This window comes from Tyto alba, unplaced genomic scaffold (genome assembly GCF_018691265.1).
Source record: "Tyto alba isolate M040663 unplaced genomic scaffold, T.alba_DEE_v4.0 Super-Scaffold_22, whole genome shotgun sequence".
Taxonomy (NCBI): Eukaryota; Metazoa; Chordata; class Aves; order Strigiformes; family Tytonidae; genus Tyto; species Tyto alba.
Window position 1 is genome coordinate 19,035,641 of NW_024881296.1, and position 248,510 is coordinate 19,284,150.

Consider the following 248,510-nt stretch of genomic DNA (forward strand, 5'->3'; position numbering starts at 1 on the left):
ATCATGGGCTGCCCAGGGCATGAAACAGCCCAGGAGACGTCACGGAGCTGCCAGCGAACTACCCGGTGTTTCAGGGTGGTTACACCTTATCTGGACGCTGTTAGTGCCAGCAGCATTTCTGGTAGGAGACATAGGGATATTCCTATCTGCAGTATATGAGGTGCTTATATACTATGCGGCATTATGCCCCAGAGGAATTTTGGTGAGGCAGTGCTTGGCTAGGCAGCAGAACTGGCTGATTTGTGCTGTTAATGCAATGGGACCTGGTCCCTTATAACTTATTTTCTCTGAAAGACACGGTACATCTAGAACTGGAGAGGCCCGAGTGTGGTAGTATGAGGCTGATGCTGCTGTTCAGGGAGAAATGTTAACAGACCAGAAGCCTCTAGACCCACAGCCGTCTGGGGCATTGTGAATCCCTGGAGCAAGCCCTTAGTAGAGAGGAGCCTGAAGCATCCCTGAGCTGAACTTTTACTCTGCCCTGGGGCATTAAATCACTGAAGCAGCAACCTTGACTAATGAGAAAGAATATTTTTTCTGAATATAAATATAATTGTACTTCCAATAATATAGCTACACTTTTATTAACCAAACTATGTTTTTTGCATGTCTTTGGCCTAAATCTTAGAAATGCAATGAGCAAAAAGAAGTTAGTTTGGGGCCCCAAATGTGTGTTTGGTTTCAATTTTCTACATGGTACCACAGGGAACCCAGCCTAGTGGGGACTGATGGAACAGCCCAAGTAAGTGAGCAGCTCTAGTTCATGGTTGATAACCAACACAGATGGTGCAAGCAGTTTAAGTACTTTATTTTGGTACTTCTGTAGATAGTTGCCTTTTCCAATTATAGAAATTTGCAATTTGATTTTAATATTTTTCTTTAATCTACAGTATCTGTTGATATTTTCTTTTCATTAGTCTCTACTCTGCCTTTTGCCATCCAACTAAGCCCAGCTAAATGGGTTGTGTTCTAGCTGTAAAACAATAACAAAAAATAATTCCGTGTTTACTGTACTCTCACCAGAATAGATGCATAATCCGTTAACGTAGCACCAGAGTTATGAAGTTTGCACACAAATTTCAATAATAAACCGGTCTTCAACCAGATATCCTTCTTCCTCTCAGTTCTCTGAGGGGTTTTCTTTTGACTTGTGTTCTAAGGCATTTTCGTCCCTCGTGTCCCATTTGTGTGCCTCAGGATTGGTGATGCTTCTTAGCTGGAGTTGGTAGCATCCACCTTCCCTGGCTGGGGAAATGAGTCAGCAGAAATGACTGCATCACTGAACACAGTCTCAGGGAAAAAAACCCACCTTGTCACACAATTAACCAATGAAATATTACATCTCACAATCCTGCTTGAGCAAAAATATACTTTTTTAATTGAGGAGGTAATTGGGAGGTGCAAAGAGATGGGAGAACAGGCTTTTATTTGAAAAATGATGGTGAGAGAAAGTAATGAGGTCAAAGCAAAATAAATCTTTTCCTCTTTTTCCAACCAAGTATTACTTTTCATTAACTTCGGTTTATTTCTCCAGGCAATAGGAACAGAATACAAAAACGGTGCAAAAAATATTTCCCTAGGATGCTTATGGACTTGCAGATGTTCCTGATAGATGAAGTCCTGGGTCTGCAGCACAGATGGAAAGTGATAAATGATTAAGATGTTGTAGGATATAAATAACAATACTACGATGTTATGTATAGAGATATCAGCAAAACAACAAATGCTTATCTTCTGGCTTGATAAGCATCTTCTTTATGGCTTATCACAAATTGCAACTGTTCTGGCTCCTGCCCAAACTGTAAGTCAGTGTATTTCTGTCCGGGCCCTGGGGGCACCACCAGTCCTGGCCGTCCCTGCTTGGCCACCCCCCTGGGGTTCTGCCCCTGGCAGCCCCAATCCTGGCTGGGGTGGTGGGTCAGGCCCTGGCTGCCAGGCCCTGCCCCGACAGACCCCCACGGGGAGCCCCCTCTGCCACTGGCCCCCAGGGAGCCCCACAACGTCTGCTCCACAAGGAGAGCAACGAGGATGCTTCTACCACAGGCCAAGGATAGTTTTTGCCTTCTCCTGTGCTTGGAAGCAGCATTTGTCAGGAAGTCTTTCAGAAAAGATTAACCCAGTGGGAAATACCCACAATATTCAGTTTTAACCCAAATGCTTAGTAAAGTGGCAGTGCTGTGCCCAGCTGCTGGTGGGATCCAGTGAAGAGAGGGGGTCAGGCAAGACTCCCGCGCTTGCTGCTGCCCTGCAGGTCAGTACGTTGTTAATGAGCATGGTGTCAGAAGACCTGAAGGTAGACATCCCTGGTAACGCAAGAAAGGCTAGGTTATTTCAGGAGAACCGGCCACATAGCATTATTTCTAAGTTATCCACTGAAAGTAATTTAACTCTGAATGCCAAGTTTTGTTTTGTTTTGCTTTGCTACCTTGCTAACTCTGGAAGAATTATTTGCAGCTGCTGGTGCTGTTTCAAAATTTTTCCCCATGTTCTTAAGCCAAATAAACACCATTGTTTGCAGATGGGAAAAAAGGCGTAGTGTCGACACCAAGCAAACTCACAGATTTTTTTGTCCCCACTTCTTGCCTTGAGGCTTTCTTGAGAGCTTTCCTATGAGGGTACTGCCAAGGCAGTCACATTTTACAGTTCTATGTGATTGGGCCCAGCTAAAATTGTTCAGGCCTGGGTTTTGTTTGCCTGATGAGAGTTCAGTGTGGTTTGACTTTTTGATGCCTCCATATTTGTCTCTATGCACCTTCCACATCTGCTTCTGCACAAGCAAAATGGTTCCCTGAGGAGTGGAGCTGATTCTTCCTCTTTCATGCCTTGCATTTCTGAGGAATTCCAGTGAAGTTAATGTTGTTTGGAGCAAGAGAACTTCAGTCTGAGTGATCATTAAGGTATGTGTAATGTAAAGTAACATAAAGGACAATCTGCTCTAAAGTGATCTTTATTGTTTATTCTTCAAAGGCAGACACTTCCCTGTCTCAAAGCCCTACAGTATTATATGCTAAACGAATAGCTTTCTCCTGAATAGATAACTTCCAATATACAATTACCATAATTATTATAGGTATTATATGCTTCTGTCCACAGAGTAAGAACTGCATCTAATGAAAATTATCCCATAAACGATATAAAGACGTGGTACTCTAACAGCACTGAATGCAGATTGCCTTCAAAGAAAAGATTTCTGAATACATTATCTACACTATAAAATTAAAAATAGCATCAAACTGAATATCAGCTTCCTTTCACCAACATCTCATATCTCCAACCAAGACAGTTAAAATGGGCGAAGAGATAAAACAGTTTAATCTCAGCATCCTAAAAAGTACAATTTACAACCGTGAAAAGTTAAGAGACTCTTTTCTAACACCCCCTTAGAGCTCTTCTACACTCTCATATGTACCCTGCAGCTTTAAGGAGCCAATGTGAACTCTGGTCTTGCAGCACCAGGTCCTCCTTGCAGGAACAAATAGGCCGGGATGTTTCCCCTCAGCTGTGGGGGTCTTGAACCAGAAATTATATACACAGGTGGAAAGCATAGCTGTGATGCATGAAAAACATGTGGTGCTCCCTTCATAGAACAGTAGTTCCTCTGAATGTTTACTGGGCAGATCTTTCTTGCTTATTTATTCATGAGGCTTTTACTGCATTAGAAATGAATAAACAAAATTAAAAATGAACTAGACAACTGAAACTGAAGACAGTCTTCTCACCACATATCCCTGAATTCCTCTCGTTCCCCTCCTCAATTTCTGAAAAGAAATCTGTGAGGGCACAAACTTAAAATTTGTGTTAAATGAGGGTGGAGTTAGGCATTTGTCCAAATACTCTTTGGGATTATGTTCTATACATGTGTCATCAGTCTGTTTTCATGTAACCACAAAATGAAAGCAAATGGGGAAGACTTTTCATGCAGATCTAAGCTGAACATTCAAATTTTAGGATAATTTAGAAAATAGGCTGAAAATGTTGTATAAATGGCTTGAGTGGTACATACTACATTGTCTGGTAAAGGAAGGTAAGAAGAAAGAATGATGTGCAGATTTGCTTCCTCTGTTGATAGTTGTTGGAATTTAGGGAAAAATAAAAACCAGCTAGGACACAAGATGTTCAATTAGGCTGAGAGATCTAATAATAGATTTGAAAAATCCAGTTTCCTGAGATTTGAACAAAAGGCAAAGAAGACAAACTAAGTGCAGGTACCATTTAGAAATCAGAAGCAGAATAGGATTTAAGATGTTTATATGCAGCACTAGCAATTGTCTGTTGAATTTAAATAAAGACATGGAAATCAATAGCTGCCTATTACTGTAGTGACAGCAGCTGTCAAATCAATTGAGCTGGTTTGGGGTAATTTATTGGGGTCTTATGGTTTGAAGCTAAAGAAGTGCAGTGATGATGAAGAAAAGTCTTTTTAGAATCTGTTGCCAAGGAAAAGAAAAATGAAAACAAAATCAAAACCAAGCATATGGTATAAAAACAAGCACATGCTATAGTTATCAAGAAAATATAATCTAGAATAAAAATAAAAGACTATGCCATTAAATTAACTATGCCAAATATTAACATTAAATTAATTTGCTTACACGCCAGGCTTGTACAGATAATTTGAAAACCACAAGGACACTTTGTTTTAAACTCATCCTCGTGAATATGTGGATATTCTCTGAACAATAAAACTAACTGCTATTTAGAAATCTTCCCTTAAGTGAGTTCTCTTTATTTAGTGAAACAAGTGTTGATTGCCCATGTGCTTTATTTACAGTATGATGACACAGCACCTCAGATGTGTATTATTCCTGTCCCTTCACCCATTCATTGCTAACCAAATTTCAAGAATCACCTTGTGAGTTCCAATTAATAACCTATACATGCAATTTACACACATGAGGGGATTAGTGGTTCCATGAGCAGCCCACTTTCCCACCCAGCCCTGGTAATCCTGTGTGTACAATCAGTCTGTCCAATGATCACTCCATCCTCCACCTCTGAAAACCACCAGTTTGTCTCTTGGACACCCAGTTGTACGTCCCCGGGCAGAGACACGCCGTTCTGCAGCTGGCTCACAGCAGTGCTGGCTGGGCACCTGGTTGCCACTGCTGGTTATTTCATCTCTGTCCCAGGGTGGGTACTTATGTAGGTCTACTTCTTCTAGACAATTGCTGACTTTTAAAAACTTGAACTATTATCTTCGAGACTTTTTCAAATTTCAGTGATTTTTCTCCCCAGTTGCAGACTGAATAGCTTTTGGTCTTTTATTAGGGGGGGCTGTGGAGGCAGTAGGCACAGTAAACACCCTGGCTTTATTTCCTTAGACAACCAAGATAAAAGTGTCCTTTAATTAAGACTATGTGAGATTATTCTCTTTGGGTTTTGTTCACTGCTTCTGGCCTTCCTTTTTGATCATTTTCAGTTCAACCCTATGGCTACAGAGAGTAAGATTTTTTAAAAAAACTAATGGTTTTAGGTGCATCCTTTTTCTTAATGTCCAATTCAAAGCATATGAGAGGGTCTGGTATTTCAGAACATTGTTAATCCAATGTCTATAAAACATCAGGATCTTATGTTTTGCTCAGCAAGAGCCAAAAAAAATATAAGAGCATGTAAGGAAGATATGCAGAAGAGCAAACATCCAAGTATGATGTTTGAAGATCCGTGATCTAATGCATGAACCAAACGTGAGCCATTAATCATAAGTGGACTGGAGATATAAATGAAGCATTACCTAGTTAGATAATGGCTGGCAATAGCTGGTGGAAATGCAAGATAGAAAGCATTTAAATATACTTACTGAGGACCAGCGCTCACAGTCAATGAATTCAAGCTTCTGGATCAGCTGTACCTCAGCCATTTCATCCCCAATGGCAGTGTTATGTTTGATGTTTGTTTTCCTGCCTTAATAAAGTCATTTTTTTTTTGTGATAAATCCAGGGCTAAGTCAAGTAGAGTTGAATAGCTGGACAAGAGTAAGAAAGTCTGATTCTGGAGGAACCAGGGTTTGAAACACCTTAAGGACCAGCCAGTTATAGCTAGTGGCTGAGGAACCAGGCACCCTGGGTGAGGATCAAGGTCTTGGTGTCCCTGAAATGGCAGTGGGCCAGTGAGACAGTGGAGCTACTTCACCAGAAGGAAATCACACAGAAAAGGCAATTAATGTGTCACCAAAACCACAGCAGCATGCTGTCAGGGAAGTGAGAGGAAAGAGAGTTATAACAATGATTCTAATAGATCCTGAAGTAATGAAATGCTTGCAGAAATGCTTTGCCTGGATAGAAAGTCAAAACGATAAAGTCTGTGTGCGTATTCTGTTATCAAGGTAATTCTTCATGAGGACTATAAATAAAAGTACTTAAAAGAAACATATGTACTCCAATATTGTTCTTATTTTTATTATAGTACAGATGTCAAAACATGTGTAGACACTTAGTGAGAACTATGTTTTTAAATGCTCTGAACTGGCCTTTCCTATTGTAGGTGTGATGCTTTTGTGCATCAAGCCATTTGCAAATAACTGGAGGAGCAAAGTTTGTATGCCATATCCTCATACCATTTCTGAGTATCAGATTCTTATTCTGTATGTCTTTCTTTAAGTAATAGCTCTGTATTAAAAATAAATACAGTATTACCTAGTATTTTACGCCATGTTTCCTTGACTGGACCATTGGGTTCAGACCAAAGCATGAAAAGTGTGTAAACTGCACAGATATAAGTATGTAAGCAGTGTTATAAAAACATGTATTTCAGTGTGGATTATTTTTCTACAGCTGTGTACAGGATGCAGAGCATTGCCAATACCTCTTTACCTCTCATTCAGCATAATATGAATCTAGACCGGGTTTCCTTTGGTCTATGCACCCATTCATTCACTTTGCTCAGTCCATAGTTCTTATACACAATATATTCCAGGCAAGACCAATAAAATCTGAAAGAGGACAAAGCCATGGCACCCTTTGAATTCACTCATGCACAGCTCTGCACCTCAATGTATCTCAAACCACAGGTACACTTTGAGATGTATCTTTTCTTCTAAACCTCTTTAAAACATGCATCTTCCATTATTTTATTGAGTAACTACTCAATGATGTGCTATTCTGTCACATTACCTACATTTAGAAAAACAATCAAAATAATGATTGTAAAACTAGAGGTCTGAAGTCCCCCTACTTCACACCACTGAGTTCTTTTACACCCAGGTATAGTGAGAGCAAAGTGAGTAACAACCAACCAGTCTGATAGCAGTGATTTTAAGGCATCCTTTCCATCCATCCTGAACAAATGTAAATGCATAAAGAAGGTGCAGGGTAGAAAATAAGATCATTTCAGTTAAAAGTCACCACAAAATCCTACTAATCTTTAAGATATTCCATTATCCCATTCTTTATTTGCTACGCAGACTTCAAAAATAGGTATTTATGGAAGATGATAAAGTTTCTGGTATACAGTTGTGGTTTGAGCCTGGTCATCAGCCAACCACCCCGCAGCTGCTCACCCAACCTCCCCCTCGACCTGGGAATGGGGGAGGGAATTGGAGGGGTAAAGGGAGACTTGCAGGTTGAGATAGGAACAGTTTAATAATGGTAATAAGATGAAAACAATAACAGCAATAGAAAATATAAATGGGCAATGCACAATGCAATTGCTCACCACCTGCTGACCAATACCCAGCCCGTTCCCAGCCAGCGACCCCGAGATACCAAGATCCCACAATCGCAATCCCGGAAGCGAGCGAGAGCGAGCCCCTTCCCGACCACCCCTCCTCTATATAGTGAGCATGACGTTCCATGATATGGGATATTTCACTGGCCAGTTTGGGTCAGGTGCTCTGGCCATGCTCCCTCCCTGCTCCCTGTGCCCTTGAGCACGGGCAGGACATGGGGAGTTGGAGAGTCCTTGAAATCTCAGTAGCAGCTGAAAACATCAGTGTGCTATCAGCATTCTTCCCATACCAAACCCAATGCTGAATCCAAAACACAGCACTATTCTAGTTCCCCAAAAGGAACATTAACTCTATTCTGGCCCAAACCAGGACAACAGTGTTTCATAAACAGCAATAGACTGTATATGGGAAAAGTAATGTTCTGGGGTATTGAGTGTAAATTACACTTCTGATACACTAATTTGGGCTTTTTTATTGAGGATTGGAAAGGTTCTTTAAAAAGTGTTAGATACTTGTTACACATGGTTTGATTGCTAAACTGATATTTGTAAAACCTCCATTGATTCTTTAGTCATGTGTAAAATATTCCCATTTTGGAAAGACCGCTAGCTTTTTCCATCTCTGACATATATGATTTTTAATATGTCATTTTTTCTTCTTTTTGTTTTACAAAGTATCTAGAAAGGGAGTATGTGGTGAAATGTAGGATGCAGGTAACGGCCAGTAAATACAGAGCTGTTTTCTTCAGTGCTAGCTGTAGTCATTGGGGAAATTTCAGAAATGACTAGGTACTTGCAAGTTTCCCTCTGCATGGTGCAGAGGTGTGTTGTTCCATAGTACAGTCCGAGAGTAAACTTTCTATCATCCTGAGTCACTTATTCCTTTTGTAACTGAAATGTGCAGCAAAAGCAGGTACTGATCCACAGCTCCAGCCCAAAAGCCAAGATGGCAGGAGGGAGCAGGAAAACCTTTCCCTTACCTACACAGCAAGGACTTCCTTTCAATATGTAGGTGTTACCGGTTTTCTACCATACCAGTCTGGATTCCTTCAGATCATGGCTTTACACAGAGCTGTCCTTGAAAATCACTAGAAAATTCTGGCTAGTGGTTGCTTTAGCTGCCACATTTCCCACAGAGTACCAAATCCTTCACAGGTTACAGTGACTTCTAGTTAAATTCCTTGTCCTGTTTGTTGGTTACAATCTAATGAAATAGACCTGTCTAGTTAATCTGTATTAAATCCCATATATCCAAGATACCGTCTCTCTCTTCACACTTACATAAGTCCCTGTCTGGCGAGTTCAGCTGGAGTGATTCAGACTGACATTTCTGAATTAAATTAGAAGTCTGTGGATTTTAAATTGAGAGTCTGAAGCTCAGAAATTGTGGACTTTTGACTTTGGAATGCACTTTTCTCTTTGGCATCGTGTAGCGTAAGCTTGCTTGTATGCAAGTCCCAGCACAGATGTATCTATTTACTCAGGTTGTTTCTTAGGGGATGATTTCAGGGAAATCAGGGGATTTCAGGACAAGAGAGTTTTATCAAAATTAATTGAGATGGATAGAATTGGTGTGTGTAAGAGCGTGCTGTAAATATTGTATAGCATTTTGGCCTAGAGGGCACCCTAAGTACATTTTTGCAGTTAAGAAATAAATAAATACAGAATTGGTTTGAAACATTATCCAGGACTGAATAGTCACATTGTTTAGCAAAGGAGACATTTAGCTGACTTCTCGTTCGCTCTTTGGGAGCGTCTCCATAGCTGTCAGAGCACCAAAATTTGTCACAGGGTTTCACAAGAGCAGGTGCTGGCGAAATCTCCACTTTGTGACCTGTGCCCTTTCTGTAATGAAGGGAAACAAGGTGCTTTTGGCTGTTGCGTGTCATTGCTTAGGCAGCACGGGTTTGTGGCAAAGAAACCATTTGTGAGGTGAGTTTCCCTTGAGGAGAGGCCAGGCCCTTTCTCTCCTGGAGCAGTCTCTTCTAGGCTTTCTACTTAACAGTCGGCATGAAGATCTTCTGCTGAGAGTTTTTTAATATGGTGTTATAAAAGCAATCAGTTACTTAGTTTAAAATGTAGAAAGAATTAATCTTAGCTTATTAACACCTCTGCTAGCCAGAGATGTAAACTGCTGAATGTCTGAATAAATCTAGTCTAGTCATCACTTCACAGAGTCTATAATCCTTAGAGAGTGTAAAAAATTTACAAGACATCCCCAAATGCTGAATTTTTCATTGATTTGGATCTCACACTTATTCGAAAAACATTTGAAATCATAACCAAACAGGCAGTTCCCTCCTGACTAAATCTCTGAGGAGAGATTTTGATTATTTTATAAGGATGTGAAATCTCCTAATCCTATAAAATATGCTCAAGTTACTGTGACTTGAGACAGGGGACAAGAGACTTTTTGATGACTAGCAGTGGAAGCTTTCAAATTTCTGGGGATTCTTGTGGTCAAGGGAAGCCTGTCAAAAAAAAAGGAGTGGAAGAGAGTAACCCCATATAATCATAGGTTTGTGTGGAAGCTAATTGCTAGTTTCTAAATATCTCAGAAGTGAGGCCTAAATTTCATGGGTTAATCTTATTTAATTTTAATGGAACTACTAGTACAAGGAAGAGCTAAGCAATCAGACCTTTATGAAGCTCCATATATACTGACATCGATCCGTTAATGTTCATTTCCTAGCAGTTGCAGCAAGTAAATATAAGTAATCAAAACTGTTAAAAATGCTGTTTCTTTGGTTCTTAACTGACAGGGTGACTTAAGAGCTTAAATAGAAGAAAGGGGGTGAGAATGATGTTATAGCTGGCACATGTTTTAAATGAAAACCTATAAGAAATATTTGCTTTGCTAAGAGAAAAGATATTGAATATATTAGGAAGATTAAAATCTCTGTTTCGACTGGACAAGCCTGCTAGATGTTGAGATGACTCTAAATCCTTGTTCATGAGTAAACATTTCAGTATCTACTACAGAGGGCTACCTATGCATGTTTTGCACACACGCTGCTTATATATAGTAGGTGGTTTTCTAAATCATGAGCAGAAAGCATCTCAATGAGCAGAATACAAAGAATTATTGCCAATTTATAAAATAGCTGGTATATGTTTTAACTGATTTCAGACAGGAGCACATGAGCTTTCAACTTATTTCCAAGGCAGAATAAGATTGTACAATTTTAGCGACATTGATCCTTGCAGAATAGCTTTATGTCTTCCCAGTAATTTAGCTGGAGAGTCTGCACAACTAGACACAGCCAGTCTGACCTTTCTCTCATGATAAGGAGTAGAGGAGGGAGGAGCATGTTTAGGAAACCACAAGTGGGGTCTCAGTCAGTAGACGAGGTTTCTAAGATTCAGTCTTTGCTACTCCAAACCATCCCCCTCCTTTCAAACTGTTTTCTACAATACAATGTCATCTCTCATTACAGCTGACCAGAACTTTTCCAGTGGAAGATTTTGTGTCAAAAGAGGTCATTTTGATGAAACAGAAAATTTAACTGGACTATGTCTGTTGTAGCAAAAAAAAAAAAAAAAAAAATCTTTTGAAGAAATACTGGAACAGAACTTCCATTTTAAGCTGATGATTGATTTCATCTGAAGTAAAAATAATGATACACTGTGCTACACAGTATAAAATGTTTAAATGGAAAACAGAACAAAACATTTCTCATGCCATCAAAATAGAGTATTTCAATCAACCTGCAAGTGATTTTTAAATGTTGTTTCAGGGGAGACTGAAAATTGTTCACTCTTCCTCCACTTCAGGAAGGAAGAATGTTCAACATCAAGTAATTTCCCATGGAAAACAAACATTGCTTACAAGCCAGCTCCAGCCCGTGCTCTGCTCTTGCCCTGATCCTCTGCTTGTCTGATGGCAGCTCATATCTGTGCAAAAAATGCAGTCCTGTGCAGCACCCCAAGGGTGGTTACCATGCTAAAGGGCCTCCGTGTGTTAAGAAATTTGAGAAGGCTGTAGGACTGTGTCATGGACCGTTTCTGAGGGGAGAAGCGTTAGATCTGCACTCAGGAGGGGCAGGGCCAGGGTGTGTAGGAGACAGGGGCAGGAGGCAGTGGGATGACTCTGGCCTCTTTGGGGGGACAAGGACAGCAGGGTTACATGGTGCTACTTCCCCATGGGGGGAAGTATCATCCACCCTTTGTATCATCCATCACCACTGGGGAAGATTGAAGCCCCTGCAGTCCCACTGCCATCTTTCCCTAGCCCTTCCAGAAGCCTCCTGATATCACAGGTGTCTTCTCTTGAGTCCCAGACCTCTGCCAGTTCTCACCTGCTCCCATCGGCTGCTGCAGGGATTGGAGTGGCAGCAGCTGAGGCCACAGCTGGGCATTGGGACCTCAGCAAAACTCAGGCCATGACAGGAGGGAGAACAGCTCTGTGTGACAGCCTTGCATGAGCCTCTGCAGAAAGACCTGCTGTCTTTGTGAGTGCCAGGTTGGAGGGGATGAAGGCTACAGAGTGTTAAAAGTTGGGAGGAACCAATGGGAGCATTTGCAAATGCTTCTCCTGCCAAAGCCAGTGGAGCAAACTTTTCACTTAATCATTGGAATAATTTGCTGGTGTGTTGCAGGTTTGTTTGTGACAAGGGCAGGGACTAAAGTTTGATTGTTAAAGCGTGGATGAAGTGGAGTTTGTTCCCCCTTTACGTGCACATTGGGTTGTCCCTCCAGGTCTGATGCTGGCAGAGCTGCCCCGAGCTGGGTCTGCGGTGCCTGGGGGGGAGCTTCATGCCCAGAGGCAGGGGACAAGCAGCCCCTCCAGCCCTGGCTCCCTCTTTGGGAAACAGGACCTGCGGGGAAAGTGGGCACCGGCAAACCCCTGGGCTGAGTCTTCCATAATGAACATGCCTTGTAGATAAACACGCCACACGGGCAAAAAAACCTAGCTGTGTGACAGTAAAAAAACCCACAAATATTGACACAGGGAGAAGACACCCCTGAGGCAGCATTCACTGCAAACCCTTCTCTGAATGAGCAATAGTTAAATGTTTGTCCTTGCCTCTTTCTTTCAAAAGTAGGGCAAATATCTATAGAGTTCCCAGCGGGGAGGTAATCTAACTTTAACTTTCATACAGTCAAGTAAAACACCCGAGACCCATGTTGGGGATGCAAGCAGGTCGTCTGAATTATGATTATTCAATCTGGTATTATTTTAATCTGACATGACTCTCATGTGCTTCATTTAGATTCATCTTGACCTGAAAACTGTAATCTCAATGCCTTTATCCTTACAGGTGATTTATCTTGTTGCAGTATTTTTTTTTTTTAATATATTTATTTTAATAGCGAAACCCTACCCGTGAGGCAGACCGGCACATTTCACTATCTGGGGTCTCCCGAGCATGGTCTGGGTTCCCTTCGAGCAGCAGTCTCTTGCTTCTGCTCTCGCTCTTGCTAATTGTGGCAAGAAGACAACGAATTAAAAGCCGCGGGAGGTGAGACCAAACACCTCCCCTGCGGCCGCAGCGTGCTCCGGGTGATGCTTCCTTGCTCGCTTACGAGACAATAGCCGAAGAAATTAAGGAGGGGGAGAAAATGACTGATCCTTCGGTATGAGATAATGGATGAGCCCGGGATGACCTGTTTTTTTCCTTGCGCTGGAGCGGTGCTGAAGACAGAGGGCACCAGCGCCCAGCCCACCGCCGTCGCCCCGCCGCCAGCGCGCCAGCTCGGGGCGGCCGGAGAGCCGCCGGTGCCCGCTCCGAGCAGGCAGGGAGCCGCTGCCTCGCCCGGGCAGGTACGTCCCCGGGGTGACCCTCCAAACGGACCGCGGGGCTTGGCCGGGGGAGCTGCTTTGGGGGGGGGGGGGGGGGGGGGGGGAGGCGGTGCGGGCGAAAGGCGCTGGGGAGTCGGGTTCCGGAGCTGCCCGTGGGAGCCTACTTCGGGAGGCTGCGTGGACGCGCAGCCGGGACGGCGGCTCTCCGCGGATCATCGCCTTCTCCGTGACCGCCTCCAGCCCTCCGCGGCCCCGGCCCCGGCCCCCCCCTGCCATCCGCCGGGGAGGGACGAGGGAGCGGCGGCCAGTCTGGGGCGGTTCGTGCCGCGGCCGGTCTCCGTGCCTCGGGAAGTGTGTGCGTGTGCCTGCGTGTGCGTGTGTGTGTGTGTGCATGCGGGGAAACCGCGGCAGCAGCGCCGGGCGGAGGACAGAAGTTTGGGGGAAGCGCCCAGCGGTGCTCGGGGGGGGGGGGGGGGGGGCGAGCCAGCGGTGGCGGGGCCGGGACAACTGGACAGCGTGGGGTCGGGACAGCGGGGCAAGGAGGCAGGGGGGGCAGAGAGCGGGGGGGAAGGGAGCAGGGGGACTGGGGGGCAGGAAGCAGGGGGGCAGGGGACAGCGGGGCAGGGAGCAGGGGACAGGGAGCAGGACGCAGGGATGCAGGACGCAGCGGGGCAGGGGAGCAAGGGGGGGCAGGACGCAGCAGGGTAGCGGGCAGCGGGGCAGGGGGGCAGGGGGAAGGGGGGCAGGGGGCAGGGGGCAGGGGGGCAGGGGGGGCAGAGGGAGCGGGGGGGCAGGACGAGCGGGGCGGGACGCAGCGGTCCGGCCGGCGGCCGCGGCTGCCGGGCGCTGTCCCGGGTGCTGACGGCGCCGCCGAGCAACAGGGGCCCGGCCCGGCCCGGCCGCGCTCCCGGGCGGTGCCGGTGCCGGTGGCGGTGGCGGTGCCGGTGCCGCCCACCCCCCTTCCACCACGGCTTTTCAAGCCTCCAAGCCCAGCCGCCGGGCTCGCCGCCTCTCCCCACCCGAAGCCTGCATGCAAGGCAGGCGTGCCGGTGAAGGCACGTCAGGACTTTGCCCGCCGTTGCCTTAGTAACTAATATGTATTTTCCCCCGCTTGCATGTGTGTGTCCCTGGCTGAATTACGGTTTTGCCCCCTACACACGGAAAAGTTAATCTAAACTGTCAAGTGGCTGCTTGTTTCCTCCCTTCGCTGACCTTTAAATGACATTTCCCATCGCTGGCAGGGCAGAGTGCTCCCTCTCTCTTTTCACCGCCTTTCTGTATTGGCAGAGGAAATTCCTGAGCTGAGAGAGATGCCTTCAGGTACTTAGAACGCGAGAAGAGAAGCACTTGCCACCCCGCTTTCAGGGCTGGGGCCACTGGGGCCATGCTAAGACGCTTCTCCCATGAGCTGCTTACCTTGTGAAACTTTCAAAACTTCCCAGGGTCAGAGGGTAGGGTGTTGTGTGGCTGAGGGTGCAGAAAACAGCCACCTTGGCTTGGAAAGGGGATGTGGAAAGGATCACATGAACTTAACATATGTGAGCATGTATGATGGTATGTCAAGGCAAATAAATATATCTTTTAATCCCTCTTGAAACTTCCTTTCGAGGGGCTTACTGAAGCAAATTGCCCTGAGCCTTTGCGAAAGTGGTCATCTCGAACTTTGTGGGGGGGTTGCATTACTGAGCTGCGGTTTGACACCGATTTCCTGATTAGCCTGTTTTATCCCCTATTTCTATGGCACCAGGTTAAAAGTCACTAGGATGAGGGCAGCCTTGGCACCTTCGAGAGCGATGCTGTAAGATTTTGCTGTGATGATATTTGGAGCAACTTGGGTGCTGGCAGGGGGAAGCAGATGCCATTTCCTACATGTCCTTAAATCATGTGCAGGCAAGAGGAGCCCATGAAATTTGTAACCTGGGTCTGGATGACATCGTGCAACAAAATGATTGGCATGCTGCTGGTCTTTTTCCCTGCTCTGCTCCTAGAGATGGACATGCTGCCCAGGAGCCCTGGGCGGAAGGTGCTTCTCTCCGCAGCCTCCTCTCAGCGCTCAGTGGCTCGGATGGATGGGGATGTCATCATCGGGGCTCTCTTCTCTGTTCATCACCAGCCGCCGGCTGAGAAGGTGCCTGAGAGGAAGTGTGGGGAGATCCGGGAGCAATACGGCATCCAGAGAGTCGAAGCCATGTTTCACACTTTGGATAAAATTAATGCCGACCCGGTCCTGCTACCCAACATCACCCTGGGCAGTGAGATCCGAGACTCCTGCTGGCACTCTTCGGTGGCCCTGGAGCAGAGCATTGAGTTCATACGGGACTCCCTCATCTCCATCAGGGATGACAGGGACGGAGGCACCCGCTGCGTTTCTGATGTGCAGCCTCAGCCCCAGACCAGAGTGAAAAAGCCCATCGCGGGGGTCATCGGCCCTGGGTCCAGTTCAGTTGCCATTCAAGTCCAAAATCTGCTCCAGCTCTTCGACATCCCCCAGATTGCTTACTCCGCCACCAGCATCGACCTGAGTGACAAAACACTGTACAAATACTTCCTCAGGGTGGTCCCCTCTGACACGCTGCAAGCGAGGGCCATGCTCGACATCGTCAAGCGCTACAACTGGACCTACGTCTCTGCCGTCCACACGGAAGGTAGGTACGGGGCAGCCCACAGCCTCCCCTGGGAGCCCCCGGCCAGCCGTGGGGCACCCCATGCTTGGCGGGGGCTCTGCCGTGACGGGTTACCCGCTGGAACCCCAGGGGAGCCGCCTCCTCCCCAGGGAGTGCCAGCCGCTGCTACCCAGGGGGGAATGTGTTTGGGGGAGTGTGGGGGGGTGCGGTTTCCCACGGCGTGGAGGAGGTCCCCACCACTCCCCTGGCCCCGGGCACCATGGCTGCAGGCAACGGGAGGGGCCTCAGCAGCACAGCAAAGCCCACACGAAATCAGGCGTCTCCCCAGCAGTGCTGTCCCCCGTCCTTATGCGCACGCAGAGGGGTTTGTGGATTTCCAAACAAAAAGTTAACAGGGGTGAGTATCTGGATCTGGAGCTGGCAGCGGGCCCAGCTGCACTGCAACGGAGTGGGGAAGGTTGTCTGTGGGGCTGGTGAGCAGACCCCACTCGCGGGAAGTATAGTGTTTCTGACCGAGCCAAACTGAGTCACGGCTCAGCAGGGACTCCTGCATTAGCTGCTGGCTTTGCTATGTGTGAACTAATGTTCTGGGACTGGGACAGAGGAAAGAAACCTGAAAATCCCTCTGCAGTCCAGCTAGCCCCTGCAAAGCCATGTCCTGTGGGAAAGAAAGGGCTGTGGCTAGTTTGCCAGCAGGTCTGGGCAAGCATGTTTTCATGCAGCTTGAGCAATACTAAAAAATATTACTCTCTACAATCTGTTCACAGTCAACAGGTTTTATTAATTTTAAATATAAAAAGAAATATAACAAAAGTAAGGCCATTTTAAAAAGGAGACATCGGTTTATAGCCAGGCTCGGTGGACCAACATAAATTACAGAAGTAATTGCATTTGATAGAAAACAAACTCTTGTGATACATTATTGTGACACTCCTATAGTCCAGGTACAGTCCTCAAAATGGGATTTTTCAGTACAAAATTGCAAGCCTGGCCACGTTATTGCTATAGTTTTGCAGCTGTTCTGTTTACCTGACTGTATCTCTTGTATGGATTTGATTTATGATTCCCTTTGGTTACTGAGCTGACTCCACACCTTTCAATATCACAGAGATGACTAAGTAAAAAGAGTTAAGAACATACATTATGATGAATAAATAAAAGAACCTCCAGGAAGAGTTGCATATACAGCATCCAAAGGTGAATTGGATTAAACTGGACACCTAAAACATGAAAGTGCTGCAATGTGGGGGGCGGGGGGAGGAAGTAAGCTGACATTTGCAGTTCATTTATGCTCTATTCAGATGAGGAAACAAACTGCTAGCAAGAGTTGGATATGAGCTATTAAGATTCTCTGTTGCTGACAGATACGATTAGATCTGTGGAAGGCCAGGGTGAAAAATAAATGTGGAAGCGGTAAATTCTTTATTGGTGTAAATCACCATCTCTCAAGTCTTCAAGGCACTTTGGGCAGCTACACTAACTCACAGTGCCTGAGGAGCTGCCTCAAGGGACCTGTGCCCTTGCTCCCCCTCACTGTAGATGTAGCTCTCACTAACATTAGTGGGGCTTACTTTTATGGAAAAGACAACAATTTATGAAGGTTATTTGTTCATTCATTTTAAATATATCATTGTAAGTAATAGTTTCAGTCACTGATTGTGGGAAATTTTAATTAAATATCTATTTTTATGTATGTGTTACTGACCGATGAAAAATGCTTGTTACAATGTATTTTTATAGACTTTGAAGTGATACTTTTGAAAATAGTAGATCAATTATACCCCACAAGGCAACGGTCTCCTCTTAGAAAACGTCACAAGGATTTTGCAGATTATGCAGCTCGAGATTCATATTTGCTTTTTAAAATTATTATTAATCTGTATCTGCCATACCTTTATTGTTAGATTCAAGCTACAAATTACACTGGAAATATGTAGCAAGCTTCAACTTCTGTGTTTCTTTTCAGAAAGACAAGTTATTAACCCCATCCCAATTGTTGTTGGATGGATTCCAAAGACTTTTTTTTTTTTTCTTCTACTTAAAGTGACATTAGTATTCATGAAAATTGGTGTGAACTGTTGCATTTCTGTTGTTTCAAATCCCATGCATTCACTGTGAGAGATCTGCTTGCTGGTTTGCTAAAGGTGGAATCATCCTTTGCAGACAACACAGAGCTACTCTGAATAATAGTCTCCATGAACAGGAGCTGCTCCATCCGTGCTATGTTTGGAAATACAGGGATAAAGTGTAGTTAAAAACATTCCTCCTCCACACTTACTCATAGGCCTATAGACTGTCTTTACGGTGGGCTGCAAAATGTGCTGGGAGGAATTCTAGGGTATCATGGGTTGGAGAATCACTTCAGCAGGGTCTGTGAGGAATGGGAACGTTTCTAGGTAATGCACATGTTGGCACTGTGAAAAAGTTAACTGTTTCACCTTCTGAGTGCTCCAGATCCAGTCTGGTCACCTCCTGAGAGCAGAAAAGCTGCTTAGGTCCTACCTGACCCCTTGGTCTCATGGGGCTGGACAATCCTCAGCTCTTGTAGCCACCCAACCACAAGGGGATGCAATGAGACCACTGAGCTGACTGACTGACTACCTTTGTCAGCTAGCCATGGTCTTCAGTCTATGGTGGTCCAGGGCAGGGTCACAGAAATAGCCCAGAGGTGCCGAGCCCTTTTTCAGAGTTAGAACCATTCAACTGCTCTGTTTCCCCTTCCTCTACTCCTATACTCTAGCTGGAGTTATTTAAACACCCAAAACAATACCAATCTACACAGTTTTTACCTTTAGTGAAAATTAGAAAGAAATACCACACAATTCAGTGCCCACATTTCCTAACATGCCATGAGAATGAAGATAATAAAGTCACCCTTGTAGCATGATGCCTTTAACTAGTCCCCAATACCCTACCTTGCATTTGACATGAAAGCTTATTATTCATGTGTTAATATGATAATTAGTGTTAATTAGCGGTGATGGCATTTAACTATATACAATCTCTACACACTAGTACATGAAGTTGCATGGAGGTATGCCATACTTCTTGGGATTTTTTGTAGTTGTTTATTAAGAAGTATAAACATTGAACTTGGGTAGAAACTTCTCAGTTAGTGAATAAAATCTGTTTTTAAAGGCCCACATAGCACACTGATTCTTTTAGATTAAAATTGACATATAAAGCTTCACATTAAAGAACAAAGAAAGACTAGTTACTGTGTTTGGTTATTTTAGTATGTGTCTCAGTTGAGCATAGTTGCACATCATGAGAGTGCATTTTTTCCAGAGTGGGCAGCAGTCATTAAATGATGTGAGAAATCTGTGCATCTGCTGGCAGAAGGCTGTGTGACTGTAGTTTCAAGGCATTTTCAAGGCTACTATTTTTTTAAGGATTCTTCAAAGGTAATTCAGTGTTGGAGTTCTTGGCGTGTGTACATCTCGGATTTTAGGCTTGGAAGTCATTCTTATCTGGCAATGCACATAAGTGGATGCCAAGGCTTCCTATGGAAATGAAAGTCATCAAAAGCGCATGTGTTAAGTTGGGCTCAATCCCAGGTGTGATAAGGGCAGAAGGAGCTAGCCTTGTTAGGGGTTACTTTCCAAGTGAGATGTTTTGGTGAGATAACCTCACTGAAGGTATTATTCTCAATTTACTACGCAGCCACTGGCAATTTGGTAAAACTGTGAAGAAATACAAGGGGACACTTCCTTCCTTGCCTGGAGAACAGATCCTGGGCTGCCTCTGGGATGAGGCAAGAAATGCTGAGTGGAGATGGTGGGCACCACCTCTGCGCTGTTTTGATGCTGAAGGCACAGAAGTTAATAGGGTTGTCTCCAGAAAATGACGAGCGGTTGTGAGATTGCTGTCTGTTATACCACCTTCAAAAACCCACAGGACACCTGCAGCCTGGCTAGTGATTACCATGGAGTCTCCACCAAATGCCTCACTTTTAGCTGTTCCTCTTATACATGAAGCAGGAGAGATGATGGTGTAAGAAGCCTTCTTATCACCTCATGTTCCAAATATATCGCTTCTGAATAAGCAAATAGAAAAACTTAATGCTTGTGTCTGGCTTTTCAATTTCTGCATATGTGTTAACCTTATAAAATGTATGTGAGATTTTTGATTCTGTGAAAACAAAATCTGAACATGGAGAACAGATCAGTGTGAGTGCTGTTTGTGATTTATGGACCATTCTTACACTTCAAATAGCCCTTTATAAATAAAATTTCCATTCCAACAGATTCACACGCAGACTTTGTAGAAACAACTTTGTAAATGGAATGATTAAGTTAATTGCACCAAATTTTGGTTGTTTATAGATTAGTTTTACTGAGAGCACTGAGATATTTCTGGTCTTGATCAATTTTGTCAGATTTGTATTGCCAGGTTGTTCCTTTTGCTTGAGTATAAGGCTTAAAATGAAATATGATAAAGCAGATGGCACAACTGTAAAGACTTTAAGATCAAAGTAGATGGTAGGTAGATTATCTTCACAATGATTTTTGGTAACTTGACTGCTGCATGCTCTCCATTGTGGTAACATACAGGAAACTCATAAGCACGGTTATATATGTTGGAGAGAGGATGGAAGAGAGTGAATCTTGCACTTCACTGCAAATTTCACATGAAATAAGTTATTTCAGTAGAACTTACTAAAGTAGCTTTAGAGGTGCTAGAAAATAATACTTCTGTTTAAAGATAAGTGGGGCAATATCCATCAAGTATCTCAAAGGAATAATTTTCATACAATTATGTTTAATTTCTCATAAGGTGTTCCTACAGCTGTTTCTAACAATGTTATATTATTAATTCCATGGTGTCACTTGATGACTGATACTTTCTGATAAAAATATGACCAGGCAATAGAGAAAAGAAGCTCCAATTCAAATGTTTGGAATTTCAGAGTTTACAAATATTTCTATAGGTACCAATAGTAACAAAAATGCTCTTTAAGGTTGATCTCATGAAGTGTTGTGAATTGTTTCTGAGATGTGTGTTCATAGATGCACATTCCAACCTATTTTTTTCTAGTTTTCTAGAGAGATATGTCCCGAGGAGGACAGAAATTAATCTGAATACAAGTAGGGACTAGTACATTCCCTGCATTGGATCCATTAGTAGTATTTATTAGAAGGTGCTGGGAGGATCATTTACACTGATTGAAACTGACAAAATTATTGTGGGTGATAAACACCATAGAGATCAAGAGAAATTCTTTCCTGAAAATCTATTGCTTTGCAGTACTCCTAAATTCATAATTAATCTAGCTTTTCAACTACACAACTGGCAGCAGCATGAGCTAAATCAGCTCAAAAGACAGATCTAACTTCTGTGCTTGCCTTCTCAGCAATATTGCTAGAGTTCATATTTATTGGTCAATACCATGGATTCATTTGTGCTTTGCTTCTATTTTTTCTGCATTATGCTCTTGCTTTCAGATTTGTATGTCCCATGATTCTTGTAAACTCCTGCAGGATTCTTGGCTTACTGAAGACTGTTTTAAAAATGTAAATGATCTTGGCTTTCTCAAAAATCTGTGTGAAAATGCCTCTAAAATACTCCTTTGAACATATGGTTTATAATATGAAGGTGCTTGTGCTTAGGTTTCTCAGACAGAAAACCAAAAGCTATGTGAACTAAGATCATATAACTAGAAGTGGCATCACCCATTGAGAAAGATTCTCCAGGGGTCTGATGAATTAGTGAGCTGGTAACAGTAGTGGGAGACCAGAAACATTGCACCTGCCACCCTGTCACATGAAATGGTGGTAGCAGAAAATAAACCCCCTTGCATTCTAGCACTCCTCACTGTTGTGGAAGGTTGGGTGCGGCTAGGTTTAAATTCTGAGTGATATCCAATTCACCGCTATTGGTCCAATCGCGTTTAATATATTAAACTGTTACGATTTGGATACACTAATAGTGGACTGCACCTTCAGTCTAGTCGTGCTCATGAACTAGCACGGCCACTCTTTGGTCCCGTTCAATGAGAAACCGAAACGACTAGCTACGTAAACAGAGCAGTTTATTTAAGCGACAGATATAGAGGTACTTGTGATTGCTGGTGATAAATACACCGTCTGCAAAGCATGTGCAAATAAGAGTATACACAAGGTGCACAACAAAGTTATAAACAATACAGCCTGGCTATAAATAAGGAAAAGAGGTTCTCTAGAGAGATTTCTAAGTTCCTAAGTCTTACCCAAAGGCGTCCCTATGGGGGGGAAGGAGAAGCTCAGCCTGTTGACTGGTCCCAGGATTCAACAGGATGGTGTCTTCCACACTTTCCCCTCTTTCTTGGGCTATTTTTATACTATTTTTTACCTTTGAGGTGGAGTTAGTGACTTTAGTCATAAGTACCTTTATTATGATTGGTGTAAAATTCTCTCACGTCACATTTAAAGGTATAGATTATGAAAAACTCAGGGCACAGACTCAGAGAGGAGTGATTGAACCTTGGAGGTGGGTAGCCTTTGGGATGGAGGTGTGTTTTAGTATTATAATGACATTATAATGATCAAAGTTCGCACAAAGGATAGCATTTCATCAAAATCTGATGGGAGGTTGGCTCAGGGTGTCAAGTATGCAGCTTATCAATTCTGTAGTACCATCTCATTTCCATATCTGCTGTATCATTACAGGGAGGGACTGTGAACTCTTCAGTCCACTTTGTGCCCCATGTTGCTTTGCAAATAATATTGTCCTGGGAATCGCAGATGGCGTGGTGGATTCTTCACATACCAGCTGCAGCTGTATCCTACCCTAGAAGCCTTTTGTTTTTATACCTTTCCTTAATGTGTGAACAGTGATGTATTTTCATCATTTTAGTAATTATTCCACACACCCGCAACCCAGAAAAATACCAATAAAAGTCATTACTAACTGGTGCTCACTGACCCATGTGGAACGAAGCAGGGATTTCAATATATTTTCTAGGTGGCAGGTGTTTGCTGCATAAGCCACCATCACAGATGGCCATAATTAACACCTGTGCTGGCAGTCTGAATGGGAGGGCCAGAAAATACCTGGACATGAACTACAATAGTGTTTTACCTAAAAAAAGTGTCCCTTTACCTACGCGTTAACTAAGGATTGCTAAAGGATAGCACCAGAGATGGGTGGAGAGAAGTGCGCAACAAATGAATGCCATCCAGTGGGTAATCAGCTTAGGTTTGCTGGCTAGTTTTTCAGACTGGATCTTTTCCCAAACACAAATATTGCTATTATTATTATTATAAATATATATTAGATGATTATGATAATAACAATAGTACTACTACTACTACTATTAATGTAAGTTTTAAAGAACAATTTCTAGATCTGGTTTGCCTATCTACGCAGCACAAAGTTGGCTGTTGAGAGAGGTGGCAGGAGTCTAGTGATCTTTGAAGCCATCGTAGCCATTGCTTCCTGTTGTGCTGCGGCCCCAGTTCCTGTCCAGTAGAAAGGAGTGCCCACAATCAGCTGTTCATGGACCCTAGAATATCATAAAGTCACTGAAATCAACTGAGTTTACATCAGTCTTAGCTCTTTACCAGTGAAGAAACACTGACAGAATGAGGGCCATTTTTTAAAACTCTGTCTCAATTAGAATACCTCACACCATAGACAAATGGTGTGTAAGAAGTGTGCCTAGGAATGGTGTGTATATAAAGGCTCTTATAGTAATTGTTTTATATGAAAAATAAACTGTCTTTGGCAGAGGAAAGGAAATCAAAATTAAGGAAGTAGTAAAACTGCCCTACTGGGCCTTCAACAGTGGGCTGAATATTAAAAGACGCAGGAACAGGGCATGTACAGAGCATACCTTCACATCTCCAGTATGTAACAGCTTCCCAAATACTAGGGCTACCAGCCACAAGTGGACCTTTCCTTTATGAATTTGTATAATCCCTTTTTGTATCTATTTATACTTCAGTCTCTGTAGTATCATAACAATGAATTCTATAACTTAATTATGTGTTGTGTGAACAACTGTTCCTATTATTTACTTAAAACTATTCCTTGATGACTTCATTACCTTTGTACATTCATGCAAAACTCCTCACCATTTGTTAATCCTGATCATTATTTTGTACTTCTAATTCCAACACGAAATGTGGGGAAACAGAGGTATATTCAGTACTGAGGATGGGGCTACACCATGGATAAACTCACTCGCGAAGCAATAATTTCATATTGCTCTCAGACCTTCCCTGATGAACTTACACTAGTCTATTACTATTCTATTTACTACCATGCACTGAATGGGTGTTGTCAGAAAATACTTTAAAATTACTACAAAACCTTATTCTTAAATGGTAAAGCGTACTTCAGAGGCCATTATACACAGGGTTTTCCTCATGTGTATTACTCTTCGTTAATTAACACAAAATTTATTTCCTACTTATTTATTTTGGTTCTTATCTGTTAGCCAACTTTTAATCCAGGACCTTCTGTTTTATCCCATATCACCTCTATTTCTGTCAGAGCCTTTAATAAGGGACCTCATGCAAAGCTTTCTCAAATTCCAAGTACTCTGTAGTAATTGCATCATTATTATGGTTACCTGCCCCAACAAAGAAGTTTAATAAACTTCTGAGGTATGTATTTTCTCTGCAAAAGCTATGTTGGTTCTTCACTAATACAGCATATTTTTTTATTTGTGCTTTAATACTGGTTTTATTATGGTCCCTACTAATTAGCTTTGTGCAGAAATATCTTAAGTCTTCAGTAGTATCATATCTTTTGTTCATTGGATTATCTGCTGTGCCTCTGCACTCTACAAATTCTGTTAAAAAATGAAAACCAATATGTGAAAATACAAAATTAATTTTTCCACTTTACTGCTTCATCTGTTTTGGTACTAAGGCCAGTTTGACTGGTGGTAACGTGCTACAACAGAAAATTAGCTGGTATTGGCAGTTTGTTAAAGTCCATCTTATGGATTTGTTCTAAAATACATTCTATTGGCACTCTGAAACAATAGTTCAGTCTTATCCTGAGCAAGGAATGACCTTTGTATGAGAACCATCCTATCCGCCTTCATGGGCAGTGTAGACTGAGAGAATTAATTTAACCTTTCTGTTATGGTTTTATCTTCCCTGAGTGCTCATTTTGTATAACTGGTTATCACTGAATATCAGGCAAGTTTCCCATTTCTGGAATTTTTGAAGAATGGTGGGTTATTAAGTTCAATGCCTTTATATCTCAAAATTGTTTCATCTTGTTTTATTGTGGTTTTGTATTTCATTTACCAAGGTATACTCTGTTCTTTTTCTCTCATTAGGTCATAACTTAGACATTTTAAAGTATTTGTTTTATTTTTATTTTATTTATTTCGTTGTGTTTTGTTTTATTTTAATAGCTTTTCTTCTTTATCATGCTGGTTTTTTGGAGGTTTCGTTTTCAGCCTCTCATACATTTCTGAGTAGTCTCCATGTAATTTTTTAGTATTTCACTCTTCTGACTGCTCCTTTTAATGTCCTTGAAATTTGCTTTCTCATTTTTATACAATTTATTTTGTTTTAAATTAAATATTACTGTTACTGATTTTTTATTTCATGTGCAGCTTTTTCTTTCTAAATATGACTACTGTCACAATTACAGACTGTTTTTTGGATAGTTGGGCCTTAATAAGGCCTTGTATACTGCTCAAGACTAAATCAAGAGCTGCTTCTTCTTTGTGAGTTCAATGGGCAGATGAGTAACACACATGAAAAAGAAACCAATACACAGTACATAAGATTTGCCTTCATTTTCCATTATCTAACCTACAGTCTGGCAGTAGTACATATAGAGCCAGGGTGTGCTTAATAGTGTTTTGTGACATGTGGGGTGCTTTTTAATGAAAAGTACTGTGCATCACAAGCTGTCCTCCTCTTGTGATGTGCTACTGCCTAGATGGCTTGTGTCTATCAAAAACCAGTGTAACAGATATTTCATTTTACTGAAAAGTCATTTTGTTTTTTATACAATTCCATGGTTTGAACAATTTCCATTTGTATTCTCTCTTGAATGTTTTTAAACAAATTTATTTCTTAAAGTATATTTGGAGTATATTAACAGCCAGCAATGATTTACAAGGCCCTTTGAAATTTGATAGAAATGTTGTAAGGATAAGCATTTGGCAGGCCTGGTGGAGAAAGCAGAGAAGGTTGCATCCTGCACTGGTGCAGGGAGCAAGTGTAGCTGTCAGGCTCTTGATCCAGTGCTTGTTGAAGTTAGCTGGTGGTCCTCTGTTGAGCCCAATGGATCCTGAATGGGGCTCAGCATGGCCTTCGGATGTTATTTTTTCAGGTTATGGAGCTGGCGTTCCTTAGAAAGCACTAAAAATCCACAGGGCTTGTGAACCCCACAGCTAGAAGGATCTCATAGTTAATTGAAAGTAGTGTAAAATTGTGTGAAGGCAAACTGTGTTTGCCGGATTTCCATAGATATTAGAGGATATTCATAGACACAGTTTTTTCCTTCCAACTAGGAGAAGGCTGAATCTAGTTCACTTCTTCCCATACAAATTCCCCAATGAATTTAACTCTTGTTTCTCTTTGAAAATTGTTTGAGGAGCAAACTTTCATTTTCTTAAATGCAGTCACAATTTGCTGTTGTTTGACCAGAAAATTTCATCCTTATTCATCTGTGGATACAGATGGATTTGTACAAGCTAGTAATTTCCCAAAGATTTATTCAAACAAAACTCATCCTGGCAAATAGCAGTAAGAACCAGACATGGATATTGCTGAAGTGACAGCTATTTGAAATCTGAATAAGTGTTCATAAATACTTTCTTAAAATGTCTGGCCAGGCTCCCTTGAACATTGAATGCATCCTCCCATGTGGAGTAGAATATAAAAGATACATTTGTAATTAATTGTCAGGAAGTGAGAAAACCTTTCATGCTTACTTATATAAGCCTTTCTTACCCACACGGTACTGTGGAGGGGCTTTAGCAAATGGAAATTTGGTATGTAGATCATTGTGCTGGGTATTGAAAGACAGTGATCCTCCTAGTGAGAACGTATTTCTCTGACTTCAAGCTCCACATGTATAAATCTCAGTCTCTTGCCTGACCAGCAAATATGTGAAACTGAATATTGATAGTGCTGTAAAAGAATGCTGTATTATCAGCATTGCTAAAACTGGCAAGATGATTTGAGAGACTGGAAAGTTAAAATCCACTCCTACTGAACTGTTCAGAATGGGTTACAGCAGTGGGTTGACAGCATTCTCTTAGAGGATGCCCTTATTTGCAAGGCTATATTTCCCTGGAAGGGCAAATGCATATTCAGGACCAGATTAAAAACTCTGCAGCTCTATGAAATGAAGTGCTGAGCTGGGACAGTCGCTCTGCTGGAAGTACTCAAGATTTTGAGGAGAGTAAATGAGGTAGGCAGCAGCTCCGGCAGCCTGAGTATCACTTAGTCCTTTCTGGTTCCATTCCTGTCGAGGCACTACAGCTGTGACCCTCAGGTGTCACTGCATTCCCTTGTAAATAGGCTCAGCCTTCCTCTTTCACACCCATTCCTGCTGACTCAATCCATTCTTTGTCCACTGTCATTTGACCAGGGCTCCAACACCTGACAGCTCAGTCTGTCACCCAGAGCCCACATTCCCCTTCCCTCCCACACAGTGCCAACCTGCAGGTGAAATTACAAGAATGACAAGAAGGTTTTCCAGGAGTAACTTCTGGGTTTGCCACTGACCTCAGGAAGAGGTGGCCAATGTTTCGTTAAAGACATGCCGTTAACCGTGCCTGCAATGGTGTCCTCTAATGTTGACAACCTGCAAAAGGGTAAGATAAGCATTAAAAGTCTGAGTCTGCAGCATGAGGACAGTAATGTGCAAAACTGGTGTTATAAAATTGAGTGAGGCAATGAATATTGGTTTCAATATATTATGGAACAGCCAAAAATGGACATTGTTGAGTTATGCCAAAAGTCCAAATGCAAAAGACAAATGAGCTAAGCCAGATAGCTCTGGCTACCAAGACAGCATTCCTCAGAAAAATAATAAAATGATGATTCAGGATTCAGCTGACAAAAAAAAATGTAATTAAATTAAGACCAATCAGTGTGGTCTTCTCAAACAAACCTGATTTTATTCCCTGATGAAAGTGCAAACTTGGTGGCTACAGATAACAGTGCGGATAAAATATCCTGGATTTCTGTAATGCACTGAATTAGTATTACAGGATATTTTTATTAAAAAAACACTGTGCAATGTCAGGAAAACAGACATTGTATAAATAAAAACTCAGCACACTGACCTCAGCAAGTAAAGAGTGACCATCAAATGAGATTATGTCTACTGCATTTCACAGAGCTTGACAAAGGGTCTAATGCCTCACTGTCTTCACCAATGATATACAAAGCGTAATTGCATAATTGCTGACAAGATATGCAGATTCGTGAAATGGCAATTAATGAGAAGAAAAGGGAAGATTCAGATCTCTTGGTAAACTAGGCCCAGCATAAGAAAACTCATGGTAGCTAATACAGTCAAATGTCAACCACAAATACAGGAATAAAGCACATGTGCAACTTACATAGGAGAACTGTGTCCCCGAAAGAAGTCCTAAATATATTATATGGTTATAGAGGAGCTGCATCAAAAAAAATCTAACCCAAAATACAAAAAGATAATGTCATCCTTGAGAGAGTGGAAACTTTATCTCTACCTAAGGATTATTAGTATTAATTTTGCTATTCTTTGTTCAGTTCTGTTGTCAGCATTTGAAAAATAAAGTTAAAATATTGAAAAGAGATAGGGATAAAACTCTAAATGCTTTGAGGACTGAAAAAAAAAAATGCCTTATAGCAGGAATCTAAACCAGCTTAGTCTGTCTGGTCTGTCAAAAAGAGATGCAACTTGATTTATGAAAAAAATGTTTAATTTCCTCCAGGCAAACAAAACCAGTAGGAACTACAGGGCTCTGTATCCTAATGGTTAGATGCATAACAAGCACCTATTGCTGTGGTAAGCCAACAAATTCCCATTAGAAAAAAGACAAACATTTTTACTTGTGACGGTGATTAACCACTGGGACAAATGACTGAGGAAAGAAATACGTTTTCAGACTTTTGATGTTGTTTAATCAAAATTTACTGCAGATGTTGCAGAACAGTTTTATTCGAAATGCAAGTCACTGGACACAGCACAGTGGTATCTGGAGTGAGTGTATATGCTGGCATTAGAGAGGTGATCAGATATGAAGAGCTGATGGTTCTTTCTGGCATTAAATCTTACTCATTTATAGATAGTCCTGATTATGTAAGCAGGCAGGAAAAATTTTAAAGAGTAGCTTAACGTTCTGTATTCGCTCATCTGCTCAGCTGTCTTGGAAAATTCAAAGTATCTTGTGCTGTTGATACTGATTGTAGAGGAAGAGAAACTCAGGATGAAATAATCTCCTCTGTTGCAGTTTACATGCATTATTTGAAATCAGTATTTGTTCCCTTACCAGCAGTTGTTGCTTGTTATGCATTTTACGATTAGATTACAGACTCCTTTATTTCCTAATATTTTTGTTTGCTTGGGGGCAATTTTTGATTTTATGTGGATTTTATACTACACTTATTCTCTTATTTGTGACATAGGTGTTGGCTCCTGTGACTGAAGAAAACAGCACGTTTTCTAAAAGGATACAGTGACATTTTTCTATGGTCTCATTAATTAGAATACTACTTTGTCCTTAAAATTATATAATTCATCTGACAGCCCATGTAAAATAAATAAATAAAAAACTACTACGGAAGTAAAGAAGGAGTTGGTAAATAGGATAATTAACATTTTTACCCAGAAGTTTTTCTAGAAGGGAATTCAGTCGTGAATTTTGTGAATATTTGTTTTAATTTTAACAGAAAATATGGGCATTGATATTTTCTGGTTGTTTCAGAACACAACCAGCATGTTATAGATGCTATCCCTTCATGCTATGAGCATCTTAATGTCCTCTTACAAGGCAATTTAGAGTATAGTCATGTTTGAAAACCCACTGTCCTTGTCACACCTACTTGTGCCTTTTCTACTGAGTCCAAACACATGTGAAATAATGTATTCCATTTTTGTCATAGCTGTGGTGTTGTGAAGTGTGAAGCAGAAATGTGCTGGTACCACAAATATCCAAAGTCACATCACTGCTTTTTATAGTTCATATCTTGAGGACATATGAATAATAAAATGCTCTTTAAAATTATGGCAATACATCTGTATTTACATTCAGAGCTATGATTCGGCTTTAATGAAGTCAGTGGGAGCTATTGACTGAAATTTAGCCATACATCTGACTCTACAGAAAGACCCTTTAAGGTGCAGAATGTTTTTGCTTGATTCCAAAAGGCATGTGAACACTGGCTTAACTTTAAACACTTGAATTATGGAGGAAAAGAGTTAACCATACACTTACAGGACACAGATTCTGGGGATTGCTCACATCAGAGCAGTGTCCAGTGCCTTACAAAATTAGGCATGATGTGCTTATCTCACATTAAAGATAGGCTTTCTACTGATAAAACTAACATTTATAAGCTTCGTAAAAGTCTGTGTAGTGGGTTAGGCTAGGGGGAAAGCAAACAGCCTTGGAACTGTGTATATCAGAGTATTATGAAAACTGATGAGTGGATTGACTAAAGAAAAGCTGCAGCTGACTGGAGAAAAAGGGCAGGAGTTTGGATGTGCTGCTTTGAAGAGACAGGTAAAAGCTAGTTGCTGCTGTCTTGAAGTGGAGTGCTGAAATAACTGATGAGCTTGGCTAGAAACTGGATTATACTAGGGTAAATGTCACCCATTTTTTTTTCCTCTCTCTTTTTAAATGAATACTTGTAGAATGCTGATTTGTATGCGCTTAAACAACACACAAAGCAGAAAAAGAAAGGAACTACTTCTGTGTCTCCATCATACAAAGAATTGTCATGTAAAAGGCTACTGTCTTTTTCGTGTTGCAAGCCTCCTTATACTAGTACAAACTTTAACTTCCAAGGAAACGATATTAAATTGTCTAGCATCTAACAGATACTAACTTAAATTTCAGAATACACAATATTTTCTGAAACAGAATTAAAAAAAAAATGCAAATTACAGCTCATGCTCAGAATAAGCACTATGTATGCTTTGTTCCTTAGTAGTCAGGTTGCAATGTGTAGCCAGCAGAACACAGAGGGTGACTGGGAGCTTCCATGGGACAGCACTGGGCTGCCTTGTTTTGGGGACAAATGTGTAGAAATGAAAGGATTCTTGTAGAATCATTTGATTTCACAGAATCCACACCTTCTATAGGGATAAACATCCTATAGGAATCTTCTAGCTGGCTCTGCCTCTAACTCTTGGTCGCATCATCCCATCCTCTAATAATCACAGCCTGTGCCTTTCTGTACCAAGTTCTCCTAGTCTTTCCTACAGCTTCCTCTCAGATTCTATATTAATACCTATATCAGTTTCTAATAAGCTCAGTTGACTATTTATTGTTTTCAGAAGGTATTGCTTCCTGGAAAAATACACATTTATTGCCAAATCACTCTTCTTCAGTACTGTTCTTTTCATGTTTTACGATAAGCCAGCATATTTCAGTAATTTGAACAACCAGGTGTAAATATCTCCGGACCATACAGATCATGCCCTCACTCACTGGGAAGTACATTTTCTTCTGACTGAAAAAGAAATAAATCTGTCTGAGCTAACCTGCAAGCTTAGTTTTCAGATAGGCAAAGAATTTGAAAAAGGCTTTGTAGTCACTACAATTAGATCATAATTAGCCTTTTATTATTATAAGTTTTTTTAATCTAGAAATAGGATTCACTTTCAGCTTGCTTCCATTGATGTCAATGAAAGATTTGCCACTGATTTCTGTAGGAAGAAGTTTTAGGTATAATTATTACACAATTTCAGTGCAAAAGTGCATACATATGAGGAAAATGTACATGTATATGAGGAAAGAAGCTTATAAAATAGGGGATCTGAGGGAAAACCTGTACATCTTACTAATAGAAACAATATTTCTTCAGTTTGTCTTATTTTTATGTAGAAAGATTTCAAGGATACATTCTAAAAATGTAAATCATTATAAAGGATTGCTTCATGGTAATGTACATTTGAATTTCAGCCTCAGGGAAACTTGGCTTTATGCTGCTACTAATTATCTTTGTGATGACAAAGGCCATTGTTATTTAGAATAAAGGGAAAAGGATGTTCTCCATACTGTAATCAGAAGAACCAGTAGGCAAAAGTGTACATTTTTATAAACAAAAGGGTGGGGATGATGCACACCTGCAAGCACAGATGTTTTACCCTTAATTTCTGCAACTTTGATTTTATTCAGAGCATTTAAGTTCTGCATGCATCAAGGAATTCTGCTTCACTGCTAATTAGGAATATATCCAGTAGACAAGAGGGATCCAAACATATTTCACAGTTACATGAAGAAAACAACCAAAAAATGGGGATGTTTTACCTTAATCCTAACTCACCTTGAAATGGTGATTTGCTACAGCTCAGCTGTAGAGGTAGGTGATTCATTCATGTATTTATTATGGAAAAAAGTGCTTTGGGCAACTGAAAATAAATTATTTCAACATTAAAAAATTTTTTTTATTCTAGGGCACTCTTAGTAAGACCCAAGGAGGAAAACATGATGATGGTTCTTATTTTACATGTTATCTCACTGATCACACTAACTGGAAGAGATTCTGGATCAACTTTTTCTCTGAGAAGATGGGAATACCATTTTGTGAAGCATTACTGTCAAATGTTACTCTGCCGTATTTTGGAAGAACTTTTCATGTGTTCATTGTTCCAAGCAGTGGGTTGACCCTGGCCAGCAGCCAACCACCCACCCAGCCACTCACTCAACTCCTCCCCACTCTGTACCAATGGGAGGAGGAGAGAAAATAGGAAGAACAAGAGCAAGAAAACTGGTGTGTTGAGATAAAGACATCTTATTAGATGTGGAAAGGGGGGGGGGGGGGGTGGAACCCAAATGAAACAAACAAAATTGCTCACCACATCTGACAGGCAGACCTACACCCAGTCAGTCTCAAAACAACAACCCTCTTGGAAGCCCAAACCCTGCTTCTACCTCTTTTTTTTTTTTTTTTTTTTTTTTTTTTTTTTTTTTTTTTTTTTATTACTGATCACATTGTCATATAGCGTGGAATAACCCCCTGGCCAGTTTGGGTCAGCTGTCCTGGTTGTGTCCCCATTCCAGTTTCTTTCCCATCCCCAGCCTACTCACTGTGAGGGGAAGAGGGGGCAGAGTGGGAAAAAGAGAAAGCCTTGGTGCTGTGTAAGCACTGTTCATCAATAGCCAAAACATTGGTGTGTTACCATCATTGTTATAGCCACAAATCCAAAGCACAGCCCCATATGAAGAAAGTTAACTCCACTGCAGCCAGATCCAGTAGTGTCCAGCACAAGAAACACTGTATTTCAGTGATCAAGTCACTGTTCTGTGTAAAAGATGTATTTTCTTATCCTCTCATGCTGAAATTGAAGCTGTATTACCCACTTCTCTGATGAGTGCTTTAAATGCTGAACTGCTTGACTTGAACTGCAGAGATTTCACTGAGTTTGTAATGTTGGCATACCGAAGCTTTCACAACTAACACATTAGAGATAATGGCATTAGCATTTCAAACTGTAGTTAGTCAAGTACTTAGAAGTGTAATATTATTTAATCTAGATTTACAACCTAGAGTGCTGTAATGGGCAGTTCACAGGTTGGATGCTTCATGCTTAAGTAGCCTGGATACCTGAGTGACCAACTGTACCCACAAGTTCTAGGGGCATTTTACAGATAAGTGAGATGTACTACACCTAAGTTCGAAAGTTTCTTCATTTTTAAGATATTCCCAAGTGTTCTAGAAGCTGTGATTTTATGAGAACTTCAACTGTTTGAAATAGGAAACATATTTTAGGAATGCAGAGTAGAGGCAGAAGTCCAGCTTTGATGCCACTTGAGCAGAAGTTTCCCAAGATACAGTCTGACTCAAAATCACACAATTCTTCAAGCATCTTCATGGACTCCCCACATCATATAATTGTGTGTTTACACTTAATCCATTTTAAAATCCAGCCTGGTAAGTTTCTTAATACCAATAGTTCTCTTGGAATGTTGTTCTAGAATTTCATTCCTTCTACAAATAAAAACTATTTAATGCTTTGCTTTTGATTGTTGCTTTGGAGGGATTTTTTTGATCTGAGAAAGCAATTGAGCCCTTGTATAGATCACTTTAAATTACCTCTTCCTGTCTTTCATGATCTTGATGGCTACTTTTTGAAACTCCACCAGTTTTCCAGTATCTTAGAGTACTAGGTATTACTGCAGAAGCAGCTATAATGCTGTGAGATAGAATTAAGGTAGTATGATCTCTCTGTTACTACAGTATCATACTTATTTACATAACTGAAGAACAATTCTAGTATTTTTTTAGCCACAGCATTACCTTCAGTGTTGAAGGTAATCCCTAATCACTAATTATAATCCCAGAGCCAATAGTTGCATCCCATGATAGAGTCCAGGGTCCTGTATGTGCAGCATTTTTAGTTCCTGAGAGCTTAAATTTATGTGTGTATTTAACTGCATATTTCTTTGTCTATTTCCAGTTTACTGAATTACCTAGATCATGCTGCATTAGTAACCTGTGTCCCGATCTTTCTTTCATTTGCAAATGTTATTAGTAATGCTTTTGTATTTTTGTTTTTTTCAGGTCACTGATTAATATTAACTAGTAAAATCTAAGAACAGATCCTTATTGGACACAATAAAGAGAAACCCCTTCAATGAGTGTTTCTTCACTGCAAGTATATGTTGAAACCTACCAGCCAGATTTTAATCTATTTTATGTATGCAATACCGATTCTTATCATTCCAGATTCATAGCCAAAATGCCATGCAAAATGAACGTATATGTCCTGTGGAAATCTAACTGTATTGAATTGACATTATTACTTTTGATAACCAAACTTGTAAATCCCTTGATAAAAGATATTTTGGATAACTGAATTTCAAAGATCTAGTTTCCACATACACATAACAATTGGCACCTGTTATACTGCCCCAAACCCTTAAATTTTTCCTACTCAAGTTCCATGTCAGCTCCTGAGTTATTCTGTCCAAAATGAATGTCAGGCTGATGGACCTGTAATTACTCACTTATCCTTTTAAAGTATTGCACAACTCTGCCTTTGTTGCAGTCCTCTGATACTTTACAACTTCCAATGGCAATTGAAAATCATTTCTAGTAGTTCAGAGAGCTCGCCAGCAACTTCTGTCAGAAGTTATCTGAACACATCCGTTTTAAAATGCCTGCCTTTTGGAGCTGCCACTTGATTTCCTTCTGAGTTGGGAAGGGAAATTACCATTCATCATCACCATCAACATCGTCATCATCTTCTGGTATGTATACATTACCTGTCTCTTTCCCAAAACACAGAACATAAAAACTCACTAAAAGCTTCTTCCTGTTCTGCAGAATCCCTCCTATCACTGACCCATCATCATTATCCTTTATCAATATCCTTTTCTTCCTGTCTTTTATTTTCTGAAGTTCCCAGCTTCTCATGTTTCTCTGTTACCTTTTTTGACTCCCACACCACTAACTGTAGCCAAATGGCATAATTTCCTTTTTTCCAAGACTGGAAGGCCAGTTCAGATCTAATCAAAGAATGTGGCTGGGAGGGCTTACTGGGCGAGGCAGAGGAAGGCACAGCTCTGCTGCCCACTTTGTCTGTGCTTAGTCTGATGTCATTAAGGGCAAGAGGTGACATAAGAGACAGTAACTGCTGCTGCTGTGCGAGTGACAGCCCCCGACAGTAGCGGTCAGGGCTCCTGGCCTCTGCATCTCAGGAACTTCCAGGGATGACCCACCTACTGCTCAGAGTATCCAGGGATGACCCACCTACTGCTCCTGCATCCCAGGGCTCCCCTTCCCTTCTGCTTGCGCGTTTGACAAACTTTGAGTCAGATCCAGTGACAGAGATCCCTCCGTAGCAGATGGCTGTTGCTGTGTGTGTGTTCAGAAGATGGCAAATCTCTAATGGTGTTGCTCAGAGAGGTTTCCCAGTCAACATTTGGGCCACTTGAGTAATTGTTGTGCCTTTAGTTGTGCCTACAGTTGTGCTTTGCATTGAAGAAAGCCATATTTTGTTTCTCAAGGATAGTAAGTACAGCAAAAATCTCAGGGGAAGTTTCTATTCCCAATGTAGATCTCAACTCTATGAGAAAAGAAAGAAAAATGGTCATTTATGTTTAAATAAAAATTTTTCACAACACCCCATAGGTAAGAGACAAAATAGTTCATCCCCCTCTTGTATATACATACACGAACATACAGAAGTGATTCAGATGTTTTTCACTGACATACTGTTTTGCATTCATTAATCTCTGCTAATACGGATATCCTCTCAAAATAAAACATTATTTAAGAGAGGAGGAAAAAAAACAACTAATCCACCCAAATTAAGTCATCAAGATGAAAATAGCTTGCAGAGATCTCAAGAAATGATAAGAAAACCAGAAAGCTTTCTGCTTTTGGCTTTCTTTAGATTTGTTAGATTGGAATGCAGTGCAGCATCATGTCAGAAGAGCAGCAGTGCTTGTGAGAGAGCATTTATCAAGTGCTAACAAGAACATGAAGGAAATTTGAAACGCCATTACAATCTTATTCTTCATTAAAAGTGAAGTACTAAATTTTCCACTAATTCGTTTTGACAGATGATATTCTGACAGAGTTGACATCTATATCAAAATGTGAGTAAAGTGGATGCAATTCAGGAAGTGATGTTTCAATTTTATTTTTTTTCCCTAGCACTATGATGTCAGTGTAATAGAGAATTCAGATTTGGATTTTTTTTTTTTTTTTTAATTTAAATCCATTTATCTTTGACTAGCAATACTTTTTGTTATAGGCAGATATCTACCTACAAAAATAGCAAACCCATTAGCTTCTTAGATTGTAAGCAAAATGAAGTAACTAATCTGATTAACATTGCCAAGGAAAACTGTAGTGTCTAACCTCTTTTCCCAGGCAATGTATGAGGTGACATTTTAAAGTGTGACTTTGTTAACAGCCTTTTCTGTCTCAAGTTGGATTTTTTTCATTGGAAATGCAAACATTATTTTACTATAACTGTTGATGAGATTTAACAGAAGATGGAGTGCTATTTGGGGAAATCTTGCAAGTTACTTTTTTGTAAAACTTCTGTTACAGCTGTCTTTGGGATGCAGGGTTGAAAACAAGGCTGGCAGTTTTGTTCCAACAAGATATTGCAGAGGTATTTCAGCAATGTATTTCAGATATAATTATTAGTCATGATGTTTGTTTGATGGTTATTGAGATAGTCTCTGATCTGTGGCTATGTGACAAGTGAAACTTATCACAACAGGATTTATGTCCCACTAAAGGTCCTGCTGTTCCTGAGCTTTGCTTTGGATGTTATGGCTTCTCTAACACTCACAGAGCAAAAGTGATTCCAAGGAAAGCATCAACCACAAGTACTTTTAACAAGCATCACAAGGTAAAAAGCTGCAAAGCCTTTTCACTACTTTCACTAGTTAAGAGGCCAATGAATGCCTCCATGAAGAGATGTGATTCTCCCTGGGCAGGTGTATTAGCAATATGCCACCAAGCATGGTCTCAGTGCTCAGTTAGCTGCTCAGTTGTTCTGAGTGTGTTCTTTTGTCAGCAACTGAATGATGAATAATCTTATGGAGCGGAGAACAGAGAGGACAAAAAGAATCATCAGATACAGTTCCTTTGGCTGCAGACCACTGTGCAATAAATTATTTCAGAAGGTTCCTGTATATTAATCCAGTAAATAAACAGCTTGCCTGGTTTTCCTTTTTAAATAATTCCAGTAAGCTGTCAGATGATGTCTTAAAAATACTATTTTTAAATATTATCTTTAAATAAGAAGTTAAATTTACCTCTAGCAGAGTCTAGTGATTTCATTTTTTTATCAAATCCTGTTTTATTTGCTTTCTAATCTCTTAATTTTATTTTTATCATGTCTTATTGTTTTGATATGCCCTCTCTGTGAGCTAAGGAAGTTGTAATAAAAAAGTCTGGAAATATTGCCATTCTATATTGGAAGAATCCTCAGAGGCACTGTATAAACCTGCAGCCCTCACTTTTTTTTATGAATCAATTGCTTGAGCCTCTGTTTTTAAAAAAATAAACTAAATAGGAATACAGTCATGATAATTTCAGACTTTTTTTGAGAGACCACCATTTAAAAGTTTGGGCTTAAGTTAATAAGAGCTTGGAATTTCTCAAAAACCACTGACATAAAATTAGGGCAAGCAAACTACTTAGCTAAAAATGGAAATCCTTATGCAAAAATAAGATACTAGTAATCAACAGTCAAAATAAAGCCTTTTCAAGGGTCAGAAAAAAAAATATAATCATATGCCTTTTGCTTCAACTGATCTTCAGCAGACTTCAAAAGCTTCTTGCAGGGCCATTTGTCTTTTCTGATTCCTTAATAACCTTGCCTTGGCTGTTTCACTCACTAAGATGTACTGGATGGTCCTCCAGAGTTCAGGAATGATTTCTGGGTTTTTAATACTGCTCCTAGATTTTCCCACTCTGAACTCCGAGGTTTTTAAAAAATTATTTTTCTCAGAAGAGATAATCACTTTATCTACTAGGCTCCCCAAAACCTATGAGCATGCCTTGTCAACTACGCATTTTTGCTTTTAAACATGGCCCTTCTGTATTGCTGTAACTACCCTGGCAATAGTCTCCTTGCTTACATATAGACATCAAGCACCCAAAGAATATATAGAGGAATGTTGGAACCAAGAAAGGCAAAAGTTAGAAGACAAGTGTTGCTGATATTTATTAAAACACAGCTTTTACCCCTTGGCCTTTCTCTGCATCAAGTTGCAACAGCATTTTTAAAAATGTCAAAATATAAGCCCCAAGTGCCTGTTTTTGCACTTGTATATGCACATAACTCCTGATTCAGTGATATCCACATCCTGAAAACAGAGTAGATTTTGGCCCTTACTGTGTCATTTAGCGTGGTTTTCAGCAGCACATAAGTCATCAAGTTATCAAAGCTGAAACTTGAGGTCTGCCTAAAGCATCTTCTTCTCATAATATGTTAATATGCATAACCATATGCTTTTCTGATTATACTAAAACCTGGACAGATGTATATGGCAAGACTGTAGTTCATTTGAAAATAAAATAGCAATGTGGGATATGTTTTTAAGGATAAAATTAATCTTAGACACAAAATCTCATACACAAAACCTAACTGTTGTTATGAAGAAGGGAGGACCATAGGAAAGTCTAACAAATGTCCAAAAGATGTATATGTTCATACAACTTCTGTCCATGATTTTGAGGTTCTTTGTTGCCAAAGATTTTGCAGAAATGAGCTTGTCTGCAATTGAGCCAGTAATTCCTGTCATCAAGCTGACACTTCAAGAGCAGCCTTCTGCATTTCTCCTCACCCTCCCAGATTCATCAAAAACACAACGACCCCACCTTGTGTGGGGCTGCAGCGACAGTGGAAGAGAAGCCATCACATTAACAGAATAGAGTCAGGACCAGACAGTCCTTGCTGGGCACCTATTACTCTGTGTCCATATGGGAGAGTAACTGCTTGGACTGAGTTAATTTACATTGCTCATGGAAGCTGTGCATATTGCATATATGAGGGAGCTTCTTATCTTCTTATTCCTCTGAGTAAGTATCCTAGAAGTGTTTGAGCTGAATCCATAAAGGAAATACGCTGAAATTTTTGACAACAGTTTTTGTATGATTTTATTTATCCCTAGCAGTCTTTTCTCCTTCCCTTCCCCATTGATATTTTGTCTGTGCAACCAGGAAGTCTTGAGCTGGCATCAAAGGAAATGAGCAGTGGTTAATTTCAATATTACCTTCTGAAGCTCCAAACTGTTTCAGAGGACATAAAGAAAAAATTGCATTCTGACCATAAAAAACTATTCACTATTTATTGAACACATGGAGGGGGAAAAATACAGCCGCATTTTAGAAACAGAGAAATCCTGATGATAATGAAACAGCTAAATACTTTCTGTGCTAAATCCCCTAGCATGCAAGTGGGATTTTACCAGTCCCTGAGCATCTCTGCTCTCACATAATGCAGACTCACAAATGCCTTGAACTTCCCTGTTCCAAGCAGCTGTGGGTTTGTTTCTGCATACAATCACATACAGAAACATCTCTTGTTTAATCCAATCTAGTCATAGCATCTAATAGGAAAGGTCTCTTCAAAATAGGCTAAAAAAATCTCATTTACTTATAGGTGCCTTGTAGGATCACTACATTATGATCAACTTCTCAAGTAGGCGAGTGCATGCAAACCATTCAATTTTATGAAAAATAGTGCTAAGAAAGAAAACATTTAAAATTAATCAAAGGGACATATCAATGCCATCTGAAGTGGTATGTGACTGGTACATCTCTTAGTTATGTCTTAAGAGTTGTTATCTTCTTTCTACAACCATAAGGGAAATGCCAAGGTTTTCTGTTCTCTTGGTGAAATCTTGGTCATGTACTAACAATCATCAAATCTAACTTAAATATCTTGCTTACTGTGGAGGAGAGGAGATTATGTGGGACTTGTCAAAGGACTACCAGGTCTTTACCTAAGTGCCAGAAATGTTTTGTTGGAGAGAGAAGGAGTTTATGTGAGACCTCAGTGGTATACAGAATTTGCAGTGACCTCCACACTGCTGATTTTTTTCTCTATGACCCGTTTCTCCTCTTCAGCTATTTAACACATTTATGAATCATTTATGAACTTGCTGTCATAAACAGCCTCAATGTTTTATTTGTTCTTTTAACACTTGGCCAACTTAACACCTTAATACCAATTTGTACCAATTTGTGCTTCTGAAGCTTAATGGTAATTAAATTAATTAAAAGAGAAAATGAACTATACAGTCCATCTGGAAAAAAAAAAAAAAAAAAGAAAAAGAAAGAAAGAAAAAAGGAAAGAAATTAAATTGTCCAGTATAATTAGAAGCTGAAAATTTTTATTTTTGGATCTCATGTGTTTTGGTATCAGCACCAATTCAGTTGATTGTATTTGGATTAGATGCAAGAAGCAGATGATACATGGCCTGAAAACATTCTACGCACCTGAAGAATTCAGTATCTTCTCACTATATGTTGCTTAAGTCTTGTCATAGAACATTGTTATTTCATACCAGAAGCATGTTAATGATCCTAGGTTATATAATTCCAAAATGGAATTTGTAATGTCCTGTGCTTTTGGATCACGCACCCACGGTGCTCGGTCATATCTTCAGGGGCAGATTTTATAACATTCTGTTGTGGTTTGAGCCTGGTCAGTAGTCAAACATCATGCAGCCACTCACTCCCGCCCTTCTCATCTGGCAATGAGAAGGGACAAATGAGCCAGGCTTAGGATTCGAGATAGGACCAGGAGGGGCAGATCACCCATTATGGTCACGGGCAAAAGGCAGACTTGTTAGGGGAAGAAAGAAAAAGAATATAATTTTATCACAGACACTAACAACACATAACAGAGTAGGACAGTGAGAAGCATTGCCACATCTTGAGAACACCTTCCCCCCACCCCTCTCTTCTTCCAGGGCTCAGCTCTGCTCCCGATATCTCTACCTCCTCCCAGCAGAGCATGGGGCAGGGAATGGGGGGTGCAGTCAGTGCTGCTGCTTCTTCCATCTTCGAAGGGGAGAGCTTCTGAAACTTGTTCCCCCTGCTCCATCATGGTCCCCCTCTTATAGGAGACAGTCCTCCACAAACTTTCTCCAATGTGAGTCCCTCCCACAGGCTACAGCATTTCCTTACACTGCTCCGTCGTGGGACACCAACTTTCTCCAACTGGAGTCCCTCCCACTGCCTGCAGCCCTTCCCGAGCTGCTCCTGTGTGGGACACCCCCGCATGCTGCAATCCTCCCAGTGCTGAATTACAGCTGCAGGGCTACCTTTTCTCACAAGACCCCGGCCTTCTTTGGGCACACTTGATCAACTATAAAAAACACAGGCTGTAAAGGAGTGCTGCGAGGGTCTCTCACCCCTGGGGCCTCCCCCATTTGGTCCAGCAAGCATGGGAGGTGATCTGGGAGCCCTCCTGGGCGTGGAAGGATTTGGGCTGTCCAAGGTGTCATCCCTGGGGTGCAGCCTGGCAAAGTCATTTGGACACAGAACCACTGTGCTTCTCGGTCAATGTGCAATGCATTAGCATACACAATCTGTTGCTCCTGGATTGCGAGGTCAGATAATGGCTGTTACCTTTATCTTTTTTTGTGAAACAGTTTTGTGACAGTCCTGTTTTTTCAGGCTTGTCTAACTCAATACATATGCTCAGTCCCAGTTTGTGCTTTTGTAGTTTTATTGCAATTCAGAGAGGAGATGATGAACTCTTCATTTCGCTCTTAATTCACAAGCAGCACTTTTTAGTGCTCTACAATATCCCATTTTCAGGCTTATCACTTTGTTCTACTTACATTTGGTCAGTTTTTTCTCTCACAACTCTGCCCTTCTAAAGTTCACTTTTTTATATTACCTCTGTGGGAGCTACACAAAGTAAACTATTAATTTGTTCTTTGCTTGTGGTAATCCAGCTTTTACATTCATTTCCTGTACTAGCTCTGCCTGCATTCTCAGCATTAAGTCACCTTTTCATCTGCAGTTACTGTAATAGCCTGTGGGAAAAGGTATTTCAAATGTTTCACCAATCAACATCAGATATGTTTTTTTAACATCACATAATTCAAACATTTATATCGTGTTAATCCTTGAGTTTATGAACTCATTTGGAAATATCAACATGAATATCTCACCTCAACTTTCTTGTTGAGATACCCATTCAAAACTAGGATTCTATTTTTTTTTTGTTTGTTTTGAATTTCTGTCAGTCTCAAATCCTACAAACACTTGTACTATGTATTTAACTTTTCTACTGTAAGTCTTTTAAAGCATCACTGTAAGTATTCAAGTTACCATCTGTGACTGTTTGCAGAACTGGGACTTCAATTTAGGGGTGATTGGAAATATTTTGACTAAATGCTTTTTGGAGGGGGGGGGTGTTACTGAAAAAATATTTATAAAGTTAAATTGAATCTTTTTGAAAATGTTGATTCTATAAAAGTGAAACACTTCTGTTTAGATACTTTTTTTTTTCTTTGCTTATGTATTCCAATTCTCTTTTCCTAGGCCTCATTCTTAAATTGTTAAAAAAGTGTTTTTTCTTCTTATCCCTAGCTTTCAGACTCAGCATCTAAACCTTTCTGGCTTGCTTTCTTCTTGTATCAGTCCAAGCAGCAGAATTTTTTTTATTATGTTATTCTGTTTTCTTCCAGCTGTGATGGTATAATTGATTACAGATGATTGGTCATAGTAGTCAAAATAAAAAGTAGGCTGTGAGTGAGGGTAGAGAGTTCAGATAATGTTAGGAAATTATATTAACTTTCATCAAAATCTTTAATAGATATGTAAGGCAAAGCAGCCACGGTATTTCTTAAACATATTTAAACTAAAACACAATTCTTTCTAAAAATCATATAATTTTCTTCTGAAAAGTAAGATTACATTGTGCAGGGATTTTGTAAAGCATACATCAAAAGGGTCTATCTTCTTATTTGCAACAAAACCCAGAAGTTTGTTCCATTTAGATGAATGGTTTCTCTGGTGGTGGATAAGCTATGATGAGGCATAGTCTTTTAAACATAAGACTAAGATTTATTACTTAAAAATTATTCCAAACTTGATATAGTTCAGAACTAGAGCTGTGGCTCACATAAATAGAAAGTATTGATGCCAAAATCATATATAAGCCATGAACATTTAGTTCTGGGCTTATAGTTCAGGTCAGTATCTTTTTGGATTTTTGTTTCAATGATGCATGTTAACAAACAGTAAAGAACAAACTTTAATAGTCCATTTGGCCCTTTTAAAAATTAATAGGCATCTGATAGTATAGTCACTGAAATCAAAGGCTTCAGTGGGAATAGGTCCAAGCAGTAACTTCTCTTTAATGAGAAAATGAGTAGAAAATACACTTGAAGTAGTAATCTATATTTTAACATAGGTTATCTGGAAAGTGTGTTATCAATGGCTTTTGGAGGTATCAGCAAGCCTTCATAGTCTTGCTGACCCTCTATGGACCATTTCATGATGTTTGGCCCTCTAAGTTGCAGCCCATGAAAACAGATGATTCATGAGTATCTTGGTTCACAAAAATAAAATAGCCATTTTTAACGTTTAGGATTATAGGGAAGGATCTGAAGCTGATCTCTCTGTATCCTCAGATTCAGAAACCAGATAACCAGTACAAATATGTTTTTAAATTTCTCTTCATCCCATTATGTTCAAACCTTCATTCATAGTAGGGCACTTGTGTGTGTGAGTTTTGATTGCTCAAGGTTGGCATCAATGTTTTGCTTCTTGTGCTTGAAAAGTGAGCTAACCTAATTGCATAACTGCCAAAGCATGAGCAGAACTGGGCATATTCTTCATTCCTTCTTTTTGAAATGTCTGCTCATATTTTAAAAAAAGAGAATATTGGTCACTTACTTTGATGTCCTTTCTGGATATTCTTTCTATAGATATTTTTGTAAGTGATTTTACTAACTCAAATACTCACAGCAAGCTTAAAAACATAGTGATTTTTCATGGAGGAGTGTTGAATCTTTATTCTTACGTTCCAGCCTTAATCAAGAAACACCAAAAAAATCCACGACCCTTTGTTCAATCAATGCCAACCACCAGAACTAACCAACAGTTAATGATAAGCATCACTAAATTATTTTTAATACATTCTGAAGAAAACTGGGAGCTCCTTACTGATAAGTCATGAAAAGAAAGACTAAGTTCAGCAAGTAAATTGTTACAAGTACTATATATCAGCCAGGATTGCAGCGGAAATAGTTCCATTAAAATATAAAACTCTAAAGCTCTTTTGTACAACACATAATAAATAAGCACTGGGTATAGTTGTTGAATACATTTAGGGGAAAAAAATATTAGCATAAGACCAGCTTTTGGCATTTCTCTTATTAGGGAAGTGTCATTTAGGACTAATACTATGTTTCAGAAGCTCTCAGTTCGACAAATAACAATAAAAATAAAATGTATTTTTTAGCACAATTAACCAACACTCCACAAACATCCAAACAGCAGGTTCAACTATCCCTAAGAGGAGAACAAAACTATCACCACACAAGCTCAAAGGGTTTAGCAACAACCCAAAATGCTCAATCAATCACTGGGGGAAAAAAAACAGAAACAAAAACCCAACCAACCAAAAAAAAAAAAAAAAAACCAAAAACAAAAAACCACAAAACAACTCTCAACCCCAAGGAACTTATTAAGACAGCACCCTAACCCGTAGGAACCCCAAAAAACTTTCCCTGGTTTGCATCCCAACCCCAGAGGGGATTCCTTACCTACAGTACACTGCTCTAAGAGAGACCAGCTCAAAACAACTTATCCAGGGGACTCCTTTTATATCCAAGACAAATCTGACCTGTGGCCAATACCAGCCCCTATTGACTGAGGACCCCAACTACCATAAAGCCCTGAGAACAGGGCACAGAAAAGGTTCAACAGCCAGGAAGCCACATTTTCATCAGGCAGGTGCACCTGCCACATACTCTCATTACTTCAGGACTGACTTCACCTGTGCTTGTATTCCTGACGAGAACATCCATCAGTTGTTCAAGACGATGCACCTGCCTCCTTCAGGATGAAGGCTTAAATATAACCCTTTTATTTGGCAGCAGAGTTTTACTTTTGTTCGGGTCTTTACTGGGATAATACATCACTATGGTGAGCTGTTAGCAAAATGTATGTGCTTTGTAATTAATTGACAGAAAGAAACCTGGTATTTAATAAAACTGTGTATTTTCTTATTACAAATGTTTTAATTTCTCTGAAAAGTTGGATTGCGGTAGGAATAGCGTACTGTTTAATGGCTATACTGATCATCTAAATTCACCTTTCCATCTTGTGTTTTGTCTTCTCCCTTGTACTCAGTTTTAATTTACTTCAGAAAAAAAAAAAAGACTGGTGTGGTCTCAAGAACTCACTTTCTGAATTTATAGAAGGTCCTTAAGTTCTGAAAAAAAAATAGGCTGTAAGCACAGATGGCAGGTATCTGTAGTGTACGAAATATGACTCAGTTCATTCATTTAACACATCCTCCTGGCTTTCATAAGGCTAGAGCGTAGTTTCTTGGAAATCTCTGATGGACACAGAAAACTTTGCTAAAACAGTTTAAAGGAAGACAGACTGTTTATTGTGCTATTCCAATTTCTAATAATGAGTTGTCCTCTCCATAATAAGGACAGTGAGGCTTCCACCCAACACAAAGTCTCTCCAGCAATGCCAAAGAAAAACAGCTAGGGAAATGTAAGGGAAATGCTGACTTACATAGAGCCATGAGTTGGCTTGGGAGGCAGGCTGGTGGTGGGAAGGAGGTCTGTGATACCTATGGGTGGTAGCAGGCTAAAAGCCACTTTAAAACTGAAGGAGGTGGATGCCTAGACCTGATCTGAACAACAGGGAGCAGTGGATAATCCAGCTGGTCTCCAGGAGAGGAATAACTGTAGTGAGTATCTGTGATGTTTAACTTGTATTAAACTGTCCTTAAAGGTCAGTGTTGCCAGGACTTGTTTCTCTCTTCTTGAAGGCCGTTGTACTTAGAGAAATTGAAATAGATACTTCAGTACTCATTGTAAAGCAATTTGTTTTTCTAATCTATCTGCAAACTACTTAGAATAAAGTAAGAGGTAGAGTTTTCCTTTTAAGATTTGCAGTTAGACTGGGATCTTTGGTCTAGTGAAGGTTTTTCTTTTGGTATTTTCTTCACTATTTTGTCCTGACTGGTAACAGAACTGGAGCTTGTGTCCATGCCGAATTCTTCTCATTGTAAAGTGGTTAGTCCTTTAGGGTTTGTGAAGTGCTCTCACGGCCTAATTTGCCTGCTTTGAAGTAGTCCCTTAAAAACGCCTGAGGTGAGAGATACTCAGTGAAGAAAGGAAATTGTGTCGAGAAACCTATCTGAACTCTGAGAAGAAACTGTGTGGTAAAGGGCTTTAGGTGGCAAAGTCAGCATTCAGTGAAGAGAGTTCACTGAAAAAGGAAACACAAATCCTATTTGGAATAGCTGATAACTAGTAAAATGCAGCCCCTCCTGACATCAGTGTGATTTTAGCCTTGGAAAAGATTCTAGGGAACTATGGAAGTAATCAATCTTTGCCCTTTCCACAGTAATAGAGGAGTCTGGTGAAGCAGGGGTGGTGTCAGCTCAGTGGCCCTGGAATCCAAGTGCCAACAGAGCTGCTTGCTATGTGTGTAGTATTTATGCTTGGGATATACCAAAATCATATGCACGGGCAGGTCCATTTCTACAACTCTTCATTTTCTGTCAGTCTGCTATGTTCAAGGAATAAATGTAGACTTTTGCTTTTATTTTTAACTCTCCCAATTAAAGGTGTGGATGAATGGTTGCAAGTGGTTGAATTATTATGGTTTAGAAACTGACTGCTTGTCATCTGAGACAGGTTAGCTGATCATGTATGTGTTCCCAACCTGTTACTAACATACTAGTTTAAATCTGATGATTGAACTTTTTAATTTTAGTTTGCAATGGACTAAGAGTATGTACATGATTATTTGATATGGTTCAACTGATAGGAAATGTATTCAAATGAGATAACCCAATTGTTTTCTTATTAACTGACCCTATTCAAAGATGCCCTTGTGGCATAGAGAAACTTAGGATGTTACAGGAGAAAAAACTGGCACTCTTTTTCACCTGTTTTGTTTTTTGCAGAGTGATCCAAACCCATTTCTTCCCGGACTTGTATTTGACAACTGTACAGTTACAGTATTATTAATATTATCACTAGTTCTTACAAATTAGTTATTACAACATATCAGCAAGTAATTTGGTAATCAGACCATGTTGTTACTCTGCTCTTCCCAAATAATTTGTCTTTGCAGTACAGACGCTTTTGAGTAGTTATTCCTTGCTATTATGTTATCCAGTCCTCTTGTTCTCCTCTTATTTTCTCTCTGCTAAAGAGCAGCTGAGGAAAATATATGTTTTATAGTGAATCAATACTGAACACTGAAGTAAACTTCATACCTCCAGCAATGTATCTACAAATTTGGGAGAGGTGAACAAATAGATCATAATGCTGAGAGAGGAAAAAAGAGGACAGGAAATAGTTTCTCGATTGATATTTGTGAAAAGGGGGGTCTTCCCAAAAGATTACTTGCTTCTGCAGTACCCTGTGGTGAAGCTAGCTTTTGTTGTTGTTTTACTGATGCACTTCCTTCACTGCATGTTTGCAGGGTGTATGGTTTTTTTTTTGTGTTCACCTTTCATCTAAATTGTTTTTACTGCTGCTGTTTAGATGAATAAATGCAGCAAATAAGCCCCTAATGGCAAGGAATAGGTGACTTCACCTGTAGATATTGGTCATGGCCCAGGTGAAGTATCTCTTGCACCCTGACTTTTGCTATTTAAGACCATTGGAACATGCTTCCAGTCACAGTCCTCTGCTGTGGGATTTTGTTGTTGCTTTTGTATGAGTGTCTCTAATGGCATTTCTAAAAAAGTAGTTGGTATTTCCTATTGACACTGAAAGCAGAGTGAAAGAGGACAGTCTCAGTCTTCCTTTTCAACATTACGGTTTTCTTTCTCTTTAAGATTTTTCTTTTTTTTTTCTTTCTTAAAAACAGGTGCTAGCCTACATTTCAAGGGGATGTTCTCTGCAGCACAGTTACGAACTGTTCATATTTTCTTATGCTGCCCCACAAATAATCCCTATCCTAGAATGAAATCAGACATTGATTTACGCAGAATGCACTGTTTTCTTTAAAACCCCCCTGAAAACACTGCACTTCCTGTCATCTGGCTTGGGAAGACCCACACAGCATCTCTGTGCATCCCTTAAGAAGACAATCTCCAGGATTCTCATAAGCATCTCATTGCTAAGGCTACATTTCCGCTCCATTTCATAAATGAAGAATAAATGGTTCTCTTGATGAAGAGAACAGGGCCAAATTTGCCGAACAGCTATAATAAAAAGAAGAGTATAAACCTTTTAGATGGAGCTCATGGGTTCTGCTCCCCACACCGCTCAAGTGTTAATATAAGCAAATAGTGTTCCTTTCCATGTAGCTGTGGCACAAATGTAATACTTACTGCCTCACAGGAGCAATTAATGAGGCTAAATTTTTGATATTTTTATTCTTTTGTCTGCCTTCTGTTGATCAAGATAACATCTTTGATTTTTACTACATCATCTTAATGGTTTTGTTAAGATAGTTAATGCATGGAATGAAATGAGTGAGAATAATTCCCACTGCACATAACTCTTGCCAGCATCTTCAGATATGTGGATCCCTCTCAGGAATGGCTTTATCTAGGATTTTTACAGTGGTGAAGCAAAGTTGTCTTTGGCACTGCAAGAAGAGTGTCACAAAAATCCTCTTGGTAAAATTGCAGCCTTGTCATAGTTAGAATTTAACTTTATACTGCTGTACAGACTCTACTTGAAGTATGTAAGGAAAAGATCTGGTTCTATGAATAGGATACAAGATGAACACAGTTAAAAAAAAAAAAAATTAGCAAGTTGTGGAGTTCAAAGTATGTTACTGGCTCACATTGCTTTGAGTACAGGTCAGAACAAAAATCAGTTGTTTTTAGCCTCACAATAATAAACACTTCTGTGTTTCACAGCTGATCCTGGTAACAAAAAGCAGCTGCAGATAAGGTTGGATCTTTTCTTCAGTGGCCCTGTTGTAACTCTTCACTGACTACCACCTTGCTCAGATTTCTTTCATTACACATTTCCCCTCTCAGCTGTTGCATGCGTATGGATTGAAATGGGTGTACTCAGCAAGCTGCTACAGATGGATATGTTCCTGGCTGTTGCGCAGAATTAATTAGTATTTTCTATTCTATATATGCCCTTACATTGTGCATACCCGAGTAGCTGAGTGCATTGAACAATGTAGCTAACATCTGTCACATGTTCATTTTCTCCCTGATCCTTTCCCCTGGAGGGGGAAGGTGTGCAGCATGCTGTCTTGCTTTGGGAGCATGGCAAACAGACTTTGAGAGGACCTCCTGGGTCATCAAGTCTCGTATCTGGCTGCTGGAGACATCTATGTTACATAACGCTCCTGTGAGCTGAGCAAGCTCCAATCTAACTTCAGATTTCTTTATTTGTGCTGCCATTGGAAAGCTGTTCCACTACTTTCATATATGTGTTAGAAAGCTTTCCTTTTCAGCTTCAGATTGTTTCTGCCTGTTTTTTGCTTATTTCATCTTGTGTCACTGCTCTTGATCTTAATTAGCTTTTCTCCTTCTAGGTTCTTTATCACTCTTACTGAATTTATAAGCAACAACCTTACTTCCTCTTAGCCTATATTTTGGTCAGCTGTTGTACTGTTAGTACAGGTGTGACTAAGTTTGAGATATATGTTATTCCATCAAAATTAAAGCTAACAAAAATAATTCCAAGTGGATTTAATTTTTCATTTCTTGAAATCATTAATTTGAATTACAGCAGAATTAGTGCTGTACTGATGTATGAGAAAATCCCATCCTACTTTAATATTTAGGCAGGAAACCTACTACATTTATTTTCTAAAATGCATTGCCTAAACATCTAAGAAGATTCAGTTTAGTCCCCTGGCTCCCCTTAGGTAAGACTTCAAGAATAATCATACTGGTTTAAAATGAGTCTGTGTTGCACAAATTTCCACATGAAACTGGGAAATATATCCTAATTTCCTTCCGAAGCATAAGGTGCTTGCTAATGGCAAGTCACTGATGAGGCTGTCCTGCCTCAGTCTGAAACCTGAGACAAGTCATAGAAGCAATATGGCTCAAGCTGCCCAGCCTCAGGACCTGGGGTAAATCCCCTGGTTGCTGCAGGTTATGGCCTAAAGATACATGGAATGTCTCCACCTGTGCCCTTCTCAGCATATGACAAGCCTTATACCAGGCCACATCACTTACCCAAGTACAGGGTCACGGGATGGGGCTGCAGTGCTGACCCCACAGTGGGGGCTGCTTGGTGGTGTGTTCCCACTAGGCACACCTCTGCTTTTCTCCCTGCCAGTAGCAGTGCAGGTCCATGGCATTGCTCCTGCTCTGGAGGATGTCTGGTTCACAGACAAAAAAGCAGACTGACCTGCTTGCTGTATCTGGTGTTGAGTCACAGACTGGAAAAGAGGCCACTCTGCTGTGCTGCAAATCTGTGAGAAACTAGGGCAGTTCAGTGCAAAAGGCTGGGGAACTTGAGTTTTGTGTTTGACACTAGACCTGGCAGGTTTGGCTGCATCCTAGTATGACTATAACTCTCCTAGTGTGTCTGTGGCAAATGATCCACTTCTCTGGGAAATATGCACTTATTTGTACTGGATTTATAAAGAATGCCTCAAGTGTCTCTTGCTGAATTTTCCCTCTGGTGGCTACACCTTTTGAGTAGTTATGATTTTTTGTGGAGGAAGTTAGGCTGATTCAGAAGTCTTCCTCTTTCCAATTTGCTATTTCAAACTGTTGCTGCAAAGGGTGAAAATGGACCTCTTCAGTCACCCCTTGCTTTAAAAGGTCTGGGTCTAGACATGATTGGCATATCTGATGTTACTTCCTCAAGAAATTAAGCAAACATTATGGATGTGGATAGCATTAATTTTACGCTTCTCTTTTTGAACCATTTCTTGTTACTGTTCATAGATTTTTTTTTTTTTTGTAATCCATCTGCTCCTCTTGCCTGATTGATGTTCATCATGAATCCTGTGCTCATGGCAGGCATAAAATATTCAAAGAAAACTTGAGATTTCACCTGTATCCATAGCTGAAGGCAGTTTGAGTTTTGTAAAGCTGAGCTGAAGGCAGATTGAGTCTTGTAAAGCTGTTGATTTGGCTTCCTAAATGTATAAATAGAAAAGTGAAGGAAATTTGAGAATCAGCTTTGATATTGTCTGGACCACAACATTAAAATATTTCTATATTAGGAAGAGTTATTGCTGAAGTTCTTACAGACAGAAAGTCTTCTATTCCAAGAGAAACATCAAGCCTAAATTTTAACTGACATGAACACTGGTCAGCCAAATTACTGTAAGTGGCTTTCAAAATACTGCTAGATTAGTCTGTTTTAAATTTGCATCCATCTTTCATTCACTTTTACAAGTGTGGACTGCATGGTACAGAACTGCTTGGAATGAAATCCTTTTTTCTCTTTACTGTGACTGTTTTCCTGGACTAGCACAACTGCGATTTTTACCATAGAAATGTTCATAAAAATTTATCCTTACTGTCTGAGCTGTTTGTCCCCTTTTCTACCTATCCATCCCTTGTTTGCCTTTAATAACCACTGGTAAATCCATGTAAGAAAAGAAATTTGCAGTCTCCAGGTCAGTTAAGACCTACTGATACATGGATATCTTGTTGCTTCACTGAGTATGTTCATTTTGGTGGATCTCCTTTGTTCTTCCTTCTGCTAATGCTAGTTGATTTTTTTGAGGAAAACTATCCCTTTCCCATCACAGACCCCCTTAATTGGTTAAATGCATGATACAATATAAACTTTTTTTTTTTTTTTTTTTTTTTTAATACAGGAAATTATGGGGAAAGTGGAATGGAAGCCTTCAAAGAGCTGGCTGCCCAAGAGGGTCTTTGCATTGCTCATTCTGACAAGATCTACAGCAATGCTGGGGAAAAGAGCTTTGATCGCCTCCTCCGCAAGCTGCGAGAAAGGTTACCCAAGGCTAGAGTGGTTGTTTGCTTCTGCGAGGGAATGACAGTGAGGGGGATCCTCATTGCCATGAGGCGCCTGGGAGTGCTTGGGGAGTTCCTGCTAATTGGAAGGTAAGGCTTTGAGTGTGATTTCTCTCCCTGTCCTCTCCCTCTTGTCCTGCAGGCAGTCCTTTCATTTCAGAACCATGCAATTCAGGCTACCTGTAATTTCTATATTTACTTTTCTAATGAATGAAAAGAAGTGGCAGGGTGGTAGAGCAGATGTCAGGAAGGGGATATGAAGATGTATGCCAACTTAATCGGTGGTGTGAACTTTTGCTGAAGTAAATGCTAATTACTAACTCCTTTATATGGATATGTAACATCAGTGCTTTTGTGCTTTGCACACTCTAGGGAAAAGGTTCATACAAAGATTTTAGAACTGAAGTAGGGAGTGAAGAATTCTGGTTTCAGAATGCGATCTGGTAGTGTGACACATGGCAAAATTTCATGTGCTTCACTAAAGAAGTCTCCTGATAATTTGAAACCCCAAATTATTGAATGGTTTTGATTACTCTAACATATTTCCAATCCTATGATTGCAACCTGGCATTCTCAGTTGTACACTTTGTTCTGTTCTTTGCTGTTGAAAGCTAGGACACTGATATTATGCAGACTTGTTTGTTTTTTAAAACATCAAATTTGCTGATGACCAAGTCAGCATGTATGTGTGTTTTTATATTACCAGACTAACAGTGCAGTTGTGTGTATGGGACAGGTAAAGTCTGTATTTATCAAAATGAGAACAGTTGCTTTTTTCTTCTAGTTTATCTTTGTAGATATTCACTGAAATATTGTCAGTTTGGTTCTATCACATATAGTCTATCCACATTTCCAGTTTTGTGATAGTTCTTATTCTGAGGCCTCTTTGACTTTCACCTTTATTTTTGCAATGTCTTTATGTCTGGTTTTCTGTTTTGATGAATCCTGTTCAAATGATAAGGACTGACATTTTCTGTCTTTTCTGTTAGATTGATAATGTCTTCTTTAATCCTTCTATTTACTCTCTTTTTTTTTCTTTCTTATCTATTATTTAAAAATCATTCCTTCAAGGCCTTTGACAGTTGTCTCCATACCTATTTAGCTTCTGATGCCTTTTTATTCTGTTGTCATTCTGATCTATCAGACTTCATTTTGTCCCTTTCTTTCCCTGAAGTCTTTGTGTCTGTCATTGTCATGACTGGGACATTCTCCTTTTACCCTGTGCTATAATATTGGTCTTTCCCTGATCATATTCCTCCTTAAAACCCACAATTATGATTTCTGTAAATCAGGTAATCTGGCCTAAGGAATCATGTGAAATCAGTCAATGCATCTCTTTTCACTATTTATTTTTGTTGCAGTCTTTGCAATATATTTGGAGCACAGCCTGTATCTCTAAGGGTATGTAGGTAAGATATAACACATTTGGATAGGAGACTGTGTAGGTAAGATAGAGCACATTTGGAAAACCATCAGCATTAAAATGAAACAAAGAGTAAGGTGCTATTGAAAACAGTATTATGTGCTAGATTTGCTCATGTGCTTTTCATCTGCATCATCCAATATGTATTATTTGAAATGAATAATGGAACATTTCAGGATTGACATGTTTTAAGTATATTTTTCCACTGAACAGGAGAAACTAACTTTAACAAAATTAGTCTGGGTGATAGCATCCCTGGCCTTGTAAATGTTTAAGTTTCTTCATGTATTGTTGTCACTCTGTAGTGGTGTCTTATTGTTCACCTGATTTTGGTGCTCCCTTTTGATACTGTTCATACAGACACCCAAAGGAAATCAGTCTCCTACATTAAGTGCCCAAACTAGATACTTTGGTGGTACAAACCTTAGTTTCCCATTAGATCTTACTTGATCCCCTACTCCATGTATGTGTGGAATGTTTCAGCTTGGAATTTTGACTACAAGCCTTTACCAAGCATTATGCTAGTATATTCAGTTCAGTTGTTTGTCACAGAATCTGCCCAACAGCATCGCTCTGATCTTTTTGTCAGAAATTCTCACCTATTAAATGCCAATAATGGAAATTTGGAATTCTCAATGTGTTTTTCAGGTAGGTTTTCACATACCCTTCTTTCTTTTATGCTGGTAATTGAGTTTGGTACACCCCTTTTTAGGGCTGAGTGGGCTGTTCTGTTTGGTGTAATTGTAAAACAGGCTGGCTATTGCTTTACATAGTCTGGATTGTGCTCAAAAGCTGGTTGAAATAAAAAGTACGATAGGGCTTGCACATGTTTTATATGTGCTTGCAGAACTAAAAGAAAAGACATTTTCTTTGAATTGTCCTAATTAAGTGATTTTAAAAAATGGCAAATCTAGCAAATTTATTCACAAGTTGCAGAGAAACTGCAGAGTTATGAATTTGGTCATCTATATACAAACAGGAACCAAGGCACACATTAACATCGTTCTGACATGCTGTTTAGTAATTTATATTCAAGTACCCAGCTAAGCAAAAAACCAAAAGCCTCTTAAGAATATTATTTTAATTGAGGGAAGTAGGAGTGAATGTGAAATCAAGATTTTTTTACAATAATGAGATAAACAAAGCCTTTAATTTACCCACAGGTTTTATTATCAGCCACACTGTATCAACCCCATACTCTGCTCTGACTCAGTGTAAAGAGTAAGCCTTTACAAAGGGACACCTGGCTAAATACCTCTCTTCCTGCAATATCTTCAGTATTGCTATCGATCAAAGCAGACAGGAACAGCTTAGCTTAACTAAATTCAAGGTACCAGACAGAGAGCTGGGAACTAAATTTGACTTCGGTTTAATCTAGGACTGATACACTGGGAATTATAGAGTGTTACACTGAGTCAGGACAGGGTCATCAGATACTGGGGACTTTTTTCTGGAAGGCCTCACTCAGGCATAGAGTTAGGACCCTATTTGTGCCTTGTCTAAGCAAGTGTTCCCAAATTCAGATTGGAGGTCTAACTAGAAGTTCAGTCTCCTTTGCTGTTGGAAGTGGGATTCTGTTGCATTAGTGAGAAGAAAAGGAATTCCTATTTCCAAATCTAGAGGGAAGCTGGGCTTAAGACAGGATAGGAGAAGAATTTACAATCCTGCCTGAGGGAGAATGGCAGATGTTCTGAAATCAATATTGTGTCCAAATGTAGTAGAGAGTTCAGTGAGAAAATCTATTAAACTATGAAATTAAGGATGATAAAGCTTTAAAAGGTAGCTGATAATCAAAGGGAAAAGAGAAGGCAAAAACTGATCATGGCTTTGTATAAAACTAGTGATTGGAATAGTATTGGAGTAACCAAAGGCAAAAATTATGCTAAGAAAATAAACTGTACTCTTAAGAGAATTCAGGTGATAGTTCTTTTAGCAGAAATTAGTTTTGATGTGAAGAGATTATGGAGAAAGATGCTCAACATCATGTGTCTAATCATGTTTATGCAGACCACTGGGTTTTATATTACTTAATAAGCATCAATTAGGCTTTGTGAGAATCTTGTAAGATGGATGAATCTCCTGTATATCCCCTGGGATGATGCAACAAGACAAGTCATGTAACTGACTTTCCAGCATCTGTGTGGGTAATGCAATGCAAACTCGACACAAACAAAATGCCCCATTTTAAGAGTTTGAGGTCATTGGAGAAGAGACATGTTAAATAGTTGGAAATGAAAATGCTTTTTTGCAATTTGGCAATCCCTTAAAATCCTACATACAATGGCTTGTGTAAACATATAAGAAACTTAAGGAAGGAAGCAATATATTAGTGCACATGCTGTTTTTCAATATAGCACTTGGTAGTGGACTATGTATACTGCTTTACTTCCACAGGCTTTCCAAAGTTTTATGCTCTCCATTAATATCACTTGTTGGGCTGTTGTAGAACTATGAATTTAAGTGTTGGTAGGGTGACCTCTCCTGAAAGTTTGGGCACTTGACAGTGAAGGTATGGTTGGATTCTCTGCTGTGAACCCAGTTCACGATAGAGGGCAAGTCAGTTCTTTTTCTATATCTATTAAAACCCTTTTAGCATAGGGTGATAGAGCTTTCAGGATGTATAGTGTGATGAAATTTTTCCTGACTGCCATCCCTTCACAAGTCAATAGTAATAATGATGGTTTTGGCATTTAACTTCACACTTTCTGAAATATTGACAAGACACCGTCAATATAGGCTGTTTGGTCTTATTTGACATTGCTGGGTATGTGGAACCTGATTTCATCCAGGTGTAAGAGTAAACAACTTGGTGAATTGACAGAGAAATGTGCCTGACACCATCGATCCCTGGGTGGTAGAGTGTGTTGGAGATTTGGGGCAGGTGCTTAGGGAAGCCTTCCAAAGCCTCAGATTTTGTGCCTGAATAGGCTTGTAATCCCATTGACTTGGTGCACCATTTGACAGAAGTGCCTTGCCTGCCTGAATGAGACCCATTAGTTCCTAACATTGTGACTGCTGAGCCTCTGTTCAGCTCCATCAGAGCAGAGGAAGGAGGGCCTCTACATCAGAGGACACCATGGTTAAGACAGGGACCCAAACCCTATCTACAGTAATCACCATAGTAGTCAAAAAGAAAAACTGGAAGCAGCAGTTGACAGGTCCATAGCATCAATTAGTAAGGGAGGAGGAAGAGTTTGATCAGGAAGCTGGTCCCTCAGCAAGGAAACAGGAGAAGGAGGTAACAGAAGTCCCTCTATAGGCACAAATTACCTGGTCCCTGAGCAAACTTTGAGATATGTGAAAAGATTGTGTCTGCCAGCCAGGTGAATAGATTGCTGCCTGGTTGCTTGGATGCTAGGATACTGAGGCTGACAGTCAGGAATTAGAAAGTAAGGAAGCCCAGAAGTTGGGATACCTTGCTAGGGACCAGGGAATAGACAAAGAAAACCAAAACCTCTGGAGATTGCTATTGTTGCTATTGTTGAGCATGAAGGCAAGGTATCTTCTCAGGGATGATGTTGTACATTTCTGAGGGAAGTAGATCACCACGGAGAAAGGTGGTATTTTAATTTGTTTTGGTTTCTCACTATCCAAATCTATTTTAATTGTTAATAAATTGAATTAATTTTCCCCAAGTTGAGTCTCTTTTGCCTGATGGTAATTGTTAATCAATCTTCCTGTCTTTGTTTTGACCCATGAGATTTTTTGGCCTATTTTCTGCCCCTGTCCTCTTTGGTGAGGGTAGTTCGCAAGTGGCTGGGTGGGCATTTGACTGCTGACTGAGGCTATCCCACCACAGATAACATAGATTGCACTGCCAACGGCATGATGACCTACAGAAAGGTATTTCTGTTCCTCTTTCATTCAGTTCTGACATCACAAATATCATAAGTAGCACAGAGTAACAAAAACACCACCTTCCATATCTGGCTAAAAAGACTGCCTGCCTCTTCCTCCCAGATGATTCCCTGGTGCCAGTGGCTCGTGTATTACCTACAGTTTGACTGAGAATATTCTGCTGCTAGACTGGGATGTTTTTTATAAAGAAGATGACCATCAGAGGATGTTACTGTTCTTTTAAGTTGGACTAGCTGAAAGAAAGATGCTGTACTCTGTCTCCAATATAGTGTCTTCATTTACCACAGAGGCTATCCCACATTTATGAAAAATCAATGAGAATTGTCCACATTCTCCCAAAGGAGCTCAAGTGTTTTGCAGGGCCAATGTGCTTAACTCCATTTCCAAAAAAATATGATTAGCTATTTTCAAGTACATAAGCAATTATGAAAAAATCAGTAAAAAGCAAACAGTATGTTGTCAATGAAGAAAAAATGCTGCCTTGTGCCAGCCTGTATTATCTAGGATGGGTTTGGGCTTTGTAAATCTGGCAAAAATAGTAGATATCACAGTGTTGCTCATGATAGTGTTTTACACCAACTTCCTATGAGTGGAATTGCGGTGTTAAGAAAACTGGTAGTAATCCAACATTGCCAAATGGATGCGATAGAACCCAAACCACTACCATGCCATGTGCTGTTTTTTTGGTAGGGTAGTCTGATTGATTCAACTCATAGTGGCTCGAAAGTCTAAAGTAAAGATGATGACACAAGTGGCATGCTAACAAATAGGAAGATAGTAATTTAAGCAGCAGAAGGTTTACTTTTCATGCTGTTTACAGCAGGAAGTAGACTGTTTTATGTCTGCTACCTCCATGGCCAAAGATGCTCAGAATGACTGTGACTAATGAGTTTGGTGCTGTTAATGCTCTTAGTGGAAGACTCTGTATTTAAATAGGTGTTTAGATGTAAAAGGTTTAGCTGGGTTTGGATTCAAATTGCTGGATTAAAATTCAGGTAGATTCCATGAAATGCTGAAATCATTCAAGATCAATGTTCAAATAATTTCAAAGTCTAACAGAAGTTGGCAGTTAGGCAAAATATTGTCAATGAAGATAGTCCCACCTGGAAACATCAGCCTGTTTCCTGAATACTATCAAGGTTGGTAATAGGATGCGTTGTTAATTTTAAAGTCTGGTACCTTAGCATGTGTCAGTCTCTACAAATTTATATTCCTTGTTCATTCATGATTCAATTTGTAGTTGCTGACTAGCACCTGTTAACAATGATGAGAATTTATAATCAGTGTGGATGAAAACAGCATTACATGATACAAGAAGACTGTGAACAAGCATGTTTTGTTTACCTTCTAACCTAAAATAACATCAGTCCATGATAAAATGGGGTTAAATAGGTATATATTAAAGCAGAAATGCATTCGATTTGAGTTTCTCTGTAGTTTGCATTTAGAGCTCTCCAATAACCATTCCATGGCTGTTGCTTGTTGATAGTGATGTTGAATTAGATGTAAGCTTAAGTTTTACTTAGCTGGGATTTTAGAGAGCGCTTCCATACTGATCTTAACAACAGGAAAAATGTTCACATATTCAGAGACAGAGACAAGAAAATACAAGAAATGTACCTATTGTTTTTGATGGTAAAATGGAATTTAAGTATTACAGTGGGCAATTTTTTTTTTTTTTTCTCTTGTTACTTCCTTCTGTCTTCTATGTGACATGAGCCAAAATAGGTTTTGGCTATAATCAAACCTGTCTCTTTCATATGGGCATCCAGTATTAATATCAAAACCATGTATTAACCCTTAGATATTTCTGTGGATACACTCAGTGTTTTTAATGAGGATGACATTTTCAAAAGTTGTAGGTTAGATATTGGTGCTTTTGTAAATGTTATTCAATTTTATTAAACATCTCTTTTTTTTTTTTTTTTTTTTTTTTTTTTTTTTTCTGTAACTCAGAATGAGATAGTTTCTTCTTTATACAATAAAAATATATACAAAATAGTAAATCTCAGCCATGGTCGCTTTATGTTATTTCTAGTTCTTCTCAAATGACTTTAACACATAATTTCCAGTGTGGTGCTTGCTAAAGTGAATCCACTTTAGGGAAAAAAGGTCACATCACCAATATGAGACTGTGTTCCAGCAGTCCATGTAAATTCCTGCCCCAGATTGTCCAAGAGAGGTCCTATACTGACAGACATGATATATTAGGGTCTCCAGTAGCTTGAAGACATAGGAAAAACCCCAAACCCTACATCACAGTCTTCCTTCTGTGTTGATTTTCCCATATGCTCTTTAGAATTGTCTGTCCTTACATGCCTATGTATCCAAAGACTTCCTGAAAGGATCAAGTTTATTGGGATTTAAGGCTGTAGGCCATAAAGATGTGAAATGGTATGCTTAAACTAGTTGAGTACTTACAGACTATCCGGGATAAGAAATAATTCAAAGAAGATAGTATTTAGATTAGACACAGCTTTGAGTGTCTTTTGTTCTTGGGCAATGGTCACAGATCACTACTTTGATTTCTAATAGGAGTTTGAAAGAAAAACAATATCCAGGCTATTATTCAGAAGAATAGATATCTTTCTATGGATTGTTAATATAAACATTACAAAAAAATAAATACAACATTTTACCAAAACATGAATACATGTGTAAGACTAATTAAAGTGGAAGCAGTATTGATTACTAAAATGCAAATGTATAAGTTAAGATATTTTAACAAAGTAAATACTTACACAGCTTTTTAAAGTTATATGAAAGGCTGCTGATTTACCAAACAGGACATGTCAAAACCTGTTTGAAGACAATGTACACTTTTTAATCATAGTCATTAATGTACCTTTTTCATAAATGTTGATTGTATTGAGAGGAGAAAAGGAACTGGGATTTTCTTATTTCTGAATGTGTAGTGCAGTTGATTGTCAAGGCAAAGTAGTGCTATCTTTCACTTGCTTAAGTCACTGGAATAGGAGAGGAGACAAAATTATACAACTAAGTATCTTGAAGTTCAGTACAAAATGTGACACTTAAACCTCATGGTGGTAAAAATTGTGGGGACAAAAGCCTCTTGTTTCTGGATTTCTGGTAGAAACTTCCATGATTCTAGAGCAGTTTATGCTTCTTCCTTAACAAAGGAAAGCTAAGACTTGATTCAGTGTTTTCAAATTGTCTTGGTGTGGATTCTGCGCCGAGAGATATCTAAGCTAGTAATGTCCAAAAGAATGCAAGGAAGGAACAACTGTGACAGAAATAATTTGCCTTTAAATTTTCTACAAAGTCTTCCAACACTGAAAAAGTGCAACAGTTCAATATCTGATTGTTTATGAATTAAGATGGATGTTAGAATCATTGAGTTATTACATAGTGCTATGTGTTGTTGATAGATTATTTATCAGGCAGTATATGTTTTATCATGCCTCTGTAGAAACTAGTAGCTGGATGACTGCTGCTCACCTGGAAGAATATGTTGTACTTTTATGTGAATGAATTGTACAGAATGATGTTACTTGAAAGGTCTTTGCATAATTTACTTAGGGCCAGACTTTTTCAGGTATGTCTGTGTGGGGCTGGGATTCTTTCAAATGGTTAGGAGACAAAGCAGTTTAATTTCTGACAGCTGTTAAAATAAGACCCTAATACTGTGAACTTTGGAATTTTTGCAGTTTACTTCTGGTGCTTTTCAGTGCTCAAATAGAAATGCAATTTAATGCAGTTCTAGTAAAAACATGACCAAACCCCTCCCTCAAAATATAAAGCACTATAATTTATTTATTTATTTATTTATTTTAAGGTTTAATTTCTAGACAGCAAATTAATCACCTATTTTTTTTCAAGAAAAACAAAAATTAAAGACAAACATTTCATGGAATACTTTACTCATTTATTATTATTTAAGAGTAATTATTTTAATTTTTCCTGCCAAGCCTTGGATAAAAATATCTTTTCCTGATCCAGTATAGAAATATGCATCATCACTGTTAATAACAGTTCAAGTCCTTGGATCACTAGAAAATATTGCCATTAGGGGTAAGTTATTGACTGAAGGTAATCAGAATTGTCTGAGCTGCGTTCATACGAACAGCACATGTTTTGACAGGGACAATCACATCAAGGAAAAAATAATTTAGGTTACAATTTAAACACCTTTCTACTGAATCCTGGAAAGCAGTGACTGAAAAGCTTTAGAGCTCCTGTGAATAATCATCTGGCTGCATTTTCAGTGCATCAATTTACTTCTTGTTTAAGCCTTTGGCTCACTGACCAGAGAAGATAAAATAAAGAGCAGGGTACAACATTGTGGGGAAAGACCATATATTTCCATATACTATCTGATTTTAATTCATTTTTAATTTCTTTCATAAATGCCCTCAACCTAATGGCCTTGCTGGAGAACTCCATGTACCTTTCCAAAGGCTGGAAAATTCAGCCAGCATTCAGCAGTCTGAGGAGCTGAATACATCTGAAGGGAGGCTAGCCCTGAAGCATCTGTATGAACACACAATGTGGAAGTTTTAGGTCACGCAAAGGTTGTAATCTGACAGCCAAACACATGATGTTTCTAAAGTCGAAATTAAACTGGAATCAAGGCAACTGGCCCATGGTGGTAGATCCTTAGGCTGTTGCTTTTCTGATTTTCAGCCAAGACAAATCCTTTCCATTTCTGAGGCATAGTAGTGCTTTAAGACCTGACATGATGTCAAGAACTCGTTTCACAAAGTCAAAGCTAGCTCTTTCATATTACTATTGCCTCTTGAGCACCACCAGTCTGCTCTGATGTAGGACTGAAAGACTGCAGAACCGGCCAACTCTTGCACACATTTCACTTCAGTCATTACTATCTGCATATTAGTTCAGTTATTTGTACCTCAGAAAAGGAGAACCAAAAAAATAATTTTGTTTCAAAGCCTTGCAAATTCACTGCTGCCTGATAACTGACCTGGCACTTATTTTAACTGACTTTAAACAGTATGCATTATTCACTATGAACTATTTGTGGGTAAGCTTTGGTACCTAGGGCTCATACAGTTATTTTCCATCCTGGTGATTTGGCTCTATTTATTCATTCTGTGTGGAGTAATTTTAAGGTTTTTTTCCCCAGCCTTCTTTTCCTCAAAGACTGGAGGGATGTAATACCAGTCAGAGTTAGAAAGAAAAATATACTACTGTTGTTTAGTTTAGTAGACATGGAATGTGTTATTTTTCCGCTTTACAGAATAGAAGTGAGTTCTTTGGTTTCAATCCAAAGAAGGCATTGCTAAGAAGAGGCTAAATATCAGCTCTTGCATGTTAACATGGGGATTAGGAAAGCTGCATAATAGGTTGGATTTAAGCACTTCTGTATGCAGAAATGACAACCTGAATGTGACTCCAGTTATGTTTCCTTCTGATTTCTCACAACAGGTTGAATCATTGCAAGTTCTTCTAATGGGAAATCTCTAAATTTTCTCTACTCTTCCTCTAACATGTCTCTGAATATATACTTTTATCTGCCTTCTTATTATATATTATTTGCATTCTTTAGTTGTTCCTTGCATGTTGTACTTTGTTCCTTGCATCTTCATCCATCCTTTCTTGGTCTTCCTGTCCCCATTTCCTTGAGTCTCAAGATTTTCTTGGCAATTAACATACTGCACTCTTCAGCACCTGCTACCGTTATGGTGCTTTTATTTTTTGTAGTAAAAAGTCCTCACTGTTGGCATAATTCCCTTCTGTGAAGTCAGAAGGAGTTTTAGCATTTTCTAAATCAGAAATGGAGATAAGCAAAACGTGCTCTTGAAACTCCTACTCATATTACAGAGATGCTTGAGGAACAGGTTAATTTCACATCTCTTCTTTCTGCCTTATCTGTTTGCTCCTATTATTTTGCACAGATCGGTGCTCTACACCCTTTTTTGGAAGTCTCACCCAAAGCCATCATTAAATAAACCTCAGGATTAGGAATGATGTATCCTCTTTTTGTTTGTGGATGTATGATAGCAGATAAAAAAAAAAAAAAGAGGACCCCCCCACACACCTCAAAAGTAGCTATGCAGCTATGTAAGACTGGCTCTTTTAGTGTTTTCAGCTGTTCTTTATGGGACTTTGCATCACTATTGCCATTAAAAAATACAATGTGAAGCATTGGTTACATTAACCACTATTGCCTTTACAGACATGAAATGCTGTAAAGGTAATTGACTTGAATCTGGTCTCACATGTTATCATCAGAAATTTAAAACTAAATTCTGGAAATGATATAAAGAGAAAAACTAGACAGATGTTCTGACTTTGGAGACTGGCGGTTGGTCATTTTTAGAGTTGCAAACTGAGTAAGTGTGAGGACTCACTAAGAGATAACATAACGTAAGCAAATGAATCAGATGCTGAAGTCTATTGAAAATACCACTGCTAAGGGCGGTGCCCAGACTGATTTACAATGGAACACCTAGAGTACAAAATTAGATGCGTTAATCTGCATGCATTTCAAATGAATTTGTCTCAGAAGTGTGATTACAACATATGTAAAATGAACACAGAATGGTAATGGAGAGTTTAAAGTCTTCATAAGAAACTTGCCACCATCTCTCTGGGAAGCATGACAATAGAAACAAAGTATAATAGAGCACAGTAATGTCTCTCAAGACCTCTGTTGTCCAAGTATGACTGCCTTCTTTTTTCTGTTTGCCATTATATTTGTGGGAAAACTTCTTAGATGGGAAGACTTAAGTATTTGCACAGCCTGCTACTTCATCAGGGAAAGAGTTGCCATTGTAGAGAGATGCAAGCAGAATTAAGAAGCAGGAAATATAAGAGGCTAAGAAAGGAGAAGAGCTTGTGCTAAAATGTGGGAAAGAAAAGCCTTAATTATAGGAAGAAGGCAAATAGAATGGGGGAAGTGGGAGAGGATGAGTTATAGGAGTTTGTACGTGAGAAAAAGATGGTAAGTAATAAAGTTTTTGTTTCAGGCAATGATTATTTTTCTGATCCAGATTGAGATGTGTTAAAATAGATGAAACAAGCAGTCTCTACAAATTGCACAAATGGAATGGAAGCAGAATCATAGTTCCAAACTGGAGAAAGTGGTGGAGTGATAGCCCATCAGGATTCAATATAAGAATTCTTCTGTTGATACTGAAGCTCTCCAGTAAAACACCAGGTGCTGAATTCTGGTTTTGTGGTGCTGTGAATTGTAAATAACCCTGTGGACAACAGTGCTGTTGAGGTGGGTGTGAAACGAGAATAACTTTCTGATGCAAAGTGCTTACCTGTTAAAACAGAAAAATGTCCATGTGTTCCAGGATTGCGTTTCTGTCAGTGGTGAACATTCAGTGCTTGCAATTCAAATTAAGACCTTTTACTTCCATTTTTTTCTCCTCTGTGAAGAAACATAGCTCCTGGGAGTATCTACTGACTGGCTGCTTAGTTTCAAGCCAGATGATTGATATTGCTTGTAATTTTCATCCTTGGTATGAAAATCACAGATGTTGTGCTTGTTTGTTAATATCTGATTCTTGTTTAAAGCTTCCTAAGACATTTATTTCCACAAAATCTCAGCACCTGAGAATTCCACACATTAGTCTGAATATAAAAGGATGTCTTCTGTGTACTTTACATTTTCTGGCTTTTAATCAAATCAAATATTCCTGATGGAAACAGGAACAGGAGTTTACCTGGATTCATTTTCATCATTTGTGTTAGACATAAGACCACATTTGTCCTCATATCTCTTTCTAACTGAAAGCACTGTTTTTAAGGTTCTGCAGACTACAAATGCTTTGGGGAAGGGACAATCTTTTAGGTCTGTGCAGCTCCATGCACAGAGGGGGGACATTGGCTCATAACTAGGTTTGCTGGTCACTACTGCAACTCATGCAAATAATACTTTAAAACTGAACAAAAGTTACTTAGGAAAGAATGTACAGGAAAGACCAAACACCAAGCAGAAGAGGGGGAATTTTTTTTTTTTCTGTTTTAAAAGGAGACTTGCTGCAGTGTTAAGATAAATTATATGTACTTATTAAAATCTCATTTTGACACTGCGTGGAGGCCCTGGCCTCACTGCTTAAGTGGAGGTGCTCAGGATCATCATGATCAGCTGTGCCACTTGTCTTGATGACCATGAAGAGAGGTTGGCTGGGAGCCTGGAGGTAAAAATGTCTGTATAAGAGTGCTGTGGTTCTTTCAGACCGTATGGGCACACTGAGTAAAGCTTCAGTTTCTCTGACAGAGCTCCAGAAACAGATACTGCAAAGTAATGGAGAACTACCTCAAGTCGTGCTGCTCTTTTTCCTGGCTTGAGCTAATGTAAGATGTAGTACAGAATCAAGCTACCTGCAATATTTAGATTTCCATGTAATCTATGACTTTGAGACTACAGTTCTTACTGCAGAACTAGGTTTTACAATGTAAGAGTTGCCGTTTCATTGCCAGCTATTTACCAGATTCAAATTTACTTTTCCTTTTAACCCCCAAATCACTTCTTGTGTCCCCAGGCAAGCAGAGCTTCATCTTTCTGCCCCTTACCGGTCCAGATTCTAATGTCTAAGTCTGCAGCATAGTGAAAACTGGAACAGTGGAGACACTGTAAGAGTAAATTGAATTTAACATAAAAATAAGACATCAACTGTTGTATTGACTGCATTATTCCATGTTGTATGTAACTTTATATAAAGTTATGTGATTCAGTTAAATGAAACTGCCACAAATTTTCAGACGGAGAAGCAGAAGGAGCCTTGCTGTGTAACTGGAATCCCCCAATGGGGTTGGTAGTGATTTACATCCCTCCCGAAGGAGCCAGGGATTGAACATTATGGAGTATATGGGAACTAAATGACAGAGGCAGACGTATGGAGGAAGAAACACTGCTCTAGATTATATGTATCTGCTTATCTTGGGTTTACAACATAGGAAGTCAATTTATGTTGCAGTGGGTAGTAGTCAAGGAAAAATAAACCTCAGAACCAAAGTCTTTGACAGGTAAGCCTCTCTAGTTGATTTTTCTCCCCTCTTTTTTCAAAGAGATGTAGGAATGAACATTTTTTAATCTTTTTGAAAATTTCATGACTGAGCTAAATATTTTGGAAGCAATGCTTATAACAAGCTGAAACAACTTTTAATGACTTTAATAGTTTGTTTTCTTTTCTCAGCAGGAAGAAAAATTTTATTCTTTGCCAACCTGAAACATTTTTGTTAAATCCAGAGCAATGTTGTGTCAATTTCAAAACAAATGCTATTTCAAAACAGAAAGTCAGAATGTTCCTATTTTGAAAATATTGAAACTATTTATTCTATAAAATGTCAGAATAGTCATAATATTTAGTCCTTCCTGCTTTCCAAATTGGTGAATAATTTTGGTCTCCCCACGAGTGTAATTTCCAGCAGATGTATTATTCATCCATTTTTTTGTAGCTTTAGTAAGGCTTTTGAAATCCCTGCTGATAGTGATGCCACAAATCAAAATCTCCCACCATTTGCAGTAGTCTGAGACTCCATCCTGTTCTCATGAATAATGATAGCAATACAAACCTCCAGGTTTTTTTTTTTTTTTTTTTTTTTTTTTTCTCTGTGAACTACACAAACACAATATAATAACTATAGACATTCAAATCCTTAGGATCATGGGACACTGCAATGTGCTTTCTCAGCAGCATGGGATGACCTGAGAACATCATATCCATCATCTGTTTCCATTGGCTCCCCATAGAATAGTGACTTGTCTTCAAACTCCTTACTGAAGGTCAGCTTTCCCTTTATCCTTAAGGAACTTTATCTTTGACAAAACTATCTACAACACATTTGAAGTCTTTGGGGTCACAACTGTGGCCAATGTCTTGGCTGAAATGGCAAAAGGGAGTTTTCTGCAATAGCACTAAACAGTTCAGTGCGAAATACAAAGCTCTTGTCTAAGACTGGCCTTAGGATGTGGAGTATAAGGTATGTGACTTAAGTGCTGGCTTCTCTCATTAATACTAATAAAAAAGTATGCATGAGGAGGACACAGAGTGAACACTCACTAAACAAACAACTCCTTAGCAAGCAGCTGAAAACATGCGTTACATCTGAAAAGCTCCATGATATCTACAATGCTTTATCAGCAAGAGGTGGAGAGAACCAGAGAGGAGGTTGTTCAGGCTCACAGTCCTCCTGTTAGGGGTTAGGCTCTTCCTGCAGTACCTGAGAAAGGAAAGCAGTCACTCCAAGCTCTCTACAGATGGCTGTGTTACTCTCTGAAGGCACCTGTTTGTCCATTCATCTGTTTCCCTGCTCCTCTGGCTAGAGGGGCAACACATATCCAAAGTCATGCAAGAGAAATCCAGACCTCTAATTCCAGCATCAGACATAGATGTTTGAAAACATATCTATATATATATATATATATAGGGAAAGAAACAGGTTTTCTGTGAAACACTTCTGCCTTTCAGGGCAGAAAAAGATCCTGTGCTGACAGCATTAGTTCTGTTGTTGATGAAGGAATTAATTTTGTCAGTAAAGAGGCAACAGCCTCATTTCTCCTACCGACTGGTAATAGAGGGGTCCCTGGTAAAGTAGATGAGAGCTGGAGGTCACGTTTTGGTTTAGTTTTGTTTATTCTGAATCACTTCGGTCTCTGGGAAATGTGGTGGTTCCTCCCTTGTGGGATTCCCACTTCTGTCCTTGCATTTCTTACTGGGATTGTACAGGCTGGGGCAGGGACAATGTATTTGTTCATCACACATTTGTTTAAAAAACTCAGCAAAGAGCAAGAAGTCATGTTAGGAGTTCTGTAAATGGGCTCTCGCACCTTCTCGCTTAAACATCGTGTCCAGTCTTTCATTTTGCTGAATGTCCTCACTCTCTTTTCTTACTTTTGTTGACCATGAGCGTGTGTGTGCGCATCTCCTTTGTTGACTTGATCATTTTCACATTATGCTTACTCACTGGATTCTTCTTCATTAACTTATTCTTTTCTCAGATTCTTCTATTTTGACTTCTCTGTGTTAGAGATGCCTTGTTTCCTCCCTAGCTTTACTCCACAAAATCCAGCTTAATGAAACTGTACCCCGCACACTTAAACCTTCCCATTGATTCACAGTTCAGTTCTGACATGATTACAGCCACTGCAGTACAAACACCTGTGGAAATCACCGACAGGCAAATCTAGTGTCCTTGTCGGTATAATTCTTGCTGTCTTATCCTAGTGATGTTTAAATGAAATCAGACTGTATCTGGCATGAAAGAGGGTATAAAACATTTATTTCCTGGAGGTTCTGGTACTGTGAAACAAATCATGCATAGACTTTGCCTTTTGAAAGCATTAACTGAATTTGGAATTGTAGTTTGTTAAATAAAAACTGATTCTATTTCTAGTAATTTCTAACCAGCTTGTACATGATATAAATTATCTTCTATGTTGTTAATTTTTCTAATTTTTTTCTTTTTAGATTAGAATAAAATGCTTGAGGGATACTGTTCTGGGCCATGGAGAGACCAGTGACATTGGCAATATTTATTTCAAAAATGTTGAATCTGAAAAAAAAAAAAAAAAGAATTCTTAAATCAGAACTTGAATTAGGCTATAGTTTTTATTGAGTATTCCAATATTTTACATTTATGTCTTGACAGCCATTATGCTTGAGGTATGATAGGAAAAGGTAAAGATTTTCCTCTTACCAGATCTTTAAAAGAAATGAATGTATATTGATACTGTCTCTCAGTTTTGACAACACGCTAACCTGGCTGGTTGGTTATTTTGTTCACTGCTATCCCCACACCTAATGGTGAATTTACACTCCAATCCTCTAGCTGCATAACACATACAAGTAGTGACCATCCATATAAATGGAGCTCTTCTGGGAAGAGATGAGATCATTCAGCTGCTTATCACAGCTGCCACAAAATAAGTGTTTGGAAAGCAAAAGAAGCAGATTGGTCCCAGGTTTTTAGAAAAACCTGGTTTGGCACCAACAATTTTCAGAGAAGCCATTTACTGTGAACTCCAGGGTGTCTATATTGGGTTTGCATGACAAGGTTGTGGTAGCAGGGGGGCTACAGGGGTGGCTTCTGTTAGAAGCTGCTTGAAGCTTTGTCTGTGTCTGACAGAGCCAACACCAGCTGGCTCTGAGACAGACCCACTGCTGGCCAACGCTGAACCCACCAGCAACGGTGGTAGAGCCTCTGGAATAATATATTTAAGAAGGGGGAAGGGCAACTCCGTCTGGAGAGAAGAGTAAGAATATGCAAGAGAAACAACTCTGCCAACACAAAGGCCAGTGAAGAAGGAGGGGCAGGAGGTGCTTCAGGTGACGGAGCAGAGATTCCCCAACAGCCTGTGGTGAAGACCATGGTGAGAGGGCAGGCTGTGCCCCTGCAGCCCATGGAGGTCCACAGTGGGGCAGATATCCACCTGCAGCCCATGGGGGACCCCACACTGGGACAGGTGGATGCCTGAAGGAGGCTGTGACCCCATGGGAAGCCCACGCTGGAGCAGGATCCTGGCAGGACTGGTGGATCCAGGGCAGGCTGATGCTGGGGCAGTCTGTTTCTGAAGGACTGCACCCCATGGGAAAGATCCACACTGGATAAATTCATGGAGAACTCTTTCCCATGGGACGGATCCCATGCTGGAGCAGGGGAAGAGTGTGAGGGGTCCTTCCCCTGAGGAGGAAGGAGCAGCAGGGCAACATGTGATGAACTGACTGCAGTCCCCATTCCCTGTCCCCCTGTGTTGCTGGGGAGTAGGAGGTAGAGAAAATTGGGAGTAAAGTTAAGCCTGGAAAAGAGAGGGGTGGGGGAAAAGTGTTCTAAGATTTAGCTTTTATTTCTCATTTCCCTATTCTGATGTGATTGGGAGTAAATTAAGTTAATTTCCCCAAATTGAGTCTGTTTTGCCTGTGATTATAATTGGTGAGTGATCTCTCCCTGTCCTTACCTCAACCCACAAGTCTTTTGTTATATTTTTTCTCTCCTGTCCAGCTGAGGAGGGGAGTGATAGAGTGGCTTTGGTGGGCACCTGGCATCCAGCCAGGGTCAACCCACCACAGTGTTTCATGTAGGATCCAGTGTTAACAGATTTCAAATGCAGTAAGAGTGAAGAAAAGGACTATTCATCAGTAACTTCTTTGACTTGACTTTGCAAGATCAAGGAGATGCTGTTGCTGCTGTTCAACAATACTCTTAAGTGTAGGCTTAAAGATCCACCTGACTACTGTCACCAAAAAAAATACAAGACTTTTTCAGCAACCAAACTTTAACATTGTAGATAACACACATGATCTTGGGTTTCATGTTGATTCCTTGAAAGATCTTAGAAAGGCAAAGGTAATGAGGGGTTGTGTGGTCATTATGAAAAGTATACACTTAAAATTTAACCTTGTATTCTGGACTACTAAGTATGTCATTATTAGTATAAAATGTAAGTGATAAGATTATATTATAGTTTAAGAAGCAGCACAGGATAACATTTAGTAAGCTAGTAAAGTTATAACCAATATATCTTTAGCTTGGCTTTAATCATAGTTATTAAGATGACTGGAAAACACAGAAGGGAAGAAATAAGAAATAAGCTGAGACTTGCCAGTCACAAAGGTCAAAAAAATCAGCTTACTCAAGAGGCCAGTAGATATATTTGTAAGCATTGGATAGAATAAGGTTACATCTTAGATATATATATGTTAGTTAATTTATGTATTCAAGGATACCTAAGTATTCAAGCTATGCAGTAGTCATGGAGGAGAGTGACACAGTTTTATACCAGTGACAAAATCAGTGAAAAATCTCTGAAAACAGTATTCCTCAGGCTTTGAACCTGCATTTGTGCCTCAGTCCCTGTCTCTGAGTGCATCAAGACTTTATTCGTAATTTTGTCTCTGAATTCATATAATTGAGATAACATTTCTTTGTAACAAGTAGGCCATCTATTTGTGATATTCAAGACAGAATTTAATTTTGATCTAATCTTTTTCTTTCTCTTACATTGTCTGTATAATCACATATTTCATACTGCTGACATATGTTATGTCCTTGTTGTAAGAGAAGAGGCTGTTGTACCTCATTATTCTTTATTTACTGACTCTTTGCTATGTTTAAGGTTTTGTTTAAATTCTTTTGTGTCTCATACTTTAAGAACTAATCTTTATGAAGGGTAAATTAATTGAACTTTTGCAGTTTCTCTTATCATTTCCAGAGTATATCTTGCGGCCAAAAAAGCTGATGATGGTTTGAGAGGAGAAGGGCATGTCTGTACACCAAAATATTTGTTAGCCAGCAGATAAATTTGTGTCAGTAGAGTACCCAGCCAAACCTTCAGAAGTGAGAAAGTGGTCACTGAGCATGTGCTTCCTTGTAATTTCTACAGCCTTATACTTCATATTATCAACATTTTAATGACCCTTCAGAAAATAAGTTTAATATTGGAAAAGATGCACCTGTAATATTTATATACCTTTGTTAGAAGTGGCACACAAGCTCTTTACTAGTACATAAACAGAAGGTAGGTTTGTGATATTGAGACATTTTTTTTCTGGATAACTTTAAATTTATTTGTGAGATGGGAATATTTTGTTTCCAAAAACACAAGAGTCTCTAGGAGGTGAAGTTGTACTTGGCAATCCCTGAAAAAAGTTGAAAATGGGACTCATAGGGAAAGCAAAGCCTGAAGTTGTCTCCAATTAGTTTCTTTCTTGGCATTTTTGGAGCAGGAACTATTCGCCCAACAGTGGGGATTCAGGAAGCTATGGTTCATAGTTAGAGCCAGTGGTGTTAGAGGCTTTTCTGTCCTCACAGAAGTTCGGGAGTGGGATCTCTTAAGAGCTTCGTGTATCTCTGGGGCCTTGGGCAACTGCTTTGACATCTCTGGACTCCTTTTTTGGTTTCTGTTGAATGGTACAGAACAACTGACTTCTTTCATGTTAAAAGCTAGAGTGCTCCTGAAGTTTGTAAGACTGCAAAGATAGAACCTGTTGCTGATGTGGTACATTAAACTTTCTTTCCATTCAATTTTTTTACTTGAAAAGTGTTAGGCATCTTATACTGGATTGTGAAATTTAGTATTTGAAGTTTCTCAAAGGGAACGAATGTCAGAAGTAAGTTGGGGCTATTTTAGAGAGACCACAGGACCTAGATTGTTGGAGAATGGCTAAGGGAAAAGGGACATGGATCTAGAGATCCTCTTTGCGACGAGAGTCTCTTTTAAGTTAGCATGAGTAGGCCTCAGTCAGCAAGAGTGAACAACAGCAAGAGTGAATCCCGTGGGAAAGTACTGACTAAGGTTTTGAGATGAAACATTCTCCATCTCGTCAAGGTTGGGAAGCATTCCTTGTTCTTCTTTAATCAGGGGAGGATGGAGAAATGAGTATTCTTTGTTTCTCCTAAACTAACTTATCTGGGTCTTTCCCAGGGCTTGGGCCAACAAGCCCTGGCATGGCTTGCTTGTATTTTATCCAATCAATGATTGACTAGTAGGCATAATTAAGCAGAAGGATTATAAAAGGCTGTAATGAAAATCAATAAACAGAAGCACACTTTATCACTCATACTGAGTCGGCTACGTTCTTCCTCCTTGGCCTGGGTCCTCGGCTCGCCCAGCCCAGCACTAGATTTATGATTAGGTTTTTATCCATATCAAAATTAAGGACTGGTTTCATATTTATGGGAATAGAAAAGTAATTTGGCTTCACGTTGACAATAAACTGTGGTATGAATACACATTTGTGCAGAACATTGTCCTAACTTTTCAATTTAAAATATGACTAATTTCCTGAATCTATTGTTTGTATTAGAAAATTAGATGATGTACTTTCCATTTACACCAGCATACAGACTATGCATACTTGATGCAATTAATACAGCTAGATGGAAGGCATATGTATTTTGCTACAAAGGCAGATATGAATCAGTGATTTTCTGTCATAAAAGTATGTAATTAAGTAATCTTCTGCTCTGACCTACAGGAGAAACTGAACCTTGGCTGTAACAAAGATGTAAATAGCAGCCCTGTATTTTGAGGAACAAAGGCTGATATTTACAGCAAAGACAACATATTATCAGTGTCATCATCTCTCTGTAGTTAGCAGCAGCTGTTTCTGATGGGTCCTCCAATGTTACAGTTTCACCAATCAAAATCTGGAAAACACTGAACATTCACTTTTTTGTTTTGTTTGTTTGTTTTGGTATAGAAAGAGTCAGTGTACAATCATATATTTCAGGCTACCATTTGCATAAAATCTGCTGATGCCGTTTTAAATATCAGTGGCTCAGGTGTTGTTTGCCAGGTAGAGCCTGCCCAGGTCTCACATCCCCCAGGCAAGGTCTCCTTGCCCTCGTGCTGGAATTCTCTGCAGGGCACAATGCACAGTCCTCTTTGGTGCAAGGCTAGAGCCAAAAGATACATTTGGTAGGCACATATGGCTGGCTCATAAATACTTCAAATTAATTAACTTCTAGTTTGAGAAGGACAGTCATCACTTCTTCCTCCTCTTTCATTTAACCAGTCACACTGGTTGGGATTTTAGCCATGTGGGAGAGATTTCAGAACTGTTCATCATCCCTAGGGATCAGTTTTCTCCATGTGCTTAGCTCAGGGCTTTTGATCTACTGATCAGCATGAATTTCCTTTCTTACATCTTCTTCCTTCTTGATTTGTCTCTTGTCAGACACCTTCTGTCTCTGTCAGAATTCAGTGCAAGTAAGAAAAACTTACTAAGCACTTCCTTGATTACTAGCTGACACTCTCCATAGTTGCATCAAAATGAAAAACTCTGTTCATCAACACATTATGACTGTGATATTTGATACTGGCTGATAATTTCACATAGTGATGAGGCTAAGGTTTGTTTTTTTAAATGTTAATAAGTTAGTCAAACTGAAAATAGTCAAACAACGCTTCCCCATTGTGTATGTGTTAATTTATAAGGTGAATTAACACTTATATTAAACTTCTTTTTTTCTACGCCCCAAGAAGAGTAGCAGAAAGAAAATCAGAGAGCATATACTAATTAACATGTTCTAATAATGGAGTGAGCCTGTTAGTCTCAAGCACAGAGGTTTAGATAACAATCAGTTTCTTCTGCAGTTGTGATTATTCCACATCAGTTGTTCCCTGACTTTTCTTTTTCACCAGACCATTATGTAGAAGCAGGACCTGATGCAAGGCTTGCTGAGCCCAGAGAATGTATTTGGCATGTCAGTGTCTGTGGTAAGGGAGGGATGGCAGTGCTGTGCTGGGAATACAGACACAGAGTTGTTATCATGGTAGGTTATGGCAAGGTAAGGACAGACAATTTACCATGCTTTGCTGACCATGATTCAGCAACAACTGCTGACAATGATCAGGCCTGGCTAGTTTGCATGCTTGCTTCATAAAAAAGAATCTGGCAATCTGGCAAATGTTTCATTTATGGCTCTGTAGGGCACTCACATATGTAATGGAGAACACATGCAATCAAACGACTTTTTTTTACACCTTTTAATACATCAGAATACACATACCTTAGAGATTTTTTTTTAGAGTATGTTCACACTCCGTGGCTTCTACTTGCTTAAAGGTTAAAAGACTGTGGCAAATGTGTTTTATTTCAGGTAAGACCAAGTCCTAAGACAAACTGTCTAAATCCTGAATTTTGTGTTTGTGGTCAGCTGCACTGCATTAATAGTAAATGTTTTTTGAATCACTACTTGACATTTCTAGCACAGTTGATTTTCAGAAGATTTAGAGTCCTTAAGATTGGACACCAGGAATCATGGATTAAGGGATACTAAGAGAACAGAAACAAGTGTTGGATTTCATCCTTATTCCCATCAGCACAAACACCTGTTCTTTGTTTTTTTTTCCTAGCATCTTTCGAAGCAATAAACTTCAATGACTCTAGCTGTATCAGGCTATGGGCTACATTATTGATCTATTTTTCCTCAGAAGTTTTAGAATTGTATTGCTACTTCTCTTTAACTAATTTTTCTGAGTGCAGGCTGCGGACTGTATGTTGTTTTCAGCTTAGAGAAGGGAGACGGTCATCTTGAGCTAAAGCTTGATAGGAAGAGAATGCTCATTTATCATTGTTATTTCTACTCTGTGGGCCTGAGCAAACCACTCCTGCAAATGCCTGGTCTTTTTGTGGTCTGTGAAATGGACACAATAATGCCTTCTTGTCTTTGTTTCTCTGCAGAAGTGTTGTGAGAATTGATGTTTAGTGCTTTGCTGTTGTTTTACAGATTAGAAGATCCCTGTATATTCAGGTGTTATCTAGGAATACTGATTACATCTGTATGTTTCCCTCAGTTGTCCTGAAGTAAAAATGGGCTGAAAGTCAAATGATACCTTGGTTATATAAGGAAGATAACGAGGGATAAATGTGTGCTATGTCACTGGAATATATTAATCAGTTTTTAAATTAATTTTGGAAAAATAAGTGAAGTTAGTTTTCATATAGCATACTAGAAGGGAAATAGCATAAATCTATGTCCTTTGCACACTGAACAGATATAGTGTAACACTCAACAACATAATGCTCCAAATGAAAGTAGATAGCCATCTTTGGCCTCCTGAATAGTGATACTAAATAATGTGTCAACTGTGTTTGTGTTTCAGTGGCCCTGCTTTTGTTTCACGAGGAACTGGATTCATATCAATAAACATTCAATAACAGACATACTTTGGCTTGGTGATCTACTTAATAAGTTTCTGTTTTCAGTAGTAAGGCTGAGCCTGAATATTGATAAAAGTCTTCACATCTCATCACCAGTTCTATAAACTATCCAGTTCCTACAGATATTGATTTTTGTTTTTATAGAAACTATTTGAAAACACTAAGACTACTTTGTCTCTTACATCAGTGTGTAAGGAATGTCCAGTCATTATACACTTGGTTTTAATTTAAAAAGCTCTTTCTCATCAAAGGAAGAAAAAAATGGGGAGGAGGACAAAATAGAGATGCACAACTTAGTTCTGAATTGAAGTAAGTACCTGGTATTGGCAAGAAATGTCCCATCAGTCAGTAACAGGAAATACTGTGTAAAATAATTATCTAAAAGGCTAAAATTCTGGATAATGGTGAGAGAGATGCAAACAGAAAAATAAACATCTAGCATCCATTTGTTCTTAAAAAATAATAATAATAAAAATAATAAAAAAGCAGTTGACTGGGCCCTCAGGAAGCTTAAGATTCTGGGACATTGCCTTAGCAAGAATTATTGCATTTATATGTTTGCTGAAGTTCTCATTTCACAGCCTTGCTGGAATGCCCTTAAACTTAACACACAGTTCCCCTTCACAAGAAAAAGAAAAAAAAAAGAACAAGTTCTGAGTACATTCTTTAATAATGTAGTATAACTTTTACTTTAGCACAATCACACTTTCTATTGGCAAAGCTAGATCTGGAAGGGTTGAGCATCTGAATACTTAGTTATTAAAATTTTAGTTTTAAAAATGAATATGAAAGGGAGTGAATTCAACTGAAATTCACTCTTTTTTCTTAACCCAGCCTCTACAGAAAAAAAACACTCTACATGATCAGGCCATCTGCCTGCCTACCAGGCAGCCTAGAATAAGTATTGAGCCTTTCAGCCAATTTTGAAGAGATTTGGCAGACAAGTACATTTCTTCAGGATTAAAGTTTGTACCAGTCTTACCACAATCAGCATCTGTGCAGAGAGGAAACACCAAAGCAGTGTTGTTTCGCTCTTCTGCCTCCTGGGTCACCAAGCAGCACCTGTTCCCTGGCGAGGCAGTCAGCATGGATGGGGCCAGAGGTACTTCTGTCGAGTCTGAGGTCAAAGAAAAGAAGGGGCTAAGGGATGCTCTGTGGTTATTCATTGGGTGGCTATGTAGAAATGCAGAAGCCAACTAGATAGGAAATCAGTGCTTTGTTAGTTGTGGTGCTTCTGGAATTAATTTGTTACTGAAATAAATTGGTGTAAATGACTTAGTAGTGAACACTCATTAGGGAAAGATGCAGTCATTTCTGGTGTAATGAGGATATAGGAAAAGATAAAAGTGGTATTGTTCTTTAATGTAAGACAATTAACATTGCAGATAGAGTTTACTATTCCTTCAGCTTTCCAGCATTGTATTTCCACTCAAAAAAGTGGACACTGATCTTGGTTGGAAACACTTTTAACTCTTAAAAAAAAGTTGGAGATATCTTTCTTTTTACAGTTAGCATTTAAAGACCTTGGTAAGACCTGTTAAATATGAAGGAGATTAATTGCTGGACATACAGACTGACACAAAGTGAAGTGAAATACAATAACAGCCTTCTCCAAAGTGAGGTGACAGATGGATGATTTGGTTCAAAATAGAAAATATGACCCTAACCAACATAAATGAGATTTGATGACTACTCAGAAATTTTATCTACCCACTATGGCCTAATAAGTTTAAAACATGATTTAATAAAGCGAGAGGTCTTGTGTCAGAGAATTCTATTTAAGGATTTGGCTAAATTGCAGAGTGTAGTGTCAACTGATGCTTAAAGCAGAATCCACCAGAAAACACACACACACACTTTTATACTGAGCCTATACAGGAATTGGAATTAAATTCCTTTGAACTACTGAATTCTGAAAGTGATTAAATGCCTGTTGTTGATTTGTTTGTTTTCTCTGTAGATGCATTGCCTTCACATACTGTGTTATCTTGCCAAGTACCACAACTATATCTTCTGCCAGTTTTCTTGGAGTGTTTCCATTACTAGAATAGACTACGAAGCAAATTCACACTGACTGCCTGATCTGCTGTGCTTTAGTATTATATCAGTGAAGTAAGATATCTTTACACTGAACAAAAATGAGTTGGACAGTGAATGGTGGTGAACATGAGGTTACCTTTCATGCCACTGATAATGCTTTCAATAAGAGTAGTTTGATTAGCATATGGTAAGAGCAACATGGGCATGTTTGCTTCTGTAAAGAGGGTAGATGACAATTCTGGGATTCCTTTAGCAGCATACAAGATTCACCTCACAGATTTAATAGTCTGGCCATGTTTTCTCAGTAGAACTTATATGTTGGATTTTGTATTTTATGCTTACAACTGTTCTCATGCATTGAGAAGAAGAGGTAGAGATTCAAATGGCATCAACCTTTCAGACTATCGTTAAAAATGGTACAGTACAGTTTCAGCCAAGCAGGATGCTGGATGTCCTCTGCTCAGGACAGATGGGTGTTGTTGGCTAAGATAATCATGTGGACTGCATCAGAGAGATGTGCCTTTTAATTTTACATGGTGAAAATGAGCACAACTTCCTAAACATCTGTCAGTACGTGCTCTTGGTACAGATATAAGCAATAAAATGCTTGGCATTCTTCAGTGTGAGAGGGCTAAATGATACCTTGATGACATTTTTGACATCTTGTAGTTCAGCATGTTCAAGATATGAATGAGTAAGCTAGGGAGATGAATGGAATATGAAGGAGATGTCTCCCCACGTATGTCATGTATCTCAAAGAACATCTAGATGAGCCTTTTTCTTTATCATACTAAAAGGATTTTTCATGTCAGGCTATAACCGATGTTAATTTGAGGTGAGGTCTGGTTTTCATAATACCATTCTTGTTTTATACTTAAAATTATATATTTGCACATACAAGGTATATGTGTTTGTGTTATATCTGATAATTTGTTACTTTAATGTAAGAATCTCCTGCAGTGAAATTTTAGAAACTGTGCCAAATAGAGAAACAAAAACAATATAAAAATTCTCTTCACAAATATGAGCAACATAAATTATGTGAGAGTGGTCAGAAAACTCTGTTTTTCTTACTGCTTTTGGGGGAGTGGTAATCACTTATAATCATCTCTTGGAAGAATTTTATTTGATCTATTGGACTTGGAAAATATATACCAAGGAGCATTTGCTTTTAAAACTAATCAAATAACAGAGGCTTCAAAATGTATTTTTGAATGTGAATACATACAGTTGTATGAATATGCAGTATATCCTACACTATCAATTCTGTCTTTGAACTATGAATGCTTTTAGTTGCCATACCAACAGTTTGTTTGAAAGTTCAAATGTGCTAGACATGACTGTCTTGGATGTGAAGGACTTTCCCTTTCAATATTTTTGGCTTCCTATTCACTTTTCATAAAACCACCTTCTGTGAAATCCTGTATTATAAAGGACAATACCACAATGTGAAAATAAACTGATTCTTTCAGATGGTATGAATAGAGTAAGGAACAATTTGATACAATAAGTTGGAGGCTTTGGCAGTGGATGCTCTCTTTTAATTTTTTTTTTTTTTTTTTTTTTTTTTTGACCAGGTTTCCCCTGAATTTAAACAGAAAGCTTTCATGTAACTTAGAATAAGTTATTCTTACTTGATGAGCTATGAGTTTCCTTTCTATAGGGATTGCATCTTCCCTGAAGCTTTCTTGCAGTCATGCAGCCTGTAACGGAAAAGATGCTTCTTTCCTTAGCAACCTGGTGGATATACAAATCACAGCTTACCTTTTTGGTTCCCATGGCACCTATGCAGTACTCATAAATATTTTAATCACAGACCTAGCCTAGTATGGACTTGTTTTAAAATTTTATAGGTAAACGATGAAAATAGAAATGGACATAGATGGAAGGGGATGCAAACAACAAGAAGGAAATACTCTTATACGGAGGAAGTCATGACAGTGTTAACAATGTATATCAAGATAAGAAAAGCCTTGCATGAAAAATTGTAGATCTTACCTGGCACACTGTAGAATTAAAAAAATTTACATCATTCAAGTGTTATCTTGCAGTGAAATAAATTCTTTTGGGTCTGTGGTGACTATATAGGACCAAACAGAAAATTAGAAGAGCAAGTTGTCTTTGAGATTTCTAAAGCCAGGGTTCAAAATCCTTTTTTCAACATTTCCTCTGGGATTTGGTCTGTTGGATAGTTTGGCTAAGCAGATGGGACAAAAGTGTTAGGGAAAGACTGGTGTGTGCTTGCAAATATTATACATGTGCAGCTTGTTACTCTGAAGTATAATATAGACAATTAGGAATACAAATATATCTTTGTGTGCATATCAGTAAGCAGGCTGACTCTTACCTCATTTCCTTGATCTTACATGGATGCATAACTCAACCTCGGCTGACTTAACTTCAAGCAAGTTATTCTGTCAGCTTTATGTCACATATGGTGTTCAGAGGTAGATTCCAGATCTACTTTTGCTTTAGAAATCTGTCGCTAAATTTTTTCTATCCTAGAAACCACCAGCTAAGTTTATATTTGTCCTTCAGATGACATGTAACCTCATAGCCCAGTAAATTTGGTAGTTATTGTTTGTAACAGGCCACAAGCTTTCTGCTAGGCTTTGTCCTGGCCTTCATGGAGATTTATTTTACCTTGCAGCACCAATTATCTAATGAGCAGTGACTATTACCTACTTTGTTTAGCTTTTGTTTAGCTCTCCATGTGTGGTTGTGATGCCTACTATTATTTCTGCAACTAGCGGATAATAAAAAGTGCTCATTGTGTGTGGAATGAACTACCTGTAAGTCTAGAATAAGTTGCAGCACAGAGCAGTAAAGGCATGGGGTGATAGCAGAGGTCTTAAAAGCACAGGTGTAGATTGATACTGGAGGCTCAAGGGTTATAAGCAATCAGCAGTGGCCAACAAAGGAATGCAACCTTGGGAGCTTGGTAAAACCTGTTTTGGGCTGTCCTGGTTTTGCTTGGTATAGAGTTAATTTTCTTCCTAGTAGTTGGTACAGTGCTGTGTTTTTGATTTAAGATGAGAATAATGTTGATAACACGCTGATGTTTTAGTTGTTGCTGAGCAGAGCTTACACAGAGTCAAGGACTTTTTGGCTTCTCTCACTGCCCCACCAGTGAGTAGGCTGGGGGGGGGGGGGGGGGGGGGGGGCAAAAGAATCTGGGAGGAGACACAGCCAGGACAGCTGACCCCAACTGGCCAAAGGGATACCCCACACCATACAACATCACACTCCGTATATAAACTGGGGGGAAAGCTGACTGGGTATCAGTCGGCTGGTGGTGAGCAATTGCATTGTGCAGAACTTGTTTTGTATATCCTAATTCTTTTATCGTTATTATCAATATTATTACTTTCATCCTTTTCTGTCCTATTAAACTGTCTTAATCTCAACCCATTAATTGTACTTTTTGTTCTGATTCTCTCCCCCATCCCACTTGTGGGGGGAGAGTGAGTGAGAGGCTCTGTACAGTTTAACTGCCTGCCTGCTGGGTTAAACCACAACACAGGCAAAACAAAGAGAATAAATAATAGTAAAAAAAAAAAAAAAAAAATATACAGTGAATTTACTTGTAATGTGGACTTGCTGACCAGTGAAAAAAAGCAAGGTGTAGAGCATGTTAGCAAACGTAAAAGCTACTCTGAGTGACGAGGAAGAAACCGTCAGCATTACTATTCAACTGGAAAAGCTCTCTGGATCCTGAGGACTCCCCTTCTTTTCTTCCCTACCCTGCATCCTTTCATGCCCTCCCAAGCTTTTGACCTTAAGAAGGTGGGCAAAACATCAAATACAGGCTTGAAAGTATGGATTTATATACTGTATATAATTATATATATGCAATACACTTTACTACATTTTACACTATATTACATATATGGTAAAATTTTAGTATCATTTTGACTAGATTAAAAATAATAGATCAGGCTGTTAAGACTAATTAAACTGGCAATACATTCTTGGGTTTGCATATAAGGTGTGTTCCTTTTGCCCATAACAAAAATTTTAGTGTAAGTGATGGGAATTATCAAATCTATAACTTGAAAAAAAAACAAGTGGGCAACACACATTTATGATGAACATGGTATAACTGGTGGCACCCTCTGTGTCTGAACCCTCTTTTAGAAGCAAAAGCTAAGTGCCATGGTTAAGGTCACCACTCAAAGAATCATGGGATTCAGGTGACTTCAGTTGAGCTCTTTATGGACACAGGTGATCTCACTCACAATTCACTGCTGGTTCAGTTAAATAACCTCTGTTATAAATAAATTACTGCATAACCCTGTATAAATAAAAGATTTCAGCTTTAAATAAAACATGTGAACAAATTATAAAAAAAGAAAAAGGAAACCATTTGGATGGTTTTAATTAAACTAGAGAGGAAGCATATATTGCAAAAGGATTTTGAAGGGAGAATGAATTATTTTTTGCTGTATTCTGCTGAGCCATTCTATACTATTCATTTTGTGAGGTTGTATTGCCTAAATGCCATAGTAAATGCATGGATACACAGGGATGACATCACTACGATCACGTATGAATTGACATTTTCTCTAAATCCTTTGGTAGGCACTTAGAATTTCCAGAAATGTTTTCCATTTGACAAAGTTTCTCACCCTTGGTGTCTAACCAAAACTGCTTGTATTGTTAATTTTCATTGTAGGAAAGTCTGATAGGATATTAACAAACAGCCTTTACTTGTATTAATGTAAAAAAAAGAAAACTAAATTACATAGTCTCTTTTACTCATCGAGCTGAACACTTCATTACTGAAGTTAGCTTGATGTCTTCAGTAGAAACATTCATGTAATTGTTCACAAGTGTAAGAATAACACATTATAACCAAAAGAGTAAAGGAAGTTTTTCTTTGCATTTATTTGAATAAAAATTCATATATAATCTCCTTAATCAAGGGAAATAATTACCTGATTGATTTTGCAGAATGGCTTAAAACTTGATAGTCCTTATGGTTTATTAAAGACTTAATGGTTTATTAAGGACTACTACACATGTATGCAAATCATATTGTAATACGATTTTTTCCACTTTTTCCATTTGAAAATACTGATAAGCTGCTTTCTAGTTGCTCAGTGATTAACGAAATGTGATTCTGCTTGTTCAGTCTCAAACTCGAGTGCTTAAACCTGGTAATACAAAAGGAAATGTAGCCTTTTCTTTTGACATTTCTGAGCTAAATAAAGATAGTGCAGATGTGCCAGGTTGGTTGTTGCTTGTAATTACTGAATGTTTCCTGTGGGTTTAGGATACATTTCTGGAACAGACAAAAGCCAATGTCTGCACTGGAACTGTATTCCTTCCTCAGAAAAGAAATATGCACTTGGCAAATCTGTTTAACTGTTCTAGGAAATTAGTGAGTTTGAATATTGTCATGACGTTGAAGTGTGAAACGCATAGTGCTTGATTTTCTACTGTTCTTTTTCAAACTTAATTGAGCTGTGGGGGTAAATTAATATGCTTGAGGTTCAACTAAGCTAGTCAGAGGTGTTAGAGGAGGGTGTAAGGATGGGAAGGCTCTTCAGTAGCTCATTCGTTACATGACTAAAATCTTTTTAAGAGCACAGTCCAGTTAGACACTTTGCCCAGTAAACCACCCTTGACATTAAGTTCACTCCTTTGTAGGAGGCCATGCTAAGGCCCTTCTTTTATAGACTTTTGTATATGAGCACTCACCTGGAGTTTCATATACTTAAACCCAAGTTTTGCTTTTCCAGATGAAAACATAATGCATTACTGTGTAAGGGAGGAATAATACCCAAGCATAGCACCTGTGCTTGCTCCTATTGCCTTTACAACTGCCCCCTTTATTATGTTATCTTAATATGGAATTATTAAACCATATTTTTCAGATATATAGTTGAGATGTATCTACAGATTAAGACATCTAAACTGAAATGTCTCAGTTTCGGTGTCTATGTGTATATCATATGACGAAGATCCCACTATAGTTACTGGAGAGCAAGTCAACACAACCTAAAATCCAGTACAGTCTCCCTAAAGCAGACACATGCTGCCCAGCCATTTCAACCACTATCTAGTGTCTGTTGCCTGCATTTGATTAAATTTTCTTTGACTGTAATGGCAACTTTGACACTGAGCTCACATATAAGTAAACATGCCCCCATGAACACACATACATTAAGGTTTCATACCATGACACTGAATTACAACCAGTGTATCTATTTTGAGATTGTGTAGCATCCAGTACAATGTGTGGAATTTAAGTTGCATTGATTTTAATGAAAGTCTTTCTGAAAGATTTTTGGAGAGATTGACAGTAGTGAAATGACATTTTAGACCTATGAAATTATGGAGTCTTAGTTTCTCTTTTCAAAGCAACCTTAAAAATTTAAATAACCATTTACTACAAAATACTAACCCAAAATTAAACAATACATTTTGTATAACATTATTTTCCTCAAAAGAGAAATTTTCAAAATGTTTTTTCACAGAAAACTTTTGTGGTTTTAAGTTTCAAATCTACATAGCTCAAAACTAAGTTCTGAATTCCTCTGCATAATTGCCTTCTCTCACAACTGTGATGAAAATTCCTATACTAAACCATGCAAGCATAAAATTGTGCTTTCATTTATGAACATGTCTTAAAAGGGGCCAACCCATGTCTTGCAATTTCTTTACTGTGTCTCTTCTCCTGATCTGCAAATACCAAATGTCGCATACTCAAAAAATGTGCTATGTTCAGGGAGTATAGCCCCAGAGAACATGCAGTGTGAGCTTTACAGAAATTCAGGGTGTAGTGACAGAGTCAAATCCACAAGAGTGTCTTAGGTATTTTCTCTTTCATGTGAGATTTAAATAGGAGTACGTCCATCTGAATGCTCACTTGTTGGCTTGGGGTTTTGTTCTGTTTTTGTAATCAATGTATGCAGCCGATAACATCTAAACTTAAATGCAATGGAGAGATATAAAAACTATGACTTGGACTTTCTCATTTAGGCCAGTGTGAGGGTTCCCACATACAAGAGTACTCTGCTCAGATACTTCCGATACAAGAATAAATCCTTCCCTAGTTGGCATCATGATCTGTTTATATGGGTTGAGCTGCAAGAACAAATGACCGTTTAGTAGTGATCTTATCAAATCTACTCTTAGGATACAGATAACTGACTCTCCAATAGTTCTATTCCCCAGAAGGTAAAAGGTATTAGGAGTTTACACTTTGATTGACAAGCCATTTATCAAAGCTAGAAACAAGCAGATCTCTAAAGCTTTTCAGTTTCCTGACCTATGAAAAATCCAGTTGTGTTTCTATAGCAACTGCAATGGGCCAGTAATGATGTCATCATTCAACAACCAGCTGAAATGCATATCATCTTATTGCAAATACTGGATTACAAATAAACATTGAATCATCTAATTGCTAGTATGAATAATGTTCCCACCTTCTTTAACAATTTACTACAAAGAAGAAAAGGACTCACATCTGACTGGTCAAAATAGTAACCACATGCAATAATTTGAAAGAGGGGGAAATGTCTTTGTTGCCAAACTCCATTCTTTTCAAGCACGTACAATGTAGATAATTGCTGAAAATATTTTTTGTTTGCAGTCAACTTGAAAAACTTTCTGTGGTGCTAGATGTAAATTCTGGGATGTATCTGTACTTTTACTGAAAATAATTACTCAAACTGAGTCACTGGCACACCAACACGTGTCTGGGACTGTAGAGTGGAGCTCTCTGAATGATGTGTAAGCCCAACACCGGATACAACAGTTGCTGCTTGATATTCTTCTCTGCTGGCTACCTTTGAAAGGATAGATTTGGTTTATCTCCAAATTTTGGAAGGAGTTGTTTTCCTATGGGAGGTGGAACTATAATTTTCCTTTAATTGTTCTCCATAAATCAATGGACAAGTGCAGAGAGTCAGACAAAATTTAGTACAATGTTTATTATGCTTTATGAATTTATTTTCAAGATTACTTAATATTTTTCTGCTGAGTTTGTGTAGAAGGACTGCATAACATTTCAGGTGGGAATACTTCCTTCTACCCCCAAATTATGGGTTTCATTGTTAGTTGTATCTTGCTGTCTGATTTGATTTCCACTGGCTGGATATCTGCAGGCTTCCATTTTCAAGCAGAGACTAAGACAATGTTTCAGTCCTTCTGGTAGTTGTTCACTGCTGTAGGCTTATACTTCTCCTGTATGAAAAATTACCATTGTTTTCTCAGCTCTTTCCATAAGTCTATTAAGAAAAGTCTGCTTGACTCTTTCAGGTCTGTGCTTTGTTTGTGTTTTTATTTCTAGAGAATTAATGTGTTAATTAATCAGTAGTACTCTTAGCCTGCTTGGTGACTCTAAGTATTTGAAGAGGTATGTGGTTCCTATTTGGACAGAATTTCTGTCTCTATCATTCAAAGAACTATGGTTTCTTTCATGGTGGAGAAGGAGAAATATGATCTCTTCAGTTGCCTTTTTGTATTTTTATTGACTCTCCTAGAGAAGGAGCTTTGGACAAGATGTGATGCAAGGTGTCCACCCAATTTTTCTTCTTCCTTGCTTCCATTTTTGGCCTTAATTTCCTGATATTGACTTTTCTTTATTCCTGCCTTCAATCTCTGTTTTGCACTTGCCTCATCTCCACAGTTATTTGCTTCTGTCCTAGTCCTAGATGTAAGTCAGCAATTTTCTCCAGCTTGGTTTTTCAGTGTCTTTCTCAAGTCCTGCCTTGGCTCCCTAGCTGCCTGATCCTAGTCCTGCCTTGGTTTCTTTCTCTCAATATTGACAGCAACAACTACTGCCCTCTATACCCTAACATTGTGATTCAGAACTTTTTCTTTATGGCTACCTCAGCATTCCCATTATTGCATTAGTCTGGGGAAGAAAATACAGCAGGATGGTAAAGTGCAAATATAATCCTGTGGTCTTTGATGTAAAGGGCTTATTAAAAAAGGAACAAAATGCCATAATATAGAAGGTAACCAGAAAAATAAAGATGACACAAAGAGATATTATATATGTAAAATTACAGTTTGCTTATCAATCATAGCATAGTGAAAGAGCTGTCTTTTTTCCTGTATCCTAAGAATGCTGTGTTTTGTTCTGTGCACTTGTCAATGTAGATGGGCTTTTGTGAACACGCATGAGTGGCAAAGATAGCATACTTGCAGAAGAATGAGTAGAGTGAGCCTTGGGGAGAAAAGCAGAGAATAGACTGTGGGAAAGCAGCGTACTGAGTCTGTTGGAGGGGAAAGAGCTAGCTAATATGACAAGGGACAGTCAGAAAAAAAATGGCTGCAGTGTAGACAAACTGGTAGAGGAACTGGGTCTAACATGATTAAATCAACCAACTAGTAAGGTTATGTTGTACAGTTTCGATAGAGCAGAGCAAAGGAAAAGTTAAGCAACAGCTGGACCAGGACTTGAGTTCTGTGGGCAAATGTAAACTGAATCCTCAGGAATGTTGTGTGACCAGTAAAATAAAAGGACAGTTGAAAATGAACATAGATGGGGGACTGGGGCAGCAAAGAAGTGTTGAAGTACTAGATAACTTGTGTCTTCAAAATCTAAACAGTAACCTTGCTTCAGTCTTTCAAAGTCACAAGAGCTGCTGCTTACAGTGTATCCCTGACCAAACCTCTGAAAGGAATGTCATTAGTGTTTCATCTATTACAGTACATTTCATGTCTTTCACATAGTTTTTATTTGAAGCTGATTGTTTTCCCTAGATGAAATCCATTACACTTGATGCTACCTTAAGCTGAAAATAGGTACAAGACATATTATTCTTAGTACTGACATTTTAATTTGATCCTCAAAATTGCTTCAGCAAGTTAAACAAACATTTTTCTGGCTGAGCATCAGAACCAGCTCTTAGGAGAACAGTGAGCTTCAGGATGAAGCTCATCGTGTCATCAGTATTAGATAGCCAAAGCATAAATTGTCTATATTGGTTCACAATTTTAGCTGAAGCTGTTGTCTGTCTTTTAGCAGATGGTTTATGCATTTGTATCTATGGGATATCAGGGGAGGTACTGATATATGTTCTCCCTCACTGCTGATATCTATGATCAGGGTGAGCCTTTGTCTTTCTTTGAGAGGCACATTATACTAGAAATCCCAGGCTAATGGTTTTATGAGTGACAGCACAGATTCAAATGAGAAGTTTTCTGTGCTTATTTGGAAATTTTCATTGACACAGTGAACAGATCGCAAATCTGCCCCACTCTGAAGAAAAGTAGGTCATCTAGAGATTGGTTTTGTTGACTTCTGCTGGAATTTTCTGTGTGTGCAGTCAGATATGTTATTCTAACTTGGAGCAGAGTTAACCTAGTTGGTAAATTGGGAATGATTCTACCTATGTTAATTGCTTCAGCTAATGAGCATTTCAGTATTTTGGTTTAAAACACAGCAATATTGTTATTCTATTGTATTGTTGTGGACTATTGTTTGAAGATTTTTTTTTTCAGGTACACTTTCTTACTCTGCTTTCTGGTAAAAATTTAAAGTAATGAAAAGCCACACACATCAAATGTCCACAACATGTGGCATTTCCCATATGTTCCTAAATAAAAAAAAACCTAATAATTATGCCTCTGGTAATTCATAACCACCAGTCAGATCCTTTAAATCCTGCTTGTTCTATAAATTCTCTTGATTTAAAATTATTAATCATATAGAAAGTGAAAGCTCACAGCTTACAATGTTTCAGAACAATTTAGAGACGAAATGAGGACAAATGTAATTTTAAATCAAAAACTACAGAGAAAAGTGTAAAGAGGCAAAATGCATCTGCCATGTTTACAATTGGACAGGAGAAGTAAGGATCAAGGATGTTTCAAGAAAACCCAAAACTGACAATGCAAAAAGTTATCCAAATAATGATAACACCTGTATGATACATTATAATACCTATGAAACCTTTTTTTTTTTCAGGAAAACTATTTGAATTTTGGATAGTTTTCCCTCTTTGATTATTCACATGCTATACATCACTATTTCTCAAAGCAGCCAGATTCTGCTGGGAAGTTCTGTGGAGCTCCTGAAGATGCTGAGATAATTTCTTCCTCTAGTCATTCACTTCAGGGAGAATTAAGGTTCTCACGAGGTCTAGGAAATGTCAAATACCAACCAATGTTGTTTTCATACCTTCCAATAGGTTGGGATCTAAGGGTTCTTTTCATATTTGCTACCAACACAGTGCAGGCAATAATAATACTTTGAATGTCATCTAGTACTTTAGATATTCAAAGAGGCTTATATGACCATTAGTTTTAAGAAGTTGCCTTCCTTCTGGTGACTAAGAAACAGAAGTCATTAAATACTTCCTCAACATTTGTTTATATGACATACCTTCTTATTAATTCAAAAGTTTTATGCCTCTTAATAAGCATGGGTAAATGTCCTCCTAAGAGAAAAAAAGCTTATAAAGTCTCCCATAATTTTAAAAGGCCTTTTCAAAGGGTATTTTCCTAAAAGAATGGTATAGCTTTGTTGCACTCTAAGGGCTGTATGTTTTGTTACAGGATTTAGAACTGAAAACCCCCCATAAATCATGCAGTCTCTCTTCCTGATAGGGCAAGGAAATGTTCCTCACAGCACATTTTCTGCATTTGCCAAACCTTAAAGCATAGCAAGCAATGGGATTGCTGGCCTCTGCCATTTCCTTTGAGCTGTTCCACAGCCGGACTGCATTGTCAGACGCTCATGGTAGATATCTCAAGCTTTCTTTTTGCCAGTTCCTTTCCACAGCTTGATGTCACCACATTTTTTAACTATTATTTCTGTTTAGTGTATTTTATGTTTATCTATTTGCTTTGTTCTTGAGCCTTTCCACATGACTTTCTCTTAGCTTAGCTGTTCATAGGCAATTATTTATTCTTTCCTCATAAGCAATCCAGTATAGGCTTGTTAGTTTCCCTCCACCCCTCCAGTTTTCTCCCTTGTCCTCCAGTTCTTAGGTCTTTCTGGTGATAATGCTAAATGCCAGAGATCTAGGGATCAATCTAGTTAGAGCTGAAGTAGGAGACTCTTCAATTTTCTACCTGCTCTGAAAATGTGACTTTCACTGATTTATTTGTTGTCACAAGCTTCTTATAGTCAGTGAGGAAATTCCCACTGGTAATCGTGGACTTTACTTGTACTGCTTCCAGTTGCACTTCTATTTTTTCTTTCTTGATCTCTCTAGTTTTGAAACTGCTGTTAAGTTTTAAAATGCTATATCCTTTAAAATATTTTTTCTTCTATAAAAGGATTATCAACTTCATTTTTCACTGCTGTTTTCTTTTCATGTTTTAATAATTCTAGTTCAGTTTGTATTATTTTTCTGTCTTCACTAGTATGCATGACTTCTCTCAGTTTGTTACCATTTCCAGTTTTCATTAGCAAGTTCTTGACCTTCTCCCCAGGGTTATTAGTGGATATGATGATTGACACTGTTTTTTGATTTATGCAGAACTCTGTCCTTACACTGTGCTCTGTAAACTCTTTATCATTATTCTTTGGTCATTTCCTTAGCTGTTAATCAAAGGAACAGCAAATAATGAGCCATGGAGCAACCTGATTTAAAAACAAAACAAAACAAAACAAAACCAAAACCAGACAAAACAAAACAAAAACAAACAAACAAACAAACAAACAAAACCAAAAAACCAAAAACCAACCAAACAAAAACAACAGAAAAAAGAGGGGAAAAAACCTTGCTGACAAGCAAGAAGATCAAAGTAAACAGAGTTGCTCTGTAAGTCTGTGCTCTGAAGTCTATTATATTTAGAACTATGCTTGTATAAATTCTGTTGCCCTCAGAACTCTAACCACTAAAATAATTTCATCGGATTTTAACTCATAACAATATTTCTATCATTGTAGCTCTCTTTACCTGAAGAAAAAAGGTTTAGAAAGTTGAAGCATATTACAATATCCAGTTTTTCTGTAAACATTTCCTGAATGTTTGTGTACTATGAAATAAGCCTGATTTCTGTTATATCAAGTATCCTGAATATAAATATTGCTAAATTAAAATTAACCACAACTGTATGCTGTTCTAAAAATGTGTAAAGATATTAAAATGCAATGACATCTGAATATATATAAAAATATATATTTATAGACTTATTGAATTTCATTGACTGAATCATTCCAAAGATCATCCCTAGCCTTCCATAAGGTTGCTTAATATTTAAAAACTTAAATACAATTCTTAAATCTCTGGCAGATAAATTGTAGGAAATACTGAATAACCGAGGTGGTGAGCCTTCGCTCTTTTCAAAATGAAATAAACACAAATTTAAATGATTTTTCTCCTTGGCTATTACCAACTGAACCTGTTGCACAATTGTGTTCTTTTACTTGCAGTCTTATTAGTCATAAGGGAAGATATTAAAGGGTCACAACAGATTTTTTTAGGTTTTTGAGTTTTTTACAGTTTGGTTTTTTACTTTTAGGAGCTTCTGAATCAAGGAGATAGATGTCACTATAAAAACTCTGTTGTATTTTTGGGGTTTTCACAATGAGAATATTGGACAGTCCTTGGTTTCAGGGATGCTACATTCATCATAACTGAGCACAGAATTAATCCTTGCCCAAGAAAAATTGAACATAATAATGATAGGATTATTTATTCATATTTATTAATGCATTCCCTCATATTAGCCTAAGACAGAAGCAGAAAAACAAAATGGCAAAGGAAATCTTGTCCTTGAAACTGTTGACATATAGTGCTGAAATGGATAAGAGGGAACATCCAGTCCTTTCTTTTGCGCTTACAAAGTTAGTGATCTCTGACATAATTTTATCTGGTGGTGCTTAGAAGCCTCCAGTGAAAGAAATTCCATGACTTCTCAAGTTAATTTGCTCCTTTTTTGTTTTTTTTTTTTTTTGCAACACTTATCATTGAAAAGGATTTTCCTAGTACTTAATATGTATTGCAGAAATTAAGATGACTACTTCTCCTTACTCCTCTGGATATGGAACAAAATTCTGCACTATGCTTTTACTAGCAGATTTTACAGACTGGACATAACTAAAGTGTCTCTCTAACCCTTACTTGTCAAGAGATTAAGTAAACCGTTACCTTTAATCTTTGATCATAGGCCATAATTTATATTTTTGCTCTTGTTCTGCCCTGGAATGCTAGAATTTTTGGTACTCCTTAACATTGTGGTCATGACTGGGTGAGTACTTTGGTTAAAGCTTCAAAAGTAGCAAGTAGACTGCAGTAATTATTTGTGGTGTTTCACATACAACATGACAATTAATATGTCCCAGAGTTTTTTATCCTATCACTTGATATTGTTGTCTCATTTTCAGTTCGTTATTCATTTAATATTCATCAGGTCCCTTTGCAATATTTTTTTCCCCCAGTTTATTACTTTGACTTTTGATTTCTCCCTAGGGATGCTACTTTCAGTTTGTTGTTACTAAGCTGATTTTTATTTTTTTCAAGATTATTTTGGATTTTGATTCTGCTTTCTAGTGTGTGTGCAATCCTTCTCAGTTTGGAGTAGCCATATATTACAGACCTATTTTCTCTTCTCCAGTCTAAATTAAAATAAATAATAATAATAATTTAAAAAGGGAATGTCACAGAATTATCAACAAACATCTTTGAATCCCTCCATAGTGGACACACTAAGTACTGTTTGAATTAATTTTACATAGTGTGCATGATAATGTTAACTGAACCATATTTTGTAATTTGTATACATGAGTCTCACATAGGAGACTGCCAAAAGCCTAAAGTTAACAAAGCACACATGTGGTATTTCATTCTGATCCACTAATATATCTAACCTGAAAAAAGTAGGAAATTGAATTGATTGAAGAACTTTTGTTCTTACCAGATACACAGTCTGTTCTTACTGCTTTGTTATCTCTTTGTGCTCATAAATGGGCCATTTGATAATTTGTTCAAGTGTTTTTTGGGGTTACAAGTCAGTTTGACAGTTCTGTAATTTCCTAAATTCTCATTTTTCTCCCTCCTTTTCAAAATAGGCACTGTGTTCATCCTTCTTCAGTCCCCTGAGACTTCCCGTATTCTTTCATAGGGTCTTCAAGACAACTGTTAACAGTGCAGGGACTGCCTTCATTCATAAATTTCATCACACTTTGTTACAAGGATATACATAGTTTATCTCAGAGTTCCAGAACCTACTCTTTTCTTGGCACCAACTTTTTTTGTTTCCTTTTATTAAAATTGTGGTCAGCACTGATTAATCCTTTACTGAAGACAGAGGTCAGAAAAGTATTAGTTGCTGCATCATTTATTTGTTCTCCTTTGCTGTTTAAATAATGGTCTTAATCTTCATTCAAATGGACCTGTATAATCTTTTAATTCCTTTATGGTGTTTTTTTGTTTGGTTGGTTGTTTCTTTTGTTTGTTTGTTTGTTTTGTTGTTGTTTGTTTGTTTGTTTGTTTGTTTGTTTGTTTTTTAATTTGAGTTTTATCTCTTCATACCTTCACTGCTCTTTATATTTCTGTATTTGACACATGCCATTTATCTATAACTTCTGCTCAATTTTTCTTGTTATTGAAGAGTTTTCCACAGAAGGTTGTGCCTTTCTGCGTTTAACACTGTCTCTCACAGTAAACGGCACATTTCACACTCTTATACATTACATTATCTTATCAATATACATATCTTTTCCCTGATTTGATTGACGTTCATTCAATGAGATTGGCAGCTCTCATTCCATCCTTTGTGTTATGACAGCGTTCTGTATCAATTAATGAATACTTGGACCCAAATTTTTATCTCTGAAATCTCAAACAATTCTTCATTATTAGCTGGAAACAATTTAAAAATGTTATTTACTGAGTGATTTCATCCACGTTCCCAAGCAAAGTATACCATCAGTATCTGTGCCTCCACTCTCCATAAGTGTCTCAGCCCTTACCAATAGATTAAATGGTTTCTAGCCAGTAGGCTGTATGTGTAGTATTCCAGTTCCTTTTATATCCATGCAAAATATTGGACAAGTCTTTCTCTTCCCGCTTCCCAAATTTTGCATACTGTTCTTAACCTGGCCAGATATAGGAATTGTCTGTTGTTGTGAGATTTGCAGATCATTCCTGTATATTTTACAGGTTTGACATTCATCCATACTACATTGTGACTATAAATAGTAATAAATAAGTAGATAAAATTTTGGTAGTAGTTGATCCATTATTTTTAAGTTTTACTCACATCATAGTGTCCATATGCATAGGTATATTTGTTTACAGCATATAATAACACAGAGTGAGAAATATCTCTCTCATCTCTGAATTACATTTTTCTACATATTCTCAAACCTGTCTCCATTAGATATGTGAGATGGGGCAAAACTGATCAGATGTTACATGTCATAATAGTTTAAGTAAATTATAGTTTCCTTTTCTCTACAATATGCAAACAAAACAAAACAAAATCCCTAATTTTGAACAGGCTGTTATACTATTTTTAAATAATTTTCAGTAAATGTTCAAACTTGTTGGTGCAGAAGCTTTAATGAGTGTGTTATGTTCCTGTATGTCAATGGCATTTATTCTAATCTAACATAATTTAATAGTTATATTGAGCCTCAACACAGTGCCAGTCACTACTTGTTCTGTATTCTCATGTAAATGCTCCTGTCAACAGCAGAAATCCTTGAAAAGAGAAGCAGAAGGAGGATGCTCTTGAATGGCTCATCTGAAAAAGCAGCAGACACGGTTAAGAAAAGCTAGTACAGTCCTTTTGCTGTATCACCTAACAGTATTTCAAGCAATTTTCTTTACAGTGGGGATCTGAAAGAGGAGAAACAGTTTCTCTGAGCACTTCAGTAACTATTCCAGGCAGGGAGAGGAAACGAGCAGCAAGTGTTATCTGTGAAAGATACTTCAAGTTGATCAAAAACCTGTGCTTTGACAATTATGTAATTTTGATCTAAATTCCTTTAAAGAGACTTTCCTAATCTAAGTGCTTTCACTCAGTCACACTGTTGTCCGCTTTACAATGGGAAGGCTGGAGAGGGTTCCTATAGCTTGTTTCATGCTAGAAAACTGGTGAAAGTTTCTGACCTGGAAAGGAGGACTGCAGAAAAGAACAGGCATCCATGAAAGAGACAGCAACGAGGGAAATGTCCTTTCAGGGATGTTATCCAGCCTGGTCCAGCTGTTAGAAGTATCCTCTGTTGTGAAGGCAGTTCTTTCACGCCAGCATCCTTCTGTGGTTTGGTGAAACACTAGCCTGGAGGGCTGGAAACAGCTTCTTTCAGCTTATGTTTTCAAGACAAACACAAGGGGGCTGGCTCCATTTCAAAGGGTCTGATCAGCTCAGGCTTCAGTCAGCTTTTTTCCCCACTTTTATCCTTCCAATCAAAGGATTTTGATATCAGCAGAAAATGATTGTCAGTATTTTGAAACCATACCTACTTGAGATCATAAGTCATGCATGGTGTTGTCTCAAGCATCTTTTCTCAGTGCATGTGTTTCTCCATTATCAATAGACAATGCTAGTTACTACCTTTTACTTAAACTGAAGTATAAATCAGTATAGTCTGTTACTGGAAAGATAACAAATTCAACTGTCAGCTTACAGTCGGGGATGGTGCTTCACTAAAAAATCTCTAATTTAAAGTCTGAATGTTATCCAAAAGTCAAAACGATATCAAAACACAAGCTCTTTAAGCCTCAGATGGAATTGCTGTAGTGCATAATGCATTGGCTAATAGATGTGCCTTTGATTGTAAGAGGGCTAATTTAGCTGCAGGTAATTAATAGGTTTATATAAATGTTAATGTTTTGGAGCTGACATGTAGTGCATATTGAGGTCATATTTTAATGTCAAATATGGTATTTTATAATTGTACTGCTACAGTTTAGCTGCAATCCTTAGAAATACAGAAGCCCCAAATGCTGATTGGTGATGTCACATAAGAGTTAATGGTAATTTTCAAGCATACATAAAACACTGCCCAATGAGAATGCCAAAAAAAAAAAAAAGAAAGTTTACCCCTATATTATGAAAGATCAAGTGACTACCATTTTGTAATTATTTTTTTAAAAACAGTTCTGAGACTAGAAAAAAATTTTACATCCAGACACATTTTCCACCTCTTAAAGTGCCCAAAATCTCATGGTATAGAGAGTTCCATAATTTTTCTGATTTGCTTGCTCTGCTTTAGTGAATGTGCAACTGGAAAGTTCAGTGCTGAATAGTTTTAATTAAGAATTTTCTGGCTTGTTTCATTTGTTTCATTCTTTTTTTTAAGGAAAAAAAAAAAAAAAAGTCATGTAAAATGCATAAGCAATCCAGGAATCAGTGAGTGAGAGCTAGAAGTCTTTCCCCTCATCTTGTAGCCTAATGCCAGGCTACAGAAATGGACTCCACTGCGTGCTCTCCTTTTTAGCTTCTTTTCCATCCACACTTCAGTGCAGCTGAGGCTAGTAAAATTAAGAGTGCCCATTGGCTTCTCCCATGGCTTGAGACACACCTGAGAATGAATGTGGCCTTTCAAATCTTGTAGACTGAGGAAGAACATGAACCCAGGTTTCTGTCACTGCCTGCGTGAACAGCGTTGCCAGTAGGTTAGTGTGCAAAGGTGGATGATGCCCCTACTTAATCAGATTCTTCTGTAAGAGTGCCTCCTGCCTGCCTGGAGAGGCCTGAAGCAGGTACCTTCTGAGAAGACCAGGTTGCCCATTCCTGGCTCAGGATGTGCCAAGGAGCCTTCAACTGCTCAACAGAGATGTTTACACCCCTCCTGACTACATACAGAGACTAACTTTAGAACTCAAAATCATTCTGATGATGTTTTCTTTCCTTTCTTCTTTTCTTCTGCAGTATGGAATTTGAATGACCACTATCAGTGCTCTAGTTTGGCCCTTATTATAATGCACATGTGCTGTAAAGGGCTAAGCAGTCTGAAGAGAGGCATATTTACTCTAATTCCAGCTCTGGGAATGAGCAGTAACTTCTTCAAGCTCATTCTGGCAATAATTGCAGTCTGAAATACAAATTGCTTTCTGAAGAAGTAGCCACTGCACATATTACACCTTTCCTAATGTTATTGACAGTTTTATGGGGGAAAGAACATGTCTGGGGACTAAGGTGCCTGACACCTGATTGACTGACAGTAAGACTACACTGGTGAAACATTGCTGGCTTTATTGGAGCCAGTTATGACTTGCACAGAAGGAAAAGCAGTTCATTACTTCTCACCACAGTCCCTTGTGCACCTCCCTTGCATATTGCTTTAGATTAAGACAAAATTGAATTGAAACGTCCTTGCAACTTTACCACTGCTGTGTTTAGAGGTCTGGCAGCTGGCCAGCTGCTCAGTTGCTCATCTAATGCATATGCACCGCTACATTTTCCTAATGTCTGTACAATCATTGAGTTCACAAAACACCCCAACAAGTTAAAAGTTGGCTGCAATGATTACAGATTCTACACTATTAACAGTGTCTATAAAAAGCTTTTCTAGTGATACCACTGCTGGCTCTCACTGGCCGGGCGATGACAAAATTGTATAGGATCACAGCTATATAATTCCATGTATCTACCTTTGCTGTTTTATATTCACATGAAACACTTCTCCATAGAGAGAGTTATAGAAAATAACTTATGAATGACAAAAAAAAAAAAAAAAAAAAAAAAGAAAACTTCCACCTTAGTTACATGCCTTACATGAGTTTCTCTTTACTAGTATTGTTGCACATTCTTTACATTTTTCACACAAAATGTGAAGACAAACCTCTAGGGCCATTAATTTAAGTACTGTTTTTAATGTATATCAGAAAACACGTTTCTTTTTTTACTGTTGGAACAAGATCAGGAAAGGCATTTCACATAATCCGTTTTCTGAGCTGAGTGTACCTCAGTTCCCCTCTGCAGAAGAAAATTTTATCCTAAACTGTCATCTCAAAATGTGGTTTGAGAATATAATATATGGGAATCAAGATTTGTTTTGGTGACCATCAAAGAAACTGCAAAATGTTTAAGGCATTAGGACTAGAATTGTATTCGTACACAGGAAAATTAATAAAATAAAAATAAATAAACCCACGTGCAGTCAAAGTGACATGTGCTGCAGTGGCTCAGCTTTGGACTTGAAATAGATACAGGTCTGTCACTTGAATACAGATTTACTCTGGAGCAACACAATTGATATACTTGATGAAGCAAAGTATTTAGACAGGCCTAATTGATGAGTCTGGGCCTCTATATTGACTTATACCTATGTCTTCATCATTACTTTGGATTTTTCTTTTTTTTTTCACTAGATAGCAGATATTAAATTCACTGTGCACAAAGCTTTCCAGGTAGATTAAATGAAATCTGCTAACTCTAGTCATACCATGATTTCAAGTGACTTAACCTCTCAGAAGACTAGCTGAGCTAGTCATTGTGTTTTGACTTGGGAACTTTCACCGTCTTCAGGGTATTCTTGACAGAAACCTGACTACTATTAACCTCTAGTCATCTGTCAGTATTAGAAAAATATTAAGCTGCTCCATATTCCATTTTGTATATTTAAGAGCTGTAGACTGCAATTTTAAAACTTTCTAATGTATTAACTCAAACATACAGATTATTTTTTATCAGCAATTCTCCTCCTTTAGATTTGTTCTGAAGAGATACTCAGATATCTGACTCTTAATTGCTTAGAGTAGACAAAATATATACACATATATACTCTACAGTTGAAGGTCAATTGAGGACATACGTGTACCTTAAGTGCTTTCTTTTGAAATGTTAGCTTCTGTAGTCTGAATTGGACCTTTGCTCTGCATAGACTTTTCTCCAAGAGAAATAAGTGTATTTGTTTTATAAACTGCACATTCTGTCCTGCCAGGTTGCCACCCAAACTGTGCATATCAAACAAATCTTCAAATATATTATTTGAGTCGATTTACAGTCCCTTCAGCATGCCTGTTTTCTGCAAGCTATCTGTCTTTTTGCACAGCGAAGTAATAGCCGATATTAATGCTGCTATGATGCAACATAATGCTCGTTGTCTGAGCAAAACTAAACCATGCAGAATTCAGCTAAGGCAGTTTTAAGATGTCATTTACTTGCTAAGGAGGACAAGGGATGCAGATAGAAGTGGTGGGCTCTAGACATATGACATCTTTGTCTTGAGCAGTCATTGATAGTTTGTTTTCCTGAGCTTTAGTTTCAGGTGATGTTTTGTTTGGCATAATCTGAGCACAAGAGAGAGGACAAAGATTCAATCAACACTGACAAAACAATCATTGGGAGTTCCTACTAAATGATCAGGAAGGTGCAGTTACAACACTAGTGCTAGCAACACTGACACCAGTGACTTACAGTTCATTTTTCGACTCTCTAAATAGGGATGGTGTTTAGGCCTGGTGCAAACCATACAAGCCAGAGATGTACCACTACCAGCCTCCTCTAGGGTTCAGCAAATTATAAGCATTGAATAATGCACAGGAAAGAGCAGTTTCAGTCAATCCAAAATTAATTTAGGTTTGATTTAAATTTGGTGAGCTAAATTTGATTGATAATTTCAGGTTGAAGACAGTGTTTGGGGAGCTAGATACCATTAACAAAACTACCTAGGGTGAACTAATAAGACTGCTTATAATCCAGTCATCAGATCAGTCATCTGTGGTTAACCAGAGTGCTTCTACACGTTAGAGTTAAAGGAAGAATGTGAACTAGAGTTCTCCACTGTTCTTGTACTGGGACATTTTGTTCCTGTTGGGGATGAAATTCAGCAGTGTAAAAACCTGGATGTTGTGTCCTACAGGCAATGTAATGTCCTAGCCTATCATCTTCTGCTGAAATAGTTTCACTTTGTATAAACACCTGAAAAAATAATCAGTAGGGAGCCTGATGTCCAGTCATGATTGCCAGGCTTTACAGCAAATCTCATTTACGCAGTGAGCATTTCCTTTTAATGTTCACCTGCACATTATAAACTGTCAGTTAAAAAAGGAAAAAACAACTAGCATGGAAATGAAATTTCTTTCTGTACGTTGCAGTATCCTAAACATCACTTCAGATTCCTGCTGTGAATTTGGAGGGGTGGTGTTCTGAATATGTCTTCCTATGGCAAGTAAATGTCCTAATCATATACAGGCATCTTTGTAATGTTACATAAATCCTCTTTTGCATCTAACATTTTGTGTTTAGTAAGAAGATCCAAAACCAAGTAATGTTTTACTCAAAAAAATCATCTTAAGTTTTATGATACTCCTGAAAATATTTATTTTTGTGCTTTAAAATTTTTGTTCTTGATTTTGAGTACAATTATGAAACATCCTTGTCATTTATTGCTTGTTAAAGTAAGAAGTTATGTGACCTCCAAGGAAAAAGGACAAAGATGACTAAAAATTAATAGAAATGAAAGATCATTTTAATAGAAATATTTTAAAGTATGCCTGATTTTAGTATCTTTCCTCCATTTCTAGAATACCACATATGCCAAACCCCATGTACAGTCTGGATTATTTTAACGAGAAGCCAGAAAATAGAGTTATCCATCTACTACACTTTAAATCAAGCCAGGAACTGCAACTGCTGTTGTCAGACTATGGCTTGAAGCTGACAACATAGGTGGGTACTGGGATTTGATGTACAACTGGTAGCTGCTACTCCTTTAAATGCATTACTTGCATACTGTTTGTGTCTGCTCTGACAGGGTTAGGGTCATCTCCACAGCGATGCTTGGAGGAGTGAAGGAGAAAAAATGCTTTATACTCTGTTTACACTTGGGATATTTTTATCTTGTAGAAACAGATGTGTAAATAAGGAATGGGTACAAATAATGTGTGACAAGGTGTGAAAACTTTCCAGTCTGGGGGTTGTCCTCCTCAGCTAGCCCAGTGACCCTGTCCCTTGTAATGATGCTCTTGAGAGCACATGGGCAGTTGTGGAGGGCATTTGGGATTGGGATGGGCTAATTCTGTGAGGCTGCACTGTGATCTCTGCAGTCTGGGCATTCGAGTGCTGCTGAGCACATCACCCCTTCACAGTCTTTTCTAAACTGGGTATTAAACAGCTGAGTTGGGGGTACAGAGGAAGCAGTTACAGATTTTCCTGCAGTGACTGCTGTTAAGGACTCTTAAAAAAGAAAATTTTGAGATGGTTTGACCTTGGTCTCTAACAGATTTTTTTTTTTTCCTTGTGAGATACATTGTCTTGCATGTAATTTATTTTTCTGAATTGGTATGAGATGTCAGTTCCACTTGACTGCACTTGTAGAAAACTTCTTTGCTGCAGGTTCTCAGTTGGAAATCATAGGGTGGTAACAAGGAAGACCTTGCACATCACCACTATGTGTGTGTAATGGAACCATTTACACTATTAGCTGGTGAAGTAATTATGTTTTCCCCCCTTTTTCCCCCTCTTATTCCCATTTTTTTCTTCTTTTATGTTTTTGTTTTAAAAGGAAAGAAATAACAGCTTGTCTCTTTGAGAGCAAATAACACTCTTTAAAAGCAGTTGCCAAGCAACCTACATTTACAGTTTTGGTGGGCTGCTGCATGTGCACTAAACTCTGAACAGCAATAAACCCTCCCTTTCCAGCCCCCAAAATAAAATAAAGTTGAAATAGCAGAGATACAGAAGACCAGCCATTCTAGGGCTCAACACAGTTTTGGTACCATAGAGCGTCTCTTTTACAGTGATATTTGCAGGGGAGCAACCTGTAAATGTTGTGGAACAACACATTCAGGTCAATGAAGGAGGGTTATTTTTTCATCCTAAATTCACTTGTTTACCACAAGTTTGAGAGTGGAAGCAGCAAAACTGTTGATATTTTGACAGTCAAACACACAGAAGAGAAAAATTCCATGCCAGTCCCCAAGAAACACTGAATCACGACTCCTCCTGGGAGGTGTAAGTACTTATAGAGTCTGAGCAGCTCTCAGCATTTGAGCCTGGATCTCTAGGTCACACATTTTTCTCCAACTGCCAATCTGAGCACCTTGCATGCTCTGGGGTGCTATGAGGGAGCTGGCTGGGAGCCACCTGTGGTAGGGAACTGCTTCTTCTACTCTTTCACGTGTTTTTTTGGCATGTGAGTTTTTTCAGTGGAGCTCTAGATGGAAATACGAATAGATGAGATGTGAATAATGTGAGAAAAGTGTCTGACTATGGCATCACCAAGAGAACTCAACACAGAAATTGTTGAGGTAGATGTGTGTGTACAGACAAAATTCCTATATCCAGTCTTGTAATTGTGGTAATTCAACTCTGTGCATTGTGGAGACTTCAGAATATGAGCAACAAATGTTAGTATACATGGTTTTGATTTCACAAAGGGCAGAGCAGAAAGACTAAGGATAGCTGCTAAGGTCCATCCTAGGCCTTGTCCTCACTAGAGAGCTGGACACAAGAAGATTTCACCTGAGCCCCGGAGCTTGAAGGCACTCTGGGAAACTTAGAATTCAGGTGGAGCTTTAAGTGTCCCAGATTTATACTCTGATCTACCATTTCTCTGCTATTCAATGTAGAGTGAAATAAGCCTGTACAGAGTCCATAGAGTCTTCATTGTACCCTCTACATGAATTGCAACATTTTGTGTAACTATATCATATGCCTTGGAGATTCTGTCATGGAGTGTAATTTCCCTTTTTTGTTTTCTCTTTTAAACTGCTGTATAGTCCTTCTGAGTATGACTAAAACTGTCTAGTGTATCCTAGAAGCAAATTTTCAGTTGGGAGGGAGTTTATTACCATTCCTGGCGAGTTCTTAGCCACTCTGGACTGATTTAGGAGTGAGCTATTCAAAGATGATGGTTTTCAAGGCTTTGAGTCTTCAGACTACCAGAAAGGAGACAATGAAATATAAAGACTGTAGAGAACTAAAAGGGTCTTGTTTCCTTTGACTGCCGAGTGGTCTCTATTGACATCAGCAGTATTCTTTGTTGAACATATCCTTTCTTAATTTCATTTAATTATCAGTCACCCCTTCTCTCTTTTCCACAAGAGGAAGACACGCAGCACTGCACAGATTTTAGTTCCTCATTGGATTGCTTTTGCCACATGGTTCAGCATTGAAGCTGAGGGACTCACAGCCTCTATTTGACATATTTTAAGACTAACAAATCCTTAGGCCAGGGGGACCAGATGGACATAGCTCATTTCCTTTCTTTCTTTCGAGATAGGTTTTTGTCTCTAAAATACAAGAAGCAAAAGCACATTGCTGTCATGTTACTTCTTTTTGGTTCTGTCAAGGGGCATGAAGATTCTTTTTGCAGTCATTTCAAGGTGAACTACATTTTCCACAAAGCTCTCAACCTTGTCATTGATGCCTTCTCCAAATGACTTCTACACATGACAAATAACAATGAGGATGGATCCAGATGTGAGACTGATAAAATATTTGTGCTCACATGGTAATCTGTCAGCAACCTCCCTTGGAGCACCCAGGAAGCACTGTGCTAGCATGCATCCCGGTGGCAGCAGGGCAAAAGCAATTTAAGAGACTGAGAGTCCCACATTCTTCGTAGTATCTGTAGGCTTAGGCTGATTTCTGCTCACTCGAAAAAGGAGGCCATGAAATAGTAACCAAAGACTGAATTTGTATTGCATCGATAGGTTTTTGTTCAAGAACTTTTCACAAAAGTGTAGTGGAATAGTCATAGTTAAAGAGGGGAATAGGAAATACAAATTCAGAGTTAGAACAGAAGCACAAAGTAGATAAGGTTGGAAGAGACCTCTGGAGGTCATTTGGTCCAACCCCCCTTCTCAGTCAAGGCCACCTAGAAGAGGCTACCCAGGACTGCATCTAGATGGCTTCTGAGTATCTCCAAGGATGGAGACTCCAGAACCTCCCCGGACAACCTGTGCCAGTGCTTAGTCAGCCTTATATATCATGACTCAAGGGGGAAGAGGATAACTCCGTGATTAGTTTGTTAAAAACTGTTGAAGAGCACCTTTAACAACTAAACAGTCTTGCTAATGCAAGGGTTTGAAAGTATGGACAGCCTCTCAGAATTTCTTCTATCACTTGTTTAGTTTCTTCCTGTGTGTTATAACAACACTTATAAAAAATAATAAAAAGAAAAAAAAAAAAAAAGTCTTCTTGGAAGCCACTTAGTTAAGAAAAATAAATTACTATTACTTTTTTTAAAAAGTATTTTTTCTGTGTCTATAGCACTAAGTGTTCTATAATGATGCATTCACAAAAAGTTCAAAATAGTATTCTGGGTTTTTTTTAAAAGACTTTTATGCTAGATTTATGTTAAAAATAATCAGTTTATGTGAAGCTTTGTCTGTCTTTTTGAGGGTTAAATCAAATGTTATTATCTAGTTTTTCATCCACTGAGACTGCTTTCATCCTGGTTAGGTTTTCTTTAATCCTGGCAAGGCTGCCATAAGCACTGGAGGATTCCTGTTGCCCTCCGTGGTGCTTGTAAACACCCAGATACTGTTTTGGAGAATAGAGACTGAACTTTGAACTGCTTTGCTTTTGCTGTTAATGTTATTCCCCTCTGCTGTGAGTATAGCATTGGCTAGAAAATCTGGTGTCTTAATGACATTTCAGCTGTACCTGCAGCCTGCAAAGCTGATAATTAACTCTGTTCAAGCTTGCAGGGGTAAGAGGGTAATCATATAGAGACTGTGTCCTTTACAAAGTCCGCATACTGTTCCTTGTTTTGCAAACACTGAAGTGCACTGTCCTAATGTATAAATGCCATCTACTAATCTAAAAAAAAAAAAAATATTTTGTTAACATTACAACAATATTTTGTACACATTTCAAGCAAAGTTACTCGTCTGTTTTGTGGAAGGAGAAATGGCAATTGCAGATACCCACACAGCAAGGTATGATGAGATGTTGGTGGGGTTTCCCTCTGGCTGCTGGTAAGTGCTTATTGTACACACCCCTTGTGTCTCACTCAGATGCAACTATCATGCCAATTTCTTACACCACAAGCAGGAGACACAAGAAGATGAGAACCTTCAATCTGCTTTAACTAGTTATGGGTCTTAGCTGTTTTAAATTTAATTAGTTAGTTAGTTAGTTAGTTAGTTCCCCCCAGCTATTTCAACTGTTCCAAATATTATGTTAGGGTGTTGTAGTAGTATCAGACAACTCGTAGTTCTGTGTATTATTTACTACTGCAACTCCTACTGCAACTGACATACCATCAAAATGCTAACAATTCTAACTGAAGTGTTACAAAACTAAAAAGAGACATTGAAATACTGACATGGATATTAGGAGTCTGACAACTGTTTCACTGGGAAGTTTTTAGGTGAAAAGAGATGAAACTGGCCTTTGGTTTGTGCTGTGACTGATGCAACTGATTTTTGTAGAGGTTTCAGCTATCTGATTACATAAAGGAGTATAACTTTTTGTGACATTTATTTTGAACTAAGGACAGTTGTTTTACTTTGCACTGCACTTTTATTCAATTTGTAACAGAATCATATTAAACTCAAACATTCCTCCGTTTTTAGTGGTTTGTGGACTATATGTTCTGAAAAGTTCTTCTGTTTTTTGATCTGTCTTTCCAAAGATCTTTCTGTTTTGCAAACTGATGCAGCATCCTTATCCTCTGTCTGCAAACCAATTGCATTAAAAATATATAAACCACAAAATGAATTTTGTGGTACTTTATGTACCTTCCACTTCCCTTACCAATAGAAATAATGATCTCTCTATCTTATTTTAAAGACATTCTGTGGGTTACTTTTTTTCTAGACACATTTTCAAAAGTGGTCATATGAAAAATTAAGAGGAGAGATTTCACCTTTTTTTTATTCAGTATTTAGGTAGTCATAGGAAAGGCTTTCAAATTAACAGTCCTAATTGTACTTTATTTGCAGCCCCAGGTTTTCCATTGTTCTCAGAACCGTTGCTCTAGTTTAAAAACAGAGTAAGTCCTGTTGAATCAGCTTGAAAGATCCTGTTTTAAATTTATTCATTTTTTTAAATTATTTCCATGTACATTTGTCTGAATAAATTTTGAGAGCTGCTGTTCCTTTTAAAGTGGCCAGTGAAAATAGATGGGTCATCTTTTCATTTGTTTCTAGCAAATTTGTCTGAGACAGCAATGCAATAACAAGCTTTGTCATACTGAATTCCTGTGAAAAATGTCACAGAAATGCTGTATTAGACTTATGTTTCCAACAAACTTTTTTGAAGGTAAAAATATAAATGTATTATGTCAGATATAATCTGACAATTTTTAACCAAATCCAACAATTTAACAGTAGTATGAGTCACAATAAATATTCCATATTCCTGTCTGTAGAGGAGAAATGAGATGTGCTGGCATATACAACCAGTGTCCTAACTGAAAAATCTACCCATAGTCAGTAAAGCATCTAAATCATATTGATTCTGGAGGGGCTTGAGTACATGTCTAAAGTTGAGTGCTTTGATGAGTAAGTATGGATTTAAGTGTACTCTTAAATATTCTGCTGAGCACAGACCTGAACTTGTAATGTAATAGTGATCTATTGAATAGGTCTGTAGAGAAACCACTGAAATCAGTGTCTCTGCAGGGCCATAAAGGTCTGTCTATGTGGAGGTTTTTTTGCAGGATTAGACCAATATCAGAAGTAACAAGTATTCATCTTCAAAACTCCTCAATTAAATGCAAAGATGTCTTAATATTCATAGTTGGAAATGTGTTTAAAATTTCCTGTAGTAATAAATAACTACACATGGAACAAATTCTGCAACAGAATTCCTTAGAAATATACACATATGCTAATATTTTCCAACTCTTGTATTTGTTGGTGTAGGGTAGGATACCAGTCACAGCTGTGGCATACCATGATTCAGCAGAGGTCTCTTTTTGGTTTTAGTATTCAGCTTTTATTTTTGCATTCAACAGTTGTTAAAAGAGGGAACATGTGATATAAATACATCTACTTTTTAAACTGTAGTTACTGTTAGATTATAATTTTTTTACTTTCCTTTCCCATTTTCCTCGGTGTTGATTTCTTTTACTTCATTCCATGCACTTTACCAGCAGCCGTGTAATCTGAATGTCACTTTCTATTTATTAGTGCTAGATTGCTTCTGCTGATTCAGACCTCTCTCAAATCAATAGAAAAACTCAGGTGGACTTTGAATTGGGTCCCATATCTTCATACTCTTTAGCATTTGTTCCTGATTAGATGCTACTGTCCAGTTAAGATTGCCTCAAATACGGGTTGTTGTTAGTCAATTTTAAAAATTCATGACTTCTATAAATTGGGGAAGAACATCTGTCCCAGAGAGATAAATAGTTTTCTCTCCATGAGAAAAGTCTAGAAAATGGCTATTTAAGCCACGTACTTAATAGATTCCAGCATTTCTGTGATTAATGTGTTAAAACAGCTAATAGAAAGACTAAGTCTTTTGTAGGGCAGGCAGACTGGGCATAATTATTCTCCTTATATTGCAGAACTTCACCCAGGTGCATTATTTATTTTTTTATATATAGCACTTTCAAACCTTGCATAAGGTGTATTTTGTAGGTGCTCTAGAGATTCATTATTACCTACTGTTATATACTCCTCACGCATTATATTGTTTGCCAGCATATACAATGAGAGTATTTCAAGGGAGAAGCAATCTTCTTGCAACTGTAGGACCATCTCAGCTTTCAACATGTCCAAATCCCACCACAAGCAGATGCTGCAAGCTACTCTCTCTCATGCACAAAAAATAATTTCCAGTTTTTCATGTAACAAAAGTTTGCAAGGGTAAGTCCTCCTTGGAAATCACTCTGTAATGGTTCCCGGGACTTCATTTTCAATTTATTCTTTCCCAAGATAAAGAAAGGAATAACTAGCAATAAATATCTCTCTGTACTGGTATTATTCAGAAATCATTTTCATCAGCTATTCTGCACGCTTATCCCATTTGATAAATTGACTGTGGCTCACAAAGACCACTGCAGAGGCTGTAACAGTGCTACATGTTTTGGTCATTTGATTGCTGAGTGGCAAGAGCAGTTCACAGAGGAAAGAGCTCATATATAAGGAATTGTCCTAAAAGCTGATTTTGTAGGATGGCTATTGCACTGGATGATCTCTGATTTTACCCATCCTAATTTAGTGTTGTGAGAACTCATGCTGTCTCAATAACCTTGAAATTCAGATCATTTGCTGGATACCAGTACTGCCCAGTCAATTGATTCTCGCCCCAACATTTTCAAAGCAGTGCCCAAGGTATTAGCACTTTGACTCCTGCTGATTTTAATGGAAGTACAATTGCTTAGTTTCTCTTTATTCTCCATGTGTTATTTTGAAAACCCAGTCCTAGGACTGAATGATAAACATAGGAGGAACCCTATTTGCTAGATATTAGGCTATTCAAATTACTGGATTTTGTTACTCTTGTTAGCAAGAGTGGGTTTGTGGCCATTACCATAAGAAAAATAAAAGGTCAGTGTGAGAAAAAAAAAATCTTAAACTCTATTCTGAGTGGTACATAAGCATTCCAGCCTGATAATCGTATCCTTTTCTGGATTTTATCCATTTCAAATGTTTCCTAAAATTAAAAAAAAAAAAAAAAAAGCATATTGTCACTATTAGGTATTAAATGTACTGTCAGATGGTGTCAATATTTATGCTTAGGAAAAAGTGAAAGAAATTCTGAAGCTGATCACCATCCCTGGAAGCTGACATAGTCACCATTTAGCATGCAGAAAGTGTCTGCATTTTTTAAACTTTGGTTGGTAACTAACAGAAAAAAAAAAAAAAACAAAAACAAAAAAAAAAATCAATAAATTATGTGGCTTTTTAATTACTTCACTTACACATCTCACCTGAGAATCAATGTCTTTATCATAGCCATAAACCATATGTCAAAGTTGTTGATTTATCAGCTGTAATTTCCTGTTGAATCCCTTCCTTAAACATCATTGTATTGATGAAAACAGCTGGAATTTGATTTTCTTCTCATAATATTACTATGAGTCAAGACCAGCAGCTTTAAATTTGTGCTGAGGAGGTGGAAGGACATAGCAACAAAGTCATGCAAACAGCCTGTTGCAGTCAATACAGAGAAATGGAAAAATATTTCTGAACATTGCTACTTATTAATTAGTTGGTATGAGTTTGCAAAATTATCATGCAAATTTATTAGCCTAAGCATAATGTCTATTTTGCAGTCATTTACTAAATCAAACATTTTACTCATTCATAAAAGAAAGTTACTTATTAAGGACAAACAAAGAAGTAGAAAATACTACTAAGGCATCAGCAGATGCTGTAGAGAAAAATCTGAAAGTAAACTTCCTAATCTCAGGGACTATTCCAATGCATATGTCCTATTAAAAAGAAGAATCTGTTCATTACCATCCATGGTAGTCAGATTTGATCTGAATGAGATAGGCCCCTATTGCATTATCAAATCTAAATTGATATAAAAAACCTGTAATCTACATAAAAGATTGAAATGGTATTTCTATTTTCTCCCTTACTGCACTTTGAAGAAAACGGTTATTTAATTTTTTAATGAGAATCAAAATTCAACAATGAAAAGGAAATCAAAAGAAGATGGCAAATAAAACCCAACACTATCCTTTTCCTAATTGCTGTACCCTGAGCAGTGCTTTCTTTCCTCTGTATTTCTCACATGGATAATTAGAAACAACATTTTCCTAAACTGAGTAGATTTTCAGGAAAATAAAAATTATACTTCCTTGAGAATTTTGATGTCTAACTCAGAAAATGAAACTAAATTTCTTGAGCTTAAAACCTCCATTTCACTTTTGCATAGCACTGTTTTCTCATTTCATTTCACTTATGTTTTCCAAGCTTACTCTTTCTTGTCATCCATGGCAGTCAGCACTGAATTTTTCTTCCACATTGTAGTGTTGTGAGTTTTGAAGATGTCTCATGGTACAAGGAAAGAAATAAAAAAGGTAATTAGATCTGAGAATAGTAGATGCCCTTAGATAACAAGGAGCAATAAACAATCACCTCATAATGGCAGATAAGGGACTTTATTTCAGTGATGTAGAGCACAAAGGGCATGACTAGACACTAAGAGAACCTGCATTTGTGCAGGACCTGTCTTCCTATAGGGATCATATGACCATATGCGGGCAGTGTATTCAAGGCTGGAAAGAGTGCTTAGGAGGCAACATATGAGAACATGTCACATAAGACCAAGTTAATGCACTTATACATAGGAATAATGCTATCATGGAGTAATCTGTCTGCCCAGTAAATAATAAAACCAAAGCAAACCCAGTCCCAACACCTGCTCATTGCTGGCCAGTGGGCAGATTCTATCCATCAAGATAGGGATTAACTACAGCCTACACCTATCCCTACACCTCCTCCAGAGGTACCTGTCAGCACCTCTGGAGGCATTTCATTCATGCAAAAACTTAAGCAAAGTAAAGAGATTTTTATTTTTTCTGACAGACATTTTCATAGTAAATGGTTTTTCCATTTTAATTTTCCAAACTGTCAAAACTTATGTTCACCAAATTATTATATTTATGATCAAATGGATTCCCCATGGAATATGGGACAAAATCTACATATTCAATGTCATTTACTTATTTATGCTTGCTTGCATATACTTGGCCTGAATTCTTGTTATGACAATCCTTACTTATCGGTGTAAAAATAATGAAAGCACGAAAAGGATCTGCAACGTAACTGTGCAGGAATAGAAATATGCATGAGTCATCAAAGCTGTGTGTGTTTAAATCCTTAATTTATTTCTTGTCTAATATGATTTCACAAGAGGAGATAACATACAGCTTATTATATTCTATTACAAGGGGTTGCTGGGAAATAATTTCTTAAAAAGAGTGGAAATAGCTGGAAGAAGAGGACATCCATGATGCACACATGCACGCACATACAGAGAACTACTTCAAACATTTATTTCTAAAGTTATGAAGTAAATCACTTGAGAAGTTAAGAAAGCAAAGAAGCACTATTTAATTACTTAACCACAAGGTTCTTTCTCCAAAAGACACCTCCTTACTTGCTACGTGCTCCAGACCTCCTCTGGGTACGGGCAAGACTGTGTCAGAAGTCAGCTCCTGCTTGGAATAACTCTGCCTCAGGGAATACTGAAATATCATGGATGTAGTAAACAAAACAGAGGACAGTAAGACAAAGAGGGAGAGTCTGCTGCTTGAGAGAGTTCAATGCCACCATTTATGATAAAGTTTTTTAAAAAATCCCTATCTCTGCCACAGCATCATACTTCCATCACATTTCTGTGTGATGCTGACCGAGTCATTTAGAGTAAGATTTTAGCAGGTGGCCAGGCTTTGAAGCCTTGTGATTTGCAAAAGTGCTGAATGCAATCATTTGCAATAAAAATCAATGCAAACCACATAGAGAACAGATTAAAAAAAAAAAAAAATCTTTGTAGTCTGAAAAATCAGGTCCTAGGTGTCTTTATTGGACATCTACATTTGTCTGTACTTACTGTCTTTCTCTTATGTCTCAATTCAGCTTCTATTAAGAAGAAATAACTAAAACCCCCTCATCTTGTTTGCAAGGCTGTTGTGAAGGTAAATTCACTGGTAAGAAATTCTTCATACTCCATAGCTATAGAAATGAGAAAAACACATGAGTAGTGTTGAAAGGTTTTTTTTTTAATTTTTAATACTGAAGTTGGCATTTTGGGGGAACCAAAAATACATAGAAATTTGTGAGTTTGATGAAAACCATTAAGTAATATTTGTTTTGAAGATATAAAAATAATTTTTTTTACTTTTATAACTGAAATGTTTTCTCTGTGAATTACTGAATTATTTTAATTCAAGATTCTTCTAAATGAAACTTCTGTCTTTTGTATCTGAGTGGAATTTGTGTTTAAAAATTGATCCGAGTTAGAAGGAAAAAAAAGATTAATAAAAATGTTAACCTGAAACAGAATATTTTGATTTGAATAACATTTTAAATTGGCCTTACATAAGAATTTCTGTCTTTTTGGTATCTTGCAAAATCTCAGAACTTTGAGGTGGGGATAATCTGTTTTTAAGATTTAGACACAACTGAAAAATGCATTGTGTTGCCTATGCCTAAGCACTGGAAAAATCACCATTCTGTCTTCAGAGCAGGATTTGAGCAGTGCATCCTGAAAGGGGCAGTGATGTGTTCAAGAACTTGTAACTCATTATCTAATGGATGCCTTGATTTTGCTGTTCCTGTATAAATTCTTTTCCTGGGAAAAGGGGATGTAATTCTTAAGTGTCTATACCAGCAAACCCTAGAATCAGAGATACCTTCTAGGTAAATAAGTGACACTTTCGGAGGTGACTTTTGGGACTAAAGGAGCATTTTGAGCTGCCACAGAGGTCTCCTGTTTGATATCCCCACTCCGACCCTGATTCCAGCACTTCTTAACATGGGCTTCAGCCTGGTCTGACCTCAGAGCTGACCCTGTTTTGAGCAGGGCATTGGACAAGAGCTCTCTGCCGGCCCCTGCCCACATGAGAGACTTCACGAGCATCAGACAACCATCTAACAAAAATGTTGTACACCCTCACAAATTTCAAGGTGGGGTTTGCAAGAGATTTTCAGAAGGACATCAGAGAATTTTTGCAAAGGTGAAACTATCTTTTTCTGCAACCATTATAGTAGAAATTACAAAATTGTTCTGAATAACATTTAAAATTAAACAAATAGGAGAGCCTGAGGTAAACAGTAGGCAAAGAGAATTTCCATTCACACAGGTATTTTTCTAAGTTACAAATTACTGTAAACAAAATCCTACCCTAGGAAGTAACAGGCAATTTTAGTAATAAACAGGTATCAGCCCAAGTTTTAGTAAATGTTTGGGATGTGCTAGCTGGGCTAAAGGATTTACTGGAAGCTGTTACCAGTGGGATTAAAAAGTGTGAGATAATTCTAGCAATCTGTATATATCTATGGTGGACATTTTAGTAGGATTGTCTCATGTTAAATCTGGATGGGTTAGTTGTTTTATTTACTAATTTTTTTTCAATTTCCCTACCTGCACGGTTTGCCAGATTCTTCATTGAAAGCTGCTCAAATTGAGACCTTGATGACTGGGGAAGATTACTGGTGACTGATTCAGAGAGAAAATGAACTTGGCTTTTAGGAGAGAATTGTCAGAAATGAGAGCAGAGGGTTAAAGAAAGCTTAGTTCCTAGTCCTAATTCTGATGCACATGTGATCTGGTGAAAGTTAGGAGGTACAGACAGAAAGCCCTTTGAAATGTGTAATCACAAGAATTTTGCTGTGATTACAGCTTGATAAATTCAGCAAATGTTGTAATACTTTTATATTCCACTCATTAGCTGTCTTCGTACATACCAGTTACTGCGCATTTATGCACACACCGCATTGCATGAAATCCCCAGGCACACATCTCCAGGCAAGCATACTGAACAGGGAAGACTTTTTTCATAAACCCTTATTAAAATGACCAAAGACAAAAAAGAGCATCAGATGACCTGAAGCATAAAAGATGTGGGATTTTTCTTTCTTTTTTTTTTTTTTTTTTTTTTTTTTTTTTAAATTGAAAATACATCATTAGGGTACAAAAAGGATGAGATTGTTTTTCTTTGGACTCTTCTTCCTCTCAGTGGTTAATGTGATGGAAAAGTACTTGTTTTCCAGTTCTTGTAGGTGGCATTTTTTTGATATGGCTATAGACCGTTATTTTTATAGTCCAGTGTTATTATGGTTTATTTGCAGCCTTTGTGTTTCATGGGCTTGAAATAGGTTGGATGCGTCTCAAGCTTTGAGATCCCTCAGCAACAACTTGCCAAGAAAGTTGCATTTTGGTATGTCCTTCTCCTTTGCTTCTGTTTGATGCTACCAAATTCAGCTATACAGCATTAAAAATAACATTAATGTCACAATTTCTCTAGCTCTGTCACATCAAGGTTTTATTATGATGGATTTGAATTGCAAGCTTTCATTGTGTTAAGCCATGGATGACCCATAGTTTTATAACATTAAAACAGAAATAATGTTACTCATATCTAAATATGCGTGAGGATTTTCCTCTAGCATTTCCCTCTATGCATGAGTTCCTCTTCACTGGTCTAATCATATTTTGCTAAGCTTGAGTCTACCAGGTCTGGTTTACTATTCTCTATGATATGAAGAATTGCAAAGCAAGATCCCTGGTGGTTAAAAATGACACTGTGAGCCAGTTAACAAGTTTGGTTTTTTTAAAGGTCAGATCCAGGCAATTTTGTCTTTATGGGGTCTTTGTGATCTTGTTGATTACAAAACCTTGTTTATACAAAGTGACAGTATCTGAAAATCTTAGCGGCACTTGACTGTTTTAACACATTAGCACTGTTTAAAAATCTTTACCTTGGATTCATATGAAATCTCATATTGGCCTTAAAATCTTACTAATACTAGAAACAGGCCTCTAGTAGTTGTGCTCCAAATAGCTGACTGGATTTCATCACCTTAGATCTGTGGATGCTTGCTCTGTGTTGTTTTTTGCAGAAATAACTTTCTCAGCTGTGCTGTGTTAGCATCTTAGGTCTGGAGAGTTGTTTTCTTCTAAAAAAAACTATTTAGAAGACAAATTTTATATTGATTTTTGAGTAGGAGTTGGTAAAATAGTACAGTTTAAATATCTGTTATGCATCTTTGTCCTTCTCAAGTTGGAAATAGTTTAACTGATGTGTTATTTGCATGTTTCTACAATTCTGTTTATAATCTGAACTTGTCAGAAAAAAGCACTCATTTTGCTGCATTTTCAATCAAACTTAAAGGAATAGGTTCTGGAAAGTTCAGTTTCCCCTGATAAGATTTTGAGACCTGGATTACAAGGTTTGCATTATTTTGGTAGATTTTAATCTGAAGAAATACTTGTATAACTGAACCTTCAAACTCTGTTATTATTTTTCTCAGTGGTTGGTTTTTATCATATAGCTACCAGATATTTTAATGAACTGCTAAGTATACCAGCTGTGTTCTGCTTTGTCCTTGGGGCTGTCAGACAGGGCTTTATCCTTGACTATAAATCAGTGCAGTCTTGAAACTCATAGTGATTCCCTTCATCACTCCACAAAGTGGTTACTACAGCTTTTCAGAAAAGGGTCTGGTGTGAGAATGTATCCTGCAATAAACGGAGGGAGTAGAAGGAACACTAAAGCTGTATCTAGCACGATCTCACACATTTGCTTTCTGGGAATTTAGTTCCATTTAAAGATGAATAAATGAATAATCATATGGTGCCCCAGCGTCTTGGAAAAAATTGTGTGGGTGTTCTATGTGTTTTAAATTCATTTAGCTAAACATATATAACTGGTAACATGCACACATTCAGTACTTACTCCAGACTGTTTTAATGTTTCTGTCAGGAAGATCTTCTTCTCAAGTACGCTTTCTATTCAGTTTCACATTTCAGTGCCTAGATTAAGTACACCTGCAGTACTTCATAACCTAATGTAGTGCTTCTAGGATTGGGCAGGGCACAGTAGATCATTACATGTTATAATTTTCTCTTCTCTCAGAGGATGTGTTTTATCTTTCTTCCACTAGAATTTCTGCTGAGAAGACATAATGTATCTGTTGTTTAAATTCCTTAATTCCAGATTTAGCCATCAATTGGTTATAATCGTTGGTCTTCTTCAGGTTAAAAGCATGAGGTTCTGCTTCCTTAACACAGTAGTTAGGAATTTTGTGAGTCTTTTCAAACTCCTGCCAGCCTCCAGGGAAATAATTTTGGTTTTCTGATAGGAACATAGACACATCTGAGACAGTGAAGTCAGCACTGTCCCTTGAAAAGCAGCAGAAGTGGATTAGGCAAGATCTTTTGGGTACAAATTCCACATGCAGCTGAAGGAGAGAATGGGACTGAATGTAAACCGACTTGGTTGGCTCACTCTACAGGAAAATAAAAAACTAAGACTGGAAGAAATATGCACATCTATGAAAGATCTGGAACTACAGCTATGGAATGACTCTAACTATGAAATAATGAAATTAAATTAATTTGGTTTTCATCTACTATCAGGCTTGTCTTTTTTTATTTGCTCCCTTTTATATGCTGCTACAACCTTTACTGGATCTTTTTAAGTTGGCCAAACTATCTTTGAATTTTATTTCATAAGGGAACAAAAATGCCAGAAGAGAGTTACTTTCTCTTAATTTGCTGTATATGTCATCTATCTTTAAATATAGCATCACATTACAGATATTCTACCTGTTTCTGCTGTCCTTTCACATCTAAAGCTTATTAAATGGATTATGACTTATTCTGTGACTTTCCTCAGTCATATATTTTAAGATCCTTAGTCCAGTACATACTCACTTATAGCTTCATGCAGTCTTTCTAATCTTCAGTTTCCTATGCTAAGTTTTTAGTAATTCATCCTACAGGTCACATTCAGAAAAGTGGGACACTTACTCCTGTAAGGATATTCTGCAATTTTCAACCTTTATGAGATGGTATTTTTATCACTGATCTTTTATGAAGACTCAGTGGTTTTTTGACATTTAATCATCCTGACACTGCCCAATAAAGCTTTTTCTTCCTCTCTCCCTTTTTATATGCCTGGCTGCTATGTTTCTTGATGCCACAAGTAACACTAGCCTGAATTATTCTCTTGGCTTTTTAAGATTACATACACTTCCATATTCTGAGGTCTTGCTGGTTTTATCATCTCAGTTTTTCTCTTTTCTGTTTCAAGAATGGACTTAGTCCTTCAGGATGGGGATAGACATTTTCTCAAGATAGTATGATTGTATCTCTGCTCTTCTACACATATTTGTATTAACACATTATCCCCTAGATAACTTAAGCATATATTCTCCACAAAGGAAATGTCATGCTTATAGGAAAGAAAGAAGTTTTAAATGCCTGGTCAGGCCCAAAGGGTGCACTAGCAGCAGCCATCATAATCTGGCCCTGTGTCTTCTTAGTGTCTTTGAATACCAACTTGCTGCATTGTGCTACCCCTCAGCTCTGGGCTGTTCTGAGCACAGACAGACTAGACAGCAAGTTAATGTTGAGTGCAGCTGAATGCTAGGGACTAATACCATTCCGGTGTATTGTTTCACCTTCATCTCAAGGAGCTTTTGGAAGTCTGAAGTTAAAACGAACCCAATTTTGTAGGTAGGCATAAGTCCTGATACAAAGTCTTTCACTACATTGTTCTGTAACTCCGTTAGTTTCTTCTACTCCTCGGTGACTCTAGTCTCAGCAATGTAAGAATTCTGCTTATACGTTGGATACGCAGCTAAAATGTTTGTGCAGTTCGTGGGAATTTTTCATCTCCCAGCATATTTGAATGAGGACCAACTGTAGAATTATTGAAGAATTGTTTGAATCCAACCAGTTTCACATTTACCCAGCTGCCTGGTCCCTGCCAATAATGTCACATCAGTGTAGCTTGATTGAGGTACCCACTGAAGCTTTGCTGTATACTGGTGTTGGAGAGATTATAGATGTGGGTGCAATTGTTCTAGATGCTGGGGAGCAAGGCATCTACTTGCAACCAAGGTCCAACTGGCTCTGCAGCTATAGCTGTATGCAAAATCATATATTATATTATGTATTTGGCCCATGCTGGCCACCATCTTCACTGCTGCTGTTCAGGTGTGCTATATTCATAAGACAAAAACCAAGTACACTACTTAGCTGGCAAGGAATGACTACTCACTGGGAAGGAGGAAGAAATGGGTTCTTGAACCATCTTTCCTATTCTCAGTGTTGTGTGAAAACAGCTCATCTGCTTCATCCCAAAGAAAAGTTATATGAGATTGTTTAAGCTTTCTCTTTGTGTTAGGCCAGAGAAGAAAATAAGCACTGTTAGCGTCAATTCAGGCTCAGCTGGCAGTTGGCAACTAAGAGCCAGCTGATAATTGATGAAACTTGTCTTTGACACCTCTCCATTATCAGTTACTCTTTCCTATGAAATGTCGCTATCCACAGAACAAAAAGAAGGCGATCCAGATTTGCTCTCTTCTGACTCTAACATGCTTTCTGCTCAGAACTCACTATTTTGATTTAGTGGTCTCAGGCCATACGCTTTGTTCTTTGTTATTTTACTCTCAGAGGGCCAGTACATAAATTACTTGTGTTGCCTTTTTTTTTTTTTTTTTTGAAACATAAACTGATCTCACCCTAAATTTTCTTTTACAGGGGTCATAAGAAAAACGTTAAACTATTTTAGTAGTGCTCTACATATTTTTGTTGGTCTTCTAAGAGCACTTCTGACTTTTACGTATTTTCCACCACTGCAGTCCTTTAGGAGCCATGTGTACAATCCTGCTTCCAGTTTTCATTCAGGGAAAAAACGGTTTCTGTCTCCTTTCTTTTCCCCCTGCTTTTGCTTTTTTTTTTTTTTTTTTTTTTCCCCGAAAAACAATGTAATGGCTTCAAGCTCCCCATAAAAGTATGCTTCCAAGTTTCTATAAGATGAACAAAGCATAGTTTCCTGAGTCACTGCCCTTTTGCATTCACCAAATGCTATTATGCATACAGTTTGCACCTCCAGGCTTCCAAAACTTTAATACCCTAGAACTCCTGTCATACTATGACTGTATCATTTTATATTCAGAATCAAACAATAATCCAACAGTATAGTTTCTGAGATGGACTTTTTGTTACTATTCCCATGTGCAATAATGCTCCATTATTTTTGAGAATTCATCTTGAGGGTGTCTCTATCAGTATGTTTCCTAATTTATGCTATATTTTCAAATATAATTATTTTGCAGTTATGTCTAACCAGTGCCACCTTTGCTGTGGGCACTAGTTCCTGCTGTTGCCAATTTTCCATAAGTGAATATGTAAAAGTACTTTCACGTACCCTCTTCCTCTCTGTTAATGCACAGGGACATTCTGATTTGGTAAGTGCCTGGTATGCAGCCTATTCTGTAAGTATCCCATCCTTCAGCTATTTTCCAAAACATCTGAAAATGCCTAGGTCTGTGTACTGGTATCAATATAGTTGAATATAAGAACTTTATTAACCCTGTAAACCTTGAAAATCTCTGTCCAAGCTTAAGTACCATTGTGTGCTCTTAAGTGTTTGACAGCTACTAATAAAGACTATCAAGTTTGGCATGAATTTTCCCACAGATTTTACCATCCCTCTCACTTTGCACACTCTTTCGTCTTTTGATCTTTGAAGTCTGGAATAGCTTGGAGTTGACTGCTGCCTTTGTATCACCTTCTTTAGCCCTTTCAAAAATTTTCTGGAGCCTGAAACTTCACATTTGTTATATAATTTGGGTTCTATGTCATAGTCCTGTCAATTGCACTTTTTAGTCTTTTGTGATGTTCTCCTGCTGTTTTCTCACAAGTCAAATCATTAATATACATTTTAATAGATTCAGTTCCTTCAAGTAGTATGTAACACTTTGTCAAAATTCTCAGGAGTATATTTTAAGCCAAAGGAAGACTGCGAAAGAACTACATCATGCATAGTGCATTGAAAGTGTCTTGACTTGATCTGCTCTTATATGGAGAGATTTGTAAGGTCAAGGTAGATGATACATTTAAATTAGTTTAAAGATTAATATGTGTCACTTCATAGAAAAAAAAAATCAATCTATTTAGTTCTCTTAGATTTAAACACAAAGAGCAATGCAGATTTTCTTTCAATGTTAGTAGTGCATATTCAGTGGCCTTTTCTAATCTTTATCATCACTTGTTAACTAAATGGTTGAGTTTATTTTGGAGCTTCTATCTCTATTTCTGGATCAGAGATTTCTAAATGAAAAGGATCTGTGGCCAGTGTACACATACCATTAAGGACATCTGGCCTTCTACGTTACTCATTCTGGGCTCTTTCGTGACATACAGCCTCTGCATCTCATGCTGACTACAGTATGTTTTAAATTAAAAATTGATTATGGGTCAAAATATTTGTTCCCACTGATTTTAATAATTGAATCAGTTTCATTTTTACTTTTAATTCAAGGCCATACAGCTCCTTACTTTGTCTTCCCAATATAAGCTCTCAATTCTATTGGACTTTCTACTATGCATTTTGGTTTCTGATTCTGTTTGGTATCCCACTCATATTCTGTTGTTACAGACTGGCCTGGGGATGATGTCCCATTATAAAGTCCCTACAAGCACCTTCAAGATTACTTACTCAGACCTTTTTAACAAGTGCAAATTTGAAGAGTAGGACTGGGAATGTCACAGGGAAGCTTTGGAACCACACACTTAAGAACAGCCCAGACAAAATCCGTACCAGATAACCAGCATATGTACCAAAAGACACATTGACAAGACACTGTAGATCAAGCTTATAATATATTGGAGTTCCACTGATTTAACTTCCCACTACACATTCATCTGCCTAGCAGCCAACCTCATCAGAGCTGGAGGTGCCACTGGTCAATCATAGGATCTGATGTAACCAGTGCCCTGTGCTTGCATGTCCTAATAACATTTCAGTAGCTACCATACATGGCTGCTGCTTACTTCAGTCTGATGCTCCTTGCCAGCCTCACAACAGAGGCTTGGACAGCCAGATGTACTCTTTTTTTGTTGCTGTTTATAAAGGAGCTGTGCTGTCCACAGCCACACATGCACAGGGACACAAACTCTTATCTAATGAGAAAGTAAACAGGAGTGAGATGGACTGGGCTTCCTCCTGAGCACAGCACTATCCTACTGGATTTATGAAAAGGAAATATTTAGTCAGTCACTTGATTTTTTTGAGGTCATTTAACACTGGCAAAGAGCTGAATTCACAAAACCCAAGCACTGAAGGTAGTGATCTCCCAGTTCCCATGTGTAGTACCTCTTCAACCAGGGATGCCAAAGTGCCCAAACAGGAAAGTTCAGTCCAGATCATTTTCATCTTCCCCTACCCCTTTCCCCATGAACCCAGACCTCTTTGCATTCATGGTAAGAGTTTAATGTACATTTTGAGTTGACAGGGATGAGAACTGAGCAGGATTAAAGTCTGCAGCTCTGGCTGGGGCACGCTGGTGTTGGAGATACACTGCCAGAATTAATGTCCTGTAGTTCCTCTTTCCATCTCCCATGCAAGAGCAAATCCATTTGAACAGAGGGGAGGCACGGCAGTACATGTGTTGGCACTCGTGGAGGCCTGGAGACTTTTCCTGCCAAGTCCAAGGCAGATGCTGGGCGAGCTAACAGGAGCAGAGCTGAGCTGAGTGGTGAGAGCTCTGTGTAGCTGGGGAATGCAGGGGCCGTTCCGAAAGAAATTGCTACAGTAGGTAGGTAACCAGTTTTCAGTTTTGTTTAATTAAGTACGGGTGCATAGATGTATATATTCAAAGACATAAAAAAAACCAACCCAACCCAACCCAAACCAACAAAACCCCAAACCAAAAACAAAACAACAAAACCAGAAATAGCAATACAAAAATTGTTAGGTCCTCTCAAGACAAAGGAGGTATTTACAAAATTATTTACTTAAAGCATGTGATGCTCCTACAACTGTTGTGTGCTCAGGATTCCCGTCCTCTCAAATACTAATATATACTTATGACTGAAGATTAAATCAAATATGTATTAGAAGTGCTGCTTCTGATTTGCATTATTTCAAATTAAATACTGAAATTCCAAGGAGAGGTTTTTTCCTCCTAGGAACTTGCAGTATAAATTACAAGAGCAATTATTTCAAAATGTATATAAGAAATGCATATCAATAAGGTGCTGTGCATAATGAAGAATATGATTTGTTCAGCTTGGCTATTTGAGCATTCTTGTTTTCTGCCAAGTAGAAGGATACAATGGTAAGCCAAATAAGAACAATGTGTGAAGAAAGGAAATTATAACACATATAGAAGGAGATAGCTGGTGTGTTAAGAGAAATTGGAGAGGCTTGTACAATTACAGTTACAATGAAAAAAAAAATAAACAGCAGGAAGGAAGTAAACTCATGAATAAAGATAGAAAATAAGGAGTTTAAAATTACTAATCTAGCTGTTGTTTAAATCTATCTCAAGAGAAATACAGATGAGGCATGCAGACATCTAAGATGTATTGAGGACATTGCAAATATAGATGCTGATATAAGAGAAAGAAATCAAATATAGAAATTAACAAATAGACAATTTAAGGATGTAACTGTTAGGCAGCAAAAAAAAAGATTCAAGTTTATGTTTTGCATGTAAATAAATTGCAATATAAAAATATATTGAGGGAGATCATTAAGGGGAGTATAACATTCTGATAAGTCCTTATATAGAGATGGGGGATGAGAAAAATTCTGGGTGTATTTCTATGTAAATGTGAGGTTTGAAATTATCAACAATTTTTCAGCATAAACTTTCCATCATACCCCAGTGTGTTGAAGAATAAAAACAATCACTAATAGTATTTCCATCTCCGTTTATGTTACTTCAAAGTTTTCAGATGCACTTTTGGTTCCAGACTTCTTTTCGAACAAAGAAAAAGAAAATATATTTTTTCTTTCCAACTTGAGAAAATAAATAAGGTTTTTATACCAGACATTCTTAAGATATTGGAAACTGTTGCCTTTCTGTGATGACAGGACACCGGTGGCTGTTTCAGATGCATGCTCCAAAGGATTTTCCATTAAAAAGTTGAATAATTAGGGCTTTAGTAACACAATAAAAAGCAGCTGGTATCCTGTCTGGTGTGCAAACCTGTGATGAGTCTGTAGGACCAGTCTAAGAACTTAAGGCACTTTTTGCTATGAAGATGCAAAGGTAAGATGGATTTCAAATTACTTTATATTGTCAGTGCAGTACAGATCAGCAGGTGTATCTTCCGTGAATGTTTTTGCTATCTGTGAATAGATTTTCTGGGAAATCAACTTGAGCAAACCGAGGAATGAAACACTAATTTCTCCTAGCTCTAGTATTGTGTCTGGATTTAACTTACTAAGTATGTTTGTCTGTCCTTGGTGGGAGAAGCAGAGCAGCCTTTTTTTTGTGATTTGTGGATTATGTTGTATTTCTATTCAGTTCTTTTTCCTGAAGGCATGCAACAGTATAAGAATCTTCATTTCCATTTAGCATAAAATATTTGCTTAGCTCTTATGATTTGAAAGAAAGCTTAAAAGAATGAAATATGTAAGCCATGAAGATTCTAAAAAGTCTCTGAAAATATTTCTTAATATTTCTTAATTTGTAAACATGTCTTGCAATTTTGTAGCCTGTATGCATCGAATATTTGGGTTATTGTTAATGTAAAAATCACAAGGACAATTACCTGAATAAGATGTGAAAAGCCAACAATAAACACTTCAGCATTTCTAAGGATGAAACATCATGTCTTTCAGTACTATGCATTAGCATAGACATGGAAGAAGCTACTGGTTTATGATAGGTAGATTTCCTCACCTCAGTGAGGAAAGGAGTAATTTTTCCCGATTTTGTTTTTACTTTTAATAAATGGTAAAATAGTAAGGTCTTTGCAAAGCAGCTAATGACCAATGTGGACTAATACCAGTTGGTTTATATTGATGAGATAATAGGTGGTAAAGGTGGTGTTGGAGAGGAAAAAAGAGCAGCAGTATCTCTTTGCAATATTGTTAAATGAGCTCATTGGCTTTAAATGAGCTTACATTTCAATACGACAAAAAGATCAGGCCTGGCTAATTAGACTCTGGGATTTCATTAAAAAAAAAAAAAAAAAAAAAAAAAAGAGAGAAATGAATCTGTCCCTATTGAGCTTCATTACTTTTATTTTTATTTTCTTTAAGAAAAAAATATTTCTACCAAGAAGACTGTCAAATTAACACTGGTATGGGCTTCTCTAAGGATTTCCTGAATATACCATTTTAAAAGGTTATCTTATTAAACCAGCTCCCATCAGACACTTTGCTGACAAACCATGCCTGCAAAATAATCCTTGCTATTTCTGACTATTGTTTAGACAGACACATAACAAAGGCATGCCTCTCCTTTCTTTGGGTATTAGAAAACTTAGTCCTAAGCTGGAATTCATTGACACCTGTGTATTTTGAGTCCTGAGGTAGAGTCTTCCCACCAAGGTAATAAAAACTGAGCTAGCAAATATTACTTCCATTGTCTGCTAATTGTGTTACTTTTTTTTCTTTTTTCTTTCCCCCAAAACCCTTTCTTAACTTTCTGTTTTCTTGGATGACAGAATTACATGGCACACATATATAATATCTATACATGGCTACAATATGACAGAAGGCTGTCTTTTTTGGGAATGATATTTTAGTTCCATCATGATGACATGCTTCCAGTTTCATTTCTATCCTCTGTACAAAAACATAGTTTCAAAGTCAACTGAGTTCCTGGTGAAAGTGTTACGATTTTCCAGCAGTTACATTTTAGACAGCTCAGGCATCTCCTTGACCCTTACTGGGGGAAGTTCTCATTTTGTTAAATAGATGTATTTATTTTAAAAAAAAAAATATCATTGAGGACACAAACATGCATTTATTATAAGACTAATAGTAGCAATAGGGAATTTTAAAATTAATATGTTTGCTGTAGTTCACGTTTCTTGTAACACTGTTAAACTTTATGTTAATGCAGCAAATGAAATAAATAACGTTGTAGGGATCTCATTCTTTGTACTAGGGCAGTCTTCCAGGGACAGTTCTGTTCTTCTTCTGCCAAAACTATGTAGTTCCCATTAATACAATGCCATCCTTTCACAGCTATTTCTTTTTAACTGATATGGCATCCTTCTAATTTATTGTATTTCAGTAGGGATAAAAATGTAGTTTCCAGTGTGCAATTGATGGCTGTGCATATGGAGATACTGTCTGTCACACACAAAATAAATAGTAGCTAATAAAAGGTGTCCTTTTCTTCATGTAGTTGTTGAGGAGTTTTATCTTTATCATTTAAACCATTACAACATCTAGATATTTTCATCAAATGAAGTCCCATTAGCTAGACAGTGTGAAAGGGTGAAGGTTGTGCAGGGTAGAAAGGAAGAATAACTTGGGAGGTAACAAAGAAGGAGATGAGAAAGAGAAAAGTGTGGAGTGACAAGGGATTGCTTGGCCATAACAGGAGTTGGTGTACAGGAGACAGTAAGCAGCTCTGTAGCACAGTGTGGGAGACTGTGGGCAGGAGTCACAGGATGAAAACTGATTGGCAAATAGAGTTCATCCCCATTCATGGGAATTCCCCTTTGACTTATATCTGTGGTTACTACATAGATGATACATGGGTTTCAGGTCTGCACAGCTCTCCCATCTCCTCCGTCTTCCCCTAATAACAACTGCAGAGTGAAGTTCACTGCACAAATTTTAAAAATATGTTATTATTTCTAATTAAATAAGGGTTAATTTGCTGAAAAGTTATATTTTTACTCCACTGTAAGTAAAAAATCTAATGCTGCATTTCATAAAGATACTGTAAAAAAAAATCTCATTTTTTTCCTGTTCTTCCCATCAGCATTGTTTCCTAAATGTTGTCAAATACAGCACTGGGTTAAATATTTTTCCTTTCTTACAACTAGAAATAGGATTAATACCTATTGGACAGATTATGAACTATTTATATTTCAAACAACATTGATTGTCCTGTAGTAACTTACTACTTTCCCTCCCTTCTTCCCCTCCTCTATGAGTTACAATGTCACTCGGAAAATTATGGTAATGCCAATGTGTTTATATATCTGTATTTACATATTTATACACTCTTCTTAAAAAATCTCAAAATATCTTCACATCCAGATTCTTTCTCAATAGCTGTGTGCTCTGCCTGCCATGGACCTTTTGAAAAAGTGATGACCCATAATGAAACTGACCTTGATATTATCCTCATATTCCTTCCTTTTTCTAACTGACCAATATTTACTAAAGCTGAGCAATCTAATGTATTTTCTGTTATATCCCTCAGATACGTAAGTGTTACTAGACCACTGTTAGAGGATTCAGAATCAATCCTATGTTATTCACTAAGGATAAGTCATTTGCTCCATGTAGAATAGTTGGTTCCTCAGGGCTTAGGCTACTTTAAGACTTTCCCCTGTGTCCACTTCTTTTGCCAGGGTACATTAAGCCTACCCATCCTTTAGTTCTCAGTGGGGTGGGAAATAGGGAGTTTTAATGCATGAGGAATCAAGTAGAGAGGAAGGTAGAGGACTAAGCACAGGTATCCATCAGAGAAAGGTAAAAGACACACTGGAAAACTCAATTTTCCATTCTAAGACAGCGGGAAGCAGCTGAAAGCACTGTGCCTGATTGGCTTTTAATCACATCCCAGGTTTCTCCTGAGATAGTACCAACTGTGCAATCTTCCTTTACTTACAGCTCGCAGGTTGTAATGCACAAAATCTACAGAATTCTTTATCTGGCTCTGCCCTCTCCATCAATTTTTCTTCCTTCATCTCTTCTACCTTTTTGTGAGTAACAGTCATTGTATCCAAGCTATTCAAAGATCCAGAATGCTGTTCTTATATTTGCCCCACAACAATATTTTTATTGAAAAAACTATTTTCCTTTATTTTTTTCCACTGTTCTGTTTTGTTTGGTTTTGGTTTTGTTTTATTTTGTTTGTTATTTTTTTAAACGTGCATGTGACTGACCTTGAGATCTGTAGGTTTTCTTGGTATTTCAGTGGATGAATACAAGAAAGTATTTTTTATTTTGAATGCCTCTCTGGAAATAACTGTTTCTTTCTGATTCTCGTGTATAAACACGGATTTAAAAATTTGCTTTCAGATTTTGTTGACAGAGGTAGACTAGATTTAGGTTTTTTGAGATGGATTCTTAACCTTTCACATATCATTCAGCCATAGAGTAAAGGGAAATAACAACACTGGGGACTTGTCAACTTCTCCGTGGCTTTGAATTTCCTTTTCTTTCTGATCATTGGGAAATGGCAAATGGTGCGGTTTGTTGTCATGAGAGTTATTCTCTCTTCTGTCTGCACATGTGTTGCATGTTTGTGGTGACTATAGCAACTGTATTTGTGGAACAGAAACATTACAAGAGCAATGTTTCCTGTCCCTATTCGAGAGATTTTTAAAATCACTCTGAAAAGCTGAAAACAGGAGGGATGCTTCTGCTGTGTCATCAGTCAGCTTTTCGATGAATGCCATCAGATGCTCTGCCCAGTGACCTCAACTCTTGGCTGAGCCTGGCCAAGACCTCTGGGTGTCCCCGGCTCGCCTGGCTTGGGCAGTCAGAGGGAGCCCCAGATGGCGATACCCTGCCCTCCCCTGCCCTCCCCTGCCCTCCCCTGCCCTCCCCTCCCCTCCCCTCCCCTCCCCTCCCCTCCCCTCCCTTCCCCTCCCCTCCCCTCCCCTGCCCTGCCCTGCCCTCCCCTCCCCTGCCCTCCCCTCCCCTCCCCTCCCCTCCCCTCCCCTCCCCTCCCCTCCCCTCCCCTGCCCTGCCCTGCCCTCCCCTCCCCTGCCCTCCCCTGCCCTGCCCTCCCTTCCCCTCCCCTCCCCTGCCCTCCCCTGCCCTGCCCTTCCCTCCCCTGCCCTCCCCTCCCCTGCCCTCCCCTCCCCTGCCCTCCCCTCCCCTCCCCTTCCCTTCCCTCCCCTCCCCTGCCCTCCCCTGCCCTGCCCTCCCTTCCCCTCCCCTGCCCTGCCCTGCCCTTCCCTCCCCTCCCCTGCCCTCCCCTGCCCTGCCCTCCCTTCCCCTCCCCTCCCCTCCCCTGCCCTGCCCTGCCCTCCCCTCCCCTCCCCTCCCCTCCCCTCCCCTCCCCTCCCCTGCGACCCCCCTCAGCTCCCGCCTCCCCAGACCCCAGGGAGCAGCTGGCCCGGGCAGCACCCTGACAGCCAGCGCCAGTTGATGCTATTGGGCTTTTACTCTTCTGCCTTTCTTTGCCCATAAACAGGGCAGTTTTACTCAAGGGAAGTTTCTGCACAGTGTCTTTCAGCTTTCCTTTGTGTATCTCCCACTACTGCATGAAACAAAGTGACAATTTTCTATTTTATGTGAGTCCATGCACATTCTTCTTCTCTGGCTGGATTCATGAACAGAAAAGGAAAACTATTTATCTCTCACTGTGTCATGTAAGAGGAAAAGCAGCTTACAGACTTTTTCATGATTGTGCCCTTGTGTAAAAGCTGAACAAGATCAGGTTCTGTTTTTAAAAATCTTCAGTTTTCCTTTAGTAAATTGTGACATCATCACTAATTAATAACATTTGATCCTGTGAACACTTTGATTGTTCTGGGGTCAATAGATTAATAAAATATAAAAGAAGTTTTGGCTTCCTAAATAAAAGTGTAAAGCTTAAGTTATAGTAGCAGATTTGTTGTCTCCCTAGTTACATGACTTGTACTTTCTCTAATGACCTGAGGACGACAAGAAGAATGAACCAAATTACTTGAAGTGATATTGCATGGCCCATATACCTTGTTGAGCTATAAGGCCTCTAGCTGTACCTTCCAACCTAAATTATTCTACAACTGCATAAATAAAGGGTAAAAGCATAGCCTCTACACCAGAAGCAAAGCCTCCATCCTTTCTTGGGAAAGATGAGCATTAAGAGGCGTTTCTATCAGGAAAACATATATCAGAAAAGATATCCATACCCATTGCCTGGAAGAAGTCTTCCAATTCAAGTACAGCTTGGGATCTAGAAGGAAAACAGCTGCCCCCTCAATCTCCAGTACAGCATTAACAAAGAATAATTATCTGTTTCATCTATTTTGAAATTAATCTGATTATATTGTGCATTAATGTGGTGGTTTGGTAATTCTGACACTATTAAGAATGGAGGTTTTCTCAGTTGTGTCTTTGCCGCATTTTTATATTCTTATTTAGTGTAATGAAATGCCAGTGGTTTATTCAATGTTAGGTTGACAACATAGGTTGTCTTGACCATGTAAAAAGTATACAGAACTATTTTACTTCTGCAATTTTAAGCATGTTTCAAGTACCTATAGGAATACATGTGCTCTGAGAAATATTTTGGCAAATCACTCTACTCTTTTTTCTAAACGTTCATCTGCTCAGTTCACAAATTTTTTTAATGTTTATAACAGTGAGTTTTATCCATTTTTTATAATATCTTCAATACACCTTTCTGATTAGCATAACTTACAATGAAACCTATCACTTTAAGAAAATCTTCACTTATGTTCTCTCAAACACTTGGATAAGTCTGCATATTAATAAATTTTTTAATAGAAAAAAAAATAGAGATTCAGTTGATGCTTTTTCTAATTCCTAGATAGTGAGGCTGGTAGGCAGATACTGTTGCATGCAAGCTCTGTATTTAATTATGTGTCTCCCTATGGCTATTCCATGCCCCACATGCCCCAAAATGAGGTTACTGTGGGATGCAGTGTAATACCATACAGCTGCTGCACACTAGCAGGTGCCTGTGTGGAAATTTTCCTTACATCAGTGAGTACCTGCCATCCTCTCTCAGTGATGCCACTATGATACCTAAAAGGTGTAACACTTGAACAGTCTGTATGATAAACTCACAATCTAGTCTCTAATAAGTAACATTTAAACAAGATGGCACATTTCAGTGGTTTCTCTGAGCAAGATCCCTGATCATTTCCAGTTATATTCTGGAAATATTTTGATTTAATATGGATTGGATACCAGACACCTAAATGCCAAAAAGGCTGCTAATGTCCTACTGTAGCTCTGCTTGATAAGGTAGATACTCTTAAGGTGTAGAGGTTATCTGGCTGATGTTGGACTAGGTTTGGTTTAGACAGACAGGTGATTGTGCTTAGATTTCTTTTTTCATATCTGTGTAGCTACATGAATAAACATTTATGCCTTTAAGACAGCAATAGGGCAGAAGAGTAAATCAATAATACTTATATAATTTTAAAACGATCTATAACTGTTGTTTTGGGTCAAGTATAATAGTATTGCCTGAATAAAGTGGATTAATAAAAAAGTATTCAAGGCATTACACCCATAGTGTTCAGTAACTATTTGTGAAAATATTGCTTAATGAATTAATTATTCAAATTACTAATTAATTATTCATTATTTTTTTGGTTTGCAAGTGGTTCATGAACTGTTCATGAACTGTTCATTGCATACAACACAATGCTGTGTTGGTAGGTTACTCAAGTCTAATGATTTTACTTTATTTATTTTATGAAATCCTTAAAGTATTACTTGATTCTCTCATTGGAAAGGTTTAGGTGCTTATGCAATGCACTAGCATAGTATGAATTAGATATTTTCCATATCAACATATAATTTCAAATGAAAAATTTATGAATATTTGAGTGGGAATTATCTTATTCATAAATATTCACAGTAATCTGAATGCTCAAATATGCACAGAAAGTGAAAAAGAAAGGATGGCAGCTATGACCAGATTTAAAATAACTTGGGTAGAATCAGAAACAGCTGTCTATGGAAATATTCTTCAAATATATGTTAACTTTAATTAATAGCTTCACAACTTTTGTGATTTTATTATGGGTTTAATCATATTTCACCTTTTATTTTCCATTTTACTTGATCTGATGTTTTGAAGCCCATGTTAGTATGCTTTGGTATGGAATGGTTAGCAGGCTCTTATCTATGGCTACCAGTTCCTCTGCAGCCATGGTTTCATTGAGGGGTTATCAAAGCAATAAGCAGTTCCTGCATAAATATATGTTCAAAGGTTCAGTTTTCAAGCGTGAGTGTGAAAATAGCATTCCAGAAACCCTGTACAGGTATAGAAATAGGATATATGCAAATCAGTAGTAGGGACCTGATGCAAGATGTAGGATGTCCTCTTTAGATCTGCATATTTGGAATTTGATTTCCATTGAAAAAAGGCCTATAAACTCTGTGTATATTTCTCCTAATCATTATCATATGAGATGGTTACAGTAAGGGGTGGCTTGAGGGAATCACATAAGAATATAAACCACCAAAGGAAAATTCTGAACTATCCTATGAAAGTCAACATCTTGGAGAAATTTAAAGACTGTAATTCAAGGTATTTTTGAGATCAGCACAGTCTGTGAAAATGGAGAGGGAAATGTGATTTTTAAATGTTTCTCTATTTTCCTGTTGCTCAGCACCTCAACAAACCAACCAAATAAAGAAGAAAGGAAATGTGCTTCTCTTTTTTCTGCTTGAGCTTAAGGAAGATGTCTGTGAATTAATCGTTCAGAAAGTGCAACAAGTTCACATCCAAACATCCAGCAAGCTCTGCTGGAGTGGCATGGAGCAGAGGGCTGTGTGTTTACCTGTTCTCCTTCCTGTATGTATAGCCGTACCTTTCCATGTATTTCCCACATATTTCCCCTCCATATGGTATCTCTCTTTCCAGTCCTTTAGATCCAGCCATAAGACTTGAGTAGTTTGTGGTTGGCTGGAGCAGAGGTAGGGACCATTCTATTTGCCTTTATGTCTTTGCATGGTTTCACAGAAAAGACTTCAGTCTCTAAGACTTTCAGACAGGATGGAAGTCTTAACAAGAATATTTCTTTCTAACTATGCTCCCTGAAAAGGGACAGCAGTGGAGCTCTCCATGGCAGGCACTGCCTCTTATTATCCATATTCATTCTTTAGTGGAGTCTTCTTGCACGTAATTTGCAGCACAGCAGCAGCAAGGGGATGAAAAAAATCCCCATGAACTGGTACAGAGAAGCAAAGATAAACCTCTTTACTTTCAGGTTTGGGTGTATTAAGATGATGTTAAAAAACTTGGATTTGGCTGCACATAGTGGAGCCCAGGAGCACCTTATATGAGGCACAGTGTTATGATTAAAGCTTCCTATTTGTGTTTATTTAAAATCGGATACTCTCTTCCTCCCTCCACATGTGCTTTCATTTGGAAAAGATATTGCACTTTCATAATGCCTGATGTGAATTTCAAATATGCAGAGCAAGGATTCAATCCACTTGTCAGTCTGGGGTGAAAGCATATGTACACCCTTTGAAAAATCAGCTATTGCCTTAGAGAATATATGTATGGTTGCTGATTTTCCAAGATATGCACCATTGTGCACCCTTGAGAATGATAAAACCTTTCCTGCATAAAAACAGCAACTACATTTACAAAAAGCTGCACATGCCAAATGTGTCAAGAATCTTCACAGTAAAGACTCCCCAAGATAACGCCTGCATGATAGGCAGTTAAATTACATTATGTAAATTACATGCAAATATATGCACCGCATACGATAATTAAAACCTTCCTAAATACATATTTGCAAAATACAATCCATCATGGTCCATGAGGTTATAATCTACATTTTTTAAATGAACAGTGCAAAAACTGAAAATTCACAAAAAAAGTGAATGGTAATAATTTGAAACTTAATGACCTATTATTTATCAACTTAGGTTCTTACAGAGTGTCACTCATTCAAAAAAATCCACTGATTCCCTAAGTAAAAATTGGAAGCCCTTACCAACAATTTGTGCTTGTGTAAAATATAAAAACTAATGTGCTACTGTGACTGTGTGCCTTCAGTAATCATGGATGGGAAGTGAAAAATTGTGTATGCAACGTTATGAATCAGAACCTGGCAAGAACAAAAAATTTACTAAGAAATATGACAAAGCGCTTGCAGAAAGTAGCCTTGGCAATTATTTTTAAACTTCATCTTTCATTTTTTCTCAGAAAATAGCACCTCCTGTAGGACATTAAGAGTTCAAACCGTGATGAGTACATGTAGCTGTCTGAAAGGGAGCAGGGTTAACTGATAAATCATACAGGTCTCTTCCTGAGTCATCCTGGTGCTCTCTAGAGGTGTCCAGCCCAAATCCTGACCAGGTTTGACATGCTGTTCAATCTGTAGTCCATGGCAGGATTGCAACCCACAGTGGTATAGTAGCACCGTGTGAGTTAGGAGTCTAAAATCAGTAACTCCACAGTCTGGCACCAGATGCTCCTCTTGTACCTTCTCTTGAGCGTGGGGGAAATTGTCAAGGCAGCAATCTTCTGTCTCCCTTTTACTTTCCACTTCCCTCCCAGAAGGAGTTTCAGTGGTTTTATTCTCCAGCTTCCAGTGTGCAGAGCTGGTATTTCCATGATGCTTTCAGCTGATTTGAGTCAGGGCTGACCTATGAAGGTGAACAACTAGGAGAAATCTAAAGGCTGGAATTCAAGGTACATTTGAGCCCATCACAGTTTATGGGGAAAGGGAACAGGTACAAATCCCACAGTAGCTTGATGCCTGCTGAAAAATGCAGCTTGGGAAGGTGATGACTCCTGCCTGCCTCCATCTATGCCTGCAGGAGCAAAACTACTGGCCTATATCACTTTTTTTTTTTTTTTTTTTTTTTTTTTTTCTTTTAGGTGACAAGATTCAGTGAATTTGATTTTTCTAGTTTTAAGGAGGTTGGTCACTGCCCAGTAAGCTTCAGGTTATAGCATGACAGTATACAGCTTTACAGCCTGGTGTTGCCAGCAGTGAGATACAGGCTTATCTGTAGCCCTGAGACTAATCTCCTAAAATTGCCAGGATTTGTCACACATGTAGAAGTAAAACTATGCTTTTTAAGAATTCTTGGTTTGGCAACTGAGGAAAGCTCTCCCACCTTTCTGGGCAAGTATGTAATACTGCTGAATTAGCTGAACAAGTAAGTGCAAAAATGGCCTCTTGTTTATAAAGTTCAAAATAATGCCCATTAACAGTAACGATCAACACCTTTCAGCTGACATTGATGACTACTGGGATTGATTGATAATACATAAACCTAAGGAGGAAAGTCACTTTGCCAGTTGCTGACTTGTGAACATTGGACAGTCTCAATTTTCTTTACATGGCACCTTCTGTTTGAGGCATGTGTTATACAGACACTGAATATCTTTGGTGGAGTTCCTTATTACCCGAAAATAGGTCCATTCTCCTTCACAATTTACGAATTGTGTTGTTTCTTTCCAGTACATCATGCTGGCAAAATAAAGAACTTTTTTTAAAAAGTCTACTGCCAGAAGAGGGCAGCTAAGCAGCCAGCTACAATACTGTTTATGAATTACTCCGGGCCTGATTCTGCCTACTGTGCTCCTACCAAGCAGCAAACCTGATTTTTTTGGTGGAGCTGCCTATGAAATTATTCCACCTGCCACACTGGTACTTTCTGGGTTGGCTTTTTGCTGAGCTCTGAATTTCCATCCATTCTGTGAGAAGAGCAGGTGGGAGGCCATCACAGTTCTACAACTTCTGCACGCAGGCAGGAGAATCCGTGCTGAATTTTCCAGTGGGATGCTGTCAGGAAAAACTTTTATAAAAAGAGAAAATGAAATTTGCTGGCTTCCAGGTCTGACCAGCCCTGGAAATCCAGATCACTGACATTTATCAGAACTAAATAACAAATTATTTTAACTCCACTTATCACTATTTAGGGGTGTGTAGTGTTTTGAAATGCCTCTAAATAAGCAGTGTCTGACCACCACACTGAAAGATGGTTTTGTAAAAAGCACTTTCCAAGTAAAATGTCCAGTCATTTATTTATATAACCCAGAATATAATAATTGTCCTTAAAAATAAAGATATTGACATATATAACAAAATGGCATGACACTTCACTGAATGTTGAATTCTTTGAGTGGTGCTGTGCTCATATTTAAATCTATTAGAAGTTTAACATAACAGCAGGCCAGATGGCAGCCTTGAAAGCAATGGTAAGAAGGCATTCAGGACTGTGCTCTGTGGGGATGTATATTGACGTGACAAGGAAGGTATATTGACATGAGCTTTAGTTTTGTGGAAAGGAGAGAAAGGCAAGAATATAGACTTTGATCCTTTTGTGTGACAGTTATGGTCACCTGGTGCCCTGCTATCCTATCTGAGTGGGATAACTGCAGGGAACCTCTGTGAAGTTTGAAAGTTTGAAACTAGTGTTTCCAATTTACATGGGTATAGCTACATGTAAGATTGTTTTCAAAGCAGATAAAAATACCCACTAGCACAGCAACAGAACCTGTCCAAAAAAAAAAAAAGATGGAAATTATTTTCATCTGATTGATCTATTTGGTTTTATAATGACAAGAATATCTGCTGTAGGCAGAAAGATTATTGCCAGAATAATTCATTTAGCATTTATAAAAGGCTTTTTGCTCTTATTTTCTTTTATATATTTTATGACTTGGCCAATAGAGCAGAAAAAAAACAAGCAACCAAACAAAAACAACAACACAAAAAAACCCCAAACAAACAAACAAAAATAGCAAAACCTGCGTATCATGAATGCAAACTTCTTAAGAAAACATTACCTTAGCTAGTGCAAAGGGAATTGACAAAAACTGCCAGTGATGCATCCCTCCAGACAGAGGAGTATAAATCAGTTGCCCTCTACAGCTTTGATCCATCAGATCAAATCTTATAAGGGTTCTGTGACCAAATTGCCAGTCAGTGTCCATGCAGTCAGTGCCCATGACTGACAAACATGTTTCATTTTCTTTACCTGTGAAAAGATGCTACCTCCCACAATAATCACAAGGCATGTAGTCCTCAAACATTGGCATGTTTCCTTTTTGCATGTGTGTTTGCCTATTTGGAAAAAGCATTTGTAATAGTAATTCTCTGAGTGTTGTGCTGGGAAGCAGAGCAGAGCTGCTGCTGCATAGTTTAAGAGTTAAGTCCTGAGGAGATGAAAATAGAAAGCCTGATTGCTGGTTGTCTCATCAGCCCTTGTGAAAAGCAGCTGACAGTGTTCATGTTTGGAAGAAGAGAGGAAATTGGAAATCCATTACATTTCTCCCGGTGTTTCAGACACAAGAATATATGTGACTTCAGTTCAGAAAATATAGGGAGGCTAAAATGCTTAAGCCACAATTCAGAGATGTCTGTTGTCACACATTAACAGAATAGTAAACTGGTTAAGAAAAAAATAACTTTGTGTTTTCAGACTCAGTCTGTGATAATGAGAAATAGGACTTCTGAAGCTAGATGGGTAGCTATGGGATTTTTTTCCTTTCTTTCTGGTTTTCATTTGTGTCTGAATGCTGAAATTTGGATTTAGCATCATGAATGCCAGCCACCAGACTGGCACTTGGACCAAGAGTAGTTTGCAAAATATCAGTGACCATTTTGATTATGGTAAACACCACAAAACTGTAACAAAAGCAGATCTTTCTCTCCTAAGAGTGAGCAGAGTGGTTGCTAGTTTGACACCCACACACTTGTCCCTCCCTCACTGTTTCTGTTTTCACACTTTAAACCCCCTCACAGAGCTTCAGATCAACTGTTGCACAAGATACCTGGCATGTTTCGAGGCCCGACTGTCACACAAAACCTACAATGGGTGCACTCATCAGCGAAGGCAGTTCGGGTGACCAGTGTTCAGCCACCTCCTGAAGTCTGTAGTTGAGTGACAGAAAGATGGTTTTGCAAAAAGTGCTGTATGTGGTTCTACTTGCTACTCAGCAGGATGAAAGAAGGAAAGTAGGTGGAAAGTATTCAATTCTGACAACAAAAGAATAATATATGCTGACTTTTTAAAATGAGATTTAATTTTCCCGTTGAATCAGCTATTGGTCTTGTGATTCTGCCACTGACATGCACACTATCATCTGGACTTCAGTATCGTGCTGTTACCCAGCATTAGAAATGCCAGGTTTTTTAACACTGTCTTCTGGAACACTGTCCATCTATTCATATGACATTAAGGATGCACAGTTCCCAGATAATATTTTATATTTTTTCTTTCTTGCTTGCTTGCTTTTTTTTGTTGTTGTTGTTGTTTTGTTTTGTTTGTTTGTTTGTTTTTTGTTTGTTTTGTTTTGGTTTGGTTGTTTTGTTTTGTTGTTTTGTTTTGTTTTGTTTTAATATAAACACTAAAAAGGAATATAGACAGAGATTATAACAGGATTTTAGGCCTTTGATAATCCTCTCACGGCTGCTGGTAGGGCTGCACAGTACCCATAGGGCACCTTTCAGCACAGCCAGCCTGCAGCCATCAGGATGGAAGGGGTCCCCTAAGAGACCAAAAGGAGTCCTTTTTGCTTCACTGACTTCACTGAAAGTAGAGCAAAGCTCTCATATGAACTTTAACACGTATGAACTTTTTTCTCTGATTCCAGTGCCTTTTCTTCACATTTCGCTGCACACAGAACTTATCAGACAGATATAATAATTTGAGGAAGCTGAAGAAGGAATAAAAAACATTTGGGGCCAAAAAGAGACAAAGAAACTTTAGATGGCAATCTGTTTCAATTTAAGGGAACTTTTCCATCAACTGCCCTCGGAGAACTTGAAATACACTTTCTCTTGCCTTTGCAGAATTTCTCTGCTTTGCCTTCAGAGTGAATGTGGCAATATTTCAAACCAAATTTACAGGGGAGGGGAAATAAATCATTCTAATGTTTGGCTGGTAGAAATCCAAGCAGCAGAGAAACTACCTCCTTTCTAGAAAAAGTCTTGTAAAAAATGGCCTGATTTGCTTAATCTTTTCAACTCACTAATGTTTCTGCTTTAGTCTACAGTTTGCAAGCCATAAACATTGTAACAAATAATCAAGTACTTATGCAATTAGGACTCAATTACTTATGTTGCAAGAGTGATCTCTTGATTGTTTTTCCCCCACATAAGAAGAAATATATATTGTGACTTTTTCTCTGCTCTGGTGCTAGTTTACCTCTTGAATTATGTAGAATACAGAAAGTTCATTCTCATGGTTTTACCTTTGCAGGGTTACCTAGACTGTGGTCTGTCGTGAGGCAGTCAGGTTGCATGGCACATTTTACTATCTACCCCCAGCATATGGGCAAGTGAGGAGTGGGGGGATGCAGAGAGGATGACCTGTGGCTTCTTTCCCTGTCCAAAACTCTAGGCAGTCTAGTGAGGCAGGGAGCAGGGATGGACAAATTGTGGCTTTTGAACTCTGTGTGCTCCCATGGCAATTCAAGTGCAGGTGTCGGGCCAAGGTTGTGCCACGTGGTTATCATTCGGGCTATACTGGCACAAGGGCAGGAGCTGGGTTCCCTGCGTTGCTGGCCATGGGAAGAAGTGACCCAGCAGGTGTTGCTGGGTTCAGCCCGGCAGAGAGTCACTTTGGGGTGTCACACCATGCCCACCCCCATTCCACAGTGGGGTTCTTCAGCCATCGCTGTGTCCCTCCTGTGATCCACTCCCTGCTCCTCCCTCTGCTCTCCACTCTCATACCACATGTGAAATGCAACACGCACACATGTGTATCTCATGGTGCTTGGCTATATGAAGATACTGGTTAGTGGTTTGTAAGCTCAGAAATTTTGGGCAGTTCTACTGCGAGGCCTTGGCAATGGGGGGAAACAAAGAAATCCTGGCTTAAAGGTGCCATGTGGTGCCATATCAAAGTATAGTTTTGTGAGTCCCCAGGCTCAGGTTGAAAGGAATCTGTTGATCACTCAGTCAGTGGGCTGCCAGGTATTAAATAGCTTCCTGTAATAGAGGCTTGGGTCGTGTGTCCCATATGGAAAATATTCCATGGTCTTTTCTGTATTTCCATGGAGAGCTGCCATATTTTCCCCAGGTTCCTACAGCACAGCTGCAGCAGTTACTGTGAGTGTCAGCTAAACCATGCAGCTGTTCAGTCTGGTGGATGGGGAACAGAGACTCACATGTGCCCAATGCATAGTCACTTTACAGCTGTTTGACTAGGACTGTGACAGAGCCTGCTGCTTCAAATCTTGTCTGTTTTTCACTGTGGGGTCTCGGGTACATCTATGCTCATACATGCGCTCAGCTGGTATGTTCTGCACCTTGATGCTCTTCTCAAGACTGTGTGTAAGAGACTCCTAACAAGGACCTCTTTCAGTCTGTCAGGAGTTCAGGATGCAAGCCTCTTTGGGTGAAACAGAGACTGCTCTCATAGTGGTCAATCACATTTTTCCTTCATCTGTCTCCTTTTCACAGCAGCAGTGCTGCTGATTTGATTCTGAGTGGCTAGAGCTAGATCTGAGGTGCCAGAATAATCTATTTCTCTTATGTCATGCCCAACATATTAAAATTAATCAATGGCTGACTTATATTTGCACTTAAATTAGACTATAATAGCACTGTTCTTAGGGGACCCTAATAAGAACTGGAGAATGACACTAAATCAATGGACTTCTTGTTAAAAGAACTAAACTAAAACTTATACATTAAGCCCAGTGGACATTGTTCAAACCTGTTAAAATAGACTTTCCATGAAATAATGTTATCAAGAAGGAGTTTTATCTTCAGATTTTTAAAAGTATCTCTTAAATGAATTAATGGAGAAATAAAATAGAAAGTCTTGTCTTTTTTTTGTTAAAAAAGAAAAAAAAAAAAAAAAAAGGAGAAAAAGCCCCAACATGTTATCACAAATCCCATACAGTGTAAGAATAGCAGGTGGTTTTCTTTTTAGTTTGGTCAACTTTATCAAGTATTCTTATTCCATTCTCTTCCAACACAATACATTTCTTGCTTTATGCTTGATTTGAATTATGCTTCTAGCTGTAAGATGCATGCTGTGATATTTTCTGCAAAACACCCAGGATCCTGGCTCAGTTTCGTTTCCATCAATATTAATTCTTCCAGTTTCCACCCCTTACAGGACAGCCTAAATGAAGCAGAATCTCTTCAGTCATAAAGACATCACACCAGAAGCTATGCCCAAAAACCCTTCCCAGAGGGACAAGGATAAATCCTCCTAATTCCAGATGAGTTAATGAGGACTCTGCATGAAATGACTCAGACTGCTCATTACAAGTTCCATCACTATGCTTTCTTCTTTCCCACTCTACCTGAATTTTAGACGTAGCTTTAGATTTCCCCTTAATGACTTGCTTCCAAGGATGCTCACCTGCCTTTGGCTGCTTGCTTTTTCAAAACAAGCTTCCTGTCCTTGTGTAATAAGTGGGGTTTTGCCTCTTTTCAGTGACGGTTGGGCAGACAGAGATGAAGTCATTGAAGGTTATGAACCTGAAGCAAACGGAGGCATCACTATCAAGCTGCAGTCTCCAGAGGTCTTGTCGTTTGATGACTACTATCTGAAGCTGCGTCTGGACACCAACACCCGCAATCCCTGGTTTCCTGAGTTCTGGCAGCACAGATTTCAATGCCGCATCCCAGGGCACCCTCTAGAGAATCCCAACTTCCAGAAGAACTGCACTGGTAACCTGTCAACTATTTTCCTGTTTGAATCTGTGCTCTGGCAAAAATTTGTCTGGGCATTTTTTTTTTTGTGGGTATTGTTATTGTTGTTGTTGTTATATGTATAAATCACTGGTGAGACATGCTAATCCCAAACTGTACACATATGAAGCCCAACTGTGGCAGGAGCATGTCTGGCACTGGTTGCACAGTCTCCTCTCAATTTAGTTCTGCTCTGTTATACAGTGACTTGTTCCCTTTTCATGTTTCAGGGCTATGCTGAGGCTGACAAGAGCGTCCAAGTTTGTAATGTGGCTTGTAAAAAATAAGTAAACTTTACATTTTAGCAAAAATAGGAACAAATTAAAAACTTTTTTTTCTCAAAGTCAGCTTTTCAGTTCAGCTGAATAATCAGGAAATTCATAGAAAATATTATAGCAGAGAACAAATTTTAAGGAAAATTGACAAGTCTTAAAATTGGGCAGTCATCTGCTTTACCCTTTCTTTTCTTCAACCATTAAAATATTTATAGTTTGTTTACACTATGTAGCACTCATATGAAAAACACGCTGTCCTACAGATAGAAGTATCTTTCACCTCAGCAAGAGAAGTATATCTGTGCATAGACAGGTTTTATCTTCCATGGCATAATCTGAGAAGATAAACTAAAATGTTGCAGTAAGATTAAATTTATTAGTAAACTGAGTGAGAGGTGGTCACTTGCTGTAAAGTACTTGCTGAAACATTTTTGCAAATTTTTTGTTTGTAGTTTGTAAATATTTAATTTCTAATCAAAAAAAAAGTATATTCTGACAGTAAGGAAGTTACTCCATTACAAACAAAGCTAATGAAGCCTGGCTTCCCATGGGTTTCTGTCCTATTCTTTATATCTTCACCTCCTCTATCCTGTAGCAGTTGGTCTTCATGTGCTCCCTGAGCTGAATTCCCATAGTGTTCCTAGTTCTTCCCTTCTCCACCACTAACACTTTTTAACAACAGCTTCCACATTACCTTTTGTTTCCCCCTAGTTCTCTTATTAACAGCTGTGACATATCACCAAATACTGTCACTGACTCAAAATTGGCCGTATGTGCCAACTGGCAGACAGGCTGACCCATCTGGGTGCTGAGGGGCAAATGGCAAGCCAGATACGCTAATTAAATGTTGAGGTTATACTGATAGTTTTTCCTCAAAGGAGTCATTAACTTTGGATTCTACCAAAATGTTGATTTATGGTATATATATTTAATTGGCTTCGAGACTGCTTCAGCTCAGACAAAGGAGTTAATATAGGCCAACAAGGGCAGAAATTACTAAGGAGAGGTTGAATGATGGATACACAGTGAAAATGCATAGACTTCTTTCTTAAGAAAGGAAGCTTAAAATTGCTTTTTTTTGTTCATTCCATTCATATAAATAAATTTCATGCTGATATTCTATAAAAAGGTCTTGTTTCTGAGGAATCTCAGCAGCTGTTGTAAACACAAATATTTTGTTATCAAGCCTCTGTTTGGTTATGAAACTTAAAACTTTAATCTGAACCAGCATTGTCATCCTCCATCTGCTGCATCAAAGGCAAATATCAGGTGATGAGTTCAAAATGCCCAAAATGGAGTACTTCTACACAGAATATATAGATAGGTTTTCAGAAAGTGCTGTAGGCTAAAATTGTATTTGAGCCAAAAAGCAGTTAAACAAATTCATAGAAGAAAACCAGTAATGGCTGTTTTATGGAAAACAAAACAAAACAAAACAAAACCCCATAAACAAATAAACAAACCAAAAAAAAAAATCCCAAACCAACCAAACATAAAAAAAAGCCACAAAAACCAAAACACCCCAAACTGGCTCAGGATATCCCAGGGTTGAAGCCACTGGACATTGGAGAAGGTGTAGCAGAGGTATCATTGCATGCTTGACCTGGTTTTCTGTGCTTCTCAGGTATCAGAGACAGAAAGCACTATGTTCTGATAGTACTAGTGAAACACAGAAACGTTTGTCTATATTGGTAGACTCTGACAGTTAATAGTCACAATTCAGGCTCTCAAACGTCTTTTCCTCCTCTAAAAAGCTGTAAGATTTTGCATGAATCTTCAAAATGTGCAATACTTTTTAGACTTTTCTGAAAAGCAATGACCTCTTAAATTTAGTGGTGAATCACTGATAACCCTCAGGCTTATCACACACAACTAAGAAGTTCATAAATGTCTCAAATCACCAAAGGGAAGCACCACAAGCTATCTATTCCTAATAATGGCATATCTACAGAATCAAGAGACCTTCATATCCCTAGTGAGTCTGGGGGCAATAAAATATCATATTTATTTTCCTTTGACTGCACAGAGCTGACTGGTAACTGTCTGGCACCACCAGAGCTTTCTGTACACATGTCTTTATATGACCTTTCTGCAGGGTTAAGAATGTCACCTCAAATATTAACAGCTTCAAAGCTTGCTGGTAGAGCCTTTCTCTTCAAGGAGGTCTAGTATGACAGTACAATAAACTGGCTTCTTTACATCTCACAAGTTTGGAGACAGACCTTTTCATAAACTCTTTGTAAAAAAAGGAATTTGAATTTCCTCCTCCCTCCTTCACAAAGTATCTCCATGCACAAATTTGAAGGAGAAAATCCATGCTGCTCAATAAATAATAGGCACTAGTAATTGAAATCCATTAAAAGTGCCAATAGATGAAGTTCTGACTTCTTTGTGGTACTACAAATTTAAGTACTGTTGTTACTACTGCATCATCCCAGGAAAATTATCAGTATTCAATATCAGCATCAAGCACCTTAAGTCCATTATATCTAAGAGCTTTCACTCTTATCTCACAGTATTCCATCAATATTCTTGTAACAAGGTACATAGGATCCTGCATTATGGAAAAAGCTGGGTCCCCCGTGGTCCCAAGTATCCATGCACATTATTAGCATGAGTTGTGGCTATCTCTGGGTCCTGTTCTGTTCTGAATTCCACAAGTACACTGGTAATCCTTACTGAGAACAAAGCACACTTATACTTTGGCAGTAGACTGATCAAGTTCATCTTCCATGTCTGAAGAGTTAACATCTCAGGAAACTATCTAATGAAAAAGAAAGCCAAGGAGAAAAATACTTGTGATATTTAGGGTAGGATAATGTATCTAAATTTACCCAGCAGTGGGTTGCCTAGGAGTAGCCATAAACAAAACAAAACAAAACAAAAAAAAAAAAAAAAAAAGAAAAAGCAGTGTTGTTCTCCAAATATCTTATTTAAAAAGATTCAGAATACTTGGTCCTAATCATTTTGAAAAGGAGATTAATTACAAAGTTTGTATTTGAGAATCTTCAATTACTGCCTGCCCAGTATAATTTGCTCATATACAAACTAATCACTTTATTGAGTGATTTATTCAGAACTGCCACTGGAATGTGAAGTTCAATTTTTAGCATTTGTGGATAGGCAAGGACTTCTCTTCAAGAAATTACAGCTGCTGCATTTGCAGTTTCTCACACTCCGTTATTGTTGAGTCAGCACTAGCCTGGGATTGCAGGCTCTCTGCAAAGCAAGGGAAAGCCAGTTCCTAGAAATCCTCCTTCCTTGATGACAAGAATTACTGCTTGAATTCCCTCATTTGGTAACTGAGAAAATGGATGTTGTCCTTCTAGAATTCTCGTGTTATACTGAGCTCTGAATGTATATGCGTATTTTTTGGGAAAAAAAAAAATCTATCTGGTCTAAGCACTACGGGGAGGAAGCAAGTCCAGGTGTGTTCTATTCTGTGAAGTCTGTGGCATGCCTAACAGTTGGCTACATTTTCAGAATAGCTTATCTGAATGTATTAGGACTGTATGGAAGTAGCACAAATTCTTGGGAAGAGAAGACAATCATCAAGAGTTTTGCAGTGACTGCTCTTTTGGATCATCCCTTCTTGCAAAAATTAAACAACTTACTTTTCCCACTTCAGTGGCAGCCAAATGAGTGGGAGCTATTTTTGACTCATTCCTTGATAATGTTGTAGCCAAATGCCTCTCATAAGGCAATGCCTCTCTCCCTTTCCCCCCTCCCTGCTTTCTTCCTCTTTTTGTCTCTCTCTGATATAGGAGATATTCTTCCTCAACACAACAGGATTGAAGTCTAGAAATTTTCTTATATGTAGGTGTATTGGATCTGGCTGGGATGGAGTTAACTTTCCCCATAGCAGCCCTCATAATGCTGTGCTTTGTATTTGTAGCTAGAAGGGTGTTGATAACACATCAGTGTTTTGGCCACTGCTGAGTGGTGCTTGCACAGTACAGAGGCTCTCTCTCTAACCCCTGGCCCCCTTCAAAGACCAGTAGGCTAGGAGTGGACAAGAGGTTGGGAGGGGACATAGCCAGGACAGCTGACCCAAACTGACCAAACTTTCCCTACCATATGATGCCATGCTCAGCAATAAAAGCTAAGAGAAATGGTGGTGGGGGGCACATTCATTATTAAGGCATTTGTCTTCTGAAGCAACCGCTACATACTGAGGGCCTGCTTCCCAGGAAGTGGCTGGACATCACCTGCTGATGGAGGTAGAGAGTAAATCTTTTTGTTCTCCTTTGCTTCTGTGCATGGCCTTTACATTTATTTATTAAACTGCCTTTATCTTGACCCATGAGTTTTTAATTTCCCTCCCTTATGCTGAGGAGGGGGACTGAGTGCCTTGATGGGAACCTGCCAGCCAGCCAAGGTCAACCCACCACAGTAGAAAAGAGGTATTTGTTTATGACCATTCTTCTGTAGTTTCCTTGATATCTAGCAGGTCAAAACCACTTCCAGTACAGAATTCTTCTTAAACTGTCCATACCACTAAGATGTCCTGCATCTCTGCTTGGCTGCCTGACTCACTGTGAAGGTCAGAACTTTACACCATTCTTTGTGACCTTCAGATGAAAAGTCAGAACAGAGCAGACCATTTCAATACTAAGAGAAAAAAAAACTGTTTCTGAATTTCAGATACTAAGAAGCTATGTAACTCAGGATGGACCTGATATTAAGTTCCCTTAGCACATGACCTCAGGTGCTGCCCCAAGCAACAGTCACAACTTGTCTCAGTTCATCAGACAACTGAGCCTTTTCCACATCTTGGAGATTGTACAGAGGTTGTATGCTGACAGCAAGATTAGGTAATAGACTGTATATCAGGCATCGGAGTTCATATACTCTTCCAATGGTTCTGTAGGATGTTTTTGCCTCCCTGATCTGATACAAATAGCCTGAATGGAAATGTTTTTCTCACCAAAAAACTACAGTGAAAAATATTTCTCTGTTGGACTTGGTGAACTCACATAGGCCAGAATTAAATGCAAGTCACACTCATGCAGAAATAGTGTAGAACTCAGTGCAGTGCAAACACTCGTATGGAGGTCTAACTGATCTTTTACAGAATGCCTTATTCACCTCCTGACAGATAATACAATGGCTGTAGTTTATGTAAACTGGGTGGGATGAGTACTCTTCTGCACCACAAGAGACAGTTACGAAATTGGTTATGGAACTGATGCAAACATCAGATTATGCTCACAGCAGTTCATCTGCTGGGACAACAAAATACATTGGCAGGCAATCAGCACAGACATTTTCCAACATAGTGAAGTGGAACAAAGTGGGCAATTCATGATTCATTCATCGATTCAGCTGATCTTTGGGGAGAAAGATTATTTGTCAGTGGATGTATTTGTGGCAGACAAGAACAAGAAATGTAGATTTCTGTTCCAAAGAAGGTCACAGTCCAAGTTCCCTGTAGGATTCTTACTCATACCTTGGTCATGCCAGAAGGATTACTTTTTCTGCTAATTCCCATTTTGATCTCAGAGAACTATAAACAATAAATGTTCGTGCAGCCAGAGTCACAGAATCACAGAATCACTCAGTCTGGAGGGTAGCTCAGGAAGACTGTAGTTCAACCCCTGGCTCAAAGCAGGGTAGGCTATGAATTCAGGCCAGGTTGCTCAGGGTTTTATTCAATGGGGCCTTGAAAGCCTCCAAGGATAAAGGTGCCACAGCATCTCTGGGCAACCTGTTCCACTGCTTGAATGTGAAAAGTTTTGCCTCTTATCCAGTCTGAACGTCTCTTGTTTCAAGTTATGCCCATTGTCTCTTATCCACCCACTATGCTTCACTGTGAAGAACTTGTCTCTTTCTTCTCAATAACCAACCCATAGGTATGAGGGGCTGTTATAAGGTTCCCAGGCAGATACCTCTTCTCCAGGCTCAACAACCCAAGTCCTTCAGCCTGTCCTCAAAGGGCAAGGACTGCAGCTCCAGAACATCTTGTTGGCCCTCTGCTGAATATGCTCCAGGTTATCAATGTATTTCTGTATTGGGGGTTCACAAACTGTATGAGTATTCTAGATACACCTTGTTGAGTGCAAAGTAAAGGGTGGTGGTAGTGTGGTGGTAATTACATGCCACAGTCACTGGCTGTGCTGTCAAAACAATCCGAGATGCTGCTTGTCTTCATTCCTGCCAAGGATCTGTATGGCCACCATATTCTTGTGTCAAATTTGGTCCTAAGAAGTTGTATCTTTTCGCATCTTCTTTCTGCATCAGCAGACTAGCTCAGAAAGAGGACATAAGCTTTCATCACACCTAAGTAGTTCTGGATGTCCACGTAAATCTTCATAGCATGTCAAATCATGGGCAGAACATAATAATGATAGCAGAAAAGAGCTTGTGAGGAAGACAAAATAATCCAGAAAAGGCTTTTATGCTTTGGTATAAATAATACAAAGTCATACTTCTTGAGACAAAAATTGCAGGCTTTATAGATTATTTTGTCACTGTAAAGACCTTGAATCATTCACTTTGCTTGGTATAGGCATAATCTGAAAGAGATGTGGAGCATGGTGCAGAGGTGTTTTAGATATCAGAGACCCACACAGTAACATATGGGAAGAGCAGGGCAGTGTTATATGAACATATCAGTACAAGTACAAGAGTAGTATAGTTATGTCTGTGGGATATTATATCCAAGCTACTAAATCAAATCATTTCAATAAGTGCTTCCAGAGCCATTTTGACTTTTTTGACTCTAGTTAAGATTTCTCTGAAAAACCATAACTAAGTGTTTTCCACCATTATCATCCACTCATTAAAAAGAAACTGGTTTTATCTCATCCAGACACAGAGTCCGTATGGTTTTAGTGAGTTTGTTGAGTTTTTTCTAACACAGGATAAAAATGTCTTTTTAGATCTACAGTCTCTGCTCATGCCTGTCATGATGTTTGTTTTCCTGTATTTGTCTGTAAAGTTCTCCTTGATTGCATCACTTATAGCACCAGATAGGAAGACAGAAGACTGATGGCTAGAAGACTTATTCCCATCCTCAGACAGTTTTGTACTTGGCTAATGCATTTTTCAGACTATGTCCAGTCCACCAGTAATGTAGTTCAGTGCTTCTCTTAAAGATTTTTTTCTAATGACCCATCTTAGTTTTGATGAATTTATGTGAGTTAACGTGGGGCTTTCATTTTCTCATGTCAGTGGACAAAGCACTCCAGGACGTGTACTTTGTTTTTTTCTACAATTTTCTGAAAGGGTGAATGCATTTCCAGTGAGAGTTGATCTGAGTGGTTCTCAGAGTATTTCAGGTTATGTCGTGAGTTGGACAAATTAGATCCAGCAGATGTTTTTAGGGCTCATTCTGCTGTGTCAGAAGTGCTCATAGGTGCTTCTCTGATAATATTCCCTCAGTCTCAAAATTTGCAAGGCTCCCCCATGGAGCACCTGTCCCATGAGACTTTGCATTAGCAGAAGAACTTACAATAGGAGCTCCTTTCACTACAATACATCAGAAAAATTAATCAGAAGACAATAACCTGAATGCACACTCTGCCAGGTCAGTCTCTGATTGTAAATCACCTTTGCAGCATATAGGAGACACATTCATAAGCTTTTGAAGAAGGAATCAAGCTACTGACATGCCATGACTTCTTCAAGATGTATTGTACCTTATGTATCCTGTGACTCACCCTCCCTAACCCCTGCTTTAGATTCCCATTATATACCTAAGTCCTTGTGGTAGAGAAGGAGCTGATTCCTGTGTTACTTTCTTTGTCCTTAGTATGAGGCAGGAGATCCTAGAATTCATCCCACAGTGGTGATGAAACTGAGCTCAATTTCCTGGGCACCTAGAATGGAGATTATTAGGGTCAACTTGTCTGAAAGAACTCTAGTTGCTACACTTTTTAGTAAAGGCTTTTTAACAGCAGATAAGACAGAAGACCTGCAGTCTCATTTTATTTCCCAGACAAGGTTACAGACAGATTTTAAGGCTTAAAGAAGAGGAAGATTAATAATGTGCTTATCTGTGATAAATCATATGAATTATTCTGACAAGATATTATCTATGGCCAAGTTTTTGTTCATTTGCTTCTAGCTTCTTATTTCTGTGTTTGGAAGAAAACAGCTACATTTATCTAACCTTTTTGTACTTCCAAAAACACTTTTAAACCAGGCTGTCAATCAAAATACAATACCAATAAATATTTTTCTTCTTTGGGAATCCATGAAAAAACGAGACCACAGTCAAATAAAGGAAAGAAGCCATATACATATACCTTCATAAACAGCATAGAGGACAATTTGCAAAACTTATACATATTGCAGCAGTATATGACAAAAGTTTTCTGAATCTAATATTTACAGCTACATTTTCCATTGTGAGTTTTAACAGTCAAAGTTTCTTCTTTTGGGATTAAAACAATCCTTGGGTAGGATTGTGACATTCAGCCTTCAAGACTGATGGTGCAGCGAAGGAACAGGATACGTGAATCGTGCCCCCTTGTGCCTCCTTGGGGCTCCTGTCTCTGGTTCCTGGATAGCAACCAGGGCACTCCTGGCTGCTCAGACTGTCACAGGTGCTTTGAACTTCTACCAGAAGTGTGGTGAGGACAAAAGCACACAGTTAAAACGAATTTACTTGTTCCTATAAATCAATTGTCTGTGCAGGTCACGCATCAGAACAATTAACCTAGATATACATATGTAACCAAATCAGTAAGCAAACCAGATTAAATAACACAGGTAGCTGATCTGAAAACAAGTTCAGCTGCCTTCTGTCAGCGTTCCTGGTCTTTTATTAGATAATATCTTTCCTTTCCTCACTTAACTGTAGGTAGAAAGTCTTTAAACTCAGCTTGCAATTTTACAGGTTGTCATTACTGGCAGTATTACCCCATGAATACAGGTGCAAAGGAGATATAGTAGAGGCTAACGTGTAGGCACAAACCCACACATTCACACATGTCTAGCTGCAGCCCAGAGATACCCTTTATGCATAAGGATATTTTCTGAAAAATAGCCAGTAGAGTTCTTAAAATAAGTGGGTTCCTCTTAAGAGATCTTGGGCAAGCAGTGACATAAAGAACAATAAATGATGAGCCTGAGCAGTAAAACTTGAACCATACAAACCACAAACTTTCCTAGTCAGAATAAGCTGTATTGGTACCCATAGGGAGAATAATCTGGTTGAAGCTGTGTGCTCCAAATAGTAGCACTGCCAGAATAAACTTCTGGTTTTCCACTCACACCGGGAGGTCTTGGGGGAGCACAGAAGTCTGCTAGTTTGGAGGGAACTAAGAAAATATAATGAAAGCTGTTACTGCAGCTAGGCTGGGCTGCTGGCCGAGCCAGAGAGAGCCACTGCAGCAGAACAAGGTGCAAGACAAGATGATTTCCAAAGGTTTTCTTTTCAGAGTTTTGAGATTCATATAATAGAAAGCAGCTTTGGAGGAACCTGTAAGTTCGAACCTTTAATTTAGCTCTGGATTCAGGCTCAGCTCTATAGGAATAGAAAATAAAGGCTGTTCTCTTCAAAGCAGTAGCACTCTACACATCATGCTATGAAGTGTACTGTCTACTTTCTGCAAAGGCCAGTTTACTCTGCCTGTTTTTCGAGGTTCATTTTGTCTAAAACTTCAAATCACAAGCACCCATTTTCTTGTGAGATCTCAAGTACTTCAGTAGTTTGGGTTTGTCTGGTCTGGATGGCCCTTTTTGTCTGTGCTGTCACATTTGGCTATACCGAGGAAAAAATGAGGTATGCTAAAATGAATGCTTTTAAAATTCTTTCAGATCTGAAAGAATTCTGCTACTGTATTTCTGTTGCATTTAATGTGTGAATAAAGATTAGGGCCACTTATTTTATCTTCTGATTTGCTTAGCTCTAGTTTGCTGCTAATCAGCGATGCATTGTCCTCATTCAAATGTCATTCAGAAGCTTCTAATCTTAGCTTAGCTTTAAAATGAATCTTTTCTATGATACCGTACTTGAACACAGCTTTGGGCATATGCCCAGTTAAGGGGAAAATAAAGTGGATCTTTGTGATCTGTGTATTTGCAATTAATTTATTGCATATTACAAGGGTTACAAGGGAACATTTGGATCCTCCTAACAATCATTTGACAACTACACTTAATTTAAACCAAAACCTGTGAGTGTGCTCTGTTAAATTATAACATGGTCCAACTGGGCACTAGTTAGGGTGGCTGAGGCCACTTTGCTGCTCAGCTTTAGATCAGCTGCAGTAGCTGCCCTTGACCCTGGGAAGCTGGAGGAGTCTCCAAGAGCAGCGGGGCTGCAGGGCTGCTGCCTAGTCTGGGCATGCAGCAATTACTCACGTGGCACGTGTGAAATCCTCCCCATCAGCAGGCAACCATGTGGTTCCAGGAAGCGAATCCTTCGGACAGAGGGTTTCTTCCGTGAAGATGTGGTGTATATATATAAAAAAAAAAAAAAAAAAAAAAAAGCAACCAAACAACGCAAAACCAACAGTAAACTTGGCAAAGGAGAAATGTGGAGGGAGATTTATACTCAGGCAGCTAGTGCTAGAGTTCTTAATACCACCTCCTTAACATTAAGGACAAAAGTGAGGAAGAAGTGATTTGTTCTTTTAGAATAATAATAAAGGAAAAAGAAAACCAATAGTACTGGCTGATGGGTGGTACACGGTCATGTAAGAATTTTAAAACCCATCTTAAATCAATACTGTTTTAAAGCGTGATAAATATTAGATATCTTTCCTGGCTGCTCTTCAGACTCATACAGAATCACTGGAATTTAAAACAGGAAAAGACCAATTAGGCCAGCTCATCTGAGCCCAGCAGCGACAGGCTGGTATCCTACCATGAGGGGAGTACTTGGTCTGATGTTAACATGAGATACTGACTCATACCTTTGAAGTCCTCAGGATCTTATGCCCATACACCAACAACCACGAGCTAGTACTTAGATGTTTACAGGTCTAGATCAATGGATGGAAAAGAGATTATGTGACTTGTTCTATTTGCTGTCTCCATGCCAGATAGGAGCACAGATCTCTAGAGAGGATAGGTTAATGAATATGTGTATTTTATTATTTTTATAATATTTTTCCACTTTGATCTAAAGACCCTGACTAACAGTTTTGGGTGTTGTACTAGTACTGAATATTTAACATAACTAGAGTTCTATTAACTTCTTTGTCACTTCCAGTGGTAATACATTCTATGTTTAATATGAAGGTTGCTTATTTTCAGCTCTGAACCAGCATTTTCTGATGAAGATGCCAAAAATTAGGCTTCTGAAGTGCATGCTCTGAGACCTAGAAAAATTGGCCTGATTTTTAAAGGTACTGATCTCCCATAATTCCCATGGAAGTCAACAGCAGCTAGAGAAGTTCAGGTATTAATCAAGTCAATTAATTAGGTGCCTGAATATGTATTCAGGTTCCTAATTTAAGTATCTAAGGTGGTTAATATTCTGAAAGCTGCAGCACAATTACTGAGTTCTGTCTCCTTCTTTCAGATAAAGTCTCAGGCTTCATATGAAAAGCATGACACTTGAAATTTAATCAGTCTTATTTCCCATGCTTTTAATTTTTCCATCACTGTGTGTTATAATAGGATATTTGTAAGGGTATCTGACTCAACCTTTTTTTTTTTTTTTTATTAAGAGTGAAATGCATGATTAAGGCTAGCCAAATAACACAAAAATCTGCAAATATTTCTTTAAATTTGTGAATTAATTCAATTTTAAATGTGTTCATTTCTGTCTCATGTAAGAGTAGCAGCAACTCATTATCTTCTAGACTTGTTCCAAATAACAGATCTGTTAAGAATAGTAGTTCTAAATATGTCTTTAATGGAGTGTGCAAATAAGGCAGCAAGGTTACAGAGTTACCTGAGGGAAAGGGGAAGACTTGAAGGTTGGGTTTTTCTTTTTAATCGTTTCTCCACAGGAGTTCAGGTCATGTAGAAAATGGGGTCTGTGGAATCCTGTCCTTAGAGAGATTGGGTCAGGATGCAGGATGGCACTGGAGGAAGGCTGTAAGGAAAGCAGGAGAAGCAGGTACATCCAAGGTCTCTGCAATAATAACTGGTCGCATTAAAATGGTGGCTCAGGCTTTGGGAGCATGGGCACTTGTGGGACCCTGCAGAGTCCAAGAAAGAGGCTCAGAGATAGTTTATTGTTGGACTGGAAGTGACAGAAGAAGCTATAGAACACGTAGTAGGAGTAATAAATTGAATTCCCTGTTGTCATATTCCCAAGAAAGAGGACAGAATAAGAGAAGAGAAAATAATTTTAAAAAAGAAAAGAATCAAAGTCAAAGAATAAATTGGGACTGGGGAACTGTGATGCCAGATCAAAGTATGGCCTCTGACCAGGACCAGGCAGGGAAAAACCTTCATTTCCATTGACCCTGTTTGTGAATCATCCATTAAAATAACTGTGCTATTGTCTATGTCCTTTAAATGCAAAGGCTGAGCTTGACCATTCAAATGCCTTTGTCAGCATTAAATTTTAGTCAGCTAATGAAATAATAATATGGATTTCAAATGCTAGATTGGGATTTGAAATTAGTGTCTTTGCTAATTACAGGTGCAAATAATTCAATCAAAGAACAAAAAAAAATATAATCAGATAGCATATTTTATTCCTTTTTATAAGATGAAATATTCATTTCTAATTAAAATAGGAGCTGAGAAATAATGTCTCGATGCAAAAGTTAAAAATAATTTCAAATAAATAATAGAACACATTGTGGTCATTTTGCAAGCAGTTTGTACACAGTCCAGCTTCAAATAAAAACAAATTAATCACAATAATTATTTGTCAAGCTCTCATAATAATTACTCTGTCTCTACGAAAAACACTGGAATCACTTCAGATTATCTTTTATGTTGCCTGTTTCTAGAATGAACATGTCATTTAATGTTACGTCCTAACTATCTGAATTAGTGTAGATTTATTTTTTAAGCCTAAACAGCTTCCAACTTGATGGATTCCCCAAGTTCAGAATCACAAGCAGAGTTTTATTGACTTCTAGATTTAAGCCTTGAATATTACATTTGAGTGTTTTACTGTAGGTATTAATAAGCCATTGTCATTCTGCGCCAGATTCCTGCTCAGTTCCATGAGTCTTCCAATAAGTGATCGCAGTATTTTATTTGGGGATGAATTTCCATAAGCTAGAAGGGCCAAAAATTGATTTTTTTTTTTATGATCATCAAGTAGGTTAAATATCTTTACAGCTTACTTGCTTCATGACAGAACTAATTTCAAACATCTTCATTATAATGTGAATAATAATGAACATTCATAATTTTATGCATTATGGCAGTTGTTAGTCCCAGTTTGGCACATGAATGCAGCCATGAAAATGACGGTGCATAAATACAATGTCATGTTTCTTTTCAAACCATTTGAACTGACAGTGAACTGCCTGGGAGTTCAAAATACAGAAACTGATTTATCTCAAATAGGAACAGTTATTTTCCTCTCTTGTTTTCCAGTTTATTAATTCCAAAGGACAGGAATTAAAATAATAGCCAAAATGAGGTAATCAATAAACTTAAAACTTAACCTTCTTGACAATTTTTGGTTATGTTGCTTCACTGTTGGACTGAGTGCACCCTCAGCAAGTTTGATGATGACACCAAAACGTGTGGTGTGGTCTAAACGCTGGATGGAAGGGATGCCATCCAGAGGGACCTGGACAGGCTTGAGAGGTGGGCCTGTGCAAACCTCATGAAGTTCAAGAGGGCCAAGTGCAAGGTTCTGAGCATGGGTCAAGGCAATCCTAAGCACAAATACACGCCGGGCGAGGAGTGGATTGAGAGCAGCCCTGAGGAGAAGGACTTGTAGGTAGTAGTGGATGGAAAACAGACTACGAGCCAGCAATGTGCGCTCACAGCCCAGAGAGCCAACTGTGTCCTGGGCTGCATCAAGAGAAGTGTGGCCAGTCGGTTGAGGGAGGGGGTTCTCACCCTCTACTCTGCTCTTGTTAGACCCCACCTGGAGTCCCATGTCCAGCTCTGGGGACCCCAACATAAGAAGCACTTGGACCTGCTCGAGCAGGTCCAGAGGAGGCCACTAAGCTGATCAGGGGGCTGGAGCACCTCCCCTGTGAGGACAGGCTGAGACAGTTGGGGTTGTTCAGCCTGGAGAAGAGAAGGCTCGGGGGAGACCTTATAGCAGCCTTCCAGTGCTTAAAGGGGGCTACAGGAAAGATGGGGAGGGACTCTTTGTCAGGGGGTGTAGTGATAGGACAAGGGGTAACAGTTTTAAACCGAAAGCAGGAAGATTTAGATTGGATGTAAGGAAGAAATTCTTTACTGTGCGGGTGGTGAGGCACTGGCACAGGGTGTGGCTGCCCCCTCCCTGGAAGGGTTCCAGGCCAGGCTGGACGGGGCTTGGAGCAACCTGGGCTGGGGGAAGGTGTCCCTGCCCCTGGCAGGGGGGTTGGAACTAGATGGTCTTTAACGTCCCTTCCAATGCAAAGCACTCTATGATTCTATGCATGCTGATCGCATTGCAGAAACACATACAAATATCATGGGTGTGGATCTTTGTTTTGAAAGGGGCTCGTCTTTTTACACTACGCTGAGCTATACACTGTATATCCTTCAGTTCCTATTTCATTAAAAAGTAGTATTCACTGCAGAGCTATTTCATCATGATCATTCCACTAAAAGCTAGGAACAAAGAAGTGATGCTAAAATTTCCTGCCAAGCCTTTAAGAGTTTATAGCAGTGGATGTGTACAGAAGATATTTCAAACATCAGCTTGCAGGCTTGTTTAGAGGGGAAAGAATCTCAGCAGATCATCCTCATAGGGCCATAAACCCTAGGTTTTTTCTTAAGTAAAATTCCTTATGAAGAATTTTAGCCCAGTGGGAAGAAACACAGAGGCTTCAGGACATACTATCATCCCCTACAGAATGTTTATTAGACTGGTGATCTTCTGTCAAGCCATCTGCTGTAAATGGATCTCCACACCTGCATTTGCCAGCATGTGCCATATACATTAACTTGTAGAGAAAGTTCTCTGCTTATTATCCAGGTCTTTTTTCCTGTTGCTATAAATACTTTCTGTGAACATGTATTCTTACAGCTTTCAACTCTGTGATCAGTTTCTTTCAGTTCTCGCTGATAGGAATTACCATTATTATTCATGGAGACAACCTCTGTAGATTGTAAACCTGTGATGGTACAGAGATACACCTTGCCAGGGGCAGATTAGTGAAGGAAGAGACAGCTCTCTCCTGGGGCGGTTGGCATGCAGACTGCTGTGTTCTTAGCATGGCCCTTTGGTGGTGCACTATATTTCCCTTACAGTCCTTTCTTTTTCTGATAGCCAGCACAAGAGACAGAGCAGACAATGCAGATATATGAAGAAGGGGAAAAGGAACTTTTTCTCCACCACAGGCCTGTTTTGTACTTACCTGCCTCCCACTCCAGTGATGCAGTGCTGGCAAAGCCACGCTGCCAGCTGCTGCAAAGGCCTCCAGGTTCCCTCTAGCCTCTTCCAGAGGCAGAAAGGGGCTGCAGCATTGCACACCAGCTGAGAGTGCTTGTGAATGTATAATATCTCACCCAGGCGTGCTCTGCCTGCTCGGCCCAGCACTGTCACATACAGACATCAGGCATGCCCAATCTTTGCATTCACTTGAAGCTGCAGCCAGCCTTTGGGAAATTACAATCTTCTTATCTCCTGCTTTGCTCTTTTGGGCTGCTAGAAAGGAGACATAAGAGGAAAGCTCTCTCTGGTCTCTTGGGCACAGGCAGATTCAAACACAACTTTGTCATCTCCCACAGTGTGAGTGTAAGTTATGTTCAATGTCACTTGGTATTTACATCTAAAATCTGCCTCTCCTCGTGCGAGAGTCTGAATGTCCAAGGGGAGGGGTAGAAAGGGCAGGGAGGGGAAGAGAGTTTCAGACTCTTGTGTCTGCTAAGCAAAGTTTGCTGACTGGGAAACACAGGAGCAGTTAGAGAGTTTCCTTTTGTTTTGCTCCCAACTCACATGGTGGATGGGCTGGACCTGCGCTTTCAGACTTGGTATAGGGTTGACAGCACTGATCACTCCCCCTTTCTCCTGCCCAGCACCAAGCAACTCGGAGACTCCCCCTGCATCTGATTAATGAGTGAGTCAGCAGCTTGTGCAGTCATTTCTCCTCATAATACTTCAGCTTCTCTGTGGCACTGTTGTATTTGTGTAGGCCAGCCTGATTCCACAGTCTTTGACACTAAGCTCTTAAAGCCTTAATGTGCTTACATAACATGATATGGAGAAACAAGAAAGCAAATTTAATTAAAATCTTTCCCCCCTGCTTCTGACACACACAGAGAGATAAAGGAGGACACTTCTGTTTGAACACTGAAGAGTAATGTGGCATCCTCACAAAAACGGACAAGGAAATTGCAGAGACTGTTGACATACAGTATATGTACAAAGAGGACTAATCTACTAAAGTTTAGGTGTAAGACAACTGAAGTGAAGGAGAGCCTGTGCCTTGATATTTGAATTAATGTTTTGATTTCCTTTAGCCATTGAGTTGACCTCTGTGAAAGATATGTTGGTAAAAGTAAGTAAAAAAACTCCAAACCAACAGAACTTTTAAATTCAATGCCAACTTTATTCCAGGAGAAGAAGGTTCATTAGTTATTTGACCAACTTTGCTAGTGAAAAAAGTAATCCACTGCATACAAATATTGCTGCAATGAGCATACGGTTAATGCATTAGATAGAGAATTCTAGTGTAAATTTTTGAGGAGCTTCTGCTGAAAGCCCAGCTTTTGAATGGCTTTCACTTCTCTCTGTTGTTTTATATAAGAACAGAAGTATACTAATCCCAATTAAAAAGCAACATCCACCAGATGTAATGAAGCAGTAGCATATGGGAGACCCATAGTTTTCCCTGTGCTCAGAAAGAAAATAGCAGGGTATCTCAACTGGTAACTGTAATTGTATCGTAGCTTTTCAAGGAAAGATACATCAAATATAATTGCAGGAATTGAATCTCTTTGCTTGGGGAAATAAAAAACATTTGAAGAATGGAAACGAAACCTTTCTGATTTAATGACATCCTGAAAATGAAGTCTGCAACCCTGTGAACTCCATTTATTGCTTCATGAGTACTGTAAGATGCCAAATGTTTATCAGCGTGTTTTGAAATCTGGTGTAGAACCTGCATATTGTAAGATATTCCTTCCTCTTGGCTGCCCTAGTAAACATTTTACTTTCTCTCTTCTTGCCAAGGGGCAGAGCAACTTACAATTCTATAGAGAGTGTTGCATTATTTTCTATAAATGGGTGACATGATGCTCAGGAAGCCTTTAAGGAAAGACCCCTTTTCTTAAGTAATGCATCCTTCCTCACTCTTACCTGACAATAGTGGAGCTTCATCTGTTCAAACAAATAGTTCATGTACAATAGGAATTGAGTTACCTGTTTTATCTTGTGTCTTTTTGATAGCTCTTCTACTATCCTCCCTGTGTGCCCAATCTCTCTTCTCTCTCACTATTTAGCTGCCTCAAACTTGCCTCCCTGCTACAAAGAAGCAGATATCAAAATAGGAAGTGAAGGGCTAACCATTACACATATGGTAGGCTTTTGTTTGAAAGCAGTATAATAACTGGTTTCCTGGCAGGAGAAGCAATACAAGAAACAATAGTTTATCATGATGGAATTATTTGTTGTAGGTTGAATGAATCTTTTATTAAGATCTGTGACAAATCTTTCAACTTATCATTCTGTCTCATGAAAATTAAAAATCATTTTTTAATTGAGATTGAAACAAAGCCTCTTTTTTTCTGACTCTCTTTTGACTTGGGAAAACACACAAAAATGAAATAATTTTTCCACAAATTTTTTGTGGCCACATTAGCTTGCACATAGAGACAGCAAGGTTGTTGAGACAGCCCATGACAAGTGAGGCCTGCAGCCTTTATCCACAATTGCTTGTTCTGGTCACCAGGTAGGATTCCCTGGCCTTTTCCTCATAGGCAGTCAGCTACAGCTGGAATTGCCTGGAAAACAGGCAGTGACTTCTGAAAACACAACTTAAGAAATTCTTGTAGCTGTATATTTGATCATGGGCTGAAAGAGATGTGTGTTTGGATGTTTTCATGTAGAATGACTGACTTTTACTATTCTGATTTGTTGTCTGTGATTTACATTTGTACATAATGAGTTCAGTGGTGTGATCCATAGTCCTCTTTATACCATCAAGAGGTGAGGATTTCATTCAGCCATAAAATATTAATGAACAGAATGCACTTATTATTAAGAAGGTGATATGAAGAGAAAAAGCCAGTTAGTGCACAGGGTTTGAACACACCATTGTTACATTAATTACATTTAAAGACATTATAATTTCTGTTACTCATTTTGCAGTACCTTAAAGTGAAATTTGTTAAATAATTTTGTTGTTATCTTTGTTGCTAGATAATGAGAGATGTTATAAATAGAACATAAGATGGAGTGAACTGGCAATATTTGTAAAATATGTGAACCAATAATGGCAAATGAGCTTAAACAAATGAAACCCTTTGCAAAAATTATTTCATAGAATCTTAATTTGGCATGGTTATTCAGAGGATTACTCATTACTAAATAAAATGGGAAAAAAATATTTAAAGGAATTGGTGGCAAAACAGAAATGTAGAATTGATTGCATTTTCTCTTCTGTGTGTCCAAAGATGAAATCATAATTAGATAAACATTCAAATAAAAGTGCTCTAATTTTTCTAAGAAGCCAAGTATACTAAAATTCAACTAAAATCAAAGTAAACTAAGTCCGTTCATCACCTTTCATGTGTCATTTAGTTGCCAAAATAACCTTCAGCTCTTACCTTTAGGGACCCAGACTTGAAATGACTGTTCAGTTCAGCATGTTGGCCTTCTGCCCTGCTCCTTGCAAGATCCTATGACATGAATTTGTTACGGTCAAAGTTTGTCAGGTCTTCTCTAACATGAGACACCACAAGATTTGTGACTGCTATTGTTTCCCAAGGACATGCTATGTCACTAGCATATCTCTACACAAACTCATACAGAGTCCTACGGGCATGTTTGCTTAGATCTGTTGGGGGTTCTTTTGTTTTGTTCTGTTTTTTTTTTTTTTTTTTTTAAATTCACTACAGTTGGAAAGGATCTACAGTGACCACCTAGTCCAACTGCCTTGCCACTTCAGGGCTGACCAAAAGTCAAAGCATGTTATTAAGGTCATTGTCTGAACACCTCTTAATCACTGACAGGCTTGGAGCATCAACCACCTCTCTAGGAAGCCCGTCCCAGTGTCTGACAACCCTGTGGTTAAGGCAGGATCTGTTGGGACTGAGGGAGAGCATAAGAAATATGCCTCCATGATTTCTCCAAGGTATATGGACATCTGCTGGGAACCTCGTTACTGCTTTACCAGTTCATGGTGTCTCTGCCACCTGCCATTTTGTGTGGGGAGCCCTCTTTGGCATGGCTTTGTGCCGAGCTGCTACACATGCAGCCCAAATATGGGAGATTTCATTTAATCTATCCAGTGAAATTTAGCCCCAGTGGTGCTTCCAGATTTTTTTTTTTTTTTTTTGCTTAAATGAGCACTCATATTGAATGTAACCATCACCATGTTGTAACTTATAACAAAGCTAAAATGTCATGTGGCCTACTCCCAAATCTTATCAATCCAGGAAGAACCGCTACAAATAAAGAAGGCAGTATATACAATTTCTAAGACCTTCAGACCTCTGTCAGGACAATCAGAAAATATGATAGCTCTCATAAGAGTTTCTAACTGGACCAAGACAACAAAATCTCCTTTTACATGACCTTGAATATTCAGCAGATGACAGTTAGTAACAAACCATAAAACTATCCGCTTATTCCAGATGAAACATTGTCATTTATAACAATTTTATTTAACAGATTTTGGCTTTTTATTCTAATCAAGAGTCATCTGTGAACAGACTGTGTTCTTTATCAAATGTGTGTGTTTGTTCAAAATTTACCAACTGGCTAGGTATTGATCACATTGCCCAACCAAAATGTTTTCACATTCCTTTCCATCCCAAATTCCTTCTGTCCCTAGCCTTTCTGAGGACTGCAAATGAGTAATCCAAAGGATTACTTTTATGCTTAATTTCTTATTAAATATTAGCATAGACATTTCCTATCTTTATTTTATACATTAAAGTTAACTCATTTCTATCCATAATTCTGATATAGTTTTTCTTAATTTCATTTTGTCAGGTGGGATTTGCACAAATACCTACCCTGCTCTCGAGAACACTGTTAGCTCCACACCAACTTCACAGCAGAGGCACTAGACTAAATTCATGGTTGCTTTACCTTCAGGTCCTTCTAAGTACCTAGCTGAAGCTAATATCATTTAGATGGGAGGCACATTATGGTAAAAGGAAAAACTCACAGTGAGTTTCATAAAATTTTGGTCTGTCTTTTCTTCCTTCCCTCTCTTCTTAGGTATTAACTTTAACAATGTGTGAGCATTTTACAGTTGTGTGTAGTCAGGATGTGGTGTTTGGTTTATTGTTTTGTTTTATTTTGTATTTTTTTTTTAAAGTGGTATATATGTGTATATACCCTTCTCCCTTTTCAGTTTTAAGATTAACTGAAACAAATAAAGACTCGAATCAAAATTGTGATAAGAAAAAATTACCCACACTATTAAGGAACTCTTAAACTGAAATTATTAAAGGAAGATTTTCATTGCATCCAATGCAAAAATAAGTAAGTATGAAATTTAGGACACCTGAATTCTTCAAGGTCATTCAAAAAAGCAATGACCTAATTTGAGTGACTTCAATTAATCCAGTACTCATGTGGCTTACAATTTTTCTTTGCTTAGTGAAAGCTAAGGTTCCTAAAATAAAAATAATAATAATAAAAAAAAGCTAACAAAACACTTTTCTATTTTTACTGTTAATAAACCCTAGTGTTTAAATTAATCTTTGTAGATCAATGGTATTTTTTCCAAAGGATGAGTATGGAATGAAAAATAAAACTTTCACAGTCTTGAGTTCTGCTTTGCCCTTTGTTACATTTCAAAGACCTACTGAGGAGAAATACAACTTTACGGAGAAGCCTCATAACAAACATTATATAGTTCTTTCATTTATTGAAAAGCTGCCCTGTGAAAACTTAATTGAACATTGATTGCCTCTGTTTTGTCTCTGGCTGAACATAACTACATAATTTCATTTATTCTAAAAAACCCACACATTTCTTACTGGTTGTCATAAGTGAATTTTTACAAGTATATCAATAACTTATAATGATGAAAATTAAATAAAATGGATTTTGACTGCAGTAAGTTAAGTTTAGGTAAAGGACGACTTCTCACACTGGATTTACCGGAAAATATCTTATTTACACATAAGGATGTTTATATACTGATCTGTAGACAATTTGTTACCATATGATGTTTCACACATTGCTTTCTACTGCAGCGCAGTTACTTCTATAAGTGACATTAAGGCAGTCACCTCTGCAGTGTGGGACTATATGCTTGGAGCCTTAACGTAAGCTAGATGTTCACTCCTAATTAGTCAAGAGCAAATCCTCCCACCATCAAATATTTATTCTCTTCGGAGGTATGCATATTATATTGGAATATGAGGGACAAAATGCATGCTTTGCTGAGTTAATACATACTTGAGGGAAATGGCCTCTTTTTAAACATCAGCAAGTTCTGTTACATTTAGTCTTCTACCTCCAGCAGCCACATGAATGCTGGCCTCAGGAAATGCATACAGATGTTATCATTATATCCTGCAAGCATCAATGATGTTTATTTTCCTTTATTTTTAAAGTAACTGAGAAATTAAGGAGGTATATCTGAGATAACTCTCAGCTAGGGAACAGTTGATAGTGAGTGCTGTCCACTATCAGTCATTTTGTGATCTCTTCCGCGACTTGCTGCCTAGAAGCTTCACAAGAAAGAGAGGACTGCCGTGCTGAGGTCAGGGGCCTTCTGCCTCTCTTTCATATAGGGATGGAAAACGCACTAATTTTCTAGCTACAAGAAAGCAGAATCAGTGATATATTCACAGTGTGTTAATCCTAAGGGACTAATCAGCAAATAAACACCTAGAGATAGTCTATTCAGACCACACATTAACATATTCAGGAAACAGATGTCTAGACTATGCCGTATGTACTATATGCAGTACATAAGTGAGAGTAGATGCACTGGCATACTCTTTGTTTCCCTGGGTAAATATTCTGTCATCTTACATTTAAGGTTTCTATTCTTTCTGTGTTTCTGAACATGTATCTGAATGTTTGTTTTCTGCAATTTGAATGAGAGCTATGAGCCTTCTCCTACAAAGAAAATGGCAGATATGTTGTCTCTGGGAAGTATTTCTCCAGCTGCTCTTTGCTTGGTGGTTGCTGGTGGTGAATATATGACAGTGAAAAGAACACATGAACTCACTCATTCAGTCAGATTATGCTATTTTCACAAGGCTCTTTGAATTTACCATCGCAACTGTTTGCTACATTCATCTCATCTGGAAAAATGTTACTGAAACAAGGTTTTCTTGCCCTGTTGCCATGAATGTCCTGTACAAGGGAGACCCAGAGAAAGCAAGGTAGACATCTCTGCCTTTGGAATCTCTGTTATCCTAATGACTCCTCAGCTGACATTTCTGACTTGCAGAGCAAACGAGATGAGAAGACCTACCAAATCAGAGCCTTTTCCAAGGATAAATGTAAGGCTGGTCTTCATGATTTGATTTGAAAGCAATATCATGTCTACATTAAGGGAAGGAACTATATTTTAACTCAAAAGTTTTAGTGAACTTGTAGATTTTCCTCTCTTCTTCATACTAAAATGACAACTATCTCCAACCTGGATTTGAGAAGTGTCAGTTAACACCTAGTCTCTCACACATCCTACTTCCTCAGCGTAGACAAGGTGTTACTTAGACAAAGTAGCAGAGACTGGATTGCAAATGCCTGTTAAACACTGAGTAACGTGGGAGGGCTACAGATAAAAGCATCTTGCAGTTTGGAGCATATTGTGATAGAATGACTCAGGGGGAAGGAAACAAAACAGGGAGTTTTCTTGCAGCTCCCTCAGGACCCCTGCAGCACAGGACCTCCATGACTCGGGGCGGTTCAGCAGCTCGTGATGGGAAGCGGGGGAACAGCCCAGGGCCCAGCTGATGTGAAACACAACCACGAGTGGCAGCACCCTCTGGCAGTGCCTGCACATCGCGTGGGGAAAACCCTCACTGGCACGTTGTTTCCGACCAACAGACAGAGACTTCAGTGTCTGCTCATGCTGCAGTTACATAAAAAAGTCCTTTAGTGTGACAAACTTCATCTGACTTTCTGTACCAGTACCAAACTGGCATACCTACTACTACTTTTACCTAAAATAATTATTCTGATAGCTTGAGAAGTGATGCTGATTTAGGTTGTTTGCCTATTAACACTGAAAGGGACATTGCTATCTTGGCCCTCAAAAACATGATACTTCAAAAAAAGTTTTTTTCAAATGTGACAAAAAGTCAAATTTACAAGCAAATTACTTTTAAAAATTGTTTTAGCTGAAATGTATCATTCTGATTCTGGGCTGTTTAACCCTTCTTAGCATACATAACATTGTAGAATGACAAGGAAATATTCCAAAAAGAAAAAAATAAAGCTGGCAATTTGATTAAACTGGTGCTTTCTCATGAGGCATTTCACTTTCAATGAATTAAAGATTTCTGAAAAAAAAAAAAAAAAAAAAAGAGGTTTCATTTTTTTTTTATTTAATTGAAATCCCTGGCTGGCACCTTGTTTATGCTTCTAAAGCTTTATAAGAGAAATGAGAAAATCCCTTTTTATATCTCATTCTTTTTCATATATTCATGTTATTTCATAATTGTTTATAACAACACTTGTTTCTTACTATTTTAGGCAATGAGAGCTTAGAAGAAAATTATGTGCAGGACAGTAAAATGGGATTTGTCATCAATGCTATATATGCTATGGCTCATGGGCTACAAAATATGCATCATTCCCTTTGCCCTGGACATGTTGGTTTGTGTGATGCTATGAAGCCAATTGACGGCAGCAAGCTCTTGGAGTTCCTCCTCAAATCCTCGTTCATCGGTGTTTCTGGAGAAGAAGTTTGGTTTGATGAAAAGGGAGATGCCCCTGGAAGGTAAAGACATATTTAATCTCAACTAATTAAACCAGATTTTGGGAAGGTGATGGAGATTTCTTTGACTGTTTTGCTGAAGCATACAGCACGCATACTGTGAGACATAAATGGCATTATCTGGATTAGTTTTACCAATAGCCAGGACTAACATTGGTAACACATGATATATTGATTTTATTGAGACAGGAACTACAGTAAAACCTGTAAAATTTCTAGTGTTTCAGAAGAGGACAAACCTTGTATCTCACAGACTTTTGGTATCTGAGGTACCACTGGGGCTCAGCACCAGGGTTTATTATGTATAAAGCCTAATATAAGTGATTGGAATGTAATTAAACTGTTGCTTATTAAGATTTTGAAGGTGGGGCTGTACACCTCTTCCTTTTCCAACTGGAGCTCTGCTGCATCCTTGCCAGAGACTAGTTCTGCTTGGTGAACTCCTGTGTGCTCTTCTTAACTTGTTTCACTCCAAATAAGATCGGCTGTCCCAGAGTTTAAAGATAAGTCTGAGTAGAACAGGACAAATAATTTTTTTTGCCAGAAGGTACTGTGTTTCACTCATTTGGGGTTTGGTAAATTCCAGCTGTGATAGCTGCTACTGTCTACCCCTCCTTAGCAGAATCAGTATGTACCCAAGCAATGGGTAAGACAGCAACTTTGTGGATTTATATGTTACCTTTGCTTCTCTTACGGGAGCCAGCAGACAGAAATCTTTTCCTCTTCATTTAGTTCTGTGGGCTCCATCCAACTATTTTATGTGTGACACCTCCCAGACGGATTTATTTTTCAGTTTGTTTTTTTGTTGTTGTTGTTTTGGTGGTGGTTATTGTTGTTGGGTTTTTTTGTTGAGGTTTTTTTTTTTTAATAAACAAGTTTAATTGAGCTGCTGAAGTACATAATCCTTTATTAACTTAAACCTACTCAGGGGTTACTTCATTGAAGTTAGTTTTCCTACTGAGCTATTAAAATGTTATAAAAGACTCTCTCACTCCATCTTTGGGCTTATTGCATAAATGCATCTGAGTGCCAACACTGCACAAAGAGTGTGCTCTGGAACAAATAAGAGTTTGCAGTCTGACATATGTCTTCAAAGAGTATTTATAAGAAACAGTGGCCTAAAAGTAACTCTTATGTATATTACTAGCCTTTATTAGCAAAACCAACCAACTTTTTTTACCATTTGCTGTTTGTATTGCTTGTTATATTTAAACAGTATATACATTTAAAAAAACTTGTTACATTTAAATAGTAATAAAAAGCTGGTCAGTTTGGTCTTCTTGTTGAGCATTTTATACTTGAGAGATTTTTTTAGTCAAAGATATAGAGGTCAGAATTTGCAAGTAGAGGCAAGCAATTCACTTGCAGTCAAACACATACTTATTGACACAAATGCATAAATCATAATATAATATAATAAAGAGAAATTACTGCTTATTGTAGCTTTAAGTTTATTACAGACCATTTATCTCCATAAAAGCATTACTCCAGCTTTGCATATGCTACATTTTCTGCCTGTAGTTATTTAGTTTGATATTTAGTTGTAATTTTCCAATTTTAGCCCAAATCTTATTTAATATATCGTCACTTGAGAGCATTTCCACAACTCTCATCAGTACCAAACATAGAATTAGAATGAATGGATCCTGAATTGAAAGTATAGGAGAGTTTCTATCAGGAAATTTCTCTTAGTAGGTCAGAAAGATAGAATTTATTCCATCCATTATTTTAGTCTGTAGCAAGGTTCATTTTTCTTGATTCCCTGGCTTATTTAGAATTTGATAGGTTGGTTTAGGTAGGGGTTTTTATGTTGTTCCTCATTTATATTTTCACAGCTGGAGTTATGAAGTTTGGGCAAGAATGTTCAATTAACCTTTTTGTTATTCACGCTGTAATCCTTGGATCAGTCTGTAGCATTGATGATATGGGTAATATCATAACAGAAAATGGTGATGTGTATATAAAATGTGATCTGTACAGTCTGTCAGATCTTTGTATGCCAGCAGTAGTTTATGCCCATGAAGAATTGTATTTCATTCCAGAGTATCCCTAGTGTTTCCACGGCTCCATATCAAAAAGCTCTTTGTGGCTGAGCGAATGGACCATACCTTTGTATCAATACCCAACAGAGCTTTTGTACCTCAGCAAAATGAAAAGATAAACACCACATACAACACCTAAATACAGCAGAGAACATCAGATCTGAAATTTCATAGATTTTTATCTTTTGTATGCCAGTGCAAGAATGTCACACAAATATGTAAAAAGTTTTTTGGCATTATGTTAGCATATCATGTGAACGAATGAGCTTAACAAGATAGTATAAGTCAATATTCCTTCTTAGAAGGCAGCAACCTTTGTCATACATTATCTTCAAAAAACCTGTGAGGTTCCTTGAGCAACTGACTCTCACAAGGTCCTAGTGACAATCATCATGGGTAGAGCAGATAGAGATGCCTGTAGTTATGTTTGCCTGACACATAATTTCCTGTTTTGAACCTTTTACAGCTTCGTCAAACCTTAACCATTTGTTTAGGTATAACTCTTTTTCTATCCCAGGCTCAGTTCAAGGTTCCAAGCTTTTATCAAAATGAGATTAGGAAACATGAAGCACTTTTTCAAAGGTTTATTTCCTCTGTGCAGAATATTTTCTTTGAAGAGCTTTTATGCAGAAATGTGAAGGAGACCTTTATCAAAAGGGCACAAATGCAGTCACTTAACTGACTGCACTGCCTCCAGGAAAAATTATGTGGATGTAGCTCTGGAAAATCAACAGTATGTGCTTGCTATATTGTCATTAGGAACATGCTGGTAAAATTGTTGAACTTTTTACTTTCATTGACTACCTCCCATTTCCTTTGTCAATAGTAATCATATCACTCAAATTCCCAGAAATGGCTGGAGAAAGTGTGAGGGATGCTATAGTCAACACCACATCCTTCTCTGAGCTTAATGCAAGGGGCAGGGGACAGATCCATTTCGAGCTCTTATCTATTCTAGGGTAACTACCTACTTTTAGCTTATGACAGGTATGAGGAAACTTGCCTCTCTAGGACAATTTGTGTAGACCTCCGACTATAAAACACTCTGACAATGGGCAGAACTTTCAGCCCCTACAATGGGCCTCTGATGTGTGGAGAAACGCTGAGGTTAACAAACTAACAGAGTTGTTGTTTGTTTTACCTTAACTAGACTTGAACATAGACCCATATAAGTCTATCTAGTTCAAAATTTCCAGTAGCTGTTCTGGCTTCAGACATGGCAACTCTATCAACTCCAATGTTTTGAGTAAATTATCACATGCATAATGAAAAGACCTCAGACTGGAATATAAAGGAATTTTTTGTCAAATGTACGTGGTTGATTTGGAGTTTGGCTTCACGGGTGGTTGTTTTGGCCAGTTACATCCCAACATTGATCAGCATTGCTGGTTTACATTCTGCCTTCCAGGATAGCAAACCTCATTGCCAGTCTGATATTATGGCTATGGAAAAAGGTAACTTCAGCTATCCCACACTAACCTGAGTAAGAGTGTGCCTGTGACCAGCTGGGTGACGATCTGGCTCACCTCACAAGTAACTTGCTCATATGACACCACATATTTGGTCACATAATTTCCCAATATACCAGAAAGCTTACTCTTATATTAAAAGAAGGGTTCATTTTCTTACCTGCAGAATGTTTTCATGGCCTCTGCAAATGAGGCCATATGTGTGTGAAATCCAGCTGTCTCCATGGTACTCACTCTCTTAGAGCTTCACAACTCTTGTCAAACCCAGCTCTTTTGGGATAATAATTTTTAGCTTGGACACAGTCCCAAACTGTTAAAGTTGTACATATGTGAGTGAGGGGATGGCGGGAGGTGTCCAAACACTGAACATCTCCTTACTCAAAGAAGAAATTTTTCATTAAGGAAAAAAAGGAAAGGATAAAGGACTTAGTCACATCTCCATGTACCAAGTGTATTTCTTAGGCCACACTTTTCCACTTAAAATTCAAGCTGCATATCAAAGCTGCAAACACTGTACTACAACTTGTCATATGCAAGACTGTGTAAGAGCTTTTAGTCTACATACTTTATTCTTTGACAGATAACTGATAGAAAAGGGAACAGTATTATAAGAAAACATAAGAAGAGCTTTCAACCTAAAATCATATCCCTGAAATTGCCAACTCTTGATTGAGATTGCACTAATGCCACTCTGTGCATTGTAATATATTTTTGCAAAATGAAAACAAGCTTTGCAGGCTCAAAAATTCCATTAAGGGAATGTGAGGTTTTAGCAATCTTGTATTCCCCTTCCTGAATTAATTTTCCAGCCCAGAGTAACTGATTTTGTGTCAGTCTCATACAAGGTCATACTAAAATCCAAGTAGGCTCTTCTTGCTAAGAAGAGGCATGTATATTCTTGCTCAATTTTACTCCTGTTTGTTGAGTCTACATTATAAAGTCCCTGGCTCTTACTGTTTCTTGCTACCTTGATTCTTCATAATCCTGAAAACAACATACCTTTTTTATGTTCTTCCTTTGCAAGAAGGATGTGAGAAGGAATTGTTTCCTAGTGAATTTGAAATTTATGCTTTTTCTAAGCAACTCCTCAATTAGTGGCTGATTGCCAACCAATAGAGCCACCTTCGGCTTGGAGCTCTGCTGAACTCAGTGGTGAGAGTACATTTTCCCATGTGATTCAGTGGATCTTTGCAGTGGCACTGACACTTTCTAAGCATGCATATTTGCAAGACCAAGGTCTAAATACAGTTGTAAATGTACACTTCTTTAAATCATCTATTACTAGAGAGATGCCAAAGACTCGATTAAGAAAAACAGACATCTAGAGAATAATTCTAGCACCTCTTTCCTCTGTAAAGTGGAGAGAGAGTTGAAATTCTGCATATTTGAACCTCAACGGGAAAAGATAGAAATGGATATGTCTCTCTCTTTGTCCACAACCAAGCATCCCAGTTTTATTTATGGCTCATAATTTCCTTACCTTTTATTCCTAAAGCACATACAGATTAGCAACTCATTAGAAATAAAAGATTTTTTTCCCCAGGAGCTGAGACAATCCAGTAGAGAAAAACAAGACAGTAAGTCCCAGGTTTGGAAAATAGAAGATGCTTTGTGATTTTCAGCTGCAGTGCTGATTTCTGGTTCTCAGCCCTCTTTCTCTTGCCTTTGTTAAACAAAGCCCTCCCCCTTCTCATCTTAAGAAACCAGGCTGTAGGTCCAGCTTCTTTTGTGGTTCTTCCTCTCTGTGCACTCTCCAATATTCATTCTCCCATTCTTGCCTATATCCCACTAAGAAATTACCACACTTAATCACTGTTTTGCACAAGCCACATTCTGTGGGTTGAAGAAGGAACAGAATAATTAGCAGTAAGGGTTGTGCAAACATCAGGTCCAGCATATGGAAGGCAACGATGGAAGCAGGGAAGCTGAATGTTTATTGTAGCAGTGTTTTATGCTTCCTTTACATTAGGCTTGGGAAATTCTCTCCTATTTGCCTGAGGGGAGGAAGTAAATTTTGTGCCTGAACTGCTAACTTTTCCTGACTGTCTCACTGGACTGGGTAGTATAAATGGTTGAACTAATGCTTACAGTTAACTTATGGAATACCTGTTCACTTAGTTTGAGCATTTCTATGGATTATTTTACAGCTGCCAAAAGCAGCTATACTGCAACCAACCCGTATGTAGGCACCAACATTAAAGATACCTTGAAAAATGGCTGAAAACAAACCATCTAGACAGTGCTCACATGTGCATCTTTAACAGAGCTTGATATCTTTGATGTGCAGTTCTTCCTGGACACACAGTTTTTTATCCACAGTTTTATGTAAGCAGGGCAGGCAATCAGTAATTGTGTGGCAATCAGAGCTGTCATTTCCCATGATTCTGCTGCAAATCCTACAGTATTTGGGGCTTCTGATGAAACTCTAGTCCCTGGTGTTAGGGGGTGACATGAATATTTATGGAGACGGAAGGAGAAGATCCAGTTTCAGGACAGTGACTTGCTTTCTCTTTTTTCCCTTGCAGATATGACATCATGAACCTGCAGTACATAGAGTCCAACCGCTATGACTACGTCCTCATTGGGACCTGGCACGAGGGCGTGCTTAACATCGACGACTACAGGATTCAGATGAATAAGAGTGGAATGGTCCGATCAGTGTGCAGCGAGCCTTGCTTGAAGGGCCAGATTAAGGTGTGCCTCAGGCACTTACTTTCTGCTATAGAAATGTGAATAACCAGTCAGTATTTTTTCCCTAAACCCAAGCAAGCTTCTTTCAAACCAAGGGAGGGATAAGACACCCTTTTCTTCAGGAAAGCCAAAAGTATAGAAAGACTCCTAGATTAACATTTTACTTTTACAATCCCATATACAAGCCCATGTTTTCTAAAATTGCCCTTTGTAGTGATGCAGAATCTTCCAGTATGACAGGATTTGAATTCCACCTTATGAGAGAAAGAACAAGATTTTCACTTAGTCATTGCTTACAACATTCAGTGGCTGTGATTCACTTGGGGGCTGATCCTGAAAATAATGTGACCCATGGGAATCTAGTATTTTGTTCCAGAAATAACACCTGCAAGAAAAAGGGAAAAAAAAAAAAAAAAAAAAAAAAAAGCCTATTTGTCTCATGTTCACAACAGGAGGTATGGAAACACAAATAAAATCACTCTGTGTTTACTAAACAGTAGCACTTGTATCAAGCTACAAATAATTTGCCACCTGCCATGTCTGGATGACATAAAGACATGTTCCACCACTATCAAAATGGTATGGATGCAGTAAGTTTAAAATGGCAAGAAGCCCATTCAGGAAAATCACCTTAGAGCAGACCTTCCTTTCCAATTTCATTTAATAAGAACATTTGCAGCTTTTTAATTCTATATTGCTACTCTAAGCAGTAAGTGATTGATGACTTGGCAAAGACATAGTGACATACTCCAACAATCTTGGAGGGGAAACATTATTGGTATTTACTACCCTCCAAAACATCTTTTCCCTGTTTTTGAGATTGTGCAGTTTGTGTATGTGTGTATATGTAAACACCATGCAGACAAAATGCCAGCTTCAGCTCCCATTGAAGTCTATTGGACTCTCTCCACAGACTGCAGGAGGAAATGTTAACAACAACAACAACAAAAAAAAAAAAATCCAAAAAAAACCCACAAATCCAGCATTCAATAAAACAAACATTTTGTATTTTACTACTGCACTTAGCTCTGCATATAGATGGATAGGAAGTTCCGGGAGAGAAGGCTGGATTCCTCCTTTCTGGCAAACAGGGTCAGAGTCTTTGTTGGAGCCCCGTGAGCTGGAGATATATTTAATCTTTCTTTCAGCTTCAGCATGATTAAACTAGAAGTCGAGACAAGGAAACCACCTTTTCAACACTAGATCATTACACTTAGTCTTCACAGCAGAGAAAGATACAGCTTTCAGGGACATTTGTCTCCAAAAGAGCTGTTCTGAATCATGCTCTTGGTCACTGTATATTGGTTTTATTTTCTACTAGGACCCTTTACATCCTTTTAGCAGTATGTTTTGTTTGTTTTTTTTTTTAAATTTGCCTTATTTGAATTTCTATTTACACTAGCATAATGAGCTCCAAAGAGGTTTCCATGCAAATTGGAATTTATGCGTGTGTGCTTGTGTGTATATATATATGTACATGTATATGCATGAATCACTCTTTGTTCTAACCTTTGACTTTGTTTACTGCTTTTTACTATGCAATAGATATTAAGCACGGGGTGAGCAACTTGTCCTGACCTGAACCATCTCTCAGATGTAGCCTCTTCTCAAGTTTGATTGAAAATGTAACACTCACCATGCCTCTGTACCAAAGGGAAAATGGTTTAGTACTTTTAACTCAGAGCTGCTCCACGCAGAACAAAAAACATTTGTCTCCAGATATTTATCTTTGAACTCCTAAGCACAAATTTTAATACACAGGTGGAGATACAGAATCAAGATTCATGTTTTCTAGTTGTTTGAAATGTGCTATACACAGGAATCCTGTCCTATTTTCAATAGTGCAGGTAGTACCTGTTTTCTGGGGGGGCTTCCATGTTGTCTTACAGAGCTGATGATTCATTTTGCATTACAGGTGATCAGGAAAGGAGAAGTGAGTTGCTGCTGGATTTGCACTGCTTGCAAGGAGAATGAATTTGTTCAGGATGAATTCACATGTAAAGCCTGTGAGCTTGGCTGGTGGCCAAATCCTGACCTGACAGGTAGGGATGTGTCCCTCCAAAAGCATTCCCATTTTACAGGGCACGAGGAGAACGGTGTGTGGTGGAGAGTAAGGTGGTAGCATGCAGACATATTAAAGATATATACTTAAACACACATCCCAGTGAAGTTTAGGGTGAGTGAAAAGTGCTGTATCTTTTGGCTCAGTTCAACAGCAGTGACAATAAAGACGGCAAAATTTCTACCAAGAAGAAATGACATAGTCTGTTTGTTCTTCCCCTTCAGTTAGCATAAGCATTAGTAAAGGTGTTAAGACTACTAATGAACTTAGCAGCATTTGCTGCAATTTTAGCAGTGATTATCACAAGACCTTAGTGCACCCTTGTCAGATTGACTTGATACTCTTTCTGATCCTTCTACCATGCAATTAGTAATACTTTATATGGGATTTCAGGCTACTCAGTAACTACCAGATTTTTGTTTCGTATAAAGATCATTCTTACTGCATGCACCAGCAAGAGGAACATCAATAAAATCTTAATAAAGGCTGGCAGAAGAAAGGGAAACAGCCTGAATAGGTCTCCTCTATGCATATTGGATGAGTTGTATGCTATGGCATCTTTCTGTTATTTTGTACCTATCAAGGTCAACCTCCACACCTGCTCTGGGCTTTTCAGTAACCATTAGCCCAAGAAAATTGATTGAATGCATTGAGAAGAATCACCTTGACCTTGGGGTTTGCTTTGCTAAAAGACTACTGGCACCTCTGCCCCATGTCGCATCTGAAAATCTTGGCTGCCAGTATTCAGCAGGGTATAATTCCTAGTTAGAGAAACAATCTTACTACCTAGCTGAGGATCAAATGTGCAACTTAACACATCTTTGTCCTTTAAGATGACTGGCTGGCAACTAGATGTTGCTGCAGCATTTAACACATAGACAAAGTACTCAAACCTTGATTAAATAGTTCCAAGAGATACTAGTTAAGCTAGTCGCTGAAGCCAAGTGAGCTTTCAGAGGATTTATTTTGAGAGGGAAAGCTGGCCACTACTCCAGCTAAAAATGTATTATTAATCACAATAAAGTGGGAAGCTTGACCCATTGTCTACCTTGGTTTTCTATGGAAAATAAGGTATGGTCATGTCCCAGATGTGTGTATATCTCTATACTTCTCACCGTCTCCCCCCTGCTTTGCCCTCTATCTCTCTAGTGTGCACCTGAACTTACTTCAAACAGATTTGTCAGGGTACAGAAATCTCAGTGATCATTCAGTTCTTCAAGTTTCATGTAAGTGGATTGTAAGAAGAGAGGAAGAGGTGTTCTTGAAAAATACCTTCCATAAGAGCCCCAACTGTGAAAAAATATCTTGTGTTCCTAGATACCAGTAAATCCACAGCACCCTTCATAAATGCCCTCACCATTGGTAAAGCTCCTATTCAACTCCCACCTCCTAGGACACCAGTGTCTGCTAATTTTAAAGCAGATATCCATAGACAACTGTGTTCTGATAGCCTTGGAGGTTCACAAAATTGTTTGTATCTACTATTCAGGGAAGAAAACTGGGACTTCTTTTTAATCAATAAGGCAGAACAAGAACAATGAGAGATCAATGTGCACTTGAGCAAATATGGTTCAGTGCCACTTGCTGCTCAAAATAGCTCAAAAGGGGGCATGTCAAAATGACAGGCACTGCTGAAAAGAGTTGAGAAAGCATCAGTGCTGGAAAAAAATCTCAGGGGTATGTTGCAATCTATTAACTTTTAATGAAATCAGTAGATGACCTGCTGATTTGTGTTTCTTCTCAGCAAGGAGACTGGACTGCTGCTGTTCTGAAATCACAGTAGCATCAGCCAAATGACAGCATAGTCATCGACTGATTTCCTAGAGAACATCAAAATGTCAGTCTGCTCCTGCACAGCTCCTTTATGCCATCTTATTGAGGAAAAAACTTTTTTTAACCCCTGCAATTCATTTACTTGAATTGCAGTACAAAGTGCAAAGTTGGGAAGAGAAGTTGATGTCATCTCAATCTTTAGAAAAGGGAGATTGAGATAGATAAACTCTGGTGCTTGAACTTTGTGGGAGTCACTATTGGTACCATTTAATTCAGAATTCTCTTTTCTTGCCAGGATTTCTCCCATCAAATATGTTTTTATAGCTTGCTTTTGTGTGTTGTATTCATACCCTGACAGTCACCATAGCATCTAGACACAGATAATATCTCACATTCTGGATTGGCTTTCCCTTTGCTTTAAATCTTAAATACTAAACATGTATGGAGTTTTAGTCCCATTTTCCATCACAGATGGAGGCTGTAAAATCCTTAGTCCTTTTAAGAAACACGAAGCACATACTAACCCATTTCTTAAGATATGCTTTTTAAGGTGCTCATTCGCTACATTTGAAATCGGTCTCTGTTGCTCAGCAATCCTTTTCTGACATTTTAATTTTATTTTTAAATGTACAAATTTTTTTAGATTACTTCCCCTAAATATGTGTTCAGTGAAGTGGAGTCATCAGGCACAAAGGATTTCTCATCACAGATGATAAAAACCTGACCTGACAAATAGTCACTAAAACCAGTATCTTAAGGCCTTGTGCCAAGAAGAAGAGATATCTTTTATAGTATCAGAATCTAATATAAGAAGAATGAATGTCAAGCTAGTAAACCCAGTTTACATAAATCATCTTAAATAAGCAATAAAACAAGATAGGGCAGGAAGTTTTATAGAGTTATTATGAAATGAATCATAAAAGTTTGGGGCCATCAGTTACCTGGGATGTGTTAATGACCTCAGAAAACATCCTGGATTGTCTTACTGGCCTTACAATATGAATATAATTTAAAAAAATATTAAAAAATCAATTAGCCTTCTGATCTAGAAAATGATTCATGGTTAAAGTGCAGGGAAAGTAGTAGATGAACGCTACCAATTAGCTTTTTACTAGAAACTTTTAACTGTGAAACTTTTGCCACAAATTCTCTGATTTTTTGAGGTTTGGGTTAGTTGTTGTGGGTTATTTTCGGGAACTTTGTGTTGTGGGTTTTGTTTGTTTGTTTGTTTGTTTGTTTTAAAAAAAAAAACTTTAAGTACACTATTTCCTGGTACCCTCCCCCAGGCTCAACGAGGTTCCCTAGCCCACTTTCTCCTAGCTGGGAAATGACCCACCTTCACAGGTGCTGACAACCAACTGTTTGCTGATATAAGCAGTGCAGGCAGCTTTTGGCAATGTTTGTAGCATATGTGGCCCTCAGGCCTTGCTGCTGCACAGGAATAACACTGATTTAATGAAACAGATTTCTAAGACCTTACACACAGGATAAGCTTAAACCAATCGATAGGTTTAACTACCATGATGAATCAGGGCTAAGGCTCTGAAAATATCTTTTAAGATGAAATAATAGAGTATGGCTTGACTTAAAGCCCTCATTGAAACTTAACCCTTCCAGCGACCACAGACTGGCTTCTTGTTTAAAAAGAGCTTTGCATGTATTAATCAACGAGCAGGAGCTTCTGATTCTTATTCTTTTACTAAATCAAAGAAGGAGCCAACTTCTACTCAGAGCTACTGTGGTCAATGTCCAGAGGTTCCCACTTCTAATAAAAAGCTTTTCCTTCATATTTCACGACAAATATACTGGTTGGAAGAATGGGTTTCCTCACCTGTCTGAGTCTTGAACAGACTACTCGGAGCAAAACAGAATTCCTTTTCTTTGTGAGACCTCCAGCTTCACATACTAGCATTTCTATCAGTTTTGATGCTACAGGTACCTGTAACATCATTACCTGTAGTTGAGTAGACAGTCTTACCTATAGTTAAGTTACTCTGGTACTCTTAGACAGAATTATAAGACATTCTTTCAGTTCATGTGACTTTGGCAGACATTAAAAGTTTGAGCAGAAATTTTCCATGTCAGGACTTTGCCTCAGGCTAATATTTTTGATTAAAAAAAATATATTTTTTCCTCTTCTATTTCTCAAAATGAGGTTACAGTATAACTGTTCAACTCTGATCCACACCTCTGCTTACTTCTATATTTGGAAGGAAGGACTTTAAATTTTGGTAGAGGTATCTGTTGGCAATTTTGTGTCATCTTGTGGAAGATACATATAAACTCAGCAAAACTGTGGGCCTCAGAAGCTTTTAGTTGATAGAGGTTGTTTTTTGCAGATGTACTCCATACTGAGGAGGAAGGGGCTGAGCATGACTTTTCCTCATCACAATATCAGGGCCCTTGCTAAGATTTAGCAGCAAAACTGAGAAGAAAAAAAATGCCTCTCTTACAAGCTTGCTGACACCACTGCCTTTTCCCTGCTCTTCCCAACTGCATCCAACAACACAGACCAGCAGAGGAGATGAGCAGATGGTCCAAGATGTGAAAAGCTGGACCAGTAATGTTTGTAATTGAGGTGACTGGCTAGGAAAAAAATGAACTGAAAGGGGAACTGAGACAGGGACAGTGAGGGACTGGGAGGAAAAATACCTGAGAGGTGGTGAAAAGCAAAAAAGGTGAGCAGAGTCCAAAGGAAATTGGAGGAGGACAGAAACAATAAGTAGAAGAGGCCATGGATAATTTCATTAGGATACAGAAACATGTTAAAAACATTTTGGCACTATTAAGTCAAGAATGGGAAGTGGGAAATGCCAGAATGGAGGTTTTCAGTAACTCAGCTTCACAACCATAACATTCCATTAACATAGAGGATTTTATTTGCTCTGTAATGTTTATTGCTGATATTACATCTTCAGCACAGTAAGAAAGGTAGCCAGAAACTCTTTTAACTTGAGTGTGGGAGAGAGCAGTTAAGTCCCATCTTAATTGACACCTATGTTTGCACATCTGTACTAGTCATAAAGGAAAGCCTTTCCAGTTTTTTTTTTTTTTGAGGACTTGCATATTTTGTGGGTTTGACTTTTCCATAAGAATTAAATTACATTATTTAGTGGAAAAACAATAAGTGTTTGACAAAATAAGAATACGGTAATGTTAAGAGAAAAAAAAAAAAAGCAGAAATGTACTAAGAAGGTGCAGTATCTATGGTGTAGTTCCATTACAGCTTTGGATTTATTGCCTTTTTTCTGCCCATAGATCTCCAATGAATTTCTATTATTTATAAAATCACCTTTACAAAAATATAGTGAGTGAAGTTATAGTGATTTTGATAAAGATTAAAATAAGTTAGTATGAGGAGGTCAAAAAGCTACCCATTCTGATTTGTAACAATTCTTTCCTTGTTAAAATGAAGGGATGGTGCTGAGTTTGTCTGGGTTCTGTTCCCAGCTCTGCCTTTGATAAGGCCTGGGCTTATCAGCAGGTATCTCGAGAAAAATTATGAACAGATTTCCAAATCTCATTTCTCTTTGTAGCATCATGAACAAATGTTTAGAACACCCAAAATTGATGGCTGCTTTTTGAACATATTTCATCCAAATTTTTCCATGCTGCAGTTTACTTCTTTGTAAAATGGTTTTAATAATCCATGGCACATAGGCATAAGGTAATGTTCGGATTATACTGGGAGCCAGAAAAAAAAAAAAAAAAAGTTCTTTCTTTAAGCAGCTACCTTTCTAACACTCTGTTTCTTTTCTCTACACTGCAGGCTGCGAACCCATTCCTGTAAAGTACCTCCAGTGGAGCAATATAGAGTCTATTGTGGCTGTGGTCTTTTCCTGCCTGGGGATCCTGGTCACCATGTTTGTCACCCTTATCTTTGTGCTCTACAGGGACACCCCTGTTGTCAAATCCTCCAGCCGGGAGCTCTGCTACATTATCCTTGCTGGCATCTTTCTGGGTTATGTCTGCCCTTTCACCCTTATAGCTAAACCCACCACGACATCCTGCTACCTCCAGCGCCTTCTGGTGGGTCTCTCCTCTGCCATGTGCTATTCTGCACTTGTGACCAAAACCAACCGCATTGCACGCATCCTGGCAGGCAGCAAAAAGAAGATCTGTACCCGCAAGCCACGTTTCATGAGCGCCTGGGCCCAAGTGGTCATTGCTTCCATTTTGATCAGTGTGCAGCTGACACTGGTAATCACGCTGATCATCCTGGAGCCCCCAATGCCCATCCTCTCCTACCCCAGTATTAAGGAAGTTTACCTTATCTGCAACACCAGCAACCTAGGCGTCGTGGCTCCTGTGGGCTACAATGGACTCCTCATCATGAGCTGCACATACTATGCCTTCAAGACTCGCAATGTGCCTGCCAATTTCAATGAGGCCAAGTACATTGCATTCACCATGTACACCACTTGTATCATCTGGCTGGCCTTTGTGCCCATCTATTTTGGGAGCAACTATAAGATCATCACCACCTGTTTTGCAGTGAGCCTGAGCGTGACAGTGGCACTGGGGTGTATGTTCACTCCTAAGATGTACATCATCATAGCCAAGCCTGAGAGGAATGTCCGCAGTGCCTTCACCACCTCAGATGTGGTGCGTATGCATGTTGGGGACGGCAAGGCACCTTGCAAGTCCAACACTTTCCTCAATATATTCCGGAGAAAGAAGCCAGGGGCTGGAAATCCAAAGTAAGTGATTGACTGCAGGTACACCTCTATCTGTATATGTCTTTCTCTTTGCCATCCTATCTTGGTTGACTGTAGTCTGCTGAATAGTAAGGTATGTAACAGTTTTTTATCTCATGTGTAGCAGAAAAGGTAAAAATGATCCTTTAGGTCTAAGCCTCAGATGGATATTGACATGTTGCTTCCTATTTTCTCTCCTGCTCTAAAGGCAGTCCTGTACACAGCTCCTTCTACCTCTGGGGCAGGGCAGCCAGTGGCAGAGTAACCAAGCTCCATTTGCAGCTTCTCCCATCTCTCCATGCATGTGATGGGGATCTCATGCCCCTACATGCCGTTGCTCTGCATTATGTTCAAACAAAGGTGCTATTGTAGCCTTTTGGGAAAGGGGACCAGAAATCTGTCTGTGTGGTTGTAAATCACATGTACTTGTCTAAGGCCTCTGGGATGTGTGTGTGAAATCTGAGGATTGAACATTAGTCTTTAAGGTAGTGTTTTGTGACAGTCTTCATGATTGTGATCAAAAGCACCCTTCATACTATCCCTATGCTCTAGTTAATATTCAGAATTATGAACCATACTCTTAATCATCATTAGTGTAAACTTGTCCATGTTCTCAAATCCAGTGTTGGTGTGAAAGTTGCAGAAGTCAACTGATGGTGAAAATGAACTTGCATCCACATCTATTGAACCTGTTGTTTTCCTTGCTAATAATTAAAAACAACCCAGCTGCAGCAGAGGGGGAGAGACCTGTTACTTCAAACAGCATCTCCCTGTGAGCAGCTGTCTGAACATTTGCAGTCTTTATTATATTATTGCTTTTTTAATCTTTAAAGGAGCACCATAGGGCTAGACATGAGCTTAGATTATTTTTGTCCCTATTTTAAAAAATTATCAAAATAATAAAGAACCAGTGAAGTCCACATTTCTGAGCTTCCTGATAGAATTAAAATTCAATCCATTTCCAGCTCTTTAAGATCTGTAGGTTTCTCTGAGTCACTCGAGTTTGTTTCGATTCAGTTTGCATAAGAACCGTTTCCCTATGTCCTGGAGATGGAAGAGATAAGGGTGGAGGTAATATTGTAGAACACCCATGCTGTGATCAATTTTGCCTTTATCCTACTTCAATACTTTTTATTTTGTTGCCAGACAGGGGGGGATCAGATGAGAAGGGAATGGAGGCATAAGTAACCCAAATGTACAGCTCAGTGAGCCACAGAGGACTGCCAACTCCTGGGCTACACAGAGAGGGACCTGGGAGTGGCAGGCAGCCCTGAGAGCTCCCCTTGCAGGGAGATGACCAAAAATCTCTGTAGCTCAAGAAGTTGAATTCCATGCAAATAGAAAGATGGAGCCTGATTCACATTCCTCTGACCCTATGGAAGTTGGATGGGGTCTTACATGTCTGTAAGAAACTAGTGTGGTGTCTCTGCAGCGTAGTCTCTGGCTAATGTTGTTGGCATTTTTAAGATGATGTCTAACAAAAAAAAAAAAAAAAGGACTATTGAGTATTTGAGGTCATGAGATATTTAGTCATTAATTCTTTGTTGTGCTTACTGTTCTTCCACAAAAACACCTGTACTTTAAAAGATCCAAACGCAATATATTTAGAATACAGTTCATAATATTAGAAAATATTTTATCCTGTTCAAAAAATGAGCTTCCCCCTCATCATTGTCACCTTAAAAAAACAACAGGATTTACCTGAGTTTTTTAGCAACTTGTTAGTTGCATAAATCTAGTAAGGTTTTCTTGACCTCTTTGTTAAACCTGTGTGAGTGTTATGAAGCAGAAAAGTCCTACAGAGTTTTAAGGTGTTATTTTAAACTAAAACCTTGACACCTATTTAATATGCTTCTTTGTTTCATGTCAAACCTCCAGATCTTTTACACAGAAAACCCCCAACCTCTAGACTAAACCTCTTGTGCAGTTACTGTTATGTTCTTCACCTAAACCAGCGCAGGTGTGGAGGCGTGCTAGGCTTGCTGTTGGAGGGCAGCATACCTCTGCACATGGGCATGAAGAACTGAAAACAATATAAGATACAAACATTCAGTTCTGGAGATAAAGTCACAAGACAGGACAAAAATTAATTTCAGGGCTTTGGAGGGTATTTTAGCTCCTAGCAGAATCCATTGCAAAGCTTGTGAGGACATTGCGCTGACACAGATAAAGAAGTGTGACTCACTGAGGAAACCCAGAAGGAAAAAGTAGAATTTGCTGGAGCCTTTGAAGCACCTAGATAACTCAAATGTGTAGCCAGGTCTTTCCTGAAACAAAACCTGAAACTACTGGAACATGCTTAATGCTCACAGGAGTAGCCTCCAGGCTGATTTTCAATGTTTTTTTTTCATTTCCTATCAAAATCTGGAATTTATTTGCCCATGTATTAGTATTTCAGATCCCTGAGTATGTTGCTGTGCTGCTTGATCCTGTAACCGTCCCTCCCTACGGCCACATTTTTCTCTCTGTAAGTGGTCAGCAGTGCTTCACACAAAAGATTTCTTTTCCAGCTCTTACAACAACTTTCCATCCATTTTCTTGTTATCTCTTCTTTTTCTTCCTAGCTTGTTTTTCTTTTTCTACTTTTTAATTTTCAAACCTCTCCTCTGCTAATCCAGTGAATTCCAATTCCTAAACAGAGAAGTGGCATCCATCTAAATGAAATTGGTGTGCAGATATCGAGTTAAATTGAGTTAGTTTTAAAAATGGAAGCTAGTTTACATTTACAAGAGCAAGTCAAACCTATATAAACCTTGATAAAACACTCACATGCAATGTTGTGCTCTTAGTTTAACTGGTATAGCTTGGGGACTAGAACAAGCCAAGACACTCTTCCCTTCTCTTCCTGAAAGTAGAGCAAAAGAATTAAGCAGGGAAGTCTATTAACACAGGATCTATTAGTCAATTCAAAACCTTCAGCAACATCTGGTGCTGATAAAGAGGTCAGAAAGTCCTCTTGAAAAATATATGTCCCAGCTGCATTACCAACAGAGTTTTAATGAAAATAAGTTGTTTAGTAACACTGGTCTTCACTTAAATAACAAGCACACTGTGTTTACTTTTCTATTGCACTCTAAAAATGCCACATGCGCTCATGAGGGTTTGCACTCTATCTTACTCTGTTGAATTAAACTATGAGCTATTACATCCAGCACTGTTTTAAATAGAGTTGGTTTGGAACTTTTCAGTTGAATATGTTTTCCCATCAGAAAATTCTGGCCTCTCAAAATGTTTCATAGAATTGGGCTTTGATAATAGGGATCCTTTCTGGGCCAGGGGGACTTTCTTTTTTTCTCATGGAGAGATTAAGGTATTGGGAAAGCGTGAGGGGACTTTAGCCCAAAAACTATGAGTTAAGGCACTCACTTACGTGAGGAGCATCTCCTTCAATTCCCAGGTGAATGCCCTATAACTGGACTATGAATTCTCCCAGGGAAGTCCCCTCTTTTCTCTCTATTCTTTATCTGAAATGTATCCTGGAACAGAGAAAAAAATTCTGATGCAAACCCTAGAGAAATACTTTGTATTTTTCTGTGAGAAACCTTGAATCTGGGTCTGAGAGATCCCTCGCAAATGTCTTCACTACCAAGCTATCCTCAGTCTCTCCCCCTTGTCAAATTAATATTAAAATATGTATAAAAAAAATGGAACCATTCAATCAGGAGAGATGGAGAGGGTGTGCTATCTGCTGTTTTTATTGAAGCTTTGTGGGGACATTTATTATTAGAGTTTGCTGCTTGATGACATTATGTGATCCTGGCTGTTACAGGATGATGACATAACAGCATTTTCTAGGAGAGGCTTTTTAATATTCTTTTTTTTTTTTTTTTTTTTTTTTTTTTTTTTCCAACTGTGAAATTATAACTTTCGGATATGGATCTTGCTGTGATCATTAGCCTTGTTCTTGACCACAAATGTTACTTTGGTCTATGAGGGTCAATCAGCTTGAAGAGTAGCACTCCTGTACAATGCTTGTACAATTGCTTTCCTGAGGAAGCAATGGTCCTTTCTGTACTATGAGTAGAAAAATAACCAGTGATGTTGAAGATGCTGATCTCAAGGAGGGTTCAGGAAACACCTTCTCCAGCCACTGCTTCAAATGAACCCCACTCAATGTGCAGGAAGCTGAAGCCAAGCCTGCAGCCTGCAGGTCTGTTGTGTTGTTTTTCTATAGTCCACACACACACTTCAAACAGAGTTTGAGCCACACAGCAAGGCTCATCTCTTTCCCCATGCTTTTAGTGGGCTGCAGTGGCATGAGAAGGATTGGTGTTCTAGAGGGAACCACAGAGGGTAAGTTTGTTGGGCATCTTTGAATAATTAGCTTCAGGTTTGGAAATGATGCTTAGATGTTGCCTTGGTCTTCACTTTAAAATTATTTTAAATTTATGGTTGAGACCCTAGGTCTGGACACCATTTTAGTGCATTTTGAATCAGAGTATGTAAGGATTTAGTTGTCAACATAAGTTGTGTAGCAAAATCTGAGTTGATAGGAAGGCCAACAAGATTCAGTGAGTGGCCAGAACTCCACATTAATGCATAAGCACCTGCTTCCTCCCTTGATTTTTAATATATTTGCATTCAGTTATTTTTCCTCCAGCTGTCTGCCCTCAGAAACAAATGACTGTTTTAAAATATTTCCAAACATGTTCTTTTTATTTATCTTTTTAATGTGTTTTGACAGTCCACTCCTCTAGGCAGCTCTCAGAGCCATCCACTCTAAGCAGTATCCAGGCAGTCACCTCAGGATCTCTCAAAATATCTTTATTTCATTTCAATAAAAAGTGTCGGGCAACCCAACATCCCCTAGTACCTTCTCCCTGATTCTTTTACAAGAGCATGTTCCTGTTCTTTGTCCTCTCTCACCCTGTACTGGGTCCCTACATACAGTTCCTAACTCGGATTCAGGTTTCTCATTTACCTCTGGTAACATGTATCTGTTCCCTTACCAAGGCTTAGGGAACCATCTGCTTTTTTGTCTTGCCAGCTGTAAAATTATCTCCAGGTATTCTTAAGTTGCTCTTTCTCTTTAAACTGATTTGCTGAGTTGCCGTTTCATCTTGAGCAAGCTGTGCTGACACGCTATGTTTTTCTGGGACTCATTTCATTTGGCGACTCACAGTCCACAAAGATTTTGGGCTCCTCAGCTCTTTCATTTTCAAAGCCTCCCACAGACATGTAGTGAGGGGAATCTTACCATAAGTACATCTTACAGAATCTTACAGAAGGCTGGACATTTTGTATCCCTGTGGTTTTGTGGTAGTGGAAGATGACAAGTGCACAGTGCAGCATGACAAGAATTGGAGCTTCCAGAAACAGAGAGTAAATGTTCAGCATGTTCAGCTGCAGTCATACAAATGCAAATCTTTTACAGCCTCTCGCTTGATCCAACCTGAGTGCCTCATCATAGGAAGAGATGCTCAGGAGTATTCCCTCTTCTTGCTCTCAGGTTACTACTCCACACAGTTAATATTCTATCTTTTAGCAGGGGGTTATGGAGACAAGGAGGGAAGGGAGAGAAGTGTGAACAGAAGACATGAAAACACTTTTACTGTAAGTGAAAGAATGGCTTTTGTCATGACCTCTGCAGACTAAAGTGTGTGAAATCGAACAAAACCAATCTCAACCTGGCACAGCCGCACAGGGAATGTTTTGCTCTGTCTGGCTGAAATGCATTAAAAGATCTGAAACAAGAAGATTTAGTGGAAAGTGAAAGGAGTATTAATAATAGCTGGTCACCACTGTATCTTCTTCTATAAAAGAGAATATATTGTTAAACTTCTGCATTTCAGGAGACAAGCCCAATTTCAGAAGTCTACAATATATTTAAGTATTCTCTTTGGTCTTAAATTGTGTCACCTAGCCTGCAGCATGTAAGAATTATTATCTTTAAATGCTTGCTGTACAGATTACTGTCTAGTGTAGTTTTATCTTCTTACAGCATTGCCAAAATGGTATAGAGACAATTGATGAATCTAATATGAAATGGTAGGCTAGCTTACTTTGCGATTTAGCGAACTGATGCAGTGGGTAAACATCTCATGGCCTGTGGTAGCACTGCATACACAAGAAGACAGCTCTTTATTTTTACTGTTACAGACCTTGGAAAATATCAAATTCCAAAGCACTTTCAAGAAGGCCCTTAAGCCTGCTGGGCCTGCATAGCCATCCTGCTGAGGCTTACACCAGAGGGGAAAGGCATATTATGGAAGAGAGTTTTGGAACAACAGGAAGGTTGTAATCTCCTGCAAGTGGGAAATAATACAAGGATTAAAAAGAAAACAAAAGATAGTGCAGAAAATGATACAGTACATCTTAGGCTGTTTATTTAAATAATTTCTTTGTCATTTTATATCTGATCTCTCCATTAACCTAGTAATAAAATGTTGATGTCCAGGCCCTGGTTTCATTGCTGCCTTTGTAAAGCAGTGGCACCACGGGGTGCAAGGCACAGTGCCAGTCCCTGGCTGCACGGCTCCCGGCTCCTCGTCAGGACATGGGGCTCCACAACCCCAGGGCACTCGGTTTGCCCTTGTGTCCCTCGGGGCATATCACAGAGGAGTCTGCTCCCTTCGCAGTGCGGATGAAGATGTGGCAGCTCTGGCGTGGCTCCCTGGTGCCACAGCTGCCACAGGGAAGGCAGGTGGCACCCTGGCCCGGCCCGACTCCTCTCCCCATCGCAGCCCTCCCTGGCATTTGCCTAGCTTCTGTACGCAGTGCAGTCCTCCCTTCTCTGAGGTTGCAGTGCATTTTGGGGAAAGCATCTCTTATAAGGATAGTTGAAAGTTTTAATGCCAAACATCTCTCTCTCAGCAGTTGGTACATTTGCTGGTTTTGCTGGGCTATTTACCAGGCTTAAGCCATTAACAATTTTGTGGACGCATAGCACTGTGACAGGTAACAGCTCTTACACAGTTCTCTTGTGTGTGTGATGTGAATTCTAAATAAGAAAATTCAACAAACTCAGTCAAGCTGTTCAGCCCTTGTTGGTATATTGATTTAAGTGAATATTTAAAACTCCCAGAAGATAGATACATTTCCAAAGGGACTCTTACATTTGATGTTAAAGAATTGGAAAGAAACACAAAATAAGGGAGTCTGAAACTTAATAATCCAATAACAATATCTTCTAGCCCTGCTGCAGGGTTGTACATTAAATTTGAGCTATGTAATTATAGCTAATACTGTCCTCTGTAGCCTTGAATTTGCATTTGCTTTAATAGATATGATGTAGTTCTCTCCCATGCACCTAAAAAAGCACAGAATAAGTGATAAATAACTCTGAGATATCACTTTCACACTTATTTTCTTTCTAGTTATTTAATTTAATACTAAAATTTTTACTTATTTAAAGAACCAGGAATGGCAAATGTGTATACCAAATTATATCCCAAATTAAGTATCTGTGTATATATGTGCAAGAAAACCAGTCTGGAGATAGAGAATTTTTTTTTTTCCTTCTAAGGAGAAATAAGGGGCAAGGCTGCATAAGGTACTGTAAGTTTTCCTTCAAATTATCCCAGCTAAAGGGATTCCCAGCATATGCATAAGTAATCACGTCACCCCTAAGGCAAGCTGAAGAGAAGGAGCAGGGACAGATCTACAGTAGGATTGGGACAATTGTCATCAAGTACAAGCCAAGAGGTCTGGCCGTTCAGGCTTATTCCTCTGGGTTTCCTTCCGTGAGCAAGCAGAGGCTGCCCAAGACTACATTTAAGAGAAATAAATTAGAAAAGCTATGAGGTTCTGCAGTGGCGTCCCAGTTTATCCTAGTGGGGATAAACCCCTCTCAGATAAAACCCAGGTTATATTGAATTAGTTTACAGAGCACAGTACCTGCACCCTGGGCTCCCATCCAGACTTCTGCCTCTTTGTCGCCAGCCAGAGCCACATTGTATTTGGATGGTCCCTTTAGGTGAAAGGTCTGTTGATGTGAATTCCTCCCTTTCTCAGAAGTTCCCAGTCCAGGGCAGTTTTGCCACTTTCTTTCCGTGGATATTCACAACTCTGTTCTCCCAGGGGATTTTGACAGGACATAATCCCAAGGAACAATCTCTCAGTGCAGCCTGGTTCTTACCAAGGGACTGCTGTAGAACTTCACGTTACAGCTCCTTCTCTTGTTTTGCTGCTCTCAAGATGCTGAATCACAAAATGTTGGTTTACCTATGGGCACTGCTGTAGCACCAGGCAGCTTTGTATAATGCTTAATATTTAAACACAATGATGCATAGATACACAATGACAACAGAGGGGAGCTTTACAGTTATGTACCACAATCTCTGCTTCCTGACTGAAGGGAAACAAAGGCATACTACAGAAATCCTGGGGAAAGCTAGTATCTTTCTTGGCATAAAACATGGGAATAAGGACACTACTTGTAATTTGATTTCTTGCTTGACTGGATCACTTATCACATTTCCTTGTATTTTTGTATTTGTATATATTATTTATTGCATTTTTATTCTGAAATGTAGTCATAACAATCCAGTTAGGATGCTACAAAAATACACCAACTCAACGGTGAGTGACACAAACAATTACATTCACATATAGATATAACCAAGTGATGTTTATCTGATTAGCACCATAATCTCACATTGTTTTGGTTAAAATCCCCTCTGTGAGAAAAATAAGGAAGAAATCTCTTTATGAGCATCAGGTAAATAAATAGGTGTTGAAGTTTGTATCCAGATAAGCACTTAAAAACCTCGATATTTCCCTATATGACATATAGAAGTCAGATGACAACTCTCATAAGCACATACTTAGGGAAAAGAAAATAATCAACCCATGTTTTGGGGGGGAGGGGGTGTGGCCTGAAATATAATTTTAAAAAGCATAACAGCCATTTTTTTATTTAATTCAGCATTTTAACATGGAAATGGAATAAAGAACTAAAATACAAGTCTCCTAGAGGGTCCTTTAAGACTTTTTTTAGGTCAAGAGTGCATTTTCCTTCCTTCTTATCCTCAAAGGTGTGATGTTTCAGCTCTGTGCCTCAGTTATTCACCCTCAGCAGAAGCAGAGCTGTGACATTTCACGAACACATGATAATTCATGTACAAATACTTGCTAGAATAAACACACAGGATATTCTGCAAGTGTTTATTCAGCAGGGATCTCTGAGCCACCTTGTGATTTCATATATCTTTGAACTAATTTAGAGGTGAACAAAAATTTGGGTACTGAAGGATATCATGTGGATCTCCAGTATGCTCTATGTAAGGATAAGGATATAAAACAGCACAGGCACTATACACATCTACAACTATACACAGTTAATACAGGGGTTTGGTTTGTTCCTCAAATTAAGATGCAGTCTGTAAAATATTATTGATTCATCCCAGCAATTCAGTGCAAAATTACTCATGTGAAAGTCAGGACTACTGCTAATTTATTTAATCCTTTTTCATGCTTAGGGACAAACAATAATGTAAGAGCCCAAGAAGAGAACAGCACTCTTGGATGTCACCTATTTCACTGATGTGAAAGGCATTTTGCATTCTTGCTCTCCACCGAGTTTATCCTTGCATGTGATGATCTTATCTCTTTGCTCGGGGATGCCCCACAAAACAAAACACTGCAAGACAAACTGCAGATGCTGCAAACACATGCTGACAGAGCACCTGATTTTTAGTAAGACTCTGTAATTCATAGGCTAATCACACCCCCAGAGAAGATGGTCCATCTCTGTTAAGGGACTGTAGGCGTGTACAGCTTTCCACCCTGTTAGAAATTAAATTGTCTGAGCAGGGGTTTATCCTGATTATACAGTCTTAGCCTCAGTCCAGTACTGTTCTGTGTTTCATTATAGAAACATCTCTGAAGCCCTTGGTGGATGACACTAGTACATACATTATGTTTGTTGTGGGAAGAAGTCCACACACTGCTCTGTCAGTTGATCAGTAATGTGTTTCAGAACAAATTTGTCAGGATGATGCCTGCTGTCACCAAGGCACAAAGACCTGACCATCCTGACTTACATCATCACTGTAACTTGGGAATGCTCTCCACACTTCTTCCCTATCCTAAGGAAGGATTTGAAAAAATTGTTCGCCAGCAGTAGCTCAGGTTACCTCCCCGACACTATATGTGCTCCCAGAGCTGGAAGTATTTTTGACAACAGGATTTTTACTAAATTCTGTAAACAAAAGTCAAGCAGTATCAGATTACATATGTCTCAACAGCATGAACCACTGCCGATTGCACTAGTCTGTGTGAGATCACAGCCTGCACACCTTTGTGGCTTACCATCATTAGCAGCTGAATTCCAGTTGTTACAGGGACAGGACACAGGACAATAGCCAGGCACCTCCAGAAGCCTATTTTTCTTAAAATAACCCAGAATTCAGACACATTCATTTACAAACACCTGTACTACCTCCTACAACATTTAATGCCATCCTGATTTTTCTATTCTTCACATTACTTTCATAGAACACAAAGACGATGCAGAGACTGGTGCTGGATATGATGTGTGGCAAAGCAGACGCTAACTTCTGGTGCACTATTCAGTCCAAAATCTGGATGTAGTCTTTGTAAATTCCCATCCCACAAATGTTTGTAATGGAGCAACTTTCTTCTCTTTATTTTTGTCTATGGTGATTTAAGAGTTTGTAAAGGGAAGAGTGAATTAAATTTTTGTTTTAGCTAGTATAGTTTGATGGTTTTTTCACCTGTCTTCTGATATTGTTTTCCATCTGTGCCAAATGCACTGGGAACCACTCACACCCAAAGCAGAGATATGACCGCATTTTCCTCTCTTCTCCCAGTTCTTAGCTCTGTGCCCCAAGGACTCTGAATGTGCAAAATCAGCATTGCCAGATCTTTGTTTGGGGTTTCCAGACCCAGATCTGGAAGCCTGCAGAACAGACTATGACAGTTTTAATATCTACACAGCAGACATCCACTGTCAAATAGTTTAATAATCATGGACAATGACAGAAGTTATGTTCTCTGATACACTGAAGGACTCTAAGTGTGGGTTGAAAAGGAAAGTATATTGTATCAATAGAACAGCTGCCTCCACATTAAAGTTGTTAAAGACTATCTAATTTTGAAATAACAAGTCAGCTAATTCTTCAGAGCATAAATGTGCTCTGGTATTCAGCCTCCCACATCTGAGAATAATGGGTTAAAAGCCATTATCACTGTAAACAGCAAACGATTGTGCAGGCTAGAAGTAATCACACAATTTGTCACTTTAAAGCCCACTTGAAAACTAAAAGCTTCAGGTTTCTTACTACATTACAGACAATTTACCATTTCTAGCTTACTGCTTCTGTTATCTCTTCTTAAGCTGTTTCCCCTTCTCTGCTCTGTGGTTCTTCTTTTGTGGCATGCAGGATGCGGTTTTCTTCCACCCTGTAAAATTAACCTTACAGAGAGAGAGAAAAAAAAGAAAAAAAGTGAATTATAGTCTGCTGGATTCTCCTTGAGCCAAATCTCACGGTCAGACAAACATTAATGTCAGCACTAGAGAAGGTGTCCCTGCTGCCCCTGGTTTGGGGAACAGGGGTGAGAGTTGTGCCTTTCAGCAGCAAATCATTAGATTAGCTGAGCTGTGTTGCAGCACCACAGCAGGAGATGTCAAAGCTGATCTTAAACTCTAGGAAAACAAGTGCCCCCTGACCTGATTCTAGTAGCTCCTCACTAGTAGATGGTTTTCTGGTGTTCGCAGTTTCAGTCTGATCTGTCCCAGCTACCCTCAGAGGATCACAGGCTCAGTTTAAATGACCATCTGCAAGCCACCTTCTAGCTAGTATATCCTCCTTCTCTTTACCCAGCACTATTAATCTTCCTCATCCTTAGCTTGTTAAAGCCAGCAATGTCTGCTCTTGTTGCTTTCTTACTTAAAGCTCTTGTTAGTTTTTCCCTGCACTTCCATGGAAAATGCTTTTTTTTTTTTTTTGCTCTTTTCTGGCCATTTCTTTCATGGGACGGGCTAGATCATTTCAGATCAGCCTGTTTTGGCCAGCTTGCAAGCCTTGCATTCCCAGATCAAGGATTGTCTGGAAATTGGGATTTGCTCCACACACTCATTTTTTTTGTACCCCAAATTGCCCCAAAGCAGCCAACTAACCAGACAGCCAGCAACAAAATACCCAAGAAACAACCAACCAACCAAAAAAAAAGCAAATCCTGGAGTCTGCGTAAACTGCCGCAGAGGGATTATCTACTTTGAGCCAGACTGACGGGGACTGACAAGAGGCTATTCTTGAAAGCATAGCCACAGCAACACAGATGACTGCAAAAAATGCCCAGTGAGCAGATTAAGTGCCTGAGTGGCTCTAACCCCACCGAGCAGAGTGGTGGGCTGTGAGGGCTGGGCCGGCCGGCGCTGACCCACGCTGCTGCCAGCACTGTGCCCCGGCTGGCAGGGTAATGCCCTGAGCACGCACGGGCAACCCAGCAGCTCCCCAGGGGTCCTCAGGAGCTCGTGTGTGTGTGCAGCATGGGCCCACGGGGGTGTAGTCAGAGCTCGCACGGATGTGTAACAGGTCTCACCTGTGTGGGCAGTGGGAGCTCGCGTGTCTATGCGGTACCAGCTCCTGTGGGGTACAAAGTGTGGCCACAGGCATCTCTGTGCTCCCCAGTCAGTGAGCAGTCCTTCCTCCTTTACTTTCTCATATCCTCTGAAACATAAGGCTATACACATTTCTTAATCCTTGGAGCTATACAGGTTACCTCAAAAATCTCTCCTGCCACCATCCTGGACAGCAAAGAGATTTGCCTGCGGCTACTTTGGGCTATCATAGCCTGTAAATCTACAAATGGTTTAAGCTGCTCTAAACCAGAAATGACATCCAAAGCCTTTCTTTGCCCCATGTTGTCCCTTCACTTATGCAGGGACAGGAGCCCAGACAACCATGCCGTGAACTGGAGTGGGGAACTGCTAATATTTTTTTTTTTCCCTTACTTTTTCTGGTTTAGCTGTGACCCAGATTAGTTGTCCTTGTCATTCCCTGCCAGCTGATTGAGCAATTGCAGCCAGGGTGGTGCTGGGGCAGAGGGGCGGGGGGGGGGGTGGGGGTGGGGGTGGGGAGTGGGGTGTGGCGGGGGGGGGGGGGGGGAGCAGCAGAGGGGAGCAGCTGGTGTAGCCCGAGGGGTTCCCTGGGCACACATCTGGCATCTACTGGCCCCTGGTGACCTGAGGTGCAGCCTTAGCTCCATCTCCACTGAGCAGCTCAGCACTGGGCCTTTCTGAGCATCCTACTGGGACTATGTTCTCCTTGGTGACTGTGACCCTTCTGTGTCCTCTTCAGCAGGTGTGCACACCTTGGTGGAGAGTGTGCTGTGAAATCCCTCCTGCTTCCCTGTCCTTCACGGGTGATCATTATCTGTATGTCTCACACTGCCTGGCAAGGGTGAATGACCCTACAACCTCCCTCCTACTTGCAGTGTTCTTTGCGCCTCATCTCTCAATGATTTCTTTCTCCTCCAAAACTGCCACTGCACCATTGATTTAGCATAATTAAATTAAAACTTAGAGCAATTATTGACAACCATCACTTAGGTAAAACACAGGACTTGTGTTTCAAAAATTAATTTGTACTGAAAACCTGTCCATCTTCCCAACTTTATCTCTTGGCTTAATGAAATATATTGCAGAAACCTTCTATCAGATCCTGGCTTATACAAAAGGCATTGAAAATACAGCTCCTCTTCCTACAGGAAAAGGACATGGCCTTGCTTCTTGTTATGTAGGTATCTTTTGATCCAGCCAAGACAACCCTATAAAAAACCTGACCTTTCAAGGACACAAAGTCAGAAGATGAACATGCTTCTGCCTAGGAAGATGCTACGTTTAGGGAGGCAAGAGAATTTGGGATGAATGTTTAGTTGAGCACTTTACTGATCCGGTTCTATATACGAAGTGTGATTACCTGCCCAGTCACCTTGCAGACTGCTAGAGGGTCGAGGAGGTGAAAAGCAGGCTAGAAGGTTTCTGGTGTTGCTGAGCTGTCCCTTGGGAGTGTGAGGGGCATTCAGTCTGAGTGCTGGAGCAAGAACTACTCTAGAATGTGATAGCAGTGTGTCACAGGGTACATAGCACAAGATTTCCTCTTTCCTGTATTAAAGCTGGGGGTTACACATAAGTTCTTAAAAACTAGGGGATGATTCAGGGCTATCACTGTAAGTATCAGCACGATGCCATCATCACTTCTCTTGAATTTCCTCCCCACCTTGCTTTCTTCTTAATGTTATTGGTGGTCAGTTGTTTCAGCTTAGATTGTACAAAATCTGGGGCTGTGCTTTTCTGTATGTTTTTGACTGTGGGGAATGTGAAAGCTTTTCTTACAGCTCGGACAATGTCTAGTGAGGAGGATCTTTGCCTGTGGCTTCAGATGATAGGTAACACGATGTCCTGTTCTTCAGTCATCTCGGACGCCAGACATATTCATTCAATTTGTATCTGTTTGGACAGTCTGGTTGAGCAGAGAGAGTAATTCCAGAGCAGAAGGTGAATGTTTCTAGTTTCATGGCTGTTCAGATACAAAACATGACAGGTAGCAATTTACACTTTCCTACGATCCTGACACATCTGTTTGTCTTGTGGGATGATTCATTTACACTTAAGAGAAAAAATAGTGGCAAGAGTGACTATTCTTTCGGATCCTCTATATTCCTCACTGTGGATTTCAACAGGCCTGTTACCCTATTCTGAATGACTGGCTAGGAGCATTTTTCTGCTTCAAGGAATATAAAGAAATTAATCCACTTCTTTCAGGACCCCTCTGCACTACCACCCTGCTTCCCCTGCCAGACTCCCTGTTACTGCACCCAGGCGTTCATTAGAAAGCACTTCAGACACTTTCATGATGGTATGCCAACTCCTTGTTCAAATAAGCAGATGATCCATCCTGCCTTTGGGCGCAGGATACAAATAACTACTCAGCAGGAATTGCCCTTGAGAATACTGCACCAAAAATGACCTATTAATCCTCATATTGTAAAGATGGGTAGGCTACCTAGGTTTTTGGTAACCACAGAAATATGTGTGAAGTGTCATCATTGCCTGCATGACTGGGAGGAAGAAGAGGGGATACATTGTCATCATTAAAAACAGAAGGAAAAAGGAGAGGTGCAGAGATCAGGACACTAATTCTGAACAAGGGCTCTGCAATATTAGCGCACACTACTACTAAGACAAGGCAAGCCTATAAGGATACTTCCAATTGAATGTTTCAGAACAATTTTTTATTATTTATGAGGTTGACAGTGATTTGATAATTGCAAAATAATTCTCTGAAGTATAATCAACATATGCACTACATTTCCCATAACACTACAAATATACATTTTGCTATAAATCCAAATCCAAATTTTACTGAGGCATGAACCTTGAGACTTAGATCTGATTTCTGTCATGTATATGCTGTATATCACCATATGGGGATCCCCCTTGACCTTGACCAAAAGGCAGACCTCTGCTTTGATGAAGCTCGGCAGCATTTTAAAAACAGCCTCCCACAGAATGCAAACGTGGTGAGGCATTTGGGGGTTGCATTCTCTATTACATGTAATGTCTGTGTTTGATTTTGGCTGAGGAGCACAACTGCAGCCATGGTAAGGAAAGAGTTAATTGTATTTTGAACATGTTAGGAAGCATTTTGGACTGCTTGAGGAAGCAGGCTTCTTTCTTCCTTTCACATAAAAGGATTTCATAACAAGACCTACAGATGTCCAAAGCTTGGAGAGCAAAATGCTCTGAACTTCCTCCAGGGATATATCTGAATAAGAAGAAATACGGGGGGAGGGAACAAGGGGTGCAACTATGCCAGAAGAGAAAGCATACTACAGTAGCTGAGGAATGATAGCTGGCAAAGCCTGTTGACTCAGAAAGACCCAGATCCCAGTCAATACTTTGAAACAAAAGTCTTCCACCTTTTCCAAGGCCTGTGAGCAAGGCTCTCCATGGCTGTGTGCCCTCTATTGTGCATACAGCACCACACGTGTGTGAAATACATTTAAACTGGATTTTTCTCTCAGAAAGTCAACTGCATGTTGACGCTTGTTTTGTAAAATTAGCTCCCATAACTGAATACTAATTTCTGACTTTGAAAAAAAAGCAAGCACAGGAAGTTTTATTCTGCCAATAGATGAAGAAAACTGGAGGTCTGTAGAAATGTTGGATATTCTGTTTAATTGGAAGCTTAGTAATCTCTGTAACTTTAGTAGGGTGTAGGAGAGAGCATGGTAGAGAAGTTCCTAATTATGATCACCTTTAACTGTCAAATCTCAGAGATCTCATTACACCTAGTAAGGAATTTAATTATTCTAGGGATTTCAAAGTGACTAGGTTTATAAAATTGCTCAGCAGTATGTCTTATTTGTGTTTTATTCATAATAGTTCAGAAGTCATCTCAAGGCATCTACCTCTCCAAAATGGGTATGCATGTATTCTGTGTACATCACGCTGTGCTCCTGTGCTTTAGTATGTGGTGAGAAGAATGGCTTGTTTGGCTCATGAGCAGCTGTACTGAGTATGTAGTACATGCACATACCATCCATGAATCTGTTGTTTTGAGGTAAATAGAAGTCTGGCAAGCATGCACTATGATTGTTTGATGGGGAGAAATGCTGAATTTTGATTTGCATTTTATTTGCAATACAATGACAGGTTTTTTTTGCAGAAATTCATTAATACATTCCATGTGCAAAAATACCTGAGATTTTTGTCAAAGCACGTGCGTGTATGTATATATTGCTATTAATACTGGGGAAAACAAATAAGAGTTTGCATCCGCTTGATAGGATAAAGAAGAGGAGAAAAATGAAGTGAATATTGTCTTATATTAATGGCCCAAACCGCAATCTGCAATTGCTTTTTAAATTACCATTGCAGATAGGTCATCTAGGAAAATATTCATTTTGTGTCTACCTCAATAAGGCCAATATTTCCTTGAAATAAAAGAAGAACATACAGTGAAATCACATATAATGAAAGCTAGTGACTATTCAGCTAGACCTCAAAAGAAAAAGAAAGAAAAAATTTAGAAAAGCAGGCCAGGGGAATAAGAGACACAGGAAAAAGCAGGAGCTGAGAATATATTAAAAACTCCACCAACAAAAACTTTTGGTGATGTTTTTATAAATTATATATGAAAGGCAGATGCTCCCTTTTTGTCATTTCACCCTGCATTGAGAATACCAGGGGAGAAGTCCCTCTGACAGCTAGAAGCACAGCAGCCCTTGCCATTTGCTATGTAAAGTGCATCAGGGCTCAGCAGAGGAAGCAGGAATGAAAACCATGACAACATGTTTTAAACAGGACCGTGTCAGATCCAAGGAGAAATCTGTGTGGAAGCCGAGGTGACAAGAGGAGAAAAGACAGGAAAAACTCTCAGTGACCCTTAGGTGTAGGTCAGGGACAGGCACCCTATTGAGTGGTATAGCCACCATGTGTGCACATGTGTATAACCACTCACTGGGTGTCTTTTTCTTTTCAATCTTCAGGAAGAGGCAGCCAGAGTTCTCGCCCACCAGCCAGTGTCCGTCGGCACATGTGCAGCTTTGAAAAATCCCACACTGCAGTGAATGTGTAAGAGAAGCTGCATGACAAAGAGTGGTTTTACCCCTTGCTTTCTCTCTCTCATTGGTTTATCATGTCTAATGATGGGACAAATGTGGTGCATGCCATTAAAGATGGGAAATTTGATTATGTCCCCTGTTTTGCACAATGCCTTAATCTGATTGTCCAGATATGATGAAGAGGACACCAATTAATTTTTTTGCAGCTTTTACTTTTTTTTTTTTAAAAAAAAGCCTTGGATTTCATTTGTAAATGCCTACAACTTTGCAAATACATCCTTTTTTTTGTACTAATTTTATCTTCTTTTTCCATTTAGCCAACAATTTTTTTCTTTTCACAGTTTTGCATGGAGCTGACATTATCCTGCGTGCTTTAAACAACAATCTAGTGGCTGTCTCATGGCAAGACACCTTTGCTGTGCACAGCTCCTGCCAACTGTGCTTGTTAGTGAACTGCTGCTGCAGAGCCAGCAGAGGGAACACAAAAAACACTGGTTAGGTGGGATTCACAGAACAGGGAAATCATGATCAGGCACATGTGTATAAAACCAGCAGAATCTGTCCTAGGAACAAGCAGTCACTCTAAAGTATCTTTAAACGACAGCAAAGAAATTTTTCCTGTTATAATGTCTGAAAGATGCTCAGATTCTGCATAGTCTGTGTTCTGTGAAGGATAGCAAAGTTCAGCTCTTCAGACACAAGAAGTGCAAATGCTGTCCTCTGAGCAAACACAAACCCGGTGGAGAAAACATGCTAGCTGTTGCAGAAACAGAAAAGCCTCACCTCATTTCTTCCAGGTCAGATTTATGCTCATTTCCATCTGATAAACTGCAGATGTGAAATAGTCCTGCTCCCTGCCCCAGGGAAGGCTGTGCAGTGAGTAGGGGGAAAGCTGCCTGTGATGCACTGACACAGCGTTTTGAGCAGCGCCGACTCGCTACGGCCAGAGACGCTGCTCAGCTCCGCTAATCAGCAACAGAGCATCCTACCTCTGTATACGTCTCTGGCAGGCTGTGCTAGTTGCGGACAGGTAGAAATGATGTTAATTCAATCAGATCTGCCCCCTTTATGTGCAGATCAGAATAGATACATACAATGAATCATATATTTGGAGCAGTAGTGGTGGATTTACAGGGCCAGTGCGGCAATCAGATTTGCCAACCTGAAAGGCAAACTTTACAAAGGCAGTGTAAAGAGCAGTAGAATCACTTTGTTATTAGCTTGCAGTCCAACAACAGTATGCCCTTCTTTTCTGATCTGGAACAAGTGCTGCAGATTCCCAGGGCACAGATCACCAATTGTCTGTCTGGAAAGACTGATGATGAAATGGGAATTCAACACAGGCGTACCGTCAGGAGGCAAGCACGAATATAACAACAGACTATATTCAAAAAGCATGGGCACAAGCTGTAAAACTCCTGAGCACGGGGAAGGCTGAACCTCCTGCTTTTTGCATGACAATGTTTGGGATTTTTTTTTTCAGTTTGGAAAAAAAAAAAAATCCTCATCCACATGAGCTCCTGAGAAACACCTCTGGTGGGACTCCAACCAGTCAATGGGACTTCAGATGCTTGCGGCAGCTGCACAGATAAGAAAGGCTTTAAAAAGCAGCAGAGCTTTTCAGACCTGCTGAGCATGAAGCTTGCTCCTTTGGCTTCCCTGCCCGCCCCTGTCCCTCAGGCTTCCCTCTCCCTCCAGCCAGGAGGATGCTTTCAGAGGCCCACAGTGCTGCACTGTGGCCAGGGGAAGGGCACGTCCCTGATCAGCGGCTGACTGCCTGAGCTCCCTGTGGCCACGCGGCCCAGGCTGGGCAGTAGGCATGTGTCCATCATATCACTGGATGCCCCTCACCACCACCTGGCCTCATGCTGAATCTCACTCACCAGAACTGCAGCAGTTTGTGAGTCCGGAATTTCCTGAGGGAGCCCTGCTCGCTACCTCAACCTGCTAGTAATCACCACGAGTGCTATGATTTCCCCCACATTCATGTTACAAGCAATTGGATGTAGGGACTTGAAACTCTCTTGTGTTTTGACGTACACAACACTTAGCATCAGTTACTGTGGAAATGATCTCCATTCTCCATATGATCCTGGGGATGGTCAGAAATGCAGAACTATGAAAATACAGAATTATAAAAATCCATTATCATATTAAAAAGCTCAGAAACATCAGTTTCAAGTTCCAGGGCTCTTTTCTTCTGAAGCTGCACATTCGTTACCATGGAAAATTTCAGATACACCCAGAAAACCCACAGACTTTACTAACTGCTTTATCTACTGCAGCATATTAGGGAGAGCTGTATATTGCATACAAGGGGCCTTATGAGTAAGCTTCCTGTGGTATCTGGGTTAAGTTTGCACTCAAAATGCTGGCATGTTAAGGCAACTCTGGTGGCTCTTTGAGCACTGTTTAAACTGTTGGGATTTTATTTTATTCTCAAGTATACCAGAGAATCTGACAAGCTATAGTGGGAGAAAGACCTCATTGACCGCTACCTCTGCAAGGGCTGTGCACTTTTTGGTGATAAATATCCAGAGCAACGGGCTTTTACCAATTCATGAGAAATATATTTCTTTTCTCATACAGCTATTGGCCAGGAAATATTCTGGATTTTTAGTATAATTTTCCCCTTTTGTAATTTCATCTAAGGCTCTCAGTTGTGCATCTATATGCTATGTGAAATACCTTCCAGCCTTGATGCTAATGCCTTTCAGATGTTTGAAATCCAGCTGAACATATTCAGCTATTTTAGCTTCCTCTCACGCACTCTCTGTCCCTGATGTTTTTTTTGTTGCTGTTCTGAATACAGCTTCCAGTTTGTCAATATCTTTCTGGTAAAAAATGTGGTGCTGCAAATAATTTTCCATCAGAACCACAGAGGATTTCAGCAAGCAAGGAAAAACCTCCAACTGTCTTAATTACTATTAAACTGCATTTATAGGAAAGACCTCCTAATCTCAGGACGGTGGCATAGTGCTTTTGAATGGGTAACGCAGAATTCATGGGCTATTTTTGTGTTTTTATTATACTCAAAGTTCATTAATTAGCATTTCTTATTCAACAGCAGCTCTAGATCTTTTTCCATGATATTTCTTTCGATGCAACATTTTTTGAATGTTGTTGATTTTCACAGCCTTTCAGTCCTACAGACTATTTTGTATTATTTGCACCCACCTACACTCTTTGTAAATTAATTTCATTCTATCATTTTCTTCCTGCGTTCCTAAACTGCCCCGCTCCCTTTGCTCAAAACATTGCAATTTTCAGTTTTCAGGTTCTATTAGCTGTGCTCCTTCTCGAGCCTGTCTGATTAAATGCTTCAGCTCAGGTATTCTCATTGGCTGCACTGTCATATACATTTATCCAAAAGTGTAGCATGAGACACATCTTCAGATAACACAAATGTGCTTCTCCATTGAGATCAGAGGATCTATGATGATTTACACCATGCTTTTTCTACACACTAACTTTAAAATCCCTTAAAATATTTACAAAGGTGACCCAGTAGGATATATTCATTTTGAATATTTGGTGGGGTTTAATTATTAATAGCAATAAAATAAACATATACAAAAATCATTCCCTAATAAGAGCACTTTTTAAGTTCACTTTGATTTGCAGGTTTCCGATCTTGATTTCTTGAACACTGGAAGAATTCTCTTGTTATTTGAGACAAAATCTTTATTATCATGAACTTTGTAATACCTATTAGAATAAGATGTTTTCTCCAAGCACGACATTAGTATCCACTTGATATTTTTTTCACTGGTGAACCAACGTTTCTCTGCTAATAATTAGATGGATGACTGAAATGTGACATACCTTATATATATCAGATGAGACTAAAAATGTATAGTAGTAATTGTAATTAGTAGTCAGCCCTTCGTACACATTATCAGTGTAATATTCTCACACCTTTGTTGAGCTAGATAAAATCTGTGATACATGCTAAAGATCTAGGACTCCAGCTGCACTGAAGCATTGCAGTGAGCATCTCTCTTACCCCTCCCGAATTTATAGTTGTATAAAAGTGGCTATGTACATATACATAATTTTTACATCCCAAAGAAAATAAATCTGTTTACTTAGGGATATTTGGCTATATCTGAGCTGTTGGATTTGGGAGTACTTCCTCATCCCTGGGACCATGTGAGAGCCCAGCAGCAACCCAGTCCCACGGTATCACAAGCGTAAAGTGTGCAGCCCCACTCCTGGTTCCTGCTTTCCCTCTCTGGGTGACCAGGACGTAGAGGTGAGAGTGGGGGCTGGCACCCTCTGATCCTGCCCCAAGGGTGTGACCCCAACCTGGGGATGGAAACCAGGATCATGTCACAGGGTACTCAGGCTAGATGTGGCTACTGCATCCACGTTACAGACTTTATAATACTAATATTTCAACTTTAGAAAGAAAAAAAAATGGCAAAAATCAGTTATCACTACGCTCGATGCACATCAGAAGGCCTATGTGCAGCTTAGATCAAGTAATATTTAACCTTTCCATCAGAGTAACTAATGAGGGAAATTAATAGGTTGGATTTACTTGACATAAGGCAAAGGCAAGACAAAGAGTTGGAAAGGTGGCTCTGGACTTGTGTTCAGCCACAGAAACCCCAAGTCTCATCAGGTTCTGACCCTGCAAGACAGCCTGACAATGTTATGTTTTCCTGTATTTTGCGTAGCAGATTACATCATACATTTAAAACAGCTCTCTAATTTACATAGAACACTGTGTCCCATGCCTAAGGCAATTTTGCCCTAAAAAAAAAGGAAGGGGACCAACAAGGAAAAGTTAGCTTAGTAATTTAAATTTCCAGAAACAGAAGTGGGAGGTTAAACTTTGCTCTAATTATACAGCACCACCGAGACCGTTGGAATCACACTGTGAGAACTGTTGTAAGGTCCTCTTATCACCAAAATAGAGATTATGGTGCAAATGGACTAAGGCTGAAATTGGTTTCTGATTCTTTTTCTCTTTTAGGTGATAATATCAGGCAAAAAATCTGAGCATACACTAGATGGAAACTGTGGTCGATGATGGCTCCCTCACTCTTATGTGAGCCACAGAGAAGTTAAACCTGCGATAGTAAATGAGATGAGTTCCTAGAAGCAGTGTAGGGCTGACTGTGGCAGCTCTGAGAGGAGGGTCCTCATTAGCACAGGAAGATATTACTACCTTGGAATAAAAACAGTTCACTCCCTTAATCAAATTTCATGCCCCAGTGGCCTTACTGAAATTGAGACAATAATGGAAGAGACCTTGGGGATACCAGCAAAGAACCTGCAATGTGCTGCAGTGCGGGTACTAGTCTTAAATTTTAAGCTTGTTAACTTCGGTCCTGGGAACAACGAGGCTGCAGTGGGACAGAGCTTTGCTCAGGCTCATTACTGCTTCTTATGTGACTACAGGGTTGGAGGAAACTTGTGGATAGTTAACTGCCTTCCTGTGGGCAGGGCAGAAATCCCTCTGCCCGCTTCCCTAGGAGGGCATCCATCAGAAGCTGCTGTCTGGGCTGAGAAAGGTTTTGTCCAATGCACAGCTTTCAGATGGGGCCTATCCTTTGCCCTGCTTCCCTGCTGTCTCTGAAGGGTGGTCACCTCTGTGTAAGGGCACGGGGACGGCCCGGCGCCTGCTGCTTTGTGGAGCACAGTTGTCAGACGACCGGGAACTGTGCCCTGCTCTGTGAAGGTGGGAGCATCGTTTGTTGGCTGGGCAGTACCTGACACTGACCTTGTCTGGCTGCTGATAACATACTTCAGGGTTTGGTTTGGACCTAATTTTTGCTGACAAAGTTGATAGACCTTTCTCAGGTTGCATTTAGTTTACAGTCCTAAGATTTTATCTTTGCAGAAGGGACCGCTAGGTTATCCCCAATGCTTCCTACTGGCTGTGGCATTTCAGTTACTATAGTGACTACAAGGAGGTAAGTTTGGCCAAAGCATCAGTCTGACAATGAAAAAAAAGAGAACGTACATCACTTCTCCTACAGTTTCTTCCACTAGTTAATTGCTATTGCTGCTTTAAAAAAAACCCCAGCCTTATATCATAAATCTGTGCTCCAAATCTTGTCCAACACCACCAGGCTGGCCCAAATGACTGTATCACTCATCTCAGCAAGTTTAAGATGCTTCCTCAGCTCATGGTCACTCGGAGAAGATAACAGACCACAACTCTGGCACCTCAAAGGGATGAAAAGGGATGAATTCTAACATATCAAGGAATGTCCTATCCTTTTTAACTGGAAGGGCTCTTTCTCAAGAATTTTGCCTGAGTGAATCTCCAGCTGTTTCACCCTGCCAGTGACAAGAACTGCATCAGATGAGGAGCCATTTCCCAACACGCGGGTTCCTAAAGTTAGCCTCATTAGAGCACATATTACTCTGTTTAACCTTTTCATGTTCAAGGCAAAAAAGACAAAGGGTCAGTCACACAAGACTGAAAAGCCATCTAATTCTCTATGCTCTGGACCTCAGGCTATAGCTTCACTGGTGAGAAGATCAGGGACTTGTACAGAATAACTTACCTCAGACCACTGGGGCCATCATCTCCCACCTCAGGAGCATTCAGCCTCTAAGATGTAAAGAAACCGTTGCTATCCAGTGCCTAAAGTAACACATCTTCAGGACCCTGCAGTGTTGGGAGGAACCAATTGTTGTGGGGTGCTCAGACTTGACAGTGCTCCAAGGAAGCCAACAAGGGCAAATCCTCCAGGCACTGGTAGGAGCAGGACTCTGTTCTTGGCCTGTGACTGGGCTTAAGTCTGGGACACTCCTAGTCACAAGCAGGAGCAGGATTTTGGGCAGCTGGAGATACTTAACAATGAACAGTGAGCCATCTAACCAGCTGTAGGCATGTCCTACAGCTGGACAGGGGTATTTTGGACCATAGTCTCAGATTTGGGTACATCAGTTCTTCTAAAGGATTTTTGCAATTAACAATTAAGGGCTGAAATTGTTTTCCTGCTTGTGTCTATAATCATCAGCTGAAAGTATCTGAAAATGACTGCCCCAGAGTCATGCAGAGAGTACGTTGTAAAGATCGATGTGTGTATTAACACTTTGAATTATCAAAAATAGTGAAAAATCTGCTCATGAAACTAATAAAAAATTACGCAAGAAATATACTTGTGTCTATTCCCCCAAAATACAAAGCCCTAGGCAAAGCTGTTGTGAAAATTAAGAAACAGCAGCTAAATTCATTGTAATGTCCTTGCATATAAAGCAAAAGCAAGCCCATCTTATGTGTTGATAGGATATCCAAGAACCTGTCTGAACATTTAGGCTAGATACAAGGATTTGAAGAAATAGTACTTGGAGTGTTACACTGAGATACACACCTACAAGGTTCCCTTAAGATCCCTTGAGGTTCCGAGGAGTGCATTTCTAGGCTGTAAGCATGAGGTCTAAATCCTATGAGAAATTTTATAAAGGAGAGAGAAAGTTAGGAAAGGCAAATAAATACACGATGGACATGAAATGGGTAACCATCCTATGAAAAAAGCAAGAAAACATCAGTTAGTCCCACCTCATCACTGTGCAGTTTTTCAATACCCAGCTGTGATTTGGCTTGGCGCCCTCTCCTGCCTTTGTGTGGAAAAATCATCCCTTCTCCCATTATACCAGGCAGATTATTTTGATCTTCACCTTCTCCCACGGATGCTTCCTTCAAAAAGAAGGTGACAACCACTTAGCGAATGGTGACCATGCATCCCACATGCAGTCAGGATTGTCATCATCGCTTTGCACAAGTGAGTTGACTATTATCTCGCCAAAATTTGCTTTTCGTCTAAATGTCGATTAATGCCATTCAAGATGGCTGGTCTTTGTTCTAGGATAACAAGTATTTTTCTTGCACGTTAATTGTTAATTCTGCCTGAATGTGTCAATCTCGGTGTGACTCCCTACCAGCTGTCCAGCAAGACAGAGCCCAGGTTTTTCTGTGAGTCTTGTGACTCCATCAATCACATGACTCATTAACAGGTTAATGGTGCACGGATACAACAAGGAGAGCAAGGTGAGGGAAAGAGCTGGTACAAGAGACTGAGGAGAATGGTAACAAAAAAGAGAAATTTCCCGGTGGAAATTGCCAGATTGACCCCACAGAGAGACACTGTGGTTCTAAAGCTGTTTGTCACAAGGCCATGGGAGTGATGAGCAGTGAGGTCTGGCAAGCAGAGGCAAGGCACTTCGGCAGCACCAGCTTTCCCCACAGAGCAAGTAGATAACAGACAAATCCTGATTAAGTGGTTTGTTCACATTTGGGTATTGCAGTCCCAGCACAGTTTGATTTAAGTACAGCTGTTGACTTGGACTCGATTAAGTACATTATGGAGAGTGCTACAGAAGAAAGAAGTCAGAAGAGCAGAATTTGAGAGTGAGGGGGAAGAAAATTAACTGAATAAGAGGAAGATCTGAAGACAGAGGTAGTGTGTTCCTTAAAATAGCAGTGCTTGCCTTTGATGTAAAATACAAAATCTTGGGAACAAAATGAGATAAGGGACTAAACAGATGGTGTGAGGAGGGATTCAAAATTGAGATGATGCACCAGAGCTAGATATGAAGAAATAAATGATGCAGAAGTGGACTTAGCATAAGAGACAGCAGATAATCATAATGGTTTTTTCAGAAAAGCCCTTTGCAGTATTTGTAAGCTATAGCATCAGCAAACTATAATATGAGAGCACTTGTCTTATTTTCCTCTCTACAAGAAGAGACTTGTTTTGAAGTGAAAGCAGACAAAATGTGTTTCTGTGTGAAGAGTTTGTAGATCTTGGTATATTAAAATACTACTTTAAAAATCTTTCACACCCAACAGTTACATTCATTTGCTTATCTCAATAACACTTCAAAACAATGTCACATCACAACTCATTTTGATCAAAACAGGAATGCTTCTAAACTATTCTTATCTTTTAATTGATCGCTATAATATAGAGGTTTCATTCTTCAGCTGGGAACTTGGCTTTTTCTCCCTCTAGGTTAAAGCTCTAAATCCAAACAGCTCCAGGTCCTACCAAGAACATGCTTTGGGGAGTTATGAATTTTTTAGATTGTCCCTTGCTTGTGAGTGACTTCCCACAGAGGTGGTGAGTCACAGGTCCAGCGTTTGGAGCCTAGAGTTGGAGATGAACTTCCCAGCTTGGATCCGTCTCAGATTCTTTTTTCTCCAGGAGTATTTACCATTTAGCAGAAAAGTGCCACGTTGTTATGTACTTTTTTTTTTTTTCTGTTTTGCCAGATTTACAACTTTATCTGTGTTATACCAGTTTCTTCCAGCTATGTCAAAGTCAGTCAATAGGTTTTTTTACAAAATTCAACTGGTAATTATTTACTCCCTGAAAAAGAGAAGCACAGGAATCTGAGCAAGGAAAGACAAAATACTTAGAGCAGTACTGCAGGCTGTCTGTAAGGGAAGCGATCTCCCCTGGTGTGTGCAGTAGCAGGAGGCAACACCGTTGTGCCAGCCTCCCACCCAGATTGCCTCCCACCTGCACTGAAATCACAGGGTCTGAAATTTATCCTTTGTTTACTTCTGCCCCCTGAGGGATGAAACTCTGAGATAAGGCTTCTTCGCATAAATCATCTCAGAATTTCACTCCCTCTCTAGTTTCCACCCAGGTGATGTATATTATAATTTGTGAATGAACTCTACTGCCTGACCTGCAATTAAACAGTTGCTTGGTCCTCTTAAGCACTGCTCAGCTCCCTGTCCCACCAACTGCTAATGAGGTACCACTCTGATTTGAGTGCTGCTCCCTGCAAAGGTACAGGGAAATGCAAAAAAACAACAGTTCCTCAGGGACAGACCTGACCCTCGGGTCCTCACCCAGCCAAACATCCCAGTGTTTTGATGGGATCCAGCTCACATGCGGAGTCGGAGGGGTCGATGCACTGTGATAATGTCACTACTTGTTCCTCCACCCGCACAAACCAACAGTGTTGAATCCCAGCATTTTATCCTGATTTGTAAATAATAGTCACTCAGGAAGAACATTTGCCTCCTACCTGATGGAGGCCCTGGGAGTCCTTCATTTCTGTAATAGCTAATCCGTTCCTAAATGCAAAGGGGGTGACAGGGAATAAAAAGGAAAGGAGGGGTTAGTAACAATTCCTCTCTCTACCCAGAATGCCAAAGGCTAAGGCTGTGGGTTGTTTTTCTTCCAACAGTTTGAAAATATTTCCTATAAGCTGTAAATCAGACTTAATTACAGCTCTTCCGGTGACGTTTTTCCCCTTTTTTTTTTCCTTCCCCCCTGCAAGGTGGGGTGAACAAACCTAGATGCAAAATGACATAGCTAGAGTCTTCGACACACTGCCAGCCCTCCCAGGGCCCTTCCCACGGGTTAGGCTTTTCAGTCTGGCTGTAGGGTGGGTAACCAGCAGGGAGTAATTGCCTTTGGATGAAAATCACAGTAATTGTTGCTGTTAAAAGACACTGTTGTTTCCTTGTAGTATTTCTGGGAGGACACGAAGAACTGGAAGTGGGAGGCTTATTAATGAGGCAAAGCAATCAGTATTTTTGTAGGCTTGTTTTTTATACTGCCCATCTCTGCGTAACGTAAATGCAAATAAACCCATCTTTATTTTATTCATAGTTCTAATGGAAAGTCTGTGTCATGGTCTGAACCAGGTGGAAGACAAGCTCCCAAGGGGGAACACACGTGGCACAGACTCTCAGTGCATGTGAAGAGCCAGGAGACAGGGTGCAATCAGACAGCGGTGATCAAACCCCTCACTAAAAGCTACCATGGCCAAAGCAAGAGCCTGACTTTTACCGACATCAGCAGTAAGACTCTGTACAATGTGGTGGAGGAAGAAGACAGAGAGCCTGTTCGCCTCAACCAGCCCAGCAGCCCCTCCATGGTGGTGCACAGGCGGGTGGCGACAACCCCCCCGCTGCAGGCCACAGTAGAGGAGACCCACCTCTTTTTGCCCGATCAGCCCCCCAAGACTCTACCCCTGCAGCCGCGGTCTCTCATGGACCAGCTGCAAGGAGTGGTCAACAAGTTTGCCACTGGCATCCCCGACTTCAACGCCGTCCTCCCTGGGCCTGGCTTGGGGAACGGCATGCGGCCCCCTTACCAGCCCCCCCTGCCACAGCAGCCACCCCTGCCACCTCTCCAGGTGGCCTCCTTCAGTGAGGAGACCCTGTCTCCCCCAGCTGAGGAAGTGGAGAGCGAGAAGCTGAAGCTCATTCAGGGATATGTCTACAAGAAGAACCCAGAGGAGGAGGAGGATGAGGAGCCGGCGACCAGCAAACTGACTCTGGAAGACTCTCCAGCACTGACACCCCCATCCCCTTTCCGGGATTCGGTGGCTTCAGGCAGCTCTGTGCCCAGCTCCCCCGTGTCAGAGTCGGTGCTCTGCACCCCCCCAGATGTGACCTATGCCTCTGTCATCCTGAGAGATTATAAGCAAAGCTCGTCCACCCTGTAGACACTGCAAGAGACAAGACGAGAAGGACTTTGGCAGCTGCCTGCTGGGAGGTCCTGGGGAAAGAGGTCTCCCAGGGCTGAGGGGAGAGAGACCAGAGAATAAAGTCATATATGACAGGGCAAAAACTTCATCCTGCACTTAATAAAAGGAAAGAAAAAGAAAAAAAAATCCATTCTGAGGGCTCAAAATTCTCTAGCTGTTAAAAATAAAAATACTGTACTTTGAGAAAATGATAGGAAACCATAACAAAGCACAAACCCAAGAGACAACTTCTATAGCAAAAAAAAAAAAAAAAAAGAATAAACACACAGGACAGAAAAATAATAATCACACTTAGTCACACCCTCTCTTGGCAACGCTTGAAAAGGACTCTGGTGTGACCTGGAGAAGTCATTAGCACATCTCATGACTGCTGTCTGTCTGCTACAGAAGCAACACACCCAGGAGCTGGAAGGGCGGAGTGCTGTGAGGAGGAACAAAGCTACTTGTATATGAGACATATATTTTTTTCCTGGTTTCTATTGGTGATATGACTGTGTAATGTGATTGGGGGAGAGGAGCTGAGATAATCTGAAAGCACACGGCTCTTACTGACTTTTGTCTGAACAATTTGTTCTTCATACTAGGCTGCTTTTTGGGGGATCTGGGCTTTTTTTAACACTGATTGTGAACCGAGCAAGAGATATGATCAAATTAAGACTCCAGAATTTTCTGAAGAAAGCCCTTGCTGTAGTACTTGTAATATGATAAGGACTGAGAAAAACTGCCCTTTTGTATAAGATTGCAAACCATGTGGCTAAACAGTTACACAACATTTCCTGTAGCAGAACAATATTTACTGACTAACTTTTCATAATACAACATATTTGCCATGTGATTACATCATTCCTTTGCGTTACTCTGGAATCAAATGCATTGGAAAATAGCTGTATACTTAGAGCAACAACTATTACTCTGAAGGAAAGGCAATTCCATACTGGGGGTTATAGAGTCAGTCTCGAAGTAAAAGAGTGAGCGTACGTTTGTGTTTCTGTATGCGTGTGTGTGGTATGTGTGAAGTGTAATATCCAATAATTACCACTGGAACATTGTCGTATATACTATGAATATTTTTATGTTTAAATCATGTTTTATATCTCATTGTTACAAATATTCGATAGATGTTTGGAGGTTTGTATGCTGTGCTAACACATTCTTTTCATATACAAGCTGAAACAATTGTTACCCTTATAATAGGGTGCTTTATTTTACAAATATTTTATGAAGTAGACATATGGTATTAATAAACCAGTGCATTGAAAACTTGTTATTTTACATGTTTGCAACAAGTGTGGTTAACAAAAAAAAAAAAAAAAAAAAAAAACACAAAAAGAAAAAAGTCTGTTTTAGAAATCTTGCGCATGCCAGTATAAAGGCAAGACATGAAAAGTAATAAAACTATTTTATTGCTTTGGATAATTTAAAATAAAATTATGTCCGGACAGGAAATTTCATCAGTGCTTAATGTGTGCATAAAATCCCGAGATTTGTCATAAACAGTTCTTTTAATCTCTTTACGATGTTTAGTTGTGTGTTCTTTTCATACACTTTCACTTCTATTTAATATATAATGTTGAATCTTCTAGGCAGCTGTAGTTCTGTCATTCATTCTTCCTCCTCCTCTATCCTTCATCTGTTTCCTGGGGATGGGCCTAATCCAAAACTCCCTAATGGCTGGCATGTTCAAAGTCCAGGTCTAATTTCTGTGTCTTGAACTTAATTATACTTATTATTACCCTATTTATAAATGTGCATAATATACATATACAGGACAGGATTTTAGCTGCTATGATCTTTTATTGTGCTGTCAAATTTAGCTGAGGATCTGTTCCACAGTTCTACACTTAATTTCCAAAGATATTTTTAAGGAAACTCTTAATGATAATATAGTTGCAAAATCTGGTTTTAACCATGCTTGTTGTGAATATTCTATCAGGGTTTTTCTGAAGTTAGCATATTTCTACTCTTTTTCTTTCTTTTCACTTGAATTTTAAGAATTCCTGCTGCCAGTCACCAATTCTCCTCTGAAAATCCCAATCTCATTGTTTTGCTCTAATTATATAGTAGTGGTATTGGAAGGTTTGGCTGGTGCTCAAAACCAGATAGAGCCTTTTTTCCTCATCCTCTTTTCACGATGCTTGCTCCTTTCAATATGACTAGGGGCCAATTGCTATCATTGTCCTGATGTAAAAAGCATGAAATGACTTTGCCCAAAGACAGGGTTATGTCTTTGTCAGCAGATTGATGTCTCTATAATGAACTAAAGACACATGAGGGTCAGCTCGTTGATTTTTGTCTGCTTGGGGATTTTAGGGGGGATATTTTTTGTTGTTGTTTCTATTTTTTAATGCTGATTACTCATTAAAGCAATGAGAATATTGCCACATTTTCTTTGCTGATCACTGCACTGGCAGTGAATTCTATCTTCTTATAATCTTAGTATAAGATTTGTTGTGCTGTTTCCAAAAATGTATGTTGTCAGTAGCACAGAATCAGTACTAGGAAGCCAAGCTTTGAAGAAATGAGATAAGAAAAAGAAACATAACGTATTGTATATATGGGGAGATGGCAATGTGGCAAGGTACTATATTGTTTTCATATCTGTCTGCTTTGAACATATTAAGCACTGATTTTATTACTGCAGTGTAATTATATCATGAGTAGGAGTTTTCTTGAAATTCAGTATATTAGCTTTTAGTTTGTAATTGTTAAAACTGGAAACATACACATACATAAATATATCTAAAGAGCAAGAACTCACCTTGTGTATGTAGTTGTATGAGCTATGAAGCTTCCTGTAAAAGTTCTCTCTTTTGGTCTGTCAAATGCTTGATGAAAACTGCCTTTTTGTCAAAATGATCTTGAAAATGCTGTAAAATAAATATTTTCTAATTATTATTTAAAAATCAAATGCCAAGATTTTTAATTTTTGCTTCTTAAGTAGAAAGTAGCCATGTCTAGTAACTAATTGTTTCAGGGCTTTTCAGTGTTTTGCGAGAGAGATGGCGGGATGCTCAAATGGAGGTAGGTAATGGTTAGATTGTGGCATGTCAGTGAGACGGTGGAGAGTTGGGAGATTTTTGTTTAGAAAACAAACCCCAGCTTTTTGGCTTCCTAATAAAAATCAGGAGCACCATAGGTATGCATTTGGGCTGACACATAGAAGAGAATTCAATGGAAAATGATGGGAAATTGTACTCCTCAAAGACATGGGTAAACACTAGCCCTTCACTGGAAGTATTACATGTGTTTGACTCTGTGAGATGTCAGCTTCTGCCATCAGACAAACTCAAATATGCTTTCTTGAGAGCCATAAGCAATAGGCATTGAACAATTCCAGGCATCTTGTGCCTCCTTCCTTTACTGCCTCTGTAGATAGCAAAATACTGGGACTCTTGACTCCTGCTCTGCATCTCACACACACTGTGCCTTTTTGATGACATCTGAACTGCTGCATGCCTCAGCTTGGAGCTCAGTAAGATGGGAGTATAAATGCTTTTTCAGCAGCACTGTTGAGATTTTCAAACCCTAAAGGCACTAAACATAGAAAATCTAGCTCTTTCTCTCTTTGCACTTGTGAATAGGCTTGTTTCTAGTGGCTCCTTGGTTTGGATCTGGCCTTGCAATAGCCCACGTCTGAGGAGTCAGTCCACCTACAACTACTGCACTGCTGGAATACAGAAAATGACGTTGCATTCATAGGTAAGTGCCAAAAGTTTAGTGTCTTTACTTGTAGAAGCTTTGGGGGTCTTCTTCCTTCTTCTTTTATTTTTCAATTAAAGTCTAGGCAATCTACATCTTAGTAAAGGTTCTGCTGATCAAATAGACTCAGTTATAAAAACACCCCCAAAGTAACACAGCAGTTACTCCCCTCCACAGCACCCAGTGCAGCGCTGCTGCCAGCGCCGTTCTTACAACCAGTTACTGCTTGTGGGACCCAGCCCACAGCATCGCAGCCTGAGCCCACTGCACATCCCTGCAGTCCCATGCGGTACTTGGGGATACGCCGTGGAATGAATGTGGGAATAAGTATGATGGTAACATCTGAGAATCATCTAAGAAATATTGTAACAATTGTTATCTGGTCTCTAACGAGCTACACATATGCTGTGCAAATGAATTAATTTTCAAATTGCAGTATTCGCATAGGAGGTTAGTACTAATTGTTTTATGCATGAATTTCCAAACAGTCTGACTAGCATAACAAGCCCAGCAAGTCTTACTTTCTTTTTGATGCAGTTTCAATTTTTGTATTGCTGTGCTTCGAGCTTCCAGCATGGATGAGGATCATTTCAGTTTAAGTCATTCTAGACAACATAAATATTTCAGTTCATATAAATATATATATGTTTGTTTGTTTTTTTTTTTTTTAATTTCTCCACATAAGCATACAACAATATGAACATTACCAGAAAGAGCAGATTGGGCAAAATCTATATAAACAGACTCCAGTAGATATGAGCAAACAACAGTTGGTGGAAGTGTTAAAGGAAAATATGTAGAAGGCCAGATGCTCCAGCCTGTTAAATCTGCTTTATTAGTCTCTAGATTTCCAGAGAAATTCTTAGCGTGCTTTAGTCTGACAAAGGAAGAGATTACTCCAGTGCAGTAGAGTTTTTAGAGTCCTTTGGCCCCAGCCTCGAGGGAAAATAACATGACAGGTGGAACGGGAACAAAGTTATATGCCTTCAGCTGCATTTCTCTTAATCTAACCTAAGAAAAGTCATAACAAAATCCAAGGCTGGGGAGAGGCAAGTATGAAAGCTCTAAATTAAAAATAAGCAAATTTGAATTGTCATGAGTACTGTTGCAGATGGTTGGAAGATTTAAGCAAATTTTCTTTAAGTTTCAAACCAGTGAAGAATTCACAGGGTAGAATTATTAGGCTTCTGCTATGCAGGAGGCCAGATTAAATGATCGTAATATTCACAAGCTGCCAAAAAGACCCATCTAATATAGCTTTACACTCAGTAAATGGATGACTGGTCCAGGACCACAGAGCAGCAAAGCAGCTCAGCATACTTGAGCTTTAGTCTCCAGCCACCTGCCAAGGACAGAGTGTTGGCGACTCCACAAGCCCAACCTGTGCCTATCCACCCAAGCTCTGCTCAGTAAACTGGGTCTCTGGACCAGGGCTAGTGTGTGACATCCACTTTGCACAAAGTAGCTACCAGAAACAAAAGGCAATGGAAATTGGGACCCTGGAGTTGTACTCATCACTCTCTAGGGAAGAACAGAGAAGCAAGTTGCTAATAGCTGTTCTACGCATGGTCTGAGTGACTGTTAAAAATGTTTCTTACATGGGAGTGGGAAAAGCGTGGTTTTGCAGATTGTATTGTTGTGGTGGGTTTCTTTCCCAAATAAATGAGTCACTAGACACTTGGCAAGTACCTATCTGCAAATCACTGGGAAGGAGAAGCAGACTCTGTAGCGAATATCAAGGCCTATTTTTATCTATGTACGATTTCAAGCAGGGATATTAGCAGAAAGGGAGGTAAGAAATGTCTGCAGCCAAGTGTGTGATACTACAAGAGGCCCTACATCTGGACAAGGGCAAACCCTCACCTTGGAGGGTGAATGCTCCAAGTTCCCAAGCAGAGATGGTAAATGAGAGCAGGAGTGACTGGTTGCCATTTCCAGTGCTACAGGTAAATCCTATTCAACTCAAAAAGCAAGCAAAGTATTCTTTGACTTTGCTAATTCAACTTCCTGTTCTCAGTAAATCACACAAAAGAAGACTGCTCCTTACTTGAGAGAGCAGGTCAGTTTGGTACCAAGAAAGATCATCTGTTATCTATTTGAAGGTAGGCATAAGCAGTGTGTCTCTACAGAAGTAAAATATCATTGTGAGCTGTGGGTTTCCATAACCAAAAGGCCTCTAGGTAGGTGGAGAAGCAGCTGGCACAGATACCAGTGCAGACAGATAAGAGTTTAGGAGTGGTATGTATCTGTGACATTCAATCTGCCCACTTATTTATTGCACACCATGCAATATGTAGGTGGCATGAGATCCATCCTCCCACCCACACCACGGTATGGTGTGTGGGACTCCTACCTCTCTGTGCTGCTATGAGTCTGTATCAGGAACAGGGATCCGCGAGACCTCCTTGCTAGAAGAATGGTTTTCCTGGGGGACTGGCTTAGGGTAGATGGGTCTCTGGTCAGCTCCCACTGACTCCCTGTTTTCCTTGCACAGGGTGTTTTTGCAAGGCACCGAGAGCTTATTTTCCTCACAGACCTCACCTAGAGATGTGGGATTTCAGTGATGTGGCAGGCCTCGAAAGAAGTCAGTGTTTGAACAAGAGCTGCTTCCCCAGCTCCCCTCCAACACACTGCATGAAGGCTGAGGTGAGACCAGTCTCCCCGACTACGGCTAAGCAGACCTGTCAATCCTATGGCCTGAATCCAGCGGGTGGTGAACCATTGCTTTCCTGAATGCCCAACAGCACGTGCTGCCAAATGTCTGTGGTGTGTGTACAACCCCTGCACACGTGCTCAGTGAAAACATCTTGCCTGCTGCTTCCTGAGCTGCTGGCGCTGGGAGGTCTGAGCAGCACGGGGTGGGTTGTTGTACCCTCCACTGTCCTTAATGACACAGGGAAAGCAAAAGAACAGAAGAGAGAGAACAGCTTGCTTTTATCTCTCTTACAAGAAAGGAAGGCAGGACTGTGCTGCAGAGCCAGCAGTGTATCCTAACAGCTGGAGTCTCTCTTCTAACAAAGCCCCATCAGCTTCTGCGATTTGCATTTGGACGGACCTGAAGAGTTGGCCCTTCATTCTTTAGCTACTCTTCTTAGCTAACACTAAAATAAACTAAAATTATCAAAGTGAAGTGCTTAAATACCACCACTGGGAGTGATGGCTCTCATGGAAGATAAATATTAACAGTGGTTTCAGAAATTTACAGTGTAAGAGATTTTAATATGCCTTTTAGACTTAAAAATGCACTGACAAATAGATGTCTTTTTGTTTGGGGAAGGAGTCGAGAATTGTGTTTTCCTGAGGTGTATTATATACTTGTCGCTTGAACACTTAACCAAAGCAATTCAACTGTATTTCAGTTTGATAGGTACTTTGGCAATTTTGGGGGAGGGGAGGGCGCGGGTTTGGTTTGGGGTTTGTTTTGTGGGCTTTTTTTTCCTGCTTAAAAATAATGCCTGGAATACCTAGCAACATTATTAACTGTGCCAGGATTTTCATGTGCATCTGAGCAATGCTAATTTAGAAACTGAAGCCTTGAAGTGCTGAGATCCTCAACGTGTATGAATCAGCGTTAAATCCTGGATTATGTAATTTTCCTCAAGAAGCTGGTCCAGTACCTGTGCTGTTAACTTTTGAGTTTCCTAAAGATTCACTTCCTACCACAAGCTCCATTTTGCAGTTGTGAGGATCTTTGGCTTACCTTTGGTTTTGTTGCTGCTGCTTGTTATTAGTATAATTTTGTGCGGTGCCTTTGCACCTTGGCACAACTGCAGGGTGGGAGTGCCTGTAGGGCTGTTAATTCCCCAGCAGTGCCAAGAGATTGCCCTTCTGAGCTCTATTTCTCTTTCTGAGAGGTGGCTATGATGCCTGTCCTCTCCTCCATCCTGCTTTTTGCCCTTGGGCAATATGGCTGTACACTTTAAAAAACACAAAATAAGAAAGTTTTGCCCTCCTGTTGTCCCTGGCAGCAGGATTTGCACAGGCCCATGGACCCCATGTTCATATAGGGCAGCCTGACAGGAGTCATGCTGTTTGGGATGAACTCGGTGCCTCACAGCCTGGGTCCAAGCTCTGTTGCTACTTCAGCTGTTGATTCATTGAGCAACTTTGGGGCATTCATCTGTCCAGGGTATTTCAAAGCTGCATAAGGGAGCTGGGTGCCAATCTGCAATTAACACAAGTAAAAACTGGGCATGGAAATCCTTTAGACATCTTTGAAAACTCAGCCTGTCTTTCCCTCCATTTTGGCTCTGGACACAAGAGAGGGGTGTATAAAGGCATGAGGATTTCCATAGCCCTTTAATTCTCTTTCACAACTCCATCTCAATGCCGCTTCACTCTTCCTTATTCTTTTCCAGCCTCTTTCTACAGCATATATGGCATAGCTGTAGAAGTGGCACCATCTAGTTCAATAGTTTTGGCCCCTCATTTTCCTTCTTGATTCTAGTTACCTCATGATCAGTGCTAAAGGAAGATTTTGGAGGTCTGTGAATGCTTGTGGAATAAAAAGACCACACAAAGAGGAGGCACAACAGACACATCAGCTGGGGATAGCTCAGGTGTTGCACCCACATAAATCACCAAATAAAGCCACAACCCACAGCACAGTTAACCCCCAGGAGGACAGAAATGCCAGCAGGTGTAAGGAAAACTAATCTTACCAGCAAGAACCAGGTTTTGAGTCCCAGTTCCAACATAATGCTGTGTTGTCAACTGCAATACCACCACTTGCAAAACACTCAGAGCCTTTTTCTTCTTATTGCCCTTTTTTTGAGATAGGTATCATCATCTTCAATGCTACTGTGCACAAACCTTTCCTCACTGCTTGTTACTACCACTTGCAAAACATCCAATGCATTTTTTTTTCTTACTGCTGTTTTTCAAGATAGGTTTCATAATTTTCAGTGTGAAGCACACCCTGTCCATGAGACACTGGGCACCATGCGTCCCAGGAGCAAGGTCAGGACCCAGGGAGCGAACGAGCTTCCTTGCAGAGCACATTGTTTTGAGACATTTGTGTTGTATGGATTTTCCTTCTGCATTTAGAGCTCTCTGAGCTCTGTTGGCTACTGGGAGCCTCAGCACCTCTGTTCACAGAGGCATGAACAACATGCAGCTGACAGAAAACACCACAGCAAGCAATATTTACATTTTGACCTCAACTGCCCAGCTCAATTGTTAGGACTTTCCCTTATCCATGTGCCTCATCTTCTTGTCATAAATAACTTTTCACCTGTGACACAAAGAAGCAAGCCTGAATGAAGAAACAGGGAAGAAAGACACTCTTCCGTGCAAAGGCTTCTCGGTGCTAAAGGCGGGTAGCCCTGGGAGCCCTGTTTTGCAGAGGCCAGGTACATCCCTCAGGAGGTTTCCCCACGCACACAGCAGACAAGGCCCCACTCTGGCACACCGCCCGGGGATGTCAGACGGGGCCAGCGGAGCCCTCTCAGGCCCTTCAAGACCACAGGGACTTTCACAGGTGCTGATTACCAGTGCTACCAAGACACGTGTGGGACCAGTTTGAGACAGAGAGCTTTGAAAAAGGCAAGAAGGGGCAGTTCCCCCTCACCATCATCTTCTGAGGGATGCAGATCTGGGTGCCCATGTGAGCGTAGGACTTGTTGCCATGTTGGGGACATCCTGCAGTTCACCCACCTTCAGCCTGTCTTCACCTCCAGGCTCTCCTGAGCCCCAGAACTGGCTCTTTCCAACGGTTTCTCTCCATCCCTGGGGGAAGATGCCTGAAGGAGTCTGCAGAACTCTGGTTATTTTGTTTGCTTGTTTCAGGGATCTCTGCTGATGCATTTTCATCAGGCCTCTAAGAACATGCAAAGTGAAATCGGAACCGATGCTCACCCCTGAGGGCACAGGAGCCAGCTGGTGATCTGCTGTCACTGTCCTGCTTGGGAAGGGAAAGCAATGGTGCCAAACCCAATGGTGTGGGTACTGTACATAGAATACACAGTGATAGAAACAAAGGATGAGAGGGTGCATGAATGTCCCCCATGAGTTATTTCACTCTGATATCTATTAAATCCTGGCTAAATCATGAAAATCCAGAGTTCTGACTGGGCTGTATGGGAGAAGTGGTGCACTCTGTCAATTAGACCTTTATGTCTTGTCCCTGATGGACCAAGCTTGAACATCCCTCTCAGTTGAGGTTTTTCTTTGAGTTTGTGCCCACTGCCACAGTGGATCACATTGGAAAAGACAACAGAAGCAAAGCACAGAAGAGAAGCAGCCCCATCGGGCAACAAATGCACCTCTCAGCAAGAAGAGATAATTCTTAAAAGAGACATATCAGCTACCAAACTTAATAGCCGAGATGTTCCAAGTTATTTCAAGATTCTCCTCCTAATGCTTTAGGCTCAGTCCAGCTGAAGGGTAAGAGTAATGCTTAGCAGGCTATCAAGAGATGAGAAGCCTTATAAAGTGACAATCCTGTGCCAAGGATTTCTCCATCTTCTGCTCTTTTGAGAAAATCTGAACTTTTTTAAAAATTTTAAGTGGTGCCCAAACACCCAAATTTCACAAGGTTAACGTGAAGAGACCAGGACAGAGGAATCAGGGTCCAACTTCTATTATAAAAGTTATAGGATATAGTGTCAAAAATTCTTTTTCTTCTTTAACACAGATTTTAAAGTATGACTGCATCTGTAGAATACTTCAAAGGAAACTTGTATCCTTCCCTACCAGGAAAGGTCCACTCAAATACTGAAATATTTATTTTATCATTTAGTTTACCATATTGCAAAAAATAAGCCTCCTGCAGATCATCAGGTATATATAGAAATTGTACCCATCAGCTGTTGGGCACACATTATGTACTGCTTAATCTAAAGAAGAACAGGGAGAGGATTCTCCAATTATGACCATTTTTTCTAAGGCCCTAAATCATGTTTCCTTCTCTACTAAACAACTACATTTAAAGATGCAGTATGCAGGTTTTCTGTGTTGCGTGGCTAAGGCTGAACACCTGATGTAGTGAGGTAATGCCCGACGCTAATCATTCAGTCAGGCAAGTTTTGCAGACTTTTCAAAAAGATAGCTCTCTTACAGGCAACTTATAACTCATGAGTAGTTAATATGCATTTAAACAGGTTCAGACAAAGAAAAATAGTCTTAACGGAAGATTGGGTTTGATCTATTTCCTTTATTTTGAGAGGAAACCCCCGTATAAACCCATAGAGCAGTTACACTTTCTACTGCATCTTTTCCTAGAAATGTGTTGCTCAATGTTGGTCAACAGAAGACTGAAACATGTTTGCCCTAGAGAAAGAAATAGTGTAAACTTTGTTCCTTGGGGGAAAAGAGAGATTTTGCACTTAGACAGAAAGACTGATATTTCTAGGACAGTATCCAGTCACTAATGATTGCATGGTTCAGTCTTCATCATTGGCAATCACCTCAAGCTATCCAGAAAAAGCAGTTACTGGTCTTAATCCAATAACTGAGACATGAGTCCACCTTTTAATTGTCAGTAGGCAGCTACTTTATTGGAAAATGTAAGAGGGAGTAAACAAACTTACCTTCTCATGCCTACTGAAACACTGAAGTTACTCAAGACAGATTTAAGCCTCATAAATATCTGCATTCTCTCTCACAAGTACCTCCAAGATTTTTTAAAGTGACAACATGTCATCTTACAAAATACTGTGTTCACACTTAAACAGCTTAGTCCCACGTCCTTTCTGTCTCTGAAATTTGTGTCATTATTAAGCCTGGTACAAGGCACTTGGGCTCTTCAAAGTCTGGGTCTGGAAGGCTATGAGCACTCCTTTCCCAGAGCTTTACAGAGCATAAATAGTCACGGATTCAGCCCGTCTGTAATGTAGCATGTTTGTGTGGGAAGTAGCACTGTCCTCCCCATTTGGCAGGTGAGGAGGCTGACACATCGTATACTAACAGCAACATTTGCAAATATTTTCCTAAAGCTAAGCACTAAGTTCTTATTTTGACATTTAAAGAAAAAAAAAAAAGCTCCTTTCATTTCTCATCTTCCCCTGAAGTTAATGGCAGCTACAGATATTAAGCATATATATGCAGTTTGTGTTGTTGATCTAACTTCTAATGGATTTAGGTGCCTTTCTGAAGAAATGTTTCAAACTATATCTCCAATGGGAAGATCTTGTAGTGTGTGTGGGTATCTGTGGCACTGAGCAGAAAGAGCAGTGATTCCTCTCTTTCTATCCTATGATTATTTATTGATACTGATCTTGAACGTTAAAAGCTACACTAATGTCACTTGGTACCATCTAGCCCCAAATCTAGCTTTCTGAAATAGGATGAGCCCAAAGTAAGATTGCTTATTCATCTGTAGTTCTGATTTATTTTTAGACATTCATTAGTACAAAGACTTTAATTATGTCACCACATAACCATCTGCCTTTTACAGGATGTTTCCCTCTTTTTCAGTGCAGGGCATAGACTGTGCTCAGATAGCAAGTAGCTTCTCAGTTTTGTTGTTCTTCACTGATGAGAAGGTGAGCAAGCTTTCTTTACTAAGTATCATTAAAATTAATCAAATTAATCTTATTTTATAATTCTCCCATGAGACATGAGCACACTATTAGTCCCACTAAGCTATATATAAAACTGAGACAGAGAGAGAGAAGAGTCATACCATTAAGTGTGGGTCCTCAGTTTGGCCAAGCCAAATATTGCATTGTAATATTATATACAAGTCACATAAAATCACAGTTTCTTTACGTTGGTACCACATATGACTGCCCAAATCTGGAAATCAAGCCTCATATTTTAAGTTGATGAAAGACAGTCTTCTGCCTTCTCTCAAATCCCCGTCTTCATTTACTACATGATTTTCATTTACCACATGAACCTGATTCATTCCTAAAACAAGTTCATCCTGTTTTTGAATAGAAAATTAGCCCATGGGAAAATGGTGTTTACTCCTAACTTTAAAAGCTGTCTTTACATGTCTATACAAAGGGAACATAACAAGGTTATGCTTTTTAAGAGCTTAAGTTTGCAGGTGTTGCATGTTAATACTGATCCTGGGGGCAGAATTTATAATTTTTCAAGCTGAAACACAGCCGGGGGTTTGTGCCCAGCAGCAGAACAGTGACAGGCTCATGGTGGCTGCTCATGGCTCGGGCTCTGTTGGGTCATTGCATGGTCCCTGCAGTAACCGGCGGGAAATAGGGGGTTCCCACCCCCTCAACAGCCCCGTGCTACAAGGTGGTGGAAAACTCTGCCAGTGAGTTTACAGCACATGTTGGGGCCACTGGCTCACTCTGGGAGGAGTGATCTCTACCTCAGACGTGACTGCTTTCTCACTGACCTCCTACATCTTCCCTGCTCAGGGCAGTGGGTCCCAGTCTCCATGTCCAATAACTTGTACTCCCTTGGCAGACACATTGCAAGCCTGATCAGCGTAGTAAATTCAGACTGAATTTCAGGGCTTTTTGAAGAAGCTGTTGGATTTTTACTTTCTTTTTTTTTTTTTTTTTTTTTTTTAACTGACACAAGGAAATCTTCTATTTTACCTTTTAAAAATTAAGATTGGTTTAACTGTTGGAAAATTACAACCCAAACAATTTAACAAAGTTTCAAGCAGCTGCAAGCAGTCTTACATCAGGAGGTGCTGTAAAGCTTTAAGGCGATGCCTCAATGACACATGTTGGGCTAGACCATCAGCCAAACTCAGAAGTACAGGAAAGCATCTTTGATGTTCTTATTTCTGTTCAGTAGGATATTTCTTGCAGTTCTAAACCACTGTCAAGCAGTCTGTCTGGTTGAAAAACTATATGCATCCATTATTCCCTGACATTTATTGTGACTGTGTGCTATTTAGATGAAAGAAAAGTTATTCATCTGGGAATCACTTGACAATATAAATGGCGTTATTTTGGGCTTTTATTGCTACTACAATTAATCAAATGAGAGGCAATCACATTTTTTTTTGTTTATGCTATAGTTCATCTACGAAATCTGGCAACTTTCTTTGCTAGGCAGTGCTAATTTTGATACTCTCCCATTATAAGGCCAGTTTTCATCAATTTAGCGAAGAGGATTCTGGATTAACTTTTAATAGTGTCACATGCCCAGATATAATATGCAAGATGCAAAACGAAGGACATAAAATATGCAGCAAAGACAGAGAAACCTCCTTCTGTCCCATAACTCCTTACATATACATGCACTGGCAGCCATACACCTCCAGCCCTCTCCCACCCGACGTATGTCCAGTTCTCTTTGGTTTAACCGTGTGCATGTGCCGTGGGGCCCTGGTGTTTCACAAGCCACTTTCTGTGGAAGGGAGTGTAACCTGCTGTGGGTGGTGGGGGTCAGAAGCCACAGAGGGTCTGTCAGGTCTCTGGTGACTCTGTGTGAAATAAAAGATAGATTTATGAGGACACCGAAAATCTCTAATATTTTAACTCATAATTCACATTATTTGTGAGGAAGCACTACTTACCTAAAGAAGATAGATGTAACATGATATAATAATCCTGAACAAATCACTTAAAAATGACAAATAATTGATATTGCCAGCTTGCCCTTTTCCCACATCCAAAATAAAGCTCAATGAGCTTCTCCATGAGAAGCAAAAATGCTTCCTAGCTGCAATCTGAAAATAAACAAAATTCAAATATTCTTATGGTTCAAAAGTGGGATAAGAGATAGCTTGTGTTTGTTAAGACAGCCAAGCATCCCACTGAAGAAAACCAGGAAGAAATAAGAGAAAATGCTGTAAAATCTTGTTATTTTAGGCCATTTCCTTATAGCTTTAGAAATCTATCTGAAATAAGGGACAAAAAAAGTCAGGATTTTTAAATACTTTAATTAAAATTTTAATCAGTTTAGAAATATTCCAACTCCTCCCTCTTTTAAACATCTGAATTTTAAAGCAATATATGTATGAACCAATAGGAAATAATTAAATAAAAAAAAAAAAAAAAAAGAAAAAAAAGAGAAAAAAGAAAAGAAGGACATTTTATGTAATTAGCAAGAGCACAGCAAGCAGTACTGGGAGTAATCAGGAAGAAACAGAACATATGCTTGTATCTTTTGGTTAGATACTGCTTCCTTTCTTTTCTTCTCCCTGAAATACAAACTTTTGTTGTGTAGACAGGGCACCTGGAACTTTTTTGGATCCTATTAATATAGAACTCATTATTTCTGCACAAATAAGTGAGCTTTCTGTTACTGGAAGATAGAAAGAAAATGCTTGTATGAATCCATTTTGACTGGTGCATCTAATCACCATTGGGTCTATAGGGTCAGTGGGAGACACGGGTAAATCACTCTCATTCAGCAGTCTTTGTAAAAAGGTCATTTATCAGATGCTGTGGTCTCATAACTTCACTAAGCAGCTTTTTGTTATCTCAGTGATGCATAGAGACCCCAGCCATCCATAAGGACTCCTTGAACATGGTGTCTCCATAGGATGCCAGTGCACACATACAGTTGAACACCAGACATCTTGTCTTCTGGGGATGTTCACACAGCATGCTTTTTTAAAAAAAAAAAAAAAAGATACTTAGAGGTGAAGAATATGAAGTATTTTCACAGTTCAAAAAAGAGCAAAAAGATTTCAGAAAATAATATCTTGGCTGCACTCCAAAGCACTTCAGAGTTGACTGCCAAAGGATTAAGTCTCCAGTAAGATAAATATATCTGTGTATGCACACACAAACACAAACACATTCAATATATGTCTAAAAACCTATTCAAATAATATTAAATGATTCAAACTGGCACAAGCTTGAAGACTACAGATAATATGGCAGTCCCACAGTAACTATTGCTTTGCCCTTGTGTCTGAGATTCACAGAAACTTTGCCAGAGTGAGACTGTAAAAATCCAAGCTCTGAGTACATCTCCCGCCTTACTGCCACAGCATGGGAGGCATCTCTTCCAGCAGGACTTAGGCCTGCTTCCCAGAATTAGGGCACCATGTACCCTGCAACACCTTTTCTCCCACACTAAAAGGGAGACTGCAAACACAGGTAAGCATATTTTCCAACTATTAGTTTTTATTAATTCTTGAAAGTCACTCTATTTATTAATCAATATTTATCTGCTAAGTCTGTTCTGAAGTCAACTGTTGTTTTTACCACTATCCAGTTTCCAGTGCCATTTTACTATGACACCTCTGAAACCCCTGTTTTCCAAAAAAAGGGAATGAATACTATGAATATCTGATAAAGGAATACTGTCTAAAAGCGTAAATGGTTCTTCTCTTGGTAAGCATGAAGTTTAAGAACAAGTGTAACTGTAATTGTGGTAACTATCCAAAATTAGTCTTTGTCCAGAATGTGCAACTGCCCAGCAGCTTGGCAACTGGCCAGGGTGTCATGTCCATTAACTTCATACCACCTTACTATTTATTATATGGTTGTCTTCTACACCTAGGAGAGAGAGCATGGATTTAATGAAGGAGTGAGAGACCTGGAACTGACAAGACAATATTTTTTCCTCCTGATTAAATATTTCATTAAAAGTTCCATGTCATTCAGTCACTTGTAAATTGTGATGAGGCAAGGAGGAAGTCTGTGCTATCTAGCTAAATATTGTGCATTGAATGACCAAGAAGAAATAAGAAGGAGTTTAATTTCATCTCAACCCAGGACACATCACATGATATTTAAGATTAAGAGTTGAATTTCAGCACGTGTTATTTAAGATTAAAATAAGAATAATTCTTCCTGCAAGTAAATGTTATTATTAGCCAACAATATTCTGAATATTCAGTGACTATTTAACAAATATTCAATTCAGCATTCTGAATTGAGTCTCAAGGTTTGAGCTCTCCTCTGTTGTCAGTCACTAATGTGAAAGAGATCACTAGTAAAACTAGCCCAGCCAGTTTATGCATTGGCAGGCACATTTAGTCAGAACACAATGGGCATTTCAACAGCTGAGTGTAGAATGACAGCTGAAGGAAAGAGATGATTTTCTAGGGATTTTAAACTGCCCTTTTTTTTTATTATTTTTCCAGGACTCAAATTTATTCCAAATGCATATGTGGTGTAGATTTTGTTTGCAAAGCATCATTGGAAGATTATTGGAGGAATTTTGACAGGGTCAGACAAGAGACTAAAGACAAAAAAAATGAAATGTGAGCTTACCACAGCTCACAGAGTTTCTTTTGGTGAAGGTGGGATCAAGTTCTGTGATTAAAATATATACAAACAGAAAATGGGGCTTCCTGTTTTAACGATTTTGTAATTTTTTGTGGTGAAATAATGCATTCAAGGAAAGCTGAAGAGCAGTCTGTGGAATGATAATGCTCAACAATACTACCATGATACTTCACCACTTTGTTATATCATAAGACATCTTATAACTTAAAAAATTAAATAAAAGGATAAGTAAGCCAGAGAATGTTCTATGCCTTCAGGCCAAGTAAACCACTGGCTGCTCCATTAAAATCTTTAATTGTAAAACTTCATACTTTTATCCAAAATTTGAATGTGCATAGGGGAGTATCTCTGGGTAGAGCTGCTCAGAAATGTGCATCTTGATTAATTTGAGGAAAATGAATTTTCAGCACAATTAAAATTGTCCACATGGAATATTCCTCAGTATTGAGGAGCTATCATCACTTTCCATGAAGAAACTATGGGAGTGTTTAGATTTAGAGTGGCTTAGCTATTAATCTGCATCTGTCTCTGCCCAACAAAAGCTGTAGTTTGAATGCTTTGAGTTTATCCTCTGCAAGCAAAGCCTCATAGCTAGACCTGCATCTTCCTGCTATGCCATGATTTCCATTCTCCACATTTTCTGTAGACTAAAGGAGGCATCTGATGTCTCTCCTTCACTATTTGCAACAGCAGTATGATGGTTTACAGCAGCCCAGGCTGGAATATACATTATTGCATTGCTAGCTCTGAGGTCAGGGAGGCTGTATGGATTTAGCAGAAGGTAAAATTCAGATAAAATCTACAAGACATAAGAAACTGTAAGATGTTTATGATCTTTGTGTAAACACTTAGAAATTGGGATTTATAATGATACTATTAGCAGTGTATTAGCTAGAACACCTGTTGAGAACAAGATAAATGGCCAGTCTAGACTGAACATGAGGCTATTACAAAAATGATGGATGATCTTATTGCTTTCAGAGATTAGCTTAGAACTGTTGAAACCCTCAACTACTGTTCATTGTATTTCCAAATTGCCACATGATCCTGATGGCAAGATATCAAGGCCTATGTTACATGACCTGTCTACAGACTACATAATGAGTAGAGAGAAATACATTTTACATGCTCTTTTTAGTCTAAAGAATGAGCTTTCAAAATATTGATATAATTTAGATTAAGAAAAACTCATACTGTAAAGAAAAAAATAAATTATTGCTATTCTACTTTTTAATATTAGACTGGCTAAAGATGAGTGTGCTTTAATTATGTGCTGTAATTTGGACCACAATTCAAGCACTCAATTTTTAATTCAGCCACTCCACTATTTTAGTGTTCAGATATTAAAAAAAAAAAAAAAAAAAAAAAAAAAAAAAAGGAGGAAGAAGTCAGAAATCATCTTCTGCTAGCTAAAATACAATTAATTTCACAGGAGGATTGAAAAAGGCACAGGTCTTATTTCACTGTTAATAAAACACAGTATCACTTGAATATAAGCTGAACAAAATCAGCTGTCAAAAGCTTTTGTCCTGATGTCAGTTCAACAGATTGCAATTTTAATATGCAAATGTCACAGATCAAAGTACACAATTAACAGTGACATTTGAACTACCATTTTTATTAATGGTTTCAGTACTCTTTGAAAGCCCATTCCAAACAGAGGCACAGAAATAATTTAAAATACAATTTAAAGAGCACAGAGTGGTAAAACACAAAAAAAATCTTTTCTATAGAAAAAAAGCCCTTAGCTTTTGCACACAAACTGCTTTCATAAGCCTAACACAGTCTGAGTTTGCCCATGCTAATGTTCTTAATCATGTTTCTTCTATATATGTTACCCTAGGGGACAATTTCTTCTTGAATTTGGAAGCTGAGTTTTCAGTTTTGCACTGAAGTTTGGGCGAGGATAAAGCCTGTTGCAGGTGAGAAGGCGGCTCAGCGTTATGGAGCTGTCCTCGCCAACAAGCCTTTCCAACAGGAAGGTTGAGGAGACAATGTGGGTTAGATCTTGCTCTTCCCAAGCTCACAGGGTCCCAGTGAATTTGCTTTCAGGGTATGCAGTACCGTATGACCTTTCAAATTCAGTTCATATTCACCACAACCACTGCATGAAGCAGGTTAGCAGTGTTCAGAGCACAGTGGCTGCAGTCGGACTGTCTGCAACAGGCAGCATATGTGACAAGCACGGTTGTTAGGTCCAGATGTCAGGCAGCATCACGCAGCGCAAGAGCACTTTCTGCACAGCAGGAAGAGGCGCAGGCTCCCGCACCTGCCAGCTCAGTGTTTGCTGCTCTACGCTGCAGCCCCAGTGGCTACAGGAATGCTAAACAAAATAAACCAGACCCAGTCTCAGGCCCTGAAGCACACTGGCATGGCTTGAAGCCCTATGGCTAAAATCCCTTTCTCTCCAACACAGTGTAGTCGTACTTGGATTGCCTTTGGGGATGGCTCCCGGCACATGCTGGCTCTTGATCAACATCCAGGAGATGCTTGGGAGTTTTCTCATAGGCATGCATCAAAAAAGATGTCAAGAAAGGACTGCAAACAATTCAAAGGTAAATACTGTATTAGCTCTGTTGAGTTTTCTAGGGCAGATCATCCCTGTTCGGGCAGCGAACAAGGGCAGTGTGATCTCTGCCACCCTGGATGGTCTCATTCATCTGCCATGGTCTGGTGCTCCCTCACCTGCTCCGACTCGGGGACCTCCCAACGTTTCTCTTTCTAGGCCACCTCCTCCCTTTCCCCTTATGCAGGAGCGTCTCACCAGTTTTTCTCATTAAGGAGTCTCAGCACAAGCAGCACTGAAGGAAGTTTAACAAGGTGCACAAACTCAGCCCCAGTCAGATCCTATTGAAATCAATGTCCTGCCAAAAAAAGAAAAAAAAGTTACTGAAGGATTGGCTGCTGCTCTGTAATGTCAGGAGGCTATTTCAGACATATGATGTTGTGTCTCTGTTTTAAAAATGCCAAGCAAGCCACAGCAGCTAGTATTTAAAGGTGTGCAGAGTAAAATACATTTCAGATTATTTTCAAGAACTCTCACAGTAGATTGAATAAATTGTAGCCTTGACAGGTCCTACAAAACAGAATATTTGAGCTTGTTGAAAACTGCTTTTCAGAGGAAAACAAGAAAAGCAATGTGAAAATATTTCATTTACAGTGTCCAGTGTTTGAAAAATATTATTTTCTTAAAATCCCCAGAAGTTCTCATATTGCTGAACTTTGTTGAAATGACATATTCCTTAATTTCTATTTCATAAGAAAAAATCTGACCAGACCAGCTGATGGAGTTCCTTATTCCTTGAAATTGGTTGGTTTGAGATTGGCAAACTAAAGAAATGTAAAAATTTCTATGTTAGACTGAGCACAGGACTGCACTTGAATAGTGGTGGGAACATGATGTTCTCGAGTTTGCTGTGTATTTTAGTGCCATGCACAAAACCAAAATTTAGTTCTGCTCAGTCATTGGCCTTTTTTAGAGGATACATGACAATAGGTATCAGCTGCAGTGAAAAATTCAATGGAAGCTTGCTGGAAGCCACAGCAGATAGCAACACCAATCCATAGATTAGCATTTCAGTGTCATTATTCTTCAGGCTGTGCAGATGGTGGTTTGCTTAGTGCCTGCTCTTTTCAGGCACTGGCCCTAGATTCAGGCACTATCTATGCCTTATCTCATTTGCATAATTTTCATTCAGAATAATAGTCTTTAAATTTCACAACATTTTCAAGCTCAAGGGTGCCAGAACAACCTAGATAGTGGCAGACATCTGGAGAAAAAAGACAGACAAACAGATGGAAGTGCTGTAGATTATGCTTACTCGAGCTCTGAGTTTTTCAGTCCTCTCTGATTTAAAAATTTCTTCTCTCCTTAGTATATATTTCAGTGCTCTTTCACACTTCTGAGTTAAGTGATGCCAAGAGCAAATCAGATTACTTTCTGAATCAGTCAAATTGGTTACTGGGCTCAGTACTGAATGGGTGCTATGACCAGTGCTATAAGGGACCAGACTAATTGATCAGATTATCTCAACTGTCCTAAAAGTCTGTAAATCTCTTAATTTATGAAGACTGTTACTTTGATTTAGTTTTGTTGACACCACAGGATTCCAAAATTTGCCAAGAGGTCCTGGAAAAAAAATTTGTTCTGGAAAAAAATTGCAGCCAGCTTGATACAAAACTGCTGGATTCGGGAGATATTGTACATAAGAGGGAGGCAGGTGCAGGAAATAAAGCTTGGCATAAGTGATAGATTATCCGTCACACGTGGCAGGGACGGGAGATGGCACAGCCAAGAGAGCAGCAACATCCAGCAGCAGTGATGGGCTATGCATGGGCCTGGCGTGGCTGCAGTTGCCAGCCTACATCAACATGCTGTTGAGGAAAAACAGCCCTCAGATCCTCCTGTGTTCTGTTGTGCTTGGATGAAACACCAACCACAGTCCTCATTGGGAATTTTGCAGAAAACAATTCCTCTCTATCTGTTTTTACTCTGCCCTTTAGCTCAGCGCAGTTCTTTTCAGCATGGTATAGTTTTCAACCCAAACACTAAATCACTGTGCCAGGTGTGCCAGGTGTGGATTTAAGCCTGTAAATGAGATTGAGCTTGGAGGAAGATACACGGTAGCATTGTTTGCAAGTGGTCAGACTGGGACGTGCTTTGTCCTCCTGGGGAGCACAGGCATCCACACCCTCTCCTCTTCACATGAGCATCCTAGCAGGCGAGGCCAGAGGGAAGACATGGAGACTTCTGCACAACTAGGTGGGAATTTTCAGCTAGAAGGAGCAGTGCCAGTGGTATATTTAGTTTCTATAGCATAATTCTAGCTTCTCCTGCTTTTTCAAGAGGTAAAGGCCGAAAACACATGGATGCCACAGTGCGTTCAAGAATCTCACCTTGAGTGGGTGTTAGGAGCTGTTCATAAAAAAGCATCTCCAGAGATGTTTCTCATGTTAAATGAAACCCACAAAATCTTTGGATGAGAAACTCAGCATACAGGAGTATTATGCTGAAATTCATTGTATAATATATGCCATCTCCTTCCTTCTGAGCCATATCATGCAATGGGCTATACAATTTGGTACAGGACAACTTCAATACATATAAAACCAATACCAATGGACAGAGGTTTCTCTTTTGTGATAAGAAGCAATGCAAGAAGCCTTCCTTTAAGACCCTGTTCTGAATCAAGAGATTCTCCATTCTATTATATTGCCTATATTCACTCCCTGAAAATTATATATTAGTGATATTATCCTGATTTTGAACAGAACTACATAGGTTTAAATATTTTCTCATGGAAGTTTCATCAAAATTGACATATTTCATTGTTTACTTACAGTTTAATCTGATTAGTTTCCAACAAAAACTCTTTTCTTAAATAATTTCTCAGTCAGTGCTACATAAAAATTAATATTATCAAGTACCAAGTAATAGATATATAAGTCTTAGAATTTGCTGAAAGACCAGGGTTGTAAGACAGCCTTGCAACACCAGTAAGACACCAGTGCAACATTCAGCTCCTAGCTCTGAAGTTTACATCCTGTTCAGAAATAAACATGTATTTTCTTCAAAAATATTTGATTTGGGAACATATCCATATTGTAAATACATACGGGTTTCTCTATTTTGCTATTTGTTGCAAGAAATAAAAAGTAGAAATAAATAGGAAAAAACGCAAACCCAAAGCATTTTATATAATCTTTTTCAAGAAACACTTAATTCTGTGTTAGTATTTTTCTTAACATTCTGACAGTTAAAAGATTTAAATTTCTAATATAAAGGTCTTTTACCTAAATTTCCTTCTACTTAATTTTCTAAATGTTCGGAATACTCAACATGGGGGTTTTTAAATCTTCTTTATACTGTTATTTTCCTGGAAAACATTTTTCAATTTGTCTAACCTGCAAGTGAATTGAAAATCGAGTTTAGCACTGTCCTGTTGATAGCTGACTTTCTGCAAGTAGCATCATCTGATGTTCATTTTATCTTCTATCAGATGAGATCAACAATTGCCCATAATCCTTTTTCTCTCTTTGTCTCTTTGGTGGAGACACTTCCTCTCACTGTGCTCAGGGATCACACTTAGCACAGTAGAATGAACGCCCATCCTTCAAGTGCTGTTTGACCTAGTATAATAATAAATTTAGTATCACTGAAGTGGAACCAAAGAGCCTTTCTCTTGTCTATTAATTATATGAATGATGAGAACCTAAACCTTGATGTCCAGATCAAGTATTTTCAGATAACTTGTCAGTATGTTTAAAGTGAGTAAATATTTCATTTTAGTCTTGTGAGGCAGCCATTCCAGAAAAAAACTACTTTATATTGACCTTATTTTCATAATGCAGTTAAGATTTTGTCATACTGGTTTTCATTAACCTTCATGGAGTCTTCACATTATTAAACTGTGAATCTCTTAGGTTGAGAGACACAGGAATCACATTTGCATCTGAATATTTCCATGTTAAACTGACTTTTTTTCTCTCAGAGCACTATTTTATTATTTAATAATTTTAAGATTCTTTCCAGTAATAAGAAATACAGTTTCTTAATGTCATTCATTCTTACAAGCTTTAACAGTAAACATCTTACAAAAATAAGAGCAGCAACAATAAAAAGCACTGGAAGGCATATACACATGATAATCACCTAAAGATACGAGTGCTGCCTGGCCTTGAATACTCTTGTGATCATCCAGTGGGTTACAACACAGGGCTGTGTCCAACTCCTAAATTTTCTTGGACCTGCTCTGCAATCTTAGCTACATCACCATAGCTTTTTGAATACTAATCTATTCGTATATGAAAAGAAAGACTGATAACATCTGGGTTATGAAGTGCTGTATTTGTTGACTGTATTTAAGATCCAGTTCTTCAATGTGCCCATTTCAATTTCCTGAGCATCTGTAGACTAAAATGGATTTTGTGAATTCTCAGTAAGATATGCACTGTATGTTGCAACATAAACTCCAAATTTGGAAGGGACATTGTTGGGTGACCTCATTCACTATGTGGATCAAAATGCCTGTGTAAAAACTTTTGATGAGGGTGACTTGGCACACAGTTGTCTCTTTGGGCATGATCCGAAGCTCTTTTAGATCAGTGCTTGGTGCAAAGACTGACTACATAGGTTTTAGATTATTCTTTGCATCTCCACTGTATCCTTTCAATCAATCCCATCTTTCAGAAGAACTCAGCTTCATTTATCTGGTACTTGTTTCTTGTCATATCTTAGTTCCCCCTTTTGTTTTGACATGCCTGTGGCACGTTTTCTCCTTATTCTCTTCAGAAAATACTTTTGTTGTATTCTCTGAGTCTAGGAGAAATTTTAAAATAAAAAAGTTCAAATATTTATTCTCACAGTAAGCAGTATGAAATTTTATTCACACAGTTTAAGTAATAATAGATCCAATAGAAAAGGCAATGGCTTGATTTAGACCACTGATTCTCATCTTTGTGTGGCTCATGTCCCACTTGAGAAATGCCTTCCTGAGGATCAGAGTTCCTCACCACACAGAGTCCAGCTCCTGTCTCATTCCCACAGGTTACCTAGGGGTTGCTGCCTTGGATCCTCAAAGCTCCCCTCCAGTTGTGCAGGGCAGAGGCAACTGAGCTGGTCTTACACGTCCCTTTTCACTTGGGAGTGGGAGAATGTCAGGCTTGCGCTACAGAGATTCTACTGCTGTAACTAATTTACATTGTGGGAAGTCATATCACAACAAGTGCATGTCAGCATGCTAGGGAGAACTGGGGTAATATTATAAATAACGATAATCATAACCTTGTCTTGCTGTGAATTGACATACAGGCGGAAAAAGCTTATCAGAACAGATGGCTTGATATATACAAACAATACTTTGTGAATATGCTATTAGACATGACAGTCTTTATTGTTTCACACACACAGATTTTGGTGGGAGAAGTAATATCAAAAATTTTTAATTGTAAACAAGGCTTTTTCTGCAAAGCCCCTGAGTGGAAACTTAGCATATATGAATAGCTTCCCTGCAGGTCTGGTTACATCAGCTACACAGACAACATAAGTGGAGCTGACAAAAGTTGTCTTCCTTCTGTACAGTTACATCTGCCAAGGGGGCCTGGTTGCATATTGTCACCCAGTAAGGTGACATAATTCTTTGCGACACCAGCTGACACTGCTACCCTGTGCAGCTCGCACTAGACCCACCCTGCAAAGGAGCAGTGTTCAGACTGGACACATCCACAGGATTCAGATCCATCTTTGACCTTGGTAGTTCATAGTAAAAGAGTTAAGTCAGCCTGTAAAAACAGCAACCATAACTGATTCATCATTCTCAGAATAATTATCAAGTATTTGACCTGACTGCTGTGAAACTAGAACTTATCCCATTAAGAAGTCAAATGCTCTGTTCAAACGTTTTATTCAAATACTTCTGCACTGAGAGCTGTTTAGCACAGCAACAACTGACCTTGCACCAGCAGAAGATCCTTGTCCCATTTTAACCAATAGCAATGAATGTAGGGAGGTCATGGAGGCAGAATAATTGTTTAGAAAAGATCTTTATTAATCAAACAGAAATGTTGGCATCTTCCCTTTCTCCAAAACCAGTACTGCTGTCCAAATAGTCATAAAAGTGATGGTGAAAAAACAAAGGGCAAGGAACACTTTTTGTCTGACATGTACAACAGGAAATTATAAATGTGTTGGTTTTGCTAATGTGTTGGTTTTGCTACAGTTGATCATAAAAGTAGAACCTTCCTCTGATCTGAAGATCTTGTGTCTTTTTTTTATGTGGGTGGGGAAACCCCTTTGTGTAAAATAGTCTAAAAATTATAAAAACTGCGATACTTTCAGAAGAAAAGATGGCAAAGATGGGAGAAAATTGGTGTGTTGTTAGTGTTACAATTGCTTTCTGCATGTACATTGTTTTGTTCTTGGGGGGAAAAAAAGATCACAGAAATGGCTATACAAGTGTTATTAGAATGAAAATACATTCTAATTTCCTACATTTCATAATGTTTAGGCACAAGTTTGCTTTCACCTGTTTTAGCTACTTGAAAATTTATCATTGCCTGACAGGTCTAATATGGAAAATAATTAACAACATTATGGCTCTTCTCTCCTGGCTCTTAACTCCAACTCAAGAGTTGGATATGTGCACGTAAACTCTGAACACAGGTAATGAAATGACAAAGTGCTATAACAGCATGATAATTAGTTACTTCATTGGTGCTTCAGTCTTCTGTAAGTCAGGTCATAGTGAGAAGATGTCAGATTACTGGAAAAAAACTGAGATACTGTGAATTAAAAATTATCATAACCTGGTCTTGTGGTGAACTTCAAAAAGGGTGAAAAAAAACTCATGAGAACAGAGGACTTGAGCCATGTAAGTAATGATTTGTGCATCTGCAATTAGACAGGATATCCTTAGTGTTCCGTGCTGTTTAGTGGAAATTGTAGGGTAAGCAGTTTTGAATAAAGAACAAAAATTATCACTCTCTGGAACTGAGAGAGCAACTGATTTATTCAAATACCTACATCTTCTAACAAGTAAAATAAAGAAATGTGATTAGTTTACAGAGAAGAACTGGAATGTGAGAAAGATTTATTCTCTGTGTAGACTTCTTATGGCTTATGAGTCTTGCCTTGCTCAGATCGTTATTAAATAGAAATAGGTCCCTGCAGGCTTGGTTTTAATTTAAGGGTGACAAAGCTGAGAAACATGGTGTACAAGCAAAAGCTTGCAGAGTAGAAATGAATGATTATGTAAAGAAATTAGATCCTCTGACATTAAGTTTCATATCTGTACGGTCTACTCATTACATTTCAGAACAACCCTACAATTCAAGAAACTCATTGTCAAGCAAGTAAGAATATGTCAAGCAAGGTCCATAATTCAACAAGAGAAGTCATTCCTAGTCCTGTTAGTCCTTCCTAGCAGAAAGGAGAGATGAAAAGAAAGGTCAACCACATCTTGTTCATTAGCTGTAGAATGGATTTGTTTCACTACAAATAGGGAGAGTTGTCACAGAATAACAACCTAGCAACATGTCGTGCTGTGTGGAAATGTTTTTAAATGCTTCCATGCCTATTGTATGATCTGTCTCCAAATAATATGCTCCTTAAATTCTTTGGGAACATTTCCTCTTTAGAACTCCCTTTTTAATATTATATCCATGAGCCCAATTAATTTAAGGAAGTGAGGTTTGTTCCCTTGTGAAACACAAACCAAACCAAAACAGATTAATAGGCAATGTGTTTATGTTAGAATCTGCTCAACTTGTCCATTGGCTTTGTTTAGGTTGTGATTTTCATAACATAGAAGTGCCTTCCTTGGTGTCTCCTCTATGTGCAAGTAGGCTGCAAGTTCTCAGCAGTTACAATGGCAGCAATTTCCCCTTGTAACGGCAAATATTTCCACTGCTGTGAGGTTCTTCTCCACTGAGAGATCTGTGGGTGGCATTAAAGAGGTTTAATTATATGCCACACATATGCTTCAGTCTCTTTTTCCAGTCTCTATACACAGGCTGCATGAACTTAAAAACCGAGTTTGGGGGCTGTTTAAAATACTGTAGCAAATACCAGAAGCCCCCAGATGATCATTCCCACAGCTGTTCAGAGTTCTCATGGAGTGAGGATGTAAAATGGAAAAGACAGGTGTAATACAGTGATAGCTTAAGGCAGGCAGAGACGGTGAATTCTCATCCAAACTTCGAGAAATATTTAATGGCACAAGAAGCCCTTAAATTCAGAACCCAATTCTATGATAATTCAGTAACACGTTTTGATCATAATGAACTATTTGGAAGAACAGTGAAGATAGCATGAGATAGGCAACAAATGGACCTGATAGTCAATGATGAACTGGGAGAAGGTCCAGATGATTTCACTTCTTGTTATGTCTTTCACACAGACTTGTTCTAGTCTGTTACTAATCTTCACTAAAGGCCAGAGTTTCCTTGTATGCCACCATTATTGTTACCTAAAATGCATGTAAATCAAACCTCATATGATCTAGTTTTAAGTTTTAAAGTCTAATCTGAAAAATCTCTGGGGCATATACCACACCAACCCAATTATCTGCTTCCAAAAAGATGAAGGGTTCACTAATTATCTGTCTCAGCTGTTATGCCATGAACATGTACATTCTAGACAAAGCCACAAAATAGGTCCATTTTCTGAAATTCCTTTGAAACATATGCACTCCAGACATACCAAGGAAGGCATTTTAGCAGAAAATGAACAATCACCAGGCACTTATCATAAAAAGATTATTTTACCTTTATTCTTTAACAAGTTTAACCAAAGTAAATTATATTAACCAACAGGCATATTTTATCAGAAAATCTAAAGAAACTACATGACACCAGACACTAGTATTAAAGTGTAGAGCTTTTAGTTTCTAGATTGTTTTTAAAACCAATTTATGTACTTTTTTTGTGTGCCTGAAAAGAATTAGCACTCTTTTGTCTAGTTTAAACACATGACAGTTGAAAGAAAATTCTACTTCTATTTACCTGTCCAAAGATTTTATACTGCCATTATCCCTGCAAGTATCTGAGCAGTAAAGTAACTTCATGTAAAGTTGGCTGAAAAAGCAAAACCTCTTTATGTAACTGCAGGTGTTTCTGCCTTCTCAGAGCTAGAAACCCTTCTCTTGTTGAGGAATTTTTGTAGGAGATGGATATTGCTCCTGGTTTGCCAATGAAAGATGGCCTATGTGTTTACATGGTCTACATGTTCATTTGTCCATCAGTCCCTCCCATACTAAGTGTTGAACAAGCTGGTTCATTTCAGTCATACATATGAGGCTTACAGCCTTAAGTAAGTCTTGATAAGTTTCAAAAAAGTCAGGAACTGAATTTGTTATATGTGCCCAAATGCCACCACATGAATGCAGGTGAAATTCATCCATCCCACATTCAGCTGGGCAGCAGCGGGCCAGTCCATCAGTGGTCACACCAGTTCTGGCCTGATAGTCGGCCCAAGTGTAGCTCCATGCCATCCCTAGCACGAGTGGTATCTTCCCCAGTGGGTACACCATAGGAGTCACCAGGAAGAAATGTGATTTTTGAAGTGAGAAGGGGGAAGCATTAGGACAATGAAGATGTGTAACTTCATGCTGTTCCATAATTTCATTTAAAATCTTGTTTAGTTTAGGTATTTGTTTTTGTTGTTTTGGGGCAGAACTTTTGTGCTTGTTTGGGCTTCTATTTTCTGGTTGAGTTTTGTGAGATTAACAGTGCTGTGAGTGTGAACAGGCATTGTGAATGCTCAAAATTACAGAGTCAATGAAAGCTGAGGCTGCTTGGCGGTTCTCAGAGGAAAGTGGTTTAATGCAGGAGCATAAGCACTGGATTGGGCCTCAAATTCTAGTTCCAGTTCTGCTGTCAATTCCCCTCATGGTCTCCAGAGAGGGATTTTGTTCCACTTCCACAGACAGTAAATGGAGGTAACAAGATGCATTTCATCTCATAGTAGGGATATAAACATTAAAGTTTATATTTCACTTGGGCACTATTGTGAGGAATGCTCTAGAAAGGATCATAAGGAAATGAATAATTCTTCATTCGTTCTATGGCATAACCACTAGTTAAATAATGAAGATAAAAATAGTGAACGGATGTTGGATTCTCTAAGCATACCCCACTGCAGTAAATGAAACTGGGAACAAGGGAAGAATATGGTTGTGTTATTAAAGACTGGCACGTATATGGTGCCAACTAAAGTTGGATGGACATCCTCATTTCTAGCATTTCATAACTTTGAATGCTTGACTTTTCAAATGGAACATTATTTCTTAATTAAATAAAAATGTAGTTTCAGTCACCTGTACTGTGCAAAAACACTCCACTGAAAAATATCCACCGAAGTGACACCATGTGGTTAGAATTCACAGTTTGTAGAATGGGCAGCAGTTGGTGGCATAATAAACAGAGGTTAAGAGGTCACTGGATGATGGGTTCCTCAATCCAGCAGACGAGTGGCATGGGAGAAACTCCCATTGTTACATGTGGCCAACTTGTGTAGGTAACCTGTAAACTTCGCTCTCTCAGCAGCCATTTAATAAAAGCACTTAAACACATTAGCTTTGAGGTATGAGTGTCAAGTACCACCTCAGCTTTCTTACACCAACTCATGTTTGACACTAAGCATATCCTAAGTATTGTGTTGGCTTGAGACTGTTTTTTTGTCAGTCTTGTAGTTTTCAAAAACTACTAAATTTGTTCCAGACCTCACCCCTTTACAAATAGATCTTTGCTGCAATTGAGAGATATAAACTAAAGTATCACTGGAACTAAAATCAGCAGCCTTTAAATACATTATTATTTTCAAAAATTAAAATTACTCTTAGGTCAAACTCCTTAAATTTCAAACATCTTAGGTAATTTTCTGAAGGGAAGAAGCAAAATAGTAAGTCAACCGGGAAAAAAAAAAAAAAAAAAAAAAAAAAAAGGACTTGAGAAGACTTCTTTGAAGTAGTTTAAAAGAGGTTGCCAGAAGGAATGTTTTCATTTAGGAGAAAAAGAAGAAAAAGAAAACAAAAACCTTGGTTAGTATCCATGACATGTCATGTGACAAGCTGCTATTTGAAAGGACTGTTTATGGTTGTTAAAACTTCACATATACCTGAGAACCAGTTTTGGAAGAAGAGCTCTCTGATCTGCAGCACACATACGAGCACATGTAAGGAAGAAAACATTTGCTAGGTCCAGCAAAAGGAAGTAATGATGACTGTAGCTTTGGAACATTTAAAATAAACACCTTCAGTTCTAAATGGAACTTCTATACATGCAATCTGTAACTCTCTCTGTTCTTTAAGTGTGTTTTCTTCTGCCCAAAACTGGATTCTTTGGTGGTTTGCATCTATTACAACAAGAACCTGCAAAAGTAGCTCAGAAGAGCTTATACCTGAGCTCTACAACCAGCTAGCTTTTTGTTGGGAATAAAATGGCCATCATCTGGAAGCTATGTGTGAAGAACTTAGTATCTCCATCACAGAGACAAATCACAGACACAGAGCTGCAACAGCTTGGAAAGCAGTCGGTTCGTGCTTTGTGGTCTGCAATACTTTATCCCACTGAATTTGCTGTTTGAGACCAGGTTAACATTTAAGAACTATCTCTACAACAAAAGTGGTTAGACACTCTTAAAATTGCTGAGATTGATACCAGTAGTTAGAAGATTAGATTAAACAAAGGAACAAACTGCAGACTTCAGAGTTTCTGAAGTAGTCAGGAAATTTTTGATCCTATAAATTAAATGACAGACTAATAGTGTCTGATTTGTAAACTTAACAGAGTATCTTAAAAAGATAACTGGAGAAGTTAAATTTCTTTAGCAGAATATCTTATCAGGAGAAAATAGGAGAAAAGAATAAAAAGAGGAATTGAAGAAAGATAAATAGGTACTGATAGGAAATCAGTAGAAATACTTCATTTTAGGCTACAACATTTTTCTTGTCTTTTGTCAAAACTAGATATGAACCCAAGGACTCTAGGTCATCATCCACGCATCAGACTAATAATTATAAAAGTATTTTTAATTGATAGGTTTTCATCTCAAGTTTTTCAAAGGTAATATAATTATTTGGGTTTCGTAGATGGGGAACCTCGACCAGGAATAGCAAATGACTTTTCTAGCATTATGCAGCATGTTAGTAGTGGTTGGAAATAAAACACAAACAGAGATTCTGGGATGTTGGCCTGACATTTCACACCATGGTGCCTTCCTAGAAATGAGAGATTACTTAGGACTGAGGGCAAGGCAAACACTGTGGCAAATTTTTTGAGGAATGTGTGATGAAGTCCACTGAGTGACAGAAAATTCTTGTTGCCTTCCTACTTTCATTATGAATCTGCTACAATTGTCTGTCTCTTTTGTGGTTTTGCCTAGTTTGATTTGTGTTTTTTGGTCCTCTCTTCATGATATGATGAGTTTCTGAAACTGAATGTTCTGAAATTAAACACAAATGTGTACAGTCTTTCTTTCTCCCTCTTTTGTCTGTCTTCTCTTTAATTTCTTGAAAATTGGCAGTAATTGAATATATCCCATTACTTCCAGGTTTCCTTGCGGCATTGCTTGGTCCAATTTTAGGAATTTACCATACTTACCATCTTTTTAAATGTCACTGGCTTCTCTAAGCTTCCCTAGGATAATCAATTATGCTGAGCTGAAATACTCTGGGATGAAAGCTTTTTTCCCCACACAAAGAACCCTAGGAAAACACTTGCCATCTTCCAGATTCTTAGAATAGAAGGTAATGTCTGTCCCCTAATCAAGAATGATTAGTCACTTCTAGTAAGCTTAGAGACAAATGCCTGTTGGAAATCCTATAACAAATCAAAGTTTTTTCATAGGCTTCTAACGAACCATCATGACTGTACTGTGAGATGTCTGTGATGAATTAATTGCTGGTGAATTATGTAAAGTGCAAAGCCTGATCTCTGACATAAACAGGCTGTGCTCACAAAACAAAATATTTGGAAGTAGAGAGATTTGATACATAATTCTTGTTACTGTGGTGAGATGGAAAGCAAGATAAAGATTATAATTGCACTCCAAGTTGTCCAGTAGGAAAAACAACCCTAAGACCTAAATATGTAACCCAGTGGCAGTTTTATGTAGTCTCTTGGCAGTAGTTTGAAAACTAGCAAATAATAATCAGTCATTAATAATCTCTAGTGTAACTTGATAGCAGAAAATAAAACAGATGGCCTTTTCCTTGTTCTTTGCCGCTCATGGAATCAGCAACATTTACATCTTGATGTTCAGCTTGATTGTTATCCAGGTTGCAAGAATTTTCCAAAGATCCTGATCTGAAATGGGTACGGTTCACTAATTTGTTTAATTCATCCCTCTCACGAGCTAAGGAGCTGAACGAACTAAAAAAACCAAACAAGTGAAAACCAAAGAGCCTGGGCTTTTGAAACAGGTATGGATAATTGCGCAATTCTTTTTGAAAAAAATCCTGCACCTACCTTTTAGAAGAGTATATCATAAGCATTAAACACATATATTCAGTTGACAGGACTTCTGCCTAGAGTGAGATCTTTATGTTCTTTTATGTTCAAACAGTTTAGAGATGTGTAGCCAGTGAGGTCTCCATAGAATCGAGTTTGAGGAAATAATGCTGCAGCTTAGGTAGACCAAATTGGCAGTTGCTTACACTTACCTGTCGTTAACAATGCAGAAAATAGGCAGCAGTGTTTTGGATGATCACAAATAAAAGTAAAATTCTGTAAATATGATAAATAACTATAGCAAAAAGGAGCAAAATGTACATAGCTGGGCAGTACAGTGATGAAAATTAGCACTGACCATTCGTGCCAGTCTGAAGGACAAAAATGTCTTGGGAGCTGACCAGAGCGAGCATAGATAAGCTATTGTCCTTGTCCCTCAGCTGATCAGCCAGCTGGCAACAGCACTCAGCCCTGTTCCCCGGCTGCCAGGTCTCTCTCCAAGGACAGTGGTGCTGCTCCTCAAGAAGGGTCTGGCAAACAAGGCACATACGGTCGGGGACAGGTCAAGAACTGGGGCACCATGATGGAGTACACACTCAAGAAAGAAAATGGTTTCAAGGACACTGTAACCCTGCGTGCACACACACACACACACAAAAAGAAAATAAGCTCTTTTCTCAGTGAGTGTTGAACTTGAAGACTGTTTTGTATGCAAACACAGGTAAACTGATAAAGTGATTGGGAAAATTAAACCCAGCTTCATTCTCATACAGTCACAGTAGTCACTATATTTGTAATTCCAAATATGTTATTTCCACAGTTTCCCTTAAAGAATGATGATTTAAAAAAAATGGTAATATGATTAGCAAAATATATTTTCCTTATGTAGATGCATCTAGCCTGAAGGTCTTTAAAGAAAGAATACCAGATAAAACATTTTGGTGGACAGAATATATCACTATGGAAACAGATAGGGCATTATTTTCTTTTTTTTTTTTTTTTTTTTTTTTTTTAATGATTGAGAGCATGCCACACCTATAAAACCATTATCCAAATACCTACAGGACTGAGGAACAGTGGTGGATAAGATGATATACTATTGCAGCAGGAGCTACTAGCTTTCCCAGTAAAGAAGGCCGAGAATCTCCATCATTGTTCTTTAGCCTGCTGGAAATTTGGAAATTTAAGCAAACCTTGTTCATGCCAGGTGTCTGCCTCAGGCTGAAAACCTCTAAAATTTGTCAGCAAGACATACTGAGCCATTTCTCAATAATAAATTAGAGGGAAAAAATTTACTGTCCCAAGTCAAGGAAAAAAGCTTTCTTTTGACTGGAAAGGTTTGAACTCCTATGCTTAGCAACAGGATCTTGAAAACTGGAACTGGGGGAGCACAAGGGTGGCCCAAATCAAACTATACATATCTGTAAAAAACTCTTACAATTGGTCAGGGGCCTCTTAGACACCTCAGTTCAAACACTGATTTTAGCAGCTAGCAGTAAAAATCAGCTGTATCTATGTTTCCAAGTCACATCTTACTTTAGTCATACTTCTGTAGCTGCAGATACTGTTCAGCCTGGTACAGGAAAAGTACACTTGTTAACCAAGATAAGCTAAGAACGATGAAGATTTTAGATAAGAATGACACAAAACATTATGTTGATTCATCAACATAAACATAATTGGGTGTTTCTAGTGCTTTCCAGTACTTCAGTTTCAGAACTTTTTTGAAACACATGAAAAGTGTTTGCTTAGGGCAGCTCATGTCTGGTTGCTGCCTACTGCAGAGGCTGCCCTTGCCCAGATGGAGATGCTACCAGTTGCTGCTGGAGTAAATCCTCACACCTCACCCCACCCTTCAACTGCTCACAGCCTTGACATTTTGCTGTAGGTGCCATTAGTTAATCACCATCAGACAGGCTATTGCCTAGTCTTCTATGTTGATGAGATATCAAAATGACTTTGACTTTGTGGAATAGATCAGGTGGAGGGACTGTGGATGGAAAGTAAGGGTCTTATGTGGAAGAACTTCTGTTCCCTTCTTAGCACATGGCTTGGGAGTATTGAGGACAATGAGGGGACATCTAGTGAATGTTGGAAAGGTGTTGTGGGAATTTGAAGAACTAAGGTCCCCTAACAAACTATAGTGAACAGCTAATAAGGGAAGAAAGAGTTTACAATAATACCTCCCTTGGTATTTCACACTCTTCTGTCTTGATTCCCTGAACCCCAGTCAACCTCTGTTCTCCCGCCTGGCCTTCAGTCTTTAGACCTGCAATGGTACTCTACAAGTACTCCTATTTTGCCACAAAAATGCCTGCCAGTGACACTCTTGGGGAGCATTGCACTGCTTCAAAACCAGAGTATCAAACTATTATCTTCAGAGTGCTGATAATGAAGGCAAAGACTTTACTATTCTCATATTCAAAAAGGAAAAAAAAAAAAAATTGTGGCAGAAATGTCTCTCAGTCTGTTGTCTTCCTAGATGTAGATTTACCAAAAGAAGGCAAGGAGAAGTTCAGCAGATCTTTGGCACTTTCACTACCACTTGCCCCGGCATGGTGTGTTGCAGTCACAGCCAGAGGATGAGGCAGTCTCTCAGTCCCTCTTCTATCCCCATCAGTTTTGTACCCATTCACCTCCTGATGACCGCAAAGGCACAAAAGACTTTTCAAAAGAAAATAATTAACAATAAAATGAACATAGCCCAGAATCTGGTTAACAGGAAGCCTGTAAATGGGGAATAAATAAGCTCGATTGCAATCCAAAGATGGCAGTCCAAGCTCAGCACTATTTATTTGCATAGACTACAGAAAAGTTAGTCTGAGGAATAATAATCTGATTGTCTGTGCAAGACCATCAGGCCTCATGAGAGAGGCCTCTGTGATCATTAGGACTCTCTCCAGATGTTTGTCAAAGACTTGCAAACGTCACTGTTCAACATGAATTCCTCATGTCTGGTTTCTCTTCCTCTTCCAGAAAAAAGCATTCATCTGTTACTCCATTGTATAGACCATTATTTTATGGGTTTTAACAAAACCTTAGTATTTATTTTTCTAGTTTTTTTTAATATATATTTAGGGTTGTTTAATAGTAGTTTTGCCTGCAGGCATCTAAGATACATTTTAAAACTGACACAGAGACAGTATCTGTATTTCTGCAACCATATCTTTCAAGTATAAGTAGAATTGTCCTATATATAGGCTGTGTGTATATTACAAGTGTATATTACAAGTTCAAGTCCACATAATACAATTAAATTTGTAGTCAGGAGACAACAGTATGTCATACTGCTGTGTAGAAAGTAAAGCCCCATACAGGCTAATACTAATTTATAATCTTAGCTTTTGATTCATGGGTGCTCTCACACAACTGAAGGAGAACATTTTCAGTGGGTAAAAAACTAAGCATTTGTTTGTAGACCACAAACTCTTATGTAAGTTTCATGTAAATTTAATTCAATCCTCTTGTGCACGTGCTTTGTTGTCCAGTGCTTTACTTGGCCACAGCAGAATTTTTCCAACGGACCCTCAGCCTTGTGTACTTACCTTGATCTCTACTATTTCTATGTTACTACCACTAAAAGCAATACTTTGGAACATTTCCCTAGAAAACCACTGTTAAAAGAAAGCATTCAGTCGCCAATACTGCTCCAGGCAGTACAATCTGTCTGTTATAACAATACTGTTTTACAACACAGATTTTTTTTCCCCTTGACTGTTGGGAAATGCTACTCAGAGCAGAGGAAGTGGTCTGTCCGTCCTCCACCTGATCAGAGAAGTGCATGGAGATAGATAACATGGCATGCAAATCTGCTCGGACGTAGCATCCCAGCAGCTCTTCTTCCTCACCCGGACACAGAGGAATCTTCCATCTGCTGTACTTCTTCCACTTTTCCAGCTACTCACACCACCCCTTCAGCTATGAATTTCACTTCTAATACAACTACAGGGGAGAGTTAACAAAATGCATCCCTCTGCTTCAGCTTTCCTGTCCTGACAAACTGGCTGAACCTGCTCCTGTCCCATTCTCACCACAGGCTGACAAGAAGAAACATGAAGAGTTCCTCATTCACTTCAGAGAAGAAAAAGCTCAGAAGAACAGGAAGGTGAATAAGAAAGGGAGAAATCATGAAAAAAAAATTAAAAAACAAAAGGCCTAAACTTAAGTCAGGTGAAGAACATTCAAGGGAAAAGAAAATAGAAAACAGAAGACAAAAGTGAAGGATATTAAAGAGTTACAGTTAGCATGATGAAAATAGAAGTGAGATAAGGCAAAATGGTGTTGTAGAGGAAGTGGAGGAGAGACTAACATGGGAAAGATTAGAAGAAGCAGTCTTGAAGGAAGAGAGATACAAAAAGACGTTAAGGATCAGAATAAAAAGGAAGCTACAATGTCATCTTACAAGCAAAGCTATTTCACCAGCCCTTATAAGAAGTTCTGAAATAGTTTCAGTGATCAGCCAGTTCCTTGAACCCAGCTGCTGTTGGAAGCCAGTGTTCTAACATGTGAATAAACTGATAATTTAGCAAAGGAACCCGGTAGGTGCACAGGCTAATGCCAGCAAACAGCAACTGTAAAAAAAAAAAAAAAAAAAAAAAAAAAAAAAAAAAAAAAAAGCTAGTTCTTATTTAGTCCAGCCTCCAGCCTTCAGGTTGAGAGGATAACAAAATCCTGTTCTGGGAGATTTACATTTTCTCTTCCTCATCCCTGATATCTCCAGTGCAGGGAAAGAAAAAAAAAAATAGCTTTTAAAATTGTTATTTGAAATATGAAGCAGGCATCTTTTTAAAGGCAATCAACCAGATAAACTAGTTAAAATAGCACAATAATAACCTTTTCCTGGTCTCCCAGTGTAGATAACTGAAGGTAAAATATAATAATGTAATCCTAATTACTGTACCATGATGCAAACAACCCTTGTTCAATAGAGGATTTTTTTTTGACATTCCACTGGTAAAGGGGAGTCAGTTAAATAGTAGAATTACATGAAAAAGACCAAGTGACACTAAAATTTATTTCACAGTATAAAGATTATCTACCCTGTACTTGGTGGGTGGTGATTATATTTTATTCTGTAACTTTGTACATGGTTGATTATACGGCACCACTGAGAGACAGAACAGTAACAACAGAACTGCAAATGACTGAATTTTGCCAAGTGGTTTCGCACAGATATCAGACAACTTAAATGAAATGAATAATAATGAAATTAAGGCAAATTATTAGTTCAAGCAAGATTCACTGCTATATGTTTGGCATGCTGAAATGTAATTAGAAATGAACAAACTATTAATTGTGGAAAATTATCAGTCACATTTTGCCCTTGTTTCTCATAGTGACTCTTCTGTAAATAGATCATGACTTTTACAGACTTTTTTGCTTTCCTTGGTAGTTCTAATTGCTCAAAATCAGTATGGGAGGAAAAAATTAGCCTACAGGCTTCTTTTGTACTGTTGCTACCAAATTTCAAGTATACTGAAGTAGTTGTACTCAGTTTACTAACAATAGTATAGTTGCTCACTTAGCTGTATGATATGATCTATCTTCCCCTACAAAATGAGGATAAGGAATGAAGAAAGTAAGGGGAGTAATGAATTTCCATGGCATGTAAGACAAAGAGGGTAGTAGGGAGGCCTAACAAACCATAGGAAAAGCCTAAAATTTCCACCGCAGCTATGCAAGGAAAAAACAATTTATCTAATGTAATGAGAAGCCTATAATTAGCACAAGCAAGTATTCCACCCTCTGCCATGTAATGACAGAATGAATATGGCTGGTGATCAATGAACATAACACTCCTGTAAGGTAGGAAAGTGCAATATTCACCAGCTGATAGGTAAGGAATGAAGACACAAAGACTACATCTAAGCCTGAGGAATAAGGCTTCTGCATCCATATTAGACCCCAGCCATATCTTTATGTGAGCATGTGTCGATTCACTTCCATCCCAAGTGGAAGGAGAGAAATTTGGGCACCTATGTAGGGAGAGATCTTCAGTGCATGCCAGCTAAATCCCCAATCTGAAGGGACCACAGCTGTGCATGCAAGTAGACTATCAATCTACATACAGCTACAGAGGTTTACCAGAACCCACAGTGGTTAAAGTACGTGTACCTGAAATAAGTTGTCTCATGTTCATCTTCAACTTCCCAGCTAGTGGCAACATTTCTTGTTTATTTCATCTCTTCCCAGGGAACCTGTGCTACTCTGTGTCACCCTCCACTAAAAAAACAAAACAAAACAAAACAAAACCAAACCACCTAATTTTTGAATAACAGTCTTCCCTTAGTTTTTATTCTGATGTTGTTATTACTTCTGATGGAAAGTAAATTCTAATTAGAACAACTGTATTGAAGTTAATATAGCATGACAGCTTAAATTAATAAATTTAACCCAAAGTTGGTAAATAGGATTTTTCTCCAAGAAGTCTAACATTTTTGCCTCATTTTGCCAAAGAGCTATTTTCTTCACCCACTCCCATCTACACTGCATGCATCAACTTTGTGTGACATGGAAGTAAGCATGCCTTAAGTCAACAGAGAAAGTCTGGATTGTTTTACTCAAGCCACTAATTAAAAGCATAGCAAGGGAATTAGTATATACAGTAAACTATTATAAAATAAGAAGCAACTGATGATTGTTTGCCAGATCAGTTACCATATGTTCAAACTGCTACTTTGTTTCCTGTTGGAGGCATCCCTTCACTCCTCATCAGCTCTTCACTTGGGCTCCTAACTCGTGCCCACGCTGGCTGTCTAGACAGTCACATAACATTTCCCTTTCTGACAGGACCTCATTACTCTCCAGCAGAAAATAGCTCTGTTAAAGAATTTACATGGGTGCTAAACGTTAGAGCACCAAGACCATACCCCTCCGTTGCACAACTCCGTCCTCTCATTGCAAGGACTGGTGTCTGGGTTTGGGTGTTTCATTTGGAGGGCTAACGTTAACAAAGATGTTTTTACCTCAGTGCTTACAATCTGCACACATGGTACTACAAGGTCCTAGGGACAGGAAACTTATTTTATGTTAGGTTCTAACAACATGTTGTTACTGCTTCCTCTGATGCATTTTTCAAAACAATCACAGAGTGATGAAAAATATTTTGCTGGGTTAATTTAGGAACTGAAGTGAAGCAAATGTA

The 248,510-nt window shown here is 39.0% G+C and overlaps 1 protein-coding gene across 7 annotated transcripts; it reads left to right on the forward strand.

Annotated features, from left to right (window-relative positions):
- The first annotated feature begins 13,040 nt into the window (after positions 1–13,040).
- On the forward strand, positions 13,041–211,517 carry GRM1 (glutamate metabotropic receptor 1). 7 transcript variants are annotated; one of them, XM_042796096.1, is made up of 11 exons: positions 13,041–13,426; positions 15,153–16,050; positions 52,614–52,863; positions 140,216–140,451; positions 164,623–164,869; positions 170,903–171,071; positions 172,984–173,110; positions 178,673–179,603; positions 195,955–195,993; positions 197,061–197,145; positions 207,766–207,842. In XM_042796096.1, exons 2-10 carry the CDS (start codon positions 15,288–15,290, stop codon positions 197,119–197,121), a joined length of 2,823 nt encoding a protein of 940 aa, XP_042652030.1. In that variant the 5' UTR covers positions 13,041–13,426; positions 15,153–15,287; the 3' UTR covers positions 197,122–197,145; positions 207,766–207,842. The 7 variants fall into 7 exon arrangements, with proteins under 7 accessions (XP_042652030.1, XP_042652031.1, XP_042652032.1 ...); XM_042796097.1 differs by having other exon boundaries at positions 207,731–207,838; XM_042796098.1 differs by lacking the exon at positions 195,955–195,993.
- Positions 211,518–248,510: the final 36,993 nt, after the last annotated feature.

Bases quoted from the DNA above. Each gene is read 5' to 3' on its own strand.
- GRM1 (XM_042796093.1), top strand. From the start codon at position 15,288: ATGTGCAGGCAAGAGGAGCCCATGAAATTTGTAACCTGGGTCTGGATG. The intron at 16,051-52,613 runs GTAGGTACGGGG...TTTTTAATACAG, and splicing joins CTCTGCCGTCCACACGGAAG to GAAATTATGGGGAAAGTGGA. The intron at 173,111-178,672 runs GTAGGGATGTGT...TCTACACTGCAG, and splicing joins GCCAAATCCTGACCTGACAG to GCTGCGAACCCATTCCTGTA.